Below are 285,549 nucleotides of genomic sequence, written 5' to 3' on the forward strand. Positions count from 1 at the left end.
CCTGGTCCTGTGGCTCCTCGGGGCTGAGAGCCTCCCGGAGCCCCCCTCCCGGCGATATGGCGGCGCTCCGCCTTGCCTACGCCTGATTCCCCGGGCACACGCGGACCTTGGTCCCTCTGTTCTCTCACTGGACTCTGATTTTCTCAACATTCATGGGGCTGGGATCTCCTTTAAAATAACAACTTTAGGGGTGCCTGGGTGACCCGGTCGAGAGTCCAACTTCAGCTCAGGTCATGATGTCATGGTTTGTGGGTTCAAGCCCCACGTGGGGCTGTGTGCTGACGGCTCGGAGCCTGGAGCCTGCTTCGGATTCTGTGTCTCCCTCTGTTTGCCCCTCCCCTGCTCACACTCTGTCTCTCGCTGTCACAAAAATAAACGTTAAAAAAAAATTAAACAACAATTTTAAAGCCTCCTAATACTCTGGGTTCAGAACTCCTGGAAAGGGGAGGAGGACAATCCTATCTTCATTAGAAAGGCGTCCTCTCTCTAACACGTAGAAGTGTCACACATCTGGCCACGCAGCCAAACACATAAAACTTGTCTTCTTGTACCAATGAAGACGCACGGAGGGCTGAGGGGAGCAGAGGAAGAGGCTGGTTAACCGCCTCTGGGGAAGGAAGCAGGAAGAGGGATCGAGGACGGGGTCGCTGCCCTGGACTGAGCGTGCGTGCCCCCAGCCCTAACCCCCAGCGTGCTGGGCCTGGAGGCGGGGCCTTTGGGGAGTGACCGGCTTTACAGGACACCCTGAGGGGGGGGCCCATATGGGATTAGTGGCCTCCCTCCAGAGAGGAAGGGGAGAGTCCGGAGCGGGCTCTCTGGGGGCGCGGGGAGGAGGCAGGGAGGAGGGCCCTCCCAGTCTCCTGACCTAGTTACTAAATGGTCGGCCGCCCACACCCACAAGGAATCAGTGAGGAGATGCTCATACACCAACTAGCTGTTCCCAAGACTCGCCGGGATACACCTGCTCAGTCGTTAATACTGATGCTAGAAAGGCTTAGTGACTCAAAGAAAAGGCATGTTTTACCACCATCTAAGAGAAAGAAGGAAGAAAGAAAAAAGGCCTAACAACTGAACAAGTCCGCCATTTCATTTGGCTTTAATGCAACAGTCTCAGCATTTCCCTAGGGACGGCCAGAATAGAGCGATTCTCGCTTTCTCTAGATGCCTCCTTCACTAGACACAGTCTCCTTTTCGGTCTGATGACCACTTACCCATCGTATCAGCCCAGTAGCGCCCTCCTTCCTCCCGTGCCCTTTCACCCTGCCTTCCCTTAGAGACCCGCTTGGTTAAGGTCTAACGTTCTCTAGGACACTGACCGACGGTCACGCTCAAGTGGACCTTCACGCACAGAGGGACTGTGCTACTTCGGGCATCTGAACCCCGGTGCTCGGGGAAGCCCATGGCCCAGCGCTGCTACAGAAGAAATTCTACATCGGCAAACTAGTTTAGCGGACAGACACCGCCCACCAGGCCCGGTGCCGGGTGTTTCCACGTCTCCCGTAAAAGGAGGCAGACCGCCCCGTTGGACAGCTGAGGGACCAAAGCTCCCACAGAACGCAGCCAGATGGGCCCGAGTCCAGGGCTCCTCCCAGTCCTCAGGCTCACTGAGCAGTCGCTCGAGGGGACCACGTGTCACAAAGTCTGGGCAAAGCAGGTGGCGGTGAGGAGGGGAGGTGACACTACCACATCCTTTGAAAGGTTCAGATTAACAGCACATTTTAGTTAACCACACTTATTCAAACCTTAAAGATTTAGCAAATTGTTTTCTGTGGACTTAATTTTTACAATTCATTTAAAAGTGTTTTCATGGTTTTTTACTGATTTTTTATAAAAACAATTCTGCCATGACTAAAATTAATCTTTGAAACCCACATTTTTTGCAATTATAGACACATATAAAATTATGGGGTGCCTGGGTGGCGCAGTCAGTTAAGCGTCCGACTTCAGCCAGGTCACGATCTCGCGGTCCGGGAGTTCGAGCCCCGCGTCGGGCTCTGGGCTGATGGCTCAGAGCCTGGAGCCTGTTTCCGATTCTGTGTCTCCCTCTCTCTCTGCCCCTCCCCCGTTCATGCTCTGTCTCTCTTTGTCCCAAAAATAAATAAATAAAAAAAAGTTAAAAAAAAAAATTAAAAAGGTAACAGGTGGAGTAGGTCAGTGGATGGATGAGGTTTTCGTTTTCCACGCATTAGTATGTATACATATACAGTATTGTGTGTGTATATACTTTTTCTTATATATATGTGTATATATGTGTGTATATATACATACACACACACACACTGCCTTTTTTTTTTTTTTAAGTTTATTTATTTTGAGAGAGACAGAGAGAGTGGCAGTGGGGCGGGGGGGGAGGGCAGAGAGGGGGATGAATCCCAGGCGGGCTCCACTCGGCCATCACGCAGCCCCGCAGAGCCTGATGCGGGGCTTGAACGCAACGAGGTGCAAGATCATGACCGTGACCTGACCCAAAATCAAGAGGTAGATGCTCAGCCAACTGGGCCACCCAGGTGCCCCTAATGTACTATGTCCTGCTTCTTGATCTGTTCACTGTGTGTCACAGACGTCCTCACGGGTCAACGAACGCGGCTGTCTCTCAGCTTCTCTAGGAGCTGTCCGGCATCTGACCCGCGCCAGCTTCGAATCTGGTCAGCCAATCCCCACCGGAGAGTACGGAGGTTTTAGCTTTTATGAGCAATACATTCAACATTCTTTACAATCTCCGCACATTCGTCTAATTGGATTTTCCGTTTCAAATTCATATCGTTATTACCGTAAGCTATTGCATAATATGAAACAAGTTGTGTCAGAGAGAAACGTATAACCGCTCGGATAAAGCAGCCACCGAGGTCAACAGGGAACCGTGAACAGCAGCGCCCTCGTCAAACGTGCACTGTGACGTGTAAAATTCACCACCGTCCTGACGCCGTGACAGTATTTCTTAACTTCTCCTAGTAGTTTTATCCCCTGCGTATGTACTCAACAACGTGGCTGAATTTTTACGCACTCACGCGGTCCTCCTGCTCCATGTCTGCCTCCTCTGGCAAGACACCGCCATACTTGTTGATGGGAGCTGTCCTCTGCCCGTGTTCACTGCAGTGCTCGGAATCACACACCGTTTACTCATTTTACTGCTGACGAGCATTTGGATTGTTTCCAGTTGTGAGTAGCGTTGCCATGCACACTGACACACACACCTTTCTGTACAGCCAGGGTTGGGACGACGGAGCCACAGAGAATACACATCTTAAACCTGAGTAAGTAACACCCACCTGCTTTTCTAAACTGGGTGTACGATTAAATGACCACCAGCACCAGGGTTTATGGAAGTTCCCATTCCTCTAATCCTTCCCATTCCCCCAAGTGTCAAATGTTTTAATTTGGCCAATCTGGTGAGTGTGGAAGATCATTTCATTGTTCCAGAAATGTCCGTTAAGGCTCTAACCCATTTTTCTATTGACCTGCCTATTTCTTGTGGATCTGTGGAAGTTCTTTAAACATTCTGGACACTTTTCCTTTGTCGGTTGTAGACGATGAGTGTGCTCTCCACCCTCACAGCTGGTGGGGTCTCTGGATGACCACAAGTCCTTCATTTGATGGCAGGCAGATTCTGAACCTTTCCTTTTGCATTGGTGCTTCGAATCACTCAATTCTCCCCTATACCAAGACCATACTGATTGTTCCGGACTACGTCCTAAAAAATACTGTAGCTTCTCCTACTTAGGTCCCCAATCCACTTGAAACTGGGCGTGTTCAGGGTCCAATTTCATGGTTCGCCGTGGGGTGCCACCAATTTACTTACCTTGTTCTGCTGCGTCACTCAATCCCCCACTGTATCGGTTATTAAAGGTTTTTCTTTTCTCTGTAGGGGTCCAGATGGTAACTATTTAAGACTTTGCGAACCCACAGTGTCACCTCTACTGCCTGTTGTTTTTTTCCTAAGCCTTCAAAAATGTAAAAAACATTCTCAGCTGGGGGTCCAAACAAAAACAAGCCACATGAGAGGCTGCAGGCCACACTTTGCTGACCTCAGAAGAGCAAACCCTCCTACTTCATTTTCCTTCAAAAGTCGCTTGACATCATTCGTCTTCAGAGGAATGTAAATCAAAACCACAATGAGAGAAACAGAAGAAAGCTGGAAGGCTTACACTTCCTAACTTCCAAACTTACTACAAAGCTACGGTAATCAAAATAGCGTGTGACTGACAAGAGGGTAAACACACAGACCGAGAGGACTGAATGGAGAATCTGGAAATAAACCCAACGTGTATGACCAACAGATTTTCACCCAGGGTGCCAAGACCACTCAGTGGGGAGAGAACACGGGTCCAACAAATGGGGCTAGAACGACTGAACGTCCACCTGCCTCACTCCGCTGACGAAAGTTAACTCAAAAACGGATCGACCACCGAAACGTAAGAGGACAAGCTAAACAGAGGGGCAAATCTTTCAGGCTTGCATCTGGCAATGAATTCTTAGATTTGACACCAAAAGCATGACCAACAAAAGAAAAAAATAGATAACTGGTCTTCATTTTTTTTAATGTTTACTTTTGAGAGAGCGAACGTGAGTGGGGGGAGGGGCAGAGGATCCGAAGCGGGACCTGAGCTGTCAGCGCAGAGCCCGATGGGGGCTCAACCTCACGAACTGTGAGATCACGACCTGAGGCGAAGTCGGGTGCTGAACCGACTGAGCCCGCCGGCGCCCCTCCTCCCCATTCCTACTTACGTCTCAAACCCTCCCTCTGGAATCCCTTCCGTTTTGCTTCAAGTGGAGTCTTCAGGGTTCCTTCAGTATTTGTGGGTGATAAACTTCCTCTGTCTGAAGAGGTCTCCATTCTGCCCTTAACTGTACAGAGTCCTAGAGTAGTGGTTCTCCCCTCCCAGACTCCACCGCAGAGCGTCATTCACTCTTTGTGGCTTCTGCTGTAGCATCTGGGAAGAAAGCGGCCCAACCATCCCTCCTTTTAAATTATACCTGCTGCGGACTCACTGGGACTCCCGACTGTGATCGGGTGTTTTTCTCTTCAGTGACTGTGTCTGCTCCAGCCTTCCTTCTGGAACTCGGGCCTGCACGCTCGTCAGACCTTCTCCCACCACACTCCATGCCGCCTCAACCCGCTTACGTGTTCTCCCCGTTTCCGTCTTTTGTCCTACATGCTTGAAATCTGCTTCCCATATTTCTTCTTCTTTATTAACATTCTCTTTTATTGGGTTCATACTACTGCCTAACACATCCACAGAGTTTCAGTTTTGGTTTTGTATTTTTCGGTTCTGTAAGTTCGAGTTTATTCTTCTGAAATATGTTAAGTCACTTTTGGGGTGCCTGGGTAGCTCAGCTGGTTAATGTCCGACTTCGGCTCAGGTCATGATCTCATGGCTCATGGGTTCGAGCCCCGTGTCGGGCCCTGTGCTGACAGCTCAGAGTCCAGAGCCTGCTTCGGATTCTGTGTCTCCCTCTCTCTGCCCCTCCTCCGCTCATGCTCTGTCTCTCAAAGATAAATAAACATTTTTTAAAAATGTTAAGTTGCTTTTAATAGTTTCCAGTTTTTTTCTTAAAGAGATTTTCTAACACCTATTTTTTTAAACACACTAAGATCAGCTGTTCTAAAATCTGTGTCTGGTAAGTCTACTACCTAAACACTACGGGTCAGATTCTGCTGTCCTTTCTTCTGATTCTAGGCATTATGCTTTGTTTCCTTGTGGCTCTGGCTATCCCAACCCCATCCTTAAAAACGTCATTTCTGGGGAGTCTCCAGGCTTCAGGCCTAAAGAGTCTTTTCCAGAGAGGTTTCCGCTTGCTTCTGTCAGGCAGTCAGGCACACCATCTGGTGTCTCACTTTGAGGTAAATTCACAGCAAGGGGGTTTCTCGGACGGCTCTTACGACGCGGAGAACCAAGCCCCCAAGGAGCCTGTCTACGGTGGGTTTCCTTGTGCCTCCTCCAAGCCGGGCCCTGGCTCGGCAGCCAGGCCGCGCTCTCCACTCCCCCCCCGCCCCGTCTGGGGGTCCACTTGTGGCTCAACCTCACCCTCAGGGGCCTCAGCTCACTACAGAGGTACTTCGGATCAGAGTCGTCAACTTTGGCAATCTTAAAGGTCGACCTCCTTTTGAGACCCTGAAAACTTAGGAAACATCGTGGTTCGGGTTCACATCACCGAACGTCTCAGGGACGCGGCTGCCGGGGCTGCGCCTACCTCCCCGGGTCTCACCCTCGGGTGTGGCCCGGTGCGTTCTTGCCACCTCCCCCGTCCGCACTTAGAGGCTTTCCCACGGTGGCTTTCCAACACTAGAGCTGTAAGTTCCCTTTGGCAGGAGTCTCTGGGTAACTAGTTCCGCTGTAATTAGAAGCCGGAAACCTTATAGTTACTGCTGGAGAGTGACTCACGTCACACCCCTGCCACCTCTGCGGATCAGTACCTCCCTCCCGTGACCCCAATCAGACCAGGGTATTGGCTGCCAAAGTCACGACCAGTCTGGCGGACGAGTGCGGACGTCGCTGTTGCTTTAATCGGAGGTCCCACGGTTAGTAGCAAGGATGGTGACTTTCCATCCTTCGTGGATTCGTCACGTACGATTCACGAGAACGTCTCAAGTTGCAGTTGTCTATACCCTCTTCACAGGGGGGAGAAGCACCTTTGTCACACGCTGCAATTTTTTCCCCAATTTGTCGTCTCCCTTTTAACTTTCTTTAGGCTGATGTCTGCCGTACAGAAGTTAAAAACATGTATTCAAATACATTATCCTCTCCCTTGGGGTTCCTGGCCTTGTCATCGCACACAACGAACAACAGTCTGTCATTAATTCTACCCCCGTCACGCCCCTGAGACATTGCAGATTCGTGGCCGGATCACCGCAGTAAGGCGAGGGCCAGAGTAAAGCCAGTCAAATGAATTTTTTGGTTTCCCACTGTGCCTAAAAGCTGTGTTTACACGGGAGTGTATTAAGTGTGCGATGCCATCAGGTCTAGGAAAACAAGATGCGAGTCTGCAGCGGGCTGAAACCTTTCTGCCGGTGGAAGGTTTTCCTGGAGGCCGCCGGCTGCTGACCGTCAGGGTGGAGGTTGCCGGAGGCTGGGGTGGTTCTGGCAAGTTCTGAAATGAGACGATCAAGTCTGCTGTGCTGACTCTTTCCCGAAAGGCCCCTCCGTAGCGTGCGATGCTGTTCGATAGCATCTACCCACAGGAGAACTTCCTTCACGCCTGGGGTCCAGCCGCTCACACCTGCTGCGGCTTTAGCGACTCCGTTTACGCGCTGTTCTCAACCCTTTGTGGTCATTTCGACCGTCCGCGCGGCGCCTTCACCAGGAGTGGGTTCCAGCTCCAGAAACCTCCTCACTTGCTCACCCGGAAGGAGCGGGTCCTCGTCTGGTGACGCGTGAGACGGAAGCCGTCCAGCCCCACCCGCAGGCTCCACCTCTGGTTCTGCGGTTTCCACGGACCTTCAACGTGTAAAGGAAGCGGTAAGTGCGAGGCGCAGTAAAACGAGGTGTGCCTGTAGGAGGTCCGTTTCCACCCGGACCACCGTGGCTCCAGCTCACAAACCCCCCCGAGGCAGAACTTTACAGCACATTATTCACGGGGATCTACGTTAAAATGCTTAACGCTTCATTTTTTCGTCCCCCGAAGGAGTAGATTTTAGAGGTCTGTGAGTACATAACACTATTCATGATTAATGAAACGGGGGGAAGAAAGGCCGACATCATGAGCAGGAACACGTAAGTTCTCACCGGCCCGCGATCCAAGAATAGCATAACTTGGCTTCCTGCTTCTGTGTCCTCAGGCAAGAGCCACCCAGAGGAAAACTCGGAGCGCCCGCCCCCACGGTGCTCGGATCGGGACCCAGACAGGCCCTCAAAGGCTTGGGCTACACGGAGTTCTCTGCGTTCTAATCCCGGCCAGGCCGCTCATTAGCCGTGTTACTGCACATACATTTCTTCAACTCCCAAGCCTCACACCCTCTCAGTATCGAATAGGAGGATTTGGTTAGAGAAATTCTCAAGTCCTCTGACTTCAACAGTTAGTTTTAAGAAGGCTGAGTTTTCTCCTACGAATCACACTATGAAAGTTAACTTAGTTAGAAAGGTGACTGACTCACACACACACACACACACACACACACACACACACACACATACACGGTACCAAACCAGGATGAGGAAAGTAACCTCTGGTCGTCCAGTACGTGAAAGAAAACTCCACTGTCTGCAGAAGTTTTTCACTAATTTCTAACACTTCCGGGCTATTCTTTTAAGATAAAAAACGACACACGTACCTCTGCATCCGTACATGTGTATTTAGCTCTATTTGCAGTTAGACGAAAGCGTGGGGCCTCCAGACTGGGGAGTTCTGCTCAGAAATAAACAGGCAGGTCGCCTGGGGGCTCAGTCGGTTGAGCGTCTTGACTCGTCCGACTCTTAAATTCGGCTCGGGTCACGATCACAGGGTTCATGGGATCGAGGCCCACGTCAGGCTCTGCACGGACGGCCTGGAGCCTGCTTGGGATTCTCTCTCTCTCCCCCCCCTCCCCCACATGCACACTTTCTCTACAAAAAAAAAATAAAGAAAAGGAATAATCAGGCATACTACTGATAAACGATAAACGCAGCTGGCTGGCTGGCTGCCTGTCAAGGGCACCATCAGCCTCAAAAGTGCACACGTTGTACGACTGCATTTGTGCAATCTGGTGCGCGGCAGGGGTGAGGGCCGCCGGAGGAACGGCTGGCGTGTGACTGCACCAGGGACGTCTCTGGGTGACGGAGGAGCTCCAGGTCAGTGTCCTGACCCCAGGGCTGATTACACGAATGCACACGCGTAACAGTGTGACACACGCAGGCACACACACTGCACCAACGGCAACTGTGTTGTTTTCTTCTTATGCTGGAGTCGCGTCTGTTGGGGGAAAATGGGTGAAGGATGTACTATCGCTGCAACTTCCTGTGAATTTATGATTTTTTCAGAATAAAAGTGAAAAAAAAAAGCGTTAGGGAAAACAAGCACCTGATAAGAGACTAATAGAAACCAACAGAAACTCGTTCCCACAGGAAGACAAGAAGTAAAGGGCATCACTAGCAACTCACACAAGATAACGGAAGCGGCTGATAAACATACGAAACGAACTGACGGTCACGGAGCTCTTTTCACTGAGCCACTGGTAACATTTAAGAAGAACGAAGCGAGCGCGTGGAGAGCAGGAAGAGAGCGGCTGGGGCCGGGAGCCCGCGCTGCGCTGCAGGGGGAGGCACAGCCAGTGGGAGCGTGCAGGGGGGCGGTGCACCGACCGCGCTTCACACTCAGCAAAGCCCAGGTCCACAGTGACCGAGCAGAGCCCTGCTGGTCCCCCTGCAGCACAGGAGGGCTGGCCTGGCGCTTTTCTGGGGTGGGGGTGGGGGTGGGGGGACGTGCGGGCCTGTGAACTGCTGTGGCCTGCCCTCCTCTGCTCCAGATCTTTGCTCCCGCCCTCCTGCTCTCGAAACCTGAAGGAAATGAAGGGTGACCGAGCTTCCCAGAAAGACTGGGACGTGCGGTCTGACCCGTGTCTCCCGGCAGAGCCACCTCTGGTCACAGACACCGTGAGCACAGGGTTTACTTCCGTGGCTCCAGGGGCCGGTTCCAGACACACAGGCGGCCCAGGAGCCACTCGCAAAGAAGAGAAACGGACTCTCCGACAGCATCATTTTAAAATAAAAGGAAGGGGCGCCCGAGTGGCTCAGTCACTCAACGGTCTGACTCCTGATTTCAGCTCAGATCATGATCTCAGTTTGTGAGTTCGGGCTTTGTGTCAGGCTCTGCACTGACCGTGTGGAGTCTGCTTGAGATTCTCTCTCTGTCTGTCTGTCTCTCTCTGCCTCTCCCCTGCTCTCTCTCTCCAAATAAATTAAAAAAATATTAAAGTATCAGGCTCCCTATCAGCCACAGGGCTGACGCCTAGGGAATCCTTAAGCTTGGATGGGCAGTGAGACCAGAGGACCTCCAAATTCCTCTTCAGTTCTAAGACATACAGCCCTGACCACTTATCCCCTCCACCAAGATCATCCTGATTTGAGCCACAGCCCTGTCACCTAGATTACTGCAAAAGCCTCTAAGCAGGCCTCCTTGTCTCTATGACGAAAACGGTTGCCAGAGCGATCCCGTTGAGATGTACATCAAATCACACCACACTTCCCCCCCGAAGCCCAAGTCCTTCCAAGTGGCCCCTCACCACGCCCCCATCCCCTCTTACCCCACCCGCTCACTTGGCTCGGGAACACAAAGCGTGACCCTGCCCCAGGGCCTTTGCACTGGTTAGTCTCCTGGCTAGAACACATCCCCCTCCCCCAGACAACCACAAGACCTGCTTTCTCACCTCCCTCAGGGCTTTCTCAAATGCCACTCAGGGAAGCTACCTCAGTTAGGGCTCCGAGCCCAGCTATGGAGGCTTTAACAGTATGGCCCAGGGTGTCCCCGCCGTGCTCCGTGCCGCTTCCACTGTCAGCAGCCTGAGCGAAGGAGGACAGGCTGGGGCAGACGTGGCCAGTCATTTTAAGAGCAAGACTGAGAAGTGAGTCCCAGGGCTACACTCAACCAGAGAGAGAGCGGAAAACGTAGCCTGGCTCTGCGGACACGCTCTCAACTCGACTCCCGTGACAGAAGGGAACGCAACCGGGGAAGAACCGGGAGTATGCTAACCGCCTCCCTGTTTACCCAGCTAGCCCCCCCATTCTCTATCCCAGGCCCCCCCACTCTGTTTATCCACCGAGACTCTCCCCCCGCCCCTCCCATTCTCTATCCCAGGTCCCTGCTTGTTCTCCTCTAACACACACAGCACACGTGTCCGGGCAGGCAGGGGCACGCACGACTGTCTCTTCTTATCAGGAGGTCCGCTCCATGTGGTGCCTGTTTGCTGCTATTTCCCGGGGACACACGGTGGCTGCTCCACAAATACTTGCTGAACGAACGCGTTCCACACAATTAGAAAGGACACACGAGACTGAAAGCCCAGTTGTGAGGTATCTCCAGCAGCCCGTATACGTGGAGCAGCCACCACATTACGTGCTCTTCCGACGGTCTCCTCGCTCAACACAGGGGGCCAAAGCAACTTACAGACCCAACTCTCCCTCGCGGGGGCTCCACACGGACCACCGACCCCCACCCCCATCGTGTGAGAGGCGGAAAGGTCCCAACGGGCCTCTGGCACAGGCAGCCGTGTGTCTCAGTCAGGAACACCGGGCCGCTGAGGGCCCGCACCAGCGGGGGACTCGGCTCCCGCCACGCTCACGAGGACGTCGCCCTGCTCCTCTGGCCCTCCTCCCGCCGCCGTCTGGGGCGCACGTCCAGGCAAGGAGCCCCGTGGAAGGTCACCGCGAGGGCCTGGACAGAGGCCCTCGCTACCACCCCTGGACTGGCTGTCCTGCCACTTGTGACATGAGGGGAGAAGATGGCGCCTCCGTCTGGGGCTTCCTGCCACGTGCAGCCAGAGGTCACGGAGGAGCGGACACCCAGGAGCACCCAGCATCTGCCAACGGCAGGAGACCCGCATCCCGAAAGCAGAAAGGTTCTCTGGAATGCCCCAAGTTGCACCGCAAGGAGCATCACGCGCTGAAGGCTCTGGGCTCGCGCACCTGCGGGGGGCCCCCCTGCCCCCCTCTGGCCTGACACCTCCCAGGACAGCTCCTTAAAGAAGCACGACTGCAGGGCATCTCGAGAGCAGAGCGAAGAGGAAAAGGCCAAAGGATTCCAGGGACGTCGGGCGGGCCGGGCGGAGCGCAGGCAGGCAGAGGCACGGGCAGACCAGCCACGGAGCCTTCAGAGACCGGCGGCGAGTGCCGTGTTCTCCCCAGACGGCCCGCGGACGCGACCTGTCGTTTTCCAGGCACGCCGCCACCCCCGGCCTTGCTCACCGGCCAGCCACCAGGGAGCCGCCAAGCCCTGAGGGCACACGTCCTCCCTAGCAGGAAGGGCCGGCTGCAGGGGGCCGCGCCCATCACGGCCGGGCCCCTGGTCTCCGGCGCGCTCGAAGCCACGGAAGTTACTGTGGCCACAAGGCGCCTCGTCCTCCGTTTGGCCTGGCTCTCTGCTGTCTCAGGCTTCCTAAGAAAGCTCGCGAATGTGAACCAGGGCGTCCGGCCTTTTTGAAAGGGGGCCGGTCCGATCTTTTCTTTTTTTCTTTTTTAATTTTTTTTAACGTTTATTTATTTTTGAGACAGAGAGAGACACAGCACGAACGGGGGAGGGGCAGAGAGAGGGAGACACAGAATCCGAAACAGGCTCCAGGCTCCGAGCTGTCAGCCCAGAGCCCGACGCGGGGGCTCGAACTTGCGGACCGCGAGATCGTGACCCGAGCTGAAGTCGGACGCTCAACCGACTGAGCCACCCTGGCGCCCCTGGTCCGATCTTTTCTAAGATGGAGGAAGGGGCACGCGGCCTAACTGATGTTTGCTGCAGGAGGCAGAGGAGGACGTGGGGCCCTACTCTCCCAGGGCCCGACGGAGGGGCGTTCCCAGCCCGAGGGCTCGCGAGCCGCGTCCATGGGGTGAGGGCCGGGCGGAGCAGGCGACGAGGCAGGGCCAACACAGATGGTGGCCGTGCAGGAAGTCAAGTCCTGGGGGCCACAAAAGGTGAGCACGACACGTGTGGGTTTTCCGTCAGGTGCTAGGGTGCCGCATCCAGTGATTCTTTTGATGGCGTAAAGTATAAAATCATAAATTATGAGCCAGTATGTAGTATAAAGTTACCCGAGGCCACAGGGTCATGTCCCTCTTAAACTGTCACACTCAGAGGACTGTCAGGGGGCAGCACCCGCACACGCCCGTGACGAACAGCTGTCCTGTCCATCTACAATTCAGCCGGTGCACTCAGCCTCTCCGAGCTCCTCTGCTGAGGTCGGGAAGACTCGATTCCTTTAAACGTGACGGGGGGAAAAATAAATCTCTGTACTAAGCAGAATCCTTTCATTTCCAGGAATCGAGAAACCCGGGGCCGTCAGCATAAACGTGCTCCTCTGAGCGGAGCCTTCGATTCCGTCTTCAAAGCAGGAGACAGAAGACATCGTCAAGCCAACACAACGTCCCACCCCTTTGAAAGAGGAACGGAAAGGATGCACCGAGTGTCCACGGTCGACGTGAATCGTCCTGTGTGCGTGCCACACGTCCACCCACGCGGCCTCCCCGCCATCTGCACGGATGCTGGGCTCACAATCGGACAACGGGAGGTCACGTGGAGACTCCGGGGACTGTCCGGGCCTCTGAGCGCGAGAAGGTGCGCCTGACCTAGGGTCACACCAAGCCGTTTCCGGAGCCGTTGGGCCACAGTCTCGAGAGCACACTGGCTGCCTTCAGGCAGGCAGGTCGGCACCCGGTGAGCCCCCTGGCTGCTCTCACGGGTCAGGGTCGGGGGAGCTGGTGATGAACACGAGGTAGACTACATAACGAGCCGAGAGTCATGCAGAAGCAAACGCCCCAGCAGCGGTAAATCCGAAGAGGTGGGACCGAGTGTCAGAACCAGTGGTGCTCGGGCCTCGGTTCTCAGTCTGTCACCGGGCCTTTCGAGGGAGCCCAGCAGCCGGCCTCCGCCTGCCCACCACTGAGCCACTTCTGCAAACCTGAGAGCGGCTGCAAGCACACAGTGGTTCTGAGGCTTATGGGGGTCCTGCACTGCTCCGTACCGCCCCTCGTCCCCGGGCCGGAACAGGGTGGACAGGGAACCCAGGCCAGACCGGCGGCCTCCCCCCCACCACCGAGCCCGGTCTCCTCCCTGCTCCCGCAGTGGCTACGCTGGTGAGACCCTGTTGTGTCGCCACCGCCTCGTGACCACAGGGGAGGCGAACCGGCCTGAGCAGGAGAAGGGGGACAGTGCCAAGGAAGGCACAGAGAGGTTCCCTGGTGGCCTCGCGGTCCTGCACGTCTGCTGAATGCCCTCCCCCCACCACCCGGCTGCCCCTCACTCCCATCTTTACACAGCTCCCCCATAAACACCTCCCCTCATCCCTCCCTGCCCGGCTGGAAGTGCCTACTTTCTCCCTTTAGGCCTAACGTAGCCTGTATCTTCCTCAATTATATTTCTTGGCACATTTCGCTGCAATTACTTGTTTGTATGTGTGTCTGTCTCACCAGCTTTCAGAACAAATGGGACTCGGACCTCAGCACAGCGCCCGGCACCCAGAGAGGGCTAAGTGAGTGTCCGCCTGCCACATGGCCCAGCAAGGACCACGATGTGCAAACTCACGGTCACTATCGGGGCGGAACTTATACACAAAAGACAACGTGCCCACCTCTGCTGTACTGTAGTAACGAACGAGACCCTAATTTCAAAGTATCACAGAAAGCAGGTAAGGGGTGAATATATTATCCATATTCTATATTACAGGCACGTGAATTAGCACATAAATCGCAAAATTCGTTTAAAGACCCAAAACTGTCTTTAGCTAGCACAAGGTCATAGGCAGAGACGATACTTACGTTCGTCTACCTACGAGGAAACCCCTGGTGTGCCTTGCTACGTCTCAGAAGCGCTGTGAGAGGTGAGATCTAACGTAGTGCGGTTGTGCGCTTTGTTTCTGAGCTGCAGAGCTTATCAAATTCCGCGTGTGACTGGCAGTCGACCTCAGGGACCACACAGAAGGGCCAGGCGGCCTCCTCTTTGGAGCGGGAGGAGCCCCGGCCTGCACACCCACCCTGCTCTCCGCCGAGGAGGAAGGGCCCTCACACGGCCGTCACCAGACTAGCACTTTCTCCTCCCTCTCCCTGGACTGGCAAGTAAACCCAGAGGGCAGAGGGGACGGGAACAGTCTAACACCTGGTGGACAGCAATTCTCAAAGTAGCTGGATCTCTCCAGTGAGAGACTGTCAAGGGCCTGTCGCCTGGGGAGAAAAAAAGAAAAAAAAAAAGAAAACCAAGTTGATGAAGCATCACCCTGGAAAGGATGTGACACTTAAGAAAGGTCCCCAGAGGAGAGAGAGCAAGGTCGGACCGCAGATGGGGAAGGGAAGGCCTCGTCATGCTGTACGGAGATGCTTCTGTTCCCCACGGTGGGCCCTGCCTGCACGCCTCGGCAATAATGACCACGAAGGCCTACTGTCCCCCATTTCAATCAGATGCTCTGATTTTTAACTTATTTTTTAACTTTAGGGGGGCAGGGGGAAGGGAGAAAATGCCAAGCAGGCTCCAAGCTCAGTGTGGGGCCCAACGCAGGGCTCAATCCCATGACCGCAGCATCATGACCGGAGCTGAAATCAAGACTCAGATGCTCACCCGACGAAGCTACCCAGTTGCCCTACTGATTTTTATAAAAAAAACACACAGAAAAGTACAAAGTAGAAGAATAACAAATATTGGGGCGCCTGGGTGGCTCAGTCGGTTAAGCAGCCGACTCTTGATTTCAGCTCAGGTCACCATCTCACAGTTTGTGGGTTTGAGCCCCGTGTCGGGCTCTATGTTCACTGTCTGGACCCTGCTTTGGATCCTCTGTCTCCCTCTCTCTGCCCCGCCTCCGTGCCGTCTCTGTCAAATAAATAAATGTTTAAAAAAACTGAAGAAAAAAACCCAAACACACACCTGGGGCGCCTGGGTGGCTCAGTCGGTGGGGCAACCGGCTTGGGCTCAGGTCATGATCCCACGGTTCGTGAGTCTGAGCCCCGCAGTGGGGTCTGTGCCGTCAGCACAGAGCCTGCTGCGGTTCGATCCTCTCTCTCTGTCCCTCCCCCGCTCGTGCTCTCTCTCCCGCTCAGAAACAAACAAACAAACGAATGAATAACAAATACGTACCTACCACCCAGTGAACCAAACCCAGGGGCAGCTGCTCCCGGTTACGGCGGCCGTGAAGCCTACAGGACTGCCGGGAACAGTACGCCTCTCGGGCACTGCGTCTTCGGGGAGCCTGGCTGCTGGGCGCACAAGACGGAAACAGAGGCCAGTACCCACCTTGCACCAGTTTCACCTGGCCACACGCCGAGGTGAGGTCTAGATTAAAGGCTCTCGGGGACAGGCTACTGTTGGCCTTATGACTGCCATACCCCCAGCCTATCACACCCGTGCCCAGCACAGAAGGCGCTCCTTAAGTGCTGGATGAATGAATGGAGTTAGAAAGACGCAGACTGGCTTCTGAGGCCCAAGTTGCTCGCAGGGATTACTATGAAGACGGGCTGTGGAAGCCTTAACCTCTGTGGCTTATTTCCATGTCCTTCCCTGCACGAGGCCTCGACCTCAGCTGGGAGGCCCCTAGCTCGACATGACTGCCCCCCACATGACTGTGGAACAAGGCAGACAGGAGTCTGGCAAAACCACCCCCACACCACCCTCCCTGATGGAAGGCTTACCAAGCAAGAGCTCTGAGTAATCAGCTGTGGATGCCTACATGTGCCTCTCTGGTCAATTCTCGACGGGTAGTAGTGATTCCACGTTCTTTACAGGGACAAAGACTCAAACCCCAGTGTTACACGGAGATGCTGTATTCCCTAGCAGTTCCGGATGTTCCTGCTCTTTAGAAGATTAAGATTTCTTTCTGTGACAACTGCATCTTCCAGTTCTGTCCACTGTTCCACTGTTATTTTATTTTATTTTAATTTTATTTTACTTTATTTTACTTTATTTATTTTAATGTTTATTTATTTTTGAGACAGAGAGAGACAGAGCATGAATGGGGGAGGGTCAGAGAGAGGGAGACACAGAATCTGAAACAGGCTCCAGGCTCTGAGCTGTCAGCACAGAGCCTGACGCGGGACTTGAACTCACGGACCGCGAGATCATGACCTGAGCCGAAGTCGGCCGCTTAACCGACTGAGCCACCCAGGCGCCCCTCCACCGTAATTTTTGAAGTTAACTTGAAAAAGCATGTCAAGGTGAGAAATGTCCCCGGTTGGATCCAGCGATGGGTATTAAGGCGAGTGGGCAAAAGCTTCAGGGGCAACAGGACACCTGCATCGCCTCAAAGCACCCCCCCCACCGCGTATATGGCAGTACCCGGGAGCTTGACAGCTGAAACCCAGCAGCCACGGCCTTTACTGAGCCACGAAGGCTCGCGTCGCTACGAGGGGGCACACCATCCCTTCCGCAGTTTTCTGGCCAAAAACGAATAATCTTGTCCTAACAAGGAGGAAATACCAGACAAACCCAAGTAGGGACATTTCACAAAATAACTGATCGGTGCTCTTTAATGGTGTCAAGGTCACAGAAACCAAGGAGAGATGGAGGACCGTCACTGACTACAGACTAAGGCAACGTGGGGTCCTGAGCCAGATCCTGCCACGCAGGGAAGTCCCCAGTGGAAAACGGTGCAACCAGAAAAAGGTCTGTTGTTGCGTTCACGATATGGAACCAGCATGAGTCTCCCGGTCACGGTGGTCGTGCTACGGCTGTGGGCCAGGTCAGCCTTAGGGGCGACGGGGTGAACAGCATATGGAAACTGAACGGAAAAAACGACCAGGTAGACCGCATAAATACATGACAAAAATACAAATAACTCATTAGAGAAAAGTGGCAAGAGCACCAAAGGCATATCCCAGAAGGCACACAGAGCCGATAAGCATCATCAGGGGAATTTCAACGACACCATGAGAAGCTACGTCACAATTTTAAAGCCAGGTAACACTAGTATCAGCGAGGACGAGAGCTAACGGGGACCCTTTTCTGCGGCTGGCAGACGTGTTACAGGGACGACCACCCTGGAACATGACCTGCTGCATCAGGTCCATTTGGAGGCATAGGCGTCCGCGGCCTGGGCAGCCCTCCTCACCCGGTACGTGTTGCAAGGAAACCCCCGAACACATGTGTCTGGAGACACACAAGAGAGACCACAGCAGTTCTGTGTGGAGTGGCAAAACACGGAAAACGGTTCCCAAGCACAGCTTTGAGAGAACGGACGGATCCTGTTTATTCCCACCGTGGACAGACGGCCGCAGAGAAAATGAAGGAACCACAGCCACACCAGCAACGCGAATGAATTCCGAAATCGCAAGTCACAGGAGAGCATATTCACTATGAAACCATTTACATAAAGTTTGAAAGTAGACAAGACCGTTTAAAAATACATCTTGTAGCAAAACTGTCAAGAAAGGGACTGATGGTTCAAAACGTGGGGTCCCAGCTCACAGGGGCAAAGGGAGTGAGAGTCACAGGTGCTTCTGGCCCCCCGGGGTGTGGACGGAAGGACGGACGGACGGTGGGCACGGCTGCTCCTGTTACAGGGGAAGTCTGAAGCCCTGTCTAGAGTGAATGAAGGGTTGTTAGGAAAAAGCCAAACGCAAACAGGCGTGTCTTCAATGAATGTAAATGACAAAGACGACCAGGCATGTTTCAAAACTTTTGGACATTAAAACGGAAGGAAAGAACCCAAAGAAAGCAAGTGGACGGTTCGGATTAGCAACCGAGGAGCTGATCTGGAAGGAAAGAGTCACCACCTGCCAGCCGGGAGCTGCACCGTACAAGCCGGAAAGCGATTTCAAGGAGACGTTAGCTTCCCACCATGAACAAGGCCTGAACATTTTAAGCTCCTTGAGTTACACGGAGCTTTAACAATACTTTGTACTCCTTGTACTTACTTAGCCAGAATGAATGAATATTGCCCCTGCTGAACCATTTACATAGCTTCATTTGCCTCCAGTGTGTTTGCTGTTGGTGGTGTTGAATATTAGGATGTACAGCAATTTGCAGCTTGCCTGTACTTTGACAGTTTTTAAGGAACTTCTGAAGGCCAAAACCGGTCATGAAAAGCACGATCGTGCAGCCTGGGGGAGGGCTCACTCACCAGCTGGAACTCGCTCCTCCGGCTAAAAGCCTCCCTGATGCCGGAGTCCCTCCAGAGAGCGCTCAGGGCGGGGACGTACAGCTGGAAGGTGGCAGGCTCCACGGGCAGCCCCGCCTTGTTCTCAAAGGCCAGGAGAAACATGCCGTGCTTCTCATTTTCCGAATACTGCCACGGGATGCCCAGCTTGTCTCGCGCATCCACGAGGACCCGTGAGCCCTAGGAGATAAAGGAGACAGAGAGGGTTTAATTACACTCCCAAGACCGCACCAGGACAGAGAGCCTCGGCACAGGCCTTGACCGTCACGCAGCAGCAAACTCACAGGCTATCAACCAGGGTCTGTCTCCTGGTTCGTTTGGTCAAGTCACCCGTGTCTCAACTCGCTGAAACCTGGCAGCTCCTCGACACCAGGAGGACACGACGGTCTGAAAGCCTGGAGCGAATGGGCGAGCCACCAACAGGTGGCCAGTAACCACCAGACGGGACAAAACTGAGATGCACAAGCCGAGCGGCCTGCCCCCCCCGAAACAGGGGCCCGTGGGCACATCCTGGATTGAATGCCGCCACTGTTAGTGATGAGGAGAGGCTGTTTTTCATTATTTGGCTTAGTTCCTCACTGTTAGAAATAGAGTATTCTTGGCCCCTTTCTTACCTCACAGACAGGTTAAGAAAGGGGATGGAGAAACAGCCTCAACCCAGGTAGGTGTCCAGTCTGCGGGGGACACTGTTCTGGGGATAAAGGCCCCCCTGGGCAGTAACGAGGTCCAGTTCATCATTCTCACCCCAGGGCTTCCAAATTAGCAACACCGTATGGAAGCAAGTCTCTGAGTTCTTCTGAGGGGACCCAATGAACACTCTCTGGCACCGTGAATCCTGCGGGGGGGGGGGGGGGCAAAGACCAGCGGGGGGCCTGTCTGCAAAAGCCTTCACAGGCTCAGGGTGGTCTGGTGGGGCCTGGAACGGCAGGGGGCAGTAACTCGTCTCCCGGCACAGAGAACACCAGGACCTCACTGCTACTGGGCACTTGCTTTAAAAAAACAATAATAATCAGGGCACCTGGGAGGCTTAGTCGGTTGAGCGTCTGACTTTGGCTCAGGTCACGATCTCGCCATTGAGGAGTTCGAGCCCCGCATCAGGCTCTGTGCTGACAGCTCGGAGCCTGGAGCCTGCCTCGGATTCTGTGTCTTCCACTGTCTCTCCTCCACCCCTCCCCCGCTCATGCTCTGTCTCAAAAATAAATAAACATTAAAAAATAATAATAGTAATGGTTTTATAGGATATATGTCACACACAATCCCCCCATTTAAACTGTACAACTCAGTGGAAGTTTCACGTCCAACAACTTGGGTCAGAGCGGATTCATTCATCATCAGTTGTGCCTTCCTTGTATCCCTGCTGTAGCATGTGTGGTGTCTACAACTTTCATTTCTGCATTGAAACACTGAGCCGGATGGTAACGGGGACCAAAGAGAGTAGTGCAGTTTGTCCTCCAGGTCTAGACCGGGACTGTCCGGTGACAGATGTTCCTGCGAGTTCCCTCCTCGGGGCCCACACTCGTCTGCCATCCGTAACCAGGCCCATTTCTACTGATCCACAAACACATGTCCAAGGCTCACAGGCACCATGGGTAAACAGGTTTATGAAGCAGAGTCTGATCTGTAGAAACTCGGAATCTAGGTAGGGTAACAGACCTATGAATTAAAACAACTGATAACCATTCACCATAAAAATACTCAGAAAACTAGGAATAGAGGAGAACTTCCTTAACTTTGAGAAGACCCACAAAAACTGACAGCTAATGTCATAATTAACAGTGAAGGACTGAATCCTTTTCTCTAAAATCAGGAACAAGAGAAGGCGCCCACTTGTGGAGGTGCCAATGAATAGAGTACTGGTAGTTCTAGCCAGTAATGGCAAGGGAAAGACATACAAGGTATAGAGATCAGCAAGAGGGAAAAATGAAACTGAGTCTATTTGCAGATAAAATGAAATGATGGTCTATGTGGAAAATTCCAAGGCATCTACCAAAAAAACTTCCTCGTGAATTCATTCAGCAAGGTCGCCGGATGTAAAATTAACCTATAGAAATCAACTGTCTTTCTACTTACTAGCAATGAACGTGTGGAAACTGTAATTTAAAATGCCGTATCAACAATCACTAAGAAAGTAGAAATCGTATAAAACATGTCCAGGACCTGTATGTTGAAAACTACAAAATGTTGACGAAAGAAACCAAAGTCAACCTAACAAATGGAGAGACATACCATGTTCATGGATTGGGAGTTTCAAAATAGTAAATATTTTCTCTAAATTGATATACAAGTCTAACACAATTTCTATAAATCCCAGCAAGATCTTTTAGGGGCATGAATATGGATATATGAGTGCTGTATATAGATGTGTGTGTGTGTGTGTGTGTGTGTGTGTGTAGCTATCCCAAAATTTTTGGAAAGGTATTAGGTTAGCTGCAACAATTTAGAAAAAGAAACTCAGTGAAAGGAATCACTCAACTCAATTTCAACACTTAGTATATAGCTATGGTAATCAAGATTGTGCGGTACTGGTGAACCCAGAGATGGCCCCACATAAGTGTGGCCCACTGAGTTTTATAAAGATCCAATTACAGAGAGGGAGAACAGCCTTTTCAACAAATGGTGCGGGAGCAACTGGGCATCCACAGGCAAAGGAAAAAAGAACCCTGACCTCCAACCTCACATTTTATACAGAATCCACTCAAGAGGCAAAACTAGAACATAGGAGAAAATCTTCCGGATCTACGGTTCGGTGAATAGTTCCTAGGTGACGCAATGCATAATTTATAAAAGAAAACATCAAGAAACTGGACTTCATCAAAATTAAAACTGTGCTCTGCAGAAGACTCTCTGAAGAGGCTGAAAAGATGCTCTATGGACTAGGAGGCAATACCCACCACACATCTGACAAAGGACGTGAATCTAGAATTTATAAAGAACACTCAAAACTCAACAGTTAGAAACACAATCCAGTTAGGAAATGGGCAGAAGACATGATGAGACGTTTCGCCAGAGAGCACACACAGAGAGCACGCAAGCAGGTGAGAGACCAGATGTTCAAGGCCACCAGCCATCAGGGCAAAGCAGGTTAAGACCAGAGAAGGTACCGTTACACAGTATTCAAACAGCTGAAACGAACAAACAAAACCAGTGACAACACCAGAGGGTGGTGAGGGCGCAGAGATATTTAATCTCTCATACATTGTTGACGGGATCTAAGGCGGCACAGCCACTCTGGAAACCGTTTCCCGGTTTCTTAAAAAATTAAACCTGTATTTATCAAACAATCCGGCCATCTCACTCCTGGGCACTGACCTCAGAGAAATGAGAATTTACGTCCGCACAGAAACATGTGCAAGAATGTTCATAGCAGCTTTATTCATAACAGCCTAGAGCTGGAAACAGCCCCAAAGTCCTTCAATAGACAAATGGTCACACGCTGTGGGGCCCCCGTACCAGGAAAAAGGACATGGCAGTAAAAGGGAATGAACACTTGATTCATGGAACAACCTGGACGGGGCTCAAAAAAAATTATGCTGAGTAAAAAAAAAAAGCCAGTCTCGGAAGATCACATGCTACGTGATTCTGTGTATAGACTATTCTTGAAGTGACAAAATTATAAAGACAGAACACAAATTAGTGGCTGCCAGGGACTGGGAACGGCAGAGGAAGCAGGACGGGGGCGGGGGGGACAGTCCCAGGGTAGCTGGAGATCTACACACACACACACACACACACACACACACACACACACACACACACACACACACAGTAACAATGTCAATTTCCTGATCGTGATAGTGCACTGGAGTTCTAGAAAATGTAACCACTGGGGAAAACCGTGATACCTCTCCCCTGCTATCTTTGCAAGTGCCTGGGAACCTAGAATTATCTCAATATATATTTTTATTTTATTATTTTTTAAGTTTATTATTTATTTTTGAGAGAGCGAGCACGAGTGGGGGAGGGGCAGAGCGAGAGGGAGAGAGAATCCCAAGCAGGCTTTGCGCTGTCAGCATGGAGCCCGACCGGGGTGGGGGGGCAGGGAGGCGGGGGGGGGGGGGGCTCGATCTCACGAACTGTGAGATCATGACCGGAGCTGAAATCCAGAGTCAGACACTTAACCAACTGAGCCACCCAAGCGCCCCCAAAACATTTTTTCAAAAGCTAACTAGCAGCCATGACAGTAAATGTTCCGATTTGGTGGTGTGGAAAGGTAAGGTTTACCAGGGGTGGGGTAGGAGGGTGGAGATTAGCAGGAAAATGAGATGGATGGGTCTCAGCAGAGCCTGAAGCGCAGGTTAATTTCAACCTGGCACCAATGGACTAGAACCCACCCAGAGGAAAACAGGACTTGAATAAATCCTCAGCTCTCCTTCCTCTGGGTTCCAACCACCCCATTCCTCCCTCTGGGTCCTTCCCGTCTCCCCATTTTCTGACAACGTCACACCAAACTCCCGCCTGCCCAAAAGGACAGGCTCGAAAAGCTTCAAGAACCCAAGAGAACAAAGATGTTTCACATTCTCCACGTTACGCGGGACAAGAAATATCTGAGCACAGAGAAGGCAGAAGAGACCTCTCTGCTGAGGTTCTTGGCCCAGGGTCACAGCACCCTTGTGGAAAGCAGACAAAGGCTCCCACCGTCCTCACACACAAGGCCCCTCTTCCGGCAGAGGGGCTGGGTCGGGATTCGAGCTCTCCCCCAGCCCCAGCCCCAGGTCAGGTGACCAACCCAACTACGTCTCCTGAAAATCCAGCCCGCTCGAGATCAACTCAGGAAATGCGGTCTGACACACAGGGCCCTTCTGACCCGTCAAAAAGTCTGGCTTGACAAGGAGCACATCCTCACTCACACAGTGAACTGAACCTCTGCTCCCGGGGGGTTTCATTTTCATGTGTCAGAGATGGAGGCAGGGAATCAAAACGGACTTGGAGGCCCGAGCGATCGCTTCCAAGACTGCTTTCAACGCTGCACCAAGCAGGCCTTGCCTAATTATTGGGGCGAACACAAGTTTGGCTTAAAACACCCTGGTCTATCCAAAAGCAGCCTGTGTTCCCACCACACACTACCACCCAGGCAAGCTTGGACACGGTCCAAATGAACTTCACCCAAACACGAAGAAAAGGCTCCTTATTTCTCTCTCTTTAAAGACCCAGGGAAAGTGAGAAAACTGCTGACGAACTTTGAATTACTCTGGTTAGCTAGAGTCGTTTTCTGTATCGACGTCTCTACATATGGAGGAGAAAAGTACCGAGAAAAGAGAGGTCTCTTTGGCCTTTTTTTTTTTTTTTTAATTTTTTTTTTCAACGTTTTTAATTTATTTTTGGGACAGAGAGAGACAGAGCATGAACGGGGGAGGGGCAGAGAGAGAGGGAGACACAGAATCGGAAACAGGCTCCAGGCTCTGAGCCATCAGCCCAGAGCCCGACGCGGGGCTCGAACTCAAGGACCGCGAGATCGTGACCTGGCTGAAGTCGCACGCTTAACCGACTGCGCCACCCAGGCGCCCCTCTTTGGCCTTTGTAAGTGTGTCCCCGTGAAGAACCATTCTCTGCCACCTTTATTCTGAACACCCAAAATGGAGATCAAGGAGAGGTTTCCCCTTTGGGACATCTGCCTAAAATCGGAGCCCACTTTTTCTTCCTTTTTAGACAGAGTATCAAGTCTTGGGAATGTTCTGCCTACTGTGCTTTTGCAGAACGGATCGTTACAGGTGTCGCCACCATTGTATGGAGCTGCAGTGCTTCCAAGACACCAGAATATAGGAGGCAGGCTGCAATTAGCACCTTGCCTCATTTCTTCCCACCAAAGACCTACTTCCGGAAACACAAAGCCAAGAAAATCCTAAAATCCACATATACTCAGTAAGAAAAAGGGGAGAAGTTAAGGGAGAAGGCAGTCTGCTTGTGTCATTCATCGTTCTCTCTCAACAATGTTACACAAGTATTCACTTTTTGATAACCATACATTTTATTCAGTTACCTAAGGCGAACAGTTAAAAGTCTGAAGCGTTTGGTGACTTCATCTCAATACTATGTAACACTTTAAACTGTTCAAAGAACACAGTTTTAAGACGCCTTCTAAATCCAGCCACTGAAACTTCTGGTCAAAGAACAGAGTCCCGGTCTGCTGGGGATGTACAACTGGGTGGGTGTGTGGGGGGGGGGGGGGTTCAGCTTCATTGGATGGAGACCCAAGACGGCAAATCCCGTCATCTCATTTCAAACTACATGTGCTGAGTTTAGTCCCCAATCAAAGCGAATCTTTTCGGCCACTCCTCACTCCTCACTAAGCTCTTCCCACAGCCAATTCCAGAGCCCAGACACGCCTAAAACGCTGGCAGATCAAACGAGCTGTTCCTGCAGAACGAAGGCCGCGGGTGCGCGAGGAACCCGGTGAGGCCCGAAGGTGCCCCCCACCAGCCACAGCCCATCTCCTCGGAAAGCGGCTGCTGCTTTTTTTTTAAACCCACCAGGGCCGGGTTGTGAGCCTTTGGCCACCGTCCAAATAAAAGAAACGCTGCCAGAAATGTAAACAGGATACACTTCAACTGCACGAGTCCAGCAAGGAGGGGCCGAGGGCTCCTCGCAGATTCTCTCTGGAATGAAGGGGAGGAGAGCTCCTAACTCAGAGGTCAGAGCAGCCGCGAGGGAGGGACGGGGAGGGCCGGTACTTCCGGGGCAGACACGACAGCACCCCCTCGTCCAGCCCCCGCCCCCACGGCACCCCATGGTGCCCCCCCTCCCCGCCAAGTGCGCATGCGCTTTGGAACAAACGCACTAACAGACGTTCCTCCCACCCGCAGAGCTCGCCCTTCAGGCAAAGACAGGCACCAGGGAAGGGGGTCAAGAGCCAAAGAGGTGGTAAGCGTGGCACCTGCCCGAGGGCCTTCTAGAGAGAGAAGCGGCACGGAGGCAGGAGAAGGGTCGTGCGTGTGGAGGATTTACTCCGCAGAAGCAGGAAACCAGGAAAGGTCTGGAAGGAGCGGCTGCGGCAGGTGCGGTGGGCGGGGCGGGTGCAGGTTCAGGTGCAGGGGGGCGGTCGGAAGGCCACCCCCAAGGAAGAGGGGAGCAGCCCCCAAACGCGGAGGGCCGCAACCACACCACCAAGCAGCCCTCCACGCGGAGTCCAGAGGAGGGTCTGGCTCGGGCCCGGGGCGGGGGCCTGGGTAAGCGGAAGGCAAACTAGATTTGACGGGACGGGAAACCCCAGGCAACGCTTCCAGGAAATGGAACGGTCAGAGAAACCCTGGGTTGAGGCAAATGCAACTGTCGTCTGGAGCGTTCTCCGGCACCCGGAGGAGGCTGGTGCTCCTGGAAGCTAAAAAACACATCCATAAACAAACAAGGAATTCAGCATCAGCTCAGAATTCCTCAGATCTCCTCCGGTGGAATGTGAAAATCCACGCTGCATCTCACAGCTCAAGAGCCAGCAGGCTGGGGACTTGTGAGGTCACCTCCCAGAGCCACACGGAGAGCAGTCTCTCCTCTTCCTGTTCAAGGTGGAGGCTCCAAGCCCGGAACCCACTTGGACTAAACATTCACTAAACGTTCCACGGACAAGCTCTAGCACCAGGGGGAGCAGAGCCTTCCTGGTCAAGTACAGAAAATAAGAAAGCAATCTGAGAATAATACTAAATATGATTCCAAGGGGGAAAACGTCCCACAAACACCACAAACAGGTAACACAGCTTAATGCACTAATTCGGTGCTTTCACAATTCAAATTTCAGTGCAGTACAAAATTCAGCATGAAATAACGTAGCAGGCTTTTAAATAACTAAATAGAACATAACGGTAAATACCTGAATAACTTATAAATAATAACAGCCAGTGTTTCATGGAAATCCTGTTTTAGTTAAAGGAAGATCTGTGTATGTGCAGGGCACCTGGGTGGCTAGTTGGCGGAGTATCTGCCGTGTGACCAACACTGTGTTAAGTGCTCAACACCCATTCGGCTCCTTCCGCTTTTTAACCCTGTGAGGGCAAGAGTTACTATGCCCATTTTACAGATGAGAAAAACGGAAGCTCCAGCACAGCCAGTGAAGCGTGATTCTGTGATTCGAAAGCTGGTGTTTTCCATCTATATTCTTTATGTCTACGCGTCTATCAGGGGAATGAGGGAAGGAAGGCAGGCAGGAGGCAGATGTTCACACAGCTGACAGCAGGCCCCAAGACTACGCCTCAACTGGCCTTTGGGGACCTGACACTGGCTGGTATTCTCTAGAAGATTAAAAAAAAAAAACCCAGTAATTAAAATCTACAAGTATGGGATATGCTTATGCCTGGCTCAGTTACACAGAATTTAATGAGTACAGACGGTACCTTAATCTTCAAAGAGTAAAAACCTTTCATTCATGTGAACTACCTTAGCAGCACAGAATTCGAACATTCGATGGCTTTCTGTCCAACAGAGAGGCCCTGAGCCACCACGGCCACTGAACGGTACACGAGTGGCCAGTCTGAATTGAGGTGTTATAAATACGTACCAGATGTCAAAGTCTTAGCACGAAAAATATAAAGTCTTAGCATGAAAGATATACATAAATATCCTTTACTTTTTAATTCTGTTTACATGTTGAAGTAACATTTTGAAATCTTGGGTTATCAAAATGTATTAATTTTCTTCCTTTTACCTCTCTTAACGTGGCTAAGTCAAAGTCTGAATTTGCGGCTCATGGTACATTTCTGTTGGACTGAATCGCTATACGTTTCTGAAAATGGAATTTGTTTCTTTCTGATCATAAAAATATTTTTAGTGAAGAAAGGAGAGGGAGGAAACACAGAAATGTATTAAGAAGAAAATGAAATCCTTGGGGTACGCTGGGTGGCTCGGTCGGTTGAGCGACTGACTTCAGCTCAGGTCACGATCTCACATTTCGTGAGTTCGAGCCCCACGTCGGGCTCTGTGCCGACAGCTCGGAGCCTGGAGCCTGCTTCGGATTCTGTGTCTCCCTCATCTCTCTGCCCCAACCCACTCGCATTCTGTCTCTGTCTCTCTCAAAAAAAAACAAACATTAAAAAATGTTTAAAAAAAGAAAATGAAATCCTCAAGAATACTATTTAGAAATGACTGTTGTTAATGTAGAGTGTTACCAGTCTCCTTCTTTACAGACATCCCCTTTGTGTGTAGAAACATTTTAGAAATCTTCAACATTTCTAGCGGTATCTCAAACATTTCCCCGTGTCATTAACTATTTCAAAACTTCAGGATTTTGTAACTGCTGCGTGATAATCCAACATATGGGATGGGCTATAATTAGACCGATCCCCTGTTGCTGAACATCTGAGCGGCTTCCAGACCATGGCAAGCGTGAACCGCAATATGCCAGGAGCTGGCCGGTCGGGCAACATCCACACACATCTCACCATTCTCCCGTGACAGGTTCCTCTAAGTCGCATTATGGGATTCCTGGGTCAAAAAGTATGCACAGTTACTTCTGAGGCTTTTGATAAACATTACTGAACTTCTCTCCAGAACGGCTGCACCAATTTAATCATTTATATCTGGTAATTTTTCATTTTCCTAAAATTGATTCTTTTTTTAAATTGGTCTCTTTGGTTTTTCTAAAATTATCCTCCAATGATATTTAACCAGTCCCATCTTTAAATCATGGCGACAAGGTAATCACAGTAATTAGCAACTGTGAAAATGAAGCAAATTTAGGACACACACATATACACACTGACAACCCAAAGTCAGAAAGAAACAGAAAATTAACAGATATTTCGCTACTCCTAATATATTTTTATGTAAGCATTCTCTTTCCTCTAAGTCCTAATGACAAAACGTGAATAAACCAAATAAATCAACCAATGAAAATGAATTAAAAATAGATAAAGGAATAGAGTAATTGTTAATAAAAATGCTTGGTTTTCTCAAGTCCTTTGCTTCCAATCAGAACAAAGACGTGTCGGTCCTTCCAGTAAAGCAGCTCGAATCAAAGCAGACAGAAGATGTAAACGTGTTAGCCTGAATTCCTAGAAGGTTCCCAATCAGGAGACCTTGAATTTGATGGGAGAATTAACATCACTTCTGATCTGCAGGGACAGAAGTCCCTCGAAACAGTGCGGCATTGAGATGAAGCGTCAGAGGAGAAAACTCGCTCGGACGACACACAGGCGTGCGACTGCTCTCACTCCCTCTGAAACCATCCGATGGGAAGGCGGAGGCTGGCGACAAGACTGACCGGAGAAAAGCTAAAAGCCGGCAAACCTACTATTGCAGAAAATAAACAGCCCCCCAGAGGCATCTGCACATGTCAGTAAGTCCACCTCCGGCGTGAGGCTCACGCCGAACCGTTAAGACACCGCAGCCTTTCAAGTCAGGTCTCAGGCATAAACACAGGCGGGCGTGACAGGACAGGAGAGGCGGTACTGGGCTCCCTAGAAGGAGCTGTGGAACGTCGCACACCCGGCGTCCTGGCCCCACGGAGGAGCCACAAGCCCTGTCATTACTTGCGCCGTCCCCTTCCTTGTGGGACTCCGGCTGCTCTAGGAGGCACCGCTGTTTGGGCGTCCGGCCTCGTGGACTGGGCCAAGAATAGTGCCGATGGCGGAAAACCGTAGCTTGCGAGAGGGCTCGGCGCTGACCCTTGGGATTCTCTCCCTCCCTCTCTCTCTGCCCCTCCCCTGTTCTCACTTTCTCTCTCTCAAAATAAATAAACTCAAAAAAGACAGACAAAAAAACCACCAAGGAAGCGAGTTCACGGCAGTTCCTGCTCAAGCCGCACAAGAGCCTCCCTCCTCGGCACAAGAGCCCAGGTCCTGGAAGGGGCCCAGAAGGTGCCACGTGACCTGACCCTGTTGTCTGTCCGACCTCACTTCCTCCTCCTCCTCCTCCTCCTCCTCCTCCTCCTCCTCCTCCTCCTCCTCCTCCTCCTCTCCCCTCCCTGCTGGCTTCAGCACCGTCACATGGCCTTGCTGCTTCTGCCTCTGGGCCTTTGCACTCCTGGATCCTGATGGCTGAAACCCTTTTGGCCTAGATAGCTCTAGACTGCCTTAGATAACACACTCCCTCAGCTCCCTTGATTCTACATTCAAAGATCAGCAAGGCCTTCCCTGGGCCATCTTATCCACGGCCGAGACCTTCTCCCCCACCCCCCACAAGCCCACCTCTCCCGTCCCTTCCCCGCTTTCTGGCTCTCTTCAGCACTTCCCACTCGCTGGCTGATGGACCCTACGGTTAATCATTCATCTTGTGGATTATCTCTCTCCTCCCCAGTGGACAGCAAGGCCCCTGAGGGTGGGACCCTTAGTCTGTTCAGTCCCATATTCCCGGGGCCTGGCACACAGTGGGTGGTCTACTTGCTGCAAGAATAAATGCCTGGATTTCAGGTTCCTCATCTGCTAGACAAGGATAACCTTCCTTTCTAGACCCAAGGCTGCAGCACGGATACTGACTGCAGGGGGCAGATATTTGTACACTAACAATTAGATGTGTTTCGTACCCAAAGTGATCAGACGGTACACCAACCAAGTATCACCAATCATTTCAATTTACTTCTCACTGGAAACCTTACCACACAAGGAATCATCACGGAGACTAATAAGTTAATACTGGCTCATGTATTACTTGAGAGTAATCTAGTTGTATAACAGGTCTGGAAATTCCTCTAAAAACCATCTCCCTTCCGTATGTCAAAGATAAAAAGCCCGATTACAGGAAAAGTTCAACCGAAGAGACAGCTTAATTTACCGGAGCGAGTAGATTAAAACCGCAGTGCGATCGAGTTTAAATCAAAGAGATGCCCCACATCTGTGTCTCGCTTCTTTCCAGTATACAAATGCTTTTGTGATCAGTAAGATACAAATAGATCTTTATCTGAAAGCATAACGAACAGTCTCCCAGTGTTGTACCCACTCCCGACAGCAGACCCACCCGCAGTCCCTGCCAAGAGGGCAGCAACACACGGGAAGGTGTGTCCCCCTCAGCAGGGGCACCGAGGCCAGCAGCCCGGCCTTTCCAGACGGTACGTGCGGACAATCTGAAGAAATGAAGTCTTCTGATGGTGACGCGAGGAGACTTCATCGAACAGCAAAAGGAGATTAGAATGCGGGAGAAAACGCAGACGCCCCGGCCCCAAGTCCCCGGGCGGCAAGGCCGGATCCAGACAGGAAGCCTCGACTCCAGGCAGGGACCGGTGCCCCGGGTGGGCGCCCTGCAGCGCGCCTTCCGCACCAGCCCCGCAGCCCAGGCCTCGGGGTGCAGCCGCTTTCTCCACGGCCCAGGGAGCCCTGAGGCAGCCAAAGGCAGTGGGTGTGTAAGAGGGACGGGGAGAACACGCTTGCAGCTTATTACTCAGATGGGCTGTTAAAGGACCTTCTACCAAATGTTTGTCTACTGTACAGACTTCTTACAAAATCACTGGAGAAGAGGGGCACTCGGGTGGCTCAGTCGGTTGAAGGTCTGACTTCGGCTCAGGTCATGAGCTCATGGTCCGTGGGTTCGAGCCCCGCGTCGGGCCCCGTGCTGACAGCTCAGAGCCCGGAGCCTGCTTCCGATTCTGTGTCTCCCACTCTCTCTCTGGCCCTCCCCCGCTCACGCTCTGTCTGGCTCCGTCTCTCTCAAAACTAAATAAAGATTAAACACAATTTTTAAAAATCTTTGGAGAAGAAGCCTCACAGTAAAATCACTGTACCTGTTAAGTACGCTGCCCACGCTCAGCAGTTTGCAAACTAGTAAAACCGAAACGAGAAGGATTTCTAGTGCATCCGAGCTCCTCCGCAAGCAAGCCCTGGCGGGGTTTGCAGGCAGCACTGGCGCGGTGAGCTGGGGGCAAGGGCTCCCTCCCGGGGGGGCGCTGACCCTTTACACACAGTCCGGCAGGCACACAGTCCGTCAGGCGGCACCAACACCAAGGCCCACTTCTGCAAAAGCACCTTCCGTAAGGGACCAGGTGAAAGTCACAAATTGTTTCCATATAAAACCACAAAAACAAAGAAAAGACGACATTTAGCACAGAAAGCATTCGTTATTTAGAGGCTGGAGGGAACCTCCTGCAGCTTCCTCCCACTGCAACCCTGCAGCCATGGGGGAGGGAGTCAAAAAGGTCTTCAAGTGCTAGAAACCTGCAGACTGAGTTAATCCCTGGGTTACTAATTCTATGAAAAAACTATTTTTAGTTTTCAAGTAAGCAAGAATAATTCCTTAAGGACACACATCTGTTTTTCCTCAAAATTACGATAACTCCCTCGGGCAGTGTTTTCCTTCGCTTTCTTTTTCTTTTAAAGCTACTGAGACACTAACACAGTCTTTAGACCTCAGCTAAAACGTGGCGACTTCACGCTCCGGTTCGGACACGGCCACTTGAACCCCCCAACGTTTATGGTGAACTTCAAAGTCCATCTACATAACTGGGGGGGGGGAGCACAGAACAGGACCAACAACCTACCACAAAACCTGTACTTTTAAGGACAAAATTGGTCAACAGAGGACATTTACTCAGCATTTACAGACGGACTTAAGGACACATGCAGGTGGCTCTTACGGACTCCATCTCCCTCGCAGCTGAAAATTTTGACTCCCCCAAAACTTGACTGCTAACAGCCTACTGTTGACCGGAAGCCTTAGGGAGAACATGAGCAGCCAATTAACATATATTTTGCAAGTTCTATGTAGTTTATACTGTATTCTTACAATGCAGTGAGCTGTAGAGAAGAAAATATTGAGAAAAACATAAAGAAAGGAAGACATTTACAGTGCTGTATTTATAAAAACAACAACAAAAAACCCCAGATCCACGTATAAATGGACCCGTGCTGCCTAAACCCGTGTTATTCAAGGGTCAACTGCACACACACAAAGTCGAAAGAACGCAGTGACTTTTAAAATGTAATTACTTCGGGGGGGGCTGGGTGGCTCAATTGGTTAAGCGTGTGACTCTGACTTTGGCTCAGGTCATGATCTTAAGGTTTGTGAGTCTGAGCCCCTGACAGGGCAGAGCCGGCTTTGGATCCTCTGTCCCTCTCTCTTTGCCCCACCCCCTCTCTATCTCAAAAATAAACATTCAAAAAACTAAAATAAAAAAATGAAATGTAATTACCTTGTCTCCAATAAGAGGAGGTTACAGTTCATGTTTTGTGTTTTAGGTCAAAGATGAAACAGTTTCAAAAGTGTAAATTTTTTTTTTACTGATTTTTTACTGATAAAAATTATTTTATCAGCTTTGATAAAATAGAATGTCCTTTCTCAGCAGGATGATTTTTTTTACTTTTTAAATTATTTAACGAGTAGACAAGGACAAATGCTCAGAGCACACACGTCATCAGGGGCCCCCGCAGTAGCGGGGACCCAGGGCCCGGCGGGGCCGCGTGCTGGAGCGGCCCCACCGTCCCTGCGAGTGAAGCACGACTCGTGCCCAGAGACCTGCTGTACCTGCTGCCGGCTGCGACAAAGACGCCGGGGAAGACAGGAGAGCACGCAAGGAGGGCGCGAAGAGGGAAAGGCAGCCAGGCCTGGAAGGCAGGTGGAGCAGGATGTGAGGGAAAACCCGAGAAAATGCAGGCGGCAGGCCCTGTGAAGCGTAGGAGCAAAAGTGGAAAATCAGGAGGCACCGGCATCAGTCACGAGGCTGGAACTGGACAGCCCGTCCGCAGGGCCGCCAGACAAGCCGGGAGCAGGGACCAGAAGGGACCAGGAAGGACCGGGAAGGACATGGAATGCAGTCACGAGGCTGGAATCGGACGGCCCCGTCCGCAGGGCCGCCAGACAAGCTGGGAGCAGGGACCAGAAGGGATCAGGAAGGACCGGGAAGGACATGGAACGCTGCCTTGGGCTGTGGGCTGCACGCGATGTGTCCGTCTGCACGTGGGCCTCTGTCTCTCTGAATCCCCTAACCTGAACTCAAGACGACTGAAGACCCACCCTCTCAACTTCGTCCGGCTCCCAGATCAAGTCAGGGTCACAGCACAAGGCTCTCGGGGGATTTCCTGGGCAAACAAAGTCTCTCCTCCAGAGTCACCTTCTCAGTGAGGCCTGACCCGACCACTGTATTTAAAGCCACGGCCCCGGGGCGCCTGGGTGGCTCAGTCGGTTAAGCGGCCGACTTCGGCTCAGGTCATGATCTCGCCGTCCGTGAGTTCGAGCCCCGCGTCAGGCTCTGGGCTGATGGCTCAGAGCCTGGAGCCTGTTTCCGATTCTGTGTCTCCCTCTCTCTCTGCCCCTCCCCCGCTCATGCTCTGTCTCTCTCTGTCCCAAAAATAAATAAACGTTAAAAAAGTTTAAAAAAAAAAAATAAAAAAAAAAAATAAAGCCACGGCCCCACCACTGAACTTTTGAGTTCCTTTTCCTGCTTTCTACACGGCACAGAGTTCCAGCGCTGGAAGGCGTCTAGAGGGTGCTCTGCCGAATCACCCCCCAGACAGCAATTCCTTACAAATACCCGCTTTCTAGCCTTACATGCTTATCAGCCTATGTTGGACGCTTTAGAAAAAGGGCTCTCCAAGTTATCCCGCGAACCCCAAAAGCACCTTCCTGTGCTCTCCCCAGCCCACCTGTCCCTGCTCCCCCTCACCCCTCCATGCGCGAGCCCACTAGGGCACATGCTCCTCATCACGGTACCCGGATGCATCTACACTGTGTTCCTAGTGCTGAACGCACAGTCGCATGGACAAGGAATCATCTCTGTCCTTCAGGCCAATGAAGGTCATCCATCAGTCGCCGGGTGCCAACCCATGGCAGGTACCCAGACTACCGCAGAGATGAGACACACGGGCCCCTGGCCTCCAGAAGCTTCTGTGTGAGGGAAGGGGGACACAAATCGCAGGTGGACAGACACAGAAGATGTCGCCGCAGCCCAGACCCGGGACCGTGCCCTACAGGCAACGACGGACCTATGGGGTGGAGGGTGGAGGGGGCCGCGGTCAACAGGGGCATCAGGGAAGGTCGCTAAGGTGCCAAGCTGACCTCGAGGACAGGAAGGAGCCGGCCACGCGGTAAAAGCTTGCCTAGTGGGAGGGAAGCAAGACCCTGAGCTTCATGGAAGGGCTGGAGCATGGCAGGTTGGTGGGGCGGGGGGGGGAGTGGGAGAGCTCGGCGCGGGGCATGTGGAGTTTTCCTGGACTATGGTTTGAAAACAGTGCAAACCTTGAACACACTACAAGCCGTGACGCAGGACTCGAAGAAGCAGAGTGTTAGTGTCATGTCACCAAACGATCTTAGAAGCTGGCCAACGTGGATTAAGAGCTGGCCCAGTTGGGAGCTTGGCGTTATCTCAGTTTATCCACATGCATGGAGGTGCGTTGAGACTTTTCCACGTACGGTCGAGACCACAGCAGAATGGGGAGGTCCTCGTCCCGTGGCAACAGATGTGTGGGGGGGAGGGGGTGGAGAGGCTTAGGGAACGGGGTCCTTGCCTTTGCCAGCAAGCTGAGAGCTTAGGCACCCCCTGTACCCCGAGGGGCCCTGAGACTCCGCATTCTTCAGAGCCGACCTTCCATAAGCAGCCTGGAGCTCAGCCTGGGTCCAAGGAAAACACAAACCTCGAGGCACCAAGGGTGGGTGTGAACCGCACTATCACAGGATCCAGGAATACGAAGAACGTTATTCCCCACGCCACCCTAGTCCGAGCACCGCCCGGAACAGAGGGACCGCTGTCCTGCCTGCAGAGCAGAAATGGGGAGCGGCAGGGACCCCCAGTCCCACTTTAGAACCACATCAACCCACTCCTGTCAGGTGAGGCAGAGGCTGGAAGCCTGAGGCTTGCAGGCCAAACCCATCCTGTGTTCTGACCTTGTCTGGCCTGTGAGCTAAGAATAGTTCTTAGAGACCGGTATTTGCATTGAATTTGATGACAGGAACACTAACTTTGAAGCCCAATTAAACGCAATGGTATTCCTCCCAAAGAATTCTATTCTCCTCGAGAGGACGCATGTGTTACAAAAAACTGTACTCAATGTGATAATTCTCATTGTTATATTTTGAATTTTATCTATGAAAAATTAGTAGAGGGGCGCCTGGGTGGCTCAACTGGTTGAGCGTCCGACTTCGGCTCAGGTCATGATCTCGCGGTTTGTGGGTTCGAGCCCCGCGTGGGGCTCTGTGCTGACAGCTCGGAGCCTGGAGCCTGCTTCGGATTCCATGTCGCCCTCTCTCTCTGTCCTCCCCCGCTCACATTCTGCCTCTCTCTCTCAAAAATGAGTATTAAAAAACATTGCAGAAATTCAGTTTCTTTTTTATTACACGGGTATCTACATAGTACCTTTTATACGGACTCCTGGCCCACAAAACCTAAAATACTTACCGTCTGGCCTTCACAGAGCTTTGCTGACTCCTATGACTTTTGCTTCCTGCCCCCAAGGCGAGCTTCTCTGATGCTGAGAACCCTCAGGAACAGCTGACCAGGGTCCTCTCTCTGCAGACCAGTACTTCTCAGTCCTGGCTGCTGTGAAAGTGACCTGGGGGAGTTTTTGTTTTGTTTTGTTTTGGAAAGATGCATGAGCGGGGTGGGGGACAGGCAGAGGCAGAGAGAGAAAAGCTTAAGCAGGCTCCATGCTGAGCATGCTGTGGGGCTCGATCCCACAGCCCTGGGATCATGACAGGACCCAAATCAAGAGTCAGACACTCAGCCCACTGAGCCACCCCGGCGCCCCACAGCTGGGGGACTTTCAACCCTCCTGACTGCTGCACTCTAGACCCAAGCACCAGAATCTCTGGGGTAGAGCCTGAGCCGGGCACTTCCGGAGCCACCTCAAGGGACCACCAGCCTGACCGCTGCGGACCCCAACTAGGAGAGGAAACAGGCTTGCAGGGAAAGAAAGAACGATTTCATGTTCTGGGCACTCCTAATCTAGGTCGTAACTATCTTTGAATGATTTCTCCTTCTATTAATGTTTCCTATTCTATTTATGATGCTCTGACATCCTAGGGGCCCTGTAATCCTGGAGACTGCCCCTCCCAGGGACAGCTAACTCCCTTTCTAGGCGAAACAACCAACACAGATCCCGGGAGGCAGGACCCCACTGCCCTAATCACCCAGGGCTGGTCCTAGACAAGCAGGGACCACGCCCACAGCCAGGAGCCCACCTGACTCCTTGCCGCCCCCTTTGCCCTGCCCCACTCCTTCCCACCACCAAGGCTCCTAGCCACACGCCTTTCCTTCCGTCCGCCTGCCTCCCGACTGACTCTGGCGCCTCCCTGGGTGGCCCCACACGGCGGGCCATGCCCCTTCTCTGAAGACCTGTCCACGCGAGCCTCTTCCCTCACGAGCACCATCTCTGCGCCTGCGTGTCCTGCCATTCCTGATTAGAACAAATCCTGGTTGCGTCTCCTGTGGCCCCTACGGCTGTACTCAACCAGGCCCCAACACCGCGTCTACTCAAACGCGTTTCACTCACCTGAAACAAAGAATACAGTTTTCCCGCTCATCTGATAGCTTTGCTAGTAAGACTTTCCACGAGAAGTGTTATTTGACCAACACTCGGTCAGGCTGCAAAGTGCACGTACGAGTCCATGTCTAAGTTCATGCTCTGGAGACACCGTGCTCACGGTGTATAGAGGACGTGGGTGAGGACGCAGAGTGCAGCACCGTCGGCCGCAGGGGGACGGAAAACCAGCTCACGACAAGTTAGGAGGGAAGGGACTACAAATCTCGCTAATCAGTGGGACGGTTACAGTAACAAACTAGACCCGTACGCGCCAACATGGACAGATGCAAACATACTGCTGAGCAAACCAATTTTTAAAATCATATATTCAAAATGCCACGTGTACAAATTCTTAAAAACACACGAAATATATATTTACATACACACAAACACAGTATAGATATACACATAGTTACTAGAAGTATCAAAACACAGACCGAATACAATCAAACGCATGCTAGTGGCTGCGTCTGGGGAGAAAGGAAGCAGCAGCAGTAACACTAAGAATGAAGCCAGCTGAAGCTGAAGTCAACTGAACCCTTACTACGTCCAGGGACCAGTCTGGCAGGGATTCACACACTCGATTCTTAGGGCAACCAGGAGACAGCTCCAATTACTATTCCTATCTCACAGGTGGAAAAACTGAGGCTGGCAAGGGGACAAGATACCCACGTCCCTTGCTCCAGACCTAAGTGAACTCCCAACGGAGCGCGCAGGGCCTCCTGAGGTGCTCCAAGCGACCCCCTGCTCCTGCTCTGGCCCACGCTCCCGCCTCCCCAGCCCCGTCTCCATTCCCCACCCGGTGCACCGGGAGGTCCTTGTAAAATGAAGCCGCACCGTTTCACTTCTCTACTGAAAACTTTCCAGGGGCTTCCCACGACACCTGGGTTTACTGTTCTATGTATATTTTTTAAAATTTATTTGAGAGCCAGCGAGTGCAGGGGAGGGGCCGAGAGAGAGGACCCCAAGCAGGCTCCGCGCTGTCGGCATAGAGCCCCACACGGGGCTCCATGTCCTGAGCCCTGAGATCACGACCTGAGCCAAAATCAAGAGCCGGCTGCTGTTAACTGACCGAGCCCCCCGCCACCCCCCGGCGGCCCGCACTACGCTGCATTTTAAAGGGGACACCCTTACTGCGGCCCGCAAGACGAGGCACCGTCCTCCCCGGCTCACTCTCCCTTGCTGCCTGCGCTCCACGCACACTGACCTCCCCTGGGCTCTCCAGTCCCTGGCCACACCCAGCCCGTGGGCGTCGCGGTCACCGTGCCCTCGCCCGGAGCACACTCCCGCCCCCAGACATCCGCGGGGCTGGCTTCCTCTGGCAGTCTCTGCCAGCTGTGGGACCTCCAGGCCTGCTCCCGCCAATCAGCGGTGCTCCCTGGTTGACCGCCCACCGTGGCTTCTGCCCGGAACCTCACGAAGAGGAAGCCGCAGCCACGCTGCAATGAACCAGACGAAGCTCCCCGAGAGCCACGCACGCTCGACAAGAGTGGCAGATGCGCATCACTGATCTTCTCGTTGGGGTTCCGCTCACGCTGACGAGGACTCCCGGGTCACGTATGTTCTGCACACACACGGCCGGAGAAGTGAGAGCGGGGGAAACGCTCCGGCTTTATTTCGGGGTGGAGACGCCACCTTTCGACAGTTGGCTGTGGTTAGGTGCCCAGAGGCTGCCCCCACTCCAGACAGATCCCGCGAAGGAGCCAAGCCACCAGCGGCTCTTTGGGCAGCAAACACAACTGTGAGAAAACGGATGTCAGACGTGCCCTGACGGCAGAAAGAAACTAGCGCCACGTGTTTTCAGTTACACGGGGCAGCGGGCAGAGAACTGCCTTTAATGGCTACTCCTGAAACTCCCCAATGGCATGAATGCCTCTACAGAAGGAAACCAGGCTTGCAACTCCCCGCCGACTCACTGGGTGGCCCAAGGCAAAGCAGCTCACCCCTGAACACTCCCCGGGGGGGTGACAGTGGCTCCTCTGGTCCCCCCAGCCCTCTGTTACCACGCCCACTCTGCCTTGGAAGGAGTGCTCCACGCACCACCAGGTAAGCGATTCTTCTTCCCTCGGCCCGTCGACCAGCAGAGGGCTAGCTGCCACCTCCAGTTCCACAGCACCCTCACCGTCATGTCACTCACATCGTGAAAAATATCTTATGAGATGATCAAAATTAAAATTTGCCTTTCCAGTTCTTTCAGACTTCTTTCCTCTAGAAGTACTTATTCGTATATCCAACAAACACTCCGAATGCCCATCACAGGCACGAACCAGGCCGGGCCTCAGGGGTCCGAGGCGCGTGAGACCAGGCGCCCACGCACGCACCCATGACTGGCACTCCTGGATGCACGCTCCAGAGCTGTGTGCAAATGTAAGGTATGCACGTGAGCTGCTAAGATTCAGGCTGACACCAACATTTCTTCGTAAATGTAGCTTAAAAAATGTTATAACGTTATCCACTCAGCTCTCCTATTTTGTGTTTTTAGAACTTTTCGCTTAAATGTGCAAATTCTGAAGCTGCTGCTGGATGCTACTTTTCCTTTGAGAGGTTCTATTCTGTAGGGTTTTTGTCTCCCCTCCCAGAAGTCACTGGGATGCTATCGTCAGAATTCCAAGGCCATCTGCTCGTGTGAACCAGCATCGGTAGTGTCCCATAAGCAGAAGCGGGAATTCTGAATAACGGGGATCTTAGACCTGGCACCCCCTACCTCCCAATCGTCCCTCTCTCGAGCCCTACTCAACATAAACACAGCGCCTTGCAAAGGAGCTGGACAAAATTAACGTCCCTGACCCTCCCACCCGAAGACGGTCTGCTGAAACCACTCCTAAAAGCACTGGACTTATCACCAGAGCCCCTCGCGCCCACTCCCTGACCTCGCGCTTACTGGAATTCGATGTGGTTTAAGAGATTAGCAACACCAAGGTTTTCAGGAGCACTACGGTTACCAACCACTACCGTGGCCTGGAAAAGCCGCTTTAGTTCTTAGTGACTATTCACACGTTGTCTGCCACAATAAAAAGTCAGGTCTGAGGCATCCGTGGCGGGCTTTCCATACCGCCTGGTCTATACAGTCCAGAACCATCCCAGAGCACGGACAGGCCCTGCTCCCCACTATGTACACCACACCCACCATAAAACGGTGGGGGCCTGTGTTTCTGTGACTGTGCAGAGACAAGACTATTTATAGAACAGGCTACTTAGCTAACCCCGGTATCGATAGCGGTTAGGGGCCAACTGCGTCCCGGGTCTACGATTTCCAGGAGCTCCGATGCAGACGGCACAGGATGGGGGCCTGGGGTGGGTGGCAGGACGGAGAATGGGACATTCTCTGTCATTCCATCACATGGACCACAAACCTTTGCAGGTGTAGAGAAACCAAACCCTTCTGGAAGGGGCCCAGGGCTTCCTCAGAAGACCTAGAACAATTCATCCAGTAAGCACTTAGGAAGCACCCGTGACCAGGGGGAGTAGAGGCAAGATCAGAATGACAACGTGAACTTCCAATGGTCTTGATTCCAGTTGGACACAGAATGAACTAAAATAAAGAATTTAAAAAGCATGCCGTAGACACAAGAGAGTACAAAATATAGGTTAATATCTATAAAGTGCAAGGCAAATGAATGATCTTAAGGGCTTGGGCTTGCAATAAAAGTACGTAAAGAAAGACACTTCAAGTTTTTCTTTTTGTCTTTGAGAGAGAGAGAGCACACAAGCAGGGGACAGGGGTAGGAGCAGACAGAGAATTCCAGGCAGGCTCCAAGCCCAGAGTGGATCCTCACACGGGCTCGATCCCACACCCCTGGATCATGATCTGAGCTGAACCTGAGCCAAAATCAAGAGTCCGACACTCAACTGACTGAGCCATCCAGGCGCCCCTGAAGTTTCAACGAAAGTAATGTATGTGCTTACGTAAGTAGGCAAACAATAAAAATAAGTCCCCTTTAAAGAGAACGATTTGTTATGTTTTTGTAAATGTAATCATGTCCCCCCGCCCCCACCATTTATTTTTGACACTCACGATCTGGACCTTGAAGAAGAACAGCTCACCCCCTTCTTCGGTTCAACACATCACAACCACGTTCCCACATCTCAAACACATCATTTTCAGTATCAGCAGTACCTTGGAAACACTGCCAGACCTGGTCACTCCTCACCGTCTCTGCTCCTGATGCCCTGACCTCCGACAGAGGCAACAGCCGGTAACCCTTGAACGTCCAACGCCGATCGCACCCCCCGTCTGGGGAAACCCGTACACGCAGCCCGTGTCACTCAGACATAAAGCCAGTTTCCCTCCGATGGCCTGTAAGGCCCCAGTGCATCGGCACCCCTCCTCGGCCCCCCTTCCCCTTTCTGGAGGGGCGGGGCTCTTCCTGGTTCCAAGCCCCCTTCCCCCCCATCAGTTTCCAGGCTCCAGTCCCCCAGTACTTTCTGTGTGGGAAGCGCCCTCCCCGGGTCCCCTGCCCCACCAGTGTCACCTCTGACAGCAGGCTCTCTGGGCCCTCTCCTCCACCCGCCTCCCCCTCCCTCTGCTTGCTTTTTCCCATGGCACCTCACACCTTCTAACATTCTAGAGGAGTGAACATTTTATTACATTGGTTGCCTATTTCCCACACTAGCGTATAGGCTTTAGAGAACGGGGCTCCCCCCCGCCCCCCCGCCACACACACACTGACGCATCCCAAGCACCCAACACCTAAGAGGCGTTCAGTAAACATGAGGTAAGTGACTTCTCAGTGGCCACGCGGTGCCCGCCACACGCCATCATTTAATGGAGTACCCCTACGGCTGGCGGATAGGAGGTCCAGGGTTGTTCACATCGTGAGTCACACTGCGGAGCACATCCGCGCCATCCAAGCGTGCCAAGGACCAGCAGCAGCCCGGACCTAGAAACGCTGAGTCCCAGGCGCTCTCCCTCCAGGCCTGCGGAGTCAGAGTCTGTGTGCTCACAAGACGACGATGGTTCCAGGCTCACGCGGGGCCCCGGACCAGGGGAGGCGGAAGCGGCCAGGGCACAGCCCTGGGGGAGCCTCCTCTCTCAGGTCACAACACGGGACGCCCTGGCCCTGGGTGGCGCGTGAGCCCTCGTGAGCGTTTACTCGTGGAACCGCACTCAGAAGAGAGGTTACGCGGGCGTGCAGCCTAAAACAACCCGCTTACCGACAGGAAGCCAACAGCATGCTCGGACAAGGGGTTAACGACGAAGGTGAGAGGGGCGCTGGAAACGCACATGGGGGGAACCGACGCCCTGATCTCGTGTCCTTCCCTCCCCACCCGTCCTCTGCGGCCACGTCACCGTAAACCACCATCTCGGCTCGAGATGTCACGGACCACCGGGTGGTCCGCGCGAGGACGGCTCCTGGCCCGCCAGCCGCCAGGGCACAAAACCCGCACAGGTCGGCCCTGCGGTGCAGAGAGCTGAGCCGGAGGGTGGAGGGGCTGAGAGAGGCCGGCTCACCTGAACTCCCACCGCGGTCCAGAGGAGGCTTTTCCCTTGCCCCCAACGGGTGCGTTCTCATTTGACACGGGAAAGCCGAGCTGCCACGGGGGTAGGGAAGCGTGGCGTAAAGAAGGCACCGGAGGGCCAGGAGCCCACCCGGGCCGTCAGTCCCGGGAGTTCCTGGGTCTAAAAGGAGACTTCTCAAGCGGAATCACAGCCGATACCGATGTTTGGGGAAGCTCGCGACGCTCACGTGAAGGACGTGGAAAGAACAGGTCAACGAGGGCGGGCAGAACAGCTGCGGTGGCGATGCGGGCGCACCGCCATCGAGGCGGCAGGGAGGAGCAGGCCTGCGAAGGATTCTGGTCCCGAGTTTACATTCCCAACGTTCTCTTTACAAATAACAGCGATCCTGTAGCATCTCCTCCCGTTTCCGACTCTTTGGCACCCGAATGGCAAAAATGGCCATCGGTTCTCAAATACGTATATGGCGACGGCTATGAAAGTCCGGAGAGCGCGCACGTGGGGTTGAATAAACACAGGTGAAAGTCGAGAAGCTACAAGAAGAGCCTTGAAAGCAGAGCGAAACAAGTCAACACGCGAGAAGACCCTCAAGGCCGCCGAGAGACGCCAGTGACGACCAGGACGGCTGTAACGCAGAAGGTGGACGACGGCGAGTGTCGGCAGGACGTGGACGCCCCGCAGCCTTCGTGCCCGCCGGTGGGAACGGAGAGCGGTGCGGCCGCTGGGGAAGACGGTCCGGCGGTCCCTGCGAGGGCTCGGCACCTGTGCTCCCGCGACTCCGCGCCTAGCGGTCTACCTCAGGTCAAAAGTCATTCACACGAAACCCGTGTCCGCACGTGAACGTCCACGGCAGCAGCATCACGGGAGCCAAAAGCGGGGAAGGACCCAAACGGCCACCGGCTGGTCAACTCACGAGCCGAACGCGTCCACTCACACGAGTGCCGGGCCGGGCCGCGCTACGGTGTGGATGGACCCACAACGTCACGCTCGACAGGACGACAAGGAGTCAGAGACCGGGAGAAAAATCACTGTAACACGCAACACACATCCGGTGGCGGTCTGGTATTCAAAACACACAAAGAGCTCTTAGGTTTTTTATAAAATTAAACTCCTACGGGCAACTGCACCCCTTGGCATTCGTGCAAATGAGTTGAAAGCTTTTATCTACACAAAAACCTGCAGTCAAGTGTTTACAGCAGCTCTATTCATAAGCGCCAAAACCTGGAAGCAACAAGGACACCCTCCAACAGGTAAAAGGATAAACATACCGTGGTCCACCCAGACACTGGAATATTATGCGGCACTAAAGAGAAAGGAGCTCTCAAGCCATGACAAGACGTGGGGGAACATTAAATGTATGTTGCTAAGCGACAGAAGCCAACCTAAAAAGGCTTCGTGATATAGGATTCCAAGTACGTGATTTTCCGGAAAAGGCAAACTATGGAGACAGTGAAATATCAGTGGGGCCGCCTGGGTGGCTCCGTCAGTGAAGGGTCCAACTCTTGATTTTGGCTCAGGTCATGATCTCACGGTTCGTGGGATCAAGCCCCATGTCGGGCTCTGTACTGACAATGTGGAGCCGTCTAGGGACACTCTCTCTCCCTCTCCCTCTGCCCCTCCCCTGCTCCTCCTTTCTTTATCTGCCTCTCTTTCTGGAGGAGGAAGAGGAAGAAGAAGGACCAGTGGTAACCAGGGGTTGGGAGGAAAGGAGTGAGGGACGGATAGTTAGGACTCAGGAGATTTTTAGGGTGGTCAGACTATTCTGTGTGATTCTGTAATGGTGGATACATTTGTCAAAACCCATAAAACTGTACAGCACCAAGAGTGAGCCCGACTCTGGGGAGCCTGGGGGGCTCAGTCGGTCGAGCGTCCGACTTCGGCTCAGGTCATGATCTCACAGCTCGTGAGTTGGGGTCCCGCGGTGGGCTCTGTGCCGACAGCTCGGAGCCTGGAGCCTGCTTCGGATTCTGTGTCTCCCTCTCTCTCTGTCCCGAACGCACTCTCATTCTGTCTCTGTCTCTCTCAAAAATAAATAAACGTTAAAAAAAAAAAATTTAAAAGAGTGAGCCCCAGTGTAAAGTATGGACTTCAGTTAATAATAATGTATCGATACAGCTCACCGGTAATAACCAAATACCCCAGCGATGCAAGATGCTGACGGCAGGGAGACTCTGAGGGGGGGAGGGAGGGGGCGTATGGGAAGTCTGTACCTTCCACTCCATTCTGGAAACCTAAAACTGTTCTTAAAAAACAAAGCTTAGTAACTTAAAAAAAAAAAAAAGTGTTAAGTGAAAAAAGCTAGACGTAAAAGTTACCCATTTATAGGAAATTCCCAGGTAGATTCACAGAGACAGAGGACAGATTAGCGGAGAGACCGCTTAAGGAGTCTGGGTTTCCCTTTGGGGGGTGGAAACGTTCTGGAACTAGACAGAGAGGACGGTTTCACAACACCGTGAGTGTACGAAATGCCACTGAACTGTTCACCTTAAAATGGCTGAGTTTATGTTAAGTGAATTTGACCTCAATTATGAAAAAAGCAGAGGAAAAATAAAAAGGTCACACTGAAGCAACTTTGATCAACTTTTGATGTCCCACAGAAATTCGAACGCTGTCGTCCTGATTTAAAGCGCCCAAACAGAGAAGAGCCAGCAAACACGCTCCATCAGAGGCCACCCGTGGAGCTGCTGCAGAACCAGGCAGAGGACAGGGCGGCTCGCGCCAGGTGGTCAATGGCACGGGGAGGCGAGGGCTCAGGATATGGACAGTCAGCGGGACTCGCGACACGCTGGGTGGATCAGACGTGGGAGAAACAGGAATCAAAGATTAGGTTTCCAGACTGCACGCGTTGGCAGATGATGGGACCACTTACGAAGCGGGGAGGACAGCGGACGAGGGGTCAGGGGTTTGGTTCCGTGCGTCATGTTCCAGATGCTCCTAGGAGGCACAGGTGGAGACGGCGAGGGGGCCGTGGTGTAAAAGACTCCAGGAGCCACAAGGGTACAGTCAGGACCGAACGTGTAAACAGAGAAACTACTGGGAGATGGGAGAGTGTCAGAGGACTAAGGACATCACCTTCTATCGTACCCCGGAAATACTACTTACCAGTTCGTTCAACTTCGTGCTCTTTTTCGCCAAGCAGAATTGAAACGCTGTTAGAGAGTTTAAAAGGTCCATCCCTGCCCTCTCGACCATTTGTCCTTGATGTCATAACCTGAAAGACTTTCCTCAGCCTGGGATCACAGAAGTACTCATCTACATTTTATCCCAGAATTCTGATCCACTCTTAGTATTTTTGTCTATACTCATATGGAAATCATTCCTGTATCAGAAAGGAATCTAACTCTATCGTTCTCAACGATTAGTCATCTTCACAGCACCCTGTGTTCAACCATCCCTCGCTCCCCACTGTTCTGAAAGCCTCCCTTCATGGTATCCCGACGGCCCAGGTACACGAGGGTCGGCCTGGGATCCGTGTCTGCCTCACCAAGCCACTGCCCGTTCCTGAGCCAGCGCGACCCTGCTCTAATGATGGCGACTTCACCACACTTTGGTAGAATATTGCGCAGGGAAATCGCCCCAAACACACTGCCTTTCCCCCAGAACTGTATTAGGTAAGACCACACATTTATTCATCATGCAGATCTCAGTATCGTTCCGTCAAGTTCCAAGAAAAATAAACTGGCGTCTGTTTGACTGGTATTGTGTTCCATTCATAAACTGGCATTATTACACTATCAGCGATTCCTACTCACAGAAAATGATCAATTTTTCGCAGTCTTTTTATGTTCTGCACTCAAGTTTTACAGATTTCATCATATAGGCTTCACTCAGTTCTTGCTTATTCCTGGTACGTTGTCCCACGGTGCGGTTACGAATGGGATGTTCTTCTATGACAGGAAAGTGCATACACACACATGTTCAAACACGATCATTTATTTTGTAGCCAGCCACTTCTGGAGCCGCGCTTCATTCCAACGACACTTTGGATGATACCTGCCACTTATGATGTTAATTTCGTCCCTTCCTTTCTAGCAGATACACCTAATTTCTTTTTTCTTTTACCTGACGAGACTCTCCACAACATCACTGAATTAGATTGGCACCTGGCATCCTTGACTTTTCCAGTCTCAAAGAAGGTCTCTGTGCAAGGGACAGTCCCTCCTCAAGACAACACACCTGCAGCCTCTCTCACCTGTCACGTCTGCCATTCTGTTATCGAGTACTCAATGGTTTGCTCTCGGATCACGTTGTTTATATAAAATAAGTCAGATGATGGATCAGCGCCAAAACTATTTGGGGAAAAAAGTCATAACCGAGGAAACAATCACCTGGGTACTAATTATGGAAACAATACAAAAGAAAACAAGTACTTGTGTATACCGCCAATTACTCAAAAAAAAAAGTGGACGCGGTCTCTTTTAGAAGGCTCAAGACCTGTCTTTTAATCTACTTCAAAAACACTTACATTTAGAACTTATACCCAATACTTTTTAAGAGTATTATTGAGTCTGGGGCACCTGGGTGGCCCAGTCAGTAAAGTGTCCAACTTCGATTCAGGTCATGACCTGGTGGTTTGTGGGTTCGAGCCCCGCCTCAGGCTCCGTGATGACAGCCTGCTTCAGATTCTGTGTCTCCCTCTCTCTCTCTGCCCCTCCCCGGCTCTCGCTCTCTCTCAAAAATAAACATTTAAAAATAAATACCCATTAAAAAAAGAATATTATTAACTTTAAAAACTAACGGAAGACGAGAAAAAGGCATTTACACCGTCAGAAGAATTTTACTTTGTACCAGATACAGGAAGGAAAGCTCAGGCCACACGGTGGCTCTTTTCTTAAAGTTACCAAGAAATAAGGAACAAGACAAGTTTCCAATTAAAAAAAAATGCTGAAGATGCTGTGGTCTCCTTGGTAAATATTTACACATTCTGAAAATATTCAAGATTACCAAAATTCTAAAGGGAAATTCAAACCACACATTAAGTCAAAACACCTGTAATTAAAAATGAAAACGTCCTTGTAACTGTCGAGAGCTGACGTAGAGAGGCAAGGGTTTAATCAAAACTGGATTGCTTAATCATATAAATTATGTTCTTTAATTACACTACGTCAATAATATTTAATATATTCCTCAGGACTCATACTATAAAATTACTATTGCCAAGGCACTCTCTAAAGTAATGTTTTCTGTAGAAAACCTATTTTTTTTTATTTTTTTAAATTTATTTTTGAGACAGAATGAGAGTGAGCGAGCAGGGGAGGGGCAGAGAGAGAGGGAGAGAGAGAGTCCCAAGCAGGCTCTACACCGTCAGTGTGCAGCCTGACGTGGGGCTCGATCTCACAGACCATGAGATCGTGACCTGAGCTGAGACCAAGAGTCAGTGGCTTAACCGACTGAGCCACCAGGCGCCCTGGTAGAAAACCTATTTTTTTTTTTTAATTTTTTTTTTTTCAACGTTTATTTATTTTTGGGACAGAGAGAGACAGAGCATGAACGGGGGAGGGGCAGAGAGAGAGGGAGACACAGAATCGGAAACAGGCTCCAGGCTCTGAGCCATCAGCCCAGAGCCTGATGCGGGGCTCAAACTCACGGACGGCGAGATCGTGACCTGGCTGAAGTCGGACGCTTAACCGACTGCGCCACCCAGGCACCCTAGAAAACCTATTTTAAAAAATAAATTCACAAATTCCTGCTTTGCAGGAGTCAACACTCGGCATTTTGCTAGTCCGCCAGTTTTCCTAGGAAAACTTTGCTTTCCTTTCACAAGGGCTCACAGTGCATCACTCCCGAGGAGGCCGTGTGTGCCCGGGTCGTGTGCCGTGTCCTCCGGGAGCTCCGGTCATGCTTGTGCTCACCGGGGATGACGGTTAACCCCGCCGATGCCACCCCTGAGGTCGCCAAACGGGGAGCGTGAGCCACAGCTGGGAAGGCTGTCACCAATTAAGCGCCACTCCCAGTTTTTAAAAAGCGGAGCCCGAGGACATCAACACAGCCCACCGTCACCCACTCACACCGGGCAACGTCGTGCGTCCCAAGGGCCGGACGTCAGTCTCCTCCACCCAAGCGGAGCCCCCACCCTGCCTTTCGCCACTTCCTGGGGCGCTGCCACAAGGACACACAAGCGCAGTACGCGACAGGAGGCCTGGAGACTGCCGAGCCACGCGCAGGCAGACGTGGTCCCGAGCGGGCAGCTGGGAGAACCTGGCCCCGGGTCGCCCCGCTCCTGCCACGTGCGGGCACCGGGTGAGACACCAGGAAGGAGAACAGGGCGGCTGCTCCTGTCCTGAGGACCTCAGCTTAGCAGGCGCCCAGAGAAACGGGCTTCCCTCTGCTCGGACAGATCCGTTTGCGGTGGACGGACCCACGCCTGGACGGCCCGTTCCCTGCCACGGAGCCTGAAGGGCTCAAGGGGGACACGGAGCTGGGCCAGGCCACACAGCCTGCTCGCAGTCCAGCCAGGAACGGCTCACGGTCTGAGCAGGAGACAACACGGACTCCGTCCCCGCTGCAGGCACAGGGGAGGCGTCAGTCGGGCCTCCTCGGCCGCGGCCGTCAGGTGTGTGTCCCCACACGGCGCTCCGCTGTCTCCCCGACTCTCTTCCCCGACGGGGGCGCTCAGGGGCGAGTGGGACTGGGCCCGTCCCCGCGTCCCGATGGCGTCTCCGCCCGGGCCCTTCCTGGGCTGGACTTACTCAGGGGACCTCGAACAGCGAGTGACATTTCAGTGTCTCGTCGACTCAGGTCATCCTGTTTTTCTCACGCTACGGTTTCAGCAGACCCTTGGGTCTGGTCTTACAGAATATACACTTCCACGGCGCACCTTCTCTTCCAGACTCGGCTTTTCTTCTGCCCTGTGTGGGCTCCCCCGGCCCCTTTGGATACAGCGGGGAGAGCGGCCAGGCCGGGTCTCCACCTCTCCCACGAGCGGCTCTCTACCAACCCGATCTTCGCAGAAGCACTCTGGGTCAGCTTCCCCGACGGCATTTCTACCCCGCTGGTCCTCCCAGACCAGAGCCGAAGGCTGACGGTGGCTGCCCCGGGTCTAAGGGGACGGGGGTGAAGGAAGCCGAAACCCTGTCTGGGTCGCAGCGGGCTTGCTTCTGAAATCCTACCAAACGACCCCTCTTTGAGCTCACTTCTCCGTCTGGGGAGCACTGGCTCAGCACGGATTCTGCCTTGGCCAAGGTCCCTCTGCTTCTGAGTGCTTTCCCTAAATTGTCCCAGGGCTGAAGTCGGGGGGACTAGTGGAGATGTTCAGGCTCGTGCCGACCCACCTGCTCCTCAATGTTACTGTTCGGAGGTGGGGCCGAGGCCAAGAGACACGCTACACGGCCCTAGAATCATCTCTCTGCCTTTGGCCACAGTGTGTTTGAAATATTACAACCATAATACAAAACTGCCGTTTTTGTGGGTCACAAATCAGAATTTCATGCAGTTCAACTTCATGTGTAAGAATGCCTCTTTTTGTTCCTTGATTACTTCTGAACATTTTCATACTCGTGTGTCGGATGACTTTTCAACATATACGCACAAATATGTAAACACACACACACACACACACACACACACACACACACACACACACACACACACACACGAGCATCCCATCAGGTAATGAGCAGGTTGTGTGAACCTCGCATCCCAATGCACTGCCCCAGATGGGTCAGTCCTCTGCCCCGAACTCCGCACTCGCCTCCCAGCGCCACCAGAGTTGTCTGGCTCAAGGAGGCCCTGCCGGACCTGCTCAGGTTCCCTCCTCCACCTGCCACCCGGCATTCCAACACAGCTGTCTTTCCGTTCCTTAAAAGCCAGCTTCTTTCGGCCTCACGGCTCCCGTGCTCTTAACCCCTCGGCCTGGCTCACCGCAGAAAGGGGCTTCCCGGCTTCGGGTTCGGTGTGCTCTCAGCCTCGGGCCACACAACACCCGCCTCCAAGTTCAGGGATCGGGGGCTACAGTTCAGGGACTAGTGTGTGGGGCCAATGGCAGCTCTGCCCAGAGGGAGGGGAGCCTCGAGTCTGGGGTTATTTCTGCAGTACGTACGTAATCTGCGGGATTAATAAAGAAGTCGAAAGCTATCACAGGGGGCTTCACGCAACAGGATGTCAAATGGGCCCAGGTGTTTCTGGGTCACCTGTAACAACTCAGTGTCGAAGAAGCATGTCCAGAGATGTGAGGGGCGGCCCCAGTGAGGGACACCGTGGGGACCTGAGGGGCAGGGACACTGGGGGACGGGAGGGGGGGCCCCGACGAAGGACACCGTGGGGACGTGAGGGGCTGGGACACTGGAGAGAAAGGAGGAACTTAGGGACTCCGGCGTTCTGTTGGACCCCTGATGTTCCCACAAACTGGTGAGCAGCTAGCATTCTTGATGGCTTCCTTCAGGGACAACTACATTTATTCCTAAAAGAGCGATCAGCTTGCTATTTCCGCTCGTCACAGAAAAAGTCCCGACGGGGCTGAGACGTCACCAAGGGGCTTCTGGCTTCACAGGTGGCCCCAGGCAAATTCACCCTCAGCGAGCCTCCACTTTTCTCCCTCTGCTTCAGAGTCTGCAATCAACGTGGAAATCACAACGGGAATCAGCTTGACAGACGGAGGTGAAGACACCGGCTTTCGTCCTCAATAGACGCCAGATGGGAGAGCTGGTTTTAGACTTGCAGCCAGCGAGGTGTGCTCGCGGGTGTGGCTGGACAGACAGACACAGGCGGGACGAAACCCAGAATGGCCACGCCCTGCGGGCCGGGGCTCCGGAGGAGGGAGGCCGGAGGGCCAGAGCCCGGCGCCTGCTTCCTTCTCGAAAGTCACCTGGCCAGAGGCTCGCTCATCCTCCCCCCTGCATGGGGGTGGGGTGGGGAGGGAAGGGAAGTTAAGAAAGTACTGGAGCTGAAGTCCCTCCCCAACAGAGTAAAGCCCCGAACCTAGCCTCACAGGGTTACTGGGACCTGAGCCCCTGCCTTCCGCACAAACACCAAAGCGCCCAATGCAAAGGTTTTCTTCCTCCTCTGCAGCCGCGTCCTCGCGGCATCTCGCCCATCAACAGACACTTGATAAGTGTTTGCTGACTCGGCTTCCCGAGAGGATCGCTTTTAATGAGACACCTGCTTTAACTAGGAGGTTCCAGGGGTGCCGGTTTGTTTAAAGACACAACCCGACCGCTTCGGAACCGAATCCACCATGTACCGACAAGACGGTCAACAGCCCATCTGCCACGTCCCAGTTGTGACGGCCAGCCTCGCGGGGGGCGTCTCCTCCTCTCCCACATCACTCCCCACTTAGACTTTCGCACCCACAGGCCTCTGATCCAGGCGTCAGAATCCTCGGGAAAACACTCGGGTGGCCCCAAAGATGCAGCCTTGGGCCGTCCCAGGGGTGCCAACGACCGCAGGGGAGAGCTGGCACCAGTGGGAAACACAGACGAACCGTCGCGTGTGACAGAAATTCCCAAAGCAAACGCGGAAGCAGCCCCTCCCTTTCACCTGTAAGGGAGACGAGCAGTAAGGGGAGACTGAGCAATCACTCCCTTCCCTTCCCCGTAAGTGTCCAGTCCTTCGCCGGGACGTCGTGTGACGTGTCCGCAGAGAGGAGAACGAATGTACTCCGCGTGCCACGATGCTCCGCCAGCGACCGTGGGGCGTGCTCCTCTGGACGGCTGAACTGCTGAGCTGCTGGCGTCTCAGCGGCGGGAGCACTCGTGCCCCAGGGGATTCACGTGTAACACAAGTCCAGGTGAATCTCATCCCACATCCCGCAGACAGTCTTGATGGCCCCCGCCCTTCCCGTGACGGCTCCTCTCCTGCCCGGTCCTCCCCGGTCTTTCCGGTCCCCACACGAGTCAAGCAGGCAGATAAGCACCATAAAAGGACTCACCACCGTGCACACAGCACAGCAAAGGGACGGCTGGGAACCTCGGGAGCACGTCTTGCTGCGGCCCTGACACCTATCCTGGCCTTCCCCGGGTACCGCGGGGAGCCGCCCTCTGCCCCAGACGTGCACACGAGGGCCGTGGGGCACCCACGCCATGTACCATCAGCAGAACATTCCGGCAAGGCAAGGACAATATTAATACTGCACAGGGCACAGATTCCGAGTCGGAGTGTTCTGTTCCCGTGGCTTAGTTTCTGCTCCACTCAGCTGAAGTAGTCACTGGAGTCCCTGAGGCCTGGGTTCACTGGCTAACACCAGTCAGTGTTCGTGAGCATCAGTCTTCACTGCTGACTCTTCATGTAACACGGCCGTCGGGCAAAGTTGGTGCCGTGGGCTTCAGGCCGGGCGGGCAGACAGGCCCGAGTTCAGAGAGCGGTGCTGTCTGCTTGGCCTCTGCTTATGACAGCAGGGGTGGGGACGCTTTCTTGCCACACTCTCCAGCTCCTCTCCACCCACTCGCAGAGACGCCCGAGAGTCAACAACTGTTCCTTTTCTGTCCTACGGACGAAGCACCTCCCAGAGCACAAGTTCCCAACGGACCCGGGCCACCGCGTCAGGACAGAGTTCCGGCCGGCCGACACACTCACACGACACAGAGGCTGTTCTCCTGCCGTGAACCAGTGTCCGGGACCCACGTGAACACGTACCCTGATGTCAGACGAACGTCCGAACGTACAAAAGAATCACTCAAGACAACTCATCACATGGTCCGCGTTCCGCTCACCCTAAGGGCCACCGGGCGGAAGGCACGAAGACTGCTGCTTTTGGTGAAATGCAAACAAACGAGAATAGTTAGAACCCAAAATCCCGCAGCCCGTCTTGAAGAGAGGGCGGGCGCGGCCCTTCCAGGGCTGACGCGGGTCTAGCGCCAGCTCCGCCACACGTCAGCGTCCTGTGCTCGCAGCTCGCCCTATGATCACATCTCTAGATAAGCCTCAAGAGTAGACCTTCAGCTCCAGTCACTACCGATGGGGTCCAGGTCCTCGCTCTCAGCTACGTAATAGCAGAGAAGAATCACCTACGGTCAACAAAACACGATCTCGCATCGAGCACGGCTGTATTACAAATCTCGCGTGACAGAGGACTTCGGGTCAAAACTGCTCCCCTAAAATCGGTTTGGTTAAAATGACCAACCTGTCAACCTGAAAGGGGAGGGTAAGACCAATCGTCCACATGCTATGAATCCCCAATAAGGGCCAGAGGGGTCTCTGGATGGAAAAAGATGTCTTTGGGTTTTTTGCCCTTATCAAAGCAGTAACCATGCGTGTCCAGTGTAAAAGTAAATTTGTGTAAACGCAATCAGCCAACGAGGCAGTAGAACCCGGACTGTTCTCCCAGACCTGGAAGTGCGTTTTCGCTCCTGTTCTCACGGAAACCCACAGTGGGGTCAAGCACAAACGGATTCTGAACCCAAGAAACAAAGACCCCGCGGGCCAGGAGTTTCCAAGTGCCTAAAAATACATAAGAGCAGCAGAGGCTCCCTCAACGTCCTACTGGCCTTTGCAAAAGATAATGCCACAGCCAACGATCCTAAAAAAGATTTTAATTTACAAAAATTTAACGTAATCTTCGATATTCTACCACAAAATGTCTTACCCTGCAGCCCACAGAGCATCCAGAGGCCCCCTTCGAGGCTCAGGACGGTGAGGGACCCCTTGAAGGGACTACATGTGCGCATATGAATTTTCTAGAGAGAAACTCTGGGGTTTTCACATAAAGAACATCGTGACCAAGGTCTCTGGCAAGCCACTGCGTTACGTATGACCAGCTCCCTGCGCTAGAAAGTTCCGTCCAGCTCCTACTCTCCTTCTTAACACTCCAAATCACGAGAATTCTCTGTCCTAACTGGCAGACATGTGCTGCATGGAGATGGGCTCATCTGTATGTCCCTCTCCACCTGCTCAGACTCCAGGGCGCCCTCAGAGACCAGCTCAAATCACTCTTCTTCCAGAGGCTTTTCCAGACGCCTCAGCCAGAATCCACCTTTCCCACTCTCACTGAGCCACCTGCCGACTTTACACTGGCATTCAACGTGGCGTACATTCAGACTCGATGTTAAAGGGTGCACCTGTCTCCCCAGCTGGTCGGAGCACCTGAAGGGTAGAGACTAGGCCGGATTCATCATAACTGACCCTTTCCCCACCGGCACCGAGCACACCAACGTGGGTGTATGGTCAAAAAGTGTGTGTGGAATGTTTGTTTCAATGACCACCAGTTCTAACAATCTCATTCTTCACAAGGTTTCTAAATCAGCCACACAACGACACTCTAGGAAGGCCCACCTCTGGGTGGTTAGATGCTACTCACGCAATTGTGTGAGTATTGGGATTTCTAGTTCACAAAACAAAGGCTAATGTATGTCAAATGGCTTACGTTGTATTCACTTTTTTTTTTAAGTTTATTAACTTATTTTGAGGGGGGCAGGGAGGGGTACAGAGAACCCCAAGCAGGCTCTGCACTGACAGCACAGGGCCCAAGGACACAGGGCTCGAACTAGCAAACCATGAGACCATGACCTGAGCAGAAATCAAGAGTCAGATATTTAACTGCGCCACCTGGGTGCCCCATGTTGTATTAACTTCTAACTCGATGTGGGATTCAGTCGTCACAAGTAGCTCCTGAAAGCACAGATGAGGGGGGGTAGAGCCACTGGGAGAGAAGGCCAAGCTGGTCTGAAGCCTTCTCCACAAAGGCCCAGGCACCTGCCGTCACCAGAGGGGTTACTGACGAAGTTCTGAGGCAGCACATACACAAACTTTAGGGACAGCCCGCCCAGGAAGTGAGACACTACCAGGTTTAAGATTACAAAGATAAAAACAATGAATACGAAGTCTCACCGGGAATATCTACAGGAAGTCAAAGCAACTAACAGATTCACATAATACACTGCAGAGGGTAGTGTGAGGGGACGAAGTTAAGGAAATGAGAGGCTCACATGCAGGCACAACTGTGATCATGGAGGAGGAGGCCTGGACCTGGAGTCAAAAGACCAGGATGACAGAAACTTCTGGTTCCACAGATGCAGTAGCCCCATTCCTCCCGGGTCCCCTCCTTACAACGAAAGACACTCAGGACGGAACACAGCGAGCACACGCAGGAAAGCCGGCGGAGACAAGGCGGCAGGCGGCCCGGGACTTCGGGCCCGAGGAGCCACTTGGCAGGGAGCTCGCCAGGTGTCCTTGCCGCCTATCTGTCTGGGACAGGGTGCTGCACAGCCTCCGAGCTCGAGCAGCCAAATGGCACAGATGGAAACAGCTCCCAGAAAAGCTGTTCCTCCCAGCAGAAGGCCTGGGAAAAGGGTGGTCTCACAACAGAAAATCCGCATCTGTCACCCCCTGGGTTTCAGCAGGCTCATCTCCCGCTTCCCTTCGGGGCCCTGCACAACCAGGGAGCAGCTTCCAAGCGGCCAAGCAAGATCTCCTCTCCTGTCCCCTGCCTAGAGATGCAGGACGTGCTCAACTCCCCGACCAGGGCGGCGTCAGTGGGGCGCTGAGCCTCTACCCCGACCCAGGCACAGGCGGGCAGGAAAAGGAGGGAGGCTGGGCGGGTCACCACTCCGCTGCTCCTAATACTCCCTGGTATCAGCCAGGCCAGGAGTAGCTGATGTCACATCCCACTCAACAAGGCAACAGAGGCTCAGGGACCCGGAGGTCAGCAGTTAAGAGCCAAGTGACACTCCTATCACCAGAGTCTCAGAAGGAAGGGACAAAGAGTGGGGCCGAAAAAGTATTTTTAGAAATAATGGCTGGAAACCTCCCAAGTTTGGCGAAAGACACAAACGCACAGATTCAGGAAGCCGAGCAAACCCTAAATATAATAAGTCGAAAGAACCTATGTCAAGACAAATCATAGTTCAACTCTGGAAACTGAGACAAATGAGCAATCTTAAAAGCAACCGGAGAGATAGGACACCTTTACTTAGAGCAATTCGAGGGACAGCAGATTTCTCATCCGCACCAGGGGAGGCCAGAAGAATAAGGCACCTTTTTCAAGTACTAAAAGAATGTGTCAACTGTGAATTCCATAGCTGGCACCGAGATCTCAAGGACGAAGGGGAAGTAGAGACATTCTCGGACGCAGGAGACCTGAATTTGTTGTCCACTAGCCCGCCCTTAAGAATGGCTAAAGGAAGTCTTCCAAACACAAAGCTCACAACTGCAGGAAGAAAAGACCATCAGAGTAGGTAAAAATAGGGGTGAATCTAACAAACCATCCCACTTTTCACAAGTTTCTTAAATCTCATTTGATGACTGACAGAAAGCCCTGTGATGTGGTGCTCCGAGTATAACAAGACTTAAAACGTTGATATTTAAAAAGTGAGGAGGGTAAAAGGATCTAGAGTAAAGGTCCCACACTTCACTGACGGTTGTAAAACACAAATGCCGGCACCCTAAGCCACGCACGTACACGGTAAGCCCAAGCAACCAACAAGAAAGTAAACAAAGCTTTAATTGATATATAATCACCAAATGATCAAGATGGAATCCTAAAACATGTTTAACCCACAGGAAAATAAAAAACAGAAGAAACAAACAAAAAATTAACAAAATGGGAGGCTTATGCCTTAACAGATTAATCACTTTACCTTAAATGTAAATGGCCGAAATACACAAATTAACAAAGATGGACAGAGTGAAGAAAATAGGACATAACAATATTCTGTCTACAAGATACTCACTTCGAAACAACAATGTGGGTAGGTCAAAGGGATGGAAAAAATACAGCAGGAAAGCATTCATTAAAAAAAAAAAAAAGAGTCGCTATATTAAGATATCTGATAAGGTAGGGCAGAGGAGATTACTAGAGACAAAGAGGGAGATTACATAATGACAAAAGGATCAATCCACCAGGAAGTCCTAATAATCCTAAATGTTTATACACCACACAACAGTCTCAAAATGCATGAAGCAAAAACTGAGAGCTAAAGGAGAAATATCCACAATTTTTTTGGGGAGACTTCCACACCTCCCTTTCAGGAACCGACAGAAATAGTGAACAATCAGCAAGGATACAGAACATGACACCCCATCAACAACAGTACCTAACGGACATAAGTAGAAAACTCCACCCAACAAGAGATATGCATTTTTTTTTCAAGTGTCCATGAACATTCACCAACAAAGGCCCACAGAATATATACCATGATAGACCATATACTGGGTCACAAAACAAACCTTAAATATTTCAAAGAATTGAAATCATACCAAGTATGTTCTCTGACCGTAATAAACTCATAGAAATCAATAAAGATAACAGGAAAAACTCGAAACTCTTGGATTCTACATTTCTAAATAATCTGTGGGTCAAAGAAAGTATCTGAAAAATACACACACGAACATGAACAAAAGTTCAAATACAACATATCAAAATATGTGAACACAGCTAAAGCAGTGCTGAGTGGGAAATTTATGGCACATACTAGAAATGAGGAAAGGTCTCAAATAAATATCCAAATCTCTACCTCAAAAAACAAAGAAAAAAAAAAAAGAGCAAATAAACCCGAAGGAAGTAGAAGGAAATAAGGACAGAAATACAGGATATTGAAAACAGGAAAGCCATAAAGAAAAGTTAATGAAATAAAAAGCTGGTTCTTCAGAAAAAAAAAAAAAATCATTAAAAGCGATAAGCCTCTAAGAAGACTGACAAAAATAAAAGACAGAAATCACCAACACCAGAAAAGAAACACAAGACAGGCCTCTCACCATTCTCATTCAACAAAATACTGGGAGTTCTAGCCACTGCAGTAAGGCCAAGAAAAAGAAAGAAAGCAAAGCTATTGGGAAAGAAGAAATAAAGCTGTTCATTTGCAGATAACAGGATGATCCACAGAGAAAATCCCAAGGAATCTATAGGAAAGCCCTTAGAACTATTGAGTGTATTCGCTAAGCTTATAGGACACAAAATCAAGACACACATATCAATTGCATTGCTGTATAAGAACAAGGAGCATGTGGATGGAAACTGACAATAAAAGCACTGTATCATTTCCAGTTGCTCTAAGGAAAACAAGATACTTAATATACACTTACAACACATACCAGATCTGTATGCTAATAATCGCAAAACGCTAATAAAGAAATCAAAGGCTGAAAGAAAGACATACCATGTTCATGGACTGGAAGACTCAACATAGTCGAGCGGTCAATTCTCCCCCAAATGATCTATAGGTTTCATGCAATTGCTATCAAAATCCCAGCAAGATTTTTTTTTTTTATAGACACAGGCGAGCGTATTCTAAGACACATCTAGAAATCCGCAGGCCCTAGAATACCTAAAACAATCTTCAAAAAGGGAAATGAAGTGGGAGAAACCACTCTATCTGATGCGAAGGTCTTCCGCATAGGTATAGTAATCAACAGAACATGATAACGGCAGAAGGAGAGACACACAGATCAGTGGAACGGAAAAGAGAACTCAGAACTAGGTCCACACAAATATGCCCGACTGGTTTCTGACGAAATTGCAAAAGCAATTCAAAGGAAGGACAGTCTTTTCACCAGATGGTGTTGGAACAATTAAGCATTCAAAGCAAAAAAAACAACAAAAAACAAAAAACTTCCATCCAAAACTCACACATATTCATGGGATAATTAACTCAAAATGGATCAGGGACTCAAATGTAGAATGTAAAGCTACCAAACTTTCACGGGAAAAAAACGGATTGGGATCTGGAGCTAGGCAAAGAGTTCATAGCTTCGATACCCAAAGTGTTACCTATAAAGGGAAAAACTGATAAGCTTGCTTCATCAGAAAAAGTTCTGCTCTATGAAAGCCCTTGTTAAGAGGATGAAAAGCAAAGCTACAGATGGGGAGGAAACAGTTGCAAACCATAAAACGTGGCAAACGACCAGTATCTAGAATGTATAAAAAAACTCTCCAAGCATTGACTAGCAATAAACCACAATAAATAACAAACCATAAAAACAAGCAACCTCTAGAAATAGAAAATAGGTAAAAAAAAAAAACACCAAGAGGCACCGCACCAAAGAGGATATAGGGGCGGCAAATAAACACAGGAAAAGATGTTCTGCACCATGAGCTATTAGGGAAAGGAAAATCAAGACAGCGAGGAGACAGCTCTTGCCCACCTATCAGGATGGCTGACACAGCAAAAGGACACCAGATGCCGGCGAGGATACGGAGAACCCGGGTCACTCAGACACCGCCGGTGGGAATGTGAAAGGGTACAGGCACTCCAAAAAGTTTGCCGTTTCTTATCACGTTAACCACACCGTTGCCACACGACCGAGCAACTGGGCTCCTGGGCACTTATCCCAGACACGTGAAGATGTGTGTACGAACGTGTACGTGAATGTGCAGAGCACGTTTCCTCACAACAGTCAGAGAACTGGAACCCAGAGGCCTTCGACAGGTGAACGGTTACGTGGTGGCCTGTGGTAAATCCACACCGCGGATCCTACCCGGCAAACGGAAGGCGCAAACTATTTCCAACACACACAACTTGGGTGATTCTCCAGGTGGAATGATAAAAAGAGGTCATGTTCTGCATGGCTCCGTTGGTACAATATTCTCGAATGAATAAAACTCGTAGAATTGGAGAAATGATCAGTTCTTGCCAGGGTCAGGGAGGGGCGGGAGGGAGCGGCCAGGAAAGGCGACCTAAGGGACCCTTGACGGTGACGGGAATATTCTGTATCTCGACTTGCGTGGCGTCGGTATCCTGGTCGTGACGCTGCATCACATTTTGCAAGATGTTATCACAGAAGGTAACAGGATAGAGGGTACGTGGGCTCTCCATATTATTTCTTACAACAGGATGGGACTCCACAATTACCCCCAAAATTACAGTTAAAAAAATAAAAATTTGTTCGAGCTCTGCCACCTGCTACGTAGGTAGCTGACCTTGAACAGACTTTGAACTCCCTATCCTCAGTGTTCTCACGGCTAAATGGGACAATACCTCCCGAAACCTGAGAAAAACTAAATGTCACTTATGAAGGATGTGGCAACGCGCACGGCACACAGTACTTCAACAACAGCCTGTGAACGCTGAATCTATGCGTAGACACAAAAAGTATTCTAAATCGTACCATTCAAATGCCCACCACTGCAGCCGCTGCAGAGCAATTGATTTGAAAGGTCTCCTCCCAAAGTGATCAGGCAAAACATGGCGTGGAGTGGGGGGCAGGGGGAAGAATTTATGGTTTTAAACTGAAAAAAGAATTCCTAACTAGCCACTGAACTAGTCACAAAGTGAGTTTAAAATGGAGTTGCGGTGAGTTAAAAGCTGGGAAGGAAAAGAAGAGACCGGCTAACAAACCCAATATTTCTGTTGATAAGGAAGTCAGTGGAGGTTAACGTTTGCGTGCACTGGGAGAAGGTTAGGAATGAGTTCCCTAAAACGCACTCAACACAGTCATTTAAGGCTCTACGTTGCTCAGCATTTTCTCTACCTCCCGAGTTAAAAGCGCGAGAAAGTCAGTCAAATCCTTGTGCTTCTTTCTACACCTGCCTGGCGTGGAGGTTCGGAAAAGCAGCCGAAACGCAATCTGGCTCTGAGATAGAGGAAGACAATGAAACGCACTTTACCCCAGAAGATGAGGGGAATTTTAAACACGCAGTGTATCCCCGGGAATCACACTGGGCTCCTGGCCTTTAACGTCGGTGAAGACTGCCCAGAGCAGACCCACAGAGGCTTTTGAAAGAGGTGAAAAGGAAGGAGTGTTTTGTCATTCAAATGATTCTCTTCCCGTCATTCCCCTCAAGATCCTAAAAGAGCTTCTTCTACTAAAATGAGAGATTTTCGTAACAAATACAGAAAGCGGGGATACCAGGCCGAGCCTGGAGGCTTAGACGCAGGGTTTCGGCTTCCAGGGGGTGGACTCACTCACCCCCGGGGCCCGGAACTTCTTCCTCGTGGGTGAAGCGAGAGGCACCGGATGGGTTTCTACAGCCCTCCGCTACATTTAAAGTCCCTGGGGGCACCGTAAACTCTGTCTCCAGACAGCCGTCTGGTATGACAAACTCTCCTCTGCTTGAGACATACCTGCCTTCCCCACAATGAGCCTGGGAAGGAGTAGGTGAGAGGGCAGTGAGAGGGGGTAGCGACACGGTAAAAACAAGCACATAAAAAAATCATAAACCGCCCAAATGACTCTAAGGGCAGGAGAGAATCCACGTTGCGCTGCTCCCGGCCCGTTTTCTCCAGACTTCCTTTCCGGGGAGCCCTTCAGCACAGACTCCCAGCAGAGAGAGACCAGAATCCAGACTCGGTCAACTCCACAGCTTTTTTATTGTTTTGTTTTGTTTTGTTTTCCCCCAAACCGCCAAGAATAAGACGAGCAGGGGAATAGGAGAGCCAGTCGATTGTGCACACCACGCAGGAGATCCACTAAAGGGTGCAGAGCAAGGAATTCACTTGTACCGTCACGCGAACACACACAACGGCGACGGGGCAACGCGGGGGGCTGTGAGCACAGGCTGGGGTTATCCGAGGGTGTCACGCAAGCAGTTACCGATTCGTGGCTTCGGTAAGCGGACCGCGGTGGTTTCTAAAGCGAGGCCTTCTCTTTGAGCGACAAACGCTAAGCCCCTTCCTAACGAAGTTCTCCGCGGTCTGGGGTTGACTTCCAGCCCCGGGGCAGGCGTGTGGGTGACCCGAGCGCTGAGGCTGGGGGAGGGGGCGTGGGTACGCGCACTTCGCTCTACTCCCTGCACGTTGTGCAGGCGGCAAGTTCTCAGTTCCCAAGCGGAGCCGTGCGGCCGGCCTCCTCTCCGGTCTACACCGCTCTCCGGCACTTGCGGGGAGGGCAGGGCGAGGACGGCTCCCTGACCCCGGGAGGCCGGCTGTGGGAAGCGCGCAGAAGCCGTCCTGTAAGGGCGCGTCCCCGGCGCGGCGTCCAGGAGGGGCCCGCCCACCGTCCCCATCCCCCGAAGTTGGCCAGCTTTTCCGCGTCTCGGCCCCCGGCCCCCACACCCCCCCCCCCACCAGACGGGCAGGGGCGCAGGCCATTATCGCGCTGCGGCGCCGAAGGGGTGAGCATCCCCGGCCGGACACCCTCCCCCCCAAAGCCGGGGTCAAGCGGCCCGCACCTGGCCGCACCTGCGCGCACCTGGGCGCAGGTGCGCGGGCGGGGACGCCGAGGCGCGCGCACCTTGAGGATGTTGTCGAAGATGGTGTCGCGGAACTCGAGCAGCGCCTTCTGGTCGAACTCGCGGCCGTGGATGATGCGCATCTGCTTGAGGAAGGTGGACTTGCCGCTCTCGCCCGCGCCCAGCAGCAGGATCTTGACGAGGCGCCGCACGGCGCGCCGCTCGCGGGCCAGCCCCGCGTCGATGTCCCGGCTGCGCCGCCGCGCCTCGCGCTCCGCGTCGCGGGCCCCGCTGCCGCCCGCCCTGCGCTCGCGGGCCCCGCCGGCCTCGGCCGGCAGCAGGCAGCGGCTGAGGGTCCGCACCACGCCGGACATGGCCGCTCAGGCCATGGACCCCGCCGCGGGCGAGGCGAGCCCCGCGCGGCAGCCGGCCGCTCCCTCAGGCCGCGTCCGTCCGCCGCCGCCGCCGCCCCGAGGCCCGCTCTCGCCCGCCGCTCGGCCCCGGCGGAGGGGCGGGGCGGCGCGGCCGGGGCCCGGCGATTGGGCCGGCCGCCGTCCATCCGGACGAATGCGCCCTCCGATTGGGCCGTGTGGCGCCGGGAGGCGGCCGTCCCTCTGGCCCTCGGGGCGGGGTCGGCGCCGAAAGAGGCGGGATCTTTGGGGTGGGGGCGCTTCTCATTGGGCATCTGGGATGAGGTTCTTTCTTTCAGAATGAAAGGGAGGCGGGGCCGCCGGGGAGGAGGGGCGGCCGTCCGCCATGACCAATTATAATTGCTCTGGGGTCACGTCAATCACGGGGAACAGGCTTGGGATTGGGAGATCGACGAAACGGGGCGGGACCAGAAGTGCCAGGTGTACAGAAAGATTCTCCCTGAGTTCCCAGATTGGGTCAACCTGTGAGACCAGGCGTCTCGTTAAGTGGACTTAACGTTGCCCAAAAATGCAGATATAAGAGGTGCAGCTGCTCGTCTTATGTTTGCAGAGAAAGCTGTTCCTAAACCATTTTCCTTCCAGAAACACGCAGGGGGGGAGGGACGCACACACAGTTTTAAACAAATGCACCCTTTGAGAGTGGCATGGCCTCTGGGCGTCTGTCTTCCGTAAAAGTTAGCTAATCATCCAAACCAGAAGCCCCCCGAAAAAGTCTTACGTAGCACAGTAATTGGGAGTGGGGTCTGCAGTTGCTGGGTCTGAGTTCGAATCTTTCTTCAATCCCTTACTACTTGCACAGCCTTTTAGGCAGCTCCCCCCCCCCCCAGCCACATACCCCGTTTTTAGCTTCAGTCTCTGCAAAATGGGGCGACGATAGCAACCACCTCACGGTTATGAAGATACGAATAGAGAACATTGACTTGAGAAACACTTACCATGCTGCCAAGACCCCAGGAAGTTCTTGCTAAGAGTTAGCTGAACTTATTAGAGATTCTTACCTGTCCCAGGTTGAAGTGTGGTCAGGATCCCTGGAAGGAGTTCAGGTATCTCTTAATCTCCAGGTGGCCGGCCAGATTGGGGAACCATTGCCCGTTAAAAGATAAACTCGGGCATATTACAATTTTTAAGAATTTGCAGTATTTTAGCAAAAATTGATTCAAATCAGGACGAGCCAAACCAGAAGCGGTTAACGCTCCCCACAGTGGAGCCAGGGAAAAGACTTATAGAGAAAGTGCCTGGAGGAAAGAAAGGAAATTGATTGGCTGTAGCCTGAAGGCAAGTTGGCGGTTTGTGACTGGTTGTGTTGACCCTTCCGGTTTTGTAACCTTGAGGCTTCGATTTTGGCTTGCTTTCCTAAGCCACCACCACCGCATTAAAGCCACTTCGGTCTCATGGCCTCCTTTTAAAATTAATTTAGCAAGTCTTAAAGATCATCCTGTCCAAACTGCCCTTCTCATCAGGTGTATAAAATAAAAACCAGCTTGCAAACGACTGACAAGGTTCCACACAAGGGCCACCCAGAGCTGGGCTCTCTTTCACTGTGTCACCATCTCTGATTGGAGAGCGGTGAGTGATAGAATAAGCGATTTGCGAACGTTATGTCATCTGGTTGTACAGATAACGTTAGCACACCTATGAGAACGCCGGGCACTGGGGAGGTTTGGAGAGGAAGTTGGAGACGGAAAAGATACATTCTTTGTGTCAAGAAACTTGCACGTAAGTTAGGGAGCCAGGCTGCTCAAGTCCCCGAGCACAGGGAACGCTAGGGGAATCCCTAGTTTCTGCCACAGAACCAGGGTCTTGAAGGATCTAAACTCCCCAGGGACCTTGAGTGCTGATGGATATGTGGCATGTCATTTATTGAGGCGTGAATTTGTATCACTTATGAGTCAACACACCATCTAGTACTCTGTCATCCTTCACAAATGATGGAGAAAGTCTTGTTTCTTTGTAAAAATACCCTTCCACAGAAAGACGCACGCTAGTGTTATAACAGAAGTAGAAAGTCGGAGGCCTCAGAAAGCAATGTGTCTGAAAGAGAAAATAGGAATTTTGAACAATTAAACAGGAAAATGTAGAATTCAGCAGTGGACCAGAGTGAGCTCTTCATTCAGTTAAGAGAGACTGTGAAAAGGTGATTCACAAAACACTTAGCACTTAGCAAGTGCTCCAGACAACATTTACAAACAAATTTATATCTTTATAAATAACTTTATGTCTGGGGCACCGGGGTGGCTCAGTCGGTTAAGTGTCCGACTTTAACTCAGGTCATAATCTTGTGGTTCGTGAGTTTGAGCCCCGCGTCCGGCTCTGCACTGAGCGTGTGGTGCCTGCTTCAGATTCTGTGTCTCCCTCTCTCTCTGTCCCTCCCCTGCGCACACTCTGTCTCTCTGTCTTTCTCTCTCAAAAAGAAATAAACATTAAAAATTTTTTAAATTAAATAACTTTATGTCTGTGTTGATGCAATTATTACATAGTGTCCAGTTTGGGGTTTTGACAAGGTTTCTGGACATATCCTTTAGATGTGCCATAGGGTTCACGTGCTTGAAGTAAACAAGCTGATCTGTGTGCTTAAGAACAATCTCTTAATTATCCCCTACATATGTATGACATGTTATGGTTTTTGAAGTGCTTCCACATACACGGCCTTCTCATTTGTCCTGTGAACACTGCTGGGAGGGAGGCAAGGCAGAGACGACTGTGATCCCTGGATCCCAGGGAGTTAATGTCGCGTGTCAGGGGAAGCACAGTAATTTACAGAAGCCGGGTTGGAAACCTGGCCCAGTATATTCCCCATGCACAATATGAAGTGGATGAAAGCTGGACTCTACCACCTACTAGCTGTGTGACCTTGATCAACTCACTTAACCTCTCTGAGACTTACTTTCTTGATCTGTAATATCAGGAAAAAATAGGGCTCTGATAAATGTTAAACAAGTTAACACACATAAGGCCCTAATACATAGTGGGCATTCGGTAATTTCCAACATTATGGTTATTATCATGGAGCTTGGGGAATCAAGTACTACAAATTTAGAATAATAATACTGGCGTGATGATGAATAGTCCGTAAGGACAAGGTACTGTACGATATTAAAATGCAAAACCTTAAATATAGGTACAGCCTTAGAGATGAAATAACATATAGCTCCCAAAGAGAATAAGCAAGGCCCAAATTTGTGAACAGATGGCCACCACGTGTTTAAAAATTGGTAGAGGGGTGGGAGAGGTGGCCTGAATGCCCCTCCTAACTTATGTTCGATTCCACCTCCTGAGCTCGGGGGCAGCCAGGAGGGAGGGTCCAATGGCAGGGCCTGGAATGCATATGCGGAGTGGTGAGCTCTTCTGGAATCTCTAGAAAAGAGAATAGCCACAGGACTCATTTTCCAGCCCGGTGGGAGTGAGGGGCTCAGCAGCTCCAAGGCCTGGGATAAGGTCCAGAACTCTGCGGTTCCCAAAAGGAATAAAGTCCTCTTGGGTCCCAAGAATGCAGTCCCCTGTGCGGGCTTCTCTAGCCTGGGGAGAATGCGGGATAAATGCATGGGCAAGGGGGCGGGGAGATTGCCCGTGTCTGAGAATGGGGGCTTGCCAACCACTAGAACTGCTGAAACGTGGCAGCTTCCTCTCTGTGCTCATCACAGGGGCAAAGGTTTGCCCGTTACCTCATCTTTCATCACTACAAAAGAGACCCAAAGAGCTTTCCTTGAAAGCCAAAGAGCTCTGAGTAGGAAGAAGGAAGTCTGAAGAGGCTGAAAAGGATCCAGGTACCAGAGAGAAGAAACAGAACATCTCAATTAATGGTAAATAGATGAAAACTTCACATCATCACCACCATCACCGCCACCACCATCATCACCATCATCTCATCTTAGGAGAACTGTTCATGGTATAAAACGGCATTGCACAATATCAACAAATGATTATGGTAACCATTGAGAACTTCTGAAAGCAAGACAAGGGAACTGGAAGATAAAACGAAAGAAGTATCTCAAAAGTCAGAGGAAAAGTACAAAGAGATGAAAATCACGAGAGGAAGAACGGGAGACTTACCTGGGAGTGCTAAGATTCTGGAAGGACAGGGAAAACATATGGAAGAGAGAAGTAATCGAAGAGATTTCTTTTTCTGACGGTATGGTAGACCGACCCTTCCGCAGCAACAGTTAAAAATGCCTTATTAACTAGTCAAAACCGTTTTTGAAATGTTTATTTCTTTATTTTCAGAGAGAGAAGAGGGGGAGGGAGGCACAGAGGGGGAGGGAGAGAATCCCAAGCAGGCTCCATGTTTAGCGTGGAGCCCAACATGGGACTAGATCTCGTGACTGTGAGATCATAACGTGAGCTGAAACCAAGAGGTGGATGCTTAACCGACTGAGCCACCCAGGTGCCCTCAAAACTTTTTTTTTTTTTCTTTTTTGAGTCACTGAGCTGAGTATGAAACCTCAGGGGCCAAAATCAAAGTGGAAACAAAAATTCAGAGTTAAGCTGATTAGCGGTGAAGCCACCAGCTTCCCTAACAACATCTGCTGTGTTGGATGTTGTGGAGGAGACGTTCGATTTTCCTCATGGAGCAGACGTTCGATTTTCCTGGCCGCAGGAGTTGAAGCTGAAAGATTATTAAAGGTAGAGAGTCTGATACAGGACACCTGCATAAACCTTGCACCCAAAAGGACTATACATTCAGCGAAAGAGCTGGTAAGTCAACAGTATGGATGTCAATCATTTATCAACAGGTTAAGTTCCGAGGGAAGTGAGTGTACATTTTTTTCAACCACCCATGAACACGCAAAAAGATAAGGCATCATGAGTGAAAGCCAGCCCAAACCACAGATAGCAGAATCACACTAAAAAATGTGGAATAGATATTGGCCTTGTCAAATGCAGATCATAGAGTAAATATTCTTAATATCTCTAAAGAAAGAAGAGAGGCTATTGAAAGTATTAGTAAGGAACAAGAGAATATAGAAAATGGGGAGGTGTGAACAAGAACCAAATAACACAACTAAAAATGAAAACTGTAATTGAAACAGAAACATGATAGATGTGTTACGTAGCACAGTAAGACACGGATCAAGAGAGTAAACTGAATACAGATCTGAAAACATCGCCTTCAATCCAACACAAAAATACAGAAGACAAGAGGCCGGAAATACCTACTGAACATACATATTTAGCCAGAGTGCCACAGGGGACTAGAGAGAAAGAAGAAGGAGCAGTATCTTAAGTAATCACGGCTTAGAATTTTAAGCTGGCAAACGACACGAAATACTTAGCTTGAGAAATGAAATCTAGACTGAGAGACACCATAGTGACCTTGCAGGACATCACAGACAAAGAGAGGATCTTAAAGGCAGCCAAAGGAAAAACTCTAACAGCTACTGTTTATAGGATACTTACCACACTGACACTATTCTGAGCACTTTGCCTACACTAGCTTGTGTCATCTGCAAAGCAACCACAAAAATTGAGAGCTGATACCTGAAGGACAAAAGAGGAAGCTAGATTGGAATTCATATCTTAAAAGCATCGAGGAGATATAACCATTAACTTAAAACGGCAAACCCAGTAAAAATACAGCTCAAGAAAATGGAGGATGTGGGGGCATTTCAAACAAAGAAAAATAGATGATTACCTTAATTATGGGCTGAATTGTGCCTCCTCCTCCAAAATTCATATGTTGTACTCTTAACCCCCAGGACCTCAGAATGTGACTCTATTGGGGCATAAGATTTTTAAAAGGTAATTAAGTTACAAGGTCATTAGGCTGGGCTGCGACCCCATGACTGGTGTCCTCATGGGAAAAGGAAATTTGAGGGGGGCCTGGATGGCTCAGTTGGTTAAACATCCGACTCTTGATTTCAGGTCAGGTCATGATCTCACAGTTTGTGGGATTGAGCCCCACGTTGGGCTCTGCGCGGAGCCTCCTTGGGATTCTCTCTCTCTCTCTGCCCCTCCCCCACTCATGCTCGCTCTCCAAGTAAATAGACATTCATTAAAAAAAAAAAAAAAAAACAGAGGGGGGCGCCTGGGTGGTGCAGTCGGTTAAGCGTCCGACTTCAGCCAGGTCACGATCTTGCGGTCCGTGAGTTCGAGCCCCGCATCAGGCTCTGGGCTGATGGCTCGGAGCCTGGAGCCTGTTTCTGATTCTGTGTCTCCCTCTCTCTCTGCCCCTCCCCCGTTCATGCTCTGTCTCTCTCTGTCCCAAAAATAAATAAACGTTGAAAAAAAAAATTAAAAAAAAAAACAACAGAGGGGCGCCTGGGTGGCTCAGTCGGTTAAACGGCTGACTTCAGCTCAGGTCATGATCTCGCAATTTGTGAGTTCGAGCCCCATGTCGGGCTCCGTGCTGACAGCTCAGAGCCTGGAGCCTGCTTCGGATTCCGTATCTCCCTCTCTCTCTGTCTCTCTCCTGCTCGTGTTCTGTCTCTGTCTTTGTCTCAAAAAAAAAAAAAAAAAAAAGACTAGATGCGCCAAAAAGAAGGAAAAAGAATCTCAAAAGGAAGGTCTGCCATACAAAAAGAAAGAGTGGACAGTTTCTGAAGATACAGGCCACTCTTCTCATTGACTATATCAAATAACAATAATAATTTTAACTTGTGGAGTTAAGGGGAAAAAATAGGACGAAAATACCGGATACCAAAGGCACATATACAGGGAGGGGATGATCACAAAGTTCTAAGATCTTTCAAAGCTGGAGAGGAGAATAAACACTTTGATTAATGTTAAACTTTGTCAAGTTAAATATTCACGCTACAATTTTTCGTGTAAACACAAAAAGAAAGAGAAGTGGGGTGTACAAATTCCACACTCGCAGAGGGGAAACATGGAATGAGGAAGCAAAAATCAACCAAGACGAAAGAATGTGAGGAACGAAGGAAGGAGAAACACAGGAACGGAAGCAGGACAAACGGGCCAGAATAAGGTGTCAATACATCCGAATATACGACTCATCAAAATAAATGTAAACAGGCTAGAATAGTTCAAAGACAATTAGACTGGATAATATAAAAACAAGGTCCAGCTTGTTTTTAGCCTAAAGGACATGCCTGATGACCCAGAAAAGATGAAAGAGTGAAGAAAGATTTACCAGACAAATACCCCACGAAAGAAGTCTGGCAAATCTATGTTAATTTTTTTTAAACATTTATTTATTATTGAGAGACAGAGAGACACGGAGCGTGAGCAGGGGAGGGGGAGAGAGAGGGGAAGACACAGAATCCAAAGCAGGCTCCAGGCTCCGAGTGGTCAGCACAGAGCCCGACGCGGGGCCTGAACTCACAAACTGCGAGGTCATGACCTGAGCCGAAGTCAGTCGCCTAAACGACTGAGCCACCCAGGCGCCCCGGGCAAATCGATGTTAATAGGAAACAGAGTGGATTTTAAGCGTAAAAGCATTGCTAGTGATGAAGAGTCATTTCATACAATAAAAGGTTTAATTCGCTGGTAAGGTGTAACAATTCTAAACTTGTATGCACCCAATAACAGCCTCAAACCTTTAAAGGAAAAGAATGAACACAACCTCAAGGAGAAAGGGAGGAATCCCTCCAAAGGGAAGGGTGGGGCTGGGGGTTAAACACACCTCTGCTAGTAATGAACAGTTCAAGAAATCGAAAAACATGGTTGTGGGAGCCTGTTCCATCGGTAGCCCCCAAAAGAATCACTTCTCTTTACACGAATCCAGATCGGATGTGGAGCATGCTTTGATAAATAGAGTGTGGCAGAGGTGATATTCTGCCAGTTTCAGGTTTGAGCCCTAAGGAAGCCTGAGAGTCTCTGTTTTTATGTGCTCAGAGCCCTGTGCTGCCTTGAGGAGCCGGCTGCTGTGCTGAGAGGCTGGGGGAAAAGATGAAGACGCCAGAGCTATTTGCAAAAAGCTGCCCGAGTGTCCCAGCCCAGCCACATGCTCAAGACAACCCGGGCCGCGGGAAGGACCAGCAGAGCTGCTGGGCTGAGTCCAGGTTGCAGAGTCACGACCACAGGGCATGTGCTAAGCCGCTAAGATTTGGAGTGACTTGCTACGCACCCATCAGTAACTTAAGCGACAGTGAACGGGTTTGACCTGCTACAGATGGGTTGAGTGGTGAGCCCAATGATTACAGAATACATATGCTGTTCAAATGCAAGAAACATTTTCGAAATTGACCACAAAATAGAAGGCAAGTTTCAACACATTTTGAAGGCCTGGTGTCTTGCGAGCCTCATTCTCTGGCCATGTTAAACTTGATATTACTTTTTTTAGATGCGTCAAGTTCAATTTGGTATTATTACCGTGAAGCTGTCTTCCGAAAAGTCCAAAGTTTTAGAAATTAAACATAGTCCTTCTAAGTAAACAGTCTAGCTCGTTTAACTTGTTGCCTACGGCACCAAGTAAGCAAGGCCGTGGAACCCCTTGTGTGTTACTGCTTCCTCACCTCACGCATGCCTCCCTCTACGACTGTCATGCGGCGATACGGCCTCATTTAGAGCGTGGCTCTGAGGCCCGCCTGTCTGCGATCCGATCCTGGCTCTATCCTCTACTGGCTGTGTGGCCTTGGGCAGACTTCCTAGTCTCACCGTGCCCCTCTTTTCCTCACCGGTAAAGTGGGAACCATCATGGCACTACAGTTCTGCAACGAAGTTGAAATGACCGCAGATTAGGTGAGATATCAAAGCCCTAAGAAGAAAGACCTTCAGGAAGTAAGATCTCTGAAGGTTAATTATTATTACTATTATTCCATTCATGGTCTATGCAATGACACTGACACTCTCTTACCCCAAATCACATACTGAGGAAGTGGCAAAGCTGGAATTTCATCCCTGTCTTTCTGCCTCCCTATCCTCCCTTTCCGGCATCAAGTGTCTCCCCCTTCATGGACCTAGGAATAGGGCCCTCATTCCTTCCTCCTCCTGCCCCCCACAAACCCAACCACTCTGGAGAGTTTAGCAACTCTGGCTCCTATTTTGGGGAAAGATTGCTCCCGCCTCAGGGCCTTGCCTCCAGTTACTTCCTCAGCCCCCCAAACCGTCCCACCCTCAATTCTCTCTCAGGTGCTCACCCTTCCAGACAAAGCTCAAACTTCACTTTCTTGGGAAGCCTTCCCTGAACCCAAACTTGCCCTGCACACCCCACCAAACTAGGCCCGGTTCCCATGATCTGCTCTCCTAGCACCCCATGCTTCCACTTAGAGAGTTTATCATATTTAAATTACTTGTATCATTATATGTTGAATGTCTCTCCAGCTGCATCTATGAGTCAAGGTCTGTCTATACAGGGCTGGAGCCCTGCACCTGCACATAGTAGGAATTCAATCACTGCTTGTTGGGTAGATGGGTGGAAGGAAGGAAAGAAGGAAGGACGGAAGCAAGGGAGGAAGGATGGGTGGGTTGAATGTGGGTGGATGGATGGATGGATGTAAGAATGGATGGATGGGTGGATGGGTGAACGGATGGATGGGTGTATGAATGGATAGATGATGTATGAACGGATAGATGGATGGATGGGTGTATGAATGGATACATGAGTGGATGGATGGGTAGATGAATGGATGGATGGGTGGATGAACAGATGGATGGATGGATGGATGGATGGATGGATGGATCAATGGATGGATGGGTGGATGAATAGATAGATGGATGGATGGATGAATGGATACATGAGTGGATGGATGGGTAGATGAATGGATGGATGGGTGGATGGATGGATGGGTGGATGAATGGATGGATGGGTGGATGAACGGATAGATGGATGGATGGGTGTATGAATGGATACATGAGTGGATGGATGGGTAGATGAATGCATGGATGGATGGATGGATCAATGGATGGATGGGTGGATGAATAGATGGATGGATGGATGAATGGATACATGAGTGGATGGATGGGTAGATGAATGGATGGATGGGTGGATGGATGGATGGGTGGATGAATGGATGGATGGGTGGATAAACGGATAGATGGATGGATGGGTGTATGAATGGATACATGAGTGGATGGATGGGTAGATGAATGCATGGATGGATGGATGGACGGATGGGCTGATGGATGGGTGGATGGATGGGTGGATGGATGGCTGTATGAATGGATGGATGGGTGGATGGACTGGCAGATGAATGGATGGATGGATAGATGGCTGGATGGTTGAATGGCATTCACAGTCTCTAGGGGCCTTGAGGACATCACAGAAAACCCTTTCTTTAGGATAGGCTTAGTCACTTCTCTGGAAGTAGACAAGAAGATTTTTCAGGATGCTGCCTGTCATAGTTTGGAAGAGAGAGTTGTCTTGCTGACTATTTCACCCAGAGTCAGCATTTTTTAAAAATACTATTATTTTTTAATGTTTTTATTTATTTTTGAGAGAGAAAGAGAGACAGAGTGCAAGCAGTTGAGGCACAGAGGGAGAGAGAGGGAGACACAGGGCCTGACACAGGGTTCGAATTCATGAACCATGAGATCATGTCCTGAACTGAAGTCAGATGCTTAACTGACTGAGCCACCCAGGTGCCCCCAGAGTCAGCGTGTTTTTGGCGAAGAGTTAGCCGTGGAACCCAGGCCTCAAGTGGTGAGGCCCTTCCCTCCTTGAACCCAGGTTCGACTTACTTGACCTCAAGCGTCAGACAGAGGACATTTATGGGAGCCAAGAGTCAGCAATTTTGAGAATCAGGTAAGCAGTGCGGACAGAGGAGTGACTGTCTGCCTCAGGTGCTCACCCAAGTTCAATATCACAGGCTGGTACGTGTTATTTCATCTTTGGTAGCATCATACACGGAGACTTGCACATCGCCTCTGAAGATCAGGCTAGGATCTGGGGGTGCCCCTGGGGGATGCCCAAGAAACGGCGAGGAACTTCACAGGAGCTGCCCAAATGCACGATGCAGCAGAAGGACCCACATTCCTCACCCTTGGTTTAGCCTCACGAAATTCCCCTAAACCCAGGATTGATTTATTTCTGACTCTCGTCTCAAGTCCACTAAAGGCTGTGGGGAAGATCTCCTTTATGTCCACTCCTTCCAGGACCCAGGCTGAGCTGGCGGCCACCAGCGTGAAGCCTGCTGGTCACCAAGCAGAAGAAAAGAGTGGACGCTGCAGGGTTTTGCACCGACGACGGAATGCACGGCCTGGAAGTAACATGTCAGCTGCACACAAGCTTATTGGCCAGGATTTGGCATGGTTAGTTTGAGGTGTCAGTTTGGTGAGGCCATCTGTACTCAGCGATTTAATCACACACGGATCCAGGTGGTGCTGTGAAGGTGTTCTGTCCATGTGGTTAACATGTACCATCAGTCGACTTTAAGTAAAGGTTACCCTCGTTCATGTGGGTGGGCCTCAACCAAACAGTTGAAAGGCATTAAGAACAAAAACTGAGGTTTCTCAGAGAAGAAGGAGTTCTGACTCCCAAGTGTAGCAGGGAATCCTGCCTGGGTCTCCAGCCTGCCGGCCTGCTCCACAAAGTTCCGATTTACCAGCCCCACAACGGACGTGATCTCAGGTCATGATCTCACAGTTCGTGAGTTCAAGCCCCGCGTCGGGTTCTGTGCTGACAGTGTGGAGCCTGCCTGGAATTCTTTCTCACCCTCTCTCTCTGCCCTTTCCCCAACTTGCTCTCTCTCTCAAAGTAAATAAATAAGCTTCAAAAAATAAATCTCTTGATGTATATAAATGTAAGCCTCTTGATCTGTTACTACAGTATATACACGATTATTATATATAATATATGCACCATATATAACATTGTGTGTATATGATCTCCTGTTGGCTGGAGTTCTCTGGGAAAGCCCCAAACTGACGCAAAGCTAGCTGTGTCAGCCCTAACAAAGGGACCGGGAAGTACAGTCTTGCCAAGGACTGAAGACGCCCAAACCTTCGGCTAGTAGTAATAGCCGCTGTAGAGTTACTGCAAAGGTGAGAGATACAATACGGAAAACACTTAGGGTGCAAAGTGCATCGTGGGTGCACCGCGCTCTGCTGCTTGCCAGCTGTGCTGACTCTTGGACCAGTTACGTATCTCTCTGTGCCTCAGTTTACTAATCTATACAATAGAGATGAAAAATAATCAAGCCTGAAGGGTTGCGAAGGTTAGGTGCCTGAACGGATGGAAGGAATTTAGTCCGGCGCGTGGAAATTTACTTCATTCCCGTCGTGGGGTATCTCCCTCCTTTGCACTTGGCCTTCTCGAGAAGTCCCACTGCAGCCGTCTGGAAATTCTGCCTAACTTACCGCAGATCGCTGTGCCCTCTGGGACCGCCTTCCTGATCCTCCCCCCACCTTCCGCAGACAGGCAAGGGCAGGGTCCCGCGGTGGCCCTCTCCTGCTCTCTGGGTCGTCTGCACATCTGCACCGGCCAAGGCTCTCAGAGCACAGAGGCATAATGGGAGGGGGGCTCAGAGCCTGCTTCCTGGGTTAGGAGAAGGTCAGGGGAGCTGCCTCGGCTCAGAGACACCCAGAAGGTGTGTATGGGGAGCAGTGGGTTCCATTCGCTAGCTGTGACTTTGGGAAGCCCGGAGCCGTCCTAGGACTGACTACATAATTTGCAGGGCCCAGTACAAAATGAAAACGAGGGGGTCCCTTGTTCAAAAGGTGCTAGGAATTTCAAGATCTGCCGCGAGCATGGGCACAGGGGCTGCGGGAGTAGGGACGGGAGCGTAGGAGTGGGGGGCATCCAGGGCCAGGACCCTCACGGGGAGCGCTCTGGAGCAGGAACCCCGGGCGGAGAGGACACGCCGTCCCCTTGTGGCGCAGGCTTGGGCGCCAGCCTGCTCCGGGCCCTGGGGAGACACGTAGCTGTTTATGGTCGCTCTGGCCCATGTCGGGAATGCACAGGAAATGGCTTGGTTTTCCCCACTAGTGATTCACTCCCTCAGCCCTGCTCTTTCCGTTCTCCGCTTCCTGCCCGTTGCTAGGGCTCGGACAGATTCTGTCCTTTCGCCGGCACTTTGGGGCCATAAAAAGGCCGGTTTCGTTGAATCTAAAGCTTCCACCTCAAGTCCAGTTTCACGCCCATCTCGTCCCCTCAGCCCGGCCCTGAGAGCCCCAGGGGGGAGGCGGGGAGGGGGAACCAGCTGCCTCTCCCTCCTTCCTCTTCCTCCCTCTCTGCTTAGCCCAAGCCGTGGAGGGAGAGGCGGGGAGGCAGGAGGAGGGAACCAATCCAGCTGTCTTTCTTAGCTTGACCCTGACCGCTCCCCCCCCCCACGGCTGCCGCCCCAAGTCCCGATTTCTTCCGCGCCCCCCCCCCACCTCCTCACTGTCTCCTGCTTATCTGGCTGGTGGTGGGGGGATGGGGAGACGGTGGGGGTGCCTTTGGCTGCTTCTGCCCTGAGAAGACATCTTCCCCTTTCGCTGCTGGCCGGGGGCAGCTTCTAGCTTGGAGCCCCAGACCACAATTCCGGGGCAGCGGGAAAAACTTCTCTTCGTAGGACACGACAGAGACACTCGGAGCTTTGCCGGGGAAGCCAGACAACATGCAGCTGGTCTCTGGCCTGGGCACGATAATGTCGCAGCAACTGCGGCTCAGACGAACGTACCGCGTTCCCTCTGTGCCGGGAGCTGCGCTGAGCGCTTTACTGCCATTAAAGCATTAAATTGTCACAACTAGGAGGTACATGCTATCTTAAGTCCCATTTTTCAGTGACGAGGAAACTGAGGCTAAGAAAGGTGAGGAGCCACGCCCATGGCCACGAAACCCTACCGTGGCAGAGTCAGGGCTGGAGACAATCTCTTCCCGACTCCGTGTCCGGCGTTCATGGTCTCTCTACTCTCTCACCTTGTGGAAGGGGCCGCACGAGGTGCGTAAATACTATGGTGGTGGTGGGGGTGGGGGCTGATCCTCCCGGGTGGAAAGGACACCTGAGCCGGAGGGAACGGCGTGTACAAAGGCTCTGAGGCCTGGAGGTACAGCAGTTAAGGGCTTGCAGGAGCTCCGTGAGGTCGGGGCCCCGGGGCCTGTGTCAAGGTGAGGGCTGAGACATGAGGCCGAGGTGAGGTCCGCCGAAGGCCCTGAGAAACATTTTGGGCTCTGTTCCTGAACTCTGAGAATTCTCACAGAGGCAGACTCGTGATGAGATTATCTCATCACTTCCACGCTTGTTCTGTGCCTCCCCGTTAGGGTGTAGGCTCCGTGAAGCCAGGCACGTGACCATTTTGTTCATCTCTACACCCCTAATAGGTGGCATGCAGTGGGCACTCAATACATGCTTGGGGGACTAAATGCCTGAGCTCCACCTGACTGGGAGCTGCGGCCGCCCCGTTTCCAAGGCCCCTGGAATCCTGGGAACACGACTAGAAACTCCCACCTGCAACCACCAGGTGGCGCTCACGCCACACAAGGAAACCCAGAGAAGGTTCTGCTGAACGGAGGGCGCGGAGGGGTGGGTGAAGGGGAGATCTCATCTGGGAGCCGCAAATGAGTTCTCCAGGCAGCCATTTGTTCTCATTAGCGCCTGGATTCCCTTCTCCAGAACCAGACAGGGGTGACGAGCGTCGTGGGCCCAGGGCTCATCCCCCCCCCCCCCCCCAGCTCTGGGCAGCTGTAGGTGGGAAAGGGGGTCGCTGGGCCCAGACCTGGGATGCCAGTGACCGCCGCTCCCATCCAGCCAGCAGCCCTGCCGCTGCCCACTGCCCCTGCCCGCCGGCCTCGGTTTTGTCGGCTGGGGGCAGCAAGGCCATTCATCAGCCGCACACGGCGTCCCCTCCCAGGCTGCCAGCTCCTATCTGGGCGCTCAGCTGGCCCAGGGCAGCAAAGCCAGCCTCCTGGCACAGATCCAAGTGTTTTGTCCTGTTCCCTTTGCCAGGGTCTCAATTCAAGGTGGGTGCTTTCAGGCCTCAGGGGCAGTCCACGCCTGCCTTCAGCCACACAGCTGCGTTCTAGAAACTTCCGGGGCCACCCTGGGAAGGAAGTGGTCACACTACTCAGGTGGGGAGGGGGGCTTGGGGAGGGGGGCTTGAGGAGGGGGGCGATGCATTTCTGACTCCATGGACTCAGGTAAAACGAAACCAGAACAGGGGTTTTCTGGAACTCAACCTGATTGCTACTTTGAGCCTCTACTCTGACTCAGGGCAGAAAATGTCACCTTGGCTAATTCCAGATAAACTTGGTTATTTAACCTCAGAGCTCAGAGTGTCCCTTTGCCCCTCTTCTGGCCTAGCGTGGCGGTTATGTTCTAGGGGGTTGTACAGACTTCTGGCATCGGAGGGGGGGGTACTGGTCATCGGCTGTGCCTGATGTCACAGTCCCCTGGAGGGACACGGTCAGTCTCATCCTCCTGCCCCAGTTATCCCGAGCTGTCCAGGCCTCAGAGAGTGTCCTCCTTGGTAGCCCGCTCACCGTCCCTCCCAACTTCCAGGACCTTTGTCCTCCCGGCCCCTTTGTCAGCCGCTCCCCTGTTAGCAGACGTGCCCTCCACTTACCACGTTCCCCTGGATTCTGCGTTTCCCCAGGTGTCCCCTGAGAGGCAGGCTGCAGGGCCGCTCCTGGAGCCCAGGGCCACCCAGCCCCCTTGCCTCTCCTCCGTCTCTCCTCTCTCCTTCCCCAGCTGGAAGGGGCTTCACAGAGTTCGGGAGCGGGGAGAATCCGTTCTCCAGACCTCCCTTCTTCCCAAAGTTTTTGGAACCGCATTTTGCCCCTAACATAAGGGTCTAGATTCAGCCTTCTAAGCTCCACCCCCTGAGGGTGAGGCTGCCCACCCACCGGGGAGGGGCGAGGGGTTGGAAGGGAGCATGTGCGCACGCGTGCTCCTGTTTCGGCTGGGGCTAAGGCCCCCAGGACTCCCACGTGGTCTCTGAAACAAACACTCCCTTTCCACGTGGCAGGGGTGTGGCCTCGCTTCTACGATCTGCACGTGGTGAGTGTGGTCCGCCCGGCAGAGGCTGCCGGCCGAACCCCGTGGCGGGCGTGTGCCAGGCAGCGCGTGGATGCTGAGCGTCCTGGGCTTCTGTCCCCGTCGTTAGAGCTGAGCCGCTGACCTTACAAAGAGCACGCAGGCCACGAACACGGGCCACGCGGCTAACCTGAAATGTTCTCGTAACCTCATTAAAAACGGAAAAAAGAGCCGCCAGAATAAATTTTAAGAACTTATTTTATTTAATATGTGCAAAATAACAATGTGTGATCAATATACAAGTTATTGATGACGTAGGGTAAGGCTCCAAAGTCTGGTGTGTGTTTTACGCGCATCACACATCTCAAGCCTGATGCTACATTTTAAGGAGAAATACTTGAGCTGTATTTAGATTTCACAAAACCTACCTAGAGTTGGAAGAGTGGATTCGCACACCCCAGTTGTACCAAACGTACCTAAAAGTTGCCCAGTCGGGGCGCCTGGGTGGCTCAGTCGGTTAAATGTTGGATTCTTGATTTCAGCTCAGGTCATGATCTCATGGTTCATGAGATCGAGCCCCACACCGGGCTCTGTTCTGATGGCATGAAGTCTGCTTGGGATTCTCTGTCTCCCTCTCTCTCTGCCCCTTTCCCACTCGAGCTGTCACTGTGTCTCTCAAGATAAATAAATAAACCAAAGGAAAAAATAAATAAAAGTTGCCCGATAGTTGAATTCAGTGTCAGTTTTCAAATTAAAATAAAATATAAGGGGCGCCTGGGTGGCTCAGTAGGTTAAGCGTGTGACTTCAGCTCAGGTCATGATCTCACGGTTCGTGGGTTGGAGCCCCATGTCGGGCTGTGCTGACCGCTCAGGGCCTGGAGCCCGCTTCGGAGTCTGTGTCACCTTCTCTCTTTGCCCCTCCCCCGCTCACATTCTGTCTTTCTCTCAAAAATAAACATTAAAAAATTAAAAAATAAATAAAAAATTAAAAAAAAATAAAGTAACAAATTTAATTCCTTGGTCTCAAGAGCCAGATGTCAAATGCTCAATAGCCATGTGTGGTCAGTGGCTATGCTGTTGGACAGCCCAGGTCTAGAATGTTCTCTACTTCTCCTCTCAACACACTTCTCCTCTGGCTCACCCCTCCTGGCTGGTCAGCTCTCACTTCTCCCAGCTTCCCAGGATGGCCTGGCCCCTGGCCTCAGACCTCTGACCACAGCACTGAGTGGGTGCTGCTACGGATTTGTTTTACAGATAAATGACTGACTTTGAGGTGCACAGAAACCCACCTTTGGAGTTGGGCCTTGGTATTAAAAATGAGGCTGCGGTAAAAAAGTATCTGACAAAGGACTCGTATGCAGCATATATAAAGAGCTCTCAAGACTCAACAGCAAAGAAGCAGCAAACAACCAAATAAAAAATGCACAAAAGATTTGAATGGGCACTTTGCCAAAAATAGTATTTGGAGGGCAGACCCGCACATGAGAAGACACTCGGCCTAAGACCATGATGCAGGTCTGATGCCTGGAAAGGAGGAGGGAAAAGAAGGAGCGTGGGTAGGGAGAGCTCCGACTGCATGCAGGGCAGCTCCTGACAATCTCGGCCAGGCCAGTGGGGGATCTCAAGGAGTCCTGGGTAGGGCAGGAAAGGAGGCCTCTCTGGGCGTGACCGAGAGCAGAGATGTTAATCAGGGCAAAGGGGTGTCAGAGAGCAGGGGACCAGAACGTGTCCGAGGGACTGGGCCAAGGGCAGCGTCATGGGAGTACATGGAGGGCGGGAACCATATTTGAGGCAAAGCTGGGACGGTGGCAAGGGCCGGTGTTGCAGGGCCTGAGGGCCACATTTAGGATTTCGACCCTACCGATCCCCTTTGACTCCAGTGGTCAGTCCAGCTCGGACCAAACCTCCCCGCTGGCCTGGCCCAGGCCCAGCATCCGGTTTGGGAAGGCTGCTGAGCTCCCTCTGGCTTTCCGGTCACTCCTGCCTGATCTAGCCGGCCTGATGCCCCCAGGCGAGGTTTAGGAAGTATCTCTTCAGCACAGGGTTGGGGATGGGCGGTGGGGCCGGAGTCCAGAACTGCTCTGAGCGGGACCCGTGGGACCAGCAGTAGCAGCATCGGCTGAGAGCTCATGAGAAATGCCGAATCCCAGGCCCTGCCCAGACCCACAGGACGGGACTCCTGGAGGTGGTGTCCAGGAGTCGGCCTTTCGCAAGCTCTGCAAAGCCACTGGTCTAGCGCCATCTGGTTTGGGAACGCCACTGGTCTAGGGCCGTCACTGCATTTTACAGGTGCGTGGACTTGTGCCCCGAGGCTTGCTCTGGGTCCGGCACCGTGACCGTGGCTGGACGGGGCCAGAAAGCACGCCAGCCCTTTAGGCTGTGAAGACCTCAGTCAGCACCATCAGGAAAAACATGCATCGGGGACCCAAGTGATGATTTGTTGAAAAATGCCTGAGTGGTTGGCATAAAATAGAATTCATAGGCTCATTGTTCTGGAAAAGAAATCCATCCGTCCGTTTGCATCAGAGGAGGGCGTTTGTACGACAGGTGCGGCCTGGGGGGCCGTCGTACGGCTCTGGTCCGGACGGTCCCGCCTGCATTCGGTTTCGGGAACAGCCAAACCAACAAGCCGCCGTGGAAGTTGCCCACGCTTCAGGCCGTGGTCCTCGCTCGGCCGACACGGTGCCTCTGTTCCCTCCTCTTCGGCCCGTGGGGCTCCCGCTCCCGCTTCGGCACCGAGCCCCGGCGTCCCCTCCCTCCTGCTCGCGCCGGTGTGGAGCGCGCCTTGGAACCGCCCCCCCTCCCCAAGGGTGAGGGGCTGGCGTGGGAATCCAGTGCCCCCCATCCAGGGCGTACGGGAGCCGGACGGGCCGGTGTGGAAGAACCCCGTGTGCGCGCCTTTCCCTAAGTCTGCATTCGGCAGCCGCACGTTGCCAGCTTGACGTTGGCCACGGAGGGGTCTGTACACCCCAGAGCCGGAGAACGTTACTCGTCAGGGCTTTCTTGCCCTTCTGTTGACCGGCACCCCACACCGCCCTGCCCCTCCCTGGTTGGGCCTGCTGACTCCCGGCACCTCGGTCTGCCCTGCAGGTGGCCCGAGCATGCTACCTGGTCGAGGAGGCCCAGGGAGGCACGCATGGGGACTGCCCAAAGGTGGCCTCTGGGCTCGGGGGAGCACGGAGAGCACCGCCACGGGCGGCCGGGCCGGGGAACGCCTCGGTCCAAGTACTGGCTTGCCGGGTTTGCCAACGGGAGCGAGCAGCTGACTGCCGCTTGGCAGAGTCCAAGCCATGCTGACGGGTGGGGTCAAAGGGCGGAGGCGCTATTAGAGAAGAGGGACTGTGACTTATAGCTGCAGCGGCCCCGGGACGGCCAGGCTCGCGGACAGCGGGGAGACGGAAGAGAGCTGGCAGGATGCTAACAGGACGAGGGATGTGCATGTCATTGAGACGGTGTGCCGGAGCCCACGCAGCAGAGATTAACTAGCCCGTCCCCTGCATGCAGAAAGGCGGAAATAAATCAGGCTTTACTGCAAGCAGGGTGGCAGGGAGTTAATTAGGAACAGGAAAAAAATACATTTCGACTCACAGAGAAGCCGAGTGAGCGGCAGAGAACAGCGGGGTCCCACCAGGAGTCGTTGCTCCCGGACAGAGGCTCTGGTCCACCCGTCCCACAGAAGGACGCGCAGGGCCCTGGGAATATCACCTGGGGAGTGCCCGGGGGGGGGGGGGGAGAGGGCGGGACTGCTGGCCGCCCCAGGGGCTGAGCCCGGCCTGCACCTGCTGGCCCTGCCCGTGTGATTCGTGGGGTCTTGAACTCGCAGGCTGAGGACCAGGTCTCGGATTCCTCTGGCGGAGGGGCAGGTGCTGGGGGTCACGCTCCGTGAGAGCTCGGTGATGCTCACGGAGGGCGTTTGCTCTGAACCCCCCACGCTACCCTGTCGCTGCCCCGCCAGCCCGCCCTCTCCACTGTCTTCCCGCACCCCCTCCCGTGGGCTGTTTCTGCTTCTGGGCCACGGTCTGTGCAGTGGCCCCCACCTGAATGTGTGCCGGTTAAAGCCCAGCTCATTTCCCATCAGTCGTTAGCTCCTCGGTCTTGTCCTGAACCCCTGCTCTGTGCTGGGCCCCCTCCAGGAGGATCTAGAATCCGTAGAGCCGTGTAGCTGTGGGGTGCAGACCAGTGCCCCGGCGGTGCGGACGCGGTGTGCAGAGGGTGTCCTGGGGAGAGCTCGTCCCTCGGTGGTGGGAGGGGACGGATGGGTGATCGGGGAATTCCAGAGGGGAGCCTGGCTTGACGTATGCGATAGTCAGCGTGAGCTACAGTTATACTGCAGTAACAAATACCCCCAAGCCTTGGGCAAACAGGCAGAGGGAGGCTGAGCGGATGGGGCGAGACCCTTGCTGTGTCCAGTGGGAGGCGGGGGTGGCCCGCGCTCGGGGTGAGGGTGATGGTGACGGTGGAGAGAGGGGCTGGGCATCGCACCGGCCCCACCTCCGCGGACGCCTGGCCTGCAGGCTCTCGGGCTGGACCTCTTCCCCTGGCGGACTCTTCACGCAGGACGGTTCTGCTTGTTTTCTGAGCCCGTGTGTCCACGGAGGGCAGGGAGTGTGTCCGGAAACTGTAGCCCCTGGGGATGGAAAAGAAGCTTTAATAAATACCGGTTCTCTAAAGAGAAAAATGTGAAATGGGGAGAGGGCCACTCCTCACGGCCCCCACAGTGGGGCAAACGTTGCCCCGTGATCCGGGGAGCTTCCTGACACGGTAGGCGTTACCAGGGCAGAAATGCCGACTCAGACCCGCAGCATCTTTGAAAGAGGTCAGGGGACGCCTCCTCAGGGCTGCACTGGGGTAAGTCCCCTGCTTTTCTGGGCCTCACCCTCTCTCCTCCCTGCCTTCCGCGTCCAGCTCTGGGCACTCCTCACGTCCTGTGGGGGTGCCCAGCGTCCCAGCAAGGTGGACGTGGGGCGCACGGATGGCTGAACCCTCCTCCCATGCACTGGTGCGAACATCTGATGTCCAGATGGGGGTGCGTGGAAACTTCTAGGTGCGGCCAGATGCTCTGCGGGGGAGCATACAGGTCTTGGAAAAATCTTTATGGTTTTTATCATCACAGAAGTATTATGTGCTCATTGCGACATTCAGATCTACACGAGGCGGGAAGCGGCCACTCCCCTCCTCCCTCCGGTTGTGCGGCCCAGAGGCGAGCCCTGCTGACTCGTGGGGTCTCTGTCTCCGTTTTCTGTGTGCGCGTGTATACACAAGTACGTGTGCGTGGGCTTTATGCACGTCCCACGCGTGTGCGTTTTACCCTTCTCGCACAGGCCAGAACCCCTTGGACATCTTTGATGTCGGGACACACAGAGCGGCCTCGCTCCTTTTCACGAGCCCAGAATTCCACGGGCCCATGATCTGTTTGCTCTGTGGACTACAGAATTTGTTTTTCTCGCGGACTTTGGGCGGTTCCACGCAATGCTGCAGCGGGCACCCGCGGACTCAATCGGTGTGCGCTTGGGACAGGATTCCGATGGTGCAGAGGTGAAGCGGAGAGCTCTGCCGTCGGCCGGCCTGGGGCTGAGGCCTGGAACTCCCAAGCGGGGCACTTAACTCTGTGCCTCAGTTTGCTGATCTGTGGAATGGGATTCCAGCCCTCCCGCCTTTACAGGATTAAACGGGTGAGTGTTCAGCAGGGCACTGGCGCCACCCTGGGCCGGGCTCTCTGACCGCGGGTCTCTCTGCCCGGGGCTGGGGCCGGGGGCACAGGATCCCGGGTTCCGGTGGGGCCCGGCTGACAGGAGAACAATGCTCACTCGGGGAGAGCAGACCCTTCCCTGCCTGTCAGGGCGTGAGGATTAGATGCAGAATGATGCAGTCCCCGATCAAACCTGCAGCTGTAACTCAGGCCCCAGACGCTGCCAGCACCATAAATTCGGGCGGGAAGTGCTGCTCCAGCAGTTTGCGAACAAAAGCGGGGGAGGCCGAGTGAATTACAGCCGTGGAGGAAGCGGAGGCCCCCTGCCCGGCATTGTTAGCCCGAGCCAGGGATTGATTGCTCGCCGGCTTAATGAAATTGAATTTTAATTTATATCCCAGCCCACGAAGGGGCACGGGGGGGGGGGGCAGGGAGGGTGTGCCCGGGCAGAGGTGGGCCCGGCCCCTGGGTGGGGGCTGCTTCTGAGGGGCGCGGGGGCCGGCCGTGCCGCGGCCCAATCCCACAGGCACCCCGGAGTAGCACGTGCTCCCCAAAGTTTCAAGGTTCCGCTGGTCAGGGGGACTTCGAGGACGTCGCGTCACCTGCCAGAGCCTCATCCCCCATCCGGGCGTACCTGCCTGGCTCAGGTGTAAACCTCAGACAGGCTCGGGGGAGGGAGGGTCCCCATCCCGTCCCTGCGTGGGGGCTGGGGCCCCCGCCAGGTGTGCAGGAGACGTCGGGAGGGAGGTTGGTGATATCGGGGGGCTCTTGGGGAGTCCCCCGCTCACCCCTCCCCGCTGCCGCTTGGCGCCAACTTAAGGGCGATTCTGCAGGCCTGCTACACCCGGGCTCTCCGCGTGGACCTCTGTTTGGTCCTCACCTCCTGCCAGCGCGCCCCCGTCTCCACGTGCGCTAGAGGGGGGCCACATCACGGAGGCAACGTTTCGGGGGGACACCGGCCTGGCGCTGGAGCGCAGCCCACGGTTCCTGGCCTCGGAAAGCCGCGGCCCCTCTCTGCGCCTGTCTGCTCCTTCTGAGTGGGGGGCGGAGGGGGCCCCGACCTCCCGGCTGTCGTGGGGCTTCAAGAAGTGGTGTTTCTGCGTCTGGCCCCCCCCCCCCCAAGGGGGTGAGGTGTGTGCGGGAGCAGCCAATCCCCCACGGGGTTCCGCAGACGTGGCTCAGATCTCACGGGCGGTGCGACCCACCCCTGCGGCCAGGGGACAACGACGGTCTCCTCTGGGCCCAGGGAGGAGGGGGTTTCACGGAGCACCTGGTGTCCCAGGGGCAGGGGTTGTACCTGCCCGGGGTTGGGGTGGGGGCCCGAAGGACTGGGTGCAGGGCTAAGCTGAGGGGCCGGAGGGGTGAGCCTGACCTGAGCTGCCTGGGGGGCCGGGAGCAACAGCAGATGTTTTCTCTGCCTCTCCCGCTCAGGGGCCCCGTCAGGGCACCTGGATGTTCATGCGGGCGCTGCTAGGGGCCTCCTGTTGGGCTGGACAGGCCGCCTTAGATGCAATCCTGCCCTTAGTAAGGTGGGGGTGTGGCCTGGCTCCTGGGGGTCTGGCCCCTGCCCCTCATGGCCTGCCCGCCACCCACCAGGGCACCTGGAGGACCTCCGGGCCAGTCCTGTGTCCAGCCTGCACACACCAGGGAGCTGGTGAGGGGCCTGGAAGGCCGTGCTGCCTCTGTCTGTAAGCTGGGAGCTGCCGATCAGGCTGCGGCCGGTGAGCGAAGTAAACACCCAACAGCTGTGGGCGGAATGTTCCCCCGCTGGCTGAATCTGGCAAGAAAAGCCAGCGGTTTAGGTGCAGGGTGTGTGCATGGCAGACGAGTCAGGGGGAGAGGGGACCCCAGACTGACTGTGCTGGGATCGTTGGGAGTCAGCTCCCAGCTTTGATTCTACAAAGGGAGAATCAGGCCCAGAGAGGGACAGGCACATGCCTGAGGTCACACAGCAAGTGAGCAGGAGACTCAGGGCCACAGTGGGTCACCCTGGCAGGGGCCTAGGCGAGGTGGCACAAGGGGACGGACACATGTGGCTTGTTCCTGTGTGCTCAGACAGAAAGGAGGCCAAGGGTGGTACTGCCCCTTTTTCAGACCACAGCATTCATCCCTTCAGGGGCGCTTGGGCGCCTCAGTTGGTTAAGCTCTAGTTTTCGGCTCAGGTCACGACCTCACAGTTTGTGAGTTCCAGCCCTGCGTCAGGCTCTGGGCTGACAGCACAGAGCCTGCTGGGGATTGTCTCTTCCTCTTCCTCTGCCCCTCCCCTGATCACATGCTCTCTCTCTCTCTCTCTCTCTCTCTCTCTCTCTCTCTTGTGTGGGACCTCGGCCCCACTGAGGCCCCCTGCCTGGCACAAAGGGCCTTGAATGGCACGGACGTACCCCCTGTCCCTGGCTTCATCTTTCTGTAAGTGAAGTCACTTTTCTTAACGTAAACAAACGGATCATAGAAGAAAAGTTTATGGGAAGCCAGCATTGCTCACCCGAACCAGACAACACAAAAGCAAATGTCTCCAACGTACCTTATGTCCTCATGTTACAATGTATATTATATGTATGTGTGCCTATATGTATTATTTGATATGTTATACACACGTTACTTACGCATATCACATACCTCTCATTATATATTACAGCGTGTTTTAAAAGTCTGCGTGGTTCCGAACGTCACTCACGTATTGCATGCTGGGAAAAGCTCCCAGGGCGTGAGCCCGTGACGCTGCTCTTTTGGGTGAAGGTCTGTTGCCAAACCATGCACACGGCAAGCGAAAGTAAACCCACCCCCAAGGATGAGCCGGGAGGGACTCCCAGGGTCAGGGAGGGACAGAGGACAGCTGAGAGGGACAGTGCGGCCCCAGGTCGGGCCTGGTGGGTGCCGGGCCGCGGGTGGGGCGGACGGGGCGTGAGCACCAACTCTGGGCCCGGCGCTTTGCACCCAGTCGCCTGCAGTCCTCTGGGGATTCGGATATTCCTGCTTCAGCTTCTCATGAAACAGTTCAAACAGAGCAGACTGAGAATAGCCGAGTAGAACCGCCCTGTCCCTGTCCTCCCGGTGCCCTGAATTCTATTCCTTCCCATGCGGGTGCTCTTTTGGATTTTATGCAAGAAAGAGACCATGACAGGTGTCGCTGAGGTCCCTCTCTCTCCCCCCAGTAGCTGCCCCAATCCTTTTCCTTCTCTCCCACCTGGGAAGGGGCCACACGTGCCACCGACTCTCCCTCTTCCCATGACACGAACTTACGATGTGACTGGGCGCGTGGGTCACCCCCGACCGTAGCGTGGCCCTGTCTCCCAACGCCACACGGACCCGTGCCTGCTCTACAGCTGGAAACCCTGGCTTGAGTTCACGCGGTCGTGAGCGACACAGGCAGGGTCACACCCTGTTGCTGGGGCTCCAGTAACCACGGAGGGAAGTTTCTCCTCCGCCCCGGGCCGCCCGGGGCCAGCGTGAGGGTGCTGGGTTTATTGACGTGACTTTGGGGGGCCTGAGGGGGCTTCCGGGCAGCTCCAGGCCTCGGGCGGCCCGGGCTCCGTGGGAGAAGGCAGAGGGCAAAAAGAGCCTGCCCTTTCGGCCCCGTGTTTTCTACAGAAGAGAAATCAATAGCTCCTCGCAGGCGGGTCGCTGCAGGCAGAGTCTGCGGCCCTGGAGGTGACGGGGGAGGCCGCGTCTCCACAGAACACGGACAGACTCGATCCCGGGAGATTTATGTCACCAATGCTTGCGGAACTCTGGGTCGGGGGGCGGGGGGACGTGTCTCAGTCACGCACCCCCGTCTCTCTGGCTGAGACGTGGGTCAGAGGGCCCGAGGGTGGCGATGTACGGGGAGGGGGGTGGGGGGGCGGGTGGGGTTTGCCGAGCTGGCGGCAGCCTATCCGGGAGACTATGAGGAGGGAGGGTGCGCCGGAGGGCCGACGGCAGCCGCAGCCTGGAGGGGACAAGGCCACCAACGGGGCTGGTGGTGATGGAGGAAAGTCTGCGGGACCTCCACGCACGGGCATGCGACCGAGGGCCCCACCACGGACCTGACCGTCCATGCTCCACTGTGAGTAGACACGTGTGTGCACACTCACCCCCGAGCACACACGCACCCTCCCAAATACACACGCACTCCCCCCCCCCCACACACACGCACAGGTAGCGGGGCTTCTCCCGCCCCTGGAGTGCCTGCACACACGCACACACACATGCTGTGTGTCAAAAAGAAAAAGAAAGGAGGAGAGAGAGAGCCAAGAAAGCCCCTTGAAAAAACAGCAGTGATGGTAATTCGAGTGGACGATGGCCGTAAATCTTGGGGGCTGCTAACAATAATGAAGTATGAAGGCAGGGCAGCCAGATTAACAGAGATGTTTAATGCTCTCCCTCCCAGATCAATAGGCTGCGCTGAGATTTTCCCGACACGCACGCCCCGCCCAGCTGGCCAGGTTTGGGGCAGCGGGGACCCCTCCGTCCCTGCAACCCCGTCTCCCTCCCCTCTGCACCGCTAAGGGCTGAACGGGGGCGTGGGGGCGAGAAATCCCATCTCCCACGGCCACATCCCCGAGCCTCGGCTGGCCAGCCGTGACCCGGACGCAGCAGGAACTTGCCCTTGCCGATGTCGCTGAGTGGCCGGCCACCCCCCTGCCTGCCGGGCCTGGGGCCCTGTTGGATTTGCAGCTCTTTGCCACGGGCCTGGGGTTCCTATCCAGCCCTGGGAGGGGCCGAGCGGCCCGGGGCCCCTGGCCTTGGGGCGCGGAGAGCCAGGCCTTGCCCGAGCTGCACCCCCTTGCTGCAACGTGACTTTCCTCCCTCTCCCCTGGTGCAGAGGGTGGCTGAGAGTGGCGGGGTAGGTGTTTATTTTAAGGCGTCAGGGCCTCCCGGGTGAGTTCTGGGCCAGGCCTCCCGGGCGGAAGCTTCGGTTGAAGGTCTGCATTCCTGACTGCGTAGGGGTCACTGACAGCAGGCCCCCAGCCACGCTCAAGGTCAGATGCACCCTCAGGGCTACTTGTAAGGAGGCTCTGGGTTGGTGACTTGGGAGCCTCAGCCCTCGCCAGCACCCGCCCCCCAAGCCCAGAGCAAGCACACGGCAGACCGTGGTTCTGTGCTCAGTACTCCCAACACCAGACCTCCTTGTCTGTCCTTCCTGTACCGCAGGGGCGGGGCCCGGCTCCCTGTCCCCCCCCCCCCCCCCCCCCCCCCCCCGCCAGGTGACACTTCGGGCATGCTCCAGGCTGTGCTACGTTTGGGAACAGAAGGCTGAACAACACGCAGTTTGTGTTCCAGACAGATCCCTGCCTGCCCTGGGCTTCTTGGCTTAGGTCTGGGAACAGAATCAGGGGCGTCTGTGAGTGTTGACGGCCAAGAGCGACAGCCTCATTTGCTCAAACTCCTCATCGGGGTTAGGGTTCCTGCCCATTACCAAGGGGGGCTGTGAGCCCGAGGGTGTGGACTTGTTCACCAACAGGAACACGGCGTTGGGCATCTCACCGCGGCTGCCGCAGGTGACTGGAGAGACCATTCAAGCTCTTCAGACAATGGCAGTAACGTCCCCAGCTCTAGACCTTGCTGAAGAATCTTATGTCCCCGCATTCATGAAAAAGCACATCAGTGACCAGATTACGAGTTTGCTCTTACATATTTTGATAACTGGGGGTGCCCGGGGGGCTCAGTCGTCCAGCATCCGTTAAGTATCCGACTCCGGCTCAGGTCATGATCTCACTGTTGGTGGGTTCGAGCCCCAAGTCCGGCTCTGTGCTGACAGCTGGGAGCCAGGAGCCTGCTTCGCGTTCTGTGACTCCCTCTCTCTCTGTGCCCCTCTCCCACTCGCTCTCTCTCTCTCAAAAATAAATAAAAATGTTAAAAAAATATTTTGATAACTGTATTTCAACAAAGAAATACAATCCTAGGGGTTTTGTTGAATGTGTTACAAAATGCTCCGTTGAGACGTCGGCGTCTCTGGGCTCTCGGATGCTCGAGGGGTTCATGGTGCACAGACCGGTGAAAGCCGCTGCTGGCCAGTCGGAGCCGGTGGGATGGGGGCCGGACGACCAGTTGTGGGGGGGTGGTCCGGCCAGTGGGTTCCCCGGGCGGGGGGAGAGGATTTGAGGGGCACAGCGGGTTAGTGCAGGAACTGAGGCCGTGTTAGGCTTCTATCGTGATGACCGATGGGGGTGCACAGATGGAGGGAGATGAGGAATCCATCTGTGGGGGAAACGGCACCCCTGTTTGGTTTTGAACCCGAGAAGCCAAGGGCCCCCGGCCTCACGAGACCGGCCAATTCGGGGGGTCCCTTTCCCTGGCACAAGCTTGCTCGTCCTCACGGCCACCCCATGCGGCACATGGCTTGGGGTATGTGGCCTCACTTCACAGAGGATGACCTTCGGGGAGTTGCGGAAAGTTGCCTTAGAACTCAGATGTCCCCATCCGTCCCTGGGATCCTGCACCTCCCGGCCCACGGGCGCCCGAGGACCCTTCACTGTGCAGGGACGCTGTCACCAAGCCCCCCGGGTTCCGCCCCGTGCTGGGCCTCGGGCCAGGGACCCGGAGGTCAGGACCAGTCTGTTCTGGAAGAACTAACGGTCCTCCAGCCTCGTGTGTGTCTGTTTCTCTCTGACACGCACGCACAGCCCACGGCCTCATACCCACATTCGAGTCCAGTCAGACCAGCGCGGGGGGGCGAGACTCACGGTATCGGTCAAAACAAGGTCAGAGCCGAACACGACATGTGATAGGAAAAAAGGAAATTCCTGTAGCAGACATTCTTTCCAGTCAGCCCAACCGGCTCGGAAACTTTCGATACAATTTTTAGACGAGCACCTGGGGTTTCGAAGCAGCCAGTGCTGAGAGCGTGAGCCCGGGGCCCCGACACTCACAAGCGGCTAATTTTAGCATCCAAACAAACCGGCAAGCCAAGCGCTTCTCCTCTGGTCCACACCCCCTCCTCACCCACCCCCTTCCTGCGAGCCCACGCTTCCTGCCGCTCGCTGGCTGGCCGTGCAGCTCGTGTGGCCCACAGGGGAGGGCGGGACTGGGGACCCAGGGACCCAAGGACCCAGGCGGGCGCTCCCGCGGGCAGTGCAGGCAGGGAGGGGTGGAGGGGACAGGGAGAGGCGAGGCCCCCATGGCCTCTCCCACGGGCCACCTCTGCAGGCGCTGGGGGGGATCCCTCTTCCTCTGCAGACCCAGGGGCTCCAGGCTGAGCTGGACCCCAGGGACGCCCCAGGGAGCTGTGGGCACCGCTCCGAGGTCCCCGCTTCAAATCCCAGCTCTGTCCCTTCCCCGCAACTGAACCTCAGTCTCCCCATCTATTAAATGGGGGTGGCGTTCGCTCCCGGGACAGATCGGGGGGGGGGGGCCAGGCTGGACACGACGGGCCGACCGCCCCGCACACGGCAGCGGCACTCCTCAGCCGGGGTGAGGGTCTCCTCCGGGTCACGGGAGCCTCCAATCCACGTGAGCATGGGCTGCCCCCCGCCCCACGGGGCCCGGCCGCGCTAGGGCTTCGTGGCCGCAGATATTTTCAGCTCCCCTGGCGATGTGACCCGAGGGCAGCCTCTCAAGAGTGGCCGAGGCCAAGAAACACAGTCCAGCCACCAAAAAAGGGATCCCGAGGCTTGAGTTCCTTAAATGTTCTGAAGCCAACACGTTGTTCGTGCTAACCCCGTAAGACCTGTTCTCTCTTCTCCCGTCGACCTCCCACACTGCGGCAGCCTGCTCCTCCCGTGGAGTCTCCCCCGAGCCCCTACCCTAGTTCTTGCCCAGGTGCCTCTCTTGTCCTTCTGCTGACACCAAAGCTCCAACTGGGAGTGACAGAGCTGTCCTCAGGGGGAGAGGGAGGGAAGGAAGCTGAGTAGGCAGTCAGGACTTCAGTGGTGGAGGGGACAGGGTATCCGGCCACACGACAGCCCCTCCTTCCTTTGCACTAGAGCTAGCTTGGACAGGCTTCTGTGTCTGCCCCAGGACCTTTGCACCCACTGTGCTCACTGCTTGAATGCTCTTGCCCCATATTTTTTTCATGGCTTTTTGCCATTCCCTTCAGGCCCCTCCTCAAACGTCACCTTCTCAAAGAAGCCATACCATCTAAACAAGCTCCCCTGTGACAAATGCTGTTGTCCCTCTCACGAAGACCGGTCCTGTTTTCTGCGTTTGAGCAACAATGTATGTAGCCCCAGGGTGGGTAGAGGATATCCAGTACTAGGGCAAACGAGGCATCAGGGAATGATTACTGGGGGGTTCTGGGAGAGATGTCCCTCCACAATAAAGGAGAGCTGCTTCCTTCTTGTTCTGGGCACCAGATGTGAGGATGTGATGTCTGGAGCTGTGGCAGCCATCTTGCAGTGATGAGGCGACCACCCCGGAGAGGAAAGCCAGCTGTTCTCTCAAACAGCGAGAAGGTCTGGTGATTTCTTCCTACAGGGCACTAAGCAGTTGGGGCTGAGTCCCACCCACCTCTTTGAGACGGGCCACATGCCTGCCAGCTCGCCAAGGTCCCTATTGTCCGCCTCACTCATTTCCACCCTTGCTGGACCCTGGGCAACTCCAGGGGCAGTGTGGTGACTTGTGGTTTAAGTGTGTCCGTTCCAGCCGCCGGTGTCCAGTTACTGGGGTGAGGGGTAAGACAGAAAGACATGTTCTCTACCGTTGCGAATCTCACAGGCAAACGCCGGAGATAATGAAGGGAGTCACTCCGACATGGGCTGGCAAGGGCTGTGACAAAGGTGTGCACCTCAGCCCAGGTCAGGGGAGGCCATCCTCCCCTAGAGCTGGCAGTTCAGCTGACGCCTGATGCACGAGGAGGACTTAAGCAGAGTGAAGGGAACCGCATATCACAGAAAAGGAACAGCCTGTTTCTGAAGCCCCAGAAACCAGAGGAAAGGAAAGACGGGTTGATGTGGTCGGGAGTGATACGGGTGTGGGTGGGGGGAGTCCTGGCCATCGGCGAGAGGCAAGGCGCGGTGGACCGGTGTGGCGGCTGTGGGATGGGTAGGGGTGAATGGATTCAGTAGGGAGTTAAGAATTTAATCAACAGGATGAGTGAGGCAGCGTGCATGCGTGTGTGTGCGTGAGAGGGACAGAGACAGAGAGACGTAGAGATATACAGAGACACAGGTGAGAGGGTGCTGGTGCCGCCCGGCTTTCTGGCTGAGTGACTGAGTCAGGGGTGGGTGGGGAGGGACAGGTCTGGGGGGTGAGGGGGTGAGTTAGGCTTCAGGCCTGTGCGGACTGGTATCCCCTCGAGGTCGGGAGGAGGTGGAGAGGGCCCCCCCCCCACACCTCCCACCTTGTGGCTAGAGCAGCTCTGGGTGTGGGGTCTCAGGACTTCAAGCTGAACCGAGGCCAGAGTGGACAGCCACACGCCAACAGGCCTGTCTGACCCAGACAGGGCCCCGGGAAGGGCCCTGGGTCAGACAGGCCCCCGGGAAGAGTCCCGGCCCAGAGGGCCAGGCCTGCTCGGGTCACCAGCCCCGAAAGTCCCGGCCGCGAACGGGTGCCGCCCGGGAGGGCCTGTGGGCCGCGCAATGGAGCCGGGCGGGGCCCCGTTAAGGGGAGGGCGTCCTGCAGGGAGGCCGGGTAGATGACGCGGGACCACGGCCTAGATGCTTGTGGAGGACACGATGGGGTGGCCAGACGGGAACGCGGGACAGCTGTGAGAAGAGACAGAGAGAGAGGCCCGGCTATAAAGTGCAGGGCACGGTGGGTTGTGCCCTCTGTCGTACGACACGGTGGGAATGAGAATACACATGGCTTGTCTGTGCACAAAGACTCCGGAAGGGCACACGGGAGTCTAAAAAAGCGGTTTTCTGTGAGGAGGACGGGGGTGGGACGGGGCAGAGGTGAGGAGGACGGGGATGGGGACAGGGCAGAGGTGAGGATTTGCACGGACAGCCTCCTATGACGCACTTCCGAAGGCTGTGAATGTTTCGCCTCTCGGACGTGGGTGCAGAATTCCAGATTAAAAGCCAAGGGGGACCGTCACATCTCACCGCGGAGCCCGGGTCCTTACAGCCGGCCTCCAGGTGGCGGTGGGGCGGGGCCGGGCAGGTGAGTTACACGCACAGCTTCTTTCAACCCAGTGACGGCCCACAAGGTCTCAATTGTTCTTGGGGTCTCTTTTCCCCATGTCCCCAGAGCCCCGCAGCCTGGGGACGGCAGAAGGAACATGTGGCCCGAGGGCAGCAGGCTGGCCTGGGTGGGTGGGGGATGGGCGCCAGGACAGCAAGCAGGGGTGGGGGGTGGGGGGGTGGGGTGGGGGGGTGACAATCCCTGTTGCTTTTAGTTTGGTTTCCTGGGGCTTGGAAGTAAAACAGAGAACCAAGGTTCAGCCTCATTTGGAACCCCCCACCCCCAGGCCCCCTGCACCTGCCCCTGGAGACTTCTCTGGCCTCGGTCCTCAGAGACTTTCCGGAGGTTGTTGCAACCCCCGCAGAGCACTCTGGGTCATACAGGGGCTGGAGCAGGTGCTCGGAGCCACGTTTCCCAACCAAGCAGCCTCAACATCCCGGTTGAGCTTGGCAGGACTGAGCATCCCGCGACCTGGCCCCACACCAGCTACTGCCCCCAGTCCCTGGCACGCTGACAGCCACCAGGGCCCCACCTCCGAATCGGGAGGTCCAGCGGACGGCCCGCAGTCGGCAGATCAGCCGGGCCTGGGTTGACTTCCAGCGTACCTGGTGTGTGACCCTGGTGAAGTTACTGGGCATCTCTGAGGCCATTTTCTCCCGTATGAAATGGAGAAAAGTTTTGGGATCGCTAAGTAAGAGAACATCTAGAAAGCACTTGGACAGAGGGGGAGGAGCTCAGAAAATGGTTGTTAAGAGTTGCCTAGCCTGAAAGCATCGGCCATTCATCTTTTGGGGAATCCGTAGGGTCCCTTGGGAGCCTGAGAAAGCCTGGACTTTCTCCCCAGAAAACAGTAGATCTGCACATACGGCACTATTTCCAGGGCTCCAAGCTGTGGGACTGGTGTCTTTGGAGGGAGACCAAGCATCCATCACCGGTGTTATCAGCCTGGCACAGGCTCCCTTCTGGAGCCTGGGGCCCCGGGCTCGACAGGCACGCGGCAAAGCCCTGCTGTGCACCTCGGGGGCCTCCCTGAGCCCCGGGCTGGCTCCAAAGGAAAAACACAGCCTGCGGACCCTGGAGTGATAACTCGGGCTGCAGCCGGGCTTTGCAGACAGCTCTGGCAGTCTCCCCACCTGCCGGCCCCACGCGGGCCCCACTCTCCTTCCCAGGCAGCCTCCGGGCTGCCGAGGCGGCGCTGTGGGCAGCTGAAAACTCGGGGCCCGGAGCCGGAGCAGATGATGTCAGGGGTCTCCTTTGAAATCCTCGCGTGGAGTGATTCCGCGTGGTGCCAAACCCCAGCCTCCTGCTGACCTCACGGTTTCACGCAGGGACCGACCCAGAACGCACAAACTCATCCCTGACCTTCTCTCCGGCGGCCCCATCTTATTCACACACACACACACACACACACACACACACACACACACACACACACACACACACGGCCCCGCAGCCCTGCCTTCTGGAGCCTCCCGAAAACTCCTCGGGGGCCAAAAAGAACCCATCACCATTTCTTTTTCCAGGTATCTCTCCCCACGAGTGGCCCCTCTTCACCCCTCCTTGTCTCCCCCCACCCCTCAAAATTACACGCAAGCCACGGGCTGGGTTCTTTCTGCACAAGCCTAAGAATCTGAGGTTAAATAAATAAATATAAATAAATCAGCAGACCTTTTACTCCGGGTCCCCTTTCCAGTCACGTCTGTCCCCTCGGCTCTAAGTACTTTACGAGGAAGCGCGGTGTCGGGGTGAACACGATTGCCTCGGCTTGGGGAAAATTTACTGTTGAGCGTAAAACTCTAACCAGATGAAAGCGGACCTTCCAGCTCCTCGCGAGGCGGGCGGCTTCTCTGGCCCTAAACAAGCCACAGCCGGGTCTCCGGAAAGCAGGGTTTCTCCGGATCCGGCACATCCAGCCTGATTCTGGGGGCTGTTGCGGAAGAAGCGGCGTCAGTAACTGTTTTCAGAGGCGTCGCTCTGCCTGGCAACGTCCGGTCTCAGTGGCGTAGGGCCAAATCATCATCACGGAGGGACGAGGAGACCAGGCTCCCCCCACCCCCAGGAACCTCCCATCCCCGGTAGCACCTCCCCAGGCTTTGTGGTGCTCATTTGACTTCAAAGAGTCAAAATGCTAAAAACAAAACAAACAAACAAAAAATGCAGGACGTACAGCACTGTTTTCTAGGGTGAGGTATTTACCAGAAGCTCTCTTATTCATAATTTGTACCTTGAACATGTGGCAAAAACCTAGCATATCAACTCACACCCATGGTATCGAAGAGCAAGGGTTGCTCCTGTATTTGTTAGGAATTGCTTTAGGCTGCAAGTAAACGAGGACGGAAATGACCACCACGTAACATAAATTTATTTCTGTCCCATGTAAACAAAACCCAAGCAGTCGTCCCCGGGATCCAAAGTGCCATCAGCCATGCTGAATCCTTTTCTCTTTCTGTTCCACCATCCTTTGCGTAGGGTTTCCGTTCTCAAGGTCGCCTCTAGGTCCAAGGTGACTGCAGGAGCTCCAGCCATCACAGCTGTATTCCAGGCAAGAAACTAGAGAAAGGGCTGCCGGTCTGCTCTGTCCTTCCCCCAAAACCTTGTCCCCTTACGTTTTCTTGATTACCCTAGCTGCAAGGGAAGCTGGGGAATATGGTCTTTGAGCTGCATGTAGTTTCCCAGAATAAAAACAGGATTCTGTTAGTAAGGGAGGGAATGCGGGTGCTGGTTTGTCAAGCGGCGGTTGCTCCCAGTTCCCATGAACACACAGAGCTGGGAGGGAACCCCAGCCTGCCACCTGCCACCTGCCGAATACTCAGCACGGAGCCGGGCCGGACGAGGCCTGGCTTGGCCACACCCTGTCGCGTCCAGACTGGGAAAGTCTGCGTCCAGGGGGTCAGGGAGAAGAGTGGCTCTAGAACCCACGGGGCCTTTGCTCTCTGCCGCGGAGGGAGGCACGAGCTTCCGGCAGACGCGCACGCGCGCACACACCCCAGCGCCTGGGCAGCGGAAACAAACCCAACAGAGATACTTACTCCACGCGCCCAACCGCAGGGCGACGTGGGGCTGCGCGTATGGACGCCACGTGCAGACGATCAGAGAGCCGAGTGAGGGGCCCTGGCCTCAGGGCTGGGGTCTGGGGGGGGGGCAGGGTGACCTTCCAGGGAGGGCCCTTCCTAGAGTGACTCTACAACTTATCACCCAAATCGGGACGTGTCTTCGTCAAAGGGGTTATTAGTAACCACGCTCGAGGCCCAGGCCCAAATCAGGTCTGTCCCCGGGGCGCCGCGGACGATGGTGGCCCCCCGCCTCACGTGGCCCCCCGCCCCAAGCTCTTCCGGAAGTGGTCTGCGCGCTCAGCAAGAGCTCCGCCCCTCTGCAAATTACTAGGTACTAACAGCTCTGGGAAAGGTGGAGGACGAGGAAACGGAGACGTTGTAATGCGAGAAAAGAGAAAAGTCGCCGCGCGGAAGGCTTCCCCTTCCGCCGCGGCCATCCTGCTCGGAAACGTGTACGTGCTGTGTCCCGAGGGCCGGCGGGCGCGCCCCCGCGCTCAGGGTCACCGCCCCGCGGCTGGCACACCTGTTCCTGCGTGACATTCATCGGCTGTTCGGCTCCGGCCTGGCGTCGCGACGACGCGGGCGGCCGGGGCGGCCCGTTCCCAGCTGCCGGGTCCGGGTCCGGGTCCGTCCCCTCAGCTCCCCGGGGCCCGCGTGACCGGGTGGACGGGGCCCCCTCGCGCCCACGGCACCGCCCGCCGGGGTCCGCAAGCCCCTCCGGGGTCCGGGCCCCGCCTCACAGCTGGTCCTCGTCCACCCAGACGGTCTTGCGCTGCTCTTCGCTGATCTTGTCCTTGAGGACGCGGAGCAGCTCCTCCACGCTGCCCCACATGTCGGCCTCCACCGTGGCGTACAGGCAGGGCAAGGCCTCCACCTCCTTCTCCTTCAGCCGGCACAGCCGCAGGAACTCGTCCTCCGTCTCGGGCCGGGACAGCATCTTCCTGTGGGCGGGGGGGGGGGGGGGGGGGGGGGGGGACACGAGGTGCTGTGGGGGCCGCCACCTGCCACGCCGGGTCCCCGCGGCGCGCGGCGCCTTCCAGCACACGGCCCGGCCCGAGAGGCGGGGCTTAAAAAAATATCTGTAGTTTTTCTTTCCTTTGCGTTTACTTAAACAAATTTCTTCCAAAGGCGCCTGGGCGGCTCAGTCGGTCGAGCATCCAACTTTGGCTCAGGTCACGATCTCGTGGTTCGCGGGCACGAGCTCTGCACGCGGCTCCGCGCTGACGATGCGAGCCTGCTTGGGATTCTCTCTCTGCCCCTCCCCGGCTCTCTCTTTCTCTCAAAAATAAATAAACTTTAAAAAGAAGACCTCCATTTTCAGGGCTGGTTGATGGGCCTTTAAAGGGAGTTGGTAAACCTGTCGTTTTTAAGTGCGCAGTTCACTTAGTGTCACGTTTATTCACGCTGTTGTGCCATCAGCCTCCAGAACTTTTTCATCCCGCAAAACCGAAACTCATACCCATTAGCACACTGATTCCCTCTCCCCCCCACCCCTCCCCCAGCCCCCGCACCACTGACTACTTTCTGTCTCTGTGAACCAGACTCCTCCAGGGACCTCACCCTAACCCTTTGTGCGTCTGGCTGCTGGCACCGAGCGTCATGTCTCCAAGGTTCATCCGTGCTGGAGCAGGTGCCAGAATGTTTTTTTTTTTTTTTTTTTTTTTACTGTTTATTTTTGAGAACGAGAGAACGAGAACCCGGGTGGGGGAGGGGCAGAGAGAGAGAGGGAGACACAGAATCCGAAGCAGGCTCCAGGCTCTGAGCTGTCAGTACAAAACCCAATGTGGGGCTCAAACTCACAAACTGCGAGATCATGACCTGAGCTGAAGTCGGACGCTTTTTAAGGTTGAATCATATTCCAGCGTGTGGATGAACCACATTGTGTTTATCCATCGTCCACCCGTGGACGCCCGGTTGCTTCTACCTCCTGGCTCTTGTGAACAGCGCTGCCGTGAACACGGGTGAGCGCCTATCTTTTTGAGACTGTTTTCGATCCTTTTGGGCGGGTCATTCGAGGAGGAACCTCCGTACCCCCGTCTTCCTCGGCCGCTGTAGCATTTCATGCTCCCACCAGCAGTACCCCAAGGCGCCAGCCCTCACCCCCCACCGCCTCCCCCAACACGCGTTCCCTTCTGGGCTGTGGACGGCAGCGGTCAGAACGCGTGCGCAGTGGTGAGGTGGGGGCCTCTGTCTCGTTTGCTCGCTCGTGGGATCCCGGGTGCCGGGCCCTGAACAGGTGCTCAGTAAAGATTTGGAGCTACAGGGGAGTGGCCCAACCTCTCTTCGCCTCAGCCGGGGCCTCGCGGGGCAGAGGTCAGGGACAATGCCACGTAACGGCCAGGCCCCAAACCCCACAGCCAACCCTCCAGCAAAACGCACAGGCTTGACCTGGAACGTGGATTCAGAATCGGACCTTTCCGCACCACCCGCGAGACAGGATCCGGGTCCCAGCACTTGCCCCGGCTGTCCTGACCCCTGTGTCCACACAGCAGGCGGAGGGAGCCCTTTACGCCCCGTGTTAGATCGTATCACTCGGCATGGCTGGGGCCCCCGTGGCTTCAAGGTCCCCACCGCCGCCTGCCACTGTCCCCGCCTGAGGTCTGGGGGCCTCTCCTCTGCACCTGCCCGGCCCACCCTCACCGCACTGGGGCTGGTCCAACATCAGCTTTGCTTCCCCAGCCACCTGGGTCCTGCGAGGTGGGTCCACCACCCACCTCGGCACTTGTCCCCCCGGGTCCCCGGGGACGTGTTGCCTGTGTGGTATGGTCTCCGCTGCTGGAGGTAGGGGGCCATGTCTGGCACTCGACGAGGACCCGTTGAAGGGGTGAGCGGGGATGCCAAGCAGCCGGCTGTTCTTGGGGGGACCCCGGCGTGTGGCGGTGGGAGCAGGGGGGGTCTCGGGGCCCTACCTGAACCTCTTGATGTTCTTCTCCGACACCCGGATGAAGAGCACGATGGGGTAGATCCTGGACTTGATCAAGTCTCTGGTGCAGCTGATCCCGGCCTCCAGCAGGCAGTGCTTGTCCTGCGGTACCGGGGCCAGCGGTCAGCAGCTCCCCAGCCCCTCCGGGCAGCCGGGCGGCTGGGGCAGGGGCAGGGGCAGGGGCGAGAGCCCCGAGTGTCCCCACGTCCCCAGCTGCCCCAGGGAGCGACCCGAAGTGAAGCCCGACCTCTGCGGGACAAGCCCCCGCCTGCCTGGACACCGGGCTGCAGGTGCCATGTGCCAGCAGGGCCCGGCCCGAGGTGCATCGGGGGTGGGGGTGGGGGTGGGGGTGGGGGGTGAACGACTTTCAATGCAAAAATCAGAGTCAGCTTCAAGAGCACCTGCTACTCCCCTCGGCTCATGGAGGCACTCTCGGTAAGAAGCACGGGCAGAAAACACCGGAAAGGCGAGCTGGGGCCGGACGACCTTGGGAGTACTGCCGAGGGTTCTCAGGCAGGGTTCCCTGGCACCCATGGGCTCCTCCCTTCTGGAGGACAAATCTCTGTTTTGCTGAGAGTGTCACGTCAGAAGCAAACAAACCCCCAGATGCCCGAGCCCTTTGCGCTGAACTAGAAGGTGGATCTAGAAAACAGCGCACGTGTCCCTAAGCGTGCCGCTCAGCGCGTCTTCACAACCCGCCCCCGCGCTCCTTCCGGTCACTGCCCTCGCTCCCCACCAGCACGGCCACCATCCACACGGCGTGGCTTCACCTTTCCAGCGGCCACCCTGCCCACTCCTGTACTCTCTACTCCAACGTCACCATCCCCTAAATGCTGTGGCCCAGACTTAAACACCGAATGAGCGATTCCAGGCTGGCTGAGAGCTCTGCCCATACGTTCTTCTGCCTGAGTGACCACGTGGGGACGTGCTGGGCGGGGGGGGGCAGACACGGGGCTCCGGTGGGCACCTGCTCCTGGCTCCTCGTCCAGGGTCGCCGCCCACTGCAGAGGTGACCCCCAGATGCTGGGGTGGCACTCAACTGATGGCTTTGCTCTCCAAAGGTCCCAGAATGAGAAAGAAATCGATGCCTGGGGCTGATAAGGATCACATCGCCCGGCTCCAGAAGACTCTAAATCGTGTGCAGACACCTCTCCTGCGTTGCCACCAATAACCCTTCTGCTGCTCCATTTTCCCTCCTGAGGTGAACATGACTCCTGTCGCCCACTCGCTCTCCCTGTCTCTTGTCCTGACACACGCTCCCTCTAGCTCCGGCCCTTGTTGTCACGGCCAGGCGCACGCACAGCCCGAGACAACGCAAACCAGAACACCAGTGCCAGGGAGCCGTCTGAGGCACGGAGTGGTTCTAAAACATAAACGTGCACGTCGGAGCCTGGAGGACGAGGGTGTGTGGCGAGGTAACACCGGGCAGGTGAGAAAAGGAGGAGAAGGGGTTTGCCCGCAGGGAGGGGAGGGGGACTCTGCACCCCTCCCTTGTGCATGGCCAAGGCGCCCTCACAAAGATAACCGGTGCCTTCACCCCACCTCACCTTGGCGGCCACAGCTTCAATGTTGGCGGGAACGATGCATTCGAAAGTGTTGGGGTTCTTCTCTCGCGAGTAGATGATGGTCTCCGTCTTCTGCTTCCTGAGGAACTCGTCTCTGGTGACAACATCTGTGGACAGAAGGCCAGTCCTGAGGGCAGCACAAACCTCCCCTTTCTGGACTGGACAGAACTGCATGTTGATCCCCTTCTGGCCACTTAAATCAACTGTGGCTCCTCTACCAGACTGGGAGGCTTCTCAAGGGCAGGGTCAAGGTCATAGTTCCTTACACTTCCCACAGCAGCACCCAGAAGAGCTGCTTCATGAATTCTCAGCATTAAGTTTCACTGGACAAAGTAACTCATGCACTGAGGTACGATACTAGTGAACTGCCTATCATGAAGCATTTCCGGCTTTACTCATCCACCCACCCATCCATTCAACCACGCACCCAACCATCTATCCGTCTAGTCTTATAACCATCCATCCATCCATTCATCCACCCACCCATTCATCCATTCACCCACACACCCAACCATCCATCCATCCATCATCCATGTGCCACCCATCCGACCAGCCATCCAACAACTCATCTATCCATCCCCCCTCCCATGCATCTACCCATCTATTCATTCACCCATCCATCTACTTATCCATCTATCTACCTATCCACCCACCCACCCATCCAACCAACCATCCACCATCCATCATCCATCCACCCACCCATTCATCCATTCACCCACATATCCATCCAGTCATATAACCATCCATCCATCCATCCATCCATCCATCCATCCATCCATCCATCATCCATGTGCCATCCATCCAACCAGCCATCCAACAACTCACCCATACATCCATCTATCCATCCAATCAACCACTCATCCATCCAGCCATCCATCCCCTCTCTCATCCATCTGCCCAACTACCCATTCACCCATCCATTTACTTATCCATCCATCTACCTATCCACCCACCCATCCATCCATCCAACCAACCATCCATCCATCCATCCACCCACCCACCCACCCATTCACCCATGCACCCAACCGTCCATCCATCTAGTCTTATAACCATCCACCATCCATCCATCCACCCACCCATCCATCCAGTCATCTAGCCAGCCAGCCAGCCAGCCATCTACCCACCCATCCATCCACCCACCCACCCATCCATCCATCCAGTCATATAAGCAACCATCCATCCACCCATCCATCCACCCACGCATCCATCCATCCATCATCCATGTGCCACCCATCCAACCAGCCATCCAACAATTCATCCCTTCGTCCATCCATCCCCCCTCCCATTCATCTACCCATCTACCCACTCACCCATCCATCTACCTATCCACCCACCCACCCACTCATCCAACCATCCATCCATCCATCCATCCATCCATCCATCCATCCATCCACCCACCCATTCACCCATGCACCCAACCCTCCATCCATCTAGTCTTATAACCATCCACCATCCATCCATCCACCCACCCACCCATCCAGTCATCTAGCCAGCCAGCCATCTACCCACCCACTCACCCACCCACCCATCCATTCACCCACGCATCCAACCATCCATCCATCCAGTCATATAACCAACCAACCAACCAACCAACCAACCATCCATCCACCCACCCACCCACCCACCCATTCACCCATGCATCCAACCCTCCATCCATCTAGTCTTATAACCATCCACCATCCATCCATCCACCCACCCACCCATCCAGTCATCTAGCCAGCCAGCCATCTACCCACCCACTCACCCACCCACCCATCCATTCACCCACGCATCCAACCATCCATCCATCCAGTCATATAACCAACCAACCAACCAACCAACCAACCAACCAACCAACCAACCATCCATCCACCCACCCACCCATTCACCCATGCATCCAACCCTCCATCCATCTAGTCTTATAACCATCCACCATCCATCCATCCACCCACCCATCCATCCAGTCATCTAGCCAGCCAGCCATCTACCCACCCATCCATCCATCTACCCACCCATCCATCCATCCACCCACCCATCCATTCACCCACGCACCCAACCATCCATCCATCCACCCATCCACCCACCCATTCACCCATGCACCTAACCATCCATCCATCCAGTCATATAACCATCCATCCATCCATCCATCCATCCATCCATCCCCCTCCCATTCATCTACCCATCTATCCATTCACCCATCCATCTATTTATCCATCCATCTACCTATCCACCCAACCATCCATCCACCCATTCAACCAACCATCTACTTATCCATCCATGCACCTATCTATCCACCCAACCATCTATTCATCTCCCTGTCCATCCCTCCACCTACCCATCTGTTCATTCATCCGTTCCTCCACCCCCATCCCTCCATCCGTCCACCCATCCATTAAGTTAATTTTTACTGAAATTTAGTACTTACTGAAAACCTACTAAGGGTCAGGCTTTAGAATAAAAATATGACAAAAACATAACTGTTGTTGTACTTGAGAATGTGTGACCTATGTAGTAAGAAGAATGTGGGATACAGAAATTATGCAACAATTTAGCGGGTGCAGTGATGGGTACTTATTGTGGCAGCAGTGAGGAGGAATGGAGGGAAGAGGAGAGCAGGCAGGCTCCCTGGAGGAGGAGGTATGTACTAGAGACCTCATTCACTTGCTGGGGGACCCTGAACATATCTTCAATCTCTTGACCTCAGGTTCTCCATTTATGAAAGGAGAGTGGGGTCAGCCCAGGCCGAGAATTCCCCGCGTAAGCCCAGGCTGGCCGGGGAGCCCACGCTAGGCCAGGTTTAGCATGTACACTCCAGGATGTACCGCAAGGGAGTTGGAAGGGATCCGGGGAAGAGCCAGCAGGGGAGGTGCTACAGGTCTGCGGGTGATTTTGGGGGACGGAGGCAGCCTAGAACCCCCGCCCTACAGCACCTGCAGCGCCCTGGCTGTGAAAGCACCAAGGGGAACACGGGGCATGCCTGCCGAGTTCAGAGCGGCTGAGTGGGATTTGCAAACGAGGCTCTGCCTACCCTCAGACCGTTCTGAGAAAGGAGGTAGGTACCGCGGTGGCTGCAGGAGCTGGCGCTCGGAGAGGCGAGGGGCCCACGTCCGTGTCCTGCCTGCTCCGCGTGGGGGGCTGAGAACCCGGGGCCCGTGCTGGGCTTGGCCTCTGCCCATCTGCGAGCCCCTTGCTTCCACCACAAGTGGCCGCCATTATGCTGGCTTTGCAGGTGAGGGACAGAGAGGTGGGTGACCTGTCCCAGGTCAGTAGCCGCGGTGGGGGGGTGGGGCACAACCTCAGCTGGAGACCACTCGCCTCCAAGAACACCACCTCTCCCACCAGCCACACTGTGCGCGGAGGCCCTTCTGGCCGGGGCTGTAGAGGGTCTGCACCACGGGAGGCCGGACACTGGGGGTACCGTCTCCCACTTCCCACAGGGCCAGGCATCCCGGGAGACCTGGGGGGGCATTGCTGTCAACATCCTGTGAAAGACTGCGTGCAGAGCTGCCCCCCCAGGAATGAGGGGCGTCCTGCTCCTGCTCAGGTGCGTCCCACCCCGACACCGGCGCTGACTGATGCTTACAAAGTCCGCACCCCCACCCGGGGCTGTTCTGAGCGCTCGGTACCACGTGTTCCCAGCCCCGGGGCCCATGTGAGAACCTCCGGGTGGGGGAGGGGCTCTGCACCACGGACTCCCGACGGGTAAGGCTGCTCTGCCCGCAGGACCGCGGCTCGGCAGCGGGAACAACACCACGACGAGTTCTAGAACACGACGTGGGGTGAAGGGAGCCAGATGCAAATGGTTCCACGTGGCATGGTTCCATTTACAGAAAAGTCTAGAAAACGAAAACCAACGTATAACAGGAAGGAGATGAACAGTGCCTGGGGCAGGGGGTGGAGGGGGGCCCGAGGGAGCCTGTTGAGGGGACGCGACGTTCTGTCTCCTGGCTGTGGCTGGGGTCACGGGGTGCAGGCATCTGAAACACGGCACGCTTAAAACGGGGGGCGTGTTGTTATGTGTATACTGATCCTCGGAGGACAGACTTCTGGTCTCGACGCCCCTCCCTCACCTCCCCTAGGCTGACAGTAAAGAAAGCAAGTGCTGGTGAGGTGGGGGAGAAGCTGGGACCCTGGCATGTGCTCGTGGGAACGTGAGGTGACAGCTGCTGGCCACACGAGGGTGGCAGCTTCAAGTTCAAATGGAACGGAACAAAAAATGTGGAATCGCCACGGGAGCCAGCCATCCCGCTTCCGGGCCCAGCCCCCGAGAGCCGGAGGCAGGGGCGTGAAGAGATGCTCACTCGCCCACGTTCACAAACAGGATTCACAGCAACTGAGAGGCGGGAGCGACCCACGTGTCCACGGATGGGTGACGGAGAAACACGATGTGGCACATCCACACCGTGGGATGGCGTGGGCCGTAACTGGGCTGGCACCTGCTACCACACGCGTGGACCTCGAGGACGTGATGCTGAGTGACGCGAGCCGGGGGCAAAAGGACAGATACTATACGACTCCCCGGAGGAGACAGACTCACAGAGAGAGACAGACAGCGGTGGGCCCTGGGGTGGGGGCGGAGCTTCGGCTCGGGAAGAAGAGAAAGTTCTGGAGATAAACGTACCTACTACCCCTGAACCGGACACTTAACACGGTCCGCGTGGCACCTTCCTTGTGACGTGTATCTCGGCATAACTAAACCCCGCCGGGCACCTGACGGCTGGCTGGTGCGGGGTGGCCCCGGACGTCCATGGTTTAAACACGGACGGTGCTGAGGACGATTCCAGCTCGCAGCCAGGACTGGGGCTCAGCGCCGTGTGCAGGGCGTCTGACCGTGGTCCCCCAGCCACACCCAGGACACGGAAGCCCTAGCGATGGGTGGCCTGCCTCTTAACCTCAGGGCTCAGAGCGGGGACCCCAAGTCACGTCTCCTGACACGCTCTGTGACCTCCGCCCTGAACCCTCAGCGTGAACGGGGAAGCCAAGGCCTGCTTCCCCTGCTTCCCCTGCTCCGGGGCCACGGGGCGCTCCGAGAGGGCCGGCGTGGCCCCCGGGCCCGAGACCCGCCCTGCCGCGCACAGCAGGTCCGCAGGCTCTCCTGACGCGCCTGGCGGGACGCAGGAGGGGGACGCGAGGACGGTCCCGGCCCGCACTCACCCGGCTTGCACATGGTGAGCTCCATGGCGCCTCCGGAGTTGAGCAGCTTCTGGACCAGCGCCTTGGCCAGCACGGTGGGCGTGAAGAGGACGGGCCGGCGGCGCTCGCAGTAGAAGGCGCGCACCAGGCTGTAGGGGATCAGGCTGAGGTTCTTGCCGAGCTCGCTTTCGGGGTCTGGCTCTGGGAGGGGACAGGAAAGGGCCGGCTGGGACGCCCTGCCCGCCCACCGTCCCGGGAGGCTTCCCGGCCTCACGGAGCCCGCTGGCTGGCAGGAAGGTCTATGTGACCCACGGGCCAGGCCCTGTTCCGGGAGCTGAGGCGACGGCCCTGCAGCCTGGTGCTTGCATTCAGCAGGAAGGGGGGGGGGGGGGCACGTGGCAGGCGGCAGGTAAGCCCGTGATGAGCCATACTGTTCATCACCGCGGGCAGCGGCGGGAGCTCTCCGGGAGGGGGCGGCAGCCGGACGGGCACGGATGGCTTCATTGAGGACAGTCGGGGACTGGGGCCGGCGCTTAGACACGAGGAGGCAGGGGAGGACAGCGGCAGAAGGGCGTTCGGGGCAGGGGTGGGCAGGGCCGGCTGAGAGGGGCGTGGGGCTTATGTCAGGAGCTCTGGGACGCCAGCAGCGTCGGAGGCAGGGGGAGACACGGCCTCCTTTCCACCTTTGCAAGCCTCTTTGGCTGGTGTGTGGGGAGCAGAGCGGAGCCAGCCCCGGGCAGCTCGAGCAACCGCCTCCCCAGAAACCAGCATCTTGTGGTTCACTTGGTGCCCTGCCCCGGCCTTCCGAAGGGCCGGTCTGGAGGGGAGCCCAGACCCTCTGATCTTCGGCGCCCGGGCCAGCCCGGCCCCCGAGGACAGCGGGAGGCCTGGCCGGCCATCGGCACACCCTTCCGCAGGGCGCTGTGCGGCCGGTGACCCCTGGCCGGCTTGATAAATGGCAAGAAACAGGCAGCGGGGAAAGAAATCAATAGGCGAACGCTTCCCAGCAAACAGCTCCAATTAACACGGGCGTCTGGGCTCAGACCGACTGCAGCGGGCACGCATCAGGGGCGAGCCTGGCGGGACGCCGCTCTGGGAGGCCGTGCGCTCCCCCCGCCAAGGCCACACGGGTCCCCCGGAGGCTCCCCCCACGGGGGAACCCCCTCTTTGGAGGGAGCAGGTGTCCCAGCCCCCCTTGTGGGGACCCAAGGGCCCTGTTGGGACTCCCGCAGCCGCCAGGCCAGCAGGAGGTGGGAGGGGCGAGGCGGTCAGCGCCATACCTTCCTGCTTCTCGGCCGAGGGCCTGCTGGCGTCCAGCGACGACCGGGCCAGGCTCCCCAGCGGGCTCCCCGAGACGATGCGGACCCGCTCGTTGCTGTTCATCCTTTTGTACTTGTTCTCGGACCTGCTGACGAACTGGGGGACAGAGGGCGGGTCCTTTGCTTCTAACCAGACCAAGCTGCCTCAACCCGGGCACGGGCAGACCTCTGCTTGGACCCCAACTCTGCTCCTGGGGGCCAGGGTCAGTCACCTCCCCCTGTAAAAATGGGAGATGTCCAGCAGGCCGAGAGGGGACGTCACGGTAGGTGAGCAAACAAACAGATGCCCGCTCCCTCCTCCCTAACCAGGCACGAAGCCTGCCGAGGGCTGGGGTGCGAGAGGCCCTCTGGCAATCCCCAGTGCCTTTTGGGGAGCCGCGGCGGGGAGGTCCCTGGCAAGGAGCCCCGCCGGCAGGATGGCCCACGGACCGCCCGCCTGGGGGCCCTGTGCAGGATGGCTCCACCTCTCACGACACGGCTCTCTACCACCCCTCCCTTGGTATCCCCCAGTCCTCCCAGTACAACTCAGAGTTGAGCCCTGGAGGGTGGAAAGGGATGCCCCAGTGGTGGACACAGAATCCGAGTTCCCACCACATTCCCTGGGCTATTCTGAGTCTCTCCACACCCTCCTTCTGTAGGGAGGAAAATCCTCCCAGAGCGAGGTCTCGGCCTGGCTCTGTGGTCATCTGGTCCTTGGGTGAGCCACCTGGAGACGCTCAAGGTGGCCAAGTCTCGCGCGACACGAAGGCAGTAACGTATGTTCCCGCGTGGCCCTGCCTTCAGGAGGAGCTCAGATTCGCTAGGGTTCCCTTCCACCTCCGTATCTTTCTGGCACCTGTCTGCATCTCCCTGGTTTCTGGGCCATGCCGTGAACCACTCCTCTGGGTTTCCTATGTCCCAACAGCAGGATGGCTCAGTGGAGTGTGGCACACCAACTCCACGGGGGCCCGATTAGCAAAGTACCAACACAGAAACGTCCTCGAGGGACCGCACCTTAACGTGACTCACTTAGCTCTGCACAGAACGCTTACTGCATTTATGTGAAATTTCTTCCGAAGACAGCACCTACTAGGCTAATCAGTGTTCCTTATATAACGGTTCATGCAAAATAAAAAAAACTCATTATAGAATTAAGTACAAGCGATAAATTTTTTCTGGTCCCAAAGAGCTACGATGTGTCCATGGTCAGATAAGATTTAAAGAATCTGTACGCTTTCTCTTTTCTCCTCGGCTGCCAGGATGCTCAGAGATACGTTTAACGCTCAGTCTGAGGGACTACACTGACCCGGACACTTGCGACGTTTGTTTTCTTCTCTTGATATACCGTTTCTGATTTTTTTCTAATAGCTAACTTGTTTAAATTCTTTTAGCCATAGGTCTTCAAGTCTTTTACGAAAGTGGGACTGCTTCCAACAGGTGTACAGACTGTCTCCCGACCTGTCACCGTGAGGATCAAACGGGACGGGAGGTGGGAGGTGCTGTGAAAAGTTGCAGGTGGTGCACAAACACCAAGCACTGATATTCCGAAAGAGTCTTCTCTTCCCAGCAGTGGCAGGGGGGAGCCCCGGCAAAACGTGACCGCAAAGTCAGTCGGCGCTCTGGACAACGTTACCTGGAGGAGTTGGCCGAAAAGGAAACTTGCCCGAGAGAGGCGGGGACTGACCCGGGGGTCACTGGTGGAAACCGGCTCTTCAGGCTGCAGGGTGTTCTGAAATCAGGTATCAATCGGTCAGATGCGCTGGGCTCGGCAGGACGCGTGAGCCCAGGAAGGCTGCCGAGAACCAGAGACACGTCCTCAAGCCCCCTCTGTGCCAGACGTGGAATCGAAGCATTCCAGACGGGGAACGAGCTTGGAGGGTAAGAGGAGCCCCGAGACTCGTTCCGGCAGAGGCCAGAGACACAGAGGAAACGCTGTCCTGCCACCCAGATTGGGGAGGTCCCTGAGGGCGGGGCCCCTTCTGGGGGGACCATCCCATTCCCGAGGAACCAAGTCCCTGACGACGTCAGCGGCTCTCATTCGTGAGCCGTCCGGAAACGAGCCTGGGGGCTGGTGCGAGGCTGGCAGGGCTGTGGGGTGACCTACCCGGAGCGCCCTCAGGGTGTGGTGCGTGGGGTCCGCCTCCTCTCGGCTGCCCCTGTGCATCAGGCGCTGCAGCTTGACCAGGAGGAGCTGCTGGGCTCTGGGGAGACGGGAGGGGAGGGCAGACCCTCAGGGCAGGGCCTGGGGAAGCCGGCGCCAGCCTGCCCCTGTGCCTCCCAGCAGGGTCGGGGGCGGAGGAGGGGGTGCTCCCCCAGGGAGGACATGAAACCCGGCCGCTGGTCTCGAATCCTGCAGCCAGTGCTGGCTGTGGCAAAGTCACTCCCCTGAGCCTCGGTTTCCTCATCTGTACACCCGGGCTGCTGATGCTGACCTCACGGGGCCGGCCTGAGCGGAACGCGCTTCCCGGGAGCCTGCGCGCCTAGCCAGAGGAAGGCTGACGCCCCACTGCTACGTGATTACGGAAGGATGTCAGGGAGGTGACCCACGGACAAGCAGTGAGCAGCAAAGGGGCGTAAAACCGAGAGCCCAGTTTTCTACAGATGACTGGGAGAGGTGCCCTGGGCATTAGGGAAGCAACAGGGTTTAAGGGAGCAACATCCCTGGGGAGGCAGGGGAGGCTTCCAGGAGGAGGAGGAAACAGGCGGGCCTCAGTGGCCACAGGCGGAGTCCCCCTGGGGGCCCCTCTGCTGGGCAGTAGCCCCCCCCCCGCCCTGGCGCCGGCCCGGGCCTCACCGGCTGTAGCTGGGTATGGTGCCCACGTCGAGGTCATGGTCCGTGAAAGGGTCGACCCTCGCGCACAGCCACTCGTGCCTGTCCTGGTACATGGTGTCCCGGACGTGCACGATGTCGTCGCACTTGAGCGACATGGTGCAGGCGTCCAGCTGGCTGGAGATGTTCAGGTTCAGCCGGACGTAGAACGAGTCCCCGGACGTGACCAGGCCCTCCTCCATGTCCTTCAGCAGCTTCCGGTACCCTGTGGGGGCACACAAGGCGAAGGGGATGCGGCCGGGGGTCGCGGGGGCCTCCCGCCGCCAAGCGCCTCGGGCCGCAAATCCACCCGTCGCCGCCCACAGAGGACACGCCCCTATGGTGCGTCCCCCTCAGAGCTGCGGGGACTCCCCGCGATGAGCGAGGTGTCCTTCGTGGCTTTCTCTCTTTGTCTTGGCTGTCAGAGAGCTCAGAGCTAGGTTTTGTGCTAGGGTGCAAACAACCCGGGGTCTCCGCTACCGCGAACGAATCCGGGGTCTCCGCTACCGCGCACGGATCTGGGGTCTCCTATAGAGTGAACTAATCGGAGGCTTCTGCTACAACGAACAGATCTGCAATCTCCACTGCAGCGAACAGATCTAGGGTCTCCGCTACAACGAAGCAATCGGGTGGGGGAGGGGGGGTGTCTACTAGAGCGAACGGATCCGGGGTCTCTGCTACATTGAACAAATCCGGGGTCTCCTATAGAGTGAACTAATCGCAGGTTTCTGCTACAACGAACGGATCTGCAATCTCCGCTACAGCGAACAGATCTAGGGTCTCCGCTACAACGAAGCAATCGGGTGGGGGAGGGTGGTGTCTACTAGAGTGAACGTATCCAGGGTCTCCGTTACAGCAAATGGATCCGGAATCTCCGCCACCGCGAGCGAATCCGGGTTCTCTGCTAATGCGAATGTATCCGGGGTCTCCGCTACCGCGCACGGATCCAGGGTCTCCTATAGAGTGAACTAATCGAGGTTTCTGCTACAACGAACGGATCTGCAATCTCCACTACAGCGAACAGATCTGGGATCTCCGCTACAATGAAGCAATCGGGTTGGGGAGGGGGGTGTCTACTAGAGCGAAGGTATCCGGGGTCTCCGTTATAGCAAATGGATCCCCGATCTCTGCTACCGCGAACGAATCCGGAATCTCTGCTACCGCGAACAAATCCGGTGTCTCCTATAGAGTGAACTAATCGAGGTTTCTTCTACAACGCACGGATCTGCAATCTCCACTACAGCGAACAGATCTAGAGTCTCCGCTACAACGAAGCAATCGGGTGGTGGTGGTGGGGGGGTCTTCTAGAGGGAACGAATCCGGGGTCTCCACCAGCGTGAACGAGTCCGGGGTCTCCGCTACAACTGCTACACCTGCCCCCACCACCGTGGTGGTTTTTTGCTTTGACTCTGGCAGGACTGCGCGCAGCAAACCTCATCCTTCTTAAGCGCTGTGCCTGATGAGCTCTCACGGCCCCTTGGTCAACACCGGTCTCCGGGGACCGCCATCCCGCCTGCCGTCACCAGGGCCGAGCTGTGCCTGGCTCACGGAAACGGAGGCACAGGCCCTGACTTTCGCGTCTGGCTTCCGCAGCTCGGCCTCGTGTCTCTGACCCTCGTCGTGACGCTGCCACGTGGCGCCTCCACCCGGTGTCCCTTCTCTGGCGGGCGCATCTGTGCCGTTTGAAGGTTTCGGCTCTGAGGGCTCACTCTGCTGCGAACGCTCTCCCACGGACCTCTGGTGGCCCGTGCCCTCGTCTCCCTGGCTCTACTCCCAGAGCTGGGACTATTGGGTCCTTGGTCATCCACACATTTAACTTTCGTGGACACTGCCCAGAGGTGTTAGCACACGGCTGGGCCATGGCACCTTGTCGTTTTAACCTTATTCGACATCACGGTCCTTCAGCGTAAGTTTTTACAAATCCCGTTGGAGGATGCAGGGCATATGCTACAAACACAATAAATGCAGCAGACCGAACGCCTGTAACATAAATCCCGAACCTAAACCGCCAATCAGCCCCACACACACGGAGCCGCACAACACAGTGGAAGCTAAAACCGCCCTAACAGTCAGGCCCAGGACGTCCATGCCACACGCACCAGGGAGGCCTGAACCAACGGGGCTGTCTGATCAACGTTCAGGGAGAAACGGGGGATCCCTGGTCGGGTCCTTCCCACTCCCCTGGGGGGGGGTTAAGGCCCATCGCTGGCTGAGCTCTCTGCCCCCTCGAATAAAGGCCCTACAAATGGGACCCTGAGAGGCGGGACCTTCCCTGCACTGAATTCGGACCACAGGACTACACCTCTGGGGGGCACTGCTGGCCAGCGAGCTGCCTGGAGACTTTCTGTGGGCTAGGAAACCAGGCTGGGAAGAGGGGAGGAGCCTGCTCCTGTGAGGAGGAGGAGGAGGAGGAGGGGGAGGAGGAGAGGGAAGAAGAAGAGGAGGAGGAGGAGGAAGAGGAGGAGGAGGAGGAAGAGGAGGAAGGAGGGGGAGGACGAAGGGGAGGCAGAGTAGAAGGGGGAAGAGGAGGGGGGAGGAGGAAGAAGGGAAGGAGGGAGGATGGAGGAGAAAAGGAGGAAAGGGAGGAGGGGGGAGGAGAGGGAGGAGGGGGGGAGGAGAGGGAGGAAGGGAGGGGGAGAAGAGGGGGAGGGGGAAGAGGAGGGAGAAGAGTGAGGGAGGGAGGGGGAAAATAGGGGGATAGGAGAGAAGAGGGGGAGGGGGGAGAAGAGGGGGAGTGGGGAAAGGAAGGGGAAGGAGAAGGAGGGGGGAGGGGGAGAAGGAGGGGGAGGAGGGGGAGGAGGAAGGAAAGGGGGAGGAGGAAGGAAAGGGGGAGAAGGAAGGGGACGGGGGAAGAGGAAGAAGAGGAGGAAGGGGAGACAGGAGGAGGGGAGGGAGGAGCAGGGAGAAGAGGAGGAGGAAGGGGAGGAGGGGGAGGAGGAAGGGGAGGAAGAAGGAGAGGAGGGGAGGAGGAAGAAGGGGAGGAGGGGAGGAAGGAGGGGAGGAGGGGAGGAAGGAGGGGAGGAGGGAGGGGGGAGGGGAGGAGGGGAGGGGGGAGGGGAGGAGGGGAGGGGGGAGGGGAGGAGGGGAGGAGGGAGGGGAGGAGGGGAGGAGGGAGGGGAGGAGGGGAGGAGGGAGGGGAGGAGGGGAGGAGGGAGGGGAGGAGGGGAGGAGGGAGGGGAGGAGGGGAGGAGGGAGGGGAGGAGGAAGGGGAGGAGGGGAGAAGGGGAGGGGAGGGGAGGAGGGGAGGGGAGGGGAGGGGAGGAGGGGAGGAGGAAGAGGAGGGGGAGGAGGAGGGGGAGGGGGAGGGGGAGGGGGAGGAGGAGGGGGAGGAGGGGGAGGAGGGGGAGGAGGAGGGGGAGGAGGGGGGAAGGGGAGGAGGAGGGGGAGGAGGGGGAGGAGGGGGAGGAGGAGGGGGAGGAGGGGGAGGAGGGGGAGGAGGAGGGGGAGGAGGGGGGAGGGGGAGGAGGAGGGGGAGGAGGGGGGAGGGGGAGGAGGAGGGGGAGGAGGGGGGGAGGGGGAGGAGGAGGGGGAGGAGGAGGGGAGGAGGGGAGGAGGAAGGGGAGGAGGGGGAGTAGGAAAAGGAAGAGGGGGAGGAGGACGAGGGGAGAAGAGGGAGGGAGGGGGAGGCTGGGCCCGTGTGTGGGGACAGAGCATCATCACCTTCCGCCGCCCGGCGGACTGGGCATGCCGGGAAGGAGAGCGGGCTAGCAGGCGGCAGCGGGGAGCGGCTAGAAAGTGGCTATTTACGCTCTGTTGAAACATTCATGAGCCCCAGGGCTTGAAAATAAGATCCAGCTGCAGAGATCATGACGCGGGGAGAAACCCGGAGGTGGAGCAGGCGACTCAGACTTTGGGAAACAGAAAAGCCTAGCGCTCACTGCCCAGGAGTCGAGGCCGCGAAAGAGGAGCCTCAACGAAAGTGCCGCTGGGGCCAGAAGCCGGGGGGGGGGGGGGGGGGGCTTCTGGAGGCATCCCGGAGCCACGACCACGGGGCCGAAGGCGTGGTCCAAGCTGTGGCTCCGTGGACCTGCTGGTGCCAGAGGAGCCAGCCCGGAGTCCCTGCCCGTGTCGGGGGCCGGGACGTGAGCAGGGAGAGGGGTGAGCCAGGCCGGGCAGGGAGGGCCGCCCCCCCTGCCCCGCCTCTCCCGCCCAGCCCGGCAGTGTGCGTGCGAGTGGCCCGGCTCGCCACCTGCAGCCAGGTGTGGCGGGACAGGTGTGTGCTCACCGGCACTCACATCCGTCGCCCTTCCCTGCCTGCTGCCCCTGATGGGGCCGGGACGGCGGGCTCCTCCCACTGAAAAGGTGAGCAAGTGGAGGGCGCCCCTCCAGGACCCACAGCGTCTGGCATTCCGCCGGCGTGGCCGAGCGCGGGTGAGTCCCGCGGCCTTACCTTCCTGGTTGACTTTGTAGTGCAGTGTGACAGGGCCACTGCACCTCTGGATGGTCCAGTGCACCTCCTCCTTCGTGCACGTTTCCAAGGGGACGCTCTGCCTCTCCCCTTTGATGTAGCCTTCCAACTAGACGTCAAAGACACGCTGTTCTCCTCGGCTCCGTGGGCGGGCAGAGCTGCAGGGGGGAGGCTGCCCCACAGGGAGGCCGAAGCACCCTCCCAAACAGCGACCGGCCCGGTGTCGCTCGGAGCAAAGGCAGCACCCCGCTTAAGCTCGTGTGCCTCCCCGCGTGCGGGCGTGTGTGTGCAAGCGTGTGCGCACGGGCTCCAGAAACACGAGTGAGGGCCTTCCGACGGGAGGGGCCCCGGCCCTGCCGCCCTCTGGATCCCCCCGCGCAACTCGGGCGTGGGGGTGCCCTCGGTCAGCACCTGTGCAGCAGAAGCGGGGAAGGTCACGGGCACCCCGGCTGTGCGGCCACTGCCCCCTGGTCCCTCACCCCCAGCAGCTGGTGGCCCTCGTGGAGGCCCGCCTTCTCGGCCGGGGAGCCCGGCTTGACCGCGTGGATGAAGCTCCCCCGGGCGTTGCCCCCGAGCAGGGTGAGCTGTGAGGCGAGGCTGTCGCCGTTCAGCATGGCGTGCTGCGTGGAGGGCCCGGAGCCCCGCACGTGCCCCACCGACGTGACAGACGGCCGGAAGGGTCTGCGACGGGGAAAGAAACTGGTGAGAGCGTGGCGGTCGGGACGCGTGTACTTGGCCCAGCCGGAGGGCAGGCTCCCGTGGCAGGTGGCAGGGAGCTGAGGTGAGGGAGTGCAGCCAGCTCCTGCTGGGGGGGCACGCGGGGAGCGGAGCCGACCCCCGACCGACCGGCTGCAGCGGCCACATAGAGCTTACTGAGCCACCTGAGGTCGCGGGCACATGGGGCCACTGCAGGGAGGGGCCGGGCTGATGAGGGCAGTGGCCCACTCTTCTCCTTCTGAACACCAGCCCAGCGGGCTGCTGTGTCTCAGGTGGGGCGGGGACCTGGGGGGCTCAGAGTGTTGCTCCCTGGCCTCTCCCACGCCGTGTGGCCCCGGGCAAGCCCCTTCGTCGCTGGGCCTGATGGGGGGGAGCTCGGGGGGGAGTGGTTTCTGGCTCTAGGACACTAGGGTTCCTGGACTCTGGTTCTAGAACACAGGTGAAGTGGATGAGCCCTTTCTGGGGACCCTAGCGGGTGAGTGGCCTTTACCCGCCGCCCCTACCGCCAACTCCTGCTCCCCCTCCCCCATGACCTTCCCGGTACCTTTCTAGAGAGAACTTCCTAAACATGAGGTTGACTTGCTCTAGGTCGTAGGCGTCCAGGCCCTCGGACTGGTGGGAGGAGGAAGAGGAGTGGACGGACGAGGGGCCGTAGGAGCAGTGCTCGTGACTGTCGTCTGCAAAGGAGCCAGCGCACGTGAGGACGCTCCTCCCGGCCTCCCTCCCAGAAATTCTCCAGCTGGGCCAGGACGCCTGCACAAGGCGCTGCATGGAACGTTCTTCCACAGAGCAATCCCCCTGCCTCCGGCTTGTGAACTGGTCTCCGTATTCTCATGTCGGGGCCACCCCGGGTCTTACCATCCCATCTACCCCTTGGAGGCCTGTGGGCCGGGGATGGGGCCCGAAGGGCAGAGTCTGGACCCAGTGCGGAAACCCCTCTTCCCAACTCAGTGGGGCTGGGGCTGGAGGACTGGGCGGGGGAAGACGCCCAGCCCCACTGGGCCGCAGCACCGGGAGGGGGGGGGGGAGGCGCAAAGCCGGCTCCGGGCTGATAACAAAGGCCTCTCCGCAAAGAGAATTTGTCCTGACGCTGCAGAATGCCTTGGACGGCTGCCCAGAATTCCAGCTCCCCCCTTCCCAAACTCCTTCACTTCTTCTCATCACCCAGCCTCTGTTAGGTGCTAACCTCCCTTTAACACTTGATGGCTCCTGATGGTCTCCAGTCAGGGAGAGGGGCTAATCCTTCACTGTATCTGCTGGCAGCCTGAGCTGCTGACGGGTGGAGGCAGGGTGGGGGGACCCGGGGCACGAGAGGGGGCTGGCAGGCCACCCCCGGAGGAGTCTGGGCCAGACTCAGGAGGAGCGGGGGGACTGCCGTCTCCGGGAGGCTCCTCTCCTGCTCCTGTCTTCTGCCCGCACGGTCCACTGGCTTGCAGCTGTTCCACCCGGGTGTCGGCCAGGGCAGGGACCCAGGGGCAGGAGTCTCTGTGTCCCGTGCACCAGGCGTGGTGAGGCACAGGGGCTCAGCGTGGGCTCAGCTGAACCAGACGCCCTGGTTGTAAGGGGCCGTGCTCCCGGGGGACCCAACCCTCCTTCCCGGCTCTCTGCGTGGTCTAGGCCGAAGGAACAACCCCTCCACCACACCGCCTCTGCCGGGGGGCCGTTTCAGGGTCGCCACGGACCCTCAGTCTCCCCGCGGCTCGGCTGCCCCCGCCTCTGGTGTCAGGGGAGGACAAATGACTCCCAACTGCTGCCCCACCTCACTTCCCGCCCCCTCCCCACTGCCGCCCCTCGTCTCGTTGGGGTCGGTTGGCAGCTTCACACGGATTTCTGAGGCCGTCTCTCCTGCCTCCCGCCCACCCCCTTCCGCGTTCCTCGAGCTCTCCACGGCTCCGTTCCTTCATCTGCAAGACGAGGGGGACAGTAGCCTTTCTGCAAATGGGCGTTGCCGGTTGGACTCTCTTGAAGCACCCACAACTGACGGACTCTGGGCTCAGCCGCTGTGCGGCCCCGCTGCCTCCGGAGCAAGTTCAGGCGCGGCAGGCCGCCCCACCCCCAACCCGGACAGGAAGCTCCCCAGGGACGGAGGCCTGGCCCCCTGGGCACAGACAGGACGCACCGCCCTCTTGGAAGCCACGCTACGCGCGTTTCTGAGGACCGATGAGGTGCAGGGCCCCAGCCGGAGCTGGAGGGTCGGGGGCGTGGGCAACGTGGCCCTGCTCCGGCCAGACAGCAGGTGGCCGCCATGCCTCTGTGCCTCTAAGGTCTGTCAGGTACCTACCATCAAAGTCCAAGGCGTCGAACCCGCCACTCTCGTTGTCGTCTTCCACGGTGCTGCAAGACACAAGGGAGGGACAGGGGGCGCGTGTGTGTGGGAGCTCTCCAGTGGTCGAGGGAGGGGGAAGGTTCTAGAATGTTCTGACTTTCCGAGAGGCCTTGGTTTTGAGAGGGCAGCGTGGGCAGGAGGGGAAGGTCAGCAGGTGCGCGGAGGGCTGGACGCTCTGCTGGAGGCCAGGGTGTCCCAGGCAGCCAGCGGAGGCCACAGCAGGTGAACCCGTGAAGGAGGAGGCCCGTGAAGGGCAGGTGAACAGTCTCCAACAGCCCCACCTGCTGCTTCCCAGTCATGCTCTCGTTCCTCACACAGAAGGCTGAACATCTGCTCGTGCAATGGGCCTCGAGAGCCGACCGTGCCCTTTGACATGATGGGCTAGGACAGGAGCAAGGGCGCTCCGGGAGGTCCGAGCTCCCCCGTGTGTGGTCCCCGCCACAGGGTAACGAGGCCCAGACCAGGCCGCTGGCAGGGCCGCGGATGTGGATCCCAGCCCGCAGGCCGCTCTGTGCTGTCAGCCCTTCTGGAACCACCCCCCCCCCCCACCCCGCCCAGCGATCTCTGACTCGGAGCCCACGATGTCAAACATCCACTGCCTGGGAGCATCTGAGTGCCCAGGCAGGCCTCCAGGGTAGTCTTCTCAGCTGGGGACAGGAGGAGCGGTGGGGAAAGGGGAGGGGAGGTGGGAAAGGGGAGGCTGTTTGTGGGGTCTACCGCTCTTGGGCAGAAAGAGTACCCCCCACCCCCCTCGCTGTGGGGCCACGGCATAGGTGACCCTGGAAAAGCCACAGGCCTCCTCGGAGCCTCAGCCTTCTCATCTGTAAAGTGGGTGGCATCCTGTCTGCCTTCCCAGGTTGGGTCAGGGGCCGCTGAGTGAGAGACTGGGGGGGGGCACGTCTCCCTCCTCCCTCCTAGCACCCACCTCCGGTGAGGTGCGTCTTCCTTATAGCGCCTGACAATAGAGTCGTTTCCGGGGGGCTCAGCGGTGATTGACATGATGCTGGAGCGGCTCCGGTGGGGCTGCTGCAAAACACGCGGGTGCGCTCTGGGGAGCCGGGCGCTTACACGCCCCTGCCTCCGCGCGACAATATCACATACGTGGGGACTAAACCTAACGACTGCGTCCCCGCCCCCGATGTGGGCAGGCAGGCCGGCGAGGCTGGTTCTCAGCAGTGACCTTGGCCAGAGAAGGCTTGTGCCCAGCCCCGGGGTGGCCGCAGCCCAAGCTCGGTGCACAGCTGCTCGCACATCTGCTTGCCTCGGGCAGGGGCAGGGAGGGCGCAGGCGGGAGTCCGCCGTGGCTGGGTGGGGGGAACAGGCTGAGCTCCACGGCCCCCCAGGCTGCACCAGCCTTGGGCACCGACTCTGGAGAGGCAGACCCTCTGGGGCATTTCGCTGGTGGCAGCAACAGATGTCCCCGGGCGGCATGGCCGCTGGAGGGTGACCCTTTGAAACAGGCCTGCTGGCTCCTGGCAAGGGCTGCCTCCGATAAGAGCCTCGGATTTGGCCCCCCAGAGTTGCAGCGAGACAGGAGCCATTCGTTATCAAACCCCTGCATCCCCCAGGGCCCGATTCTGGAAGCTGAGCTGACAAGCTTCCCGGGGCTTCCCCTCCAGGGCTAGAATTTCTAATCCCACGCCTTCTGCTGCCTGCCTGTGGGGAGTGACACCGGATGCAGGGCGGGGGACCCTGCCAGGCAGGCGGGGGCGGGGGTGGGGTGAGGGGGAGCCTGCGGTCCCAGCTGCTGGGCTGCCCGAGGTGCCAGGGGCCCAGGACCTGCAGGAGAATTTTCTGCCTCTGCCTGTGCAATCCTAGGGCTCCTCAAAGGCCCATCCCTTCCTCCCGCCAAGTGTTAAATTGGGAAAGCAGGCGGCAAGAAGGTGTAAATACATCCTGAGGCTGTGGAAGCATCCTTAAATAAACAAAAGGAGGGCTGGGGCTGCAGCCCCAGAATGACTCCACTTGCTGGCTTTAGGAGGGTGCAGAGAGGAAGGGGGGGCCAGGCTTGCTGGGGCAGACGAAGGGGGGGGCGGGTTCTGAGCCAGAAGGGGGTGTGCTGGGGACCCCGCTTACCATCTTGGAGAACGAGGTGGTGATGGGCAGGGATCTGGAGGAACTGGGGCTCGCGTCAGTGCCTTCTTCCTCATGGCCTCGCCCTGTCCTCGCAGAAGCAGGAGGCAAAGGGGCAGGGAAGAGGGGCTGAGATCCCCACGGGCAACGAGCACCCGGGGGCTGTCCCGGCCGGGCGGCCTGTCCTCTGAGGGATGGCGTGTGGCCGCCTCCTCCCTCCTGTGGTCCCCCCCAGCTGCAGGCTCCTGGAAGGGAATCTGGTCTTGCCGACCAGCGTGTCCAGCCCCAGCCGGGCCCAGGGTGGCCTCGCTCCAGGCTGGACCGTGTCCTCTGTCTCTGAGGACTCGGGCTGGGGCCCCAGCTGGCACTCTGTGGATCAGCGGACCACGTGTCTCCTGTAGAGCGCGAATGTCCCCGCCCCAGGACCTTGTCCTCGAAGCAGATCCCACCATCCCTACTAGACAGGCCGACTGGAGACTGGGGCCCATGGGGACTGAGCACGTCTCCTCCCCAGGAAGCCCCTGCCGCCCCTCCTGCGCCTTCAGGGGCTCCCTGGGGCTCTGTGCACACTTGTCTCAGCCCTTGCCTTGCTGCACAGCCTGTCAGTCACCCCACGTGCACGCACAGACACGTGTGCGCGCCTCCGTGTGGGAGCACCTTGGGACGAACCCACACCTCACGCTAAGCAGGGGCAAAGGCTTGGGAAGAGTCCAGAAGCTCTGTCACCCTGCCGCCTCCTTTCCCTTTTCTTGGGGCAAACACTTCTCTGTTCCTCCACAAGCCCCAGGCCCTTTACACCTCCCTTCTGATAAAGGAGGTTCTAGAGATACTTGGGCTGGCGATGGCAGGAGTGGATGGGCCTCCCCTGCCCCCCCCCCCCCCCCCCCCACCGCAGATCCCGGAGGGCTTGTTGCTCCCGCCCTGTCACCTTCTGCAGCCTTGTTCCCGGCACCCCCTGCTCTGAGCTCTAGAAGGGCAGCACGCCGGGCTCAACCCTGCCCCCGCTCCCCACTCTGTCCTGGGCGTCCTTCCAGAGGTTGTCTCTCTTCCTGATGATCTTTCTCCAGCCCTCCTCTGTCCCCCCTTTCTTGTGTGTCCGGAGTCCCTCTCCCCCTCCTCACTGGTGGCCCTGCCTCAGAGCCCAGGCTCACAGATGGACCCACAATGCCCGGCAGGGAGCCTGAAGCTGTGAGCAGAGCTACGAATTCCAGCTGAGGGATCAGGGGCTCCGGGCCGACCTCTGCGTGTGCGTGTGTGTGTGACAGACGTGACCTTTCTGTGTCTCAGCGCCCGCCCTCTCCCGTGACGATGGACGTGAGATACTACCGGACCCCCTCTCCCCGGGGTCCCCAGGCCTGTCCAGGCTGACTGCACACGACTGATGGCCACAATGGGGAAGACGGACCGGGAGAGGCAGAGGGACGGACAGACAGGAGAGGGGTCCGGGTGTGCACCAACCTTGGAAATCTGAGGCTCGCTTCAGGCTGATGGGGGATTTAGCTCTCTGCAGCTGCGACACGGAGGGGACAGAGGAGGACAGAGGGCACAAATCAAACAAGGTCCGGGACACGGGTCAGCGGACGGAGGGGCCAGAACAATGGAGAAGGCATGTGACGCCTGCCCCCCCCGGGGACGCGGCTGGTTCCAGGGCTGTCGGTGGCGGCGGGGGAGGCCCCGCACAACCGGGTACACGACGCAGGGGAATTTCAGGAAAGGACGAGGCTTTTGCCCCCGCCGGGCCCGTGGAGCTGGGGCCTTCCGGGGGGCCTGGCCTGTGCTGCTGGGCCCCTCCCGTGTGACACTATCTGGTCCCCACGCATCCCGCAAGGAGCGCTGAGCGGAGCAGACGGCTTCGCCGCCGTGGCAATCTCCACATAACGCTTACTTTGTTCCCTCTCCCTGACTTCTGCTACACTCGTGGGAGACGGGAGGGCTCGTGGGAGACGGGAGGGCTCGTAAAAACAGGATTCCCACCCACAGGGCTAGAACACGTGGAGTCCCATCGGGTCTGGGTCTACCAGACCTGCGTCCCCACCGGCCTATGGGACCCCCACCCCCCACCACACGGCCCCCACCCATGGCCCCCAGCCCAAGGCCCCCGCCCCTCAGCCCCCACCCCCATGGCCCCACGGCCCCCACCCCATCAGTCTGTGGGACCCCCACCCCGTAGCTCCCACCCCCACCCCACAGCCCCCAACCCCCAACTCAGGGCCCTCACGCCACAGCCCTCAGCCCCCCACCCCACAGTCCCCCACCCCTTGGCCCCCAGCACTCAATGTCCAAGCCCCACCCCGTGCTCCCACCCTGTAGCCCCCAACCCCATGTCCCCATCCCACGGGCCCCCCCCCCCCCCCCACGCTGTGCCCCCGTGCCCTTCCATGCGCCGGTACCTGGATGCCCTTCAGATTCATCCTGCGCTTGGGGGGATGACAGGGCAGGAAGTATCTGCTGTCTTCCGGTGACTCCTCCGAGGTTGACGAGTCGTCGGCTTCCTGACCGTTGGTCCTGGGGCTGGCGTCCCCGAAGTTCTGAGAGATGATGGCCACTGGCAGGTTCCTGGGCAGACTCTGGGGCAGGGGGAAGCCAGTGAGGCCCCAGCTTCAAACTCAGGACGGCCCGCTCTTCTTCTCCCTGGCCCCCACGACCCCTCGGTGCCCAGGCTCGGGGTTCCAGCCCCACCTGCTCCTCCTCACCAGCCTCCTGTCCCCGTCTCCCCATGGGGACGTCCCCCTAGCGGGTCTCTGCCCCTGGGGCCTGTGTGGCCTCCATACGTCCAGGTGCAGCCCGGGCCTGAGCTGCGAACACAGAACCCGCCGCCGACCGACGGAATGAGCCCAGAAGCAGCGCAGGCCCCCTCCTCGTGCCTCGGGCCGAGCCGCGGGGGCAGCGACTCTCTCCCAGGTGCCCCCCAGATCCGCACCACCTTCGTGCTGCCGCCTCCAGACCCACAGCTCCTTGCCTTCTCCGCACAAAATCCATCCAGGTCCCCGAATAACTGGGCCTGAGCGCACGACTCGGCTAGCTCCTGCTGCCCGTCCCCGCCTCCCCCTCCCATCACGACCCGCCGCCAGCATGCTGCGTGTGGCACCGCGGGCCTCGCTCAGGCCGTCCGGGGCCTGGGACGAGGCCCCGTCCTTCCTCAACCAGCCGGGCGCCCCCACAGCTTTTGCCTCTCCACTGAGCAGACGCTCCCGGGCCCTGCCCGATGTCGGGCGCCGGGTTATGGGCTTCACGGAGAAAAACCACAACTGCCCAGAGGGTCGACAGGGTAACAGAGGCTCCTGTCTCCATCACGGGGGCTGGCGGAGGCCCGACTGAGAGAGCCACGCCTGGGCTCAGACCACGAGGGGCAGACCTTGGGCAGGGGGAGCTGGGGCAGCGCTGCGAGCGGGAGGGCCCGAGGCCACCCCCAGCTTGTCTGAAGGGGGTCTTGCCCGAAACCCTGGCGGAGCGGAGGCCTCCTCCCCCGGAGACCCCACGGCCTAAACCCAACACGTGATTTACAATTTGTGTTGAAGTGTCATGTTCCCGGATCTGCCTCCGGTGCTAGACTTGAGTCCTCGGAGGGTCTCACCCCCGTTTCCCCGGGGCCACCGACCGGTGGTGCCCCCAGCTGCTGGGGTCTGGGTTCCTTCCTTGGTCAATGAGGACAGTGATCACACCTTCCTGGCAGGACAGGTCTGTGGGCTACGGGGGCTCGCAGGCAGATGGCACTTAGCACAGCACCTGTGTGTGACCGCGCATGAACCCCGCTGCTATGACAAGGACAAGGTCCTCTGCTCTGATGGCAGTGCTCACTCATTCCCGGGACCCTGTGGGGACTGGTGCTCGGAACTTTGTGCCACCCGGAAAGGACAGCATCCTCACAGGCACTAGGGACTTCAGGGGGGCACAGGGCATCTGAAACCCAGCGACCGTCCACATGTCAGTGGCTCTGCCGGGAGCCTAATGGTCACTATGGTCAAACGAGGAGGAGCTGAGGCTACTGGGTGAAGTGACTTGTCTAAACTCGGGGAGCAAGTAGCCTGGACGGGGTTTTACCCTGCACTTTCCAAGTTCAAAATTCGTAATTTGTACTCTGTGGTGTGCACGCGCAGGAGGGTTAAGGCCGTGGGGTATCCTGGGTGTGGCAGGGAAGGGCCGCTGCACGGGGGCGGTGACCCTGCTGGGCCACCGGCGGTGTGGGAGGCCCTGGTGGCAGGCGCGGGGGACACGCCCAGCCCGGTGCGGCCCCACCTGGTCGAGGCTGCCGCTGTCCTTGGACAGGCGCCGAAGCTTGCTCTCCAGGTTGACGATGCAGGCCTCCCGCCGGACCATCTCGATTCTCATCTCGTCATTCCTCTCCTCCAGCTCTCGGATCTGCTTCCTGTACTTGTCCTTCTCGATCAAGCACTGCGAGTACTGGGTCTGCGCTTCGTCCCGGGAATGGAAGGCCTGCGGGGGGGCGCGGGCGGGGAGGGGGCGGGGGGGGTGGGGAGGACAAGGCCGCTGTGGTTCTTTACCCCGCCTGCACCACCCAAATCAGAAGCGGGGCACCCATTTCCCGGCCCAGGGGTCGGCCGCGTCGGCTCCCGCTCTTTTCTCGACCCCAACTCTTGGGCGTTTAAATCCCTACTATCCTCAACAGGATGGGGGCGCCTGGGTGGCTCGGTCGGTCGAGCGTCCGACTCCGGCTCAGGGCATGATCTGGTGGTTTGCGGGTTCGAGCCCCGCGTCGGGCTTTCTGCAGTCCGTGCAGAGCCCGCTTCGGATCCTCTGCCCCCCTGTCTGCCCCTCCCCTACTTCCTGCTCTCCCTCAAAAATAAATAAACGCATCTTAAAAAAGAAAAAAAAAACCAGTGCAGGTGATGGCTGCTATGCGTCACGGGGCTTCCAGGAGCCCGGGGCGGCCCTGAGGGACGGGGTGGTGGTGCCCTCAGCGCCCCCGGGTGGGGGCACGGAGGGGCGGGGCTTCCCCGGAGCCACACATCTGATGGGCCAGGGCCCGAACGCGGCCGTCTGACCCAGACCCCGGCCCTTGCCCGGCTCCGGCCCTGCCCGCACCTGGTCCCGCTCGCGCTCCACCTCCTCCAGCTGCAGCATGACGGTGCTCATGCGGTGCTTGTACATCTCGCAGTCCTTGCTCAGCGTCGAGCACTTCAGCTCCAGGTCCTCCTTTTCCTCCAGGTACTGCACACCACGGGGAGAGGCCGGTGCTCGCACCCAGCGCTCGGCCGCTCCGTGGCAGCCGTCTCCCGCTGGCGCCTCCCGGCCGGCCCGCCAGCCGGAGCCGGCCCGTCCCGCCCCGCATCGCACGTCCTTCTGACGCCCGTCTGGGTGGCGGGGGCCACGGGAGCCGGCCAAGTGACCGAGACGTGCCTCACACCCACCGTGAGCCAGGGACCGCCGGGCCGGGGCGGGAGGGACGGGGCAGACGCCGTGCGCCCTCCCCGCCCCGACTGCAGGCCACGGAAGGCAGAGGCCAGGGGGACGCTTGCCACGATTCACAGATAACCGCAAGGTGCCAAGGCCGGCACGCGTGGGGAATCTGTCCTGGTGTCAGACCTGGTCTCCAGAGGAGAGCCGGAGGGCCGGGGAGGTCTCACGAGCACGCAGGAGCGCCCAGGGGCTCCCTGGTGAGAAGGCCGGCCGAGGGCACTGGCTGGGGGAGGGGGGCGCCCCTCCACCCTGGGGCTCCCACCTTGTCCCGCAGCTCCTCTGCCTGGCGGACCTCCTCCTGCAGGTTGTAGATCTTGTTGACGAGCTCCTGCCGGTCCTCCAGAGCCTCCTTGCGGTCGTGCTCCAGGATGTCCAGGATGGCCTTGTCCGAGTCGGGCAGGCTGCGCTTCCCGGCCTGGGGGGGTGGTTAACCATGCTGGGTGGGGTGCGGCGGGGGGCCCGGGGGACCGGGAAGGCAGGGCACAGCAGGGCCCGCCACGGGCACCGTGAGCGCAGGAGACTCTGTGCCAGGGAAGCAGGGAAAGAGTCGCTGTCTCTTGGGATCCTTAAGCAGCTTATTATTTAAGAATTTTATCACCTGGAAAGAAGCATAAACCCCACTCCTGCTCAGGAACATCCCGATGCCTACTGTTCTGTCCTCGCTCTTATCAGAGCCGAGAGGAGCAGTGCTGTCTGTCCAGACATTTCACAGGTGAAATGTGAAGCAAAGACAGGGCTGATCCCCCGTCCCGATGCTTCCCCTGAAATATCAATTAATCTGCTTCGATTAACCCAGATTCATTCTCTGCTCCAAATCCTCACCTCCAACACCAGGCAGCCGATCCCGGGGGAGTAACTGAGGGGGGAGCGGCGAGAGAGCCTTTCTTCCTCTCCTCGCAGATGTGTTCGCGGCTGCTACCCCTCCCCTGCCTCCTCTTTCACCCCTGTAAACCGTTCCGTGGTGGGAAACGCACGGAGACCCCTGATGTTTTAACCAATCCCAGGGAGCTGAGAGTTGAATTTCTCGGGATCTGTAAGGGCAGCTGGGTTTGTCACAGAGCCCGGGCGGCGGCCTCCGTGGGAACGGACACGGATTACGGACACCCTGTCCCACGTATCACCTCACGTAACGTCACGCTCCCGAGAAGCGGGCGGTGTGGCCACCTTGCTGTACGGAGGGGGAAACTGAGGCACCCAGGGATGACGCCAATGGCCGAGGGGCCCTGAGGTCGGCAAGAGGGGCTGACGCCCAGACCGGGCTCGGCCCCTTCCGTACGCAGCCCTGCCCCGGCCCTCACCTGGATGATGGACTGCAGCTCTTGGATTTTGGTCTTCAGCATCTCGTTCTCCCGCTCCAGTTCCAGGACCTGCTCCCTCTTGGGCCGATTCTCGATGTCGTTCTTCAGTTTCAGCGACTGGTTCCTCTCCAGCTTACACTCCTCCTCCATCTTATTCAACCGGTGCTTGAGCTGGTCGATCTGAAACGCCCAAGGTGCCCCGGGGAGAATGAGGGAGAGGCAGCACTCCCCCAGACCCCGGTGGACTTTCCGCACAACCTGAGTGATGCCCGCCCCACCCCCCTTCTTCCAGGCAGCGACGGGGAAGGGCTCAAAGAAACCTTTCCCGGCAAAACATAGCACCACTTCCTTGTCGATGAGACCTCCTGACCTGCTAATTTAAGAGCGCTCCGAAAAGCACCGTATGTCCCTTAGCAACTTCCCGGGGTAACTTTTATGGGGTGGACCAGACTGCAGAATGGGGGAAGGTGTCTCCCCACCAGGTATGGAATCCACTCCAGTGCCTTTCTCGGTGGCCCTGAGTCTGATTCTCAGACTCGGGGTCTCCCCTCAAGAACCCACGTTATCTACAGGGAGCGAGGTGGCCAAGAGCTCAGGGTTCTGGGCTCTGCCGCCCTGACTTGACCCCAGAGCAGCCGGTACGGGTTTGTCCCTGCGGGTTTCCCACAAAATTCTATCTGGACAAGCTTCGCACTGATGCGAAAAGAACAGCGTGAGGCTCTCTGGATTCGCAGCATCTCTGACCTGAAGGACCGACCCGCAGGGCTGAAAGAGTGGCTTCGTAGACAAGATCGTGACTATGTCTGGAAATGGGGCAAGTGGCGACGTGCTGAGCTTTACCCCTCGAGAGGGGAGTGTCAGGGAGCGGGACCAGGAGAAGACTTCTCAGACCTTTGTCACTAAGCGTGTCTGCCTCCCTAAACTGATCGACCACATAAAACATCCGAATCAAGACTGCTTTCAAGGGCTGCAGGGAAGTGGGGGACCAAAGGGGTGAGCACCCTTTCTCAATATAGGCTTGGCGATAGGGGAGAAGGATCGCAAGATGCCTCGCAGGCAGGGGGTGGCGGCTTTAGCAAGGAACTACTGTGGCACCCCCGTGGAAGGGAAGCAAGGAAGAGAGAGGCACGCAAGGAAGCGGTCTGGGGCTCGGGAATGACCTAGGGACTCTGCCGGCCAGATGTTCTTTCACGTTCTAGGCACGTGTCTCACTATTACCACATCTCCAAGGAAATACAACGCAGGACAAAGTCATAGAAGGGAAACTCGTAAGTCGCTGCCACAGGTTAAGGTCTCCGAGCCCTAGCTATGACAGCACAGACACCTCTCCTCCTGGTCACGCAAAAAAAAAAAAAAAAAAAAAAAAAAAAAATCCTCCTCGGCATCTTGGAAGGTCAGCCCCAGGGCCCGGTGCTGGGTCCAGATCCCCAGTCCCATCCAAGTGGGCATGGAGGGCTAGCACGGCGGGGTGCTTCCTGGGCCAGACGCTTTGCCAAAGACTTATAGTGCTGGGTTTCAGCAATCCTGGGGCACAGGGGTCGTTTTCATTACTGCCGTTGACAAATGAGGAAACTGAGGCCAAAAGCCAACTCAGGGACAAAGCCAGAGGCCAGGAGTCAGATTCAAACTCAAATGTACAGGACGTCAAGGCTCATGGCCTTTCACAGAAATGGTCTACTGCCTGCTACGTCACTGACTTAATTCACCTGAATCCTAGTGCATTGTTTACTGATCTGTCTGCTTCAACTAAATTGTAAGTGACCCGAGCAGAAGTCGGGTTATTTATCCCCGTGTCCCCCCAGTGCTTAGCACTGTGCCTTACACATGGCAGGTACTTCATAAATATTCCGAGTCTATTTTCCACCCAGCAGCCAGAGTAATCCTTCTAGATATAAATCAGTTGTCACTCTCCAGCTCTCAATCCTTCAGTGGCTTCCCATCACGAATAGAGCAAGTTCCAAAGGTCTTAACCATGTCCTTACGAGCCGGACCTTGGCCATCTCTCTGTGCCCTTGCTCACGTGGCTCCGGCCCCTATCGGCACTCTCGCTGGTTCTCCAGTGAGCACGCCCCCTACTTGGGGCCTTTTATTTGTTCTTTGCTCTTCCCCAGGGCCTCACGTGGCTAGCTCCCTCTCTGTCCTCAGACCTCTACTCATGCGTTCCCTTCTCAGAGACCCTTCCTGACCATCCTTGTTAAAAGAGCCACCCCCACTCCCTATCCTCACTCTTTTCTTCCTTCTTCTTAATAGCACTTATTACTACCAGCTCTTTATGTATTTGTTTTCTGATTAGCATGTGAGCTCCGTGACAGCCGGGCCTTGGTCTTGAGTTATGCATCCCTGGAAAAGAGCCTGGTGCACGGCGGCACTCAGTAAATTAAAGGGATGAATGAGTTAAGCAAATGCTCCTTCCCCTTCTCCATTTTGGAGGTAAACTCGTTAATGACATCAATCATTTGGCTGGTGGATTGTTCACCGATAAGCGTATTGACCACCCCACGGAGCCACGCTGAGCTCTGCGGATACAGCTGAGCAGAGTCTTGGTCTAAAAGACGAGGGCTCCGTCCGTCTCCTCGCTGGTTTTCCCGGGAGCCACTCACTCACTCACAGTCTAGGCCCCTGGGTTCGCCACCTCTCCACCTCACCCGGCTTTGCACAGGACTGCGAGCACAGGTCTGCACACGCGCACGGTGGCTCTGGGCCCCAGCAGGTGGCGGGGAGCCCCAGTGGGTCCGTGTGCGCATGTCTGCACCTTCGTCTGGAGGGTTCACTGGGGAGGGGCGAGGCGGAGGCAGCCCGAGCAGGGGCGGGAAGCCCCACTGGGTCCGTGTGCGCATGTCTGCACACGCGCGGGGCGGCTCCGGGCCCTGCACCGGCGCCGAGCCGCGCCGGGTAGGCCTGCGCAGGCGCGCGGCGGGTGCAGGCACCCCGCCCGCGGAGAACACCGTGCCCTCCCGTCCCCCTCGCCCGGCGGCCCGAGCGGCGCCGGCGGCCCGTGTGCGCCTGCCCGCACCCGCCCGCCTGGCGGCCTCGAGCCCGCGGGCCCCCCGCGCCTGCCGCTCACCTCGAGTTGGAGGTCTCGGCTCCTCATGACCGCCATGTTCTTCTCCTCGCTGAGCTGGGCGTAGCGCATGGCCAGGTTGTAGTTGTCGTCCTTCACCTTGACCAGCTCGTCGTTGTAGCTGTCGCGCTCCTCCTTCATCTTGTAGTACCGCTCCTGGAAGGTCAGCAGCTCCACCCGCGTCAGCGTCAGCTGCTTCTTCTCGTCCTCCAGCTGGCGCGACTTGGCCAGCAGCTCGCACCGCTGCAGGTCCTTGGCCTTCATCTGCTGCTGCAGCTTGATGACCTCGTTCATCAGGAAGTGCGTGAGGCCCTCGTGGCCCTCCTCCACTGCGGAGAGGTGGGGGGAGCGGAGGGGGTCCCGTCGGCTCCCGCACGCGCCGACGCGTCAGCGAGCTCCCACTGCCCCCCAGGCCCCGGGCTCTCGCGGCGAGCCGGACGGCCTCGGCCGGGCTTCCGGCGGGAAGCAGACGGACACCGACCCGGCAGACGACCCCGCACTGACAGAACCCCAGACGGAGAGGCTTTCGCAAAGAAGAGGCGCGGGGGCTGTGAACGCGGGCAGCAGGGGGCCAGATCCAGCCTGGTGGGCAGAGGGCTCGGAAGGCTCCCCGATGGTGGAGCTGAAAGGCCGAGGGAGTTAAACACGTTCTAGAAAGGTGGAAAAACACCGCCAAAGCCCTACGGGGAGGACGGGGGCACTTGGCACGTTTAGGAAACCGAAGGCAGACCGAAGTGGCTGGAGTCCGGAGAGAGGGAGAGGCCGAACGAGGCTGGGAGTGTCAGCCCGGGCGGGAGGGAGTGGGCTTGGTGGGCCCCAATGAAGGCCTGGGCCTTTAGTTGGATGCCGTGGAAAACCATGAAAGGTTGCCGGAGGGGAGGGCAACACGAGGAGTGGAGAAAGCAGGGAGCAGAGGGGGATGGATGCAGAGAGCGGATGGGGCTGGAGGAGCGTGGACTGGGGTAGTGGGGGAGATGGGCGGAAGGCTGTTCCGAGAACATTTAGGGAGGGAAGCTAACGCGATTACCAAGGGCTCTGGCCCAGGGATGCTGGCAAGACAGTGGGCAAGGCAAGGACCGGCTCCAGGGGGTAGTGCGAACTTCTGTTCCACCCCACCAGCATTCCCTGGGGGGATGTCCCGTGAACACCCGCTTCTCTTGGCTCCTGCTGTGGTTTCCCTGTCGTCTGTCCTTGATCACCAGGCAGAAATGAGTGGTTGACAGCCCACAAGTGACACTGTCACAACGTCATAGATTCATAGCTTTAGAAGTGTCCTACCACTGGACACACACACACACACACACATGCATATGCGCACGCACTTCCGCCAGAGTTCAAATACTCCTGATGGCAAAGCCTCTTACCCACAATGGTAGAGAATCTCCGGGTGGGCTCCTTTCCAGTCACCAGTTTGTACAGTTCTGGGTAGTAGAATTCCAGGCTCTCCAAGAAGACCACATAGCCCCTCTGGCCCTTTGTGTGTAGAATATCCAACAGTCGGCCTAGGGGGACGGAAGTGGGCCCCGTTAGAAGACAAGTACGGTTCTGACTGGGCGCAGGTCTCCGTAGCCAGTCTTCTCCTGGGCTCACATCCCTCAGTGAACTCTAAGAAGACAGCCTCGCCACATCCTGTCACTCTCGGGCTGTATCTGGGAGTCCAGATACCATCAATCAAAGTGCCGGGCCCTCAACAGGGATTCAGTGGCTGTTAGTTTTCCTTTCTCTAAGAAATTGGTGGAACGAGGATAAATGGAATTGCAGTTACGGGAAACCCACGGTTTCAAAGAGCTTGCCAGTTGACCGGGGCTAAAATTAACCATACAGGCCCCAGGTCTTCTGTGATTGAAGGAGGTTGGAAGTACAACAGCAATTATAGAAAATGTATGGTTTTCTGCGATTCAGAGCAGGAAGACAGATCTGTGGGCGGAGAGCTGGGAAGTCCCAGGAAGCAGGCACAGCTCCACGATTTGCGGGATTATCTCCTAGTCCGGAAACATCTCTAAACTTAATGTAATTTGCTCAGCGTTTCCGTTTCTCTCCTGATTCCACTCGTCACTTAACATTTCTTGGCCCTTCCTCAAACGTTTTATTTTCAGATAGTTCTTCCTGGGAGGTCCCCAAACTCCCTACCTTTCCCCCAGGACAGACGTGATAAATAAGTTTCATCTCGTGTTAACTGGTTGTTTGGTGAAGCTGCCTGGAGCATGTGTTGAGAGGGATTCTGAAGTGACATGGGAGCCCAGGAGGAAACCAAGCTGTGATTAGTGACGTCTGTCATGTATGCAAAAGAGAGTCACAGTGTTTGAGCTACTTATCACCAGGCGTACTGTGGGGAAGTGATTTTCAAACCTTTTCAACTGTGAGCCACAGAAAGAAATGTATGTTACATCGTGGCCTTGTGCATGCAGGTGTTTATGCACACGCGTGTGTGTGTGTGTGTGTATGTATATATATATACACATATATACATAGTATATATATATGTATATATGTGTATATATATATGAAACCAAAACAACTTTACAAACCTTACCCATACCTTTGAAGGATGTGATAAAGTGTCATGGACCCCTGGACAGTCTGGAAAAGTCTCAGGATGGTATTTTTAAACAGATAAAAAGGAACTGGATGATAAAGGGAATCCATTCTAATAAGACGCCGTTATCAAATATTAAATTTGCGATTCAGTAATAAAAGTGCTCCTTTGCCAATGCATTAACACCATCTCTTGGCTGGTGTGAGAACCACTATAACTTTCAGGGTGAGAGGAGTGTAAATGGTGTTTTGGAAGAGCTGTAACAGCTGCAGTGAGGTATGAAGATGTCTGTAATTCTTATTGTTGTCATACAGCGTCACAGACGCTGCTAATCACTACCGTGATTTACTGCCTACCTACATTCGTAATTGATGGAGACGCTAAATCTCACTTTAGGCTAGTAATATAAAGATGCAACCCCCCCCCTCCAAGTTCACGGACCCTCTCAATTCTGCATAGAGTTTGGTTGGGGGGACGGGGTGGGCACAAGTCTGTTGACGCCTGTTAAAAAATCCCTGACCTGGAGACATTGGGCTTTGGTACAGCCCACTAGAGCGCATTTCCTGAAGCTGTCACAAGAGGTCGCCCCCCTCTCCCCCGGGGGGTTCCTAAGGTCACCTGCCCGGTTGATCTTGGACGGCAGCATGGGTGCACTGAGCACTTCGTCCTCATCCTGCTCATCGATGACCTTGCACTGGCGCAGGTAGGGGGTGAGCTTGGCTGGGTTGATGTAGCGACTCAACATGTGCCGGTTGCACTCCACGTTCTCCCACAAGGCGTCCTCCTCATCCCTCAGTGTCTCCATATAGTCGTCCGTCTCTGGCCCTCCTCCTTTTTTGGACGTAAGCCCCGACAAGGTTAATAAAGGAGCCTCCCTGGAATAGCTCCATGAACTCTTTTAGCGTGAGCTCTAGAATATGTTGTTGAGTTAAAAAAAAGTAGACCCAAGTACATACGGCATTTTACCTCTTATTTCGGAATGGAAAGGACACGAACGCAGATATATTTTTCTTACCTGCTACACATAAACAATGGACAAATAAGCCATAAAATTTTTAAAAAATTATTTATGGAGAGAGGGCGGAAGTTTTGCAGTTGGAGTATATCCTTTCCATCCAAGTTTTTATATCTTAGTAAGAATTTATCTTCCCCCAAACAATATATAGTATTGTTTTTTGTTTTACAATTTCACGTAAAAGACATCATATTGTATGCTTCCTTGTTTCCTTCTTGAACTTGCTTTTTTCTCTCTACATCTTTTGAGATTTATCTACCTTGATACATACAGGTCTAATTCATTTTTTCTTAAAGAAACAGTTTTATTGAGATATAATTCATGTGCCATACGATTCACCTTTTAAAATCCAATGGGTACAATCCAGTAGTTTTTAGTATATTCACAGAGTTGTGCAACCATTACAATTAATTTTAGAACATTTTCATCATCAACCCCAAAAGAAACGCCATCACCCCATTAGCTGTCTCCTCCCCTTCTCCCTCCAGCACCTGCCCCCCAGTGGGAGGCACCCACTAATCTACTTTCTGTCTCTACAGATTTATCTATTCGGGATGTTTCATAGGAGTGGAATCACACGACAGATGGTCTTCTGTGACTGGCTTCTTTCACTGAGCAGAACGTTTTTTTAAAAAATTAAAAAAAATAATTTCATGTTTATTTTTGAGAGAGAGAGAGCGAGACAGAGCGAGAGAGAGACGTAGTGTCAGCAGGGGAGGGGCAGAGGGAGAGGGAGACACAGAATATGAAGCAGCTCCAGGCTCCGAGCTGTCAGCACGGAGCCCCACGTGGGACTCGAACCCACGAACCGTGAGACCAACCGTGAGACCACGGACTGAGCTGAAGTCGGACGCTTAACCGACTGACCCACCCAGGCGCCTCAAGTAGAACATTTCGACGGCTCATCCATGCTGTAGCATATTTCAACACTTCATCTCTTCCTACTGATGATTAATTTTTCACTGTATGGCCACATCACATCGTTTATCCATCCACTGGTGAACGTTTGGGTGGCTTCTATTTATTGGCTATTATAAATTAGGTTGTTATGAAGAGACACGTATGGGTTTTTGTGTAGACCTATGTTTTTATATGCCGTGGGCATCTCCGTGGGCAGATACGGAGATGGGGGAAAGCTGAGCCACACGGAAAGCCCAAGGTTTACATTCTGAGGAACTGGCAGAGTGCCTGCACCAATTTACATTCCTGCTAGCAACGTCCGAGGGCTCTGTTACCCACATCCTTGCCGACACTTGTGGTTGTCTGTCTTTTCACTCTGGCCATCTGCGTGGGTGGGAAGTGGTAGGTCAGGGTGGTTTTCATTCGCATTTCTCTAATGACTAATGACGTTGAGCATCCTTTCATGTGCATATTGACCATCTGTGTTCAAACCTTTTGTCCATTTTTAAATTGGGTTGTTTGTCCTTATTATTAAGTGGTAGGAATTCTTTATGTGATCTGCATTAAGTCCCTCCTCAGATACGTGATTTGTAAGCATTTCCTCCCATTCTGTTGGTTATATTTTCACTTTCTTAAAGGGTTTATGTGCAGCACAAAAGCTTTTAGTTTTTTTTTTTAGTTTTTAAATGTTTTTATTTATTTTTGAGAGACAGAGGGAGACAGAGTGTGAGCAGGGGAGGGGCAGAGAGAGAAAGACACAGAATCTGAAGAGGCTCCCGGCTCTGAGCTGTCAGCACAGAGCCCGACACGGGGCTCGAACTCACAAGCCATGAGATCATGACCTGAGCTGAAGTCAGACGCTTAACCAACTGAACCACTCAGGCGCCCCCAAAAGATTTTAGTTTTGATGTACTCCAGTTTATTTGGTGTATATCTAAAAGACCATTGCCTAACTCAAGGCTATGAAGAATTGCTTCTATTTTTTTCTAAGAGTTTTATCCTTTTAGCTCTTACATTTATGCCCATGATACATTTTGAATTAATATTTGTCTATGGTGTGAGGTAAAGGTTCAAATGTTTCTTTCTTTTTTTTTTAAGTTTATTCATTTATTTTGAGAGAGAGAGAGAAAGCGTGAGTCAGGGAGGGGCAGAGAGAGAGGGACTCAGAGAATCCCAAACAGGCTCTGAGCTGTCAGCATGGAGCCTGACACGGGGCTCAAACTCATGAACCGTGAGATCATGACCGGAGCTGAACTTGGACACTTAACCGACTGAGCTGCCTAGGCACCCCTCAACTGTGTTCTTTTCAGGTGGATACTTAGTTGTCCCAACATAATTCATTGAAAAGATTATTCTTTCCCCATTGAATGGCCTTGGCACCTTTGTCAAAAAGCAACTTGTGTTTATTTCTGGGCTCTCACATCTATTGCATCAGCCTGTATGTCTATTTATGCTAGCATCACACTGTCTTTGTTACCGTAGATGTGTAGTGAGTTTTGAAAAGTATGAGTCCTCTGACCTTGTTCCTTCTTTTTAACATTGTTTTGGTTGGTCACAGCCCCTTGCAATTCCATATGAATTTAAGGATCAATCTGCGAGAAAAAGTACTGGGGTTTTTGCTACTGAACCCACTGAATATGTAGATACACTTGGAGAGTATTATTATCTAACTGTAGTGTCTTATGATCTATGAAGACGTGGTGTCTTTTCATTTATTTAGATCTTTCATTTCTTCCAGCAATTTTTTGTAGTTTTCAGGGTACAAGTCTTGAACTTCTTTTGCTAAATGTGTTGCGAAGTATTTTATTCTTTTTGATGACACCGTAGACGTGAACTGTTTTCTTCATTTCATTTGTGGGATGTTCACTGCTAGCGTATAAACACACAATTGATTCTTCTCTATTGATCTCTTATCCTGCAATGTGACCAAAATGATTTCTTAGTGCTAATAGTTTGCTAGTGGAATCCCTACGATTTTTCTCTGTACAAGATAATGTCATCTACAGTTGGAGATAGTTTTACTTCCTTCTTTTCAATCTGGATGCCTTTTAATTCTTTTTCTTGTCTAATTGCCCTGGCTAGCACCTCCAGCACAATGCTAAATAGGAGTGGCAAGAATAGATAAACTTGTCTTGTTCTTAATCTTAGGGGAAAAGCATCAATTCTTTTGTCATTAAGTATAATGCTGTTTGGTTGGGGGGGGTGTAAGTGTGGGGGGAGTTTAGATACCCTTTATCAGGTTGGGAGATATCCCTTACATTCCTGGTTTGTTGAGCGCTTTTGTCATGAAAGGGCATTTGATGTTAGTGCTTTTTCTGCATCCATTAGGATTGCCATGTGGCTTTTGGTTTTGATTCTGTTAATACGGTGTATTACATTAATTGATTTTCAGGCACTAGAAAAACCTTGCATTCTTCATATAAAGCCCACTTAGTCATGGTGTGTAATTATTTTTATATGCTGTTGGATTCAATTTGGTAGCATATTTTTGAGGATTTTTGCATCTTTGTTCTTAAGAGATATTAATCAGTAATTTTTTTTTTTTTTTTACTTGTGATGGTTTTGATATTGGGGTAATACGGGCCTCATAGAATAGTTGGGAAATGTTCCGTTTTTCTATTCTTTGGAAGAGTGTGTGTGAAGAGTTTTCTCCTTTGTTTGGTAGAATTCACCAGGGAGGACATCTGGGCCCAGGCTCTTCTTTGTAGGCAGGTTTTTGATCACTAATTCTTTACTTGTCACAGGTCTGCTCAGATTTCCCGTGTTCCTTGAGTCAGTTTCAGTAGTTCGTGTCTTTGTAGGTATTTGTCCATTTCATCTGTTGTCTAATTTACTGGGAACAGTTGCCCATGTTACTCCTTTATAGCGTTTTTATTTACGTAAGGTTGGTAGTAATGTTCTCTCTTTTATCTCTGATTCTGCTAGTCAGAATCATGCTCTCCTGGAGCTACGTGCCCTTGAAACTCTAATGAGGGACGTTTTGGCTTAATTAGGGGGAACAAAGTATTTTAACTTCTCACTGTCCCTGCCATCATATTTTGAAACCAGGGCTTCTCTCTTCTCAGTTCCTGGCCTGTCATTCTTATGAGAGAGAGAGAGAGAGAGAGAGAGAGAGAGAGAGAGAGAGAGAGAGAGAGAGAGAGAGAGAGAAGGGGGGAGGGAGTGAGAAGCAGAGGGGGGAGGGAGAGGAAGGATACAAGGGGAGGGGGAGGGAAAAGGGGAGGGGGAGGGGGAGAGAAGGGGGAGACCTCTTTCTTTTTCCCTTGGTCGGTCTAGCTAAAGTTTGTCAATTTTGTTCTTTCAAAGAACATCTTTTTACCTGAAACTAGTGTAACATTGTGTGTCAAATATTCTCAAATAAAAAAAATAATAAAAAACAAGAAGAACCAACTTTTGGTTTCACTGCCTTCTCTCTATTGCCCTCCTCTAAGTCACTTATTTCTGTACTAATCTTTATTATTTCCTTCCTCCTGCTTACTTTGGGTTTAGTTTGCTCTTCTTTTTCTAGTTTCATAAGGTGAAAAGCTAGGCTACTGACATCTTTTTAAATAAAAACACTGGGGGCTACGAATTTCCCTTCAAGCACCACTTCAGCTGCATCCCTTATGCTTCGGGACGGTGCGTTTTTATTTTCATTCACCTCAAAGTTGTCTAATTTCTTTTCTGATTCCATCTTTGACCCACTAGTTACTTAGGAATGTGATGTTTACGTCCCCCCGTGTTTGTGAATTCCCCAAATCTCTTTGTTATTTATTTCCAATTTAATGTTGTTGCGGTTGGAAAACTACTCTGTATCCTTTCAATCCTTTTAAGCTCGTTGACACTTGTCGTGTGGACCAGTGTGTGATCTACCTGGGACCGTGTTCCAGGTGCGTGCTTAAGAAGCAGGTGTCCTGCCGCCGTTGGGTGGAGTGCACTATGGATGTCAGTTACGTCTAGTCTGTGCACATGGTTGTTCAAGTCCTCTGTTTCCTTGTTGGTCTTCTAGCCAGTGGTTCCATCCGTTATTAAAAGTAGGGCATGAAAGCCTGCGACCATTCAGTTAATCGTTCAGTTTGACTGTTTTATGTATTATTCCATTGCAAAAATCTGCTATAATTTATTTACCCATTTCTCTTCTGATAAATGTTTAATTTTCCCCAATGTTTTACGTGGACGCTTGGCACTGTTTGTAGGAGGAAACAATGGAAGCATCTGAGACACTTACCGGTAGGTACTCCACAATCCTTTTGTACTATTGAGTAACATCTTTAAAAAAAATTTTTTTTAACGTTTGTTTATTTTTGGGAGAGAGAGAGAGAGAGAGAGAGAGAGCGCGAGCGAGCACGAGCGGGGGAGGGGCAGAGAGAGAGGGAGACACAGAATCCGAAGCAGACTCCAGGCTCTGAGCTGTCAGTACGGACCCAACGCGGGGCTCAAACCTGCGAGCTGAGACATCATGACCTGAGCCAAAATCGGATGCTTACATGACTGAGCCACCCAGGCGCCCCCCAATGGAATAGCATCTTAAAGGGATGTGGTGACATAAAAACATTCTAAGACATACCGGGTTTTATTTTATTTTTTTATTTTTTTTTCCATGTTTATTTATTTTTGGGACAGAGAGAGACAGAGCATGAACGGGGGAGGGGCAGAGAGAGAGGGAGTCACAGAATCAGAAACAGGCTCCAGGCTCTGAGCCATCAGCCCAGAGCCTGACGCGGGGCTCGAACTCACGGACCGCGAGATCGTGACCTGGCTGAAGTCGGACGCTTAGCCGACTGCGCCACCCAGGCGCCCCAACATACTGGGTTTTAAAAAGGCAAGTTTCGGGGGCACCTGGGCGGCTCAGTCAGTTAAGCGTCCGACTCTTGGTTTTGGCTCAGGTCATGATCTCGTGGTTCGTGGGTTCGAGCCCCACGTCGGGCTCCTTGCTGATGGTGTGGAGCCTGCGTGGGATTCTCTCTCTCTTCCTCTTTCTGTCCCTCCCCCAACCCCTCTCAAAATAAAGAAATAAAACTTAAAAAAAAAAAAAAACAAGGCAGGTTTCAGAATACCTACATGTGGTATAATAATAGTAATAAAAAAAAATTGGTCTTCGTCCTGGCTCCTGTCGCAGGCTCCCAGGACTTGTGGAACCCTCTGAGTGATGAGTGTCCTCTGATGGTAATGAGGTGACTCCTGGCTAAGGGGCCCCGAGATACCTTCCAGTGGCGGCTGGAGGCCAGGAAAACCATGTGCTTAGAGGGCTGTGACTTTCAGCCCCACATCCTTACCTCCAGGGAGGGGAGAGAGGCTGCAAAATGATTCAGTCATCAGGAGCGAATGATTTAATCAATCGTGGCTATGTTAATGAAACCCTGTGAAAAATCCTTCAACGGTGGGGTTCAAGGAGCTTCTGGGTCGGCGAATAAATGTGCCATCTGGGGGGGTGGCACACCTCAACCCCGTGGGGCAGAGGCTCCCACACTCGGGCCCCTTCTGGACCCCACCCTCTCTCGCCTTCTCGTGCTGCTCTTTGTACCCCTTAAACTATAATAGGAAGTATACTGTCCTTCTGGGGTGTGTGAGTCATTTCAGCAAAGTGCTGAAGCCGACAAGGGGCCACGGGAACCCCGGATGTGTGTAGAGCCACGTAGGTAAGGCTCCACCAAGCAAGACTGTGATCCTACGGGTGTGCGCGCGTGCGCGCAGAGAGAGGGAAGGGAGGGAGGAAGGGAGAGAAGAGGTTCCAGAGAACCCGATGATACCGACTGCATCCCGGAAGAGGGATGCAAGTTCAGAGGTTCGGGCTCGCGGAGGGTTCGGACATCATAGTGTCTTAGTATTTACAACAGAGCACGTATCAGTGCGTTACTTGTACGGTCTGGGTGAAAAAAAAGCGAACAGAGACGACGGCCACGTGAGGCGCGGCAGACACATCAATGTCCTCTGTTTGCCCCCCACTCACGTCTCAGAGGACCACGGCGCTGACCGCTTGTTTGCACCAAGTAAGCCCTCTGGCCCGCGGACTGACCTGCCTCACCGAGGACCGGTCCGCGGGCTGGGGGTGTCATGCGGGGCCAAGGAGACAGTGGGGGGGATCAGGGCAGAAGGCGGTGCGGGCGTGAGCAGAGCTGGCTCGCCGTGGGGCCGAGGCGCGGGCAGCTGGAGGCCGCGGAGGCAGAGAACGTGAGGCGGGCAGAGGGGGCCGGTCGGCGGAGCGAGGCCTTGGGGAGACGCCCCCCGGGCCCAGGAGACGCGGCAGGAGCGGTCTCATCTCCTTCCGCCCCCTCGGCCTTGGCCACATGTGCTGCCCGGGCCCTGCCGTAGGCCCCCGAGAGGCTCCCCGTGGATCGGAGCTGCTGGAAGTGGGGGTTCCGTATACACAACCCGAAGAACGCAAGGGACCGTACCTATCTGACGTCACAAGCAACCGCTTTAAGCTAATTAAAAGCGAGGACCCAGGGGCGCCTGGGGGGCTCGGCCGGTTAAGCGTGCGGCTTCGGCTCAGGTCGTGATCTCATGGTTTATGAGTTCGAGCCCTGCGTCGGGCTCTGTGCTGACCGTGTGGAGGCTGCTTGGGATTCTTTCTCTCTCTCTCTCTCTCTCTCTCTCTCTCTCTCTCTCTCTCTCTCTCTCCCTCCCTCCCTCCCTCCCTCCCCCACTTGTGCTCTTTCTCTCTCCCAAAGTAAATAAACAAACTTTATTAAAAAAAGCGAGGACCCAGTCCCCACTCTGTCCAGGGAGCTTTCCACAGACAACAACCCTGGCTTGCAGGCCTAAGTCCCGACTGCTACGAGCCCTCTGGCCGATACGGAGCACAGCCAGCCGGGCCACGTGGTGGACTTGGGGTTGGGTGCCACGTGACCGGGCCCACCGCAGCTGCTCACCCTGACCCACAGTCATACGATCATCTCTATTCACAAAGCAGAACGTACTTACCTAGCCTATTTTTAAAGACTCAATATCCTAAGCATGCGATTCGACATATTTAGCGAGCATGTGGCAGCCACTGATGTTGTCCACCCGTGTCCCCCCACCCCTCCTGCTTAGAGAATCCTCAGGGTTTTCAGCAATCAGCTGCCTCATGCTTCAGGGAGGCCAGGCATCTTCTGAGCTGCCGGGAGCAGACCTCGTTTGGTCTGTACCCGTGGTTTAAGAAGCACGTGAAGGGCCTTGTGCCACACACAAGCTGGGGCAGGGAGGGGTGGGGAACGTGTGCCGGGGGCAGTTGCCGTGCCTTTCCTGGATCTTCGACAGGGACGCAAGGAAGGAACACCGTCATCCAGCTTTTGGATGTTAGCAGGTGAAGGTGTGTGTGATGCTGGGGGTTGTGCAGCCACCCTGTGACCTGAGGACTCCACCTGAGAACCAAAGCTAACACCCCCAGCATGGCAGAGGAAAAAGACGCAGAGAACCTGGGTCCTCGATGTCACCTCCTGGGCACTGAATCCACCCCCAGACCTCTCCCACCATTGGGCTCACACACAATACAATCGAATGCTAAGTCATTGAAAACTGGATTAACTATTAACGCACCCCAAAGCCTCCTGACTAGTGAATGGTATCCACTTAATACAGAGACTAGCTAATAAGCACAGTGCACTGAGAACCCGGTGCTCAGAGGCTTACGCTTGTTAAGAGAATCAAAGGCATGTGCCTGGAAATTAGTTAAAGGGCAGCTCCAGACAGGGAGACAAGCAGGTCTGGCCGAGAAGCATTTCCGGCCGCCCTTCATGGGCACAGGAGGCCGTGCGGGCACTTGTAGAGCTCGTGACCAGCGCGCCCAGCGCGACAGAAACCCCTCCTCCCGGGACGGGGGGTGGGGGGGGGGGAGCACGCGGCCACACCTCAGCAGGCCTGTCCGTGGGCTCTGCTGGGAAAAAGGAAGATAAAAACGAAACAGGAAATGGCTAGCGCAAAGCTTTCGTCCCCCAAACGTACACGAAGGGGCCCCTCCCACCTTCTATGTGCGGAAATGACAGCCTTGACCTAGCGTCAATCCGCCCCGTCACCGATAACCCTGTGCGCCTCCGCGGCTTCACACACACACAAAGTAAAACTTGCGAGAGCTGCCCGCTTGCATGAGCGCCCTGAGCCACGGGGCCTGCTCGCCCGACACCACGAACCCCTTTCCCCACCAGCGGAGCGGGGTGAGCGCCGGCCACGGTGCAGCGCGAGCCCAGGGGCAGGGGATGAAAAGACGTTTCCCGCACGGTCCCTGCCCGTATGAGGCACCGAGTGTGGCCGTGCGAGCCAGCCGCCTGCGCGGACAGCTGCAGGGGTGCAAGCAGGACTGTGGAGGAGGCGGGGGGACCCTGCCAGAGGGACCGAAGCGTCCCCCGGGCTGGGCTGCTGCTGTGTGCCAGGCCCCGTACCTGTCACCTCCTTCTATTGTCCTAGCAACCCAGAGGGGGGTGAGATCATCCCGGGTCTGCAGACAAGTCGTCTGGACCGAATGGTATCCCCCGCAATTAGGAATCGTGACTCTGCCCACGCGTTCCCACCCGAGGGCCATAGACCAAGGTGAGCGGTGACTCTTCCCCCCCCCCCCCCCCCCCCCCCCCCCCGCGGCATCTCGTAGTGGCTGAAATACACTTCGGGATTGGAAAACAGGCAGACCTGACCTAGTAGGAGGTTGGATGCACGTGCCACACGACCCAGGCTTCCTTCCTTGGATCGACCCCTAGAGAAACCAGCCGGGTACGTCAGCAGGCTTGTGCAGGGCTGGTCTGCGTCGTGCATCCAGACCCCAGAAAGCACACCGACGTCCCCATGCAGGAGAGGGGCTGTTGCCACACGTGACAGTGGTGGGAGTGGAAGGAAAAGGCCACGCCCATCAACGTGGACAAACCTCGGGTCGGGACACGGAGCAAAGGGGCAGGTTACAGAGCACGCCCGAAGCAACCCTGTCCACATACGTCTCTAAACCATCCACAACTAGACCACGCGGTCAAGGAGATCCAGCGAAAGCACACCGAGGAGCCAGGAGCTGGTCAAAACCAGAGTGGCAGCTCCCCTGGCGAGGGCAGCACAGCGGCTGGGACGCCCAGGGACGCCCCGGGGACACTGGTGATGCTGGGGACCGGGGTGCGGCTTAGCTGGGGACCCGTGTCTATTTCATCATTGTCACACACACACACACACACACACACACACACACACACACACACAGTACTTCTTGGGCAAAACACATGGACAGTGTCACTAGCCTCTAAGAAAAAACCATCGTGCACACAATTTCAGATGTATTTCCTTCCCACACATCTCGCTGGAACTCAGCCTGACTCAGCCTGGTTTTCTGGAATGAATCCAGCAGCTGGTGTCCAGCCGGGGCAGTTTCCTTGAAAACAGCCTGCCCAGAAATGCACCCTCGGACGCGAGGCCCCGATAGCCCATCGTGCCGGATGGTCCCCTGCCCCCGTCAGTCACGGCCAGCACTGGTGCCAGCCCTGCCCCCAGTCCTGAGTCAAACCCTAGATCGCATCAGTCTTTTTACAAACAGCGGGAAAAGCAAGGTCAAGGTTCCCGGGCCGGGTGTTACAAGAAGGGCCCCTCGGCTCACTTTTTCACAAGACAGAGGGATGCCCTGCCCGTGGACAAAGTCTGTGGCAGCTGCTGGTCTCGCCTCCCCTCCCCTCATTCACCTGAAACGCTTACCAGGAGGCCCCCTGTTGCTGTTAGAGTGAAGTTCAAAGTCTCGATCTCGGCCCCCAGGCCCTGCACGGTTTGCCTCCCGCTGGCTCCCAGCGGCTTCTCTCAATCGCGTCTCAGGCCGGCCAGTCCTTCCCCGGTTCTTTACCAAACCGGCTCACTGCACCTCCCTCTGCCTAGAACCTCCCCCCACCGCATCCGCGTCAAGTCTCAGCTGAGCCTCGCTTCGTCTTTCATACACCGGACGCAACACAAGCAAAGTACCTGGCATGTGGTCGGTGCTCAGTGGACGGTGGCCGCCGTCCCGTTACGGAGGTCCAACTTCCGCTCCTCCGGGCTGGCGCCCGTCCTTCCCCGAGCCAGTCTTCCTCTGGGTCTAGAGCTGTGATGGCCGGAATCTATACAAGGAAAGATAATCTGACTTAGCACAGGGGCGGAGGTTGGACAGAGAGAACCACTCAAGGATCAGAGAGATGCCCCACTTTGGAAGAAAAGGTGAGGAACCCCCCGGTGACGTCTCTGCAGGTGACAGTGACGCAGGGGACCGCGGCCAGGAAGCGTTTCTGTTCTGGGCCACGGCCAGCCTGGAAGGCCAGTGGCCACGCGTCCCGAGACATCTGGGGGTGGGGAGAAGGGCGGGCAGTGGCCTCGGGGTTAGTCCTGGCCAGGGAGGAAGGTCCTCAGAAAGTCTTTGATAGGAGTGTTTGCAGAGTGGAGATGCTCTAATCGGCCACTAATTCATTGGGTCAAGAGCAGCAAACCACATTCCGAGCCCACGAGAGCTCCCTTCGCCGTGAGTTATGTCTTCAGCCCCCGCACACCGTGGGTCTGGGTGGGAGCACGGCACGCTCTGTGATTTCCCCAAGGTGGTGTTCCGTCGCACATGCCTGGCTCAGTCACTCCAGGAGCCCTGGGGAGGAAGGCCGGGCAGGGGGCAAGGGGAGGCACGACCCCTGAGAAGGTGAGGTGGGGGGGGGGCTGCCGCCCGGCCCCACAGCTGCCGGGATCCCTGCGGTCGGGGCTTCAGGCAGCTGCTCCTTCACTGACCGCTCTTAGTCAGCGGTGACAGGGACCCTGGGACATCACTGTTTAATCAGGAACATGCTTGGTTTCGGCTTTGAGAATTAATCACAGGTGACACCAGATCTCCCGGGGCTGATAGAAGCTGTTCTTGTCGGGTGTCAGCTTGGATCGGAGTGAGCTGTCACGGGCCCCGGGCCCCGGGGAGGTGGCAGTGACTTGCTTCTCCGGAGGACCCCACCCCCTTCGTCTGCTCGTGGCCTCCCTACTCCGCGGCTGGGCCGGGAGACGGACGCGCCACCGGGCGAAGGCTGGGGGCGGCAGGTGACCTTCGGGGCCCAGCGCCCCGGCAGAGGGCAGCAGGCGGCCCGCAGGCCCACGAGCAGAGGCGGACGGAAATTCTACTTCTCCGCATCGGCATTTAAGAGCAAGAGAACACGCATTTCTTTCACAATCAGAAGAAGAGGCTTTTGACAAAATTAGCTGTAAGAAGGCTTCTAAGGGCAAGAAAGGGAGAACAGACTGGCACGGGGTTGTAAAAGCACCCGACGTGTCAACACCGGTTGGAAAAAATGAGACGCGAGCCAACCAGCACTGAGGCTGAACTTTCTGTTTCTGCTGCTAGAATTCTGATTACATCCTCAAGAACTTGGGTCGTAAGGTCGGGAAAACTGATAGGATACGTCTCTTGAGAGACTCCCGTATCGGTGTAACATCCCACTGGCAGAAACATCACCCCTGATGCTTACAGACGACTAACGGTGTGCCAGGCACTTGCTAAGCGCAACCGATAAACCTCGAAAACTCTCTGAGATGGGTGGCACTTTATTATTGCTCCTATCCTCACCATTTTACAGCCAAGAAAACCAAACGTGGGAGGGGTTCAGAGTCAGGACTTGGACCCGAGTTTCTCTGACGGACTCTTATTGCCAAACGGCGCCTACAACTGCTTCTTACAAAATAAAACTTTACTTGGAGAAGGACTGTAACCGGAAGCATAAGTACACAAGCTCCCTGAAATACCACTGTCACATGGAAACTTCAGACGGAACGGAAACCGAGTTCTAAGATGGCAGCTATGGGCTCAGGGTGAAGAAGAGCTATACTGCGTCTCAAAAAAGGAATCAACTATTTGGTGCGTTATTAGCGTCTTATTCAAACACAGTCAGAGCCCATTTGCCTACAGCGAAGCTGTTTAATCGACAAGCCACACCACTGTGTCGCCTCCTACGTAAGAATAAACAGAGAGCCAAGCCAAGGGTCGCTTGGTGTTGGAGGTAAGTCTTCATGCGAAAGGAAGAGATCGAGAGACGAGTGGATACAAAGAACCTGTGGGAAGCGGACAACGTGCAGAATAAGAGAAAACTTAAAAAAAAAAAAAAAGCCACCCACATCCTGATAATCAAAATCCGTTGAGATGAAAAAAGATACTGAATCCACGAAACGATAGTAGGATGCTATGAAAAAGGAACAAAGAACAAGGAAGAGTTCGTAGCAATGAAAGTCCCAGACATTTACCAATAGAAAGTTTGAAAGATAATGTTGAGGAAATCTTCGAAAATGTCAATACAGAGAAGACAGACAAGATAGGGCAGGGAAAAGGTTAATTTAGGCTTAACAGCCAGTAACTAGAAATCCCGCAAAGAGAGTGCAGAGGTTATGTTTCCTTTCTTATCTCGTCTGTGGGGATATGACGTAAAGGGGTGAAGTTATCAGAGGAGTAATACTGGGGGATTCTCCAGACGTGAGCACAGGAGTCTTCAGATTTCAATGGCCCTTTGGGTCCTCAGGACAATCAGAGAAGAAAGAACCTGCTCAGAACATTGTTGTGAAATTTCAGGCCATAAGGAAATAAGACCCTCAAAGTTTTCAGAAACATCAGGTCACGTACAAAGGACTAGAAGTTAAGTTTGGCATTTTCGATTGCGATACTGGGAGCTGGGAGTCAATGAGGCAATGGCTTCACATTTGTGATGGAAAATACTCTTTGGTCTAGAATTCCACTACCCCCGCCCCCAGACTATGAGGCGTGAAAATAAAACGATACTATTTTCAGAAAGAAAAAGACTCTGAACATTTATCTCCCATGCACCCTTTCCCAAGAAGCTCCTAGTGGGTATGCTCTGGTAAAATGAGGGAATAAAACAATAAACAGGAATGTAGGCAACTCAGGAAACAGAAAATCTAATTGGACAAAGCAGCAAGGAAAATTCCAGGATGAGAGAGACGGGGCAAGAGGTAGCTGGCCAAGATGGCAGGATCACAGAGAGGCCACTAGAGGGAGGTGACCAGGGCAGAAATGGAATGGCCATGATATATTTCATAATTTAGGAAATGATTTTGGTAGGCAAATGATAGGACTGTGAGACGGAAAAATAATGAAGGCTAGGCACATAAAAAAAAACCCTCAACAAATGAAAAAAAAAGGCAATATTAACTCCAGGAGAAAAGCAAAAAGATAAGAAACACTCACAGCATACAACATGCCTCAACATAAACAGTATTACGAAGTGACAATAATGTAACACATAAAACTGTGATCTAAATGCACTGACAGGACGGAGGAAAGGGACATGCACGGAGTACGGTACTCAGAAAAGAGGGCTAAATGCTCATCTACCTAAGAGTATGTCTCATATAATAAATAATGCCTTCGAATGGCTATGTGGGTAAACAGCAATGCAAACCGATCGCTTAGAAATAGGGAGGCACACAGCGGAAGAAAACACAACAATGGAGAAGACGTAGAAGTAGCTGCTCCTGGGGATTAGGACCTGGAGACGGTGATGACTAGGCTGGGGAGTGATGTTTTTATTACAAGCCTACCTTACATTTCAACTCTGCGTGATGTGTATGATCTTGGCAAAAAAATATATATATAAATAAATAAAAAATAACATATCAATAATTGGAAATATGGGCAATACATTCAAGTATCAAGAATCAAACGGTTACGGGGCACCTGGGTGGCTCAGTCGGTTGGGCATCTGACTTCAGCTCAGGTCATGATCTCAGTTTGTGGGTTCAAGCCCCCCGTCAGGCTCTGTGCTGACAGCTCGGAGCCTGGAGCCTGCTTCAGATTGTGTCTCCCTCTCTCTCTCTCTGCCCCTCCCCTGCTTGTGCTCTGTCTCTGTCTCTCTCAAAAATAAACATTAAAAAAAAAAAAAAGAATCCAACAGCTACCTCCATTGTCTGAACACTTAAGACACTCGATCTCTTTCCCAGACAGCTCACCTCTTCGTAAACCGGAAGTGCCGACAGTCTCTGGGAGCGTGACAGATGTCATGTCGCTTCCCAGGAGCTCCGTAGGCAGGTTTTCACATCCCCACTTTATGAGGAGGGGGCAGGATCAGAGCGTTACGTAAAGGGGTGAGATCCCACAGGCACGGAGCGGCAGAGCCGAGTTTCCAACTCAGCCCCCCCGGACTCCAAGTCCCCCGATCCTAGTTAAACCTGCAGTCATCGCAACCAACGTTTACTAAGCATCGAAGCTGACCGATTAGGTTCCGTGCTTCCTGGGCTCCGTATCTTTCTTTACCGCCTTACGCCCTCATTTTGCTGGAGTGTCCCCTATAGCCGGCTACCATCTCGTTTAACACGACCATCCTGGAAGGCACATACCCCTAGCCTATTTTACAGAAGAGGTTCAGGGAGGTTCTGCTCCCTGCCACGGGTCTGCCTCGTCTCCCACGGGACTCAGCATGGGCTCTCACTCTTAAGAGCAGCTACGGCTGCTCCAGAATGTATCTGTTGGGTGAATGAATAAAAATCAGATCCCGAATAAAAATAAGCAACGAGGCTGTTGTTACACCAAACCCAGGGAGTGCCCAGCCCTTCGGAAAAGAGCGGTCTTTGTGGCACAGGCTCCTCCTCTCTCTCCAAGAGCTGCCCTGGGGCAAAAGCTCTGGAACCAGAAGGGGGTCAGCAGGCAGGCGGATAAATGCATCTCTGGTTAATGGATTCGTCTGGATGGCCAGAGTGAGAGGCTTGAGACGGAAGGTTTAATTATTCCAAAGAAACCTCCGTTTAACCGAAAGGACTTCCGGCCAAAAAAAAAAAAAGGAACAATTATTTAAAAGGCTGATCTACGGCCTGTGTGGAAAGACTGAAGAGACCCTGGTCCAGCCACCTATGTGTCTGTGGCCCTGGACACAAGGCTTTATGGAAAGGGACCAGAGCCGTGCCCTCCCGTGGGGCTCATCCGCACCCCCCTCCTCCAAAGTCCCCATTCCTACAAATTGTTTTAAATTCGCAGTGGTGGCCGACCTAACATGCGTTCTCTCCTACCTATTGACAGAGCCCCCGTTTTGTGGGGAGCACTCCTGTGCCCGTTGAAAAACGGTGCTTGCAGCCTCTCTGGTAAGTAGAGATGCCTATGTGACACGATTCTGGCCAAGGAGATGTAAGTGGAAGTTTCTGGAGGCATTTAGAAGGGCTCTTTGAGGGGTGGGTGGCGGAATCAGGGGAGAAGAGCCTTTTATTTGTCCCTGTCTTCCTACCTGGAATGTGGATGCAATGCTCTGACTCAGCAGCCATCTTGTGAGCATGAGGACAACAGGCCACACTCTTTGTATGGATTCCTAGGACGCCACAAGCATTTTTGGGCCCAAGCTAACCTTTGAGTTCTTGGCTCATGAGAAGAATAAAATCACTAGTATCCCTTTTACACAAAACTCTGATTTTGTTTTAAACAAGTAAGATCCAAGCTTTCTAAGAAAGTCTTATCGATCCCAGCCACAGCCTTCTGAGCCCCACTCTCTGAGCAACTGTCTTTTCTGTCTATTTGCTCCGGTTTCTGTTCTTCTAGATACAAAATCAGAGTAAGCAGGAGGTCAGTAAGGGCTGACACGTACAGCCCGTGTACAGAGAGCCACGGGGAGGGGGAGCACGAGGCCCTCTGCAGGGTCAGCGGCGCACGAGGAGGTAAGGAGCAGTCCAGGAAATGCTAACAGATGACGTTCCTGGCTCGCGGCACACAGGCTGGGCGATCCGTCTCCTCTGCCCGGCGCGGTCCTGCCTCGGATCCTGGGCCGGGCCCCTCACTTTTCGGTCTCAGGTCACATACTCCAGCCTCTGCCACATCCACCAGAATCTCTCTCTTCTCTCAGTCAGCCCTCGTTATTCCCCAGGAGCCCGCCCTCGCGACAGCCAAGCTCCTCGCTGCCACCCCGGGTGCCGCCAGCCTCCCCCGACCACCTCCTCGGGGACCAGGCCCCCTGTGTTCACACCCGGAGCTCCTCAAGGTGCTGCGCCCATCCACCGACTTTCAGGTGATGCGGGCAAAGGGCCAGTGGTTTTTTCTGTGCAATAAAAGTGTCTCGACCTGGTATCTTCTAGGAAGGGGGTGTAAGCATCACAAGTCAGGGCTGGGGGGCGGTGGGGAGCACGGCACGCTTCCTGACAGCAGGGACCGAAACTGTGGCAAGCATCACCCCCTGCCCCATCCCCAGGCCCGTCTCCCGTCCCAACTTCTACAGCCGGTCCCGACGTGCACGGAGGCCACGGTCTTTGCAAGGACGCCCACCTCCCGCGTTACCGAAGGACACTGCGTTCCCTCCAGCCGTCATTTCCCTCCCACGACCGCAGAGAAGCATTTGAAAGATGCACAGTGAGGAACGACAGATCCGAATTGTTCTGAAACGTGTAGTCAATTTATCCCATTGGCTCTCTATGAGCTTTTGTTCCATTCGGATTCCAGAGCCGTGCACGCAGCCGACTGTCAGCTGTGATGGTCTCCCGGAGCCACGGCGGGACCAAACCCAAGTGTGGCTTTGCTGTGGGGCTGGCCGGGGTGGGGGGCGGGGGGGAGACCTTGGTGACAGTGAAATGCCGTTTGTCTCCCGCTCTTGCCTCGGAAGCCTGGTCAGCAAACCGCCTTTGCCACGGGGACCGTTATGTCACCAAGACCTCCAGCTGATTCCGGTTCAGCAGTCTTCTGTGCTTTCAAGGACAGACCCTTCGCTTCACCCGGGGGCCCGGGGGACTTCCTTCCATTGGCAGAATCTTCATCGGATTATCTGGGTTGGGGAAACTTGGAGAGTCCACGGTCCCTCTGAACGCCTCACGTCAAGGCTGGGTTTGCTGTCGTGCTAGCATGTAGCAGCTATTCAATAAACGATTGCTAAACAAACACTCTAATGACCTAAGGTATTACGATAAGAACATTTCGTTGTCACAGACCTGTACTGAGTAGTCTGCTACCCGAGAAGCACCTGGTGACAGCAGGCGCCACACTCAGCCCAGGCGGCCGCCCTGCCAGACCCCTCCCAGCGGGACACAGCTCCCTGCTGCAGAATGGACCAATGTTCCCGTACTTTTAACCCGGTTTTGCCGTCACTCCTTTGCACGCCCGCTGTGAGTTCCTGGAGAGGGCTTGCGTTGTGCCCACCCGTGAGTCTCCAGCACACCCCGGCACAGGGTGAGCGCTGCCCAGAGAGCGAACGAATGAAGTGTCCTTCCAGAGTCCGGCCCGGACGCGTGGGGTTTCTGCTACGCACAGGTGGCCCAAAGCAGGACGCGGAGCGTGCATTTTGGTGCGTGCGTCGTGGGGAGATGTAATTCTAGCACAGGAGAGGTGGGAGGAAAGCACGAGCTACTCTTTGATCTGGGGAGTTGGGGAGGCGGTCTGGGAGGGAAGAAACTGGACAGAGGACACTGCCCTACACAGAATCCTGCTCCTGGGGCTGGCGTGTGAGTGGGTGGGGCGAGGACCTGCCGAGCGAAAGGGTTGGGCCCTTGCATTTCATAGGAAACGTCACCAGCATCATGAAGTAAGAGCCCCACCCGGAGAGCAGCCGGGAACGAGACGGGAAGGTTCTATGGGAGCCACATCCGGACCGTGAATCTTCCCCTTCTCCTCCTCCTCGTCCCTCTGGCTGGCCCCAGAACCCCCAGGAGCACGAGCCCAGGTTAGAATGGAGGGCGCGGGGGGCCCACCGGCCTCTGCACGTCTCTCTGGGGGGAACGTCTGTGAGGTTTGGGAACGAGGACACTTCAGGGCGGACTCGAGCAGGACAGAGGGAACGCTACTCACTCGGGTCTCGTGTGAGTCAACAAGCATTAGCTGTGACAGACAGGAGTAGGAAAAAGCAGGAGCTCACAGCAAGGAGGTTCAGCGGGGAGAAGACTGTCCTCGTGAGAAGACACAGGTGACAAATTCAGGGGTGTCCAGAGCAAAGTGGGGACGGTGGTCCATGGGACGAAGCGGTGGAGGCCGGGCCGGGGAGGAAGAGGGGGAGGAAGGCTGGTCAGCAGCCCCACAAGCTTGCTTTGAGGCCCCAGCAGCCAGGTGCACTGGTCTCTCTCTTCTGCGTTTCTAAGGCGCACTGAAAATACACTCAGAATCGATGTAAACAGCTTAAGATGCATTTGTCACCGTGGGGCCGTCTAGTTTGCGAAATGTCAAGGGAACCGGTAAAGGCAGTGACACCTCTAAACACGTTTCCACGTTTGAAAAGAACTCTGCCGACGGTCTCGATCCCCGAGCGGGTTAGCGTCTAGAAGGAGGCAGATTTCAGGGCTCCTCCTACGGGAACGGAGATGGGGTGTTGCGGGCGGCGTGTTTCTGGATCCGGCTTTCCGCTGCTTCGACCCGCGTCCGCGCAGAGCACCGGCGAGTGAGATCAGGGAGTGAAATCCGCTCGGGAGGGCGGCCACTCGGGGGCCTGAGGCTCTGGCTTTCCCGGGGGGGCTGCACGGGGCTTGTGGAGACTTCTTCTCAAAAGGCCTTCAGGTCTGGTCGAGGCCCTGGGGCAGGAAGCAGCAGCCTCAGGTGTGATCCGGGCCTCAGACTTTCCTATTTTTACCCTGAGGTATTTGAGGCTTGAGGTCAGAGCAGTACTTTCTCCGACATCGGTTCCCTGGGCAGATTTGCAGGCAGCAGGACAGACAGACAGCCGGTCTCTACAGACTCCTTCGGTGTAGACCCGCAGCGCTGTGCGGCCGGGGTTCCCGCTGGAGGGATCCGCACGCAAGGAAGGTCCTTGGGAGGTTAAAGTACACCGCGCTCCTTGGTGAGAAGTGGCATCCCCACCCAAAGAAGATGGGGGCTGTGGCCACAGGATCATGGAAATTCGACTCTAAAAAGAGAGCCATGCCAAAAAACCTTTGAATAAGGAGACAACAGTGTGCGTCCTGGTGGAAAGCACACGGTCCGGAAGGGAGGGTCCTGGATGTGAGCTCCTGCTCTGCCACTTGCTGCTGTGCGGCTTGGGGCACGTGGCTTAACCTCTCTGAGCCCCATTTCTTGGTCTGCAGAGTTGCACAAGCACCTCTAACACCTTAGGGCTGCTACCGTGCACACAGTAGGCACTTAATCACTCAGTCCAGCCCTTCAGAAGCCAACAGGAAACTCGAGATGGAAACGAAGGCTCTGCCTGGACGCCCCGTATAACCACCTGCACGGGCAGAACTTCGAGCAAAACATCAAAGATCTGCCTTCGAGCCTTGTGTCTGGGCTTCTGGTTTGCGACTCGCCCACCGGGCGTCGTTAGCATCTCTCTCGCCGAGCCCGCCGTGCTGCTCACGGCCTCCGGGAGGGGCCCCCTCTCTTACTTCCTCGGACGCCCCGCGCCCCAGCCAGTCTCTCGCACGAATGGGCATGTAACATTCACGAAGTGACCGATTTCCGGGGCATAAGCGCCGGCTGTCTTTTCCTCGTTTCAGCTTCCTCCCTTCAGCGGGGAAGACCTTTCTGTCCGCCGCGTGCTGAGGGTTTTCGCCACGACAGCCTGCTGACGGGATCACACGCCCTTCGTGTGCACCCGGCTCGTTCTGCTGCGCCTGCCGTTTGGACCCGAGCGCCCATCTGTCTTGGCCTCTCCATCAGTCACAGATTAGAAGTCTACAGTCTACGTCCCTCCAATCTGTGACCTGCGGGGACGGAGCTATCTGGTCACAAACCACCCCAGCCGGGTGAGCTGCAGAAAAGCCAGCTGGTCCTGCACTCTGTCGGGAAGAAGGACTCTTTCATTTGCTGGCGTTCCCGAATGTGGCATCAGTGTGACGGCGGCCATCTCTTCTTGCAATGTGCCCCCCTCCCCCACTCCAGCCCGAAGGACCTTCTGCATCACCAAGGACAGCCCGTTCTAGCCGGTGGTGCACGGGAATTCGGTTCAGTGTGGAATCCTAATTCTTTGAAAACTGATAACCCACACCAGCCAGCATCTTCCGGACTTACGCGGAGGGCTTCACTCCCTCGTTGTGAAAGGTCACCAGCTGGCCTTCAGGGGACGCGCTCCTGGACGAAGCGGGGCACAACGCCTCCGTGCCTCTTGTGCCGTGGGCACTCATTCGACATCAGAGGAGGGGACGGAGTGACTCAGTAACACAACCCACCACAGACGGCAGGGGCGGAGGGGGGCCGCGTCTGACCACACTTGGCACGCCGCTCGCTCAGGAAGGGCCCCGGGGCAAAGCACCGCGTCCCGATCCTTCTGGGACCAATGGCCCAGTTTGTGGGGGTTCCAGATGCCTGAGTTAGTCCATTCCCCTCCTTCTGTGCGTCTCGTAAGGTCGCCACTTACCGCAGACCTTTGGGGAAGGATCAAGCACGGTGCCCGCATCCGGCACCCCCGATACCACACGTAACAACCCGCGTTCCACGCCAGGCTGGGCGGGCACAGGAGTGAAATTCAAATGGGTCAGATTTCCCGTCCTGGAGCATTCTGCCAAGAGATGGCCGGCGGGGGCAGGGGTGGGGGGTCGGGGGGGATGGTTAGTTAAAATGCGTTCACTGGGCATCCGCTAGGTCAGGAGCAGAGTAAGTCTGTTCGTCCAACTAAACAGGCTTCTGGGAGGGAGACAGAGAAGGAGGACAGGACTCAGGAAGGGTCTCTTTACTCCTAATTAGCTGCAAAATAAACAGCTTCCCCACGGAATGGGGCCCCTCCTCCCCACCGCCCCTGCAGCCCCACATTTCAATGAGCTCTGTGTTACTCGGGTCCCCTATTACTTGAGAGAATCGAGAGCTGGCTGTAATTAATTGTGATAATGTGCTCAGGAGCAGAGCCAGCGGCAGCCTGGGGAGGCTGGCCAGAGGTGCTGGCTTCCCCAACATGCCCTCCGCGGGGCTGCACGGACGGCGGGGCGGGCCAAGGCGGTGGGCCGAGACCCCCGTTGCAGGTTGCTTCTGCTGCGTGCTGCATCGAGAAGCCCAGCAAGGTCCCCCCTCCCACCTCCCTGCGCCCCGCTCCCCTTCCCAGTCCCGGCAGCCGTGAGCCCTCGAAGCCAGTGACTCTTAAAATGAAGACATTTATACGTGCGACGAAATACTATTCAGCCACGAGACGGAACGGGGCGCTGATCCGTGCCACAACATGGACAGACCTTGCAAACGTCACACGGAGCGGAAGACACCAGACTCGAAAGGCCACGAGCGGCAGGATACCTTCAAACGCCCAGAGGAGGGAAGCCCACAGAGAGACAGCAGGTGGGTGGCGGCCAGGGGCTGGGGGCCGGCAGACACGGAGGGGCGGCCGCTGATGTATACGGGGCTTTATTTTCGGGGCAAGGGACGTGGTTCGGAACAGGGTGCGGGTGGTGGCTGTACAGCCCCGTGAGCGTGCTAAACACCAGTGAATTGTTCACTTTAAGGTGGGGGGTGAACATTACGTGAATTTCACTTCCCTCAACCAAATCTGATCAAACAGATAAAAAGCTCCAATTTCTGGAACACATGAGCTGCTGGTCCCGAACCAACGCTAACCCCAGCCCTGACACAGCCTGGCCGGGAATGTACCATCAACTCAGATGGAGACGCGAGAGGGGCTCCACGGACCAGGCAGGTGCATGCGCCCCTCACCCCCGCCCCGGGGTGGGTGGGGGGGGTCAGTCAACCCTGGGCTCGGGGAAGCGCGGAAATCAGGAGTGACGTCTGCGGGCTGCGCGTCCAGGAAAAGGCACAGGGGAGGCGGACGCGGCAAAAGGAGGCGGGGTGTGAGTGAGGTCTGAAGCGAGGACACGGGCTGAGAAAAAGGCACAGGAACTCAAGAGTTTTATTTAGTGCCCGCAGGTGCACGGCGAGGGAAGCGAAGAGAAATGAAGCAAGACACAGCCGAGCAGGGAGGGGGTGGGCGGGGGCGGGAAAGGGAAAGCGGGGTCTGGTCTGGGAGGGCTGCTTCCGTGTTAGTGTCCCTGGGTCAGTCCCCGGGGTGGGGGCGCGGGGGCTCCTGAGGCCGTGGCAAGGAGCCCGTGAACTTGAGTGATTTCCCGGAGGTCAGCTCACCTGTTTTAAAGCCGCCAGGCAGCTTGAAACGTGGAAACACCGAGACTCACATTTTCCACGTTATCTGAGCACCAGAAGGGGGGCGGGGATGAGACTGTTACCAAACATCTCCGGACACTCCGATTTTGCTGCCGAGGAGACAGTCCCGTCCTGTGTCTCTCCTTCTTACTGATCTATTACGTAAGAGTGTCTTTAAATGAGCCTGTTGGGGTTGGGGGCGGCGGGGGGGGGGGGTGTCCAGGCCCTGGTGCACACGAGCCCTTGGTTTTCTGATGTCCTGTGCTCCCTACACAGTGCAATGGAAACGCTTTCCGAGAGCAGCAGGCCCGGGAATGTGGGGATCTCTACGCCCAGAGATCATCTCTCGCTTCTTGCCATGCAAGCAAAAGCTCATAAAATCAGATGTCAGCCAGACTTTTTTTTTTTTTTCTCCTTTGGCTTGTGTCAAATGGCTGGAATCACCGATCATTACGTAAGGAGCCCCGTCCAAACTGCACCCAGACACCGCAGATCGGTGCGGACTTGAGGCTTCGGAGCAAGTGTCGGCAGCAGTGGGTGGGGGGGTGGGCTCTGTGCCTGCGTGTGGGGAGCTCTGCAAAGCCAGGCTCGAAGGCCGCCCGCCAGGCGCTACCCAGCCGTGTCGTAGGCCAGGCCGGCCTTCGTGGGACCCGCTCCACCGAGGGATGCTCTCCGCTGTGTGACTGGAGACACCCGCGACCTTACGTGGTCTCTCGTTTTAAAGGATGCCCCTGAGACCTTGCGGACTTCTTCGAACCCGTGATGTCAGCGTGACCTCCTGGAAGCAGAGGACAGCTTCTCATAAGCCCAAGCCGCCCGAGGCCTGCAGTTTCGACCCTGCAGGGCTTATCGGGTTCCTGAAGTGCTTCAGGAGGAAATGAGGAAGTGTCTCTGAGACCTCCAGGAGATGCAGGGGGCGGGGGGGCGGGGGGGGGGCGCTTTCCCTCGGGCCCTGTTCCTTCTGCTCCTTGAAAAGCCATTCACACTGCACTCTGCCTTTTCTCCCCGGGGTTCTGGTCAAAGTCTCCCACTGGGCTCGGGGCTCCAGTGTCTCCGTCTCTCCACATGACTGCGGGCAGGGGCCGGGCCTTGGGTCAGCTGTGGGACAGTTAGCACCAGGCTCCTTTGCACACGGAATCTTAAACCTCGGAAGGAAGGATCGTCTGCAGGGTACCCCGGGGAGGGCTGCGGGGCTGTGAGCCTCACCTAAAGGCAAGGGCCCGACCTTCCGGGACAGACGCCGCAGACAATTCCAGCGGGGGGCCTCGGGCACCTCACTGCCCCCAACAAGAGCACATTCTGTGCTCTCACGCCCGCTCCTCCACGCTGGGCACTGTCCTCCATCAGAAGAAAGTCCGAGAAGCCAGCACATAAAAATGCGAGCATTCTGGTCCAAATCAATCATCAGGCATTTACGGAGGGGCCTTCTCTGGGCTCAGTTCCACGCTCTGTGCAATCAAAGTGACAGCATAAACTAGTCGCCCCGGCACCGGCTGTTTGAGAGTCGACCGTGTTGTTTAAGAAATTGAGAAATGAAAGGGAGCATGTGTGGAGCCATCAGACACACGGTGTGGACGAAGCAAGGGGGTAGGGTGGGGGGCGCGGGGCTTACGGCACCCCCCCCGCCCCAGCCGGCCCCACACGGCTCCCGCTGGGGCTTTGCTAGCTCAGCACACACGTGTCTTGGAGCTAAAGGACCTGCCGGTTGGAGAATATACTCACATGTTTGCAACCAGCTCTGTCCTGGGTCTGCCTGGGGTCCCTCCGTGGTCCCCTCAGACCCCCTCTCCTCCAGCGCGCTGCCTGCCAGGCCCCCAGAACATGCTGATGCTGCACGGAACCGCGGCCTCTCCCGGAAGCCCACACAACACCCCACTGGGAGGCCGCCTCTATTTTTAGGGGCAGAGGTGGGGGGTGGGGGCGCTGCCATACTTCCCTTTTTATTTTTGTTCTGAGCAGAGTCTGTGGGTGACTTTCTACGGGGGGGGGGGGGAGGCTGAGACACTCGCCAAGGGGACCGTGCTCTCTCTGGCTGGCAGGGTCGCGTCTGCCTCTGGGGCGCAGGGGGGAGGGGGTGCAGGAGGGGAGGGAGGACCGGGCAGGAGCCTGGCGTCAGTCCTGCTCTCTCTTCCTGCTGTGCCCAACCTCGCCCAGGAGACCACGGTCCCCTGACTATGAACTGCACCGAGGGGGAAGGCCGCAGGCGGGAAGCGTGGGGCCTAGAACGTTCCAGGGAAGATGTTCCACAAGCCTCACACCCAGCTGCCCCGAGCCAAACACGCTGCTACTCTTTTCTGCTCGACACAGGCCGGCATCCACGGCGGGGCACTGACCCAGCTCCTCCCTGACCACCCGTGTCTCCTCTGGCCTCTCACCCCGCGGTGAGCTCCGATCACCCCATTCCCCTGGGGGAGCAGAGGGCCGTGTCCTCTCGGGAAATAGGGGAACGGAAGCTGTGGGCGGATGGATCCAGGTGATGTAGGCACACGCCTGGGAGGTCAGCCCCGCCCCTTCCTAGAAGCTGCAACGTCCCCCACCCCCACCCCGGTCCCTGCACAGCTGGACACCAGTGTCTCCGCCTGGGCGCCACGGTCCGACTCCACTGCGGCCTGATCCCTGTGTCCCCGCCTGTACCGGTGGCCGGAGAACTTACGGTCCCCTCTCCTCTCCTAAACTACTGCGGTAGCATCAGTGAGCCGCGTGCATCTCAAGGACACCGTTCAAGGAGTTGGGGAAAGAAGACACCCTATGACCCACGGAGAAGCGGAGCGTGGCCAGCACCCCAGGGGGTCCTTCACGGCCCTTTCCGTGCCGTGCACCCACGCCGGTGGCCACCAGGACTGTGATTTCTGTGACAGAAAACTGAAGGAGCAGAGCACGCGCTGTTCGGGGCCTGGCTTGCTGCCTCAGTACCTCGGGGCACGGGCTGTGCATGTCACTGGCTGGTCCCGTGTGGTGCACGTCACTGGCTGGTCCCGGTGACAGAGCGTCGTCGCTGATGCGCGTCCCACGGTTTATCCCTTCACCTGTTGGTGGGCATTGCGGGTGGACTCCCAGGTTCCCCTGTTGGGACGTTCTTGGACAAATCTTCGCGTGGACAGGTGCCGTCACCTCTTTGGGAGAAGCGCCAAGGCTCAGGGCTGCTGGGTCACGTGGTCGGTGCTCGCCCAGCTCCGTAAGCGACCATCACCCTGTTTTCCGAGTCCCGCTCCTCTGCACCCGCATCGGCCTTCTGCTCATGGAGGGGTGACACAGTCCCTTCGCAGGGCCCCGCCTCCTGCCTCTCCCTCTCTCTGAAGCTGTCATCCGCTGATGCCCCCCGCGGTGCGCCGGGCTGGACAGGGCCCCCCCTCTTCAGAATGCGACCGTATCTGGAAACGGGGGGTCTGCAGACGCACCGAAGCGGAGGTCTCCCTGGACTAGGGCGGAGCTTGAGTCAGTGACACACAGAGACAGAAGGGAAGGCGGCCACGTGACTATGGAAGCAGAGGTGGGGGAGGTGGCCACGGGCCGTGGAACTTGGGGGCCACGAGACCCGCAAGAGTCGGGGGGATCCTTTTCTGGAGTCTCCGGAGGAAGGGGGCCCTGCCTTGTTCCCACCTTGATTTCAGACCGCTGGCCCCTAGGACTGTGAGAATATGTCTCTTTTCTTTCGAGCGAACCTGTTCATGGTAGTTTGCGAGGCCTGTGGTATTTTGTTACGGCAGCTTACGTGAAGCGAGTGGCCCGCAGCACGTCTCCTGGCCAAACTCCTATCGGGCCTCCAAGCCCTCCGTCACCAGGGCCTCCTCCCACGGGAAGCTCTCCCTGACTGCCCACCCCTCACGGGCTCTCCTCCTGGGCCCCTCCGGACAGGACCCAGCAGGGCGGTGGGCAGGACTCCGCAGCCGGGCTACCACGGGGCCACGTGGCGACTGGGCGGGACGGGACCCTGATTCGGCGAGAGGCTGGCAGGGAGACGGAGGTCGAAAAGCTGGGTCTGGGGAGGGCTGAATGAGCAGACTTCACGGGAGCAAGAGGGGGCCGCGAGGTCCCTGGGGGCTGCACCCTGGGGACTTCTTGCCCAGACCGAAGGGCTGGAGGGAGAGGGGGAGGGGGAGGGGCAGGGGGCTGCCGGCAGGGCTCAGCCTTCAGGAGCCGGGGGTGGCCGCCCCTGAGAACTGACCAGCGGCCCCCGTCTTCCCTTTGTGCTCCCATCCTCCACAGCCAAGCAGAAGCCTAAGGTCAGGGGGCCACGGACCGGCTCGGGTCAGCCTCTGGTGCGGCTGGCGGGACTGCAGGGCATCCCCTGAGGCCTCAGTCTCTCCAGTCACATGGGGACGACGGGAGTGCCGCCTCACGGGGTGTGAGGATGAAGTGATGCTTGGAGGACAGGAGCCCAGCGTGGGCACGTGGCCGGCCACCGGGGTTGGCCCCGCCGTGCTCCGCCCGGAGCGACAGCCTCCTTCCTGAGGACATTAAGGGTTCTGGCCTCTCGCGGTCACGCTCCTACGTTCCGGGCGCTGACGGCCTAGCTGGTGGCTTGAGCTGAAAAGAGGAGGAAGGAGGGGACGCGTGTCTCCTCTCTGGGCGGGGGGCGGTCTGCAGGAGAGCCCCTCAGGGACAGCCAGATCCTTGTCCTCCCTCGTCCTTTGGTTCTGGAAGCGGCCCTATGTGAGCACCACGGCAGGGAAGCCTTCCTTGCTGGCACACCCTCAACCCCCCCAGCGGTCCCGTGTGGCCGCCGCTGTGACCGCCAGGAAGCCGAGGCTCAGAGAAGTCGGGGGACTTGCCTGAGGTCACACTGTGTCTCAGTCTGCAAAACACCTCCGGCCGGAAGGCTTAGACAACTGGTGTTCATTTCTCTCTGTTCTGCAGCCTGCAAAGTCCGAGCTCAAGGTACCAGCAGATCCCCCTGTCCGGTGAGAGATCTCCTCCGGGTCCGCGGATGGCCGCCCTTCCGTGGTGTCCTCACGTGGGCTGTCCTTGGTGTGTGCTCACAACGAGAGAGCCCTGCCTCGTCCTCTTCCTACGAGACCCCTAATCCCATCACGAGGCCCCGCCCTCACGACTTCATCCAACCCTAATTTCCTCCCAAAGGCTCTGCCTCCAATACCTGCCCCCCCACCCCAGGGGCTTAGGGCTTTCACACCTGAACTGGGGGGTGGGGTCGCAGAGTGCAGCCCACAGCACTCGGGCAGTGGCAGGAAGGGTTAATGGCCCGGCTCCTCGTGGGATAGAAGGCGGGCTCGTGTGTGTCTCTCGCAGGGCCAGGCCCGCCCTCACCTGCCCCGCCACGGGCATCACATCGACTGAGTGACGGCTTCCGACTCCGGAGCAAATTAGTGGAAAGGAAGCCCCCTCGCGGGTGGTCGCAGCACAAGGTAACGGGTTCCCGAGGGGTCTCTGGTGCCGCTTGGGCCACCCACGCTGTTGTTTCACAGTTTGTGAATGGACGTGCCGAGGCAGAATGAAGTGCTCGTGGGAGGGAAGCTAGTCACGGACGGGAGGCCCAGCGCCTGCCACGCGGGGACTCGGCTGGGCCCTTGGTGTGCATTCTCTTAGGCTGCTCTCAGGTACCCTGGGGGATAGGTCGCCTTACCCCCCACGCTGCAGAAGAGGGTGTGGACGGCAGGGCCCGGACCCCACGGGGCGGTAGGGGGAGGGAGGCTCGGGGACCCATCCCGGTCTCCTTGACTTCTGCACACTGGACTTTCCAACACTCCGGAGAAACGGATCCTTCCGGGAGGAGATAAACCCACCAGAACCGAGCTGAGGGAAACTGCCCCTTTATGAGAAAGGGCGTCCGAGCAGGCTGCAGGGTACAGCCCGATGCCCCTGACGTCCTTCCACCCCCAGGATGCTCAGAGCCTCCCCGCCGGACACACCAGAACGCAGTGGGCGTGAGTTTTTCCCGGCCTGGATGAGGACATGCCCACTGGGCCCACCAGGGGCACAGCACAAGGGGTGCGGGCATCGCAGGGTGGAAGGGGCTGAGTTCTCACGGCCAGTCGCTAAGTGACACGTGAAAGGAAGTAGGATCCGAGAGCTTCCTGCACACACACCCCGTGAGCCTGGAGTCTGAGCTGCAGACAAAGAGCGATTTTTCTAGTATGGCAAGAACACACACATACACACACACACACACACACACACACACACACAGCCCAGCCCACTCTGCAACAAAAACAGCCTTGCGGGGGCTCGGTGACCCTGGACCCAAAACACACCCACACTGGACTGGGGCCCTGGCATCCCAGCCACACCCAGAGGCCCGGGTCTGCCCCGCCAAGGCCCCGGAACGTGTTCGGGCCCGCCCAAGGACGCAGGATTCAACCTCTTCCCCCGTGTTATTTGTGCTATTTATCTCCGCCTTGAAGCCGTACATCTAAACAGCGCGGGCCCTTGACTGCTGAGTCAGCGCCAGAGCTAAAACTCATAAAATCCTATTTCAAAAAGGTCCAATGATTTTATTTTCCGACCATAAATATGAAATTTAATTAGCAGCTTGCTGCTAATGAAGTCGCCATGGAAGCCGGCCTGAGGACACAGAGCAGAAGAGAACGCCCACAGTACACGGAGCCTGCGGCCCTGTTAGCTCTTGCCTCGCCCCCTGCCCTTGGCCAGGTCCCCTGAGGCCTGGAGAGCCATCGACAGCCTTTGACCTGGAAGGACAGGGGGCCGCTGGCTCAGAGAACGGGAAGTGGGTCAGATGTCCCCTCTGGGCTGGTGGGAAGTCCTGGGCTCATCTCCACATCAGTGCTTAGAAAGAGCCCCGTTACTCTGCATCACGGGACATCAGCGGCAGAACAACGTGGGGGTATCCGCACTTGACCGAACACTAGAAGCCCAACTCCTCGCTCCTCCAACCACCCCGGGGCCTCGGTTTATGTTCTGTAAAATGGGAATCTATAAATAATCTGGAAACAGTTTATCTAGGCGTAATGCTCACGGCGGGTGGAATGTTAGCGATGATTAAACGTATTTCTAATTTTTTTTTTTCAACGTTTACTTATTTATTTTTGGGACAGAGAGAGACAGAGCATGAACGGGGGAGGGGCAGAGAGAGAGGGAGACACAGAATCGGAAACAGGCTCCAGGCTCCGAGCCATCAGCCCAGAGCCCGACGCGGGGCTCGAACTCACGGACCGCGAGATCGTGACCTGGCTGAAGTCGGACGCTTAACCGACTGCGCCACCCAGGCGCCCCTGATTAAATGTATTTCTAAAGCACGTGCCTGGGATACAGCCGGCGCTTGGGGAATGGGAGCCTGCGTTATCACCAGCCTTGTACGAGTTCGTTAGTTAAATCCAAAGTCCAGAACTCACTACGCTCCGAGGTGCTGTTGAGAAGAAACGGAGTATTTCAAGCGCCATCCAAGAAGCTGAAGTGAGAACACAGAAAACTCGGTCCACAGGTCGGTGCTGAAGTCACGTGAACATCAACCACAATGCGTCGTGCGTCACCTTGTCTAAAACCCGGGTGTGCACGCGCCACGCCAGGATATGTCCTTCCCACGTGCAGAGGTCACGGCCACGCACGTGCCCACGCACGGACTTCCCAAACACGGATACCTGTTAGACGTGAGCCACGCTCCCTCCGGACGGAATCTACAGCACGCAACTTCAGACTTAGTTCGCAGTCAAGGCACACAATATCACACTCCAGAAAAAAGTTTACGGCAGAAGGCAATAGAGTTTTGAGGGTTGTTTTCCTTCTTGCCTTTTTTTTTTTTTAATTGAAGTGTATTGCCATTCTGCTGGCATTTGAGTTCTTGAATAAGTAGGAACAGTGCATGTTTCAGCGCCCTGTGGCTCTGCGGGGTCACGGCCCTAGGGTCACGGCCGAGATTTCTGGGATGCCGGAGCCTGAACCCCCTCAGGTGCAACCGTCAGCCCCAAGAGGCGCAGCCGGCTTTAGGGATTAAATGTCGCGGGCGCGCTATGCTGTGTCCACCCGATCCCCTCGTCCCCTTTTACCGCGTTTAGCACCGTGGTCCCCTCTCCACCACAGGCATCGGGTGATCTCCCCCGTGAGGAACCGTCCGGGCTCCTGGGCTGAAATCCCTCAGAGATCAATGCCGCCTGGGCGCCCACGGCATCGGCACCACCTGGAGCTGGTCGGACCTGCAGCTCTCCAGACCTCTTCTTCAACGTTCTGACTCAGAGCCTGCGTTTTAATGAGCTCCCTGGGTGACACACAAACACGCACCGGCCGGTGCCCTTCTAACCCAGCGCTCACTGTCTGCAGAGATGCCGTGTGCCTATTCACTCCCCTTCGGAGTCTTCTGGAACGTTTGTCTGACACTGTGCTGCTCTCTCCTGGCTCACGCCCTGCCTGGCCTCTGATGGAGCTTCTGACTTTGCATTCTGGCTCAAAGCATTCGAGTTTCTTATGGGCGGCTAGGTGCCAAGGAGGACCACGTCTTCACACTTTACCCCTCCGTGGCCCTCGCTTTGCCGTGGCCTTGCTGTTGGCCCTAGACGCTCGTGCATGTGATATGACACGTCGGGGGCACACTGGCTTCATTCCTGACCAACAGCATCACTGGAAGCAACGTCTAAAGCTTGGGGATCTGGGCTCGGCCACCCGCTGCCTACCTCTTCTTCCCCCAGCCACCTTCTTCCACTTGTAAGAACGGTGTTCCCTTGTAGCTAGTCCCGCAAAGCGAAGGAAGGATTCTTTTGCAAAGTAAGGATTCGGCCCCACAGCTATTGCTTATAAACTTCTAATATTTCATACAACAAGACCTGGGGGGCGTACTTGAAGTCTTATTTGTGGACAGGGTGCCCCATGACTGCTCCTTCCAATAAATCCTAAATCGCTGCCCATCTGTAATTAATCCCTTCTCATCTGGCTTCGGTGCATTCGGATCAGTCATCAGGTATGTGGAAAGTAACACATTACACATGGCAGCAAAAATGTGAAACAGTTACAAGGTGTGAGGAGATGTTTGCAACTGTTTGTAGACATTGCAACAGGTGGCTCAGGATGACCCTAATGGAAGATCAACTCGGGGAGCTAAACCTCATGACTGCTCTGGCTTTTCGCCTGGACGCACCTTACGCAGCGTGGACGGCAGGTTGGAGCTCAGAGCCCGGCAGCTGCACCAGAGCGGGGGGGAGGCAGACATCAGAGTTCAGGGCTGTTGAGGTCTGCAATGTGAGAGGACGGAGGCCGAGGGGAACTACACAGGGCGTGGCTAGATATTAAATTGCGCCCACGCAGGCAGGACCCCGTGAGCTGGGCAGAGAGCAACTACCACGGGACTGTGACCTGAGAAGGTGCAGATGACACATAGGGCTGAGATGCTGGAGTTTAAACTAGCCACACTGGAGAGACTTCACTGAGTTAGGGACCCAGAAAGTCTGTATCTTAGGAATAGGCCTACTCTAACTTCAGAATAAAGGCGACGCCAGAGGCACCTTACCAACCTTAACAATAAATTTCAAAAGGATCAGGCCTATTCATACATAAATTGTTTGCCAGGCCATAGCTTATCACAAATTACAGACAATCAAACCCAGAAACTTGGTATCCACGAGGACCAGAATTCAAGAAAAAATTTTAGCAGACATGTGCGTAAGCTGACCAATTTACCTCATACCCAGAAGGGGAAAGAAACCAGTCAATGGAAACAGATCCAGAAATTACAGTCTGCACATCAAGACCTTAAAGCAGCTGTCATTCACAGGTCAAAGATTTAAAGAAAACATGGACATAATGATAAAACAGATTATGAAACAAGAAATAAATGAAAATTCTAGATGTTAAAAATTAGAATATAAAGTTATAAATTCAGATAGGCGGGTTTAACAACCACTTGGACCCTGCAGAATATACAGTAAACTTGAAAACAGGGCAACAGAAACTCTACACCTGAGGCACAGAGGGGGAGAAAAGGCTAAAAATGCCGAAGAGAGAATGAAAAAACTTGCTATGGGATCATAGCAAGTGATCTACCATTATGTAATTGGAATCCCAGAAGGAGAAGAGAAAGAGAAATTGTAGAATAGAAACTATGTTTTTAAATGTTTCCATATTCAGGGCACCTGGGTGGCTCAGCAGACTCAGCGTCTGACTCTTGGTTTCCACTCAGGTCATGATCTCTTAGTTTGTGGGTTCAGGCCCTACATCAGGCTCTGTGCTGACAATGCAGGGCCTGTTGGGATTCTGTCTCTCTCCCTTTTTCTCTGCCCCTCCCCTGCTTGCATTGGCTTCTCTCTCTCTCCCTCTCTCTCTCTCTCTCTCTCTCTCTCAAAATAAATAAACTGTAAAAATAAAATAAAATGTTTCCATATCTGATGAAAAATATCAACCTACGGGTTCAAGAAACCCAGTGAACTCGAAACAAAATGAACACAAAAGTGTACATAGTCATATCTCAAACAAATTGCTAAAAATTGAATATAAAGAGAAGAATGTTAAAAAAACAAGGAAGATACATTCTACACCATGCAACAGTGGTAAGAATTACTGTTCATTCCTCATGGGAAACAATGTGGAGAAGAAACCAGAACCGTATCTTTAAAGACTTAAAACAAAAATAACAACCCGTTGTGCCCCTTATAACACATGTAGAAAATACATGGGGCGCCTGGGTGGCGCAGTCGGTTAAACGTCCGACTTCAGCCAGGTCACGATCTCGTGGTCCGTGAGTTCGAGCCCCGCGTCGGGCTCTGGGCTGATGGCTCGGAGCCTGGAGCCTGTTTCCGATTCTGTGTCTCCCTCTCTCTCTGCCCCTCCCCCGTTCATGCTCTGTCTCTCTCTGTCCCCAAAATAAATAAACATGGAAAAAAAAATTTAGAAAATACAGGCCAATAACATCACAAGATGACTTTACACTAGATGCAAAGCGACAGAAATACGAGGTAGGTTGTGGTGAGCTAAAGATGCATTTTATAAACCATAGAGCAACTGCACATTCACAGGAATAAAACAAAAGAAGTAGGCCTACAAGTCAACAGAGGAGATAAAACAGAATACCAAAAAAGACTGACTTGATTAATCCTTTGGTTAATCCAGTGAAAGGCAGAAAAGGAGGAAAAATGAAACACAGAATGGATGCATCATAACGACAACACTCAGATGGTAAACGTAAATGAACTAAACACTTCAGCTAAAAGGCAGAGATAAATAAAAAGGCATTAAAAAACATTAAAAAAAATGATGATGGAGGCCCTTCATCCAGAAGCTAGGACGGTCCTAAACGTGTACGCATCTTACGACAGAGGTTCAAAACACACGAGGGAAAAAATGGACAAAACTGGAGGGAGGATTAGAGAAATCTACAATTGTAGTTGGAGATTCCAACACTCCTCTCGGTAATTTTTAGGACAAGCAGACACAAATCAAGGATACAGAAGACTGGAACAACACTATCAAGCCACTTGACCTAAAGGACATTTACAAGACACGACAGCTGACAAGTTGTAGGACACCTGAGAATATACACGCTTTTCAAGCGTGCATAAAACATGCACCGAGACCTTCGGCTGGTCCATAAGACAAGTCTCGATAACTTTAATAGATTTAAAATTATGTAAAATATCTTTTCTGGCAAAAAGGAATTAAATCAGAAGTTGATAACGAAAAATCCCCAGATATCTGGAAATTAAATGACACAGTCCTAAATAACCCACTGCTCAAAGAAGTGAAAGGGGAATTTTGAAAATATTTGAACTAAATAGAAATAAACACACAGTATCAAAAATTGGTGGCCGATGGCTACAGCAAGGCTTCGAGGAAATTTATAAATTTAAAGGCTTATATTAGAAAAGAAGAATGATTTAAAATTAATGACCTAAATTTCGACATTAAGAAGCCAGAAAAGTCGAAGTAAGTAGAGGGAAGGAGACAATGAAAATGAGTAGAAAACAATTAAAATGGAAAATATAACAGCAATGTGGAAAAAGCAGTAAAATAAATTCTTTGAAAAGACTAACAAAATTGATAAGGCTCTAGCTAGACTAAAAAAAAGAAAACAAAATAATCAATATCAGGTATGTAATTAGAGATCCACCAGGCACTGAGAGGATATGATGGGAATATTACGGAAAACTTTATGCCCACACATTCTACGCATAGATGATAAGGACAAAAATTATGCAAAACACACAAATTCCCAAAAGTGACATAAGAAGAGACAGTTTGAGTTAGCCTATCTATTTAAGATTTTGAAGTCATTATTGGAAAGTCTCCCACAAAGAAAGCTCTAGATTCCTATGGCTTCACTGAATTCTACCAAACACTTTAGGCAGAAATAACACCAATTTTATATAAACTCTTTCATAAAACAGAGAGAGAAGTAATATTATTCCCCATCTCATTTTATGTGTCCCAAATTATGCTGACCATAATGAAGACAGTGCAAAACCAAATGAAGACATTACAGGAAAAGACAATTAAACAAAACAAAACAGTATCCTTCATGAATATAGATGCAAAAATTCTGACTGTGATTTTTGCACAAAATTTCAGAAATATATACAAAGGATAACACATCATGACCAAGTGGGGTTGATGCTGGGAATGTAAGGTCGGTTCAACATTCAAGAAAATCAACCAAAGTAATTCATCCTATTAAGAGACTAAAGCGGAAAAAAGCCATATGATTATCTCAACACACGCAGAAATCATCTGGCAAAATTCAACACTCATTCATATTAAAAACCCTCCACAAACTAGCATAGAAGGAACTGCCCTCAACCTGATAATAGCTAGCATCATACTTGATGACAAAAGGTGAAATGCTTTTCCTCTAAAGTTGGGAACAAAGCAAGGATATTCCCATGAACCGCTTCTATTCAGTAGTATACTGGGGGTTTCTAGATGGTGCGATAAGGCAAGAAAAATAAAGGAAATGAAGATTAAAAAGGAAGAGGTAACCTGCCATTATTTGCACACGTCATGATTGTGTACAGACAAAATACAAAGGAATCTATAAAAAACCTACTAGAGTCGATATCAATAATAAGTACTTATAATTAATCACAAATTTAGCAAGGACACAGGATGCAAGGTCAGTATACAATAATAAAAAAAAAAAAAACCCTAATATCAAAAAGTCTAAAATACTGCAGATTTAAATACAATGAATGATACAATGTCCGCACTGAAAAACTACAAAGCATTGCTGTAAAATAAAATAAACCCTAAACCAAATGGAGAGGTAATGTATCATGGTCCCAGATAGGAAGATTCTTCAATGTGGTTGAGATGTTAAGGTGTCTGTTAGGTGGAAATTTACCTATGACTTCAATACATTTCAATCAAATACCAGAAAGCTTTTTGGTATGGCATGAACTAACTAATTCTAATGTTTATATAGGAAGGCCAGGAACAATTTTGGGAAAAAAAAAAGAATGAAATTGGAGGAACATGATATAAATTAATATATATTAATTATATATATTTATCTATTATGCATATGTTCTCTATTACATTATTGTATAATACGTAGTTACATTATAAGTTATATATATAGAGATAGATATAATTTCAAGACTTACTGTCAAACTATAATCAACAAGACAGTGTGTTTTGTTTATAAAGACAGGCAAAAAATCAACGAAAGAGAACAGTGGGTCCAAAAAAGATCTACAGCTACATTGCCAGTTAATTTTTGGCAAAGACAGCAAAGTAATTCAAAGGTGGTGGGAAAGTCTTTTCAGTGATTGTTGCTGGGGCAGCTGGATATCCACATGGAAAAAGATAATCCTCCTACCCGGACACTAACATTAACTCAAGACAGACCACCGATACAAACCTAAAATCCCAAACTGTGATGTTTGTAGAAGAAAATATAAGAACGCCTTGAAGTGGGCCCAGATTTCCTGGACAAAATCCAGAAAGCACTAACCACAAAACTGAAGAAAGAAAAAAAAACAATCAATAACCTTCATCGAAAGAAAAACAAAAACAAAACCTTGAAAACCCGCCCATTAAAAACACTAGTAGGAAAATGAACAGGGAATCCGTGGACTTGGAGGAAACTGTTGCCATAGATAGGCCCCCAGATGAAGGACTGGTACCCGGAACATGTGAAGAAAAGAACCCCTCAAACCAAAACTAAACAGTAACGGGTCAAAGAGTAGACGGAAGGCCTGGGCACCCATTTCAAGAAGGAACACATACAGCTAAACGCATGAGAAAGCGCTCACGATGGCTAGTCAGCAGGCGACTGCAAATCCAAAGAGCACGAGGGAACACCGCACGTCCAGTAGAACGGCCAAAATACAGATGCGAGGACGCCGTATGTGGGGAAGGTGCGAGAAACGAGAACTCATACCCAGCTGCTGGGCTGCCAAAGAGCTTCCACTTTGGAAGGCGGTCTAGCAGCTCTTGCAAAATTAAACATGCCCTCGTCCTCTGACCCAGCACAGACCTAGGGGCCTAGGACTCTCGGTATTTACTCAAGTGGCGGAGAACACGTCTGCACAAAGACGGGCGCGTGAATGTTTAGTACGGCTTTGCCCGTGAGAGCAGAAAACCGGAAGCAGTCCAAATGCCTGTCAACAGGACGATGGATAAACCATCTGTAGTTAAGAAAAAGGAAAACAGAGGATCAAACGCACGGCATGGGCAAATCTCAAAAACGTGCGGAGCGAAGGGAGCCAGACGCGAAGAATTACGCGCCGTAGGATTCTCGCGAGGTGAAGTTCTCACGCAGGCAAGGCCATCCGACACAGCAGAAGTGGGAGCAGTGGCTACGTCCGCTGGGAAAGGTAGGCACTGACGGGCAAGCACACGAGGGCACTTGCTGGCTGGGGGTTGGAAAGGGTTTATATTTTGATGGGGTATGGGTTACCTTTTGTTTTCTTTTTTTAATGTTTATTTATTTTTGAGGGAGAGAGGATGGGCACGAGTGGGGGAGGGGCAGAGACAGAGAGAGAGAGAGAGACACAAAGAGAGGGAGAATCCCACGCGGGCTCCACGCTGTCAGCACAGAGCCCGACGCAGGGCTCCAACTCACAAACTGAGATCGTGACCTGAGCCAAAGTCGGACGCTCAACTGATTTAGCCACCCGGGCGCCCCTGGAGGACAGTACTGAACCCACTATGGTATGCCCTCTGGTCCCCAGAATTCATATCCATCCCACTTGCAAAACACATTCCCCCACACCAGCACCCCGCTAAGTGTTGAACCGTCTCCAGGAGCCCCCCGGTTAACATGCACACGTCACCTGGGACGAGAGGCTGAACCCGGCAATTCTCTTCTGGGTTGGTCCCAGTGGAAAGCTATAACTGACCTTGAAAGGCTCAGGGATCCCGGTCCCGGGCAGAGAAGAGACAAGGGAGGCAAGTTTCATTCAACACAGGTGAGATGGCAGGGAACAGCCCGTATCGGGGTCTGGGATGGGCAGGCCCAGGCCACAGATGTGCAGCAAATGCATACTTTTCTGCATTAAAATTCAAAAGAGCAACGTGGGGGCTCATTCAGGCCACCGTCCCATCGGACGCAGAGGGCACTTCCCGAGGGTCTTGGGAGGAAGTTTCTGGCAGCCATCCTGGATTGGTATCTGACCCCCTGGGAGGCACGACTAACATGTGTGGGGCCCTGAGAACCTGGGAACACGCCCTGACACTTGCTAACTCCACAGGAAGGTGGGGGGTATGTGCCCCGGGAGAAGGTCGCATCCACAGAGAGAGCCAGAGGTCAAGTCAAAGGCTATTTGAGCAGGGTAGACAATTGAGCTCGGGCTGGGGCCACCCCCTGCAGGTTTAGGAGCTGGCTCTCAGTAAACCCGTCCCTGACACGCCCTAGCAGCCCCCCTCCCCTTTCTCCAGGCCAGAGGAACCCATCCTACCACCAAATGCTCCCAGGCCTTAAGCCTCCTTCACCTTGTACCATCAAAGTCGGCTCTCAGAGCGGAAACAGACTGCCACCTTCTCACAGCGCCCCTGGGATACAGATATTCCTGGTCACGAAATGATCATGAATTCCCCACCCAGAGTAACCCCGCGGGGCGGCTGAGCCCCATTCACACACGAGCACAGACCCTCCAACACCAAGGTGCCGGCTGCCGGCTCCATCATGTTTCAGCTCCTTCACGAACACCTGTTTTGGGAGAGCAGACATCGCTATTCCTAACAGGGATTTCAAACATCGGGGATCTGACTGCATGTGTGTGTCGGGGGCGGGGAGAGCTGTTCTGCAAACAGGGCGCCTCGAAACCACAGCGCTGTTTATATGTGAGAAAAACACGGTTAGAGGGTTGGGCTGCAGTGGGTTCTACGCGTGGTGCCTTTGCCGGACGGAAGCTTGGAGGTCTGCAAGAAGGTTTTTTTTTTTTTTTTTTAAATTTTTTTAATGCCTTTTTATTTATTCTTTGAAGGAGAGAGAGAGAGAGAGAGAGGCAGAGCATGAGCGGGAGAGGTGCAGAGAGAGAGGGAGACAGAATCCGAAGCAGGCTCCAGGCTCCGAGCTTTTAGCACAGAGCCCGACGCGGGCCTCGAACCCACGGACTGTGAGATCGTGACCTGAGCTGAAGTCGGACGCTCCGACGGAGCCACCCAGGCGCCCCTGCAAGAACGTCTTAAGGAGCCTCATCAGAAACGCCCATTCTCTTTTGGTGTAACTGCATGGGCTCCAGCTGCCGTAACTGAGCCCACCAGCTGGGGGGTTGCCCAACAGACATTAATATCTCGCAGTTCTGGAGGCTCGAAGTCCGAGGTCAAGGTACCAGCAGGAACGGTTTCCCGTGAGACCCTCTTCCTGGCTTCCAGACGGCCGGCCGCCACCTCAGTGTGTTCGCGCACAGCCTCCCCGCTGTGTGTCCGCATCCCTGGTGTCTCCTCCTCTTATTCGAGGAGACTCAGCCCATGGGGTCAGAGCCCCACTTTTGTGATCTCGTGTAACCTTAATTAGCTCCTTACAGGACCGTCTCCAAATACAGTCGCAAGGGGGCTCGGGCCGTGGACGTGGGCAGGGGGGACACAATTCAGTCCAACACGGTAATTCAGCACGCCACTTTTCTGTCTTCACAGGACGTGTGAACCAAATTTGTTAAACAGAGGGGACTTTGCCGGTGACAGGCGCATGAAGAGTCCTCCTAGCAACACCGCCATTGCTCAACATTTCGCGGGACCTTTCCGGTTGCTCCCAGTGACGCTTTATAAGCCATGGTCCCGAAGCTTGAACAACAAGCCCAAAGGGGAAGGATTCCAGTCCTTTTGTGCGCGGTGACACTGTCACTGGAGAAGCTGGGGCCCACACAGCAGCCCTGCCCGAGAACTTGGGTTCCCCATGTCCTTGCATCTGCCCACGCTGGTCCCTGTGCCTACAAGGCAGATTCCCAAGGCAGGAGGGCAGAGGCACAGCCTGAGAATGTGCATGTTTAATGGGGCGCTGGCCCGCAGGTCGCATCTTGAGTGGTAAGGCCTTTTGTCCCTTTGTCGGTCACCAGCAGCAGGCATCAGCCACGGGAGTAAACCTGCAAAGGCTGCCTCTCACGTAATCCTTGGGACACCCGAGTGAGGAAGATTTTGGGATCACGTGCACTTGACCGAGACCCGGCATCTGGAGACAGAAGGTGACTTGTCCAAGGTCACTGGCAGTGAGCGATACGGCCAGGATTGGAACCCAGGTCAGGTAACATGCTCATTGTCCTACCACCTCCCTTTAAACACCAGGTGATGTGAGATTAACCTGTTTTGTTTGTTTTTTTTTTTTTTGGTTTAATCTCTCCCCTTCCTGCCTTCAGCAAGCCAGCTGGGATGAAAATCTATCACAGAAGGACAGAAAGGGGGACACGGGAACACATCAAGAATAGCAAAACAGAGTTAACAAAGACAGAGGTGACTTTTTCAGGTCTCCTATCACCGGCCGTGATTAATTTACAGCTTTTTACATGCTAATGTTTTCCTGCCTTCTGCCAGTAATAAATAACCAATATGCTTTAATACCTCGTTATTATTCATCCCCTTCAGATATTTGGATTTTGATTCTTCACTGCCGTTCAATCACATTGAATTTCTTTAACCAGGACAGCTCCATTAAGAGTCCCCTCCAAGGACATCCTGGCGGGGCGGTGACAATAATGGATAATGGGTGACAAGAGAGAGAGTGGGGAGCTGCCACACGAAATATTAGCAGCCGTGGGGAAAGAGGGGGAAGTCGTCATGAAAAACACCAACAAACTACATTTAAGTAACGCTGGGGTTGTGACCCAGGCCAATAAAACCAGGAGGACGTACAGTCACGGCTGACGCGCCATTCGTAACGTGCCTTCCTCTGCTGGTTTCTCCAGCGGGGACGTGGACCCGCTTCACCACCTTCCTGACGCGGAGGGCTCCCCTCGCGCACCGGCCTGGGCCGAGATGGCCCGCCAACTCGACCCGTGTACTGCAGGAAGCTACTTGGAGCTCTCTCCCTCTTCACCCCCTCAACGTGTTTTTCAAGCAACGAAGAAGGCTAAGCCTACGAGCCAAAGCTGGTTAGAAGGGTCATTTCCTTCTGCAACTTGTCCTTCTTCCCAGGACTCCAGAACTCTCTGGCTCGCCCTCCATTCCACACACGACAACTCCCGTTCTCTCGGGCCGGTTGAGGACTGGACAGCACGAGCTCCATTCTGCGGCTGCTCCAAGAGCGTGGGCATCACACCCACGGTCTCAGGCACCTTGACCGTGAACGGTCACCCGGGCCTTCAGCGGCCAATGTTCTGCCTTCTCAGGCCTGCCCACGCCCTCCAGGGCAGCATCCCCGGAGATGTTTCCAGCACAAGGAACCCTTCCCCACGGGGCAGCGCTTCTAAACTTTCTCGAATCCGTTTGGTGTCCGGGACCACCTCCAGGATGATGTTTTTTTTTGACACGCACGACATAACATACAGAGGATCACAAAGCGAAAGCATTATGTGAAAACATCAAGTATTTTAAAGATTATGATCTTCTAATATGTGTGCTTCCTTATTAACGCATCCAGTAAGATCTAGCACCGGGGTATAACAGCTCCCTTGATTTCGAAACAGGGACATGCAGATAATACTTCGAGGTACCTATAATACCCGTGACGGGACACGAAAATATTTGCGATTTCTGTTGGTGACAACGTTAAAAATGCCGCCGATACCGCTGGGGCTTGTCTCCTGAACTCAGAATGAAAGGAAATGCTGACCTTTCATTAGAGTTGACAAAAATAAAGATGTAATTTCTTCCAGCTGCGTTCGCGGGCTCTCGAACTCCATCCACGGATCCCAGGGTGGGGGCCGCGCTGGGCTCCCGGTGAAGCAGCCTGCCCCGGGGCCACGCCCTCCTGTTTCCTTGTGAGCAGGTGCAGGACCCCCAAGGCAAGGGACCCCGTCTGTCTTATTTGCGACAGCAACATGAACACGAGGCCTGGCAAAGCGCCTGGAAGATCTGCGGCTGCAGGAGAGATTCCTGATGGACGAGCGGCGTGGGGACAACCTTGCTCCGCATCTGTGCGTGGCATTTCGGGATGGCTCCCCGAGAAGAGCGGGGAGCCCGGGGTGTTCACCTGGGCCTCTGTGCGGATTCGCTCAGCCAACACCATACACATTTATTTATTCTCGTTGCGCTCTACATATCATAAAACCTACCACTTCGAGGGTACGATTCGAGGCGTTTTGGTACATCCACAAGGTTGTGTAACCATACCATCTGGTTCCAGAACGCAGTCATCGCCCCTAGGCAGAAGCCCTGTCCCCGTCAGCTGTCCCTCCCCATCCTGCCCCTCCCCCCCGCAGCCCCTGCCAACCACTGCTCTGCTCTGTCCCCATGGAGTCCCACTTTGGACGCGTCATGTACGTGGAATCCTACACTCTGTGGCCTTTTGTGTCTGGCTTCCGTCATTCAGCAGAATGTCTTGGAGGTACACCCACGCAGAAGCGTGCCCCAGTACTGGGTTCCTTTCGTGGCCGAGTGTAGTGCACTGTGTGGACAGACCACGTTTTGGGTGTCCATTCATCTGTTGACAGACGTCTGGATTGTCAACAGATGCTTAGCTGGCACCAGCATGTGCCAAATCTAACTCAAGGCAAGCAGGGACCCTGCCCCCACCTGGGTCCGCACAGCAGGCCCCGAGGCCAGACTCTAGGGTTGGGATCCCTCAGTTTCCCCGCCTGAGGTCATGGGGAGGCTTTATTTATTTTTTTTATTTTTTTTATTTTTGGGGACAGAGAGAGACAGAGCATGAACGAGGGAGGGGCAGAGAGAGAGGGAGACACAGGATCGGAAACAGGCTCCAGGCTCCGAACCATCAGCCCAGAGCCCGACGCGGGGCTCGAACCCACGGACCGCGAGATCGTGACCCGGCTGAAGTCGGACGCTTAACCGACTGCGCCACCCAGGCGCCCCCATGGGGAGGCTTTAGAAAGTGAATGCACGTGAAAGACTTAGAATGTTGGAGAAGAGGGCCGAGAAATGACACCAACCACACCGTGTGATCAATGCCAGGAAAGGGGCCAGCAGGTGTGGATGCCACAGGGCTGCTCACAGAGTCGGGGCACTTGGACGACGCACTCGGGGAAGGCCTGTGTCAGTCTTCATTCGAGGCCCAGACGAAGAGTCGGAACCAACTGAAGGAAGCAGCAGGGGGCAGGGATCCGGGCCGAGAGAACGGCAAACACAGGCAGACAGAGGAAAGAGGCCTGCAGGGGTCAGGACCGTGCCGTCCAGGAGGAAGGGCACGTCGGCCAGGGCTGTGGATATCATCTCAAATTTCCTAGCAGCCACGTTAAAGAGAGCCGAAAGAAACGGGTAAAAATAATTTCAGTAACATATTGTATTTCACCTAACGTACCTGAAGTGTGTACATTTTGGCACGTGATCCGTATAAAAATCGTGGATGGGACAGTCCGCGTTCTTTGTTTTTTTTCATTCTAAGAACTGGAAACCCGAAGTGTTTTTACACGTATGGCACGCCCCCGGTGGGACGCCGTGTTCCAGTGCCCGATGGCCGTGCTGGGGAGTGGCCACCGTCCCGGGCACTGCAGAGAGGGCCTGTCGGGATGAACAGGGCACAAGTGTGTTGGGACCACGGGGTCAGGAGCACAACGTGACGTGGTCTGCGTCTTAGATTTAGGAGGCTGCTCTGTGAGGACAGACTCTGGGGAGACAAGGGGGGGGGGCCGGGGACCACTCAGGGGCAGGGGTGACGGTGACCCTGGACACCGGATGCTGAACGCGGACGGAAGGGCCTGCTGCCCATCTCACCTCCTAAACACCTGGAGTGAGTTAAAGACCCCCATTAAGGTACCAGATGGCATGTGCAACGCAAGCCCTGACTGTGGTCGCCGCCCCGAATGCCTCTTGCTCGCAGGACCACGTCTGTTTCACTCACCCCGCTGCCCTAGTGCGGGGCCCGGAGCTCAGCAGGCAGGCTGCCGGCGGAGCCCTGGCTGGTCCCGGGCCCCACCGTCACTTGGAGGACGTGCGCGTTGCAGCGGACTGCACAAGTCCCCCTGGGTGGTCTATTCTCCCGCCCAGTTAGTCATCACAGCCTGGCCTAATATTGACAACGGATCTCCGCCCGGGGGGCCTCTCATAACCTTAGCCTACTGTCGCGTCGGCTCAGTGGGTGTTTTGGCAAGAACCCAAAGTCAAAAAGGGCGTGGGAGCAGATGCCTCCACCTACAATGGGCCCAGAAAGTGCTGGAAGCATCTCTTCCCCGATCCCCTGACTCGCGTCTTCCCCACCCGTGGCCACTGGGGGAAGAGACCACATCCAAGGACTGTGACGCGTCCCAGGCCAGGGCATCGGAGCCGCCTGCAGGTTACTATGGAGATGAGATGTCGGGTCCCCACGGGAGCTCCCAGGCGAAGGAGCTGAGGGGCCACGGGGCCCAGGGCCAGCTCCAGACGGGCTGCAGGAGACGCGAGAAGAGGAGAAGTACCTGGGTCAATTGCCAGGCGTGCATACAACCGAGGGCGGCATCGTGGGGCGTTCACAGTAACCCACAGCCAAACTCTGGTGAGTTACCTCTGTAGGAGCAGAGGCCCTCGCTATATAGCACCAAGCCGGGCTGGCAGAGAGGTCAGCAGCTCCCCGAAGCTCACAGCCCGCGGGAAGCCCCAGCACGCCTTTCCGGGGAAGCACGCCCGCCCGCGATTCTCAACCCGTCTGCAGCAACGGCACGCCTTAACGTGCCTGGCACTTGCCAGATCTCTCCGGGCAGGGAAGTCTGACCACAGAGAGGCAGGAGAAATCCCTCGAAAGAGACCAAGAGCCTGGCCGCACTGAAATGGGGTCACCCTGGTCACCCCCCTCTTGGGATGCGGGGCTCAGTTTGGCAAGTGAGAGGAACCGCGTTCCCCTTCACCCCGGGTCGTCTGGATCCCCGGCCTCTGACTCCTAAGGCAGAACGCTCACTTGTCTTTGTTATTATTTTAAGAGCCTGGCTCTGCCGCTCATTGGTTGAGTGAGCCGGGGAAGTGAGGCAAACTCTACAAGCCTCAACTGCTTCGCCTGTAAAATTGGGAGGAGGGTGCCGTAGAAACTCTACGGGGTTGCCGCAGGGAGGGAGCAGGAGCTGAGCCCGGGGCCTGACACGCAGAAGTTCAATTAGTATTTCCAATGAACCGCACAGAACTCTGGCCCGGGAGACCAAAGTAACGATGGAGACACGCTGACTCTGTCCGTAGACACTTGTGAGTGTGATCCCTGTGTTCACGGAGCTTACAGACGAGTGGGTGACATTAGCATGAAATAAATAAGCATACGGATACACCTATACTAAAACACTGTGGTAAGAGATCTGAAGGCAGTGAACTGAGTTATAAGAGAGAGTAAAGACCGAGGTATCTGCCCAACGAACAAGTTCAGAATGACAGTAAAGAATGATAGGTTTCTAGGGTCAGAATTTCCCTCAAAGTGTGTTTAGCACAAACAAACAAAAAAACAAAGGTGAGGAGTGGGGTGTGTGGTATGGTCGAATTGGTTGCAAGCCTGGGGTACTGCAGGACTTCTCAGAGCCTTAGCTTGCACATCTCCCCAAGGGAAGAGTGCAGGCAGCCTTTCCCAACCTGTTTGACCGTGGAACCCTTGCTTTATAGAGCAAATCCCAGGGCTGGTGTTCTCTGGCGCCCACTTTGAGGAGCACCATGTCAGCTAGACGTTCACCCACAAGGAGAAGCATGAGGAACTCACGTCCACTCCAGGGATGGGTCTGTTCTGAACACAGGGACTAGTCTGTTCTGAACACAGGGAAGGCTATGCCTTCCGCGGGACAGCGCAGGTAGAAGGCAGGTGGCCGATTCCTGCTCTCAGATAAGAACTCCCCCCTTCTGTTACGATGGACAAGCTTGATGGATGGGATCACTTCACGTTCCATTACATTTGGCTGGTGGCTACCGATGAGGTGTGGGAGGGGCCCGGGCACTCCGGCAACCCAGTTCAACTCATCCTTTAGCGGGGGTGACCTCCGCTAGGGATCGCCTCGTTTATTTTACCTCGATTCCCGTCAGGTGGAATTTGAGAAGCTGGCGTCTTCTGAGCCTCCTCCAAACAGCGGAAAGGGTGGTGCCCCACCTGATGAGGGAGCAGGTGCACCACCACAGAGGGTCCGGGCTTGGAGTCGGTCGGATAAACTCCACCATGGCCAGCTGGGTGACGCATACAAGGCGTTTCCTCATCTATAAAGTGAAAATCGCGGGGCGCCTGGGTGGCTCAGTCACTTAAGCGTCTGACTCTTGGTTTTGGCTCCGGTCACGATCTCAGTTTGTGGGTTCGAGCCCCGCGTCGGGCTGTGCTCTGATGGTGCGGAGCCTGCTTGGGATTTCCCTCTCCCTCTCTCTCTGCTTTTCCCCCGGCAGTGCTCTCTCTCTCAAAAATAAATAAACATTTGGGGCGCCTGGGTGGCGCAGTCGGTTGAGCGTCCGACTTCAGCCAGGTCACGATCTCGCGGTCTGGGAGTTCGAGCCCCGCATCGGGCTCTGGGCTGATGGCTCAGAGCCTGGAGCCTGTTTCCGATTCTGTGTCTCCCTCTCTCTCTGCCCCTCCCCCGTTCATGCTCTGTCTCTGTCCCAAAAATAAAAATGAAAAAAAAAATTTTTTTAATAAATAAACATTAAAAAAAAAAAGTCAAAACCGCAACATCTCTTCAACGGTGGTGTGGTGAATTAGTATTTGTAGCGTTGAACACGATGCCTTCCGCGTCAGAAGGAAGGAGCGTGTGCATAACTATACGGCCCCCCAGGAAATGACATGAATGCCCTCCCCCAAGAAGCTCTGACTCCAGCTCAGGAGACAGACCAGTAGATCGGAGCAACCAGGAAACAGTAAGACAATACAGGCTAATCTGCTAGGATTAGCCTGTACACCCCGTTTTTAGCTTCCGACTAATTTCCTACGATAACCTTGGGGATCAAATGATGGAATCGGATTGAGTGTTTTTCCTGACAAGCTGGTGAACAGCCTCACCTAAAGAGCACCGACAACGGCTCATCTTTACAAACGCTTGTGGAATAAATAAATAAACCTTGGGCAAGGTCTCAATGGTACAGAACCAAAGAGCTCGTTTCTGGGTGCTGCTGTGCTTGACGCTCGCTGGCGGTGATGTGAGGGAAGATGCGAAGGAGAACCTTGTCAGGTCTGCGGGTCACATGAAGTTGGGAGAGATAGTTAACATGATGAATGCACTCATCAATATTCAGGAAGACTTGACAGACAAGAATATAGGGCCCAAACCGCAAGATGGAATTCAACAGAAATAAACGTAAAGTGCTGACTTTCGCCTTTAAAAAGCGTAGAAGGACAGGACAGGGGAAACTCGGCACAGCAGAGGCCTGTGCAAAAAAAACGAAAACCAAAAACGCACCGTCTGTGTGTGCACCGTGGGCTTTCGATTCGCTAAATGTTGACAATGACCCAATGACGCGACGTAGATACTTAAAATATAATGTAAGATCGTAGGAAGAAGGCAAATTCTAATGTTTGTTTATTTTTGACAGAGAGAGACAGAGCAGGAGCGGGGGAGGGGCAGAGAGAGAGAGACAAACACAGAATCCGAAGCAGGCTCCAGGCTCTGAGGTGTCAGCACAGAGCCCGGCGCGGGGCTCGAACTCACGGACCGCGAGATCACGACCCGAGCCGAAGTCGGACGCTCAACCGACCGAGCCACCCAGGCGCCCCGGCAAATGCTGTATGCAGTGTGTTTTCGCTCTTCCTTCCTGCCCCCAACCCGTGGATGAGAAACTGCGAGGACTCTTGATAACTAGGAGACTGAGAGAGAAAACCCAAGTCCGAGTGGCCAATTCCATGCTTGGAAGTACCGGGCACAGGAGTGGCCCTACGGGTGACAGGTTAGAGCTCTGCCAGGACAGCAACAGCTCGGCAAATCCTACCCCGCCACCCATGACCAGGCGGCAAATCCCGGAAGGGTCTTCCTGCACGTGGGAGCCTGGTGGCCAGAGAGGTAGGGCAGCACCGGGGGTGAGGGATGGGGGGGGGGGGTGCAGGCAAGATCCAGGACAACAGGAGACCTCCAAGCCAAGAAGAGAACTCCTGAAGCACCTCTCCTCACAACACGCCTGGGATCATTTCTCTCACAGAAAGGCTGCAGATAACGGACAGGTTACAGATCGTACCCAATGTGGACACAGTCCCCTCCCTGGAAACACCGGACGTTTGCAGGACACCGACACCACGGAAGAGCAACGACCAAGTGCGACAAACAAAACCTCCCCCGGGGAAACCGTTCACGGAGCCACAGAAAGGGTCACCAGAACACGCATACTTAACGTCCTCAGAAAGATGCGGGGGGATACTGGCTCGACCGGTAGAGAATCGAAACATCACCGAACCCCCAAATCAGCAGGTGGCTCGAAGTTTCAGAATGGTCACAGTTTACGACCGAGTCAGCGAGCTGGAAGACTGGACTGAAATTCTCCCAGAGTCCAGGAGAAAAGGGCGGCACAGAATGAAAGAAGTCAAGAGAAATGGAAGCCACTGCCAGGAGATCCAATATTTCTCTTACAAGTGAAGGAGAAGATGGAAAGCATGGAGACGAAGGGCAAAGTCTAGGACGTTCAAGGGGGAAAACATCTCCAGAATTGAAAAGGGACACAAGTCCCCAGCTAACAGGGCACACGGACTACCAGGAAGATGAAGGAAAAGACAAGCCAGCATCTATTTACCTTGTGATCAAGTTCAGAACACCAGGCTCACGCAGAAAAGTCCTAAAAGCTGGCAGACACATGGGGCATATCTTTAAAGGTCCCAGAAAAAATGACTTTAACACTAGAATTCTGTGTTCAGCTCATAATGACTCAAGCGTCAAAAAGGGAAAAGAAACACACGTCACACACGCAAGGACTCAAACCGTTCGCCATCCCCGGACCTACAATGAAACGATGACCGAGCAATGTGTATCGGCAAGGGGGAAAGAATTTCAAGGGCGACAAACAGTGGTACCTGCCTGCTATGATCTGGATTGTGTCTGCAGAATTCATATGTTAATGTTCCAAGCCCCTGTACCTTAAAATGTATGTGTGTTTGAAGACACAGTCTTTAAAGAGGTGGTTAGGTTAAAATGAGGTCATTAGCATGGGGCTCTAATAAGGCTGTAAAAAAGATACTCCGGGCAAATAGTAACCAGAGAGAGTTGGGGGAGGGGGCTGTCCCAATATCAGATCGAATAAGCTGAGTAAAAACTGTTACAGAGACAAAGAAGGACATTATATATTGATAAAGGGGCCAATCAGTCAATTAGATCTAACAGTTACACACATGTATGCACCTAATAACAGAGCCCCAGATTACGTAAAGCAGAAGTCGATAGAATTAGAGGGAGAAACAGCTCTACAATAATAGCTAGAGACTTCAGTAACCTACTTCCAAAAATGAATAGAATAACGAGAGAGATCAATAGAAACAATGATGACCAGACCCTTACGGGAAAATACCAGAACAAAAAATACCTGATCAATTCTACAAAGGCAGGAAGCTAAAAAAAAAAAAAAAGTCTTGAGAAATGGGAATCATGAGATGAGGTATTGAGAATAATTCGATGTATCATAAATTATAGCAGATGTAAAAGGGTTTACAAGAAAATGGGATTCAAGGGGGAAAACATTAAAAGGGACCAAGAAGATTTTTGTGACTAAGAGGAACCATCAACCACCATGAATGTTTACGTGCCTCACAACACGGCTTTGAAGGGCATGAAGCGAACTCAGAGAAATACAAGAAAAAACTAGCAAAGACATTGTCACAGTAAGAGACTTCCTAAAGCCCCTAAAAAATGACCGGTACGGATGGTTGCAGGGGATCAAAAATAATTAACATGTTTGCTCTAATGGATCTACAGAACTCTGTACCCAACACAGAGTGAAAACAAATTCTTTTTGAACGCACATGGGAATTCGACAAAAGTTTACCATGTCTTAGCCACAAAGGCGATTTCAAACAAACGAAAAGCAAAAATAAACATATGGCCTATTGGCTGATGAAAATATAACAGTAAAAAAAAATTGCAAAAGAAGACCATTTTCAACCTATACGCCCAAATACAAGACCAACTTGGATCTCTCCAAACACTAAAATATATTATAAAATCTTAGGCCGCAGAGGCACAGATACAGGTAATTAGATCAATGAACAAAAGTCTAACAAACAACTTTGTGCAGAAATTTAGGGCACGATGAGGGTGATTTAGTAACCGTTGGGGTCATTTGCTAACAATTTGGAGAAAATTCTATTCCTCCCTTACCCTGTTGCAAAATTAATTTGCGGATAGATTAATGACTTAAAAATTAAATAATGAACTCTGAAAGTATTAGAAGAAACAAAATATGCTTATGACCTTGGGATCGGGAAGGCCTCCCTAAACAAGGCATAATATGCTAATGTCATCTGGGAAAAGATTGATGTGTCTGAGTACATCATAATTTAAAACTTCTGTATGATGGAAAACAGTGCAACAAAGTTAAAAATGTAAGCTATGGTCTAGGAAAACATCCATAATATATGAAATAAAGATTAATGCACAGAGCATCAATAAGAAAAAGGCAAGGAATGAGGTGGAAGGAAAATGAGCCTGCAAGTCACCAAACTTTATGTGATCAATAAACCTGAAGCAATAATTAGGCTCTGTAATAAACAAGAACACACTTGAAACAAAGAGATTTCGTTCTGCACCTGAGTTTCCTCCGCTATAAAACACGAACAATAAAGGACCCTAGCTCACAAGGTTGCTGTGGGATTCGACGAGCTCACATAAATATGTAAGCTTATGGAGAAGCACCTAGAACACAGTCAACTGTCTGGAAGCATTAGGTACTGTTATTGTCTTCAGCACGTTTCAGCAATCTGAGGGGCAAAAAGCTTTTCAATCTCAATAATACAAGGTTTTGGCGACCGCGCAGGGGAAAAAATACTCTCACGATGTCTTGCTGAGAATATACATTGGTCCAGCCAATTCTGGGGTCACCATTAACACATACGGTGTATGCACCCTACACCCGGCAATTCCACGCGGGCACCTAACCTACAGAGACATTTACCGCTCTGCACACGCAGACGAGAAGAGCAAAGGTTGGAAAGAATCCCAAATGCCCATCAAGCGGGGACCGATTACATGAAACATGGTGCTTTCATACCGTGGGAGACCTTGGCGGTGTTGATAAGAACAAAGTGGCACTTATACTAACACGGAAAGATCTCCGAGACATATTTTTAAATGAAGAAAAAAAGTTGCAGAACTTTCTGTGTAGTACGATGCCACCCAAGTGAAGCTCGTGTTTCCGTAGCTACAGGCACCTGCTTAGGAGGAGGTCTGAAAGGTGACGCACCAAGCTGACAGCTCTGGTCTCATCCGGGAAGCCTGCCAGGGTTGAGGATATGCCCCTCAATGGAGACTTGATAGCTTTGTCTACATTATTTGAAAAACGTCAAAGAACGTTTGCATGAATTTTCAGAAATCCAAATAAATAAAACATAAAACAAACCCAAAGACCAATGCAATCTTTAGCTACTTCATCGGGGAGCAAGGGGGGGGGTATCCAGGCTGTGAGGAGCAATAGTCCCCCTGTGTGGTGGGAGGCCCAGACAACGGCTGTGGTTCTGTGACCCACCTGAGCACCCTACTCGAAGAGAGACATTCGTGACCAGGGTGCCCTATCCATGGGACGTCTCCCCATTTGCCCAGCACAACCCTGGTTTATGCCTGTTGTCCTGGTGTAATTAACAGTGTCCTTTCCCTTTGTTGACTCTTTGCTGGTTTGATGTAAAGTAGCTCCCGCCAAAAACAAAAACAAAAACAAAAACAAAAACAAAAACAAAAACAAAAACAAAAACAAAAACAAAAACAAAAACCTCAGGCGTGCTTCTCCCCAAACAGGTGCAGGATCCGTCTACCAAACAAACACGGATAAAGGAATCGAAGAAGACCCACATGAGTGAAGAGGCAGCTGGCGTTCGAGGACTAAAAGCCCCAATGTGGCAAAGACATGAGTTGTTGCCAAACTGATCTATATATTTAATCCGATTCCAGTAAAAATCACGGCAGGATTGTTTGTAGATACTGACAAGCTGACTCTAAAACGTACATGGAAAGGCAAAGAAACTAGAATGGTCGAAACCATTTGAAAACCTGAATTTGAAACTACCATAAAGCTAGAGTATTCAACAGAATATGGCCTGAAGGAACAGACACAGATCAAAGGAACAGCATCCAGAGTCCAGAAACAAACCCACAGAAATATGGCGGCTTGATTTTTGACCAACGTTCAAAGCTACTCAATAAAGGACAGCCTTTTCTTTTTTTAAAATTTTTATTTGCTTACTTTGAGAGAGAGAGAGAGAGAGAGAGAGAGAGAACAAGTGGGGGAGGGGTAGAGAGACAGGGAGAGAGAGAGAGAATTTCAAGCAGGCTCCGCACTGTCAGCGTAGAGCCCAACGCAGAGCTCGAACCCACAAACGGTGAGATCACGACCTGAGTTGATATCAAGAGTCAGGTGCTTAACCAAGCGAGCCACCCCGGTGCTCCAGGACAATGTTTTTCAATAAACAGTGAGGAAATAAGTGGACGTCCCTATGCGCATGCACCTTGCACCTTGGGTAAACATTAAAATGGATCATATATGTAAGTATAAAACGTACAGCTATAAAAGTTTTAGGAGGAAAACAGAAAACACCTGTGGCCATGGGTCAGCGTTCTTAGACAAGGCACCAAAAGCACAGTCCCTGAGAGGAAAAATGAACAAAACACATCAGCAAGCACTTTGCCAGAAAGGATACACGGATGCTAAATAAACCCACGGAAAGATGTTCAGCACGGTCCGCCACGAGGGAAACGCAATCTCAGCTGCCACGGCATACCACGACACCGTGGCAATCCGCTGAGGTACACACCCGGAGAAATGAAAACTCACGCTCCCACCAAAGCCTGCGTGTGCACAGACGTTCGTGACCTCGTCGTGCACAGTCACCCAAACCTGGAAACAACCCAGATGTCCACCGACGGGAACCACCCGCACCATGGAACACTACTCAGCAATAAAAGGAACCACCTGTTGCCAGACACCCACAATAACGTGGATGGATGAATGTCAGAGGCGCTGCTGCGCTCGACGGATGAAGCTAGCCTCCCAAGTTCCACTCGCGGGATACTCGAAGATACTCGAAAAGAAAAAGTACGGCGTCAGAACACGTCGGCTGTTGCCAGGACTGGGGTGAGGGGAGGGTGTGCTGATTCGAGGGTGTTGTCTTGGGGTGACAGCTGTTCTGTACCTGGATTCTGGTGGTCGCCACCTGACTCTATGTACGCACCAAAATTCACGGAACTATGCTGTGAATTCACAGAGTCGCTTTTTTGTACGTTAATTAAAACGAAAAAGCGTCCGATGTGGATCGTGAGTTACGCGGTCACCCTAACCATCCAGGGAGAAGACCGAGTTGGTGATTAATATGGAAATGCAGACAGGGACGGTGAAGAGGGGTGAGTTCCTGAAGACGATGACCAATCTTGCTGAGGGCGCGCTCCGTGCCTGCTGTGGCCCTCGGCACCCAGCTGGTACCTCTCTTAAACGTACCTAGTAGAGGGGCGCCTGGGTGGCTCAGTCAGTTAAGCATCCGACTTCGGCTCAGATCACGATCTCGCGGTCCGTGAGTTCGAGCCCCGCGTCGGGCTCTGGGCTGATGGCTCAGAGCCTGGAGCCTGCTTCTGATTCTGTGTCTCCCTCTCTCTCTGCCCCTCCCCTGTTCATGCTCTGTCTCTGTCTCAAAAATAAATAAACGTCAAAAAAAAAAAATTAAAAAAAAAAAAAAACGTACCTAGTAGACACGGATGCCATCCCCACCTCACAGAAGAGGCATTGTTGCTCAAGAGAGGTTGGGGCTCGGGGGCCCCTGGGTGGCTCATCTGACTCTTGACTTCGGCTCAGGTCACCATCTCACGGTTTGTGGGATCGAGCCCCACGTTGGGCTCTGTGCTGCATGGAGCCTGCTTGGGGTTCTCTGTCTCTCCTCCCCGCTCCCCCCCCCCCCCCGCCCCTCTCCCCTGCTGGTATGCACCCTCTCTCTCAAAATAAATAAACGTTTCAAAAGAGAGACAGAGAGAGACAGGCTGGGGATTTGACCCGATCACAGAACTGTTGGTGGAACCACATTCAAACCCAAGTCGACTGGCTCCAAAGCCCAGACACTAAGCCACCGAGCTGGGCGGTTTCTCTCAACTGCCGGGGTTGGAAAATGAGAAGCTAAACTGAGCTGTGACAATGCTCCACGTGACTAGATCACGAGGCGGGGGAGGGAGGGAGGCCGTCCTCCCGGTACTAACCCTGTGTCACCACCTCCTCCTCGGCACGGGCTGCCTCTCACGCACGAGGAGCCGTTCGAGTGTGGGGCACCCTGCACCCCGAACGGGAGCCTTGCCTCACCTACACGTCCAGGCTGGAGTCAAGTTCCCTGTAGCACTAAGAACCCATGGTTTCCTCCCTTTCATCGAGACGAAGTTCACACAACGTAAACTCAACCATTTTAAGCGCACCGTCTCATGGCGTTTTATCACGTTCACGACGCCGTGCAAGCATGGCCTTTACTAGTTCCGAACACACTCGGCAGCCGGGTCCGCCCCCGGGTCCCCCCCCCCCCCCCCCCCCAGCCTCAGGCAGCCGCTACTCTGCTTTCTGTCCCATGGAATTGCTTTTTCTGGATATGTCACGCCAGGGGAACCTTACGATGTCTTTTGTGTCCGGCTTCTTTCACGCGGCACGGCGGTTTCAAGGTTGTCCGCGTTGCAGCAGGCGTCAGCACGCCCTTCGTTCCTCTTCGTGGCGGAGGGACAGTCTGTCGTACGAGCCTTCTCCTCTGTTAATGGACACACGTGGGCTACTTCCACCAGCTGGCTCTTGCGACCGGTGTTACCGTGAGCGTCCGCGTACAAGCATTTGTTGGAACACCTGCTCTCGATTCCTTGGGCTGCACGGCGAGGAGTGGCATTGCTGGGTCATACGGCAACTCTACGTGTCACCTTTTGAGGAACCGCCTAAGTGTTTTCCACGGCAGCTGCCACCGTTTTCACATCCCCACCACGTTTTCGTTTTTAATCACAACACGCCATGGCGATTCAGAGGAGGGAGGCAGTGGCATGGAGGGAAGCGGGCTCTTCCCGGGGCCTGAGTGAGAGTGCGGGGTGGGTGGCCTGCCCGGGCAGGGGGGAGGCCAGGCAGGCAGTTGGGGGGGGGGCGGGGAGGGCAGGCCGGGCCTCTGTCTGCAAAACTAGCTCGGGTCCGGGGAGGTGGAGCTGTGGCCCGGGACGTGGTCCCTGTCACCCGTGCCCCTCGGCCTCCGAGCAGATGGTGGGAGTCTGCGGTGAAAGGCGGAGACGGGCCGGAGGGCGGGGGGCCTTGTGATGCGGTCCTTCTCGAGGGGTCGGGACCCCGAGAGCTCTCATTCGTCTGCTTCCGACGACCACAAAAGAGATGTGCCAGGCGGGGAAGGTACGGAGCTAGATTTAGCACCCAATCAACCCGGGAAACGAGCCTCCTCTGACTTTAAAATGAACTCTCAGAAGCACACCCCCCCCCACCCCCCCTCGGGTCAGAAAGGCTGATTCAAGAAAATGAGCTCAGCAGGGGTCCGCCAAGGTGCTCTGCGGTAGCAGGGAAGGACCCTGGGGGTGCCTGCTGAGGGCTCAAAGCCCTGGGGCCCCACGGGCTGCACCTGTGTTAGAAACACGTCCTGAGCCCGGCAGCCGCGGTATTCACTGCACCATGGCCTCCGGCGCCCAGAGGGGAGCGTCTGGGTCCCTGCCTGGGGCTCCCGCAGATGTGGGGGCAGGGGGTCACGTCAGACGAGAGGGACGTCAGCAGGACCCCTGTGTCCATCCCTTAGGGCAGTGGTGACCAAGTCCCGCAGACCAGGCAGCCTAGTAAGCAGAAGTCTATCTTCTCTCAGTCCTGGGGCTCAAAGTCCAAGATCGGCTCCTTGGTATGCAGACGACTGTCTTCTCCCTGTGTCTTCATGGGATCCTCCCTCTGTGCGTGTCTGTGTCCTGATCTTTTTTTAAATTTTATTAAAAATTGTTTTGGGGCGCCTGGGTGGCCCAGTCGGTTGGGCGTCCGACTTCAGCTCAGATCACGATCGCGCGGTCCGTGAGTTCCAGCCCCGCGTCGGACTCTGGGCTGATGACGGCTCAGAGCCTGGAGCCTGCTTCCGATTCTGTGTCTCCCTCTCGCTCTGACCCTCCCCCGTTCATGCTCTGTCTCTCTCTGTCCCAAAAATAAACGTTAAAAAAAATTGTTTTAATGTTTATTTTTGAGAGAGAGAGAGTGTGTGTGCACAAGCGGGGAGCGGGGGGGCAGAGAGAGAGGGAGAGAAAGAATCTGTCAGCACAGAGCCTGATGGGGGGCTCAAACTCACAAGCCATTAGATCATGACCTGAGGCGAAGTCAGAAGCTTAGCCGACTGAACCCCCCGGGCGCCCCCTGATCTCTTCTTTTAAGGACACCAGTCAGACTGGATTAGGGCCCACCCTACCGACCTCATTTGACCTTAATTACCTCTTTCAAGGCCCGTCTCCAAACACAGTCCATCCCAACGTCCCGCGCCGATCAGGATGTCAACGCACGAGTTTTGGTGGGGGAGTGTAATTCAGCCCGTAACACCCCGGAGGGGCCTTCAGCACCGGAGAGGCTCCGAAGCCGGCCCCGTCCTCGCCTGGCTGGCAGCGCGTCCAGCCTCCGATCCCAGAGCCCGTCCAGGGAGGTCATTAAGTGTGCGAGAATCTGCTACCGCAGACAGCGGGATCGGGCAGCGGCTCACCGCGGGGCCCGTGCGGGAACCTCCAACCACCACCCGGCACCGTTAAGTCCGACTCGCGGCAGCTCGGCGCGTGGAGGCGCCTCGTCCGGCTGGCGGACGGGACAGCGGCTCCCGGAGGAACCCGCTCTCAGAGGGCCCATCCTCCGCCGACTGACCTGAGGATGCGCTGGGCACGGCTCCGTGAAAAAGCAGAACGAAGGACGCAGAGAGAAGGGTGTGGAGCGTCAGGCCGCTGAGGCCTGCGTCACCTGTGTGCGGCCGGGGCCACCCAGCTGCTGCTGGGGCAGCAGTCAGGGGCACGCAGTTTACGTTAAATGCCCAGGAATCTACCTCTGCCCCTGGGGCTGTTTCCGATTCTTCAGGATGTTTTCTCCACTCCGGGCTGGGAACTTCCCAGGGCCGTGGCTGTTTCTTACTATCTTTGTGTCTCCCGGATACATATAGCTCACCCTGGGAGCTTCTGGAACACGATGCCCCGGGCCCTGCCCCAAACAAGGATGTAATTAGCTGTGGTGTGGCCCAGGAAGCGTGGCTTTCGGAAGTCGCTTCTAATGTGCAGGTTTGAGGACTGCTGTACCAGAGCTCCCGGCTTGAACAGGGACCCCAGGGGAGAAAGAAGAGGGAGCCGGGATGAGAAAGGAACCAGGGCCAGGAGAAGGGGCCCGTGTGGAGCCCCACGATGTACCGAGCGGGTCGTCCCGGTGCCTCGAGGTCTGTGGTGCGTCGCAATCAGCAGGGGCCGGTGTTGCAACAGCCCGGAGGGTCTGGGGTGGGGCCTGGGAGCCTGAATTTCTAACAAGAGCCCAAGGGATGACGGTGTTGCTGGTCTGAGGACCAAACTTAGAGAAGCAAAAGAAAGACGCACGAGGAGAGAAGCTGTCAGCACAGAGAGAGAGAAAGATTACTTAAAATGCCCCAAATCGGATTTGCAGTTTAAATGCCTACACATTTCTCTCCGTTCCCCCCTGGAGCGGCACCAATTGGACAGGAAAGGAACGGAACGCACGCACACGCGTGTGTGTGTGTTTGTGGGGACACAGAGAATGGGAAGGACCAGGGCAGGTGAGACATATCACCAAAATTTTAGAAGGTGGAAAGCAGACAGCACCGTTTCTGGGAAGACTACATACACAGTCTAAGATACTTCTCCCATAAGAGATCTGAAATGCCAGAAAAAGTCCTTTAAAACATCTATTGAAGGGGCGCCTGGGTGGCTCGGTCGGTTGAGCGTCCAACTTCGGCTCAGGTCATGATCTCGCAGTTCATGGGTTCGAGCCCCACGTCGGGCTCTGTGCTGACAGCTCGGAGCCTGGAGTCTGTTTCAGATTCTGTGTCTCCTTCTCTCTCTCTGCCCCTCTCCTGCTTGTTCTCTCTCTCTCAAATCAACCAACTTAAAAAAATTAAAGAATAACAACAAAGAAACACAACACAGGCCCGTCACCAACAGCAGAACAATAACTGTAGAGACAGATCCGCCAGGAATCCAGATGTTAGAATTTGAACGAAGCACAATACAGATGTCTCATCTCCAATATGCTTAAAGAACCACATGTTTAATACGTTTAAGTAACCAAGATATAAAAGGGAAACAACAACTCAACCAGGCAGATGTCTGAAAGAACCAAACGATCATGACTGACGTTAACAACTCTGTGGAACCCCACGGCTCCGGGTGAAATGGTGCAGAGTCTGGGCCGCGCTCGGCCACACGCGGGCGAGGGGAGAGGACGCGCGGCTGTAACAAAGGGGGACACGCGCAGATACCGATGAACTCGAACGGCAGAAAGCGTTCATGGTCTGAATCTCTACTTTTGTCTGTGTTTGAAAACATCCTGGGCCTGGGTGGCTCAGCTGGTTAAGCGTCCGACTCTTGATTTCGGCTCAGGTCAGGATCTCATGGTTCATGGGATGGAGCCCCGGGTCGGGCTCTGTGCTGACGGTGCGGAGCCCGCTTGGGATTCTCTCTCTCCCTCTCTCTCTGCTCTTCCCATGAGTCCACGGGCACGTGCACACGCTCTCTCTCTCTCTCTCTCTCAATAAATAAATAAATAAATAAATAAATAAATAAATAAATAAATAAAACATCCTTATACTTTGGTTTTTTAAAGCCCTCAAAGGATGGTGAACAGAACAGATACACCAGAAGTGATGATTAGTCAGCTGAAAAACAGACATGCAGAATTCACCAAGAAGGTGGTACTGCAAGGCAAAAAAGACAGGAACCACTGGGAAGGTTCAGACATGTGGAGGGACATTACAGACGGCGCCACACGTGTTGGGATGTCCAGGAGGGGAGACGGGACTCGGGGCGGGCACCGTCGAGCGTTTTCCACAACTGATGAAAGGTGACTCCCTCAGATGCAGGCTGCACGACGAATCCCAAGACGGAGAACGAAAGCCTCGATCCACACCCGCGGATCTGCATTGCGGCTGCGGAAGGAACATCGTAAATAGAAAGCAAAGAGGCTACGAAAGAAGCAAGCGGGGAAAAGACTGCCTTCCAAGGAACAGCGGTTACTCGGGGATGAGAAAGATGTGGACAAGAGAAGCTGCAGGCAGGGCACGATCCGTTCAGTGCGCTGAAAGAACGCATCGGCAGCTTGGAACCATACGCATTGAGCAATTTTATCTCAGAACGGCAGCAAAATCAAGGCATTTTCGGATAAAAATAGGGAATTTATCGCCAAAAGAACCCCATTACGGGAACTTATAAAGGATATATTTCTGGAAGGAAGAAAAATACTAAGTCTAGATTTAAAGAGGAATAATGACCAAAGAAAACGGTAACAAAACTAATAATGTCTATTTTGTGGGTTTTAAAATAAGAGAATTAAAATACCTGACAGCCGTGCATGAAACAGTTGGCAAACTCAGTATTTGGAAATGAATGAAAAAGTCCTTGTATTGTGCAGGGGGAGGGAGGCAAAGATATTAATTAACTTATAGTTTATTAAATATGAATGTTAAAATGTCTACAGTATCCATTAAATGAATGAAAAATGGAATATATAACTCGTGAACCAGAAGCCAGTGGGTGAGGAATAGAATTGGGAGGGAAACACAACAAATATCTCAATCCTGAAGGGGGAAAAATATATATATATATATACATATATACATATATATATGTATATATATATATATGATATATTAAAAGTTGGGGAAGAGAGAAAGCACAAAATGAGTGTTTTAACTCAAAAAGATTCTCCAACTAGGAGGCACCTGGGTGGCTCAGTCAGTTGAGCGTCCGACTTCAGCTCAGGTCATGATCTCGCAGTTCATGGGTTCAAGCCCCGGGTCAGGCTCTGTGCTGATGGCTCGGAGCCTGGAGCCTGCTTTGGATTCTGTGTCTCCCTCTCTCTCTGCACCTCCCCTGCTCATACTCTTGTCTCTCTCTCTCTCTCTCAAGAATAAATAAACATTAAAAATAAATAAATAAAAAGATTCTCCAACTAGGAAAAATCTAGCTACAATAAATAAAACCATGACCACGTTGGCTTTATCCCAGAAATACAAAGTTGGTTGAAGTTTAGAAAATAGTACAGTGGGATTTGATTAATTAAGAATAAGGCAAAGAGGGGCGCCTGGGTGGCTCAGTGAGTTAAGCGTCCGACTCTTGGTTTCAGTTCAAGTTCGTGAGTTCAAGCCCCACACAAGGCTCCACACTGATAGTGTCCAGCCTGCTTTTCTCTCTCTCCGCCCCTCCCCTGCTCGCTCTCTTTCTCTCAAAATAAACTTCAAAAAAAAAAAAAAAAGAGTAAGGCAGAGAGTTGTATATACTTCAGTGACTGTAGAAACAGCACTTGATAAAATCTGATGCACACTCATGATAAAATATATTTGCAAACTAGGAACCGAAAGGAAATAGATCCTCTTAAACTAATTAAACACATCCACAAAAATCCTCCAGCAAACATAATAATTAAAAGTGAAACTCTGGGGGGGCGCCTGGGTGGCGCAGTTGGTTAAGCGTCCGACTTCAGCCAGGTCACAATCTCGCGGTCCGTGAGTTCGAGCCCCGCGTCGGGCTCTGGGCTGATGGCTCTGAGCCTGGAGCCTGTTTCCGATTCTGTGTCTCCCTCTCTCTCTGCCCCTCCCCCGTTCATGCTCTGTCTCTCTCTGTCCCAAAAATAAATAAATGTTGAAAAAAAATTTTTTTTTTTAAATTAAGGAAAAAAAGGTGACAGTAACCACCCCAAAATTAAGTCCCTTCTGAGCTTGGTCCTTGGGATGGATGGTTTTCTCCACTCGGGTCCAGGGCAGACCAGGAGGCAGGCGCCCCAGGAGCTTCCCCTGTGGTAAATCTCATCCCCCTCAGTGAGCCCTGCCCCGGCATCGGTGGGGCCAGGACCCCAGGAGGATACGTTTTTAGTCCGGGGACCAGAGGGTGCTCCTGTAATGACTTCGACATTTCTTCCCAACTTAGTCCTCACGTTCATTTTCCCCCCAAACTGGATAATCTATCATGTCCTCTGCCTTGCTTCAGGCTATGCTATTTATAACAATAGAAACAGCATTTTTGGCTTGTCACCTCTCTCCAGAGGAACTCAAAGTGCCTCTAAACCTTTAATGTGCATATAAAGTACTTTCGAATATTGTTACAGTGCAGATTCTAATTCAGCAGGTCTGGGGCAGGGCCCTGAGAGTCTGCATTTCTAACCAGCTTCCCGGTGAGGCTGAGGCTACAGGCCCAGGGACCACATCCTGAGTAGCAAGGGGAATGTGGGGCAGCTTGAAGGGTCATGGAAACGTTCTCTATCTCCAGTAGGGTTGTGATGACACAGGGATCCACCTCTGTGAAAACACAATGGACTGTGGAGTTAAAATGGGTGCATTGCATCGTATCTCGAGTGTCCTTCAATACGGTTTATTTTAAAGGAAAAAATTCAGGGGTGCCTGGGTGGCTCAGGCGGTCGCGTGTCTGACTCTTGAGTCCGGCCCAGGTGACAGTCTCAAGGTCTCTGAGATCGAGCCATGCGCTATTAGCGTGGAGCCTGCTTGGGATTCTCTCTCTGCCTCTCTCTGCCCCTCCCCCTCCTCGAAATACGTAAATAAACCTTAACAAAAAAGAAAATAAAGAAACGAAAAAAATTCATTCTAGAGGGCTTTGTAGATCTAAATGTGAAAGATGGAACGATAAAGCTTTTAGAAGAAAACGTAAATCTTGGGGTAGACAAATCTTTCTGGAATAGAGTTCAAAAAATGATTCACCCGGGGCGCCTGGGTGGCTCAGTCGGTTGAGCGTCCGACTTCGGCTCGGGTCATGATCTCGCGGTCTGTGAGTTCGAGCCCCGCGTTGGGCTCTGTGCTGACAGCTTGGAGCCTGGAGCCTGCTTTGGATTCTGTCTCCCTCTCTCTCTGCCCCTCCCCCACTTATGCTGTCTCTCTCTCACTCTGTCAAAAATAAATAAAACATTAAAAAAAAAAGATTAACCGTAAGAAGTATGGTTACAGACCACATGATTTGACTATGTTAAAATTAAAAACTCCTATTCATCAGCAGACCCTACCAAGAAGGTTTTGAAAAAGCAAGCCATAAACTGAAGAAAGGTATCAGTCGTACATATATTTGACAAAGGACTCCTACCTATCATATATAAAGAACAACTACAATTCAATAAGAAACTGACAACCTAATAGAATGACAGGCCAAACACTTGACGAGGCACCAAGGACAATATCCAAAATGGCCAATAAGCACACAAAAAAGGTTACTCAACTTAATTAGTCATAAGTGAAATGCAAATTAAAAACCACAAAGTTTTTTGTTTTGGCCATACAGCCACACGAATGGCTAAAACAAAAAGACAGAAGACAGCACATGTAGGCCAAGATGTGGGGCAGCTGGGGCTCACATCTGTCACTGACGGGGGTGTAGTCTGGAGCAACACTCTTGGAGAATGATCTCCTAGAGCTGACTGTTGGCATACTCTGATTTAGCAGATCCACTCTTGAGTATCTCCAAAGAGAGGTGTGTATCTCCAAAAGAGAGACGTTAAGGACGGTCCTAATTGCCTTATTACAATGGCACAAAGTTGGAAACAACCCAAAAGAGCCGTCACTGATAATACAGACAAAACGTGCAATGTTCATAAGACGGACTGCTACGGGCAAACAGGTATCGCTCCAGGCAAGCCGCGGACACAGCTCGGGTGGCCAGACAGGACACACAGCACTCGGATCAACAACCAATATTGTTTTAGCACCTCGATGTTCACGCAAGTATTTGGGACATACCTATGCTAAAACTTGTTATTATACTGAAAGTCATTGTTATTATTTGTTTTTTAAATTTTTTTTAATGTTTATTTATTATTGAGAGACAAAGAGACACAGAGTGTGGGTAGGGGAGGGGCAGATAGAGGGGGAGACACAGAATCCCAAGCGGGCTCCAGGCTCTGAGCTGTCAGCACAGAGCCCGAGGCGGGGCTCAAACTCACGAATCGCGAGATCATGACCTGAGCTGAAGTCGGACACTTAACCGACTGAGCCACCCAGGTGCCCCTTATTATTATTACACTATTATTTTTTCACCAGTCCTGTTTTGCTTCCTGATCTGGATGCTGGTGACGGGGACGTGTGCACTTTGTCTAACCTCCCGGTGCTGTGCGATCGGGGTCTGGACACATCTCCTGTATGACTGTCATACCTGAGTGTGACGCTTATTTGAAATAACAAAACTAATCCCGGCCTGTGTCCCATTTGAGGGGGGCCCTGCCTCTTGCCTCGAGTCTCCCATCGGGTCTCCTCGCTGCCACTTGTGACCTTTCAGACCCCACCGGGACCCCAGCTCGCGGCTCCCGCTCAGAACACCCCAGCAGCCGGCCCTCACCCACAGGACGGCCTCCGCCTCCTTGGCACCTTACCCAGGGCTCTTGGCGGCCTCTCCTCCCTCTGCCCCGACGCCCCCCGTCTTTTTGTGTGACCTGCCACTAACCGCACCTCCGTGGCTTTGCGTAGGCTGGTTCTCTGCTTAGAAGGCCCTCCCCACCTCTGTGCCGGCAAAAACTTTGTTATTCTGCCAGAGTCGTTCAGGCGGCTCCGGGAAGCCTTCCCGACTCCCTCAGCCAGACCCGGGGGCTCCGTCTTCACTGCGTGTGCACATGTCCATCTCCTCACCACACTACCTGCGCGCAGGGGCCGGGACTCCGGCTGTTTCATCCTTTTGTCCCCAGCACCTAGCGGGGTGCCGTGGATGGGGCCCGCTGGGCACAGGTGAGGAATGAACAGGTGGATGATGGGGCTTGACATACGGGCATCGGGCAAAGGCATAAACTGGTGTCGCTAAATTTGAGATCCAGCAATAATTCCTCTGACCCTGCTCTGGGTCCCCCTGCCAATGAGCAGCGCCCGCCTGCCTCATGAGCGGGACTTGTCCCTTACTGTGGGTCCCCTGAGCAACCTGCTTGCTGCGGGTGCTGGGCGCTCCCTAGACGGCATCTCATCTGATTTCCTGTCGGAAGGATGCCGTCAGCCCCATTTTACAGATGAGGGGAGGTGCAGACACGTTCGGCGACTCGTCCAAGGTCGCGTGGCTGCTGGTGGGGTGGGAGGGGGGGTTGTGGAGCTGACACCCACCACCCAGTTTCTTCTGTGAATAACAACCAGGTGTTGAATCACGAAAATGTCCCTCGGAACAGGAAAGGCAAGGGAGGAAGTGTGGGCACCCGCTCTGCCCCGGCAGCGGTCTGACTCAGGCAATCCTCCTGGCCTCTCTCAAATCGGTCTCCGTGGGTAGCCGCCCCCCCTCCTGCAGACCGGCGTGTCGGGAAGGGGCATCACCCCAAACCCCTAAACGCGGCGCTCGCCTCTGTCCGGAGACTTTCAAGTCCTGCCCGAGATTTTCAGGTTTTCAACAAAACAAATATCTGATTCACTGTTTCCAAGCCTACACGAAACACAGGTCCTTTATTTTTCTGCCACTCACCAAAAGAAAAAAAAAAAAAAGACCCTTTATGTCTTAGAAAAGTTTTCAATGCTCCTCATCTCACACCACACCAAACATTGTTCATGACAAAGGCCGGAGAATGAAGCCAGAAGGAAATGAATCGCATTACAATAAAACACACCCACTAATAAATAGCAGCCTGGCCAATGAATCCGACTCAGAACATACCACTGGCAAGAAGAAATGCCCCAAAGCTTCACTTAAACCAAATAATATAAGAACGGATGGGTCCCCCGGGTCGGAGGGAGAAGGTAATGCATCCAGGAGGCTGCAAACAGGGACTCTGGGATTTCTGCAGAAAACACAGGGCATTAACAACGTTCAAGGTGAAAGAAGGGAGACATGTAGGCTTGGGGACAAGGGTGTTTTCATCAGGTGACAAAAGAGACAGGTCCGGGTCTTTCCACTGGGTCCCCACAACCCGCAGGGCAGTGCCCACTCCAGAAATTCACCACAGCCACTCCCAACCCGCCCAACTGGAGAACGAAGCCCAGAGATCTGAGCGATACACGTGAACACCGAAGGGAGACGAAAGTCTGCTCCGGGGAGGTTTCTGTTCCACACCTGTTGTGCCGAGGCATCACCCAGCGGCCGGGGACCAGCGCAAGAGGCGCACCCCCGAGCGTCCGCAAGGCCCCGGAGGAAGCCGCCTGCCCGGGGGTTTGCAGATCGACACAGAAGATCACGCCCCACACCCAACATCTCATGGCCACCCCCTTCCTCATCGTCACGAGGGGAACCCGGCCGGCGCTGTCCTGCCAGAGCGGGGGCGCAAGGAGAGCCTGGCCCGATGAGACGGCCGGGAGGAAGGCCCGGTCAACACGGATGCAGGGCGAGAGAGGTCAATTAGCGACAATAAAAGCTCACGTCCATGTAACGTTTTGCTGTTTTCAAAGCGATTGTTCACCCGCTATCCGCTCAGCGCAAGTCCGTGCGGTAGGGAGGAGGGATTATTTATCTCCATCTTGCTCGTGAAGAAACAAAACCTTGGGGCCGTGAAGTGGTTTGCTCAAGGTCACCGAGCAATCAGGAGCTTTAAGGCTCTGACGGTTCCTGGTCATGACACGCAAGGGCACAGATGACTCACCGGGGGGCACCCAGACTTCAATTTCAGTTTTACACCCGCAGCAGACATGGGCAGTCGATCACAGAGCTCCGTCCTTCTTACGCAAGCCATGACGAGCGGCCTGGCACCAACCGGCCCTCCAGATGGAACCCACGCGCCGGCCCAAAGCCCGTCTGATTAACTGCTTCACGCAGGAGGACACTGAGCCCACAGGGGAGAAGGCACTTGGCCAAGACTGCCCAGTGGGTTCGTGGCCCAGGCCCCAAGTCGCCTCCTCCTGAGGCCCGCGGTGTCTCCAGCACACCACACGATGCCCCACCCGCCGGGAGAGCAAGTCCCCACCGAAAGACGCACCAACAAGGCACCGGAACGGCGTTCTCCATGACCTAGCTGGCGCAGCTGGGATTTCTGCACTGGGCAGGCGGACACACTCCTGTTTCTAAGAGGGGAAGCCAGGCGTCTCAGGGGTGTTGACGCCTCCGCACCCGGCAGGGTCGGGGAAACCAGAAGTTTGATTGTGGACCTACTCCAGGCCCAGGGAGACAAGTCGAGACTCTCTGGCCGTCAGCGTCTAGAGTCCAGAAGGGGGCCTGAGCGAGTCTCTACTTGGCAGCCGTGAGCCGGAGAGCGCTTCGGAAGGAAGCCGTGAGGCTGGATGAGACCCCCCTGGGAAGGAAAGCACCGGAAGAAGAGGCCCCGGGCACCTTGGGAGGTTACGGAGGAATCAGAAAAGAGATATCAGAAGAAGTGGTCAGTGAAGAAGGACAAAAACCAAGAGAGAAAACCAACCCGTGTTGTGAGGAGGGGTGGACTGTCATGTGCGGCCAGGTCAGATCCTGGAAGGACTAAGAATGGACCCCTGGACTTAGCCACTTGGGGCCCCAGGTGACCTTGATAAGAGCCATTTATTTAATTAAAAAAAAATTTTTTTAATGTTTATTTATTTTTGAGACAGAGAAAGACAGAGCACGAATGGGGGAGGGGCAGAGAGAGAGAGAGACACACAGAATCCGAAGCAGCTCCAGGCTCCCGAGCTGTCGGCACAGAGACCGACGTGGGGCTTGAACTCACGGACCGTGAGATCATGACCTGAGCCGAAGTTGGACGCTCAACGGACTGAGCCACCCAGGCGCCCCGATAAGAGCCATTTAAACAGTGGTGCCTTGGTGGCTCAACCGGTTGGACGTCTGACTTCAGCTCAGGTCGTGCTCTCACAGTCCGTGAGTTCGAGCCCCGTGTCGGGCTCTGTGCTGACAGCTCGGAGCCTGGAGCCTGATTTGGACTCTGTGTCTCCCTCTCTCTCTGCCCCTCCCCTGCTCATGTTCTGTCTCTCTCAAAAATAAACATATTAAAAAAAAAAGAGCTATTTAAATAGAGTGCTGGGGCCCAAAGCCTGGCTGAAGCGAGTCCCAGACACAGCGCAGGGGAGGAGTTGGGGACAGTGTAGACAACGTTTTCAAAGAGACCTGCTCTGAAGGCGATGAGCTGAATTGTGTCCCCCCCAAATTCATACATTGGAGCCCTAACCCCAGTACCTGTAGTTAGTGATCAAGCCTTTAAAGAGGTGGTGAAGTTCAGATGAAGCTGTTAGGGGCGGGACCCTCATCCAATATGACCCGTGTCCTCGTAAGTGGAGGAAACTGGACACAGAGAGGGACAGGGTCAAATGCACATGGAGGGAAAGGCCACGCCAGGTCACAACAAGAAGGCGGCCATCTAGGGGCACCTGGGGGGCTCAGTCGGTTAAGCATCCGGCTTTGGCTCAAGTCACAATCTCACGGGTCATGAGTTTGAGCCCCGTGTCAGGCTCTATGCCAACAGCCCGGAGCCTGGAGCCTGCTTCCGATTCTGTGTCTCCCTCTCTGCCCCTGCTCCCCACTTGTGTGCTCTCTCTCTAAAATAAAAATAAATTAAAACCAAAACAAAAGTTTTAATTAGTTAAGAAAGACACAGCACTAGGTAAAAACCGTGTACAACGACATTAAGGGGACGGGAGACTGGTCCACTCCACGTGAACTGTCCTGTGCTCTGCCCTAGGCGGGCGGTCTCCCGAACGTGGGACATTTAGAGAGAAAAGCGCCCTTTCCTTCCAAGGCCGCTTTCTTCCGACACCTGAAGCGTCCCCGAATGCAACCAGAATCTCCCCTAAGGGCCGGGGGAGACGGGATTTGCAGAGACAGAGAACGCCCCCGCCCCGGAACGTCCCCAGGAATGGGGATCTCTGCACACCTCTTTGCGAACAAGGATGACCACAGGCCACGGCACCCCAGGCGCGATGGAGGTTGACAAGTCGGGTTTGGAAAAGCATCTGAGAATTGGAGACCGGAGCCTGGGCCAGAAGTGTGAGGCGTCATTACTATTCAACCGAGCGTTTCCTGCTGCGCTAACGACACTCAAATCCCTTTTTTTTTTTTTTTTTTTTTAAATAAAGGCCATTTCTTCTTAGGAAACTTCAATGAATCACATAATCCTCACTCAGACAAGGAAGGACGCACTAATGTTAGTAAGACACAGTTTCACTTCGTTCCGACGTTCATCCCCTGAAATAACGATTTACGAAAGCTCAGCAATGCTGACACGGGGCTTCTGTTCACCTTCGGATTAAAAAAAAAAAATGGGTCATCACCACCAAGACTTCCACAAAAGTGTTCACAGCAGCTTTATCATAACAGCCCCAGAGCGCAAACACACAGATGTGTACCAGCGGTGGGACCAGCGGCTTGAGAAACCACGGACGTCCACGCAGGGGCACCCAACTCGGCAGCGAGCGGGAGACGAAGGTCCACGATGCTGACGGTCGGGTCTCAGCAGGGTCACACTTGCCGCGTGATTCCATTACGTGACGTTCAGGGACAGGCAAAGCGGGCGGGGGGTTGGCGACAGGGAAGGGGACACAGCTGAAATTGGAAGGCGGGGCGAGAGGCAGGAGGTTGGGACCAAGAGAAACTAGGATGGGGCCCAAAGCACGGGCTGGGGACGGCCCTGGACACTCTGTGTCACCTTACTCTTCAGTGTTGTTTTCTTGATCGTAAAGACAGCACGTGCTCTTGGTAAAAACAAAACAGCTCCACAAAACCAAAAGAGAGGGACGCAAAATACAAAATATGAAATACATACCTCTCCCGCCTAGGTCCCTACCAGAGAGACCTTCTTACGTGTGCTAGGTTTTGTTTTTGTTTTTTTGTTTTTTTTTTTTTTCCAGAAACTTCCCGGATGTCTGCTAGAGATCCCCCTGGTCCAATTAATGGCCTCACAGAATGCCACCGTACGGATGGACCTCACTCTTGGGGCGCATTTGTGAGGCCTCAAACTTTTTCTTGGGTAAGCAATGCTTCGATGAATATTGGTGTGCAGAAAAAGTCTATCTGTGAGATAATTTCTTAGAAGTGGGATTCCTAGACCGGAGGCTTTATTCGCTTCATCTGCTGGTAAATATTGTCAAAGCCACCGTGCATGAGCGTCTGCTGCCCCTCAACCTTTTGATCTTGGCCAGTGCAATCCGTAGAAACGGGAGTGCCCCTGCTGCGTTACTGTGTTATTTTGCACACGTTTCATTAGAGATGAGGCCCGGGGCCAGCTGTGTTCATATTCCGTTTGCTCGCGTCTTCAAGAATTTTCCTCTCGGGTCAAGGTCCCCAATTCCGGGGTTGGCAAATGATGGTCAAGGGCCAAGCCCGCGCTGCCCATTTTGCACCACGGGCCCACTCTGGCCACACTCACCTGTGGGGACACCTGCTTTCACACTGCAAAGAACAGAGCCGAGTGGTCTCCACAGCGACCGTCTGGCTCGAAAAGCCTAAAATATTTACTGTCTGGACCTTTACAGAAAAAGCTTGCCGATTCCTGCCTCTCATTGATTTTTTTGTAAATTAGGAGATAGCTCTGTGCCTATATATTGCTTCGTATTTAACTCCTCACTTCTGTTCTGCCTCCTGCCCCCACCCCCCTCACAAATAACCAAGTCAGAAGCAGAGCTTTAAAAGCAGAAGCTGTCAGATTACTTCCTTTGGAAACATTTTGGTCTACATTAAAGTAGGGGTGGTATTTTTTTTTAGTGTTTATATATTTTTGAGAGAGAGAGAGAGAGACAGAGCGTGAGCAGGGAAGGAGTGGAGAGAAAGGGAGACACAGAGTCCAAAGCAGGCTCCAGGCTCTGAGCTGTCAGCACAGAGCCCGACGGGAACCATGAGATCGTGACCTGAGCCGAAGTCAGATGCTTAACCGACTGAGCCCCCCAGGCGCCCCGGTGTGTGTGGGGGGGTGGTGTTTATACCCATTTTACACACGTGCAGTTGAGGCTCAGAGAGGTGATGACTTCCATGAGGTCACACAGCCAGCGTGCTGGAGAGCCAGCATGGATGACGCCCTGTCTGCTCCGAGACCACAGATCCTGCCACTAAAGGACGCTGCCTCCTCATGGACGGTGCCAGCCCCAGGGGGTGGCAGTGACTGCAGAAAAGCAGGGTCTACATGGGACGGAGCGGGGGGCGGGGAGCCTTGTCATGGCCACACGTGTGTCTGAGGCCTGCCCATTCCTGAGTGGGAGCGGGACAGGCGGGAAGCCTACACCCTAGAAACAGAAACCCCACGGGCAGGAGGGAGCCCTCCTTCGGGGTATGGAGTTTGCACACCACTCCCTCCGGCTCAGCCACTAGCAAGGAGAGTCACCCACCGAGGAATGACCCCCCCCCCCGCCCCGAGCTGCGTGGGGGGCTTTGACGGACGTGCCTGAGTGAGCTTGACCACGGGGCTGGTGCAGGACGGGAGGGCGCAAGCCTGGGGAGGCGGGACCAGTATACCCCTCGGCAGTCCCGTTACCCATGGGCACTGGACACCCTAACACAAACGTGACAGGGGCCATCATCATCTCAGAGCCCTGAACAGATCACAACCCAAACAGTCAGCCCATTGGAACCACTGACCCGCAGCACAGGAGGGGCTCACAGACAGGTCGGGGGACCATGCAGGGGCGTGTTTCTCCCACGCAGCGTGGCCCCGCTCGGGGCTGGCATCTGGGAATCGGCCGCTTTCAACTGTCCTTAGAAGAACAGTGTTTCTAAGCGGCTTCCTCAAAAGTTGTCTTTTCCTTTTCTTTCTGATCCTGTATTTAAATCAATCTGAATATTTTCTCGGCCGATCAGGTAACGCGGCACCATCCACGCAACCGCCAGGAAGGTGGGGTTTGCGGGGAAGGAAACCGGGTGACGGGGCCCACCCAGCCGGGCTGTGTGGGAAAGCCGGGGTTCCAGCCCCCAGCCTGGACCTCAACGGGCCACCTCACCTCCCCCGATGCCAGGAATGCCAGCAAAGGTTGTCATCTGTCCCGTTTTGTGTTCTCCATTTTATGCTTGGTGTAACCAACAATCCTGAAAATCATCCGCACTGACATCTGGATTTCACGGAGGAGAAACGGCTCTCACAGAGCCGCCATGACAGGCTGTCCAAGGTCAGAGGCTGAGCGCAGAGGAGCGGGTGCGTCTGGGCACAGGGCAGGATGCGCCCTCCCACCGGCCCGGCCGGCCTCGGACCCGACAGGTGGAGCACAGACCTCCGACTGCCTTCATGCCTCGATCGGACCTTCTAAAAATGTTCACGGATCAGGTGGCACCAAAAGACCAGCAGGCCACGCTTGCGTCGGGCTGGGCATCTGGGGCTCCCGGCCCACGTGGGAGTTGTGACCCCGGTCCCCGTCACCAGGGAGCACTGGCTCTGAGGCTGAGCGCGGAGCCAAGGCAAGACCCAGCGGAAGGCGGCCTGAAGACTGCCTCGCAGAGCTCTGAGGATCCTCCTTCCAGTGTGGCCTTCCTCGCATGACGGGCAGAGACCGGCCGCCTTCACCGTCCACCGGCCCCCACCCCCCATCTACCCAGACACACGACCCTTCCGTCCTGGGAAGCCAGCCCGCTCTCGCCGGGGCGTAGAAACACGACGAAGGAAAGTGAGGAAGGCGTCGGGACGGGGCCCTGCCCGCACCGTCTCAGCCCAGAACCTTCCACCAATCCCCGCAGCCTCTGAGAGCCACCAGGTCCCAGCCTCGCCTCCCACGGCCACACACCCGCAATTCTGTAACATCTCAGAGTCTCAGTATAGTCTGGCCACGATGTACCCAGACGGCACAGCACAGACTACCTAGGGCAAGGACATCTGGGTGTCCCGTCCCTTCTGTGGGTCCCCCACAGTGCCCAGAGCAGCGTCACCTAGACAATGCCCACAGGCTGATTCAAATCGTCCTTTGAAGAACTATAAGGTTCACGAGTCATTTTAGAAGATCACATACACGAGTGGATAAACAAAACCGGGTCCATCCACACAGTGGACTACTCCTTAAAAAGGAAGGAAATTCAGACACGCGCTACAACACGGATGAGCCTTGAGGACATGATGCTCGTTGCAAGAAGCCAGTCAAGAAAAGACAAACGCTGTGGCTCCCCTTATATGACGTCCCTGCAGGAGTCAGACCCACAGACACAGAGAGCGGGGTGGATGCCAGGAATGGGAAGGGGTGGGGCAGTGGTTCGTGTTTAGTGGGGACAGAGTCTCAGACTGGGACGATGAAGAAGGTCCGGACGTGGGTGCACGGCAGCGTGAATGTCCTTAATACCAGCGAACTGCGGACCTAACAGGGGTGGCGAAGGTACGTTCTATGCTACGCGTGTTTTACCACGATTAAGAAAAACATCGCATAAAGGATCATTTGTGCGCTGACTCCAGACCGCGTGGACTGGTGGGGCTACCCGCCTTCCGTTTGGATACTGGTGCGAATAAAACCACACAGGTCCAAACCCTTCAGCTGGAGTGTGGGCCAGGCTGAGGGCCAGGCTCCCTGTGGCCTCAGATCCCCTCTGACCCTGGGCAGAAGCATCATGTTTTACAGCTTCCTCAGGGGTGGAGAGAGGTGGACATTCAGGGGACGGACAGAGGCGGAGAATTTTAGCTTCAATTCTAGCCCCCACATTAATGCACAGCCCCCAGGATCTCCGGGGCACAGGACGCATGGAGTAGGTACTCAATAATTGTCAAGCGACGGACCGACGGGTCTTTCCCTTTCTGGAAGGTTGAGGACCTTATACCTTCAAGAGAAGTTGTAAATGTCAAGAGAAATTTTTTGAACTACAGATCAAGGGCTTTGAGGGCAGTCCGGGCACAGAGGTCAGTTTGGTCCAAGACCAGGATTAAGCAAAGGGCCCTGTGCTGACACTCTCCTGAGCTGGTGCCCGGAAGCTCACAATGTCACAAACCGGAGCTCAGGCAAGGGGTCTGAGGCTCCTACAGCCTTAGGGTCTCCCTGGGGCCCATCCCACTGTGCCCCAGGGCTCAGCAGAGCTTGGGGTGGGGGTGGGGGCTTCCAGCCTAACCCTGTGGGGGTGGTCCGCGCCCCGAGGTCACTGGGACCTCCTCCTGGCTGTGCGGGGAGCCGGGGGCCCCTCCTGCCCCCCTCCTCAGACTCCCCGTGGGAGAGGCTGTCCCTCCCCTCCGCCGCCTGGGGCCCCACCTTCTTGGGAGCCTCTGAGTCAGGCTTCGCTGTGGTCTGGAAACTTCCTGTCCTTTCAGGTGTTAGAAAAGGTTCTCTTCCTCTGTGTGGGGCAGGTGCACCCAGGGGCGCTCTGCCAGGCCAGTGCCACAGGGGCGTGGGGGCCCTGCCAGGCGGAGACACCGGAGGGAGACAGACTGTCCCGGAGAGGCACGGAGGGGACACAGGGAGGCGGAAAGTGGAAGAAATCAGACTTGGATGGGAAGGGGGAGGGCAGGAAGGGGGGGACCGGGAGAGTGAGGTGGAGAAAGAGGGGAGGGGGAGAGAGGGATGCGGAACCAGCTCACAGGGGCCAGGAGGGTGAGGACGGGTGAGCCCAGGCCCCTCACATCGCCCCCACCCCGCATGTGCTCTCCCCCAGCCGCAGCCCCCTCAACGACTGCGCCCCCCCCAACCTACCCCCGCGGCCCTGCTGCGTCATCGTCCCCCTACCCCACGCCGTCCCCACCCCCGCTTGTGTGCTCTCCTCCAGACGCACCCCTCCCCCCCACACCTACGGCGTCCCCCCACGGCGGCATCCCCAGAATGCGCCCCCCACCCCCGCGTCCGCTGGTGCCTACCTGGGGGGCTCATGCTCTGCCAGCCGCGCCGGCCGCCTCCTCCGCGCAGGCCACCAGCTTCCCCCTGGGCCCGGGCCCTGCCCGGCCGTCCCGTCCGAGGGGCACCGCCCGCCCAGGGGTTGCAGGGCCGGTAGGGGGCTGTGTGCCGCCCAGGCCTGAGTCTGGAGGCCAGAGGAGGTGAAAGAAAGAAAAAAGGAGAGAAAGTGTGTCATAGGCTGGCAGGGGGAGGGAAATGCAAAACCCGACAGGAAATGAGACTAAAAAATGCAAAAGGTTAGAAAGAGATAAGGAAGAGGGGGTGGGGCGGGGCTTGGGTCCTCAGGCGGGGAGGGGAGGGGAGGCTGAGGGGCCCCCTCCAGGGTGGGGGAGCCCCAGCACCTGCCGCACCCCCAATCCACCGCCCCAGCCCTGGGAGGCTGCGAGGTTCGGTTGTCACCTTGGGCGGGGCGCCCCCTCCTCCCGCCCTGGGTGGAGGGCTTAAGCAGCTGCCCCTCAGAAGCAACTTGTCACGTTTTTAAGAACTCCCAGACCTTTCCTTGTGGTTTGGCGGGAGGCTTTTCCCACAACGGAGAGGGAAACAAGGAATCCAGAGTCCTTGGGTCCTTCCAGGCTTCTCCCTGCCCTCAGCCTCTGTTCTGGAAAGTTCCTTGGGCTTGCCTGGGGGTCATCTCTCCTCCAAGGGCCTCTGGCTCCCCTCCCAGGCACTTCGTGGTGACAGACCCGCCTGTGCCCTCTCCCCAGCCCCGGCTGTCCTGGGCCCGGCACCCCCACCCCCACTTGTGCTCTCAAAGTTCTGCTCCACGACCCAGAAACTAATTTCTGGAGGTCGACGTTTCTGTAATTCTAGTAATTTCCCTGCCACAGGCCCCTGGAGGCCTTGCTCTTTCACGACCAGCACAGGAGCACTGAGTGGGCAGGACGGTCCCGAATCACGAGCTAAAAATCTGGGGGCGCTGGAGGCATTCTGAGAATACTGGGGCTTAGTCTCCTTGCTGATTTGCCACGGTCTGCCCCGCCCCCCCCCACACCTCTCCTGTTCTGCCTCAGTTTACCACTCTTCTCTCCCTCTGCCCCTCCTTTGATTCCCCCTGTGATAGCTGAAGAACGTGCCCTCCTGCCTCATGTTTTAAGTTCTCGGAGAAGGGTTCCTCGAGCCACCAAAGGGAGAGGCGTTTGGTTCGTTAAGCCACTAAGCGAGAGAGAAGTAAATCACGGCAGGAGCACAGGGGGGCTGAAGTCTCGGCAGTCTTGAGGGGCGTAGTGTTGGTGGTGCACACGTGCCAGGGGCCAAGGAACAGGGGTTTCCTTCTCGCCGATCAGGCTCAAGAACGCAATCCACGCGCGCACGGAAAGTTCCCCAGAGAAACCGCACCGAGGCCCAGGGCCTCCCAGTCCTTGTTCCCCGAAGACTCGCCTGGGAGCAGCGATCCCCTAGCACACTCCGGGAAACCTTGAAATCAGGCAGTGTGGCCTTAGAGAAGTCTGGTTTCCCCCGTGCAGTGTGTGAAGGGTACGCACGCCTTGAAACGACAAAACCCATTATGCAGTTGTCATCCTTCCAAGCGCAAAGTTCTGCAGGAAGCTGGGGTGAGTTGTCACAAAGCAAACACACACCCGTGTGACCCACACACGTAATCAGAAAGAGAACTCCATCTGTACCCCGGAACTCCCCGTTATGCCCCCTTTGAGGCACCCTCCCCACCACAGATCACCACATTCTGACCTCGAACAGCAGAGGCCAGTTGTGCCTATAACGTCCAAAAACTTTGTGCAAACGGAGCCTTACGTAGATTCTCTTGTGGGCCTGGCTTCTTTCAGTCCACGCTGTGTTTCTGAGATTGAGCAGCGGATTACATGCAGGTATAGGTCGGTGAAGACCTGTCTCTTTTTCTCCCCAACACCTTAATAGAGTTTTTAAGCATTCAGAAAAGTTAGAAAAATTTTATGGTGAACACCCATATATCCCACCCACCTGACTCTAAAATGAACATTCTGCTGTATTGGATTTATCATGTACCCGTGTAGAAATCAATCCTTATTTATTTATTTTTTAATGTTTGTTTATTTTTGTGAGAGAGACAGAGTATGAGTGGGGAAGGGGCAGAGAGAGAAACAGACACAGAATCTGAAGCAGGCTCCAGGCTCTGAGCTGTCAGCACAGAGCCCGACACGGGGCTCGAACTCACGAACTGCGAGATCATGACCTGAGCCGAAGTCGGATGCTTACCGACTGAGCCACCCAGGCGCCCCAATCGTTGTTTCTTATTATGCGTTGCAAAGTAAGTTGAAAACATCAGCATACTTCACCTGTAAATACTTCGTCATGCGTATCATTAACTAGAGGTGTTTTTTGGGTAAAATTTACATACGTGCATATCATCAACAGGAGGCGGTTTCATTTTATGGTTTTTAACTATGGATTTTTATTTATTTATGGATTTTAACTATGTCACGAAATACGTTTTGAGAAATGTATACACCGTGGAACCCAAAACCCTATGAAGATACAGAACCGTGTGGTCCAATATGGCAGCCACTAGTCACACTTGGCTACGGAGCGCTTGACGTGTGGCTGGTGTGGATAAGAAGTGGAATTTAAAATTCCACTCGACTTTCGCTAACTTTAGTTAAAATCTAAAAACCGATACTTGAATCTGCTACCGGAAAACTTTTAACTGTGTTACGTTAATATGCAATTTGAGCATATTAATCTCCTTTTTCAACTGTGAACTTTAGAAAATCTACATAGAGGTCAAGTATTTTCAAGGAAAATTTAGTGTCTGAATTCAGGCGCTAAAAGTGTAAAAGACACACCAGATTTTGAAGACTTAAAAGGGGCACCTGGGTGACTCAGTCGGTTAGGCATCTGACTCCCGATTTTGGCTCACGTCATGATCTCACGGTTCCTGAGATCGAGCCGGGCATCAGGCTCCCCGCTGAACGTGTGGAGCCTGCTTGGGATTCTCTCTCTCCCTCTGTCTCTGCCCCTCTCCTGCTCATGTGCACGTGCTCTCTCTCTCTCTTTCAAAAATAAACATTTTTTAGAAAGAATACAAAAATACCTCATTCATAATTTTGATAATGATTGCATGTTGAAATAACAGTATTCTCACTATGTTCGGTTAAATAAAATATATTATTAAAAAGAATCTCATCTGTTTTTTGAGGTTGCTACTAGAAAATTTATAATTTTAAGGCCAAAGAAATATTTCTAATATTTCTGCTCTGAGCAAGGGCTCTCAAGTGGGGACCGTGGCAAGGAGACCCCTCTTCATGTGACATTCAGCAGTGAGACAGCCGATGTCCCCCAACCTGGCCCCATAAAGCGGTGCCTCCTGAACTATTTATAGAAGACATTCTCCAACCCTCTACCTAAAAAACAAACAAAACAAAACAAAACAAAAACAAACAAACAAAAAAAACCCTGTAATGAGTATCCCAAGAGAAATTCCAGCATAAATCACACCTGCAAAGTAACAACAGATTGCAACAAAACAGGCCGCCTGAACAGAGGGACAGTTTACGGAAATACGAATCACAGTTGCTAAAACACAAGAAGTTAGTATGTACAACACCAAAGAGGGACCGGGAGATGTCCATCGGGGAGGTCTCCGAGGCTGACAAATAAATAAAATAAAACCCACACAGAAACGAAAAGTGAGAGCTACAAGTTGAGATGTCATGGGATCGACTCCGAAGAGGCCAACAGCCACTTGCGAAGCACTGAGGCAGGGAGAGAGACTATCCAGGAAGCGAGTCACGAAACGGTGACAGTAATACTTGTCAGAGCTGAGGAGTGACAGCTGTCCACAGTGAGAGGGCCCGCTGAGAACCCCCATGGAGAATGAATAAAGTTCCGGACCTTGCTACATCCTCATGAAATAGCAGAGAAAAAAAAAAAAAAAAAGGTGGGCGATGAGAAGCTCCTACAATCTTCTAAAAAGAGAGAAAAAATGCAAGCCAAGGCCAAGGATCAGGTGGCACTCTGGCTTCTCATCAGCAGCACTGGATTATCTTCCAGCAAAGAGATAATGAAGTAATGCTCCAGCGTTCTCTGGGAGATTTACCCTAAACGTGGAGTTCTGTATTCAACCAAATAATCAATCAAGTGTGAGAACAAAATAAACACATTCTTAGACATGCAGGGATTTTGGAAATTTACTTCCCAAGCACTTCTCAGCGAGAAAAAAAAAAATTACTCGAGAATGTACTACAACATGAAAAGGCAATCTAAGAGGAGGACACGAGTTCCGAGAACGAGTGAAAGTCCATGAGAACAGCAAAAAAAAAAAAAAAAAAAAAAGAACAGTAAAGGGGCGGCAAGCCTGGGAAGAAAGTCAGCGCGCACCTGACCTGTCAGGAAAGACGCCTCGTTACCAAAACAACCAGCAACTTTGTGATTACGGGAGCGGACCAGGTCTGATGCCAGTCCACCTGAAAACCTTATTTGTCCCCAGATGTCATTCCCGAGGGGTTGAGCTAGGCAAAGAGCAAACGGGGCCAGTGTGGGTGATTTTTGTCCTTCCCTCGATGTCCTTTTCCACCGGAAAACGTGTTTCCATATACACGTAATTCTTTTATGAGAAAACGTATCATGTCTATGAGAAGCCAGGGAGGGAACCCCTGAATAACAAAGCCCCACGAGGGAGCTGGTTGGTTTAGTCCCCGAAGCTCCCTGCATTCAAGCTGTCACCATGTGCACGTGCACTGGGGCCACAGGGTCACTCACGCTACCGGGTGTGAGTCTGGAGAAAAACCCGTTATATTTGGAAGCGATCTTGTCTTCCTTCTGGGCCCCTTCTCCGTGTAAGTAGGACAAGTCAAAGTTTTTGCTCTCCCTGCCTTAAAATGTAGGTGGGTGCACTAATTTCACAGTGCCTTCAGGTAGAATGTTCTGGAATAAAACGTTTTGTCTCTCCTATGGCTGCCCCTCCCTCTGTGCTCCCCTGGATGGCGTTGGACCGTGTGGGAGAAGAGTGGCTTGCTTGTGGGATCTGGAGGGCCACCAGGAAGACTTGGGGTCCCCAGACTCTGCCCTCTGGTTCCCAGGGTCTGCAGGTGTCTTTCTCGCCTGGGCGCCGCTGCCCCTGCTGGAATTCGGGGCCCACGTCTTGCTCCTGCACCTGAACACCCACGTGTCCAGCCTGGCTGGCTCTCCCTTGGCTTGGGTGGGTATCTGCCACGGTCTTCCCCAGCCCCGAAGGCCACCTGCAGCCCGTGCTGGGGGGTCACCTGGCACGCCTCAGCAGGCTCTTCCTCGGGGCCCGTGTTTCCGCCGGCAGGCGAGGCCTGTCTGTGCAGGGTGTGCTGTGGCCTTCAGCGTTTGTGGGGGCAGCCTGAGACCCGGGTCTGGTCCATGTCAGGATCCCCGTCTGTCCCCCTGGCCAGCCACTGAGAGAAATCCAGGAGACCCTGTCTTCCGGATGTGGGGCAGCTGAGAAAGGAAGGAGGCTCTGGTGCTCACCTGTGTCCAGGCCCAGCTTTCTCCCCGTTGGAGCAGAGGCGGGATTGGGGGGTAATTTCAGGAAGAGATGCTTTTAGAGGGAAAGCGAGGAGAGCCCAAGAGCAGGGTGTGTGTGTGTGTGTGTGTGTGTGTGTGTGTGTGTGTGTGTGCGCGCGCGCATGTGTGCGCGTGTGTGTATAAATGCTGAACGGGGAGGGAGGGACCCCAGCTGGAGCCACAGGAGCCCGTAGAGTGAGCTCCCCTGGAGGGGGCAGGCTGCCCTGGGAAGGTGTGCTCCCGGGGTCAGTCACCCCAAACTGACCAGCGGGGAGCCGGGCCGTAGCTGCACGGCGGCTGCTGTTCATTAAATTCATTCCACTGCCCTAATTTACCAGCTTTGCCTGCGACACCCCCCCCCCATTTTCATTATTATTCCCCAAAAGGTCTCAGAGAGTTCACCAACACTCCGACCTTCAATTCTGCTGCCCCCGGAACGATTCTAGTCATCGACAGCAGGTTAAGAGCTGCCGGAGCCCCGACAGGAGGGCAGCAGGAGGAGGAATGAGAGGCTGGTGTTACCTAGAGCCGTAGCACCGAGCCAGTCGCCGCGCTGGGTTCTGAGACATTTCTGTGCTGCGCCGAGAGCAAAACAGCACGAGGGCGGGGACCCAGGGGACGATGAGGTTCTTGCTCTTTGATGACCGCTCCTCGGCTGCTGCTCCCCCCCCCCCCCGCCTCCCCTCCAGAGAGCAATCCCATCCGGTGGCAGCCAGCTTCGACTCCAGGAAAATCACTCCTTATCACTGAAACGGTCGTACGCTTGGGACAGCAAAAAGGCATTTCACAAACTATTGATCTGAGAATTAATATATTGCTTTTCTCCCAGATGCCACACCTCGCTGCCATTGTATATATTAGTACCCCGGAAAATAGCATCAGGAGCAAAACAGCCTTCCAGCCTTTAATTACGTTTTACGTACTTCGTGCTTTTATGCTATTATTGCTGCCTCGGCCCCTTCGCGCTCATTCCTCTCCGTTTCAGAATGTTTCCATCCCATCTCCCTATGCCGAGATGACTCAGAAGGGTGTTAGTGGATCTGTATTACTGCACGCTGATAAAAAAACAACACCACAACAACCCGCTGAGAGGTTCCTGTATGCTGAACACCTTAAATGACCCTTGACTTGTGTGTGTGTGTGTGTGTGTGTGTGTGTGTGTGTGTGTGTGTGTGTGTTTCCCCTTTAATTCCTGCAGAAAGCATGGCTTAAATTCAGGAGGAAAATGTTCCCATCTGTAGGCTAGTAATATACATTCAACAGTTTTCAATTGCTTGAGCTATGAAATATGATGATAGCCGTCTATATATCTCATGGGGGGAAAGATACCTTGAAATTCACTCTGCCACAGTATTGATGGGGACGCATTTCTGCAGGAAATGTGCAGAAAGACGCGCGGCTCATGATTTCAGCCGAAGCCCAGGAGGGCGGCCTCGTGATGGGCCATGGAGGGGCCGTCTCGTGCGGCAGGCAGATGTCGGGAAAACGTAGAATCGCCCCACCCGCCACCCACGGCCGTCTGCTGTCCATTTCCCCCCTTTCCAAGGGGATAGATGACGGTCTCGGAAACTTGACCGTTTTCTTTCTCGGTTAATCAACATTAGGGTAATTGGCACATTACATCCATTTTACAGTGTGGCGTGTGCGCTTGCGGCTCCGAATAAATAATGAATGATCGCAGTAATGACCAGAAACGCGCGTGAGCTACTGCGGCGAGCGCATAATGGATGCTTTGTTTGTCTTCGGGGACTGTATTACCAGCGTGTAACTGATGAGGCTCTAAAACGCTCGGGGTTACCTGAGGCTTGAAAGGTGCTTCATCAAGCGGAGTCCGTTGCTCTGCGCGCAGACCGCAAGAGTGGCCCGATATTTGCTTGCGGTCCCCCTGTTTAAAAATGGAAAATATGCCGCCCTGCTCATCCATCACCGTGCCTGCCAAATGCTTTCTCCCCCTCCCTCTGCTTTTAGAAAAAGCGACTGGAAACGCCCAAGCAATGCCAATGGCTGAGTTATGTCTGTTTTTAGCACGCAATGTTTGAGCACCAAAGTCAGGGCTCATTAAAACTACGAATGTGGTGGCTTCTAGAATTGGCCACTTTAAACGTAGTCATCTACACATCAGTGGTTCCCGAACTGTTTTACAGCAGTCTGGGTTTTTATGAGGCATCTCTCAGTATCTGTGTGCATAACACACTTCAGTATATCTCCCCAAGGTCCAGCTGAGCACGGCACTGGCGAGCTCACTCCGGCCAGCGAAAAAGTAACAGCCCTCCGTGACGGATGCGAAGAGAACCTATCGCTTTATCCGTGTCGACGCCAGCGCGTGACCGTTACGGGATGACCAGTTAGAAGAGTTAGATGCCTTTCTGGGCGTGTGCGCTTACTTAATCCTCTTAAGCTTGGGCCTGGGAATATTTTACATTCTATAAAATTAAGCACATTGCTCTCTACTTTGAACTTAGCCGTGTGCGGGGTGGAACACTGGTGTTTCTTCTGACCTTTGATTTTCTTAATTGAAAGGCTGGTGTCCGTTTGAAATGTTTGCACCGAAACGGCTGAGTTCAGGGTGTGGGGACACAGGGAAACTTTGCAAGGGCGGATCGAGGAAGAGCAGATAGGAGGATAGGAAGCAGCAGAGGATAGCAGATAGGAAGAGCAGTCGGGAAAGCAGATAGGAGGAAGGGAGCTCAGCAAGGAGGGAGGGAGGGAGGGAGGAAGGAAGGAAGGGAGGGAGGGAGGAAGGCAGGAAGGATAGCAGGTGTAAGTTAGAACAAATTATCCTAGGAGGGATCCCACAGAAGCAAACGCTGGGAACCAACAACAAAATGCTCACCCGAGAGATAAACGCACCGAATGAGTACATTAGACGCCGTGGAGGTAGAGGGTTTCCTTTGGCGTAGCGTCTGAGACACCCATGTGGGAGCTGCCCGGAGGGATGAAGCCAAACCAAAGAAAAACCGCCAACCAACCAAACACTACACCAGCTACATATCCCGTATACACGCTACTTTTCTTCAGCACTGACTTCAGCGTCAGGGGTTGCGAAGATTAAATTATGATGTGGAAATGGCCCACGCGATGTTAAAAGTACTCGACCGACACGTAAAATGTATCAATATTCTATTAATAACTGTTAAATTGGATCAGGCCAGCATATATTACTGTGGATAGAGCTTGTTTAGCACATGCCGTTCCAACCCTTCCAGACACGTCTCACCTCCAGGATGAGCATTGGCCTGTGTGACGACCAGAGCAGATCATTAAAAAACAAAATTTTTTTTAACGTTTTATTTTTTGAAGAGGCAGAGCAGGACACAGCATGAGCAGGGGAGGGGTAGAGAGAGAGGGAGACACAGAATCCGAAGCAGGTTCCAGAGTCCGAGCCGTCAGCACAGAGCCTGACACGGGGCTCGAACTCACAACCCGTGAGATCATGACCTGAGCCAAAGTCGGACCCTCAATTGACCGAACCACGCAGGCAGCCCCAGAGCAGATCAGTTTTAACACTACCCTCTGCACTTCAAAATTAGTTTCGGTAACAATTCTGTCATGATCGGCAGCAGTCATTATTTGTTTGGTTTTGGTTTTAAAATAATGACCAGTTGTAAAAAAGAAGGAATTTCAATGTTAAAGATAGTGTTCAGAGGCACCTGGGTGGCTCAGTGAGTAAAGCATACAACTTCGGCTCAGGTGACCTTCTCGTGGTTCGTGGGTTCGAGCCCCACGTGGCGCTCTGTGCTGACAAGCTCAGAGCCTGGAGCTGCTTCCGATTCTGTGTCTCCCTCTCTCTCTGCCCCTCCCCCACTCACGCTCTGTCTCTCTCTTTCTCTCCAAAATAAACATTAAAAAAAATTTTTTTTTAAAGTGTTCAAATTCAAGAAAATATCTCATATGTGAACTAAAATGCATACTTAATGAAATAAAGACTACAGCTTGTGATTCACCTTGTTTCCCTGTTTTAAATTTTAAACGTAAAAACAACTCCTAGTGGCCACAGGAATGGTAGAAATGAAATAACTCAAGTTTTGTTTTGTTCTTTATAATCGCTGTGCTAGTGTTATCCATTAGAAATCGGCTGTTGAAAGACAAATGTGTACAATGCCACGGGAGAACCACGAGACGAGAACTGGTCTCAACAGAGCTTAAGCAGTTCTGAACCTGTAGGAACTTTTAAATTTTAAAGAGCTTTATTGAGATATAATCTGTGTACCATAAAGCTCACCTATTTAAAGTGTGCAATTCAATCAAAATTGCACTGGCATTCTTCTCAAAGCTAGAAGAAACAATGCTAAAATTTGTATGGACCCACAAAAGACCCCAAATAGCCAAAGTAATGTTGAAAAAGAAAACCAAAGCGGGAGGCATCACAATCCCGGACTTTAGCCTCTACTACAAAGCCGTAAGCATCTACACAGTACGGTATTGGCACAAAACAGACACATAGACCAATGGAAGAGAATAGAGAACCCAAAATTGGACCCACAAATGTATGGCCAACTAATCTTTGACAAAGCAGGAAAGAATATCCAACGGAAAAAAGACAGTCTCTTTAGCAAACGGTGCTGGGAGAACTGGACAGCAACATGCAGAAGAATTAAACTAGACCACTTTCTTACACCATACACAAAAATAAACTCTAAATGGATGAAGGACCTGAATGTGAGACAGGAAACCATCAAAACCCTAGAGGAGAACACAGGCAACAACCTCTTTGACCTCAGCCACAGCAACTTCTTACTCAACCCGTCTCCAAAGGCAAGGGAAATAAAAGCAAAAATGAACTACTGGGACCTCATCAAGATAAAAAGCTCCTGCACAGCGAAGGACACAATCAGCAAAACCAAAAGGCAACCGGCGGAATGGGAGAAGATATTTGCAAACCACATATCAGATAAAGAGTTAGTATCCAAAATCTATAAAGAACTTACCAAACTCAACACCCAAAAAACAAATAATCCAGTGAAGAGATGGGAAGAAGGCATGAATAGACACTTCTCCCAAGAAGACATCCAGATGGAACAGACACATGAAACGATGCTCAGCGTCACTCATCATCAGGGAAATACAAATCAAAACCACACTGAGATGTGACCTCACTCCGGTCAGAGTGGCTAAAATAAACAATTCAGGAAACAACAGATGCTGGCAAGGATGTGGAGAAACGGGAACCCTCCTACACTGTTGGTGGGAATGCAAACTGGTGCAGCCCCTCTGGAAGACAGTATAGAGGTCCCTCAAAAAATTAAAAATAGATCTACCCTATGACCCAATAATAGCACCACTAGGAATTTATCCAAAGGATACAGGAGTGCTGATTCATGGGGGCACATGTACCCCAATGTTTATGGCAGTCTTTCAACAATAGCCAAAGTATGGAAAGAGCCCCAATTCAACTGATGAATGGATAAAGATGTGGTTTATATATACAACGGAATACTACTTGGCAATGAAAGAGAATGAAATCTTGCCATTTGTAGCAACATAGATGGAACTGGAGGGTATTATGCTAAATGAAATAAGTCAGGCAGAGAAAGACAGATATCACATGTTTTCACGCATCTGTGGATCTTGAGAAACTTAACAGAAGACCATGGGGGAGGGGAAGGGGAAAAATAGTTTCAAATGGAGAGGGTGGGAGGCAAACCATAAGAGACTCTTAAATATAGAGAACAAACTGATGGTGGATGGGGACGGGGAAGAGGGGCAAATGGGTGATGAGCACTGAGGAGGGCACCTGTTGGGATGAGCACTGGGTGTTGTACGTAAGCGATGAATCATAGGAATCTACTCCCAAAGCCAAGAATACACTGTATACACTGTATGTTAGCTAACTTGACAATAAATATTTTAACAAAATAAAAAATAAAAGGCTTCATAGTAAAAGTGACAATTAAAAAAAATAAAGTGTGTAATTCAATGGGTTTTGGTATCTATCTCTACAGAGTTGTGTAATCACACCCTAACCTAATTAGAGAACATTTTAATCACCACCCCCCCAAACCAACGCGGTACCCACAGGCAGTCATTCTTGCCCCTCCCTCCAAGCCCCTCCTCCATCACCCCTTCCTACCCTCCCTACCCCGACCCTGTGGCTGGCCACGAATCTACGCTCTATTTCTATGGATTTGCCTTGTCTGGACATTTCATACAAAAGGAAGCAGGCAGGAGGAGAACCTTTGTATCCGGCTTCTTTCATTTAGCCAAAGGCTTCCAGGGTTCATCTGGGTCATGGCATAAATCAGCATTTTATTCCTCGTGTTGCCAAATAATACTTTTTTCTCTAAATACACATTTGCTTGGTCTTTTTATCAGCTGATGGACATACAGGTTGTTTCCACTTTGGAGCAACTACAAATGATGCTATGAACATTTACGTACAAGCTTTTGTGTTGACATCTGTTTCCTCTCACTTGAGTAGGTAACTAAGAGTAGCACTGCGGGGCCACATTGAACTCTAACATCTTGGGGTCCTGCCAAACTGTTTTCCAAAGCAGCTCCACCATTTACATTCCCACCAACAACGTATGAGCCAATTTTTCCTTTTCTTGCCAACACTCGCTACTGTCGGTGTCTTCTCTCATAACCATTCTAATGGGCGTGAAGTGGTATCTCATTGTGGGTTTGATCTGCGTTTCCCTGATGATTAAGGACACTGAGCATCTTTCTTTGTGTTTATTCGCTATTTGCATATCTCCTTTATAGAGGTGTCCACTCACATTCTTTGACCATTTAAAAAAACGGGGTTGACTTTTTATTATTGAGTTGTAAGAGTTCTTTATGTATGCTGGATACGAGTCCCTTATCAGATTTGTGGTCTGTAGATATTCTCCCTCATTCTGTGGGTTCTTTTCACTTTCCTGATGGTATCGTTTGTAGGAAAAGTTTTAATTTTGATGTAGTCCACTTGATTTTGTCTTTTGTCACGTTGTGCACTGGTGAAATATCTAAGGAATCAGTGACTAATCCGAGGTCACAAATATATACTCACATGTTTTCTTCCAAGAGGGTCATAAGTTTAGTCCTTACATTTAGGTGTGGGATCCACTTGGATGTAATATTTGTGTACAGAGTGAGGTAGGGATCCAAATTCATTCTTTTGTGGGTAGACCTCTCTTTGTCCCAGCACCCTAATTGAAAAGACAGTTCTCTCAACGAATTGTTTTGGCCTCTTTGTTGAAAATCAATTGTCTATAAATAAAGGTTTATTTTCAGAGTCTCAATTTTATTCCATTATGTATATGTCCATCCTTAAGCTAGTACTACAATACACTGATTACATTAGCTTGGTAGTGAGCTTTGAAATCAGAAGGTATGAGTTCTTCAACTTTGTTATTCATTTGCAAGATTGTCTTGGCTGTTCTGGGGTCTTTAAATTTCTGCATGACTTTTACGGCCAGCTCGTAAATTTTTGCTAAACAGGCAGAGAAGGTTTTGATAGGAATTGTGTTGAATCTGTATATCAATTTGAGGAGGACAAACATGGATGTCTTCTCATTTATTTACATCTTTAACTTCTTTCAATGATATCTTTATGGTTTTCAGTGTATAAGTCTTCACTTCTGTTAAATTTATTCTTCAGTTATTTTATGCTTTTGATGCTATTGTAAATAAATAGTTTTAACTTTTCCTTTCCTTTTTTTTAATGTTTACTTATTTTTGAGAGAGAGAGAGAGAGAGAGAGAGAGAGAGAGAGAGAGAGAGAGAGAGAGAGACATAGAATCTGAAACAGGCTCCAGGCTCTGAGTTGTCAGCACAGAGCCCGACGCGGGGCTCGAACCCACCAACCGTGGAATCGTGACCTGAGCCAAAGTTGAATGCTTAACCGACTGAGCCACCCAGGCTCTCCTTAACTTTTTCTAAATAGTAAACAGTTTTCTTGGTTTTGTTTTCAGATTGTTTGTTGCTAGTGTACAGAAATGCAATTGATTTTTGTATATTTATCTTGTATCTCTCAATCTTCCTGAAACTGTTGATTAGCTTTAATAGTGTTTCAGTGGATTTCTTGGGATCTTCCATATACAGGATCATGTCATCTGCACAGAGAGGTAGTCGTACTTTTTTTTTTCTAATCCGTATACCTTTTCTTTCTTTTTCTTGCCTAATAGCCTTGGCCAGGCCCTCCAGCAGAAGTGCTGAGACGCGCAACCTTGTCTTGTTTCCATGGCAACACCCTTGTGAACGGAACATGCTGTGTAGCTGAGCTGGTGTGTGTTGGGGGTGGGCTGTTGAACTGCATGAATTCCTATGTAGAATACAGTACTTATCCAAGTTCAAGTAATAAACATGTGCTAATCTGGGGCTCACATATACGTGATTAAAACCCTACAGTAACCACAGCAATTGTTCAGCACTTAGACAAATCAAAGGTATTTTTTAAGGAGGAATTTATCCCTGGCATTATGTAGCGTTGCTGGTGCAATTAGCTGGTCTTATTGTAAAGTTCCCCACGATGTGTTTTCTATTGCTCACATCCAAAGCAGATGGTACCCAAGGCCCACACCCCTCGGTGCAAGGATGCGTGCCCCGTTTTTCCAGCAGTCTCTGAACCGTCCTTTGGGTGTGAACCAATCCGTCTTGGGCACACACGCCGGGCCACCCACGAGATGGGCCACAGCGCCCACTGCTGCCTCCCGCCCCACCCTGTGCCCAGAAGACCCTTCACACCTGCTGCGGAGTTGACTGGGATGGTCTGGGGACCCACTGAGTGGCACCATCCACTCTGTCTCAACACTGGGGTTGGGGGCCCGTGGTCTGAGGGTGCAGGATGACAGTGCCACGGGGGCTGCAGTGTTGAGTCCCCACACCCCTGGGTGGAGCGGGGCCTGTGACAATGACGTGGCTGTACTGTCGGCTCACCCTGTGACCCTGGGCTCGCGGCTGCACCTATGTTTCTCTCCTGTTAAAAGGAGCCCTGGGACAGCCTCGACCCCCTGCACCACCTCGGCGCCTCCTTCTTTCACTACCCGCCCCAGAGCGGAAGGTTTTGTTAACGTGGCGTTGGTACTGAGCCTTCGGAAGGAACGAGGTGCTATGAATAAAAGGGGGGAGAAACAACCCGCTGATCTCATCCCTACCGTCTAGGGGCTTGCGTTCTTGGGTTTGTCAAAAATACATATTTAAACTTTTATTTACTAATTCTTTTACACGGAGCAGAGGGAATGGAGAGAGAGTGGTTTCCTTACGTGAGCTCACTAACTGAGATTAGCTATTTCTAGAAAAAGGAGCGCTGTTTTGAATAAGGAAGTGCGTGCTCCCAAAGAGGCTGTCACGGAAGGAGGGGGCTGCCAGCACCCCTCGAGTCCCCTGGTATGTGCCACTTCTGGGCCCCAAGGCCCCATCATCACCAGCTGCAGTCACCCGGGAGTCTCCATGGCTCACACACATCCCTCAGCTACCCCAGCGAATGGCTGGTGCGGCTGGAGGGTGATTACCCCAAGTCACTGTCACTCACCTGTGTAGCAGGTAACTCTGCCATGCACCTGTGCCGGGGTCCCCAGCAGGACCGGCTGCCGCTGCCCACTGCGGTAGCTGGGTCAACAGAACCCTTTTGCTTACTGTGTCCGTTCCCCGTCCTACCCCGTCACTGTCCCACCGGGACGTTCTGGGACCTCCTGCCGTGTAAGCCACTTGCCTTCCAATCTGGTTTCAGGGTCTGCTTCTGGGGTCCCCAACCCAAGATAGAATCAATGGCACGAGGACGAGGGCTGAGACAGTGTCTCTTGGGAATCTGGGGTGGCCACGGACACCTCCATTTTTTTTTTTTCGATAGCACATCATCTACCATGGGAAGGGTCAGCAAGCCACAGCCCGCGGCCAAATCCAAAGCACAGTCTTACGTTCTGGTAGAGTCTGGAGTGAAGAATTGTTGCTACTTTTTTGTTTCGTTTGGTTAGGATCTCATGATGGGGACGTTGACTGTTCCCCCGCCCCCCCTCCAGTGTTGTTGAGATATGATTGATACATAACAGTGTATTTGCTTCAGGTACACAGCACAATGATTTGGGGTCTGGACATATTGTGCAATGCTCACCACAGTAAGTTTGGTTAACTTCCACCACTACACATAGTTAAATTTTTTTTCTCATGATGACGACTTTAACGGTTTACTCTCTTAGCAGCGGTCAAATACATACTACGGTATTTTTAGATCGCCACTTTTAAGGTTCCCACAATTCTTAACATGTGACAACGTGCCAGAAATGGCCACCAAACTGTGCGTTTTAAAACATTTTCCTGAAAGGAACGGACTCTTTTGACACACAGGGCGATGCGAGCATGCTTTTCCCATGTCGAGTAGAGGGCTTGCTTTAAAAAGATGTTGATTCATTACCCAGGAAGGTGGCGTGGGTGGCTTTACAGCCGTAGGAGGAAATCTGTCGTCCTTCTAACGTGTCAGGTGTCTCATCTGGAGCTATCACCGGTGCGCGTGGGAAGCCTTTTGGGAATGTGTGGTCTGGGTCACATGACCTTGAACTGAGAGACCAGCACATTTGTTTCCAGGAAGCTCTCTCCTGTATCTGCGAAATGGGCTAAGAATTCCTGCCCCGCTTGTTTGTCGTGAGAAGCCAGTGAGGATGGTGAGTAAACATGTGATCTGATCTGTTTCCTCTCCTGCCCTCGCCACACACTTGCCTTCAAGTGGAGGCTGGAAGCAAGGACAGTTTTGTGTGGCTTCTTTAAAGTTTCCAGCATCTCTGGTGAGCGTCAGACAAGCATCAGACGAAAGGCGGTTTATAGATACAAAATGCCGCTCTGATTACAATTAAGCCTTATGCCCAAAGTGATATAAATAAGGGGAGTAACAATAAAGAGGAAAAAAGTATCACAGCCTCGGTGCAGGAATCCACGTGTGCGACTGATCTGTGGGCTCAGGGACCAGGAAAACGGAACTGCGCACGGCTGGGGGACCGTGGGCACAGACTCTGAGAAATTAAGCGTCTCCTCCTTAGGAGCGAGGAGGTGATGAGGGTAACCATCTCTGTTCTTGGCTGGGTAACGGGCCGACCCTCCTTCCACCTCTGCGTCCCCTTCCTCTCACCCCCAGGGGGCGCTCTTTCCTCCGCCTTGGTACCAGGCTTCCACCAGCTCCCTTGCGCCTGGACCGTGCCAACCCTCTCCACCGCCAGCCTCCAGTGCAAATCCCACCCATCCGGGGGTCAGGACTGCACCCGATGGTTCGCGCACCTGCCTCTGTGCCCGCGCTGCGCTGAGCCCTTTCACAGAGTAGCTCAATCTCACCATGACTGCAGGTCTTGGTTTGGGCTTCCCCGGAAACCAAGGCTGAGACGGGGAACTCTGTGCACATGGTGTACTTGGGAGGGGATCCCAGGAAACAAGGTAGGAGCAGGAGGAAACAAGGCTGGGGAGGCCGAGAACACAGCGCACTTGGAGAACAGGTGAGCACTGGGGACGGAGGAGCGCTGCCCCCTGGGGGGCCCTGGGGACAGCTCAGAATGGCATGGGGTGACCTCCCCTGGGGAGTGTGAAGCTGTTCTTTATCCACCAGCTCCTGGAGTGTCTGGAAAAGGCCCCGGGGGCACAAAAATGCACATACAGCTAGAGGGAACCAGTGGGTGCTCACTAAAATCGATTCCAAGGGAGGAACCTTGGAGTTCTGCAAAACGCGGAGGAAGCCAGTCCCCATTTTGCAGATGAGGTTACCGGTGCTGGCCGCTGACTCACGGTGGAACCAGGGACGCCTACTATTCTGTTGAGGAGTCTCACCTCCTATTCCTCGCCCCCTGCCCAGCGCTGAGAGGAATCCAGTTGTACGGAAAAGAGCACGGATTACGTTCATGACCAAACCACCAGCCCTCAGGCCCCAGGGCCCTTGCACATCCACCCTCGGAATCCTGTGAGGCCCACCACGTGCCTTTGCTGCCTGTCCTTGAGCCTAAAGTGCACACATTTGAACTGGCTCCCGCTTACAGCGTGAGGTGGGAGTGAGGTGGGGAAAACTCACTCTCAGGAGCAAGATCCAGATATGGACGAAGTCATGAGACCTCCCAGGGGAAGGGACCTCGAGCTTCAGTCTCTGAGGGAGAAGGTGTTTCAAAGCACAGATCCTCTGCCAAAAATTAAAATGAATTTCAGTCCTAAGTTGCGTCATGTTTCTCCACACATATTACAGGGAGTTATATTACATATAACTTATATATAAGTTATATTACATATAAGTTATATATAACTTATATATGTTATATTACACATAACTTAATGCCCGCCCAAGAGGCTTCTCAAGGCCCCCTGCCTCCTGTCCCTAGTGCCCAGCTGCTCCTGAGACCCTAATGGCCAAACTCACCCCCTGCCTCAACTCCTCCCCAAGCCCTGGCTCGGGGGCTCCCTCCCCCCCCTTCCCAGCCCGTCCTGTCAATCAGAGTCCAGCAAGAGTCCCTCGTCTTTAGGAAGTGGAAACCAGACACATTGCCAAAAGAATCTTTTCAGTGGGAGAGGAGAGAGAACACTTTCTGCATCTGGGCCCCTTCGATTGCATCGATGTTGATGAGTCTGGCTGACCTGTGTCCCTGGGTCCTGGGAGGGGGCTTCTGAATCCTTGCAATTTCCCAAATGACAGAGGAGCATCTGTCACGCAGGGCTCAGCCCTCACCTGGGTTTATGCTAACAAGATGACGAAGATGGGGGGTGGGGCACACCAGAAGGGACCCACTGTGTGCTTACAGGGTTGGGGCTCCAAGTCGGGTGACGTCAGCCCAGTGTCTGGGGAGGGGAAGGGGCTGGAGACAGAGTTCAACCACGTGACCAGGGATTCGATCGATCACGCCCAGGTCATGAAACCCCAATAAAAACTGGACCCCAAGACTCCTCCTGCTTTGGGGTGGTAATCAGACGTGTGCGTGGGGAACGAGAAACATCTTCCCAGTCCCTGCCTATGGGTCTCTTCTTTCGGCTGGTCCTAATTCGCAGCCTTTACCACAAAACAGTAGAAGTCAGCACAGTGTTTTCTTGGTCTAACAGTTGTTCCTGTGAATTATTGAACCTGAGGGAACCGCTGGGGGCTGCAAATCTGTAGCCAGATGGTCAGAAGTGTGGGTGGCCTGGGGACCTCTGGGCTCGCAGCGAGCTTCTGAAGTGAGGATGGTCTTAGCTGCGACATTTGACCGAACTCGTAGTCGGTGTCAGAACTGGACTGTGATGAGCGTCCTCCTTGTAAGATGATAGAACGGAGATGAGAATGTGTCATTCTGTTTGGAGGAAGTCGCTTTTCAGGTTTGACTAATTCATTGCGCTGGGACCTAGATTTTCCCCTCAGAATTCTGTCCTTGTGTTTTGTTTCGTTTTTTGACTAAAGATGAGCATAAGAGTGAAAAATTGTCGGCTGGGCCTTGAAAACCGGGCCACGGTGAACTGCGAGCCTTGGAGCCTACAGTCCTGTGTCTCCCTTAAAAAAAAAAAAAAATATATATATATATATATATATATATATATACACACACACACACACATATACATACGTATATATGTGTATATATACACACACACATATAATTATGTATAATATTATGTATATATTATGTATATATATTATTATATATATGTATATATATACATATAAATGTCTGCTTATTTATTTTGAAAGAGAGAACACAAGTGGAGGAGGGGCAGAGAGAGGGATAGAGAGAGAATCCCAAGCAGGCTCTGGGCTGTCAGGGCAGAGCCTGACGTGGGGCTCAAACTCACAAACTGTGAGATCATGACCTGAGTGGAAACCAAGAGTCGGACGCTTAATGGACTGAGCCCCCCAGGCGCCCCCAGGCTTCCCTTTTATGAGGAGATGGTCCAGTCAGGGTCAGAGGCCACATTCACAAAGAATCCCAGCCTCCCTTCTACAGATCGGGTGCATCATGACTCTGCCCAAATTCTTCCATAAGAGCCAACAAATTAATGACTCCTGAGACCCTCGAAAGCCTCATAAGTGGCAAAGAACCTCCAAAGGAGACCCGGTTTGCTTGGCGTCTTCAGAGTTATTGGGATCAAGCCGGGGTTTGGTTTCTTTCGTTTACTCGTTTGTTTCCAAAAATAAATGTCGGGAGGACAGACCGTTAATAAAAGATGCTCCGGTGTACTTGAAACGTTGGAGAACCAGGCAAAAAGGCGACAAAATATGAAATGGATCGTGGCGGAGGTTTTTCGAAAGCCGAGGAGGACAGCGCTAGGACCCAAGCACAGACTGTGTACCGTTGATCTTGGCCAGCTTGTGCCCCCCGCCCTGGGTTTCCAGGGCAAAAGTCCCCATCAGGTGGTCACGAAAGAGAAATGCTCTATTTGCGTCTGCAGCTTGGGATTCGAGGTCCTCGGGGAATACTCATTTCTGTCATACAACCCAAATATTTATGGAGCGTGAAGGGAGCGTGGCCCAACGTGAGCCACTTTTGCTGGGAGCCTTCTCTCAGAGGCTTCAAATAGTTCCAGAGCCTCTGCAGCGGGTCTGGGGACAGGGTGAGCACTTTGATGTCCTATGATCCCACAGTGGGGTCCCTGGTCCCCCACCCACCAACCCTGCCATCTTGGGCAACCTAGGCTCCCTCATTCGCGAAAATGCAGATACTAATTACTACTTAGGGCGGGTCAGATAATCTTTCCCCCACTCCCCAATTCATGTCCACTGGCACCTTAGAATGTGGTTCTTCGGAAGCAGGGTCTTTGCAGATAGAGTCAGCTAAGGGTCTCGAGAGGAGAGCATCCTGGCCTGAGGGTGGACCCCAAATGATGGGTGTCCTTGTAAGCAGAGAGCACACAGACGGACTCACCCAGGGAAAGTCCCGTGAAGACGGAAGCAGAGATCGCAGCGATGTGTCCACAGGCCAAGGGATGCCAAGAATTCCTGCAACCGTCAGGAGCGAAGGCACGGGGAGGAGGGAGCAGAGAGCGCCTCCAGAAGGAACAGATGCCCCAGCACCTTGATCACGGACTCGTGGCGCTCGGCCAGTTCTTTCTCATTCTGTTCTTTCTGTTCTCGGCTGTTTTGGTGGATGACACCGCAGCTACGGGAGGCGTTCGGCTCCGTCCCGCAGCTCCCGCATTTACCCACTGAAAACATCTTCGCGGGGGCTCCGTCTCCGTGCCCGGGCGTGGGCACATACGCTTCGGCTTCTCCTTTATTTTCGTATGTGCGGCGGACATTGCCGGTTTCCTGCTCACGTGGCGCTCGTTGGCATCCATGTCTGGGCACACTGGCCCAACCCTGGCTCACGACTGCAGCAGCCAGAACCCTTCCTGAGAACCCCCTCTGGCTTTTAGCCCCGGCTTGGTTTGCAGGTTGGACTGAGAGTGGAGCCCTCCCCCCACCCCCGGCTCCCCTTCAACCAACGATCGGTGAGAGTCAGTGAGTAAGTCGCCAGGTCCCCACCCTCCACCTGGGGTGTCCCCAGGTGTGAGCCACAGCTTCCTACCGCCCTACCGCCCCCAGCAGGAGTGAGTCCTGCTTGGTTGGCCACGTCGGCCAGCTGCTTGGTGACATAGACAGTATTGGCTTTCTTCCTGGATTGGTCCCCCGTGGCTTCTGGAACAAATGACCACAAGCCACGTGGCTGGACACAGAAGACACTATGCCCTCACAGTCCTGGAGGCCAGAAGTCTGAAATCAGCATCCTGGGCTGACATCAGGCGTCAGTGGGACCACGCTCCCTCCGGAGGCTCGAGGGGAGAATCTTTCTTTGCCTTTTCCGGTTTCTGGCAGTTGCCAGTGACCCCTGGCATCCTTGGATTGTGGGCACATCACTCCAGTCTCTGTCTGTGTCTCCGCATGGTCTCCTCTTCTGCGGTCAAATCCCTCTCTGCCTCCCTCATATAAGGACACCTGCGAGTGTCTGAAGGCCTCTCCCAGACCAGAACAATCTCCCTGCCTCGAGATCTAGAACTTAACCGCATCTGCAAAGACCCTTTGTTGCCACACAAGGTAACGGTCACAGGGATTAGGACTCGGATATCTCTGCGGGGGGTGGCGGGAGGGCGGCGTTATTCAGCTGACTACACTTCCCTTCCTGGAATCAACTCCCCAATAAACTACTCACACTCCCCTCCTAGTCTCAGGATGCGAGACTATTATGTCATAGGGAATGAGAATCACTCTTTAAGGAATGATTTACACACGTGATGTGCTGACATTTCTCTAGCAATCATACTTACAGGAGTCGGAACAGGGTTGTTAAATTCTTTGAGGGTTATTAACTCAGAACCATAATCCCAAGGTGGAGGGAACAATTGGCTTGAATAGGCTTTTGGGTAACAATAATCCCCCCCCCACCCCCCCACCCCAAAAAAAAAGGAAACCAGGGAGAAGTCTGATGGGGACTCTCACTGCCACTGAAAACACTTCTCAACTTCAGTCTCTGTGGCTTATAATTTGATCTATCTCGCGGGAGAGGAGTTTGGGTGGGAGGGCCCCAGGCCCGACGCAGCCGAACCCTTAGCCGTAATCCGTCACTTGTAGCGGGGTGTGGAAAGTGGGAATGAATGGTGAGCTCGTCCCGCTGGGCCTTCATCAGGGCGGGCGAGGCTGAAAACCCCCCAGTTCCCCACGGCTGCTTCCTCGACACCAACGCTGAGATCATGACTCTGCGGCCGACGCTTCAACTTTCGCTGGCGGGGCTGAAAGGCACCGTACCATTTCTGGAGATGTTCTTGGAAGTGACGTTTAAGTGGAGACCCCGAGGATGAAAAGGAGTGAGCCGACTTAGAGATGAGGCAGAGACAAGGCCGAGACAACGTCTCCTGGCAGAAGGAGGCATAGCAGGGAAGAAAAGACCCAGGATAGGGGCGTCTCAGGTAGAATGACCACAGATCAGAGGCGGCGAGAGGCAGGGGCCCGTCGTGGCCCCCTGCTGCAGTGTGTGCGTCTCCTCAGAACATACTGGAAGGCCACCCAAAGGCCTGGGGGCAACGTCAGGACCTGAGAGGTGTTTTAAGGACATGGCTCACTCCAGCTACCGTGTGCGGAAAGCACCAGGAAAGGGGGAGGGTGGGAGCAGGAGGCCAGGTTACGCGGCCTTGGACGCGTGGGTGGGAAAGATGGACCTTGACTGGGGGGCACCCTGGCTCCACGCTCCTCTCTGGGCTGAACCGTGTCCCCCGCAAACTCAAGTGCTGGAGTCCTAGCCCCCAGCACTCCTGCGTGTGACTGTGTTCGGAGATGGGGTCTGTAGACAGGTGACTAAGGTAAAGCGAGGTCACAAGGGCGGCTCCCAGTCCGCTCTGACTGGGGTGCTTCTAAGAGGAGGAGGTCAGGACACAGACAGGCACGGGGGGACGAGCAGGTGAGGACACAGGAGAAGAAGGCCATCCGGGCACCGAGGGGAGAGGCATTAGGAAGACAGCCGCCCCGGCCACACCTGCATCTCAGACTTCAGCCTCTGGGACTGTGAGAAAACAGCTTCCTGTTGTCTAAGCTGCCGGTGTTTGTTACTTCGTCACACACTGTAACGTAACACACTGTCACAGACCATTAGGCTGAAACCTGCTGTCCCTGTCGGACGGGTCCAGGCTCTTTTCCCCTCCTGCTTTCTCCACGGGCCTTGCCTTCTCTCCGCTCACAGCTCTCTCGCAGGTGTGCGCACGGGCTGGCCCGCCCACGCACACACAAATGTCACCCTCTGGGGTGGCCTTCTAGGATCATGGCGGGATGGGGCCTAGAGTTCTTAACGCACCGTCTGTCTGCAGATAACTCACTCCAAAATTCTGAACTGCCCCTTCGGCTGCCCCAAGTCTCCTACACATTTAGAGCGATTCTCCAACCAAACGAATGTCACTCCCACATTACAGAGGCAGACCAAATTAGCGTTTAGCAGAGAAAGGGGCTTCTTTTTTTTTTTTTTTTTTTTCGCAAATCATATAACTCTAAATTACCTTCAATTTCCTAAATGGAATCTGGCTCGTGATTCACTCTAGTATGGAGTAGTCTGTAATGAGATTATATTATGTTTGGGGGAAAACATTCAAATGACCAAGATAATTAATTTTGCATAACAACCAACATATAGCAAGATCCAAAGCCGTAACTCAAAGCCAGCAACCTGCCGGGGCCCCTGGGGGTGATAATGTTTCTTTCAAAACACAGTAACAAAGACAGTTCCAGAGACCCGTGAAATGCAGAGGTTTTAAAGCTGGAAATGTCGCGGCTCTTTCCGTTCGGAGCCACAATGCTCGTATTTTCTCACAAGCTGTCATTTACCGTGGATCTCTCCTGGGTTTGGGAAGATAAAAGAAATCCTCCGGCCCCAAAGACTATCTTGGACGCGCTTTGCTGGGAAAAATCTTTAGAGAACCGATTCCAAGTATGCAAAACGTTTGGTGCTGTTTCAGGGCTCAGCTTACGGCAGGATGGAGAGTGTGTGTGTGTGTGTGCGCGCGTCACACGCTCATCTTGTAAAAGAAAGAATAAGATCAAACCCTCTTTGGTTCTTTGAAACCTCTTCTCCAGGTGGCTTGATTTGTATGGTATCAGACTTGTCTGAACATCTGGGAAGGAACTGACGCTCGGGCGGCAGCAATTTTCCGGTTCTGATTCATTGTTAAAAATCACCTCGGAAAGAGCCAGGACCTGGCAGGCCGCGCCCCCCCCCCCCCCCCCAATCCTTGTATCCCTTGGCTGCGTGTAATTCTAACACAGTCTAGGAATATGTGTGAGATCGGGAGCCAGAGAAGCTACATTCTTGCAAAGATCTGCTGCTAACTGCCTGCATGGTCTCCAAAATAAATTCGTGCACTCAAACACTGATGCATGAATCTGTGCACAGTAGCCCCGCCCACAACAGCCAGGATTGGAGAACGGAGATGTCCATCAGCGGATGAGGGGATAAAATAAACTGTGGTACGTCCACGCGGCAGAACACTACTCAGCCATAAAAAGGAACTAAATCCTGAACACAGATGCTAAGTGACAGAAGCCAGACACAAAAAGGTCACGTGCTGTAGAATTCCTTTTATGTGAAATATTCAGCATAGGTAGATCCCCAGAGTCAGAACGCAGATCGGTGGGTGCCCGGGGCTGTGACAAAGAGGGAGTGGGCAGTGACAGCTTCACGGTACGGGATTCCCTTTTGGGGCGAGAGTGTTTCGGAACCAGGTAGAGGTGGTGATTGCACAACATTGTGAATCGTGCGCTTAAAAAAACTTCTTTTAATCTTTATTTATTTTTGAGAGAGAGCATGAGCGGGATAGGAGCAGACAGAGACGGAGACACAGAATCCCAAACAGGCTCCAGGCGCTGAGCTGTCAGCACAGAGCCCGACGCTGGGCTCGAACCCAAGAACCATGAGACCATGACCTGAGCTGAAGTCGGACGCTTAACCGACTGAGCCCCCAGGTGCCCCATGAGAATTGTGCACTTTAAAATGGTTAATTTTAGCCTGGCTCAGTCAGTACAGCATGTGACTCAGGATCTCAGGGCTGTGAGCTAGAGCCCCAGGTGGGGTGTGGAAATTACTCAAAACTAAAATCTTAAAAATAAAGTAAAATAAAATACGTAACTTTACATTATGTGAATTTTACCTCCATTAAAGAAAGAGACGTTCCTGCTGTCACTGTCCACCCCCCGCACCCCTCCCCCCCCCAGATCTTGGGGACTTTCTGGGAAAATCAGGGCGATGGACCCCCCAACAGAGACTATCTAGACTGGCCCTGTGATCGGCTGGAACAGGTGCATCAGAAGTGACGCTACGTAGCTTTCACGGCTGGGTAGGGGGACACCTGCAGTTTCCGTGTAAGGAACGCCCCCCCCCTCAGAACCCAGCCACAGCCGGTGAGAAAGCGCAGGCGGCCCGAGGGGCCAGGATGGAGCTCAGAGGCACCGGGCGCCAGCTGTGTGACACCAGCCGTGCCAGTGAGCTATCTCGATGTTCCAGCCCGGCTGTGCCCTTGGGCGAGGCGCCCCCGCCAGCCCCACCTGGATGGAGGTTTGGTTTACGCTCGGAGATGGCAATCACCACGGAGGCAGGCGCAAAAAGAAACATATCCCTCTCTGCGTATCTATCTCCATACCTATCTCTGCATCTCTCTAGACATAAAATTCCGTCTATTCCTATCCATCTCCAGATTCACAAAGTGGCTGACACAGTGATGGAGGCTGGCAAGTCCATCCTCTGTTGGGCAGGCCAGCAGACTTGAGTCCCAGGGAAGATGTTACAGCTCACGTCCTCTGACAGGTGACTGGCACAACTCCCTGTTCCTCAGGGCACCCTAGTCTCATTTTCTTGCAGGGCCTTCACCTGATTGGGTGAGGCCCACCCACCTCACGGAGGGTCGCCTGATTTACTCAAGGGCCACTGATTTCACCGGGAGTCTCATCTAAAAAAACACCTTCATGGCAACATCTGGATTGGTGCTTGACGTCATCTCTGGATACTGTGGTCCAGCCAGGTCGACACATAAAGGTAACCCCGTGGCAGGCAATGAACCTCGCGACGGTGGGCTTTGGGCACTGGGCCTCAAATTTCGCTTCCATGCTCTGCCCACATCCTCTTGGGTCCCCTTCCATTTCCAGAGCTGCCTGCCTGGGGCACAGAGAGCTGGAGCACCTAGGGGTGCTTGGCCCCCCAGAGCAGCTCCCACCCTATGACCGACCAGGCCAGGCGCGGGAAGCCCCGCCCCTCTCCTCGGGCCGTGGGCACTCTGACGCCCATCTTAGGTCTGCTTCTGGGAAACCCGGCCTGACACAAGGTTGCCCTGGGAAGAGCGGGGCCAAGGATGATGCGTCCCTGTGCATTTGTGGAAGCAAATGTTTACTGGGGTGGGGGTGGGGCTGACATCTTCCAGCCGAGGGGAACGAGGAGGCTTTCCAGGCAAGGGACAGAATTTACGTGTCCGCCCCGACTTTGCCATCATCGGTCCTGCCTTCTCCCCACAAGGCCTTGCTAGATGCTGGAGAAGGTGACCCTTCTCCGTGAGGGCCTCATCCTTTACGTAGCTGAACCGAGATGCAAACCCCGTGCCCCACAGGGCGGAGTCGTGGCCTCCCTGCGTGCTCACGGCTCTCCTCTCCCCCTCACGCCTTCTCCCTGCGGCCCCCACCCCAGCCACGCAGCAGGAGCAACAAAGCACAGATGAACTCCCGATGTGAGCCACACCGTCCCCCGTACCGCTCGGTGATCGCCGACTCTACACGCTCCCAGAAAGGTGCGCTGATGTTTGGTGACGGATATGGAAATTCAATAAAAGGCAAGTTAATTAAAACAGAACAAGCTGTTGCCTGGGGCAGCAAAATGTAACTGCTTATTATGTGAGTGAATGTTGAGATACGGGGGAGTATAATTTTCTCTCTCTCCCCCTGTGTTTCTGGGAGTCTGTTTGGCAAAGTCAGAGCGGGAGTCTGCCAGACGGGGATGGCTGGTTCCAGCCTGAGATGGGTGTTATGCACATGCGTGTGGCTGGCCCTGGGCACGGGGTTGCATGTGAAGGAAACCCACAGACTGTGGGCTCCCGGGCGGGGCCGAAGCCTGTCTCCAGCTTGCTTGTAACCCAGTGCCAACGCAGCGCCCTGCACCTGCTAAGGACACCTGTTGCTAATTGCTGCCATAGTGTCTGAAACGGGTGTCCTGCCATGGCCCGAACTGTCTCCCCGTCCCCAAACCATGTGTTGAAGTCCTAACTACCCCCCCCCCCCCCCGACCTCAGCCTGGGCCTGTATGTGCAGAGCAGGTCTGTACAGTAACCAAGTGAAAATGAGCCACGTGGGTGGGCCCTAAGGAAAAAGGATTAGGACGCACACAGAGGAAAGACCAAATAAGGATACAGGGACAAGATGGCCATCTACAATCCAAGGAGAGAGACCTCGAAGAAACCACCCCTGCTGACACCTCGATCTTGGATTTCCAGCCTGGAGAACTTTGAGAAAAATACAGGTCTGATGTCTAAGCCACCAAGTCTGGGGGGGCGTCTTGCTATGGTAGCTCAGCAAACTCTTCTGCACCTGCCCATATGTTACTGTTCAGGGGTCTTCAGGTGGGTGGGTGGTTGTGCCGGTCGTAGTGGAGCTCACCTGTGGCAGGGACTGGACGTCAGGGGGTCCTCAGCTGGGGACGACAGCAATGTCACTGTGCTCCACGTGGTTTCTCATGGCTCTCGGGAGCCTGGGCTTGTTGTCAGGGTGACGGAGGGCTGGGGAACGGGGAGAGGAGGGGGGAGAGAGAAGTGGGGGAGGGAGAAGGATGGGGAGAGAGAGAGGGGGAGAGAGGAAAGGAGGGGGGAGAGGAAAGGAGGGGGGAGAGGGAAGGGGGAGGGAGAGAGGGGGAGGGAGGGGGGGGAGAGAGAAGGGGGGAGGGAGAATGATGGGGAGGGGGAGAGGCAGAGGGAGAGGGAGAGAGAACAGGTCTCCCCAGGACCAGGCTCCCTCCCTGCGCACCACCTCCTTTGCTGCATCCTATTGGCCGGAGGCAATCACGTGGGCACTCTCGCTCCCTCTTTGGCTGCATCCTATTGGCCAGAGGCAATCACATGGGCACTCTCGCTCCGGGGGCTGGGAGACAGACCCAGCCTCTCCATTGGGGACGTTGCAGGGTCAAAGGGCACGCATTTCGGGAGGGGTGGGGAAACGGGGTCTCTTCTGCAACCAACCCGGGGGATTCCTAAATGTTTTATTTTGAGTGTAAAAATCCGAACTTCAAATCTGAGGAATTGGCAGGTGGTCAAGAGGGACAGAGGGGCGCCTGGGTGGCTGAGTCATGCGAGTATGTGACTCTTCATTTCTGCTCAGGTCACGATCCCGCAGTCGTGGGCTCTCTCTCCCTCTCCCTCTGCCCCTGCCCCCTCAAAAATATGACAAATAAAAAAAAATAAAAAGAGGAACAGAAACATTTACAAATTTGCAGTGACACGGTGTTTAAGGCTTATGCTGCACCTTCTACACGCGGTAAACGACAAAGCTGGTGGCAATCCCTGATCGGAGTCCAACAGAAAAACTCCGATCTCTGCCAGAGTCAGGAGTGCAGGCCAGGTGCTCAGAAAGCCCTTGTCTGGGTCCCCAGCCTAGAGGGGGTGTCCCTGCCACTGTTTCTCAGACTCCTCTGGTGTCCCCCCCCCCCGCCCCCCCCGGAGCGCTTCCCACGCCGGTCACCACTTGCGGCTCCGGGGACCTCCTCGTTTGCTAGATGGCACATCAGGTGAGGGCAGGGACCTTACCTGGCTGGCTGCAAGCCCAGCCTAGGCTTGTTGACTTCTCAACTCCCCAAGGGCCTCCCCCACCCCCTAGGGGCTTCTCCTGGGAGGAAGCAGAGAATAACGGGTTGAGAAAGTCCTTCCTTGTCCGCCTCATTCCTTTCCGGCAGCCCCGGAAATAAACGGAGATTTATTTACAAGGGAATAAAAAGGTTTGCATTTCTAATGGGCTGGGAACCATTAAGTTGATGCGATCCTCGGCCTGCCTGCCAGGGATGGGAGAGAGACAGACGGCAAAAGTGCCAGCAGGTTTTGCAACTAAAACAAACCCCCCTCCCCTCCCAGGCCTGTCGTGTCCCCAAGGGCCGGGCTCTGGGGGGGGGGGTCCTAAAGCTAACAATGGTTTGGTTTGTAGCTTTGTTTGAACCCTGCTTTGTCCGGCAAGATGTTTCTCAACAGCCCAGAAATATGTGAGTACATTCCTTGAACACGTATAATTTAGTTCCAATTGCTCCTTGCTGGTGCAAGCCGCAAATGAAAATAAACAAGATTCATACTTATTTTCAAGCACGTAGCGATAGGAGCAAAATTAACGCTGGTAAATAACACCCTTCTGAAAAAGGCTGCTGTTGGTAGAGGCTGCTCGGTACCCTGAAAACTAATTCTGAGGCGGAAAAGACCCAGTAATCAAGACGAGAACAGCAGATTTCAGGGCGGCGATGCGGCGGGACACGGGGGCCGGCCCAGGGGGCGCGACGCAATTTATTTCTCTCGGGCGCCTTCCCAGGCAAGTTTAGCTCTACAGCTAATTACCGACTTTCTGTGCAAACACGAACAGAGCGCGTGGGGTACCATTCATCAAGCCAAGGGAATCAGAAGACACCGTAGGACAACAGGCCACGGGGAGCTGCACCCGGGCCAAGGAGAGGTTGATGGCAACCGCCGCGAACTAGGGGGTGAAAGGCCCCCAGGCAGGAGGGCCTCGTGGCCGGAGGGGTCTGGGTATCACTGGGAGGCTGGCCACAGGCAGGCCAAGGTGTCCTGCAGGGGACCAGGAATCAGGCCTCTGGTCTGATGGGCGTAGGGGACTGATCACAGGAGAGGAAGGGTTGCCAGGCCTGTTCGGGTGCGTGTGGGGTGCTTGGGTGATTCAGGCGCTGGGGGGGGAGGGGGGGGAGGGGTTTCGCTCAAAATTCGAGGTAGACAAAGAGACCGTCCGGGGGACCTCGCGTGTGTCAAGAGGTCGACGGGTGTGGTGTCTTGCGGTGGGCAGGCCAGCAGTGGGGACCTTACAGGGAACGATGACCACGGCAGGCCCAAGGGATGGAGCAGAGGCCACCTGGAGGTGACAGACAGTCGGGGTTGGGGATGGGCTCCGGGGGAGGGGCCGGAAAGTCAAACCCACAGTCTGTCTCTTCAGGCTTCTGAGATCCGAGTATTGGGAGGACACATCAAGGGGGACATGGGTGGGTTCCTGATGTCACCAAGTGCCGGGTGAGGACAGCAAATGGAGCTTCACTATTCATGAAGGACCTTGCGCCCCCAAGGGAGGCCGGCAAATGGGGGCCGAGACGGGGGAGTTGGAAAGACCATTATAGACCCACCTGGGGAAGCCAGGTTCCTGCTCCTAAATCCAGGGTTCTCCAGATGAAAGCAGGTTTGAGTGTAAGCCTGACACATGCACCTAGAGTGAACTGACTGAAAACAGAAGTAGGAGGTAAGGTGTAAAACCCCAATGTGTCCAGAGCATTCTGGAAATAATAGAGGAAGTTAGATCAGCTGTTGGCATCTAATCAAAAATTTTTAAAAAAGGAGGGGCATCTGGGTGGCTCAGTCGTTTGAGTGTCGGACTTCGGCTCAGGTCACGATCTCACGGTTCATGAGTTTGAGCCTTGAGTCAGGCTCTGTGCTGACAGCTTGGAGCCCGGAGCCTGCTTAGGATTCTGCGTCTCCCTCTCTCTGCCCCTCCCCACTCTCTCTCTCAAAAATAAATAAACATTAAAAAAAATTGAAAAGAAAAAGAAACCAAAACAGAAACCCAATGAACCCACTGATATTTTCCTTAAGCACCTTCTGTTTTGTGTTTTGTTTTGTTTTGTTTTGTTTCGGCTTTGTTTAGACTCTGTGGTCAGGCCCAAGCAGTTCCGACTATGGTAATTGGAGCCAATTTTCATTCTGGAAAATGTGAAGAGCCTCAGAGATTCACCGACGCAAGCCTAGGGGGGCGCCGTTCTCTGACCCGCAGATCGGCAGGGGGACGATGCAGGGTCCCCCCTGGACACGTCGAAGGCTCTCTCTGCTTTGAAATGGCTGAGAGCCCGGCTGAGCCAAAACCACTGGAGAGTCAAGGCTGGACTAAATAATATCCTCGGGGTAATGCTTTTCACCTTCATAAGGAGAAGAATTACGATGCTCCTTCCCTCATGTCCTCAGCTGATGGCCAGAGAAGAGAGATAATATTTACTATTTTGTCCTTACAAAACACAGACAGCGGTGCCGACCGTATATTTGAAGAGGGGAGACTTGATATCTGGAGATGGGGTGTCGTCGGGCCAGGAAGAGCGGGAGATTTCGTTTTATTTATTTATTTAGCTCTGACCCTGGAACCTTCTCCCGAAGAACGCAGGGTCACAGCCGCCAAAGGCCCCGGCAGGAAGCCAGCCCCGGGTCAGTGGGCAGGGAGTCGCTCTGGAAGCGTTAACAAGGCGCCAGTCGGGAGAGCTGGGCCCTGGGGACAACCGTCAGCCTCGGTGGCCTCTCTGCTGAGTTGAGCCCAAAACAACAGCTCTGCCTGGAGGCCTACAAAGCGAGCATCCGGGCAGACTCAGAAGCGGTCTCTCTCTCATATTCTGCTGAGCCCAAGAGTGTCATTTTTTCGTTTGGTGTCTCCAAAGCTCGCGTCCCCTCTTCCTCATTAGCCGTGGCTGTCCCCCCGCCCCCCAACTCTCCCCGAGGAGAGGAGGCGTCCGCACGGCGGTGGGGATCTGTCTCCTGGGGGAGGGGGGGGTGGGGGTGACATCTAACCGGGCGGCAGGAGACGCAGGTTCCATCTGGTGGCCTGAGCGCCCGAGCCGGCTGCTTTTCCTTCTCTGGAAACACGACCTGACCCACTTCCTGCTGGCGTGATGGCGTACAAGTCCTCGAAGGCCCAGAGGACAGGCAGGCCACGTCTGCTCTCCCCACTCCGCGTCACCCCCGAGGGAGTAAAGACACTTCTCTTTTCATCTGGAGGAAGAGCTGCTGGGACCCACACCTTCCGTCCTCCGAGGAACCGTCCCGGCTGGTGCCGCCGTCCTCCGGCCCTGGCAGAGTCGTGCCGCCGCAGGTGTGGCTTCCAACCGCGGAGCTTTGCCGGGAGCTCGGGAAACCCGCATCCCACCTCCTGGCATTGATGGATGATCCTATCGGTTGGGGGAAAATGCTCTGGTCACGCACTGCTGAGGTGTGGGGAAAGAATTTACTGCATAACATTTACTTTCTAGCGCGGGGCTGGGAACAGAAGGCCACGGGGGCGAGGGGCGTTTCTTCCCCTGGTCAGGTGGCTCCTAGCTTCACCTGCCATCTAGGGCCTGGGCGCCAAGAGGACACGCAGGGGGTCCGGAGGCATTTCTCCGTTTCTGCAGCTATGGGCGGGGGCAGGACCAGCAACGAGACGGTCAGTCCGGGGCGGCTTTGGCGTCACCCGGGCCCTGGAGCGGCACCAACTCCCTCGGAGGCCGAGGTTCCCGTCCCGGTGCGAAGAACGAAACCCGAAGGGGGTGCCGTGGGAGGCGTCAGTACAATTGCACCGACAGCACCCTCTGGCAGAGGCAGCGAGCCTCGGGGCCTGATCCTAGGGTCTCGGCATCGTGCCTCCCGGGCCTCTGGCCCTCTGGCTCTGCACAGAGGGGTGCTACTGCGCCCCAGTCCGAGGCCTGGGGAGGTGCCGAGCCAGCTGACGGCAATCGGTAAGCCCGAAAGAGCCACCTGCCTCTGCCGCTCTGAGACCCCTCCCCAGCCTCCTGATCTCCACCTGCTCCGGCGGTTTCTGTCCAGGCAGGCCAGTCCCCGGGGGAGACTCGGGAGCCCGCAGGCCGGTGGGGTTCAAGCTCCGCCAGGTCGCTTAGCCTTGGCCTCTGCTTCTGTACGACGGGAGGGCCAGGCCCTACATGCCGGGTCACGGCAAACACTAGCACAAGGTGAGCCACTGGGAGCTCAGCGCTGGCACCCGGGAGCCAGCAGTGCTGGGGAACGCTTGGGATCCGGAGGAAGCAGGACTGGTGTGAGGTGACGAAATGGGAAGAATTCCAAGGTAGGGAGGAGAAACGGAGGCTCAGGGCCAGCTGCCGTGGCCGTCGTGAGAGGGCTCCAGGTGGGTCGCTCAGGCCAACATTCTGGGGCCTCTGTGTCACCCCCCAGTGCCAGCCCTCGCCCCTTCTAGCTCCTGATATATGAACCTAGGAACGAGCATGTGCAGGAGGCGTTCCGGGACGCTGGCAGGCACACGGCGGGGGTCCGGCTTCCCCGCCTGTGTCACGACGGCCACCAGAGGAAGCCGGTCAGGCCCAACCCGGGAAAGCCTTTTCCTTTTCAGTCCACCAGGGGGCCATTTACTAAATCCCCAGGACCGGCGAATTGTGCCCTCGCTCGGAAAAATGGCTCCCTTGCATCTTTCGGGGCCCACTGGTGTTTATCACCGTGTGGGAGGGCCAATCGTCAGAGCTCTCAGGGACGGGACACAGCCGGTTTTAGATGGCCGGTGGGAAGGCATCACAGTCGCCTGGGAGTTAGTGATTGATGAGTGGGCACATATAGTCATCAATTCATTAATGTTATTATGATACGAACGCTATCACATATCAACAATATGTATTATCGATGTTACAAATAACTTGCTTTATTCTCTCAGTCTGTGTTTATTGAGTACCTACTACGTGCCCAGGCCTGTGTCGGGCTCTGGGAAAACAGTGGCGAAGGACGACCTGGCTTGGCCCCCACGTCATGGCACTTACAGTTCACTGGGAAGCTAGACAACCGTCGAATAGTGATCAGTGATGAAGGTGGAATTGCAAATTGTGTTCGAGGGAAGTCACAAACCCTCTCACAGCCTGGAGTAGGAGGATTTGACTTGGTCAGGGAACGGGGGGTGGCGTTTTGAGGAACCAACCCCTGAAAGATGAGATGGGGTCAGTTAGGCGGGTGTAAAGGGGGAAGAGTGATTGGGGCAGAGGGGGACAGCATTTGCAAAGGCCCTGTGGCAGGAGGACATAGAACAAGCACGTGGGCAGAGGACAGAGATGGGGACAGTGCCAGATGAGGCTGTGCAGGCGGGCAAGGCCCAAGCTGGGGATCTGTATGTACCCCAAGAGCACTGGGAACCACGAAAGGATGCAAAGGGATAATGTGGTCAGATTTGCCTTTTAGAACGACCACTCTGGCTACGCGTGATGGGCCGTGCGATGTGCTGCCCAGTTCGTCCTGCAGAAATAAAGGCCTGCTCCCCACAGGTCCGGAGGCTGCTGGCAGAACGCCCTCAGCATGTGCCCCCTTCCTGGATGGGTGTCTGCCCAGAGGGCACCGGCCCCAGTCACGCCCCATCCCAGGGGGGCCAGCGGCTGGTGCCTGGTCGACGGCAGGACGGCTCAGAGGGTCATCCCAACTCCGGGGTCCCCGGCGGGGCCATCCGAGGCCTTCCTCGAGGCTGGAGGTGAGCTGGATAACACGCCCTCCCTAACCCGGCCACCCCTCCCTTGCCCAGGTGACATGTCTAACACCACACCCAGCCCGAGGCCCTGCAGGGCTCATCTCCCTCTCGGAGCCTGCTTCCTGGGACGCCCGGTGACAGCCTGGGTGAGCTGTGTGTACTTCATCATCACTCAGCTCCAATGACGCACTCAGATGCTCAACAAGAAGCCTGAACTTAAAATATTGGTAAGTATGTATATAAAGTAATACTTTCTTCAAAAAACTCTGTTGCTGTGAAAGGCAAAGGGCAGGGCTCCCCACCTGCACCAGGCTGAGAAGTGAGTCCCAACGTGGCCGCGAGCCTCACTTCCTGCACTGCTGGTGGGTTTGCACGCAGCTTTGGGGGTTTGCTCGCCCCGGGGCGTCAGGCCGCCTGCAGGAAGCCGCCTGGGGAGCGCTGCCCGCTGCCCGCAGCCCACGCCTAGCTGCTCCCCGACTCCTGTGTCAACCCAGAGCCCAGCGGGAGCCACCCTGCTGCTCAGAATCGGCCAGAAGAGGGCCCCGAGGGGGCGGGCGGGACATGCAACCTGGTGATCTCCACGTGGTGTGTAAGAGAGGCAACAGTGTTGCAAATGAAAAGCCGCAGAATGGATGCTTTTCCAAGCTGGGTGCCTGTGTAGACTTTTCAGTCCCAACAGCCCAGGACAGATCCTTGTGTGTGTATGTGACCATTATTTAACAACATTTTTTTTTTTTAATGTTTATTTTTGAGAGAGATACACACACACAGTGCCAGTGGGGAGGCACAAAGAGAGGGAGGCACAGAATCCGAAGCAGGCTCCAGTGCAGAGCCCGACGCGGGGCTCAAACCCACAAACTGTGAGATCATGACCTGAGGTCGGACGCTTAACCGACGGAGCCACCCAGGCGCCCCGTGTGTGTAACTGTTATTAAAGGTACAGTATCTTCCTGTTGGAAGAATTCGGAATGCCACTAGAGCATTCTGAAGATAAAGGCCAAAAACACAAACAAACAAACAAACAAACAAAACCCACAAAGCAAAAGAGAAAAAAAAAAAAACCCACCCCCAAAATAATCCAGTCTACAACCAACTCTTTGGAACAGAATAAGGTTTAAAAAAGATGAAAATAATCACAAAGGTATGATTTAATCTTTACAGTGTTAATAGATATTAATAGGAGGACTTTATATTGGGAAATGTTATTAGACAGCGTAATGATCATTTTACGAAAATCAATTCATTTAGCACTTAGACATTTTTTCCCTCTCTCCCTGGCTTTTGCTGACGACTGAAGTGCTACCGTCCCGATGAATGTTTCCTGCTTCGACGAGCGCCTGCCAATGGGGCGTAGAGCGGGATTTTGACACCTTAATGATTTCTCCGATGCTGCCCTGCGATTTCCCACAGGTAAGAACTGGCTGTAACTGTGGCCGGGGCCATTCTGGGGGGGCACGGGATCTGCTGGTTCTCCTCCCCTCGAATCCCCCCAGCAACCCCGGAAGGGAGGTCTGTGATCACGCCCACGGCACAGAAGGGACACTGAGGCCCTAGCGAGTGCGTAGGGCACCGTGGGCACAGCACGAGGGGGTGGCCGGGGTGCTCTGGAGACCCAGGCGTCCTTAGCTCCACGGCCCGCTCCACATGGACTGAGACATCCCTTACTGCCCGGGACGGCAAGTACGAGTCGCCGGTCTTCGCAGATCACGTCAGGACCGCTCCCAGCACCCCCCCTGCTCAGTAAAGGCTCACAAATCCTGCCCCAAATGAATCGCGTACATATGCGTCATTTCAGTCATTCATGCGCGTCGATGAAGTCTCCAGGATCCCGTTCGGAAAGCCTCATGCATAGTCCGGCTGAACGCCCCGTCCCAATTTCTGTGACAGGGTAACCAGGTGAAGTTCTTTTTTTTTTTTTTTTAAATGTAGCCCCATGACAATGCTCAGCGGAAGGGGGGGAAATTGAACCTGAAGTTACATTTGGAACCCATCTCAGCTCGCGGGGCCAGCGCCAGACTTTGTGCCTTGTGACTCTCCAAGTTGGGGCTGTACTGTGCTGCGGTCCCCACTCTTCAGTGCTCCCCCAGATTCCCTGGCATATGTGACCACTTTCCGTGATGCTTATTAACATCGTGATGGGTCAGCCTTCCAGGGGACGTGCTTTGTGCTAGACGGTCATCAGTAAACATCAGGGTAACAGCCCAGTTCTGAGAAGGGGGCATGGCGGAGCTGGTTGGGGTGCCTGGAGCATGCTGTCCACGTGACTCCGAATTGCAGGCCACACCCGAGTCAGCTCCGGGGGGCGGGGGGGCACGCTGCTGAGGAGGGCACCGGATCCCGGCCACCTCCACGGGCCGCCCCAGAAAGCTATCAGTCCTCCACTCAATCAACAGACGTCTCTGTTTGGTTTTAAAACAGAATCAGGGGGCGCCTGGGTGGCTCAGTCGGTTAAGCACCGACTTTGGCTCAGGTCACGATCTCAAGGTTTGTGGGTTTGAGTCCCGCGTCAGGCTCTGTGCTGACAGCTCAGAGCCTGGAGCCTGCTTTGGATTCTGTGTCTCTCTCTATCTCTCTCTCTCTCTCTGCCCCTCTCCAACTTGTACTCTGTCTCTCTTTCTCTCTCTCAAAAAAAAAAAAACACAAAAACAAAACAAAACAAAACAAAAACAGAATCAATTCATTGTCCAATCACAAAACTGACAAGCGTACATGGAAAGTCTATGAGAGTAGGGACCGTGCCTGTTGTCAGGCGTCCTCTCGTGAGTTCGACAAGTATTTGTTGAGTGAACGAGTATGTTGTAAATGACATGATCAAGTCCTACCGCAAAGACAGCACATTCCATAATTAAGCCACCTCCGAGAACTCTCTTCTGGGACTATTTAGTGTGCATGAAATCTCTTGTGGGAACTCGTGAAAAATAAGATCTCGCTTCCGGATTCCCAGCCCTCGCTGGAGAGCTACAGAACCAGAACCTGCCTGGTGACAGCGTCCCGGCTGGTGGTGCCGTAGGAGCCCTCGGTCTCAGAGCCAGAGAGCTCTGGGTTCAAAACCAGGCTCTGGCATTTCTCAGGGACTGGGGTTGGGCGGGAAGACATTGCACGAGCTGGTGGCCAGGTGGGCCTCTCGGAAGAGACGGGTAAGCCGAGGCCTGAAGGAGGAGAAGGAGCCACAACCAAGGGAACAGTGGGGCTATCTCAGTTTGGATCCCCCTAGAAGCAGAGCTCGGGACAGATATTCAAGCACAAGTTAATTTGGGAGGTGGTCCCGGGCAGTGAGACAGGAAAAGCGAGCCGATAAGACGAGGGTTGCATGCGGACCTTCCCTCCATCCAGAGTCGGGGACTTGGGCAGTTCATCCGCGACCCCCCACTCATCCTCGTTAAGGGGATGGTGGGGGCTGGTCTTAGTTCCTGGCGCTCAGGCCTTCTGGGCTGGCAATGAACGACAGCCAGAGCAGATCCTTGGGGTAAATCGATCCTGGCAGTCAGGGTTTGGAAGCCTGTGTACGGATCCCCCCTTAGGGGGATCTAAGTAGGGAAGTGAGAGCATCAGCCACGATGGGCAAGCTTGCTCCCTGTGAGGGGACCCGGCAAAGCAGAGGCCCTGAAGGGAAGAGCTCCACGTGTTCAAGGTTAGTGTGGCCGGAACCCTGTGAGCTTGGGGAGGCCGGGAGAAGGTAGGGCAGGGATCACAATTTTCAGCTGGCTCTAAAGAAAACACGACAAAACCCCAAACAAACAAACAAAACAGCCCAAAGCCCCGATCTGTAGTGTTTGCCAACTTGCACGGCGCAAATGTTCGCATCATGGCTGATTCCGCGCGACCAGGGTGAACCCTGACTGCAGCGGTGGGAGGACATGTGTGTGTGTTTGGCTCTCGCGTGCCGGATGAAGCCGGATCGAGCACCCACAGCGGGGAGGAAAGGGATGAGGATGGAGAGGATGATGGAAAACCATCAGAAGGGTTTTAGGCAGAGCACAGAAAGGATGATCTAATTTATGTGTGTCAATGAGCCGTGAGGCTAGGAAAAATGGCCCGAACTGCAGCGTTACGACCTGGGCGCTTAGAACCTTGCCGTGGGCGCCCCCCACACCCGCCCCGACTCTGAGAAGTACACCCGCGGAGAGAATTTACAGAAAATCCATCGTCAGACCCTCTCACGCTGGGCTGAGACCCATGCTTGCATTTAGATGATGTTAAAGGTCTTCCGTAAATTAACAAAACACGAGGGGCCGCAGAAAAGAGGGCGACGCGGCGCCTTTCCCAAAGGGTCCCGCTCGTCCGAGTCGGCGAAAGCCTGAACACGAGCCTTGCTGCCTCTTGTCAGCTTAAGTGAGACCTTTAATACTCCTTAAATATATTTTTCTGTTAGTAATAGAATCATGGCAGAGAAATGAAGCTATCTGTCATGTAAACGCCCGCCTAGAAGGAGCAGGACTGTAATAATGGGGAGCGAGGAGGGTGCCGGGCCACCAGAATACCTGTACAAATGAAAATTGATTTTCTTGAGAATTCTTCGCCTGGTGAAATAAATTAAATCTGCATTTACTTCTATTTGTTTAAAAACCTCTTTGTTAAAATAAGCACAGCCGTATAGAGACATAATCTAATAAATTAAGAGAGGATAAATTTTACCTAATAACATTCTGCACAGAGACTATGCACAGAGGGAGCCCACAGGAGGAAGGCTCACAGAAGCCACTTAAACGTCTGGACTAATTCTATTTGTAACGGTAAACTGACAAACAGATATGCTCAGGCCTTTGCAAGCTTGTTTTATTTTATTTTTTTTTCCAAATCACGTTTATTATTAGTTTAATTGGGGAAAAATAATCTACCGAGCTTCCACTGAGCCTGAAGAAATACAAATCTAACTAGGTCTTAACGTTTAATGCGGCTTGCATGGGGCACCACAAGGAACACTGTTTAATGAGGGGAAACTGCGTTGCCAGCCTCGCATGAAAACTCAGGACACGAAGCCCCGTCTTCCGCCCCGAGCACATCATCCTGCCTCTCGGATTTTCTCTGTCCCTCCCAATACGAGGGGAACCAAAATAGTCGTGGGTGTTCACGGAACGTCAGCAGGCGCCTAGCAGTTGCTCCTGAGCCCCTCCGCCCCCCACCCCCGACCCGGGGTGGTGCTGGGGTGGGCGGGCAGGGGGTATGGCCCTTGGGCCACATTTATTGACGCACCAGTGTCCCACAGCAGGGGTTTCGACGGAAAAACGAAGTTTTCCCTGTAGCCGCCTTAAGCCATTTGGGAGCAGAGAACAACACAGGAAGGGCAGCAGACTCTGTTCAAAAAACTATTTTTATGAATGTAGGTGTTTATCACTATGAACTTCCCTCTTAGAACTGCTTTTACTGCATCCCATACATTTTTTTTTTTAATGTTCATTTCTTTTTTGAGAGACAGAGACTGAGTGTGAGTGGGGAAGGGGCAGAGAGAGAGGGAGACACAGAATCCGAAGCAGGCTCCAGGCTCCGAGCTGTCAGCACAGAGCCCGACGCGGGGCCCGAACTCACGAATCCATGAGATCACGATCTGGGCCGAAGTCGGACGCTCAACCGACTGAGCCACCCGGGCGCCTCACAGCCCATCCATTTTGATACGTTGTATTTCCATGTTCATTTGTGGCAAGATGTTTTTACGTTTCTCTTTTGGCTTCTCTCTGACTCATTGGCTGTTCAGGAGCGTGCCCTTTGATTTCCACATATCGGTGACGTTTCCGGTTTTCTTCTTGTAATTGATTGCTAGTTTTGTACCATGGTGGTTGGAAAAGGTGCTTGATGTGATGTCAGTGGTCTTTTTTGGTGCATTAAGACTTGTTTTATGGCCTGACATGTGATCTCTCCAGGGGGATGCACCACGGGCCCTGGAGAAGGATGTTTTTCTGCTGGGTGGGATGGAATGTTCTATCCATGTCTGTTAGGTTTATCCGGGCACACGTGTCATTGAAGTCTGATGTTTCCTTATTGATTTTCCTCTGTCTGGATGAACTATTCGTCGTTGAATGTGGAATACTGATGTTCCCTAACTGTATTGTTGACTATGTGTTCCTTCAGGTTTGTTAGTATTTATTTTATATATTTAGGGACTCCAACATTCGGTGCATATGTGTTCCAAGTTCTGACTAAGTGCACCTAAGAGGGGATGTGACATTTGGGTACCCCTGTAATGCCAGGCACTGGGCATATACTTCATTGAATCCTAAAACAACGCTACTCCCATTTCTAAAGAGGAAATTGAGGCTTAAAATGGAAAATCATGGCTGACCAGCGTGGCTGCAAAGACCAAGTTCCCATATGATGTCCTCGTCTTGTTGTTGGAAGAGTCAGCTGGAGAAAGCCATGCCTCTCTTTTTCCTCTCTTAGGGCTTTGTGTTTGTAGTTTTAAGACGATCAAACAGAGAGGTTCAGTTCTGTTGCCACCAACCATGCGTGCTCACTTCCCAATCCCGATTTTTAAAAAATTTTATTTTTTTAAATTTACATCCAAATTAGCATATAGAGCAACAATGATTTCAGGAGTAGATTCCTTCGTGCCCCTTCCCCATTTAGCCCATCCCCCCTCCCACAACCCCTCCTGTAACCCTCAGTTTGTTCTCCATATTTATGAGTCTCTTCTGTTTTGTCCCCCTCCCTGTTTTTATATTATTTTTGTTTCCCTTCCCTTATCTGTTTCGTCTCTTAAAGTCCTCATATGAGTGAAGTCATAGGATATTTGTCTTTCTCTGACTGATTTCACTTAGCAGAATACCCTCCAGTTCCATCCACGTAGTCGCAAATGGCAAGATTTCATTCTTTTTGATGGCCGAGTAATACTCCATTGTATATATAGACCACATCTTCTTTATCTGTTCATCCATCGATGGACATTTGGGCTTTTTCCATAGTTTGGCTATTGTCGATAGCGCTGCCATAAACATCGGGGTGCATGTGCCCCTTCGAAACAGCACACCTGTATCCTGTGGATAAATGTCTAGTAGTGCGATTGCTGGGTCGTAGGGTAGTTCTATTTTTAGTTTTTTTGAGGAACCTCCATGCTGTTCTCCAGAGTGGCTGCACCAGCTTGCCTTCCCACCCAATCGCGATTTTTACCTTCCGCCTTTCTGGATGCCTTCTGAGCTGTGACCAGACACGGGAAGTCTATGCGTTCTTGCCGTGACATCAAGCCAAGGTCAGAGTTTCGGCCAGAAACTGATCGCTGTCTCGTGGCATCCGAGGGACTGGCTGCTCTGGACTTCTCGGAAGCAAAAGCTGATGAGGAGCCACGTGTGGCTGGTGGCCTCCTGCAGAAGCGGCCGCGTGGCTTAGACGCGTCGGGAGCCTTGCACCCCCTGGCCTCCCCCCTGCATGTCTCCTCTGGTCTCCTGTGCCTTCCCGGCTCCCAGGACTGACTGTGTCGATGGGAGTCTCCACCGTCCAGAGCTCAGCCATGCGGCAGTGAGCGAGAGGCCAGAAGCCAGCCACCGAGAGCTCACAGGGCAGAAGGGAGGGACCACAGATCCCAGTGTGTGCGTGATGAGTTAAGGCGGGTGCCCCAGGTCTGGGGGAGGTGACTTCACGCCTGAGCCCGGAAAACTGGAGAGGAGGCGACCAGGGGGCACGCGGGAGGGGAAGGCGAGCAGGTGGGCAGCGGCACAGATTTGAGAGGGTGAGAGGTCTCGTTCTGTTCTGCGCGGAGCTGGGGGCGTGGGAGGGAGGGCATCGGGGGAACCGCGGCCAGTCTCAGGACTGAGTCCTCTCCAGCCAGAGGGCAACGTTTCAAGCACTGGAGGGCCTTGCTTGAGTTTGCATTTGAGACTTGGTACAAAGTTTCACAACAGGTGTCATTTATTAAGAAGCAGCCCCGGGCCAGCACCTCGCGGGGCCCAGAGCACTCAACACGGGGCTCCGAATTCCCTCCTCCCCGTCCCTCACCCCTGCAACCGCCAGTGAATTATGGGTCCTGCCGCAGCCCCCTCCTCGTCTACCTGGCCTCGGGTGGCCCCATCCGCTTTCCCCCCTACAGCCCGTGAACTTCCTAACATGCCCATGTGTCACTTTGCTTCCTGTGGACAACCCCACGCGACCTCCCGCTGATCTGAGGACAAAGCCCAAGCCCCTCCCCTGGCCCGCGGGGTGCCACGTGGTCTGGCTTCTGTCCACCCCACCACCGGTGCTTTCCTCCCCTGCCGCTGGGCCCTCCCATCCGGCTGTGGACGCCTTCGTTCCTCCTCTGCCCTCGGCTGCCCTGCACACGTGCTCCCCTCTGCCTCGAACGCTCTGCCCCCAGCTGCCCTCCACACCGCCCCCCTTCACCACCTGACCGCTCTTTCTCCCGCGCTTTTCGGGGGAGACGAAGCTTCCTCCCTCAAGGCTTTCTGGAGCCTCGCGTCCTGGACAGGTGCCTGTGGCCGACACTGCTGTGTTCTATTTTCCACAGCCGACCTCATCAACAGCCCTCCTCCCCCCGGTGGCTCTGTGATCTTGCCCCCCGTCTGCCACCCCCATCGAGACCAGGGGGCCTAGCTCCTTCCCTCCCCTCAGATGCGGGCAGGCCTTAGCGACTGTTGGCTCGCGGCCAACAGAATTCGGTGGAAAGGATGCTGCGTGACGCCGGGGCTCTGTCGCCTGGGGCCGTGCAGGTGGCCCACTCTTCGGACGCTCATCTCAGATGCTCCTCTGGGAGCCCAGGTGCCATGCTGTCAGGAAGCCCGAGCCGCACGGAGAGCCCGGCCTTCAAGACGTTCTAGTCCAGGAGCCAGATGTGATGACAGAAGCCTCCAGATGATTCAGGCCCTCGGCCATCCGATTCACCCCAGTCACCTTCCCAGTTGAGGGAGCGGAGAGGGGCCATCCCTGCCATGCCCTGTGCAAAGTTCTGCCCCACCGAATCCCCGAGCGCGCAAAATCACGGTCGTGCCGTGTCCTTAGGTTTGTTAACACAGCGATAAACAAGTGGCTACCAAACACCCGTCCCACATTTCCTCTTCCTTGCTGAAAGAATTCTGGTCTTGTTCGGAGTGGCTGTGTGCCCACCCAAGCACTGGCTCTTCTCGCCTGCCTTGCAGCGGGGGTGGCCGTGTGACACAGTCGAGGGTTCTGAGAAAGCGTTTCCCTTCCTGTTAAGAGGAAACAGCACGGCTTGTGCTCCCATGCTTTCCCCTTTCTGCCTGGAAGGAGAGCGTGATGGCTGGAGCTACAGCAGTCCTCTTGTGATCCTGAGGGAAAGTTCCAAGAGATTTGCCAACATGTGGGTTTGACATCATGGAGTGACTGAACCGACACCGACAGCCACCTCCCTGGACCTTCCTGTTAGGTGGGAGAAAGGACTCCGTTTGGGTCTGAGGCTCTGCAGCCAGGATTTTGCTCTCTGCAGCGGATGTGTTCCTGACTACTTCCACACTCCTCATCTGCGCTGACACTTCTATCCCTCGAGCTCATCTCCCCACCAGAGGTAAGCTCTATGTGGGTGGGGGCCACGTCTGTCCCTTCTCCATCATGTCTATCAAGCCCCGAGTGTGGCATATTGGAGGCGCTTAAATGTTCCCTGAATGACATCCAGTCAACGAAGGTCTGACGATTTCCAGAGCCTCAGAGACATTTCTAGCCTGTCAGTGTCATGGGCAAGGTCTCTGATGCCCACTCTAGCACCCCCTGTCCCCAGGGTCGCGGGAAGCCTCACTTTTCCTTGTAGTCGGACTTGGGTCAGGCGGAGGAAACGTTTCTCACCACAGAGCTGTGTGGGAAGCTTCCTCCCCTGCATTTCTTCCCTCTGGTATTAACAAATGTTAATTTCCCGCAATGATCGTTGGCCTTTCGAGTGCCCTTTACAGTGCTATAATTTTGTGACTTCACTGAAAACACCAACCTTGTAATTCTACTTGGCCTTACAGAAAAATCCTTGGAGGATGTGTTCTAAGTCAGGGGGAAGTCCAGGTAATTTTTTTTTCTTTTTTTTTTTTTTGCTCATAGGGTCTATTCCGCTTCGTGCACGGATCACACGTCTTGCACGTGAATGCTCGTACTTGTTCTAAATTGAGATAAATTTAGATTTATCTAGATAGATTTAGATTTATCTAGATAAATGGCTGCTGGTTTGCGTATCTGTCTCGCCCCACTGCACCCCTCTCTGATGCGCTTTGCTCACAAACGGTCGCCTATGCCGTTGGCCACACTTTTAGGCTCAGTGACCTTTAGTGTAGCTTTGATTTCAAAACGTCCAGTAAAAATCTCCTCTTTAGTTTTCCTTCGAATGCGAGGTCAAGCTGATGGGCACTGTGTGCCCCTCGCTCACGGGCATTCTCCGCGCCTGGACTCTGATGCATGTTGCGCACCTGTTACCCGCTTCCCAGGTTTCCAGGAGGACAGATCATGACTAGGGACCAACTATTGTGTGGGATGGGACAGACCCCGGGGTGGTCTTTGCTCCTCACTCGCCTGGGTTGGGATTCCAGCTCGGGGCCTCACTCGCTTTGTGACCCTACACAGTTTTCTGAGCCTTTCTGTGCCTCACTTTCCGCACCGGAAGCGCGGGGACATAGACTGTTTGGGGGATTGGCTTTGCTAGGACACGACAGCGGCTGCCAGCAGAGCCCAAACCACACGCCCCCTGAACACAGGCGGCCGAGGCGGGCACACGTCAGCTGCGCGGAGGGGTGTGTCTGCAGCGGGCCTGGGAGGTAGTGCGTGTCGGGAAATGTCACAGGCGTCTCCCGGCCTCCTCCTTCCCGCTCGTCAAAGGAAGGAGATGACTCAGTAGTTGAGAGCTACGCGACTTGGAAGAGACACGCATCTACCTCTGCTTGGTTTTGGGGAGGGATGACCCTGAACTCCACTCCCTGAGCGGAACACCTCCGACCAGCCGCGAACAGAGGCGCACGAAGCCGGTGTTTTTGCAAGGCCTTCGCTTCGCTCCGCGTGGTGGCAGGGCGGTGAGGGGCTCCGGCGATAGAGGGCCGCCAGGTGGGAGTCACGGCCTCGGTGTCCCACTGCCCTGGGACCCGTTCTCCCTGACAGTAACAGGAGCCCCGGCCGTGACCCCTCCCTGGGGAGGAATGTTGGCCTGGGGGCGGAACCCTGGGCAATTGTGCGTGGAGGTCTGCGATGTTAATATAAAACCCAGACTTAACCGTGGTCTGTGTAATCCGGGGAAATCCCCAAGAATCCAAAAACATGCCAGTTCTAAGTCAGCTCCTTCGGCCCAGAGGAGGCCAGGGTGAGACCCTCTCCCCCAGTTCTCAGCCAGATACACTGTCTCTTTCCAGCGGAGAGGAGGGAGGCTTTCTGCCACAGTCCAGAAACATGGGCAGGGTCCTGTGTCTCCCAGTCGGGCACACAATTCAAATAATCACTTATTTCTTGTTGGTTTATTATTTGAGGGAGAGAGAGAGAACAGGGAAGGCGCAGAGAGACACGGAATCAGAAGCAGGCTCCAGGCTCTGAGCTGTCAGCACAGAGCCCGATGCGGGGCTCAGACCCACAGACCGCGAGATCATGACCTGAGCTGTAGACGGCCGCCCAACCCACTAAGCCACCCAGGCGCTCCTCAAATAATCATTTAAAGAAATCAGTTTGAATGACACTTAGCCTCTACCGCACTCCAAACAGAAAACCCAGAGCTACAGAAGCTTCTAGAACAGAGCCTGGCAAACTTTCTCTGGAAAGAGCCAGATAGTAAAGATTTTAGGCATTGCCAACCGTCCAGTCTCTGAAGCAACTTGAGTTGTGATGTGAGAACAGCCACATCACAGATGTGGCTGTGTTCCAAGAAACCTTTACGCATGGACACTGGAATCTGAATTTCGTATATTTTTCACATGTAACATATTACCCTGCCTCTGATTTTTCCCCCCAGCCATTTAAAAATGTAAAAGCATTCTTAGCTCATAAGCCAAACAAACACAGATGGCTGGCTGGCTCTGTCCTGAGAGTTACAGTACCAGCCTCTGTTCTAATAGTTAACACCGGTGAAAGACTTATCACCTTGACCAAGGTTTTCTTGTCAGGACACGAAAAGCACTAACCATGAAATTCAAAATCGGAAAAATTGGATGTCACCAAAATTAAAAGTTTCTGCTCTTTCTAAGATGGTGTTAAGAACATTCTCATCAAAAGACATCATTTAAGAAATTTTTTTTTTAATTTTTTTTTTCAACGTTTATTTATTTTTGGGACAGAGAGAGACAGAGCGTGAACGGGGGAGGGGCAGAGAGAGAGGGAGACACAGAATCAGAAACAGGCTCCAGGCTCCGAGCCATCAGCCCAGAGCCCGACGCGGGGCTCGAACTCCCGGACCGCGAGATCGTGACCTGAGCTGAAGTCGGACGCTTAACCGACTGTGCCACCCAGGCGCCCCTTAAGAAATTTTTTTAACATTTATTCATTTTTGAGAGACAGAGAGCACGAGTGGGGGAGGGGCAGAGAGAGGGAGACACAGAATCCAAAGCAGGCTCCGGGCTCCGAGCTGTCAGCACAGAGCCCGACGCGGGGCTCGAACCCACGAACCGTGAGATCATGACCTGAGCTGAAGTTGGGCACTCAACCGACAGAGCCACCCAGGCGCCCCTAAAGACATCATTAAGATAGGGCACAGACTGGAAAAATATTGCCAGTACGTGTATCTGGCAAAAAGATTTGCACCCAGAACATGGAGAGAACTCTTATGAATGAACACTAAGAGACAACAGCTGAATCTTTTTTTTTAAAAATTTTTTTTTTCAACGTTTATTTATTTTTGGGACAGAGAGAGACAGAGCATGAACGGGCGAGGGGCAGAGAGAGAGGGAGACACAGAATCGGAAACAGGCTCCAGGCTCCGAGCCATCAGCCCAGAGCCCGACGCGGGGCTCGAACTCACGGACCGCGAGATCGTGACCTGGCTGAAGTCGGACGCTTAACCGATTGCGCCACCCAGGCGCCCCACAACAGCTGCATCTTAAAGATGAACAAAAGACTCGATCAGGCCCCTTGCCAAAAAAGATGTAAGAACGGTCGATAAATACATCAGAGGTTCTCAACGCCTCCTGCCATCAAGGAAATGCAGGTCCCAGCCGCAGTACACAGAACGGCTCAAACACAAGAGCCTAACAGCACCGAATGTTGGCAAAGCCGAGGAAATGAGACTCCCCGGTGTGGGCGACGGGAATGCGAAACGGTACGATCCTTTGGCAGAACTGTATATTATAAACTTAACAGCGTACCTACCCTATGACTCGGCACTTTGGCGTTTACCCAAGAGAGATGAAAACGCATGTCTGTAAAGCGACTTGCACAAGAAGGGGTCCTGAGCAGAAAACAGCCAAAATGTGCATCAGCAGAATGAAAAGACAAGTGGGGTACTTATGCGACAAGAATGCTACTCAACAGCAAAAAAGAACAAATCCCTGATACATGCAACATCGTGGATGATTATTTTTATTAAAGACTTAATGTTTAAAAAAATTTTTTTAATGTTTATTTATGGTTTGAGACACAGAAGGCGTGCAAGCAGGGGAGGGGCAGAGAGAGAGGGAGACACAGAATCGGAAGCAGGCTCCAGGCTCTGAGCAGTGAGAACAGAGCCCGACACAGGGCTCCAACTCACGACACTGGGATCAAGTATAAAATACCCTAAGGGGTGCCTGGGTGGCTCAGTCGGTTAAGTGTCCGAATTCAGCTCAGGTTGTGATCTCGCAGTTTGTGAGTTCGAGCCCCGCATCGGGCTCTGTGCTGACAGCTCGGAGCCTGGAGCCTGCTTCCGATTCTGTGTCTCCCTCTCTCTCTGCCCTTCCCTGCTCACGTTCTGTCTCTGTCTCAATAAATAAACGTTTAAAAAAATATCCTAAAAATCCTCTGTTCTCCCCCTATTCATTCCTTCCTTCCCCAACCCTCAGCAATCCCTGATCTTTTTATTGTCTTCGTGGCCTTTGTCTTTTCCAGAATGTCGTGGAGGTAGAATCCTACAGCACCTAACCTTCTCAGTTTGGCTTCTTTCACTCCATAATTTGCATTTAAGGTTCCTCTGTGTTTTTTCATGGCTTGGTAGCTCATTTCTTCATACTGCTGAATAATATCCCATGGTCTGGAAGGACCACTGTTTGTTTATCCATTCATCCATTGAAGGGCATCTTGGTTGTTTCCAAGTTTTGACGATGATGAATAAAGCTGCTATACACATCCGTGTGCAAGTTTTGAAAAGACATACGTTTTCAGCTCCTTTGGGTAAATACCAAGGATTTGTATGTTAAGTGTATGTCTAGTTTTGTAAATAACCGCCAAATTGTCTTTCAGCGTGGCCGCACACACTATTTGACATTCCCCCCAGCGATGAATGATGGACGGTCCCTGAATAGTTCGAAGCTCCACATCCTTGTCAGCGTTTGATGTGGTCAGAGTTCTGGATTTCAGCCATGTGCAGTGCTCCTGGATGATTCTTGAAAACAATTACACTGACCAACATAAGCAGGACACAAAAGAGAATATCCTATATAATCCCATTTGCGGGAACGCAAGGACAAAGGATAATCTATGATGACAGAAGCCAGACAGGGGTTGCCTGGGTGTGGAGGTAGGAAATTGACAGGAAAGGGGGAAGAGGGAACTTTCTGGGCCGACGGAAATATCCTAATCTTCATTGTCAACGCGTTGGCTGCGAGCCACACGATACTGTCTTGAGTTGTGACTGGTACAATTGAGGGACCAAATTTTTTGTTTTATTTAATTTTAAATTGAGTTTAAAAACAAGGATGGGGCGTCTGGGTGGCGCAGTCGGTTAAGCGTCCGACTTCAGCCAGGTCACGATCTCGCGGTCCGTGAGCCTGAGCCCTGCGTCGGGCTCTGGGCTGACGGCTCGGAGCCTGGAGCCTGTTTCCGATTCTGTGTCTCCCTCTCTCTCTGCCCCTCCCCCGTTCGCGCTCTGTCTCTGTCTCAAAAATAAATAAACGTTAAAAAAAATTAAAAAAAAAAACAAGGAGCACATGTGGCTGCTACAAAGTTTGGAATTGCGGGTGTGGCTCTGATCACGTCGCGACTGGACACGGCCGTCCTATTTCTTTTTCCGGGTGGTGGTTACCCGAGTGTGTGCCACTGTCCAAACTTGTTGAATGAACTAAGCACCCAAGGGCTTTGCATTGAATTGTGTGTGAATCACAGTTCAGTCAAAAAATGACACCACATGACCCCTACTCGACTAATTGATGGCATTAGAAACCAGGCAGGTGGAAAGCCGGTGGCGGGAGGGAAATGAGATTTCTGGGGGGCTGACACGTTCTTTTTCTTGGGGTGGATGCTGATCATACCGTGAGCTCAGTTTGTGACCATTCATTGAACTTCATGTTTGAAGACAGAAAATATATTTCTTTAATACACACTCTTGTTCTTGTGTTTTTAGAGTTCATGTATTTTCAGAGAGAGAGAGAGAGAGAGCGCGTGCAGGGGAGGGGCAGAGAGAGGGAGACACAGAATCCGAAGCAGGCTCCAGGCTCTGAGCTGTCAGCACAGAGCCCGACGCGGGGCTCTAACCCACAAACTGAGATCATGACCTGAGCCGAAGTCGGAAGCTCAACCGACCGAGCCACCCAGGTGCGTGTCCTGGGCTGCGGACGCCGCGTGTCCTGGGCTGGGCTCTCCAGAAGCTGATCCGCGGGGGAGGAGTCACGGGAAAGTAAAGACCCTCAGATAGAAAGTATTCCCCGGAGAAACCGCTGGGAAAATTTCCAAAGGAAGCGGGAGTGGCAAGGCAAGGAGGCCAGATGAGGGCGCAAAGGCCAACACAATCCCGCGGGGAGGCGCTGCGGCGACCGAGAGGGAGCCCAAGGGTCCGCCCCTCCCGGAGCACCTGCCCTTCCGTAATGGCCTAGCGCTTGGAATAGGGCAAACCTGTTCAACAACAGGGTCTCGAGGAGGAGACCCAGTACGCTCCTGAGGCTCGGTCACAGGAGACATTGTGTTTCTCCCTCGCACTCTGGGGGAGGCCAGCTGCCATGTGTGAGGGCACCCGAGCCGTCCGCGCAGAGGCCCCTGCGGGAGGACCTGAGGCCTTCAGGTGATGGCCATTGCCACCTGGCTAGCCATGCGAGGGCACCATCTTGGAAGCAGAGCCTTCCTCCCCGGGGGAGCCTCCCGGGGGAACGTCTCGATTGCAACCTCATGAGAGCACCCAGCTCAGCCACGTGCCAGCTACTGACTCACGGAGACTGAGATAATAAATGTTTGTTATTATTTTAAATCGCAGAACTTAAGGTGAATCTGTTCACATGGCCATAAAGAACCGATAAAGTCATTCTGCCTCAGTCACGGGGGGGAGCTCTGGAGACACCACAAGTCATGTCTTAGAGTGTCCCAATCGGTGGGAGCTGGAGCGCCCAAGTCCCCAGACCCGTCGGTCACTGGTTCAGAGCTGCTGGGGGTGGGTTGGGGACAGCCCTCCCCCCCAGGCACTGCTGGCTTCCTATGCAGGCAGGGGAGTGGGTACAGCAGGCAGAAGTCAGCCTCCCACAACGACATCCAGGGGGCAGCTGTGGGGGTTGAAACGCGGCAAGAGGGGCTCGTGTGCGCATCAGGGCAAAGGGATTTGAGGGAACGTGAGCGGAGCCCTGACGGCATCGGCCACAGGGGCAAATCAGGCAGGTGTGTGGGGGTGGGGGTGGGGAGGGTGTGCGCGGTGCAGCCCCGGATCTCAGACCTGGAGGAGGCGGCACCGAGCCCGTGGTTAAGGGCACGGTGTGGCTCCGGACGGCTGGGTTTGAACCCCGGGCGTGTCGCTCTTTCGGAGCCTCGAACACCTCATCCGTCAAGTGGGGCAACGGTGGTCCAGTTCACAGGGTTGCGTGAAGGTTCAGTGGGATTCCCGCCGGCCTGCTGTTAGCCCACGGTCAGTGACTATTTGGTATTATTACCAGTACTATCTATGGCAATGGAGGAGCTACCATGAGGCACCAGTCAGCAAGCTGGGGCAGAGCTGGGGACACCTGTTCCCCCAGAAAACAACACCTTAATCCAGTTCTGGGAGGGTTTGCCAAAGAGACGGGCCAAGATGGGGTTTTGTCTGTCCCGTTCGTCGGTCACGCTGAAAGACCCCTACCCAGCTCTCACGGGGACCAGGCGGGGCCGGGCCAGCAAATGAGGAGTGGGGAAATGGGGCAGTGTCCCCTCAGCTAGAATTTCATTACTGCCCAGGGGCCTTGGAAGCCTGCTTCTAAGGCCCTCTGGCCTCAGACCCTCAGACAAGACCACTGATCCAACGGTCACGCTCCAGCCGATTCAGCCGGGGTGTTCAGGACTGCCTGTGACGCAGCGCTAAATACCCCGGAGATGTGATTCTTGCCGACATCTGCCCGACTGGGGAGACTGGAACCAGGGCTGTTCACTCGCTCACCTCTGGGGGGCACCGCCGACACTGGATCTTCCCCGGTTCCCCCACCGGCAGCGCTAAATTTCCAAGTACATGTGTATGCTTCTAGGGCCCAGGGTGTAGCCGCATGGCTTCACAGAACTCTGGTGCTTGGGAGCTGGGACGGACTTGGGAGTCTGGAGGTAACTCGTCCCCTTGTATCACAGACCCGCGGCTTCCTCCATGCAACGTTATCTATTGATTTCTATTTAATAGTGACTGATGCGGCTCTTGGGCCTTCCTCTGATGAATCCAAGTTGTCCGTCAAGGAGGAGAGACAGGGCGGGAGAGAAGCATTATTATTCCAAAGCACAGTCATTAGATTAATAGCAAGCTCAAAGCCACACCGTCAGCATGGGGAGGATCAATGCAATAACAGAGGTGAGGCTCTCCAGAGAAGAGAGCGGCTTCTCAAACACGTGTCCTATTTATAGATCACGTGCGTTCATTCCCCCCTCGCACCTGCTTCCCTGAGCTCTCCCAGGCGAGCTGATTATCATCTTCAAGACTACGTGTCGGCAACATAAACCATCATCGCCATCACCCTTTATCTCTGCCCCGTCTTTCTTCAAAGTGCCCACCAGGAAAATTAGACAAAACCGTGTAGCTTCGTGTCGGAGCAAAGGCATTTTTCACGACTCTTCCGAAAGGCACTTTTATCTTGCCACGTTTGATCTTTCCCCGTAATTTGAGAGAATAGAAACCGTAAGGCCGTAAGTACCCAGCCAAACTTTAGAAATAATTGCCCCAGATGGATTTCTATCCACAAACATTTAGTTTTCCCAAGTCATAGCTTGTCCGCAGGTGACTTGATTTGGATGGCTTTAATTTTTACGTTCCAGATTTGTTATTCAGAACGGGTGGAGGGGGAGGGGAGGGGAGAGTTTTCTCTGGAGGGTATTTCTTTCTAAATGTAAGGAAATGTTTCTCTGGTTCTGTGTCAGGGAGAGCTAGGGGTGGTGGTGGTAGGAACGTGGGCAGGGCGGTGGCCGACAGCTGGGGAATCTGAGCGTGGCATGAAACAGGGACTGGGCAAGGGAAGGAGGTCGATGGAGGGGAAGCCCAGGGTCTAAGTGCAACGTGACAGGTGGCCAGCCTTGCGAGACCCTTTCAGCCTTCACGTTCACCCCTGCATCCTGCACTCCACCCTCCCCGTTGAGAAGGAACTCCAGAATTCCCTCTCCCTGTTCACCGACCACGGGTTCTGAACCACAGACATCACTCGAATCCTCACCCTGCCTGCCATCTTGTTTTGAATTCTCCCCAGCGTCTGAGCTCATTGATTATGGCTTATTTTTCTGTTTCTGGCCTCGCCTTGCCCTTTGGACTTGATACTGTGATAGAACCGCACTTTTTTGTCTCGAGCTATCATTGAGTCAGATCAACCTCCCTCCCTGGTTCAATTGAGCCACAGAACTCCCTCCCTCCGCTCCCGCCGTGGGATTCTCTTCCCTTTCCTAGTACCATGAATGGGACTTAGATGGAGAAACCCCAGGGTGGGAGAGTCCGAATAAATTGCCGCCACTGTCTCTTTATCCAGGACCTCCTCTCTCTACTCTCGGCCCTTGACAACTTCACGTTTGCTAACGTTAGCATTTCGGAAACCATCTCCCCCACACCCGCTTTGTGTATCGGCAATCGTTCCTGTTCGGATGGTTTGTGACCCGCCCTCCTTCCACATTTTTTTACAAAGTTCCAGACCAGAACTATGCGCTTTCCATTAAAAGCCTATTAAAATGTATCTATTGATGAAAACTGTATGGCTCATCACCAAACACGCCGACTCAAGATAATACATGAAACTTAGGCACATAGCTCATCAATTTGGAGCTACTGGGACTCCATTTTTCTTTTCCCTTAAGACGTTAAGATCGAATCCCTTATAAAATTGGATATAATCTAAATGCTCAACAACATGGGATGGGTAAAGATATGCCCAAGTCCTACTAAACGGTCGTGTTTGCGAAGACTAGTGACTCAGAGAGAGGACGTTGAGTGGAAAAGTGGGGTGAAGACTTATCTTCTGTGTAAACCCAACTCCACTGTGCCCTGTGGCAGCCTCGGCTGGGACACTGGCGTGCAGGGCCGGGGACCGTCTCTATTTTCCTCCTGGGCGGTGTCCCAAGTGTGGCCTCCGGTGGGTGGGCACAGGGGAGGAGGGTGGCCAGCAGGAAGTCAGCTGGGGGCAGGGAAAGGCTGCTGCTTCAAGCCAGGGGCTTCAGGTGGGAAAAAGGCCGTGTGTGCGTGGGCGGGGTGGGGAGGGAGGACGGGGTGGATGGAGGGGTGAGGGAGGCCGGTGGTCTTACAATCACTGCAGTGAGATGCAGCCCCGGTAAATCTCTTTAGGTGCTGGTGCTTGAGGCTTATCTTTATTCCTTAAAGCCTATCTTGATTTTTTTAGACATGATTTATACCGAGGGACAGAAGAAATAGAATCATGACATGTGCACAATTTACAAGGCTGATTGCATGTACTGTTCATTTACACATGCTATCACGTTCCAAGCACACACGCACACACGCACACACACACACTACCACAGACATTTGGGGAGCTAACCCTGGAATCGGAGGTAGGATCCTGGTGTTGCCGTGAGCACGGGGCAGGCCAGAGCGCCCCGAGGGTTGGCAGATTTTGGATAAACAACACATTTTTTTTTTGTTAGTATAAATATTCTTACTTGTTCTAGCTGGCAACTGTGCCTGGACCTCTGATTTATGAGAAGAAAAGCTTAGGTTAGGATTTACTACGCCCCCCCTGGGAGAGAGAGAGAGAGAGAGACAGAGAGGGAGACAGAGAGGGAGAGATCATCGCTCTCTCTACCCCCGGAGCACAAAGCCCGGCGGGGACTGCCTTTCTCCGATCATAAAGTTTCTCAGCCAATTTGCTCTCCCATCTCTCCCGAATTTTTTCCCTTTCTGAGAGAACTCCCTCTCACCGGCTCCTATTTGCCTGGATTTACATATAATGAACCTCTTCGCTGTCTCCCTAGCAACGGGGCCTCTCACCAAACAGCCTCAGACAGAAACCCGGGCAGAACACCGTTCTAGAAGCAGCTGGCACACTGCCTCCGAACACCTTTTAAACAACATTTAAACAAGCTTTTGGAAGCTCATTTTGTTCCGTTACATATGAACTTCTCCCTTTTCCCCTTTCGGGGGAGGAAAGGCCCACGGACGTTTTTCTTGTACAGAATAGGAGCTGCTCTTCCTTCACCTCCGGGTCTCAGTGACCTGGCATGGAGAGAAGTTTCCAGATTGTGTTGAATAGTCACACAAGCCCGGGGCCAAAAAGGACTGAGGGACACTGGGGGGTGATGACGTCCACACTTAGGAACAGGAAAGACCAAGGCCCTTTGTTGTGTTCTGCAAACATCGTGCGCTTTGAAAGATTGTGTTTACGAAGTTGCATTTGTTAAGGAATAATGAATGTTGTAGAGACTAATTATTATTATTAACCAAAGACATACAGCGGGCCGTCAGCACTCCTACCGACCAGCGTTTCCCACTGAGCCGAGAGGATTCCCGGCCAAGGCCAAGGCCAAGGCCAAGGCCAAGGCGCTCTGGTGTCTTCCAGCTGAATGCTGCCGTCACTCCCGTGTGCACGTCCCTTTCACGTGCACGTCACTTCCGCGGAAATACAGCAGCAAAACTGAAGACTCCCTCCCTGCCTGCACGAATGTGGGGGCGGAGCTGAACGTGGGGGGCCCGGTGTCAGTGACCCTACAAGAGACACGCTCCGGAAGAAGAACAGGGTGATGGGGGGGAGGGGGGGGGACTCGGAACAATCCCACCAACAAGCCCGCAATTTCGGGACAACGGAGAGATTACGTTCTACAAGAGCTGATGCCTAGACGCCGGGGTGCAGACCTCAGCTCTGCCACGTAATAGTTTTGTCGCCCTGACCTCGCTGAGCCTCAGGGATCCCATCTGGAAAATGGGCTGATAAAACTGGGGCCAGTTAGGATGCGTGTGAAGGGAAAATGCAAAGTGCGACGCAAACTGAGGCCGGGTCTCGTTTTGTCTGCAGCGCCCTCTGGGCTTCGCCCTCACGAGTTACAGCATGGCAGCCAGGCGGTCCTGGGACTAGAAACGTCCTCACGAGAGGCCAGCGTCCCTTCCAGATACCCTCGCAGAAGAGAGAGCAAAGTTCTTTCGTGGAGCCCTCATCGAACCTGCCCCCAGGGTTCAGGGACGTATCTGAATGCTGGGACCACACTCAACCAGTCAGGGTCCAGAAGGCGGTTCCAGCTGCTGCCGCCAGGGGGGTCACATGACACGCGCTGCTGGCTTCTGGGCACAAGTGCCACCTGTTCCCCCGGCTGCCTCCTCCTTCCTCCCGCCGCCCGGGACAGGAACTGCGGGGCGGAAGCCGGTCCCGGCCGTGACGGTGGAAGGCGCCCCCTAAGAATGACGCAGCGGCAGGGAGGCCCCGGCCAGTCCCCGGCCACCCCCTCCCGCGAGACACGTGGGGCCGCGCAGAGGTGCGGGGAAAGGCGCAGTCTCTGCCGGAGCCGCCGGCGACGGGCTTCCGCTACGAGCGAGCACAGCTTCTCCTAACGCTAGGCGTTAGGATGAGGAGACCTGGGGAGGCGAACCCTTAACCTGAGGCCCGGATGCAATTCAGACAGGCTCCAAAGCCAGTGCTCCCACCCTAAAAAGAAGGGAGGTTCTGGCACGTGCGACGACACGGATGAACCTCGCTCATGCTTTGCTCGGTGGAAGAAGCCAGTCCCCGGAGGACGGAGGCTGCGCGATCCCACGTCTGCGGGGTCCCTGGCGTCGTCACGTTCCCAGAGACAGAAAGCGGGTGGCGGGGGGGGGGGGGGAGTGGGGAGCGGGTGTTCAGTGGGGACAGAGTCTCAGTTTGGGGACACGAAAAACTCCCGGATGGGGACGGTGGCTGCCCAGCAGTGTGAACGCACCCAGTGCCACTGAACCGCGCACTTAAAAACGGCAAAAAATGGTAGAATGTATGCCGTGTGTATTTTACCCCAGTAGGAAAAAATTCAGTGCGGGGAAAATCCTACTCAGACAAAACAAAACGGGCGCCTGGGTGGCTCAGTCGGTCGAGCATCTGACTCTAGATCTCGGCTCAGGGCCTGATCTCACAGTTTGTGAGTTGGCGCCCCGCATCGGGCTGACAGCACGGAGCCTGCTTGGGATGCTCTCTCTCTGCCCCTCCCCTGCTTGCACACTCTCTGGGAAGATAAGTCAACAGACTTAAAAAAATAAACAGTAAAAACGATGCTCCCTCTCACACCTGCCTTGTACAAACTAGGAGCATTTTGTGCTTTTTTTCTTCAAGAGATTCTGAGCTCCCCGTTTCCACGGCCCCCGCCCCCCGCCCCCCAGGTCCTCTGGGTTCTCGTCAGCATCCAGGATGGTGGCTGAGTCGCGCTGAAGCGGCTTCTGCTGCCGGGGCCGCCACCGCTCTGCCTACAGCAAGGACTAGAGACGGGCAAGACCCTGTCACAGCTCTCAAGACAGAGGCTGAATTTCTAGTGTCTCGGGAAGTGGAGCCGGGGGGGCCCGAGTCGGACCCTCAGCAGCTCCGAACCGAGAGGACCAGGGATACCGTTTCTCCGGGAACGAAACATTTCCAGAGCGCATACATTAACATTCAAGACTCCCCGAGAATATTCAAAGTGTCACGGAGGTCCCGATTTGGGGAGAGGCTGTCCCTTTCCCTAAGTGAAAATGTCACTGCTCTGCCTCCTGAGCGAGGCTCCCAGCTCCCAGCTGCTCTACCCCAGGATCACTGAGGCATCTTAATTAGGTTAAAGCGTTTATACAGCTTTCCTTCCCCACGTTCCTCGGTCATCTCTCTGGGTATTTCACTGTGCGAGGGTTCAAGTTACGAGTCACTGCTTCCCTTCCTGAGGGGCCCTCACAGAAGGGCGAAAAGTGTCCATCTTGCCTTCGGATGCTTAAAGCAGATCTCTGGAGCCCGAGGACGTGTGGGGAAAGAGCGCAAGGTTCATTTGGGCCGGTGGTTCTCCGTCCCGGCAGCCCCTCCGGGTATCTTGGGGACCTTTGGCAAACGCAGATGCTACCCCCCCCCCCAAACCAATGAAATGACAAGCTCTCGGGTGGAGCCCCGGGCTCAGGAGCTTTCCGGGGTGATTCCAGCCCCACTGAAAACCCGTGCTCCGGGAGGCTTTCTCCCGTGTGTGCGGTCCGTGGGCCAGCAGCAGCATCTGGGAGCCAGGCAGGGGGACGACCTCGGGCCCCGCTCCTGGGCCCCCCGGGATCACCCGACTCAGAATCGACATGTGAGCAAAGTTCTCACCGGACCCACGTGCACGAGACTCCGGGAAGCCTCAGGAGGACCGCCGTCAGGAGGGATCTTGACTGTTGCTGGCGACCTCGAGCCTCACCGCCCTCAACTCTAGGTGTTTGCTCCCCAACTTCTCCCACGTCTGGGCGGGACGGGGGCCAGTGATACTGGCCGTCCCAGGGTGGAGTGCGGTGCCCGGGCGTCAAGGGTGACTCCTTCACCGTGACGTGACACGGAAGGGTTGAACGTATACAGAGCTGGGGTCCATTCCAGCACGTAGCACCGCCTCTCTGGCCGGCTGATGCCAAGATCGTAGTCATTAGTAATAGTCACATTTATTGATAACCTACTACGTGGCGGGCACTTGGCGTGTAGTCCTTCCTTAACAGGGAAGTCAGCATCATTGTCCCCGATTTGTAGATGAGCTAACAGAGGCTCAGAGAAGGAAGGCACTTGCCCAACAAGTTCATGCAGCTGGCATCGCAGGGGCGGCCAGGGGCTGGTTCCCCGTCGCCCCCACTGCGTTTAGAAGCCTACCGGTAGGAGGTAGGGATGAACGGGGGAAGGGAAGCGGCCGAGGAAGTGAGGGAGGCTGGAGGGGGCGGGACTGTGCAGAGCAGGGGGCCCGGATGAAGTAGAAAAAAATATGGTTGGGGCTCCGGGTTCCGACGGATAGAACCGCAACACGCGCCGATGGAATTGCAGAGAGGAATCTGCGGACTCAGCTGAAATGTCTAGGAGCAGCTGGGCCTCAAGACATAACGTCTTTCTCTCTTTCTCTCCACCTCTCAGACCCGCTTTCCTCTGGGACCACGTCGCTCCCAGGCAGGCTCTGCCTCATGGTGGAAAAAGCGTTGTCTGACCGTGTCCGTCCTACATCGTCTGCTTTGCGGTCTGCAGCTGGAACTTCCCAGAAATCACCCCGACCCTTCGGGTTGACAGTGGTTGGCCGGGCCCTGGTCATCTCCTCCCTGCAGGCAGCAGTGGGACACCACGGGGCCCTAGAAAGCCGGAGGGTGGTTCTCCCAAGGAGATCAGGGCACTGTTACAGGAGGTGGAGAGAGAGGCAGGCACAGGGAATGACTGGCTCCACCGGATCTCCCATTCTGCCCCCCCCGCCCCAGACCGACCTTCTGCCCTCCTCTCTGCTGGGAGACTGATTTCTATGGACTGTGTCACCAGATCTCCCTTCTCTGCCTTTTTTTTTTTTTTTACAGCTTTATTAAGGTATAATTTGCATGCCCTAAACGTGTACAACTCAGTGATTCTTAGTAATTTAATAGCATCATGAATCCATCACAATCCTGTTTCCAAACATTTCCACTATCCCTCCTTCCCCCGCGCTCCCAAGTTTATTCCAGCCTGTTTGCTGTAGCTCCAGACGAAATCCAGAATTTGCCTCTTCTGGACACGTCCTGTAATGGAATCATACAACACACAGTCTTTCAGGTCTGGCTTCTTTGGCTTCATGTGATGTTTCTGAGGTTCAGCCCTATTGCAGCCAATGTCCGTATTTTGTTTCTTTTTATTCTGCAGGGCAGTCTGTTGGGTAGACACGCCACATTTGGTTTATCTCTGCACCAGTTGACGGACATCTGGGCCGCGTGCAATTTGGGGCTGTTTATGAATAAAGCTGTAATGCACATTCGTGTCTAAGTCTCCATGTAATTCTCTTGAGCGGGTTCTGAGGACTGGAATTGCTGTATCACACGCTAAATTTATGTTCAACTTTTAAGGAAACTGTCAAACTATTTTCCAAAGCTTCTGTATCATTTCACAGTCTCGCGAATGAGAGTTCCAATTTTTTTCTACATCCTCGTCTATACTTGGGATTGTCTGCTTCAAAAAAAAATTATAGCCATTTATTAGGTATAGGGTAGTGGTATCTCATTATGGTTTCAATTTGGGTTTCCCTGGTGACTAATAATGTTGAGTGCCTTCTCATGGGCTGATTAGTATGTCGTCTTTAGTGAAATGCCATTCAAGTCTTGGCTCATTTTTAATTTGGCTAAATTCTCTCTTTCTTATTGAGTTGCAAGAGTTCTTTGTATTTTTTTGGATACAGTTCTTCATCAGATATGTGATTGGCAAATATTTTCTCCCAGACAGGGGCGTGTCTTTCATTTTTCCACTGGTGTCCTTTGAAGTGCAAAAGTTTTTAATTTTAATGATGTCCCATTGGTCAGTTGGCTCATGCTTTTGGTGTCAGGTCTAAAAACTCTTTGACACGAAGTCTTGAAGATTTTCTCCTATGAGCTCTAGAAGTTTTACCATTGTAATTCCTACATTTAGGTCTATGGTCCATTTTGAATTCATATTCCATTTTGAATTCATATTTATTTATTTATTTTTATTATTATTTTTAACATTTATTTTTGAGAGAGAGAGAGAGAGAGAGACAGAGATGAGTGGGGGAGGGGCAGAGAGAGAGGGACACAGAATCGGAAGCAGGCTCTGGGCTCCGAGCTGTCAGCACAGAGCTCAATGCAGGGCTTGAACCCATTGTCCTTTTCCCTATTGAATTGTCTTGGCATCTTTGTCGAAAATCAATTGACCGTAGTTGTAAGGGTTTATTTCTGGAGTCTCACTTCTGTTCCATTGGTCAATAAGCCAATCCTTCTTCCAATACCACACTCTCTCCGTGACGTAGCTTTATAGTAAGTTCTGAAATTGGGCCGTATAAGTGCCCAATACATTTTAGGACCAGCTTGTCAGTTCTGCTGGTGTTTTAACTGGTATTGTGTTGAATCTACAGATCAATTTGAGGAGATTGACATGTTACATCTATGGTAAATCTTCTATTCCATGACTAGGGAGCAAGTCTCCACTTTTTAACATTTTTGTTCATTTTTCTCAGTAATGTTTTACAGTTTTAAGTGTATAAACTTCACATTTTTTTTGTTAAATTTGTTCAAAATATTGTATTCTTTTTGATGCTATTGCAAATGAGCCTTAAAAAATTTCATTACCAAATTGTTCATTACTGACTTAGAAAAATACAATTTATTTTCGTACATCAATCTTTTATCCTGTACCCTTGCTAAATTTACTTGCTCTTAGAAGGATGTGTGTGTGTGTGTGTGTGTGTGTGTGTGTGTGTGTTGATTCTCTAGGATTTTCTACATACAGAATGATGCCATCTGTGAATGAAAAGTCTTACTTCTTTCTTTCAAATCTGAGTGCTTTTAATGGTTTTTTTCTTTCGCCTTATTTCACCAGCTAGACTCTTCAGTGCTGTGCCGAACAGAGGGTGACAATGGACATCCCTACCTCATCCCCGATCTTGGCAGAAAGCATTCTGATCTTTTCCCATGAAGTGGGACATTAATCGTGATTTCTTGTGCTTCAACAGGTTGAGAGAATTCCCTTACATTCCTATTTTGTTGATGTTTTTTCTTCACGAATAGGTGTTGGGTTTGTCAATTGCTTTCCTTGTGTCTACTGAGACGATTCACCATCTGGGGGTGCCATCTGTTTCCTGCTAGGACCCTGACTGATGGCAAATGCTCACTGCACGATGAAACGTAAATCATGGGGTTCCCTCTTCCTGCATCGATGGATCAGTGCACCGACTTGGTGCCTCTTATCCCAGTTTTTTGGCTTCAACAGATTTGGTTTTAAAATATATCCAAAAACTGTGGGATGCTCCCAGTGTCAAAGGGGAGGCCTGATTTCCCTCCCTGGGTGTGGACTGGACTTAGTGACACACTTCAGATGAATCGAGTACGGAGAAGGGCTGGTGGGTGGTTTCCGAGACTAGGTCATAAAAGGCATTGTGACTTCTGCCTTGTTCTCTCTCCTGGATCACTCCCTCTGCAGGATGCCAAATGCTGTGTTATGCCATCACCGGGGCAGCCCTACAGAGCGAGCCTTGGGTGGGCTGTTTGGGAAGGGGAGCCCCAAGCTTTTGGATGACCGCAACCCCAACCAACACCTGACCGCAAACTCATGAGACACCTGCAGTCAGAACCCCCTAGCTGAGTTGCTCCCAAATTCCTGAACCCCAAAGCTGAAAAGTAATAAGTGATTATTCTTTTAAGCCACGGTGTGTTGGATTTGCCCTGTAGCAAATGAAAATACAAGAGACATTGCCACTTTCTCTCGGGGTATGTTAAACCCTACAATGATGGAGGTGGGGTGAAGAAACAGAGATTTCTGGACCAGGGGCAGGTGTAGAGGTTAGGTCCCATAAGGACGCATTATTCCGGGAGTATCTCTGGTTTCCGAATTTCCACTCAATGACATCTAGCATCCTGTCCATCCCAACATGTCAGGTCTTTGATAAAGTGTGTTCTTCTAAGAAAGGAACCCAGGGTCATGGCCTCCCAAGACTGACGTGCTGAGCAGGTAACCTGACGCTGACACGTGAGGCCGCCCACATTCGGCCCCCACCCGGTGTTCTTTCTAGAACGCCAGACAGCAGGGACACGCACACTCTGCATTTTGATCACCTGCGGGTGGATGGGCTGTTTTCTAATGAGATTCTCTGCCCGGCCCCTTCTGCTGGAAGTTTCACCCGGGAGGAAAGATCTGAAGCACTGTGTCAAAGGTTATAAAAGCATTTACACAGCAAGTGAAGTCTTGCTTAACAATTGGCACTAAAAACAAAAAAAAAACAAAAAAAAAAAGAGGAAGAAGAAGGAGACGAAGGAGAAGGAACTATCTGCCTCAGGCTGGGGCCCTGCACCTTAGCATTTGTGTAAAGTGAAAATAAATCCCTCTTTTCTGGGAAGCAGAAGGTTCCTATTCACCTCTGTTCGTGTACAATTAGATACTTTCTCATCTTCCTTGCAAGTAGAAGTTGGTTTATCGTCCTAAGAGATAGGAAACTCTTAAGTAGCCTTGTGTATGTGTCAGAACATTCCAGACACAAAGGACAGAACCCCAATCCAACCTTACGTAGCCTGAGCAAAACAGGTAACTTTCTTGTCTGACCGAACCAGAAAAGCAGGCAAGAATTTACCCAAACAAAGGGGATTCGAACGACATCTTTTATCTTGTTTCCTCTTCTCTCAAATTAATTGCCTTCATTCTCTCCCGACACAGCTGGACCCACGGCCAGACGGATGTCCCCCAAACATGACCTCCTGTCTCATACATCCAGCTCTCTGCCTGATGTCGCCATTGGCATGCCTGGCGGGGCTCGAACACTAAGTAGCCTGAAACTCGGCTCCTGATTTGCTCCTGCGGCTTGTGCTTCGTCCTCCAGGGTTTCCCTGTCAGGGTAGATGGCACCGGCCGCCAGCCGCACACGCCGGAAACCTCTCTGACCTCTGCCTCCCTCATCCCCTCAAGGTCAATCAGTAAGTACTCTAGCCTCCCCGCCCCCACACCTCCCCGTCCCACTTCCTAGTCAGAGCCGTCCTCCCTCCAGGGGGGTTACAGTAATTGCCTTCTAATGGATTCATCCCCAACGGTTCTTACTCCCTCTGACTCATTCTGCATTATGGTCACCCTAGAGATCCTTAAAAAACACAGATTGGACTGTCAGTCCCCCGCTCTGTACCCTTCAAGCACTACTGGGATAACACCCCAAATCTTTACAAGAGCGTGATCCTACCCCGCCTGTCTCCCCTCCCTCACCTGGAGCCGCTTTCCTCTTTCCTCCAGCCCACGGTCCTTCCCACCCCATGGCCTTGGCACATACTGGGTCCTCTACCCAGACGTTCCATTCTGTTTCATTCCCGACTTAGTTCCCACGCACACCTCAGAGGTGGTGTGTGGGGTTTAAATTAAGTTCACGAATTCTTTGACGTTCCTCCTTCCCAAATGGAGCGCAATTGTCCCCTGTTTTGATGAACATGGCAGAAGAGACCAGGGTGTGAAAGGCATTGGGGCTTCCTCCTTCTCCTCTCTCCTGGATTGCCTGCTCTGGGAGAAGCAGGCTGCCATGTTGTGAGGGCACCCTCAGGAAGCCGCTGCTTGAGTCTACAGAGGCCTCCGGCCAACAGCCAGTGAGTGAGTTTGGAAGTGGATCCCGCCGCCCCACTCGGGCCCTCAGATGAGCCCCCAGCCAGCTGCTTGTCTGCAAGCTCGTGACTCAGCCAGGGACACCCCGCCATGCCATGTATGAGCCCCTGACCCACAGAAAGAGAGATAATTAAAGGCTTATTGTTTTGAGGCACATAGCTCTGTGGTAATCTGTTACACAGCAACAGATGACTGATATGGTCATTTCCTACCTTATTCCCTTTCTTTTAAAAAATTTTTTTTTAAATGTTTATTTATTTTTGAGACAGAGAGAGACAGAGCATGAATGGGGGAGGGGCAGAGAGAGAGGGAGACACAGAATCGGAAACAGGCTCCAGGCTCTGAGCCATCAGCCCAGAGCCCGACGCGGGGCTCGAACTCACGGACCGCGAGATCGTGACCTGGCTGAAGTCGGACGCTTAACCGACTGCGCCACCCAGGCGCCCCATCCTACCTTATTCCCTTTCATGGCTCCTCTGACATTTACAGTTAAGTAAGTAGCTGGGGAACTCACTGTGGAGAAATGTCCACTGTGGTCCCCACCATGGCCTTGGGGATCTGACCCGGGTAAGTGCTTACGGGGGTCACCGCACGCACCCAGCTGGTGGTAGTCCAAGTCTGCTGGGAGGCAGGATCAGGCCAAACAAAACAGACACCAGAAGCCCATCATTTTCAATGCCCTTTCCTTTACAAGACAAAATTATTTCCTGTGATAATCACACAATAATTAATACTTTCTTGGATCATTCTTTAGTTTTAAGGCAAACAGCAACAACTAAAGACAAACTTTTAGGGGCACCTGGGTGGTTCAGTCGGCTGAGCGTCCCACTCTTGATTTTGGCTCAGGTCATGATCCCGGGGTCCTGGGATCGGGTCCTGAGTCAGGCTCCACACGAAGATACAGCCTGTTTGGTGGTCTCTCTCCCCCTCTCCCTCCGCCCCTTTCCCGTGCTCCTGCTCTCTAAGTAAAAAATAAAATAAATTTTAAAAAAGCATAAACTTTTAAAGATATTATTTGAACTCCATGAAAGGAACGCCTTATTGAAACACAGGAACGTGCAGGGCCACGGGGGTGGGAGATCTGACTCGTTCCTGGAGCCAGCAAAACCTGGCTAACTTCCTCTTTAAATGAGCGCACACGGGGGCGCCCGGGGGGAGCTCAGTCGGCTAAGTGTCTCTTGATTTCGGCTCAGATCATTATCTCAGGGTTTCTGGGTTCGAGCCCCACATCAGGCTCTGTGCTGACAGCGCAGAGCCTGCTTGAGATTCTCTGTCTCTCTGCCCCCTTCCTGCTCTCTTAAAATAAAATAAAATAAAATAAAATAAAATAAAATAAAATAAAATAAAATAAAATAAAATAAAAATAAACGAGCGCCTGGTGCTGTGTTCCTGAGTGTCGGGGCCAACCATGGACCTGGGACTTCTCCGCATCACCCTCCACGTACGATATGAGGTCTACTCCAGGACGAGTCACAGACATGCCGACCTGAAGCCAGGCCACTCAGCCATCACCACAGGAAATGTCTAAATGTCTACAACTTAGGCTGATGAAAGATTTGGGGAGGGTGTGTGTGTTACCGCCAGCACAGTGCAGAACTACCACAGGGCAATAATAAAAGACAGACTTAAAAACATCTTTTTTGGATGTTTATTATTTTTGAGAGAGCACGGGTGTATATGGCGGGGGAGGGGCAGAGAGAGAGGAGAGAGAGAAAATCCCAAGCAGGCTCCGTGCTGTCAGCGTGGGGCTCGAACTCACGAACCATGAGATCATGAGCTGAGCTGAGATCGAGAGCCAGACCCTTCACCCACTGAGCCACTCAGGCGCCCCAAAAAGCAGATAGACTTTTAGGTGGTTTTATAGCTGTTTGAAAATCCTCTACAGACAGTGCACTCTCGCTGCATGCAGGCTCCTGGGATGGACAGCTCCCACCCTAGGCTGACCTTCTAGAAGGACCGAGGAAGGAGGCGTCCAGTTACGAGCTATGAGCACGACACCACGCTGGGAATGTTTTTTTCACACATATGGGGGCGGCGTTAGCGGTCTAGGGATTTGGGGACATTCGTACAGACACTCTCTTCGAGGATCTTTGCTCTGCCAAGGACAGTGCTCTGGGTGGTGACAGCCAGGTCGTGGGTGTGGGCCACCCCTGTCTCGCTGCCCGGCACGCGCCCCGCTCCCCCCCCCCCCCCCCAGCAGAGTGCAGGCTTGCGGAAGACGCTTTGGCTGTCGTCAGGTTACAGCTCCATTTTCCTACGCGGAGCCCTTAAAACACATTTAAATATTTCAAATTGTCTCCAAATTTTTTTAGAATTCATAAATTTGTAACAGTAACAAGATCATAAAAGAAAAAGCTTGCCCCCGACCAATAGGAGAGAGAACTGACTTATTTATATGTTTATCATTTATTTTCATTTCCCACCTGGATAGTCCCCGGAGATTTGATTTCTCGTTTCCTACAGAATCCAAAGACACAGAGCAGCAGTCGGTGTTAAATAATCTTTACTCTACACCTGTTTAAACTACCTGCAAGAGACACTAGTCATTTGTCCTTATGCACAAACATCAATCCGGGGAACATGAAATTTTAACTATCCATAAATATTCCAACATCCGTACACACGGAGCATCTAATTCCAGCATCAAAATGCAGATAGGCACGAATAGATATTTGGATTTATGACAAAGGGAATCTCATCTGGAAGCCCCTCCCAGGTAGGTCTGGGGGCTGGGTGTGACATATTTGGGATGATGTCTGTTTCCCTCTATTTCTATCAGGTTGATCCTGTAATCCTGTTTAATTAATAATACACGTTGCACGTTTCTCCCCCCTCGCTCCTTCCCATTTAAATTATGTTTGAAATGAGATGGCTGGATGCTTCTTACAAAAATGCCTTGAAAAATAAGCCGTGTCAGACATGAGTGATTTATTATCACTCAGAATGCTGGCTGGGGAAGTCTCAGAATTGATGTCGCTTCCTGCTGGCATTTCTACGACGAGGACAGTCCAGGGTGCTCTCCTCCTGGGCCCTTGCACGCATGGGGAGGCAGCTCTCACATGCTGTCTCCCCTCCACTGTCTCCCGCTTCCTCACTCCCCTTTGCATGAAACTTGCCCCAGCTTTTGGAGGGCATGTGGAGCCTGACATGAGGCTCGAACTCATGAACCATGAGATCATGAGCTGAGCCGAGATCAAGAGTCAGACCCTTCACCGATTGAGCCACTCAGGCGCCCCAAAAAGCAGATAGACTTTTAGTCGGTTTTATAGTTGTTTGAAACTAGAGACCAGCCACTATGCCCATAAAGTCAACGACCAGCAGAACAGAGATCCCATGGTCGGGAAGACCTCAAATGAGTTGCATCACACTGACGAGTTCACAGGTTAGCGACCTTCCAAGCCAAGGTTCTTGGACACATTCTGCCCAAATCACAGGGTCGCTGTGCTGTCGATAGTTTGCTCTGTCGGGAATACGAGTGATTATTTATTGAGCACGTACTATGTGCCATGCACTGAGCCCGTTGCAGGAGCGATCTCACTCCTCACTCTTCACAACTGGTATTAAGGGCATCCCTATTTCACAGGTGAGAAAACTGAGGAACCCAGCAAGCACACAGCCCATCCAGGAGAGAGACCCAGATGGCCAGAGTCCAGACTCAACCCGTTCAATGGACTATTGCTTACTAATAACCATAGCTAGCCTTTTCCGAACACTGCATGCCAAGAGATGTGCTAAGCCTTCCAGAACTACTGCTTCCTTTTGTCTTGGCAGGACGTACAGGGACAAAGATTGTTGTCCACATTTGACAGGTGAGGAAACAACGGAGGCTCGGAGAGTGAAGTCAGTTGTCTAAGGGAAGCCCTACGGCCAATGGGAGGGCTGAATTCCTAGGGCCCCTTTTCTTCCCCCAACAGGGCAACGTTTCGTGGCAGGTCTGGTGGAAGAGACTGACGTACTCTGCCCACAACAGGTAAATTTCCTACTGAAATGCTCTCTCCTGGAACCGCGAGCACAAAAAGCAGCGAGCTGGCTGTCCCTACAGTTGCATCCAAGAGACGTTGAAAAAAAAAAAACATCTGGACGTCGTAGGCGATATTGATTCATACATACGCAGAGACCCAAATCGGAACGGGAGGGTAAAAAGCAAATCAATGAATAAATGCATTTCTTCTGCTCCCGACCTTAGATAATGTGTGCTGATTGAGGGCCTTGTCACTTATTCATAAAACCAGTGTTAAATATTAATTATTCGGCAGATGGCTCGGTCCCGGGAGGGGCCGCCACCGCCTCCCCCAAGGTGCTCTGGGGGCTCCCACAGCTTCCCCACCCCCACTCTGTCACCCAAGCCCTCGGACAGATTTAGATTAGAAGTCACCAGGACTCTGTCTCTACCAGCATGATCGTGGACAGGACAATTACGGAAACAGAATTCATTGTTCGAACAGGCTGAGCTCATAATATCAGTGTGGATTTAGAAAAATCACTTCTTGGCCAGGAATTAAAAATAGCTCTCTCCCCCACCCCCGCCCCCACCCCCCTCTTTCTCTCTCTTGCCAGATTTAGAATCGGAGAAACCTTGATAGGTCACCTCCTAGTTAGTATTCCTGTGGTAACTCCGATTTGCCACAAGCTTGAGAATCATTTTCTTTTAAAATACCAGTTCTTTACAACATTCCTGGGACGGAGTTCCAAGTTATTAGCTTAGTTTTAAACGCACGGGGGTGGAGACACACAAGCAGGAGACCTACCTACCCAAGGAGCCTGAGGGACCGGTTTGGAGACTGCACGTTAGGACCTCACCTCCAAATGCGAGCACTCAGTGAGAGGGGAGCCCCGGCCGCTTCTCCTCAGCGCCCCCCCTTTGTCCATCTTCAATGGGTTCTCTGCCACCTTGGAATTGAAGAAGAAAAATTCAACAAGGGCCCGTATGGTGCTGTTTGGTAACGGCCGCGGGAACTGCAGCCCAGGGACGGGGCCGAGCCCGGAGCAGGACTTGGGGGACCCAGCACTCCACTCCGTCACCTGCACCCCACCCCCCGGCCGAGCATGTTGACGAGTGCCCCCCAAATTCATGTCCACTTGGGGTCCCAGGAGGTGACCTTATTTGGAAATAGGGTGTCGGCAGATGTATTTATTTAAGATGAGGTTACACTGGATTAGGGTGGGCCCTAAACCCAACCACGGGTGTCCTTATAAAAAGGCCACGTGAACAGAGGAGGCAGGTCACGTGCCAGGGGTGGGGAGACAGAGATGGGAGTCGTGCGTCCACAAGCCAGGCAGCGCCCGCCAGAGCCACCAGGAGCTGGGAGAGGCAGCAAGGACCCTCCCCTGGAGGCCGCAGAGGAAGGGGGGCCCTGCCGACTCCCCGGGTTCAGCCATCTGGCCTCCAGAGCGATGAGGGAATAAATTCCTGTTGTTCGACGCCCCCCAGGTTGTGGTCCTCTGTTCTGGTGGCCGCAGGTCCCCAACCCGTTTGGATGTGACCCTGCTCCTTACGGACCTTTGTCTCCCAAGGGGGCTTCCTGTCCTGGGCTGTGGTGTGGGCACAGGCGAGCGGTCACCCGCGGAGCAAGCCAACATTGCTCTTCTCGCTCGGGAAAGCGTATTTACACATTCCAGAACTGCCACCCGTTCGCTAAGTTAAGGAAAATAAAAATTCCTGGGGCGTCTGGGTGGCTCCGTCAGTTAAGGACCCGAGTCCTGGTTTCGTTTCAGGTCATGATCTCACGGTTCATGGGATCGAGCCCCACATCAGGCTCTGTGCTGACGGTGCTGAGCCTACTTGGGATTCTCTTTCTCTGCCTCACCCCTGCTCACTCTCTCTCTCTCTCTCTCAAAGAAATAAATAAACTTAAAAAAATAAACAATGTAAAATAATAGAAATAAAAATTCTTGGAAACAAACAGTTCTTTCTGACCAGGGCCTGGGGTTGGAACGGGTCTCCAAACTAAAAAGTTGTTTTCACGTGGTCTTTTTTCTTTCTGCCGGCCTGACGCCCTTCTCTCACCCCACCTTCCTTCCTCTCCTCTGCCTCCTCTTGTCCCTCCTTGAACACCAACTCCAACTTGCCTGAGTAGGAGCTACGTGATTCTGGAATCTAAGGAACAAGGTTTGAGAAAGCCACCTCAGCCCTCCTTCCGAGTCCACACATATCCCCTGACAAAACAAGTCTTGAAACCCCACCGGTTCAAAATCACGGAGCGACAAAACCATACTTGATGGAAGCTTCCGGAATGTTAAGGACCAGACTCCGAGAGGCCAGGGTTTCTGTTGCCTCTGTCCCCGGAGAGACTCCCCGGCTCCCCGCCCACCTCTGTGAAGCAGACAGGTGACTAACACCACCTTATGGCCTCAGAGCAAAGTACATATCGATGGCTCGTGATGAAGACAATGACAGTTTGGGCACAGGGAGGTCAAGCTCTGTTCTTGTCACGTCTTTTTATTTCCCTCCGCGCTTGGGAGCTTTGGAGACGCCAAAAGAATTCTCTGGTGCCCCCTCAGACCTTCTGAGAAACAAGCATTTGGAATGTAATAATAATGTCACCGCCATAAAGAACTATGTTATAACCAAGCTGGGATGAGCTGCCCCAAACCTTCATGACCACACGGCCTCTGTTTGGAACCGCCGCTACGCGAACACACGGGTGTTTCTCTTACAAAGCACCGCTCGTTCCGCTCAGCTGATGGGCCCTATCTGCCTCCTTCCTAGAAGATGGTTCTACAAGTCTGTGCATTTCACCCACGTCACTCTTGGCACAGGAAGCATTTCTATCGGGTGCGGTGGAAGTCCTCACGTCCATTAGGAGCAACGCGCGAGGCAATCCTACCACTCGGAAATCACAAGAGGAAATTATACTTAAAACAGGGAATTATTATAATTATCTATAATATACATATAATAATATACATATTATAGTAATTATAATTACAATAGGGAAAATTACACCGGCTCATAGTCACGCACTTAACTGTCAAACTGAGATCTTTAAGATGACGAGCCACGGGAGAAAAATGAGGAGCGAAAACGCCAGGACAATTTATTCCGAGGATTCTCTCTCAGGGAAGGGGTCGCCTTCCGCTTGGTAATCATCTCCGAAGAAAGCCGTGGCTAACGGAGGAGGAAGGATCCGGGCTAACTCAGTGTGAGGTCAGGGGGTTCTGGCACCGGGGTTCGGGCTCCCAGACGGGAGTCCCAGTTCACACCTGCTGCGGAGCGGAGTCAGGGAACAGGGACGGAGGGTGAAAGGAGACCCCCCCCCCCCACCACGCACACCCTGCAAGCGCTGAACTTCTCATACCGCTAAGGGTAGAAGTAAGAGCTGGTTTGAGCCAGGAGACGAAACGGACCCAGAGGGTCCTCCCCAGCTCCCGCAGCTCCCACGGGCAGCCCTCTCCTGGATTCACCATCTCGTCCCGGTGGGGATTATTCTGAACAATTAAGGCAAAACTAGATATTTTCTCGAACGAGTTTTATGTCACAGAGAATCATTGCCAGGTTTTCCTCAATGCCGTGTGTAGGCTGCCCAATAAGCATGATGCTAAAAGTGTATTTTAGGGAGGAGGGAGGGGAGAAAGGAAAGAAGGCAGAGGGAGAGCGTTGGAGGGGGAGCGGGGTGGGCTGGCCTACATCGTGAGCACCCAGGACGGCACCTGCAAGCGAAGTTCTCCTTGACCCCATTCACGATGCCTTTTTCTTACAGGAAAGCGTTTAGTCCCCAAGCCCAAACCTGGAGTTTCCATTCCACTTAAATACCCCGACACCCGCCTCCCCCAGCCGGGGCGCGTCCTTGCTGGCTTCCCCTCTGCCCACCGTCTGCTCAACACACGCACGCGTCTCAGCGACCACGTCCTCATGGGGCGCCCCAGCCACCTCCAAGCCGCCCGCCTCGCTTTACCCCTGCCGCAGAGGCTCCCAGCTACACCTGCGCATCGATTCGGTTTACAAAAACTGAGCCAAGCATTGATTCTCCTGCAGTCCGCCCTGGACCACAAAGCAGATTCTTCTGAAAACGGCCCCCGCCCTGCTTCCCTCTCCCTGGCGGCCCCCTTGGCTTTCCTAGGAGGCTGCTTTAGCAGGTCTGCGGCCAAGTCTCCACTTGTCCTCTAACTTCCAGACCCGACCACGCCTGGTCCCACAGCCTCGGTGCCTCCCTAAGTCGTGTTCTCCCCGTGCATCTGTCAGACGTCTGTCCACCCCTCGAGACACCCCCAGCAACCCCCCCCGGCAAGGCCCCCCGCGTCTCCGGCACCTGCAGCGAGGAGCTAGACCGCGAGGCTCCCAGGCCCGGCTATGCTAGCTGCAGGGTTCCCTACCGGGCGGCCTGGGTGATGCTCATCCCGGCTCGGTTTCTCCCTCTGCTCGCTCCTGCTTCCTCTGCCTCGCCTCCACGGTGTTAGCCCCACGGCACTCCTCCGTGGATGTCCTGCAGCCGGAGCTGAGCCCGCCTGTCTCGGAAACCTGGCCTGGACAGCACCTGAGGCCACTTTGGCATTTGGGAGGGGAAAAGGGCGGCAGGTGTGAGCTGGTGAAGGCTGATGGGAGGAGGAACGGAGCGCAGGGTCCACGTCCGACCCGAGGCCCCACGCTCGGTCTTCTCCGCAGCCGGGAGAGGGGGAGCCACGCTCTGGGGCTGCGGGTGGAGGGGCAGGATGGGGAAACGAGCGCGCTCGCTCTTGTCCCCCCTGTGCCGGCAATTACGCAGCTCCTGTGACCTCGGTTCTCTGTCCGGTCCCCTTACTCATGTGCCTCCCAGCTGCATTGACCGTGCCCTTTATTGTCTGCGTCCTTGCTGACCCGAGGGCCTGCCCCTCCCAGGGCTCGCTGATTCCTAGCGGTAACACCATTCACCACGTGTGAGCCATTCGGAGGCACCCCAAGCAGCCCAGAGCCCCTGCTCCAACTCCCTTCTCCACGGGGCTCTCACGCTCTGGGCCACCGTCCCCCCTGCCCTCATCACCAGAGCTGGGTACCAGCCCGCCGGGGGCGGCCCCTGGGCCCTGGGGCCGCTGGAATGATTCAAACTCCCCAGGCCTGAGCCGACTCGTGCTGTTCATCCTTGGGGGGGTGAGCAGACTGGCTGGCTGTGCCCATTAGACCAGGAAAACGATGACTCACATGGATCAGCTGGCCCAGGAAGGGCCGTGGCCTGGGGCACATGTGTCTACAGAAGGAGCAGGTCCCAGAGGGCTCGCAGCTGAAAGCTGTCTGGCCTCAGCATTGCCAGCAGCTGGAGTGATGGGCTTCCCGCTGAACTTGGTGGGGCTCACAGCGGGGGGCACTGCGGTGGCGGGGGGGGGGCGGTGTGGGGAGCACAGGGCGGGGCACAGGGCTGGGCACAGGGCTGGGCACATGGCAGGGCTCGTGGCGGGGCATCGCAGCCCCCCACCCCCTTCTCATTGAGACCACCCTTCAATCAGTAAATCGCCGTTATTAAAACGTTCCCTTGTTTATTTCGTTTTGCTAAGTCTTATTTGAAGTCATGTTATTTCTCCATTTGCTGATATCTCCGGCTGCGTTAATTGCCGTAGAGAAGGAAAACGTAACTGTCGAGCGCGCGAGTGTGCTGTGTTAAGTGATCAGGTTATCGGCGTTTCGAATGCCTGATGTTATGCAAAGATACTCGGCAGATTGTTATGTGGGTGTTGGCGAGAGTTTTAGTAATTTTCAGGAGTTTCTTGGGGTTTTTGAACGGCCTGGAATGCGTTGTGATATTTTCCCGCTTAAAATAATGGAATACAGTCTCCCGTGATCCCAAATGCTGCTCCGGGACACATTTGAGGGGGCAGCTTGGGTTGGTGTTTCACTCAGCAATGAGGCAGGGGAGGTTTATTTCCTACTTTTACAGTCCTGCCGAGCTGTGAGCACAGAACCGGATGCGGGGCTGGAACCCACGAGCCACGAGATCATGACCTGGGCCGAAGTCAGATGCTCATCCGACTGAGCCCCCCAGGCGCCCCAAAGGGCATGCATTTTGAACTTTAACGGAGAGCGTAGGGCTAATTCCCGTTCAAAGCTTGCAGCGACGAACACTCTTTTATAAGGTCTGGGAGCACTGGTTCCCAATATACTTGCACGCACTGGAAGCCGGTACCCCTTAATCATTGGTTAATCAATGAAAAATGTGTTCTCATGATCAGTTCAACTTGCTTTTCCTCAATGGGTTGTAAGTTCAAGCAATTTTCCTCAAGTGCAACAGGCAATTTTGACTTCCTTTTCCATGCACCGTCTGTTTGTAGGTTTCTGGACTACTTTTCTCTCAAGTCTTGGTTCCCTGACCCATAAACTGGGAAACACTGGCATCTGTCTCTCGGGCGTTGTGAAGCCTTCCTGAGTTTACAAGGCACGTGAAGGGCTCGGCAAGGCGCCTTGCAACAGGGAGGGCACCACCGTTACCGGGGCACAGAGGGTGCAAGACCCCAGGGGCTCTTCGGTCTCCACACGGTGGGTCGGGCCTGGGAAGGGAAGAGGCCCGGTGAAGACGAGCACAGCCACGTTGTGGGCTGGTTGAAGGCAGAAGGCTCTAGCAGTGAGGCCTGGAACGGGCAGTGGAAATTTCAGGAGCTAAGCATGGAGAACGGAAATGGGGAGCAGTGTCGGTGGGGGGCTTGGGGGGTGTCAAGAAAAACGGGGCTGGTCCTGAGCAGTAGCCATGGGAATAATGTACATGATGCAGCCGCCGTGCTCCAAGTACTTTGCCTCCACAACATCCGAGTGAGATGGGGCCACCTGATTATCCCCATCCTGAGACTCAGAGGGGTTAAGGGATTTGCCCAAGGTCACACAGCATGTGGATGGCAGGGCAGAAACACAAACCCAAGATCGTCTGACCTCTAGCCCCTGAAGTCTCCTCTGTCCCATCTTAAGAGACGGAACTCACTGGTTTCCAAGTGACGCCCCCCCCTTAGGCAGAGGGACCCCTGATAACCTGGGTCACACCCAGAAGCCCAAACTGTTGCCTTTTCTTGGTTTCTTTGCTAGAATTTTAGGAAGAAAACCGGAAGCTCCCCAAGTCACTGTGCAGCCTCTGGATTTCTAGATCAAGCAGGAGATGCGTTTGTTACCACACTAACGCGAGAAGAAATGAACCGAAATGCTGAGTTTTGTAGGGAGTGATTGGCTGCAGGTGTCAGTAATTAGCAAAGAATGAGCCATTTGATGTTTGTAGACACAGGCTTCCCAACTTTCTATTCAAAAATAAACTTTGTGGGCATATTGTTTTGAGCAGCTTCTGCTAATGCATATGTCTATCTTGATGTCGTAATTCAGCATAAATATTTTAAATAAGTCAATAACGTTGTCCTCCAGTGGCAGCACACAAATGAAATTTTCAAAAATGAAGGAAGAGTAAAATATTTTTTAGCGAGCGAGGCAGAAACGTGCAAGCCAGCCACATGGAAATTACAGCTTTCTTGCTCTTTCTTTTTTCCTCCCTCTTTCTCTTGGTTTCTTGGGGTATAAATAATTCACCTTCAATATCCCGTCCAAAGCAGGTATGGAGCAAATGAAACAAACAGAATGCAGTGGATATCTGCAGGCTTTGGAAATGGCATTAGAAATGCCACTTAAAGTGGATAGTCACTAGTTAGTCCGGCATTGTACTGCCCAGCAACTACCTGAGTTCAGAGCGGGGAGGGGTCGAAGATGGAACGTCCGTATAGACCGAGGTATCTGTGACTTAAAAAGTGGAACCTATTCCTTTATCAAAGCAGACTAGTCAGCCAGCTAGCACATCTGAGGCTCTCTGTGTTTGCAGCAGGTGGGAATAGGAGCCTGGAAAGCCTTTCCCTCGTGAACTGTGCTCGCAAGTGTGTCTGGGTGTGATGTGTGTGTGTGTGTGTGTGTGTGTGTGGTGTATATATTTTAAGTCTTCGAATCAGTGTCTGCATCAACCATAGCCCAACATGGCACAGCCCTTATCATGGGAAATTGGGTCCAGGTTTCTCACTTTTTTTTTTTTTTTTTTAGGGAGAGAGATTGAGAGAGAAAGAGAGAGAGAGAATGAGCAGTAGAGGGAGAGAGAGAGAGAGAGAGGGAATCTTAAGCCCTGAGATCCAGAGATCATGACCTGAGCAGAAATCAAGAGTCAGACACTTCATCGACTGAGCCCCCCAAGCACCCTTAGGTTTCTCACTCTTGACCAGGAATGGTGCCTTGCTTCCCCCAACACCTCGCTGGGTTCTAGAACATTCTCTGCTTGTGGCTGCTCTGTCTGTGAATCAGGCATCTGCACACGGGCAGATCTTGAATTGTCCAGGTGGGAGACTGCAGTCTGTGACAAGATGAGGCGACCCTGTCTTTCCCCAGCCAGCCTGATAGGCCTTGTGCCAGAAACTGCCTGTTCAAGGGTATAGGGGAAGCTGGGCAGATCCCCTCTGACAATTCAGCATCCTTGAGGATAATAGCACAGCGGAGCAAAGCACATCAAATATGTTTAAATCCACAAATTCAAAGCACTTAAAAAAAAAGGAAACATCCCTTGTTGACCGCCTTTAGGGGATGCTATAGTACGAAATCATTCTTTTGAAAACTGATCAATAAAGGGAGGGAAAAAAACCCAAACATTTATCCTGCCTTTCCTCTGGCAACTCTACCTCGGGCCACTTGACCAAATGGTGGATGAAGGGAGGGTCTGAATAGCAAAGTATTCAAGCTAATTAACGAAGAAGAAGGCAGACTTCACCCAGAGCCCATCTTGCAGCCTATAATGAATTACTGGGTCTAAGCAGTGGCCACAAACATCCATCCCCACACGACACGAACCAAGCGTTCTGTGCCCCCAGTGGAAGAGGACACAGCACTACATAATGAGACGTTCTCACCAAACACCAAAACCTGAATCTCATCGAGACTCTAGACCCAAACAGCAATTCACAGAAAATGCAGAGGACAAAGGAACGTGTTAAATGACACCATGGAAATGCAGCCATCAAAATGTAAACAGAGGCAAAGTCCATAGTGCAGATGACCCACTTTCTTCATCAATGAGATGAAGTAATTATTCAACCAGATAATAGCAAGGGAAGGGAGGAGTGTAGATTACAGGATACGTAAGAGAGGTCTACCAAACACATCACCGACCTTAGACTCACATTTAAACACGTTAAAAGAAAAATATCCACGACAGAGAACTTTGATCCTTGGCTAGGTAGTTGATGATATTAAGGAATTACTGGGTGCCTGGGTGGCTCAGTCAATTAAGTGTCTGACTTCGGCTCAGGTCACCATCTCATGGTTTGTGGTCCAAGCTTCGGATTCTGTGTCTCCCTATCTCTCTGCCCCTCCCCTGCTCTCTCTCTCTCTCTCTCTCTCTCTCTCTCAAAAATAAACATTAAAAAGAAAAAAAGAATTACTGTGACTTTTAGCTGTAATAATGCTTATATGTTTTTTTTAATGTTTAGTTATTTTTGAGAGAGACAGAATGCGAGTGGGTTAGGGGCAGAGAGAGAGGGAGACACAGAATCCAAAGCAGGCTCCAG

The 285,549-nt window shown here is 53.9% G+C and overlaps 2 protein-coding genes and 2 long non-coding RNA genes across 14 annotated transcripts in view; 1 reads left to right on the forward strand and 3 right to left on the reverse strand.

Annotated features, from left to right (window-relative positions):
• Positions 1-63,023, reverse strand: part of GNA12 (G protein subunit alpha 12) — a 106,338-nt gene extending 43,315 nt beyond the window's left edge. The window contains exons 1-2 of one of the 2 annotated variants that reach the window (XM_023246889.2): positions 62,603-63,021; positions 18,713-18,928 (exon numbers count right to left, since the gene is read on the reverse strand). In XM_023246889.2, the coding sequence (XP_023102657.1) occupies positions 18,713-18,928; positions 62,603-62,914 (528 nt within the window). In that variant the 5' untranslated portion in view covers positions 62,915-63,021. Of the gene's footprint in view, positions 1-18,712; positions 18,929-62,602 lie in introns of both variants that reach the window. The other variant, XM_045048332.1, reaches the window with a different exon arrangement.
• A 4,240-nt stretch (positions 63,024-67,263) lies between these two features.
• On the reverse strand, positions 67,264-78,629 carry LOC123382630. The gene is made up of 4 exons (XR_006591279.1): positions 78,347-78,629; positions 68,601-68,681; positions 68,366-68,446; positions 67,264-67,574 (listed from the first exon to the last, which is right to left on the reverse strand). It is a non-coding gene; the product is annotated as an uncharacterized LOC123382630 (long non-coding RNA).
• An 18,026-nt stretch (positions 78,630-96,655) lies between these two features.
• CARD11 (caspase recruitment domain family member 11) lies at positions 96,656-235,866 on the reverse strand. Of its 10 annotated transcripts, XM_045047409.1 has the most exons (26): positions 235,670-235,866; positions 215,477-215,563; positions 144,875-145,008; positions 133,699-133,911; positions 131,909-132,046; positions 130,548-130,873; positions 127,484-127,663; positions 126,448-126,600; positions 125,811-125,936; positions 125,004-125,201; positions 123,158-123,334; positions 122,226-122,277; positions 120,771-120,853; positions 119,620-119,720; positions 118,650-118,702; positions 116,913-117,045; positions 116,131-116,332; positions 115,634-115,760; positions 111,229-111,469; positions 110,539-110,635; positions 110,068-110,163; positions 108,417-108,552; positions 107,158-107,337; positions 102,007-102,131; positions 100,446-100,561; positions 96,656-98,477 (listed from the first exon to the last, which is right to left on the reverse strand). In XM_045047409.1, the coding sequence occupies exons 3-26, from the start codon at positions 144,879-144,881 to the stop codon at positions 98,273-98,275; spliced, it is 3,465 nt and encodes a 1,154-aa protein (XP_044903344.1). In that variant the 5' UTR covers positions 144,882-145,008; positions 215,477-215,563; positions 235,670-235,866; the 3' UTR covers positions 96,656-98,272. The 10 variants fall into 10 exon arrangements, with proteins under 10 accessions (XP_044903344.1, XP_019675920.2, XP_023101995.2 ...); XM_019820361.3 differs by lacking the exon at positions 215,477-215,563; XM_023246227.2 differs by lacking the exons at positions 215,477-215,563; positions 235,670-235,866 and adding an exon at positions 208,179-208,393 and having other exon boundaries at positions 126,478-126,600.
• A 2,107-nt stretch (positions 235,867-237,973) lies between these two features.
• LOC109495087 lies at positions 237,974-244,952 on the forward strand. The gene is made up of 4 exons (XR_002738949.2): positions 237,974-238,129; positions 238,904-242,694; positions 243,765-243,877; positions 244,263-244,952. It is a non-coding gene; the product is annotated as an uncharacterized LOC109495087 (long non-coding RNA).
• Positions 244,953-285,549: the final 40,597 nt, after the last annotated feature.

Source organism: Felis catus, chromosome E3 (assembly GCF_018350175.1).
Source record: "Felis catus isolate Fca126 chromosome E3, F.catus_Fca126_mat1.0, whole genome shotgun sequence".
Lineage (NCBI taxonomy): Eukaryota > Metazoa > Chordata > Mammalia > Carnivora > Felidae > Felis > Felis catus.

Excerpts from the sequence above, each read along its gene's own strand:
- CARD11 (XM_019820361.3), bottom strand. Across the intron at positions 130,874-131,908 it reads GAGATTCTCTACCATTGTGG|TGGAGGAGGGCCACGAGGGC; the intron begins GTAAGAGGCTTT and ends ACCTCTCCGCAG. Across the intron at positions 108,553-110,067 it reads TTTTCGGCCAACTCCTCCAG|TTCGTCAGCAGGTCCGAGAA; the intron begins GTAACGTTGTCC and ends TCTGTCCCCCAG.